This window comes from Homo sapiens, chromosome Y (genome assembly GCF_000001405.40).
Source record: "Homo sapiens chromosome Y, GRCh38.p14 Primary Assembly".
NCBI classification, from domain to species: domain Eukaryota; kingdom Metazoa; phylum Chordata; class Mammalia; order Primates; family Hominidae; genus Homo; species Homo sapiens.
The window spans coordinates 1327509-1589204 of NC_000024.10; the positions used below are offsets into that span (position 1 = coordinate 1327509).

Consider the following 261696-nt stretch of genomic DNA (forward strand, 5'->3'; position numbering starts at 1 on the left):
GTGGTGGTGTGCACCTGTCATCCCAGCTACTCAGGAGGCTGAGGCGGGAGAATCGCTTGAACCCGGGAGGCAGAGCTTGCAGTGAGCCAAGATCACGCCACTGCCCTCCAGCCTGGGTGACAGAGTGAGGCTCCATCTCAAAAAATAGATAAATAAATAAATATGAGCACAGTTGGAGCCCCTCATCCCCACGACCCCTTTTAACAGTAACCCAGGGGATGGTATCTCACGTTCAGACAGAAGTGGGTCGGTCTTGCAACTGCCGGAGACCGTGGCCCCTGCCCTGGGGGGCTCTGAGCAGTAGCAGAACCAGCCACATTGCAGAAGCCGGGAACCAGGAGTCAGCCTCACGGTGGGTGGAGGGTGGGGGGCTGGAGGATCCCTCATTTCCCCGGGACAGACCTGCACGTCCACCCTCTTAGAAGCCAGGGCAAGAGCAAAGAGTGGGCACGTGGTCTGAGAGACCCACTGGTCACGGAAGGTCTCAGCAACACCATCCCCAGGAGGGTCCTTGCAGGCACCTGTGGGGCTAGTTCCTGGCTCCAGGCAGCCTTTACCGTCCAACCCAGGCAGGAGTGGTTTCCGTGACCCCAGTATTGCCCGTGGAATTCCCCTGAGACGAGGGGCTTTCCTGGCGAACTTTCCCAGCGAAAACACATCCGGTCACAGGCTTTGCAGCCCCCTCACTCCTGGGATCCCTGGGGAAGGGGGGCTGAGTTTCTGAGATTTCTTTTTTTTTTTTTTTTTTTTTTGAGATGGAGTCTCACTGTGTCACCCAGAGTGGGGCTGAGTCTTTGAGATTTGTTTTTTTTTTTTTTTTTTTTTTTGAGATGGAGTCTCACTCTGTCACCCAGAGTGGGGCTGAGTCTCTGAGATTTCTATTTTTTTTTTTTTCTTTTTGAGATGGAGTCTCGCTGTGTCACCCAGAGTGGGGCTGTCTTTGACATTTGTTTGTTTTTTGTTTTTTTTTTGAGATGGAGTCTCACTCTGTCACCCAGAGTGGGGCTGAGTCTCTGAGATTTCTATTTTTTATTTTTTTTTTTTGAGATGGAGTGTCGCTCTGTCACCCAGAGTGGGGCTGAGTCTCTGAGATTTCTATTTTTTTTTTTTTTGAGATGGAGTCTCGCTCTGTCACCCAGAGTAGGGCTGAGTCTCTGAGATTTCCAATTTTTTTTTTGAGATGGAGTCTTGCTCTGTCACCCAGAGTGGGGCTGAGTCTCTGAGATTTCTTTTTTTTTTGAGATGGAGTCTCACTCTGTCACCCGGAGTGGGGCTGAGTCTCTGAGATTTCTTTTTCTTTTTTTTTTTTTTTTGAAACAGAGTCTCACTCTGTCTCCCAGGCTGGAGTGCAGTGGCGCGATCTCGGATCACTGCAACCTCCGCCTCCCGGGTTCAAGCGATTCTCCTGTCTCAGCTTCCTGAGTAGCTGGGATCAGAGGCGCGCCCCACCATGCCTGGCTCATTTTTTGTATTTTAGTAGAGACAGGGTTTCGCCATGTTGCCCAGGCTGGTCTTGAACTCCTGAGCTCAGTCAATCCACCCGCCTCAGCCTCCCAAAGTGCTGGGATTACAGGCCTGAGCCTCCGTGCCCGACTGACTACTCCTGGTTTAATTCATCCCAGGCAAATGCAGGCTGGATATGCTGGGACCCCTCTTTCATGGCAAAGAGGTCTTTGTAGATGTTGTTAAGTAAAGGATCTTGAGATGAGATCGTTCTGGAGGGGGGTGGCCCTAAATGCAATGACAGGTGTGTTTCTAAGAGACAGAAAAGGAGACACAGACAGAGAGGAGGAGGCCACGTGGAGACGGAGGCAGAGACTGGAGTCATGCGGCCACAAGCCCAGGGATGCCTGGAGCCCCCAGGAGGCGGGAGAGGCAGGAAGGACCCTCCCCTAGAGCCCCCAGAGGGAGCTCAACCCTGAGACACCTTTTTTGTTTTCTTGTTTTTTGCTTTTTTTTGAGACGGAGTCTTGCTCTGTCACACAGGCTGGAGTGCAGTGGCGCCATCTCAGCTCACTGCAACCTCCGCCTCCCGGGTTCAAGCCATTCTCCTGCCTCAGCCTCCCCAGTAGCTGGGATTACAGGCACCCGCCACCACGCCTGGACAATTTTTGTATTTTTTAACAGACACGGGGTTTCACCATATTGGCCAGTCTGGTCTCGAACTCCTGATCTCATGATCCGTCCGCCTCAGCCTCCCAAAGTGCTGGGATTACAGGAGTGAGCCATCACGCCTGGCCCGACCCTGAGACATCTTGATCTCAGACTCCTGACCTCCAGGACTGGGGGATAGGATGTTGTGATCAAGGTGCGGCTTCTGGCATGGAGATTGGCAAGGCCCGAGATTGCTCCAGCAGGCACACAGGAGGGCTGCGTCACCAGAGGGAGACCTGAGGTCTCCAGCCATCACCCAGGCTGCGGAAGAGCAGCGGACGGAAACCCAGAGGAAGGTTAACCAAAGCCAGGTCCCATCCCACTTACCTGGCCACTGTGCACCCCTCAACATCCTCACAAGGGATGCCTCAGCCTCCCGCCTAGCTGGGATGACAGGCACCTGCCATCATGTCCAGCTCATTTTTTTCTTTTTCTTTTTGAGACGGAGTCTTGCTGTGTTGCCCAGGCTGGAGTGCAGTGGCACCATCTCAGCTCACTGCTACCTCCGCCTCCCGGGGTTCAAGTGATTCCCCTGCCTCAGCCTCCCCAGTAGCTGGGAGGCAGAGGTAGCAGTGAGCCGAGATCTCGCCACTGCACTCCAGCCTGGGCGACAGAGCAAGACTCCGTCTCCAAAAAAAGAGAAAAATTTAGCTGGACATGATGGCAGGTGCCTGTCATCCCAGCTACTTGGGAAGCTGAGGCAGGAGAATGGCGTGAACCCAGGAGGAAGAGCTTGCAGTGAGGCGACATCGCACCACCACCCTCCAGCCTGGGCAACAGAGCAAGACTCCATATCAAAAAAAAAAAAAAAAATATGAGCTGAACATGATGGCAGGTGCCTGTCATCCCAGCTACTGCGGAAGCTGAGGCAGGAGAATCGCTTGAACCCGGGAGGTGGAGCTTGCAGCGAGCCTAGATTATGCCACTGCTCTCCAGCCTGGACGACAGAGCGAGACTCCGTCTCAAAGAACAAAGAAAAAGTCGGCTGTGCTCCTGGCATGGGTGGCACACATACGAGGGTCTGCACACACAGGTGCACGCCTTGCTGCGTTAAGGAGGTTCTATTTCGGGTGTCTCCCATCTGTGTTATCTCCCAGACTCACCCACCATCCCTTCTCATTTCCTTGTTTCTGTTCCTCCTGCCCAAGTCCTGCCAAGGCCGCCACCCCTCCCGCAAGCTTCTGAAGCTATTCCCAATTGCCTCCCTCCTCTGCCACCAGCCCAAGGAGTTTTTCAGAATGACCCCTGCTGGGTGCGTGGCTCACGCCTGTCATCCCAGCCCTTTGGGAGGCAGAGGCAGATGGATCACCTGAGGTCAGGAGTTCAAGACCAGCCTGACCAAGAAGCTGAAACCCCTTCTCTACTAAAAATACAAAAATTAGCCGGGCATGGTGGCGGGCGCCTGTAGTCCCAGCTACTCGGGAGGCTGAGGCAGGAGAATCGCTTGAAGCTGGGAGGCGGAGGTTGTGGTGAGCTGAGATCTTGCCACTGCACTCCAGCCTGGGTGACAGAGGAAGACTCCATCTCAAAAAAAAAAATTAGTTGGATATGATGGCAGCTGCCTGTAATCCCATACTCGGGAGGCTGAGGCAGGAGAATCACTTGAACCCTGGGAGGCAGAGGTTGCAGTGAGCCGAGATCGCGCCACTGCACTCCAGCCTGGGCGAGAGAGCAAGACTCTGTCTCAAAAATAAATAAATAAATAAGTAAATAAGTAAGTAAATAAATAAAATGGCCCCCACCAGGCATGGTGGCTCACGCCTGTCATCCCAGCACTTTGGGAGGCCGGCAGATTGCCTGAGGTCAGGAGTTCGAGACCAGCCTGACCAAGAAGCTGAAACCCTGTCTCTACTAAAAATACAAAAATTAGCCCGGCGTGGTGGCAGGTGCCTGTAGTCCCAGCTACTCCGGAAGCTGAGGCAGGAAAATCACTTGAATCTGGGAGGCGGAGTTTGCAGTGAGCCGAGATCTTGCCACTGCACTCCAGGCTGGGCGACAGAGCGAGACTCCGTCTCAAAAAAAAAAAAAAAAAAAATTAGCTGGACATGATGGCAAGGTGCCTGTAATCCCAGCTACTTGGGAGGCCGAGGCAAGAGAATCGCTTGAACCCTGGGAGGCAGAGGTTGCAGTGAGCCGAGATCGCGCCACTGCACTCCAGCCTGGGCGAGAGAGCAAGAATCTGTCTCAAAAATAAATAAATAAATAAGTAAATAAGTAAGTAAATAAATAAATAAAATGGCCCCCACCAGGCATGGTGGCTCACGCCTGTCATCCCAGCACTTTGGGAGGCCGGCAGATTGCCTGAGGTCAGAAGTTCGAGACCAGCCTGGCCAACATGGCAAAACCCGGTCTCTACTAAAAATACAAAAATTAGCCAGGCGTGGTGGCGGGCGCCTGTAATCCCAGCTACTCGGGAGACTGAAGCAGGAGAATCTCTTGAACCTGGGAGGCAGAGGTTGCAGTGAGCAGAGATCACACCACTGCACTCCAGCCTGGGTGACAGAGAGAGACTCCATCTAAAAAAATAAAATAAAAATAAAAATAAAATAAAATGACCCCATCCCCCCAGACTCAAGGTGGAGGGGAGGTGTTGGTTTTTAAAGGGCTGTTTTCTTTGTTTTTTATTTCTATTTGTATTTTATTTTAAGTTCTGGGGTACATGTGCAGAATGTGCAGGTTTGTTACATAGGTATACATGTGCCAGTGTGGTTTGCTGCACCCATCAACTCGTCATCTACATTAGGTATTTGTCCTAATGCTCTCACTGCCCTTGTCCCCCAAGCCCCGACAGGCCCTGGTGTGTGATGTTCCCCTCCCTGTGTCCATGTGTTCTCATTGTTCAACTCCCACTTATGAGTGAGAACATGCGGTGTTTGGTTTTTCTGTTCCTGTGTGAGTTTGCTGAGAATGATGGTTTCCAGCTTCATCCATGTCCCTGCAAAGGACATGATCTTATCCATTTTGATGGCTGCATAGTATTCCATGGTGTCTATGTGCCACATTTTCTTTATCCAGTCTATCATTGATGGACATTTGGGTTGGTTCCAAGTCTTGGCTATTGTGAACAGTGCTGCAAAAACATACGTGTGCGTGTGTCTTTATAGGAGAATGACTGATCATCTAAAGGGCTATTTTCTTTCTTTCTTTTTTTTTTTTTTTTGAGACAGAGTCTTCCTCTGTCACCAGGCTGGAGTGCAGTGGCATGATCTTGGCTCACTGTAACCTCCGCCTCCTTGGTTCAAGCCAAATTCTCCTGGCCCAGCCTCCTGACTAGCTGGGACTACAGGTGCCCACAAGCACACCCAGCTAATTTTTTTTGTTTTTTGTATTTTTAGTAGAGACAGGGTTTCACCGTGTTAGCCAGGATGGTCTCGATCTTCTGACCTCGTGATACGCCCACCTCGGCCTCCCAAAGTGCTGGGATGACAGGCTTGAGCCACACATGTGATAAAATTACTTAGAACTGAATGCTTAGTAATACTGGGAACACCCAAGTAAGATTGTATCAATCTCCAGGTTGCAACATTGCAACCCTCATTTTGTAAGATGTTACCAAGGAAAAAAAACTGACCCAAGCATGCCAGGGTGTTTGTATTAATTTTTTTTTTTTTTTGAGATGGAGTCTTGTTCTGTCGCCCAGGCTGGAATGCAGTGGCACAATCTCAGCTCACTGCAACCTCCACCTCCCAGGTTCAAGAAGTTCTCCTGCCTTATTCTCCTCAGTAGCTGGTATTACAGGTGCCTGCCACCATGCCCAGCTACTTTTTGTATTTTTTTTTTTTTTGAGACGGATTCTTGCTCTGTTGCCCAGGTTGGAGTGCAGTGGCGCGACCTCGGCTCACTGCAACCTCCGCCTCCCGGGTTCAAGCGATTCTCCTGCCTCAGCCTCCCGAGTAGCTGGGATTACAGGCATGTGCCACCACAACCAGCTAATTTTTGAATTTTTAGTAGAGGCAGGGTTTCAGCATGTTGGTCAGGCTGGTCTTGAACTCCTGACATTGTGATCTGCCCGCCTCGGCCTCCCAAAGTGCTGGGATGACAGGTGTGAGGCACCGCGCCCGGCCTGCCGCCATGGTTTTCTTAATACCATTCTTTTCTGTAGCCTAGTTAATTGCAAGAATGCAGTATAGCATACACAGAGCATAACAAATATGTATGAATCAACTGTTTATGTTATCAGTAAGGCTTCTGGTTAACACTAGGCTGTTAGTTGTTACGGTTTGGGGGAGTTAAAAGTCACACTTGGATTTTTTTTTTTTTTTCAGATGGAGTCTCACTCTGTTGCCCAGGCTGGAGTGCAGTGGCGTGATTTCAGCTCACTGCAACCTCCACCTCCTGGGTTCAAGCGATTCTGCTGCCTCAGCCTCCTGAGTAGCTGGGATGACAGGCATGTACCACCGTGCCTGGGTCATTTTTGTATTTTTAGTAGAAATGGAGTTTCGCCATGTTGGTCAGGCTGGTCTTGAACCCCTGACCTCAGGTGATGCACCCACCTTGGCCTCCCACAGAGCTGGGATTACAGGCGTGAGCCACTGGGCCCCGCCCTGTATTTGGATTTTTGAGTGCACGAGGTGGCAGTGTCTGTAACCTGCACATTGCCTAAGAGTTAATTCTGTATCAAAACATCTTGTTTGTACGTTAAATATATCCAGTTAAAAAAAAATAAGGAAGCGGTTAGCCATGAGTTGACATCACATTTACAACCCCATCATTTCAAACTTCCTTTTCTGGGTGTGGTGACGGGCACCTGTCATCCCAGCTACTCGGGAGGCTGAGGCAGGAGAATCGCTTGAACCTGGGAGGCTCAGGTTGCGGAGAGCTGAGATCGCGCCACTGCACTCCAGCCTGGGTGATAGAGCAAGACTCCATCTCAGAAAAAAAAAAAAAAAAAAAAAAAAAAGATATCTTAGTGGTCAGGTGCGGTGGCTCACGCCTGTCATCCCACCACTTTGGGAGGCCAACGAGGGTGGATCACCTGAGGTCAGGAGTTCGAGACCATCTGGCCAACATGGTGAAACCCCGTCTCTAGTAAAAATTTAAAAATTAGCCGGGCGTGGTGGCAGGTGCCCGTAATCCCAGCTACTTGGGAGGCCGAGGCAGGAGAATCGCTTGAACCTGGGGCAGAGGTTGCAGGGAGCCGAGATCGCACCATTGCACTCCAGCCTGGATGACAGAGCAAGCAAAGCGAGACTCCGTCTCAAAGAAAAAAAAAAAAAAAAACAGGAGCCGGGCTGCAAGGTGGAGGCTCTGGGGAAGGGCTGAGGTTGGGGTGGAATTTGGGAAGGGTGCCGAGAACCAGAGAAGAGTTGATACATTCAGAGGGAAGGGAAGGGCTGTCTGGGAGTGCGCGTGCTGAGTAAACAGAAATAACAGATTTCAGCGTTGGAAAGAGAAGCCCGGGACAGGTTGGTGAGTGCCCCATTCAGGGCTGGACTTTACTAAGGGTTTTTGTTTGTTTGTTTTCTGTTGAGACAGAGTTTGCTCTTGTCACCAGGCTGGAGTGCAGTGGTGTGATCTCGGCTCACTGTGACCTCCGCCTGCCGGGTTTAAGTGATTCTCCTGCCTCAGCCTTGGGAGAAGCTGGGATTACAGGCACCTGCCACCACGCCTGGCTAATTTTTAAATTTTTACTAGAGACGGGGTTTCACCATGTTGTCCAGGCTGATCTTGAACTCCTGCCCTCAGGTGATCTACCCGCCTCAGCCTCCCAAAGTGCTGGGATGACAGGTGCGAGCCACCGCGCCTGACCACTAAGATTTTTTTTTTTTTTTTTGAGACGGAGTCTCGTTCTATTTCCCAGGCTGGAGTGCAGTGGCGCCATCCTGGCTCACTGTAACCTCCGCCTCCCAGGTTCAAATGATTCTCCTGCCTCAGCCTCCGGAGAAGCTGGGATTATAGGCACCCACCACCACGCCTGGCTAACTTTTTTCTTTTTACTAGAGACGGGGTTTCACCATGTTGGTCAGAATGGTCTCGAACTCCTGACCTCAGGGTGATCCACCCTCCTCGGCCTCCCAAAGTGCTGGGATGACAGGTGTGAACCACCGCACCTGACCACTAAGATATCTTTTTTTTTTTTTTTTTGAGACGGAGTCTTGCTCTATCACCCAGGCTGGAGGGCACTGGCGCCATCCTGGCTCACTGTAACCTCTCTCCCAGGTTCAAACTATTCTCCTGCCTCAGCCTCCAGAGAAGCTGGGATTACAGGCACCTGCCACCACGCCTGGCTAATTTTTAAATTTTTACTAGAGACGGGCTTCCACCATGTTGGCCAGATGGTCTCAAACTCCTGACCTCAGGTGATCCGCCCTCATCGGCCTCCCAAAGTGCTGGGATGACAGGTGTGAGCCACCACCCCTGACCACTAAGATATCTTTTTTTTTTTTTTGAGACCGAGTCTTGCTCTGTCGCCCAGGCTGGAGTGCAGTGGCGCGATCTCGGTTCACTGTAACCTCCTCCGCCTCCCAGGTTCAAGCGATTCTCCTGTCTCAGCCTCCCGAGTAGCTGGGATTACAGGTGCTCACCACCACGCTGGGCTAATTTTTGTATTTTTAATAGAGACGGGGTTTCACCATGTTGGCCAGGCTGGTCTCAATCTCTTGACCTCAAGTGATCTGCCCGCCTCGGCCTCCCAAAGTGCTGGGATGACAGGCGTGAGCCACCGCACCCGGCCACTAACATATCTTTAATAAGATCTGTCATCTGAGACCGGGGGCCACCTCCCTGTCTGGGTGCTGTTTCCCACGAGACAGGGAGGAAACACAGGCAGGAGCCCCTGGACACCAGCGTTCACGCCTCCAAGGCTGAATTTACTATGTCAGGAAGTTGCCCAACCCTGCCTGTATAGCCAGCAAGAATTCTAATTATAGCAAACAGAAACACTTGCAGAAAAAAAAAAAAATGAGAACGGGAACATGATAATTTTCAAAGAAAGAGTCTTTCTTTCAAGGAAAGTCAGGTTCATGGTTACGAAGCTGCTGACCCCAGGATCCCAGCCCGTGGGAGAGAAGGGGGTCTCTGACAGCCCCCACCCCTCCCCACTGCCAGATCCTTATTGGGTCTGAGTTTCAGGGGTGGGGCCCCAGCTGGAGGTTATAAAACAGCTCAATCGGGGAGTACAACCTTCGGTTTCTCTTCGGGGAAAGCTGCTTTCAGCGCACACGGGAAGATATCAGAAACATCCTAGGATCAGGACACCCCAGATCTTCTCAACTGGAACCACGAAGGCTGTTTCTTCCACACAGTACTTTGATCTCCATTTAAGGTAAGGTCCCCCCTCCAGGGTGGGATGAGGGAAAAAGAGGGCAGGCAGGGGAGGCGGTGGACTGTGGGTTCCCAAATCCAAGCTGGCAGACACGGGGCATTGGCATGTAACAGGTTTCTGCTGAGACCTGCTGTCCGTGTGGGCACCACACCACACATAGAATGACCCGGTACCAGAGAAGTATGTTTGCGATCTCATTCACCCTTTTGTAAGTGGATCGGACGCTGAAGCCATCATAGCATGTTAGATGCCTTGGGTTTATAAAGGTGATAGCATTAGGAGTAATTTGACAGTGCTTTCTGCTTTTTCTGTGTGCTTGCTAGAAAATGTACACACCTACACATGGCTAGAGTTCTCTGTTTATTAGAAAGCGCTGGTTCAGTTAGTCAATGAGCTCACGCCCAGGGCGAGCTGACTGCCAGCCGGGGAGCCGCTTTTGGGGCTGGGACCCCAGCCTGCTTGTAGTGTTTCTCAGTGGTTTTCAAAGGCTGGCGGGACTCAGAATGTTCCAGATGGCTGGTGAAACCTCAGGTCCCTCCTAGCAGCTTTATTCACAGTAGCCAAGAGGTGGAGACAGCCCTCGTACCCATCTATAGATGAATGGAAAAATATAATGTCCATCCACACAGTGGAATATTACGCAGCCATGAAAAGGAACAAGCAGCTTTATTCACAATAGCCAAGAGGTGGAGACAGCCCTCATACCCATCTATAGACGAATGGATAAATATAATGTGGTCCAGCCACACGGTGGAATATTACACAGCCATGAAAAGGAACAAGCAGCTTTATTCACAATAGCCAAGAGGTGGAGACAGCCCTCATACCCATCTATAGACGAATGGATAAATATAATGTGGTCCAGCCACACAGTGGAATATTACACAGCCATGAAAAGGAACAAGCAGCTTTATTCACAATAGCCAAGAGGTGGAGACAGCCCTCATACCCATCTATAGATGAATGGAGAAATATAATGTGGTCCAGCCACACAGTGGAATATTATACAGCCATGAAAAGGAACAAGCAGCTTTATTCACAATAGCCAAGAGGTGGAGACAGCCCTCGTACCCATCTATAGATGAATGGAGAAATATAATGTGGTCCAGACACACAGTGGAATATTATACAGCCATGAAAAGGAACAAGCAGCTTTATTCACAATAGCCAAGAGGTGGAGACAGCCCTCATACCCCCATCTATAGATGAAGGGAGAAATATAATGTCCATCCACACAGTGGAATATTACACAGCCATGAAAAGGAACAAGCAGCTTTATTCACAATAGCCAAGAGGTGGAGACAGCCCTCATACCCATCTATAGATGAATGGAAAAATATAATGTCCATCCACACAGTGGAATATTACACAGCCATGAAAAGGAACAAGCAGCTTTATTCACAATAGCCAAGAGGTGGAGACAGCCCTCATACCCCATCTATAGATGAATGGAGAAATATAATGTGGTCCAGCCACACGGTGGAATATTACACAGCCATGAAAAGGAATAAGCAGCTTTATTCACACTAGCCAAGAGGTGGAGAGAGTCCTCATACCCATCTATAGATGAATGGAGAAATATAATGTGGTCCAGCCACACGGTGGAATATTACACAGCCATGAAAAGGAACGAGGCTCTGCCACAGGTGGCAATGTGGGTGAATGCTGAGGACATCATGCTTCCTGAGAGAGGCCAGATACAAAAAGATACATAGTGTCTGTATGATTCCATTTATTCCCTATGTCCAGATACAGGCAAATCCACAGAGACAGAAAGTGGATGAGTGGTTGCCACAGGCTGGGGAAGAGGAAGGACGGGTCTTTAATGGGTCTGGAGTCTCCTTTTGGGGTCGTGACAATGTTCTAGAAGATAGAAGTGGTGGTTTTTTTTGAGACAGAGTCTCGCTCTGTCGCCCAGGCTGGAGTGCAGTGGCGCGATCTCAGCTCACTGCAACCTCCACCTCCCGGGTTCAAGCAATTCTCCTGCCTCAGCCTCCTGAGTAGCTGGGACTACAGGCACCCGCAACTACGCCTGGCTAATTTTTGTATGTTTAGTAGAGACTTTGTATGTTTAGTAGAGTAGTAGAGATTTTGTATGTTTAGTATGTTTTGTATGTTGGTCAGGCTGGTCTCGAACTCCTGACCTCAAGCAATCCACCCCCCTCAGCCTCCCAAAGTGCTGGGATTATAGGCGTGAGCCACCGCGCCTGGCCAATGAAAATATTAATCAATAAATGTTAAGAGCACAGATTTCCCAACGTTCTGACTCAGGCATCTTCCTGGACCACAGCCCCTACAGGCAAGTGTGACTGTGTGTGGTGAGCCCATGAGCTGAACACAGGCTCTGTCCGAAAGGAGACTCTAGAGATTGCCTGTTGCCTTGGAGGTGGGCTGCGGTCCCTCTGCCCAGGCAGGAAGGGGCTCCGAGGCCTCTGGAACCTCATTTTACCTTTTCCCTGCTGCCCTCAGTCCCGTCCCCAGCCTCAAGGGGCTCAGCTTTTTCCAGGCTCACCCCTTCCATTTATAATTTGGAGACAAGCAAGGTCCACTGACGCTAACGCCATTTGGTTCTTTAAAAGATGTTAGGCCGGGCGCGGTGGCTCACGCCTGTCATCCCAGCACTTTGGGAGGCCAAGGCGGGTGGATCATGAGGTCAGGAGTTCGAGACCAGCCTGACCAACATGGTGAAACACCATCTCTACTAAAAATAGAAAAATTAGCTGGGTGTGGTGGCGGACACCGGTAATCCCATCTACTGGGGAGGCTGAGGCAGGAGAATCGCTTGAACGTGGGAGGTGGAGGTTGCAGTGAACCAAGATCGCGCCACTGCACTCCGGCCTGGACAACAAGAGTGAGACTCCATCTCAGAAAAAACAAAACAAAACAAAACAAAAAACCAGAAAAGACAGCTGCCACCCCAGAGCACAGTGTAGGAGAGCCAGCCTTTCTGGGATGCGGCAGAAAGTTCCAGTGCAGGAGGCTGAGGTCCTGTACCCCCTTGTTACGGTAACTGCAGCCACTTAGGAATTTCCGTGTGTTGATTTCATCATTGTAATTATACTTCCTTCCACTGCTTTGTCATCTGAGCTTCCTGGTGTGCCGCAGAGGATGTGTTTTCCTGGTTTGTGGATACAGCTCGAGCCAAGAACGGGCTAAACCCCCAGGGCAGCAACTCTTTCTTTTCTTTTCTTTTTTTTTTTTTTTTTTGAGACGGAGTCTCGCTCTGTCGTCCAGGCTGGAGTGCAGTGGCGCCATCTCGGCTCACTGCAAGCTCCACCTCCCGGGTTCAACTGATTGTCCTGCCTCAGCCTCCCGAGTAGCTGGGATTATAGGCACACTCCACCACGCCTGGCTAATTTTTGTATTTTTAGTAGAGACGGGGTTTCACCATGTTAGCCAGGCTGGTCTTGAACTCCTGACCTCGGGCAATCTGCCCACCTCTGCTTCCCAAAGTGCTGGGATTACTGGCATGAGCCACTGCACCCAGCCGGCAGGGCTTCTTTCAAAAGGGAACGGCTGACACACACACAGATGCATGCACATACATGCACACATACACACTGATGCAAACACATTTGTACACATACATTCACACATGCATGCACATAAATATGCACTTCTAGGCACATGCATGCACACATACAGACTCATGCATGTATATTTGTGTATGCACATATATTTATGCACATGTGTGTACACGTGGAATGCATGCACAGATACATATGCATTCAAACACAAAGACTGTGTGTACCTGCATGCATGAAAACACACAAACACAGCCGGGCACGGTGGCTCACACCTGTAATCTCAGCACTTGGCGAGGAAAAGGCGGGCGGATCACCTGAGGCAGGAGTCCGAGACCAGCCTGGCCAACATGGTCAAATCTCTACTAAAAAATACAAAAAGTGGGCTGGACGCGGTGGCTGACGCCTGTCATCCCAGCACTTTGGGAGGCTGAGGTGGGTGGATCACCTGAGGTCAGGAGTTCGAGACCAGCCTGGCCAACACGGTGAAACCCCGTCTCTGCTAAAAATACAAAAATTAGCCGGACATGGTGGTGGGTGCCTATAATCCCAGCTACTCGGGAGGCTGAGGCAGGACAATCGGTTGAACCTGGGAGGCGGAGGTTGCAGTGAGCCCAGATCACGCCATTGCACTCCAGCCTGGGCAACAAGAGCAAAACTCTGTCACAAAAAATAAATAAATAAATAAATAATACAAAAATTAGCCAGGCATGGTGGCGAGTGCCTGTAATCCCAGCTACTCAGGAGGCTGAGGCAGGAGAGTCGCTTGAACCTGGGAGGCAGAGGTTGCAATGAGCCGAGATCATGCCACTGCACTCCAGCCTGGACGACAAGGGCGAGTCTCCATCAGGAAAAAAAAAAAAAGAAAACACACAAACACTTATGTGTGCACACAGATACACACGGGCACAAAAATGTACACACGTGCAAGCACACACACACACAGACACATGTACACAGTACCCGTGTGTGCACAGGCATGCATGCAGTCCTGCAAATGTGCAAACAGACATGGCTACATAGAGGCATGCACACATATAGACCCATGTACACACACACGAATATTCGTGCACACATGTAGAAGCACACTCTGATGTGCATGCATGTGCAAAGGCGCATTTGCACACAGACACATATGCACACTCACCACCGCTTTCCCTCCAGAAGCAGCTCCTTCTGCTGTGAGCACCAGGCTCTGGAAGGGGCAAGCATCCTTCATTACCCGCAACCCAGTTTCACAGCCAGTCCCCGCTGCCTGACTCTCGTTTCTCCTGCAGCAGGCACCTCTGTCCTGCGTTCCGGAGCTGCGTTCCCGATGGTCCTCCTTTGGCTCACGCTGCTCCTGATCGCCCTGCCCTGTCTCCTGCAAACGAAGGAAGGTAAGAACTGGAGAAAAAATGCACGTGCCACCTGGGGAGCGGTGGGGGTAGACAGACACACAATGTCAGCGTGCCGTCCTTCAGGGAAACTTTTCATGCTGAGCTCATGGCAGAGTCTCATGCAGTGGTCGGGAATGACTCAGACACTTCCCTGTACCCGTCACCAAGTTCCCTGTAATGCAGCATCTTGCAAAACGGTAATACGACCTCACAGGCAGGGACCTGATCGTGACACAGATGCCATGTGAGGTGTTTTGATGAAACTCACACGCTGGGATCAACAGCACCAATAACAATTTCCAGTTTCCTTCATTGTTTATCTTACTTTTTCATTTTCTTATTATTTTTATTTTGGAGACAGGGTCTTACTGTCTTGCCCAGGCTGGAGTGCAATAGTGTGATCTCGGCTCACTGCAACCTCTGCCTCCCGGATTCAAGCGATTCTTCTGCCTCAGCCTCCCGAGGAGCTGAGATTACAGTCGCGCACCACCATACCCGGCTAATTTCTGTATTTTTGATAGAGACGGGATTTCACTATGTCGGTCAGGCTGGTCTAGAACTGCTGACCACAAGTGATCCGTCTGCCTTGGCCTCCCAAAGTGCTGGGATTACAGGTGTGAGCCACAGCGCCCGGCCTTTTTTTTCATTGGTTTTTACAGTCTATTACTGCAGGGTTTCACTTTACCTTGAATTTCTTTTAACTTTAATTTGCTTTTCATTCTTTAACTTCTTTTTTTTTTTTTTTTTTGACACAGAGTTTCATTCTGGTCGCCCAGGCTGGAGTGTAATAGCGTGACCATGGCTCACTGCAACCTCTACCTGCTGGGTTCAATTGATTCTCCTGTCTCAGCCTCCCAAGCACCTGGGATTACAGGTGTCCGCCACCACGCCCAGCTAATTTTTCTGTTTTTACTAGAGACGGGGTTTCACCGTGTTAGACAGGATGGTCTCGATCTCCTGACCTCATGATCCGCCTGCCTCGGGGTTGGGATTACACACTTTGGGAGGCCAAGGCAGGTGGACGATCACAAGGTCAGGAGTTCGTGACCAGCCTGACTAACACGGTGAAACCCCGTCTCTACTAAAAATACAAAAATCAGCTGGGCGTGGTGGCGGGCGCCTGTAATCCCAGTTACTCGGGAGGCTGAGGCAGGAGAGTCGCTTGAACCCGGGAGGAGGAGGTTGCAGTGAGCCTAGATCACGCCATTGCACTCCAGCCTGGGCGACAGAGTGAGACTCCGTCTCAAAATGAATGAATGAATGAATGAATTTCTTATAAGAATTTTTTTCCCCAGACAGTTTGTTTTAAGGGATAAATTATCCTTCTAAGTTAGAAGAAAATAATGCCAGAAGTCTAGACATTCTTATGCTTTGGTCCCGCTTATCAAACCAAGGTTGCTGACCTTGATAACCACTCAAGATCCTTACAGTTTATAAAGTCATTTCCTCAAGTTTTCTAAGTGGCCGATCAGAGATAAACCCTAGAGAAATAGTTGATGTATGTTTCTAGCTTTGGGTGACCAGCAAAATGTGATAGAATATTGCCTTTTACTGGCCGGGTGCAACGGCTCACGTCTGTAATCCCAGCACTTTGGGAGGCTGAGGCGGGTGGATCACTTGAGGTCAGGAGTTCAAAACCAGCTTGGCCATCATGGTGAAACCCCGTCTGTACTAAAAATACAAAAAAATTAGCTGGGCGCGGTGCTGTGCACCTGTAATCCCTGCTACTCAGGAGGCTGAGGCAGGAGAATCACTTGAACCCGGGAGGCGGAGGTTGCCGTGAGCCAAGATCACGCCATTGCACTCCAACCTGGGTGACAGAGCGAGGCTCCATCTCAAAAAAAAAAAAAAAAAAAGAATATTGCCTTTAACATCTTTGTACAGGTCATTTATGAAATATCTTGAGCTCTGTGATGGCTAAGAGAGACCTTCTTTTTCTTTCTTTCTTTTTTTTTTTTTTGAGACGGAGTTTTTTTGTTTTTTTGAGATGGAGTCTCGCTCTGTTACCCAGGCTGGAGTGCAGTGGCACGATCTCAGCTCACCGCAACCTCCGCCTCCCGAGTTCCAGTGATTCTCCTGCCTCAGCTTCCTGATTAGCTGGGATTACAGGCGCCCGCCACCACGCCCAACTAATTTTTGTATTTTTAGTCGCGACGGGGTTTCACCGTGTTAGCCAGGATGGTCTTGATCACTTGACCTGGTGATCCGCCCACCTTGGCCTCCCAAAGTGCTGGGATGACGGGCGTGAGCCACCACGCCCGTTTGCTTTATGACTTCTACCAGCTCACAGAAGTCTCCTGTGTACATAGAACTCCACTTCCCAGCCAGGCTCAGTAACTCACGTCTGTGATCCCAGCACTTTGGGAGGCTGAGGCAGGCAGATCATGTGAGGTTGGGAGTTCGAGACCAGCCTGGCCAACATGGTGAAACCCCATCTCTAGTAAAAATACAAAAATTAGCCGAGTGTGGTGGCAGGCACCTGTTATCCCAGCTGCACAGCAGGCTGACACAGGATAATCGCTTGAACCCGGGAGGCGGAGGTTGTAGTGAGCCGAGATCGCGCCACTGAATTCCAGCCTGGGCGACAGAGTGAGACTCCGTCTCAAAACAAACAAGCAAACAAAAATACCCATTACAATGTTGTTTTAAGATTGTTGTATATCAACTGGGCATGGTGGCTCATGCTTGTAATCCCAGCACTTTGAGAGGCCGAGGCGGACAGATCACGAGGTCAGGAGATCGAGACCATCCTGGCCAACATGGTGAAACCCCATCTCTAGTAAAAATACAAAAATTAGCCGGGCGTGGTGGTGGGCTCCTGTAATCCTAGCTACTCGGGAGGCTGAGGCAGGAGAATCGCTTGAACCCGGGAGGTAGAGGTTGCGGTGAGCTGAGATCGTGCCACTGCACTCCAGCCTGGGTGACAAGAGCAAAACTCCGTCTCAAAAAAATAAAAAATTTAAAAAAATAAAGAACTCGACCTCCCAAAGGTATTGGCTAACTCCACGGGCAAAAAAACCATACCCATTACAATGCTGTTTTAAGATTGTTGACCTGGTGCGGTGGCTCATGCCTGTAATCCCAGCACTTTGGGAGGCTGAGGCGGACGAATCATGAGGTCAGGAGATCGAGACCATCCTGGCTAACACGGTGAAACGCCATCTCTACTAAAAATACAAAAAAAAAAAAATTAGCCGGGCGTGGTGGCGGGCGCCTGTAGTCCCAGCTACTCGGGAGGCTGAGGCAGGAGAGTTGCTTGAACCAGGAGGCGGAGCTTGCAGTGAGCTGAGATCGTGCCACTGTAGTCCAGCCAGGGCGACAAGAGTGAAACTCCATGTCAAAAAATTTAAAAAAATTAAATAAAAGAACTCCACCTCCCAAAGGTATTGGCTAACTCCACGGGCAAAAAAAAAAAACCATACCCCTTACAATGCCGTTTTAAGATTCTTACGTATCTCTTCGAACTCCAACCTGTCACCGTTTTAGATCCAAACCCACCAATCACGAACCTAAGGATGAAAGCAAAGGCTCAGCAGTTGACCTGGGACCTTAACAGAAATGTGACCGATATCGAGTGTGTTAAAGACGCCGACTATTCTATGCCGGTAAATCATACTCTCTATTGTTTTTTTATTTTTATTTTATTTATTTATGTATTTATGTATTTATTTATTTTTTGAGACGGAGTCTTGCTCTGTCGCCCAGGCTGGACTGCGGTGACCCGATCTCCGCTCTCTGCAACCTCCACCTCCCAGGTCCATGCCATTCTCCTGCCTCAACCTCCCGAGTAGCTGGGACTACAGGCGCCCGCCACCATGCCCGGCTAATTTTTTTGTATTTTTAGTAGAGATGGGGTTTCACTGTGTTAGCCAGGAGGGTCTCGATCTCCTGACCTCGTGATCTGCCCGCCTCGGCCTCCCAAAGTGCTGGGATTACAGGCGCGAGTCACCGCGCATGGCCCAGACTCTCTAATGTTGACGAACAAGACGTTTCCGTCTTCTGCAGGAATCTCAGAACCAATACTGCTCCCATCGCTGGTGTCATGACTACCTGGTTTCTGCCCCGAAGTCAGGTGTGGGATTTGAAGTGACTTTGGAGGGTCTGGTTCCCCGTCCGCGGGACATCTAAGATGGCACACACTGGACAGGGTGGATGTGAAAGTGAAATGAGGCTAAGCTATGACTGGTGCGAAACCCAACCCCACGCTGGGCGTGGTGGCTCACGTCTGTAATCCCAGCACTTTGGGAGGCTGAGGCGGGCGGATCATGAGGTCAGGAGTTCGAGACCAGTCTGGCCAACACGGTGAAACGCTGTCTCTGCTAAAAATACGAAAGTTAGCCGGGCACAGTGGCTCACACCAGCACTTTGAGAGGCTGAGGCGGATGGATCACCTGGGGCCAGGAGTTCGAGACTAGTCTGGGCAACATGGTGAAACCCCGCCTCCACTAAAAATATAAAAATTAGCTGGGCATGGTGGTGGGCGCCTGTAATCCCAGTTACTTGGGAGGCTGAGGCAGGAGAATCGCTTGAACCCGGGAGGCAGAGGTTGCATTGAGCCGAGACTGTGCCACTGCACTCCAGCCTGGGGGACGAGAGCAAGACTTCATGTCAAAAAAGAAAAAGAAAAATTAGCCGGATGTGGTGGCACATGCCTGTAATACCAGCTATTCAGGAGGCTGAGGCAGGAGAATTGCTTGAACCTGGGAGGCCGAGGTTGCACTGAGCCGAGATTGTGCCACTGCACTCCAGCCTGGGTGACAGAGTGAGACTCCATCTCAAAACAAAAACAAAAACAAAAGCAAAAACAAAACAAAAGTGTGTGCTCAGGAAACAAGGTCCTCATCACGAAATCCTTCCAAATCCCCCATCTTGTCATCACCTGCGTTCTCAGGGTTTGAGAACAGCGCCAGACCTCATGGGGTGGCCCAGGTGACACTGTGAGCTATTTACAAGTCAGTGTCTTATGGGAAAGGAGCACGTTTCCCTGAGAACCTATTTGGTCCCCTCCAAGAGCTATGTTCGTTCAATACAATTCAAATCACGGCCCTTCATGCGTCTGCTCGGGCCACCATTATAAAATCCTACCCCCAGCTCCAAATACAGTCCCATTGAACTTTGTGATTTTGGAGAGTAGAGATAAAACAGTCTAGAATCCCAGAGCGATTTTACCATACCATGGCAAACTGACTCTCAACTTTAGAAACACAAATGCTGAAAAAAAAACTAAGGAAATTTTGAAAAAGAAGGTGAATGAAGGAGAACCTGCCTTACCTATATCAAAAGGCACTGAAAAGTTCATACCCAATGTGCGGATTGCTATAAGAATACACAAGTAGGCCGGGCGTGGTGGCTCACGCCTGTCATCCCAGCACTTTGGAGGCCGAGGCGGGTGGATCACGAGGTCAGGAGATCGAGACCCTCCTGGCTAACACGGTGAAACCCCGTCTCTACTAAAAATATAAAAATTAGCCGGGCGTGGTGGCTGGTGCCTGTAGTCCCAGCTACTCGGGAGGCTGAGGCAGGAGAATGGCTTGAACCTGGGAGGCAGAAGCTTGCAGTGAGCCGAGATCGCGCCACTGCACTCCAGCCTGGGCGACAGAGCGAGACTCTGTCTCAAAAAAACAAAAACAAAAGCAAACAAAACGAAGAATATACAAGTAGATTAATGAAATGTGGCCGGGTGCGGTGGTGAGGCAGGAGAATTGCTTGAACCCGAGAGGTGGAGGTTGCAGTGAGCTGAGATCGCACCACTGAAGTCTAGCCTGGGCAAGCGGAGTGAGGCCCTGTCTTAACAAAAAAACAAAGAAACAAAAAACAAACAAACAAGAAAAAAACAAAGCAAAACAAACAGAAAAGTATTTCACTAATATTTACTGCTAAGTGGGATTATTTTTATTCAAGCTTTTGTATCTTTAGAAAAAAATTGTGGCCGGGCGCGGTGGCTCACGCCTGTCATCCCAGCACTTTGGGAGGCCGAGGAGGGTGGATCACGAGGTCAGGAGATCGAGACCCTCCTGGCTAACACGGTGAAACCCCGTCTCTACTAAAAATATAAAAATTAGCCGGGCGTGGTGGCGGGCGCCTGTAGTCCCAGCTACTTGGGAGGATGAGGCAGGAGAATGGCATGAACCCGGGAGGGAGAGGCTACAGTGAGCCGAGATCGCGCCCCTGCACTCCAGCCTGGGCGACAGAGCGAGACTCCCTCTCAAAAAAAAAAAAAACAGAAAAAAGTCTTGGCCGGGCACGGTGGCTCACGCCTGTAATCCCAGCACTTTGGGAGGCTGAGGCAGGCGGATCACATGAGGTCAGGAGTTCGAGACCAGCCTGACCAACATGGTGAAACCCTGTCTCTACCCAGAAAAATACTTTAAAAATTAGCTGGGCGTGGTGGCGGGCACCTGTAATCCCAGGTGCTCGGGAGGTTGAAGCAGGAGAATGGCTTGAACCCGGGAGGGAGAGGCTGCAGTGAGCCGAGATCACGCCACTGCACTCCAGCGTGGGCGACGAGAGCGAAACTCTGCCTCAAAAAAAATCTGAACATCATTAGCGTCAAATTAAGCATGGTCTGTCAGCAGCCATCATAGTCCTATGTCTCTCTTAGGCAGTGAACAATAGCTATTGCCAGTTTGGAGCAATTTCCTTATGTGAAGTGACCAACTACACCGTCCGAGTGGCCAACCCACCATTCTCCACGTGGATCCTCTTCCCTGAGAACAGTGAGAAAAATGTTCATTGTTTGTTTATTCTCTATTCCCTCCCTCCTTCCCTCTCTCCCTCCCTCTCGCCTTCGCTGTGTCTTTTTTCTTTTCTTTTTCTCTTTCTTTCTTTCTTTCTTTCTTTCTTTCTTTCTTTCTTTCTTTCTTTTTCTTTCTTTCTGTTTCTGTTTCTTTCTTCCTTTCTTTTTCTTTCTTTCTTTCCTTCTTTCCTCTCTTTCTTTTCTTTCTCTTTCCCTCCCTCCCTTCTTTCTTTTCTTCACTTCCTTCCCTCCCTCCTTCTCTCCTTTTCCTCCCTCCTCCTTCCCACCCTACTTCCTCTCTCTCCTTCCTTCCCTTTCGTTTTCTTTTCCTCCCTGCCTCACTCCCTTCCTTCCTTCTCTCCCTCCTCTTTTCCTTCCTTCTTCCCTCCTTCCCTTTCTCTCTCTCTCTCTTTCTCTCTTTCCCCCTCCCCTCCCTTCCCCTCCTCTCCCCTCTCCTTTCCTGACACGGTCTTGCTCTGTTGCCCAGGCTGGAGCGCAGTGGTGCAATCACAGCTTACTGCAGGCTTCACCTCCTGAGCTCAAACAATCCTTCTGCCTCAGCCTCCCACGTAGGTGGAACTACACCCATGTACCACCATGCCCACCTAATTTTTTAAACACCTTTTTTTTTTTTTAGACAGAGTCTCACTCTGTCCACCAGGCTGGAGTGCACTGGCGCGATCTCGGCTCACTGCAACCTCTGGCTCCCGGGTTCAAGCGATTCTCCTGCCTCAGCCTCCCGAGTAGCTGGGATTATAGGCGCCCACCGCCACGCCCAGCTAATTCTTGTATTTTTAGTAGAGATGGGGTTTCACCATGTTGGTCAGGCTGGTCTCAAACTCCTGACTTCGTGATCTGCCCGCCTCGGCCTCCCAAAGTGCTGGGAGTACAGGGGTGAGCCACCGCGCCCAGCCTTAAATACTTTTTGTAGAGATGGGGTGTCGCTATGTTACCTGAGCTGGTCTCAAACTCCTAGGCTCAAGTGATCCTCCCGCCTCAGTCTCCCAAAGTGCAGGGATTGTAAGCATCAGCCACCACGCCTGGCCTCTTCTTTGTTTTTTAATTAATTAGAAGTCCATGGTTTATTTTTTTGTTTTGTTTTGTTTGTTTTTCTGTGATGGAGTCTTGTTCTTGTCGCCCAGGCTGGAGTGCAGTGGTGCGATTTCAGCTTACCGCAAACTCCGCCTCCCGGGTTCAAGCGATTCTCCTGCCTCAGCCTCACAAGTAGCTGGGATTACAGGCACCCGCCACCAAGCCCGGCTAAATTTTGTATTTTAAGTAGAGACGGGGCTTCACCATGTTGGTCTCGAACTCCTGACCTTGTGATCCACCCGCCTCAGCCTCCCAAAGTGCTGGGATGACAGGCGGGAGCCACTGTGCCGGGCCTCAATTTAATTATTTTTAAGTTTAATGGATTTCCAGGGAGTTATGCCGAGTCGGAAAAAAAAGACCACTCCAGAGCGTGACACACACAGTGATTTCATTAATACAACTGTCTTGAAATGGCAAAATTTTACAAATAGAAAACAGTCTCCTGGGTTGCAGGGATATAAGCAGGAGTGAGAGCTGAGAGAGGTGGGTTTGGCTGTAAAAGTGCTCCTTGGGGAGGCCGGGCGCAGTGGCTCACGCCTGTAATCCCAGCACTTTGGGAGGCCGAGGCGGGCGGATCACCTGAGGTCAGGAGTTCGAGACCAGCCTGGCCAACATGGTGAAACCCCGTCTCTACTAAAAACACAAAAATTAGCCGGGCATGGTGGCTCACGCCTGTAATCCCAGCACTTTGGGAGGCCGAGGCAGGCGGATCACCTGAGGTCAGGAATTCGAGACCAGCCTGGCTAACATGGTGAAACCCCATCTCTACTAAAAATACAAAATTAGCCAGGGGTGGTGGCACATGCCTGTAGTCCCAGCTACTCAGGAGGCTGAGGCAGGAGAATCACTTGAACCCGGGAGGCGGAGATTGCGGTGAGCTGAGATCGTGCCATTGCTCTCCAGCCTGGGCAACAAGAGTGAAATTCCATCTAAAAAAAAAAAAAAATTAAAAAGAAATTAGCGGCCGGGCCCAGTGGCTCACACCTGTAATCCCAGCACTTTGGGAGGCCGAGGTGGGTGGATCGCGAGGTCAGGAGATCGAGACCATCCCGGCTAACATGGTGAAACCCCATCTCTACTAAAAATACAAAATTAGCCAGGGGTGGTGGCACATGCCTGCAGTCCCAGCTACTCAGGAGGCTGAGGCAGGAGAATCACTTGAACCTGGGAGGCGGAGGTTGTGGTGAGCCATTGAGCTCCAGCCTGGGCAACAAGAGTGAAACTCTGTCTTAAACACACACACAGATGCACACACACGCACACACACACAAACAATGAAAGAAAAACATCTGTAGTCCCAGCAGTTTGGGAGGCTGAGGCGGGTGGATCACTTGAGGTCAGGAATTCGCGACCAGTCTGGGCAACATGGTGAAACCCCATCTCTACTAAAAATACAAAAATTAGCTGGGTGTGGTAGTGGGTGCCTGTTGTCCCAGATACTTGGGAGGCTGAGGCAGGAGAATTGCTTGAACCCGGGAGGTGGAGGTTGCAGTGAGCCGAGATGGCGCCATTGTACTCCAGCCTAGGCGACGGAGCGAGACTCTGTAAAAATGAATAAATAAATCATTAAAAGAATATGCAGGATCTCTCCATATTATTATTATTTTTTACAACGGCTTGTGTATCTACCATGGTCTCAAAATACAAAAGGCACTCTAAAAAGGAATTAGAGTTTTATTTTTTTTTTTGAGACGGAGTCTCGCTCTTGTCACACAGGCTGGAGTGCAGTGACGTGGCCTGGGCTCACTGCAACCTCTGCCTCCTGGGTTCAAGAAATTCTCCTGCCTCAGCCTCCCTAGTAGCTGGGATTACAGCGGCCCGACATCACGCCCGGCTAATTTTTGTATTTTTAGTAGAGGCAGGGTTTCACCATGTTAGCCAGGCCGGTCTCGAACTCCGGACCTCAGGTGATCCTCCTGCCTCGGCCTCCCAAAGTGCTGGGATTACAGGCGTGAGCCACCATGCCTGGGTTTGTTTTTTTATTTTTTTGAGACGAAGGCTCACTCTGTCGCCCAGGCTGGAGTGCAGTGGCGTGATCTCAGCTCCATGCAACCTCTGCCTCCTGGGTTCAAGAAATTCTCCTGCCTCAGCCTCCCGAGTAGCTGGGATTACAGCGGCCCGACATCACACCTGGCTAATTTTTTATATTTTTAGTAGAGACTGGGTTTCACCATGTTAGCCAGGCTGGTCTCGAACTCCGGACCTCGGGTGATCCACCTGCCTCGGCCTCCCAAAGTGCTGGGATCACAGGCGCGTGCCACCAGACACAGCTAATTTTTGCATTTTTAGTAGAGATTGGGTTTCTCCATGTTGGCCAGGCTGGTCTCGAACTCCTGACCTCATGTGATCCACCCGCCTCGGCCTCCCAAAATGCTGGGGTGACAGGCGTGAGCCACCGCGCCCGGTCCCGATTCGAGTTCTCTTTCATGTTTGTGAACCCAGGTGGGAAGCCTTGGGCAGGTGCGGAGAATCTGACCTGCTGGATTCATGACGTGGATTTCTTGAGCTGCAGCTGGGCGGTAGGCCCGGGGGCCCCCGCGGACGTCCAGTACGACCTGTACTTGAACGTTGCCAAGTAGGTGTGCCCGTGGGCAGAGGCCGGGCTGTCCCTGGTGCGGGTGCCATCGGCGTGGGGTCGTCCCCCAACCTTACCGCTTACCGCAGCAGGCGTCAACAGTACGAGTGTCTTCACTACAAAACGGATGCTCAGGGAACACGTATCGGGTGTCGTTTCGATGACATCTCTCGACTCTCCAGCGGTTCTCAAAGTTCCCACATCCTGGTGCGGGGCAGGAGCGCAGCCTTCGGTATCCCCTGCACAGATAAGTTTGTCGTCTTTTCACAGATTGGTGAGTAGCCCGGGACACTCCCTCCCACCCTCAGTTCTGTGATACCACGGCTTTAGCGCCAGGCCAGATCCCACGGGACCACGTGGCTCCCAACGCAGACGTTGGCCTCTCACATTTCCAGAGGCTGGACGTTGGAGGTCAGCGTGCTGGCTGGCTGGGCTCCTCGGGAGGTCTCTTCCTGGCTTGGAGAGAGGGTCATCTTCTCACTGTGTCTTCACGTGGTGTAGAGAGAGAGAGAGATGAAGTTCTGGGGTCTCTTGTTAGAAGGGCACTAACACCATCATGGGTCCCATCATGGGTCATAGGATCCCTCACCATGGGTCATGGGACCCCCCATCATGGGTTCCATCATGGGTCCCATCATGGGTCATAGAATCCCCCATGATGGGTTTCATCATGAGTCATAGAACCCCCTATCATGGATTCCATCATGGGTCATGGGAACCCCCATCATGGGTCCCATCATGGTTCATAGGATCCCCCATCATGGGTTTCATCATGAGTCATAGAACCCCCTATCATGGATTCCATCATGGGTCATGGGAACCCCCATCATGGGTCCCATCATTGGTCATAGGACCCCCTATCATGGGTTCCATCATGGGTCATGGGACACCCCCCATCATGGGTTCCACCATGAGTCATGGGATCCCTCATCGTGGGTTCCATCATGGGTCATGGGACCCCCCATCATGGGTTCCATCATGGGTAATAGGACCCCCCCATCATGGGTTCCACCATGAGTCATGGGATCCCTTATCATGGATTCCATCATGGGTCATGGGACCCCCTATCATGGATTCCATCATGGGTCATGGGACCCCCCCATCATGGGTCCCATCATGAGTCATGGGATCCCTCATCATGGGTTTCATCATGGGTCATAGGACCCCCATCATGGATTCCATCATGGGTCATGGGAACCTCCATCATGGGTCCCATTATGGGTCATAGAATTCCCCATCATGGGTTCCATCATGAGTCATGGGACCCCCCATCATGGGTTCCACATGGGATCCCTCATCATTGGTTCCATCATGGGTCATAGGATCCCCCATCATAGGTCCCATCATGGGTTCCACATGGGATCCCCCATCATAGGTCCCATCATGGGTCATGGGACCCCCCCCATCATGGGTTCCATCACGGGTCATGGGACCCCCCCCATCATGGGTTCCATCACGGGTCATGGGACCCCCCCCAATCATGGGTTCCATCATGGGTCATGGGAACCCCCATCATGGGTTTCATCATGGGTCATAGGATCCCCTATCATGGGTTCCATCATGGGTCATGGGACCCCCCCCATCACGGGTTCCATCATGGGTCATGGGAACCCCCATCATGGGTTTCATCATGGGTCATAGGATCCCCTATCATGGATTCCATCATGAGTCATGGGATCCCTCATCATGGGTTCCATCATGGGTCATGGGACCCCCCCCCCCATCATGGGTCGTGGGACCCCCACCCCCATCATGGGTCATGGGAGCCCCCATTGTGAGTCATGGAATCCCTCATCATGGGTCTCATCATGGGCCATGGGTCCCACCATGGGTCATGGGAGCCCCCATCATGAGTCATGGAATCCCTCATCATGGGTCATGGGTCCCATCATGGGTCATGGGAGCCCCCATCATGGGTCATGGGTCCCATCATGGGTCACGGGAGCCCCCATCATGGGGGTCCACCCTCATAACTTCAGCCCACGCCAGTCACCTCCCAAAGACCCCACCTTCTAACACCGCCCAACCAGGGGTTAGAGCTTCAGTGGAGGAATTTGGGACAGAAGGACACACACTTTCAGTCCACGATACCCGAGCTCCGAGGAACCTCCCAGGTGGTGAGAATGTCAATATGCCCAGAGCTGACGTGCCCTGAACCCAAGGGCAGGGTGCTCGGATGCTTCAGAAGAGGAGGGGGAAACGAGGAAGAGGAGGAGAAGGACAAGGAGAAGAGAAGGGAGGAGAGGAAGAACATGAGCAGGGGGAGGAGGAGGAGAAGGAAAAGAAACAGAGGAAAAGGAGGGGGAGGAGGTAGAGATGGAGAGGGAAGGAAGAGGAGGAAGAGAAGAAAACGGAGAAAGAGGAGGGGGAGGAGGAGGAGGAAGAGAAAATGGAGAAAGAGGAGGGGGAGGAGGTGGAGATGGGGAGGGGAGGAAGAGGAGGAAGAGAAGAAAACAGGAGGGGGAGGAAGAGAAGAAAATGGAGGGAAAGGAGGGGGAGGAGGTGGAGATGGGGAGAGAAGGAGCAGGAGGAGGAGAAGAAAGAAGAGGAAGAAAGGAGGAGGAGAGGGTGGAGGAGGAAGAGGGTGAAGGAGAGAGGGAGGAGAATGGAGAGGAGGAGGAGGCGGGGGAGGGAAGAGAAGGAGGTGAGGAGGAGGAAGGGGAGGATAGAGAAGGTGGGGTAGAAGGGTGGTGAGGTGGGGAGGGAGAAGGAGGGGGAGGAGGAGAGAGGAGGACTGGGGGGAGGAAGGGGGAGGAGGGGAGAGAGGAGGAGGGAGGAGGGAGAAGGAGGGGGAGAGGATGGAGGAAGGGGAGCAGATGGAGGAAGGCGAGCAGGAGGGGGAGGAAAAAGGAGGGGCAGGAGGAAGAAGGAGCGGGAGGAGAGGAGGAGGAGGAGGAGGAGAATGGGCAGGGAGGAGGAGAGGGAAGAAAAGGAGGGGGAGGAGGAAGGAGGGGGAGGAGGGTGGAGGGGGAGGAGGGTGGAGGGGGAGGAGGGTGGAGGGGGAGGAGGAAGGAGGGAGAAGGAGGGGAGAGGATGGAGGAAGAGGAGCAGGAGGGGGAGGAAAAAGGAGGAGGGGCAGGAGGGGAGGAGGAGAAAGGAGAGTGGAGGAGGAGGGTGACAAGGAGAATGGGGAGGAGAGAGGAGTGGTAGAAAAAGGAGAGAGAGGAAGAGTAGGAGCGGAGGGGGAGGAGGGGAGGGGAGGGGAGGGGAGAAAGACCAGGAGGGTAGGAGGAGGGGGAGGAGGAGGAGGGGGCCAGGGCTGGACTTCCTTCCAGGGGCCCAGGGGAGACCCAGCCAGGCAGCCGGACACACAGGGCTGGGCTGGTAGTCGGGTCACACCTGAGGATGTGGAAGTGCCTGGGGTTCCCGGGAAGTGGAGGATGTCCTGGGCCACTGGGAGAGGCGGCACATCCCCTGGGGGGCGGAGGTGGGGGAGGTGAGAAGCCAGGCAGGGGCCAGGAAGTGGAAGCTTCAGGAGGATGTGTGCAGGTCAAAGTGTAGGAGTCTGCATCTTGAATGATGCAGAGAGGGCCTCCAAGGCTCCAGTGTGCTGCAGGTGGGCAGAGGGGGCATGGGAAGTAGGGGTTGGCCCTGGGCAGGGGTGGGGAGTGGGCCAGGCTGCCCAGCGGGGCTGAGCCTAGAGATGGAAGGGGCAGGGACAAAGATGTGCAGCTGCCAGTCCTTGGAAAAGCTGAACGCCTGGTACTTCAGAGAACAAAAGGGTGGTTCTGAAGGCTGCTCCCAGGACAGTGGGGCTCCGAGGGTGCAACCCCAAGGCTCACTCCTCCCAGTGCCCCCAACGCGGCTCAGTCCTGTGTCTCTGCCTGTAGAGTTTCTTTGTTCCCTCTTCCTTCCTGGTGTTTTTCTCTCCCGCTCTCCAAATGCATAGGAGAAGTAATTTGAAGTATCTCCAGAAAAAAAAAGAGAAAAAGAAAAAGAATTGATTTCTTGTACTCCTAAATCCTAAAAGTGTTTTTCTCGTTGCTAGAGATATTAACTCCACCCAACATGACTGCAAAGTGTAATAAGACACATTCCTTTATGCACTGGAAAATGAGAAGTCATTTCAATCGCAAATTTCGCTATGAGCTTCAGATACAAAAGGTAAACTTTCACCCCGCCCCCAGCCCCCCCACCCCCGTGGACATCCCTTATTTTTGGTAAGTCGCACTCTGGGGCCTTGAAACGGGCAACAATCTCCTCTGATAACGTCACAGAAGGCATGGATCATTAAAAAACAAAAACAAAAACAAAAGGCCGGGCGCTGTGGCTCACGCCTGTCATCCCAGCACTTTGGGAGGCTGAGGCAGGTGGATCACAAGGTCAGGAGATCGAGACCATCCTGGCTAACGCGGTGAAACCCCGTCTCTACTAAAAATACGAAAAAAAATTAGCTGGGCGTGGTGGCACGGTCTTGTAGTTCCAGCTACTGGGGAGGCCGAGGCAGGAGAATTGCTTGAACCCAGGAGGTGGGGGTTGCAGTGAGCCGAGATCGCGCCATTGCACTCCAGCCTGGGCGACAGAGCGAGACTCCGTCTCAAAAAAAAAAAAAAAGTTTGAGACTGTATGTGGTCTGTTGTTTTTTATTTTTATTATTTCTATTGTTATGTGGTTTTTTAATTTTTTCTTGAACTTTCTTTTTTCTTTTGTAGTGATCTACAGATTCAATGCAAGCTTCCCAGATATTTTTGATCCACAGTTCGTTGGATCAGTTGAACATAAATATTGATTTATTTATTGAGCCACTCTGGCTCTGTAGCCCAGACTGGAGTGCAGTGGCTTAAATCTTGACTCACTGCAACCTCTGCCTCCCGGGTTCAAGTGATTCTCCTGCCTCAGCCTCCCGAGTAGCTGGGATTATGGGCACCCATCACCACACCCAGCTAAGTTTTTGTATTTTTAGTAGAAACAGAGTTTCATCATGTTGGCCAGGCTGGTCTCAAACTCCTGACCTCAGGTGATCCACCCGCCTCGGCCTCCCAAAGTGCTGGGATTACAGGTGTGAGCCTTCGTGCGCAGCCTATGTGTTATATTTAGTTTGTATTTTATTTTATTGTATTTTATTATTTATTTATTTATTTTTGAGACGGAGTCCTGCTCTGTCACCCAAGCTGTTTGTTTGTTTGTTTGTTTGTTTATTATTTTTGAGACGGAGTCCTGCTCTGTTGCCCAGGCTGGGGTGCAGTGGCATGATCTCAGCTCACTGTAACCTCCGCCTCTCGGGTTCAACCAATTCTCAGCTTCAGCCTCCTGAGTAGCTGGAATTACAGGCACCTGCCACCATGCCTGGCTAATTTTTTTTTGTATTTTTAGTAGAGATGGGGTTTCACCATCTTGTCCTGGCTGGTCTTGAACTCCTGACCTCATGATCCACCCGCCTCAGCTTCCCAAAGTGCTGGGATTACAGGCGTGAGGCACTGTGCCCCGCCATATATTTATTATTTATGCTCAAATACTAATTATTTCATATGCAATTTTTCTGTAAGTCTAAATCTGCTAAAAAACGTTAGGTCTATTAATTTCTTTTATATTACCAAGTGTTTTTTAGCCAATCTGTTTGGGTTTTTTTTTTTTTTAAGAAAATAAATGGCTGGGTGCAGTAGCTTACGCCTGTAATCCCAGCACTTTGGGAGGCCGAGGCAGGACGATCACGAGGTCAGGAGATAGAGACCATCCTGGCTAACATGGTAAAACCCCGTCTCTACTAAAAATACAAAAAAAAATTAGCTGGGCGTGGTGGCGGGCGCCTGTAGTCCCAGCTACTTGGGAGGCTGAGGCAGGAGAATGGCGTAAACCCAGAAGGCGGAGCTTGCAGCGAGCTGAGATTGTGCCACTGCACTCCATCCTGGGCAACAGAGTGAGACTCCGTCTCAGGAGAAAAAAAAAAAAAGAAAATAAATACAGCACAGACTTCTTTCTTTCACTGATTTGAGGGAGCAGGCATAGCTGCAGCCACAGGCAGAGTCGTAGCTAGTCTGATGTTGCACCCCCTACCTAGTTCGCTGGCCTGGCATAGGCTGTCTGTGGCTACCCCTGAGTGCATCTGGACACAGTCTGGGAGGACGGTGGGTCTTGTTTGTCCACCGGCCTCACAAAGCCCCCTCCCACCAAGGTCTTGCCACAGTGGCCCATAAGAAACCTTTTGGGCCAGGCGCGATGGGGCATGCCTGTAATCCCAGCACTTTGGGAGGCCGAGGTGGGCAGATCATGAGGTCAAGAGATCAAGACCATCCTGGCCAACATGGTGAAACTTTGTTTCCACTAAAAATACAAAAAATTAGCCAGGCGTGGTGGCACGCACCTGTAGTCCCAGCTACTCGGGAGACTGAGGCAAAAGAATCACTTGAATCCGGGAGGCGGAGGTTGCAGTGAGCCGAGATCACGCCACTGCATTCCAGCCTGGGTGACGGAGTGAGACTCCGTCTCATAAATAAATAAACAAACAAACCTTTTGGTCAGGTGCTATTTACTCCTAAGCTCATTATTTTGCCCCCACTGCTGCCCGAAGGCCTTCCCAGAGCCCTCACTGTTTTGCTGGTTTTCCTGGAGGGAGAAATTTGAGTTTGGGAGGAGGAGGCTTTCAGGGACGGTCCAGACACTCAAAAGTTTGCTTGCTTTTGTGTTGCAGAGAATGCAGCCTGTAATCACAGAACAGGTGAGTGTTCCCTACCCCCAGCCGCTGTACTTGACATTGCAAAGGGTGAGTTTTATTATTATTAAGAATAAAATGATAAAAAATATTAATAATTCTTATTAATAAAATAATGAAAATATTATTAATAATAAATGTTATTATTCAATGTTCAGTGACTTTCATTGGACAGACTCTTGAGTGTCACCCTTACTGCGATCTTGCAAAATTGGGATATTTCACATCCCCAAATTGAGGGATGGGAAAAGGAAGAGTCAGGGATGACACCTCCCAAGGTGTGAGAGCCAGATGCTATGGCTGGCCAGGTGCTGTCCAAACGAGGTCCACCCATTTGCCCCAGATTCCTTACCCTGGGCCAGGCAGCCCCAGTCCAGCAGGAACAAGCTACCAAACCATAGCTCCACCCAGCAGAGACAAGCATTCAGACAGGTGGCCCAGACCTCAGACAGAGGACCCTCCCCCAGCCCCTGCCTGGGATCTGCAGGAACAGACAGCCGGACCACAGCATTCTCTGTCCCCTCTCTCTCTGTCCATCTCTTTCCCCGTATCTCTTTCTCTGTCTCTGAATCTCTCTGCCTTTCTCCCTCCCTCTCTTTCTCTCTCTCTCGTCTCTATCTCCCTCCCCCTCTCTGTATCTCCCTCCCTTTTTCCCTCCCTCTATCTTTCTGGCTCTCTCCCTGTGTCTATCTCTCCCTGTCCCCATCTCTCTCTGTGTCTCTTTCCCTCCCTCTCTCATTCTCCTTCCCTCTCTCTATCTTTCTCTCCCTGTCTCTATCTCCCGCTCCGTGTCTGTCTCTATCTTTCTCCCTTTCTCCCTCCATCTCTCTCTCCCTGTCTCTCTCTCCCCGTTCCCATCTCTCTCTCTGTGTCTCTGTCTCTCCCTCTCTCATTCTCCCTCCCTCTTTTATTCTCCCTCCCTCTCTTTCTCTCTCTCTCTCTCTCTCCTGGTCTCTGTCTCCCCCCTCCCCATCTCTTTCTCTGTGTCTGTCTCTGTAACCTTCTCCATTTCTCCCTCCATCTCTCTGTCTCTCCCTGTGTCTATCTCCCACTGTCCCTGTCTGTTTCTCCGTGTCTGTCTCTGTATCTCTCTCCCTTTCTCCCTCCATCTTTCTCTCTCTCCCCCGGTCTCTATCTTCCCTTCTCCCCATCTCTCTCTCTCTGTCTGTCTCTGTATCTCTCTCCCTTTCTCCCTCCATCTTTCTCTCTCTCTCCCGGTCTCTATCTCCCCCTCTCCCCGTCTCTTTCTCCGTGTCTGTCTCTGTGTCTCTCTCCCTTTCTCCCTCCCTCCATCTTTCTCTCTCTCTCCCGGTCTCTATTTCCTCCCTCCCCATCTCTTTCTCTGTGTCTGTCTCTGTATCTCTCTCCCTTTCTCCCTCCATCTTTCTCTCTCTCTCCTGGTCTCTATCTCCCCCTCTCCCTGTCTCTCTGTGTCTGTCTCTGTATCTCTCTCCCTTTCTCCCTCCCTCTCTTTATCTCTCTCTCTCTCTCTGCCTCTATCTCCCACTGTCCAAATCTGTGTCTCTGTCTCTCCCTCTTTCATTCTCCCTCTCTTTCTCTATCTCTCTCCTTGTCTATATCTCCCCCTCTCCCAGTCTCTCTGTATCTCTGTATCTCTCTCCCTTTCTCCTTCCCTCTCTTCATCTTTCTTTTTGAAACGGAGTTTTTCTCTTGTTGCCCAGGCTGGAGTGCGATGGCACGATCTCGGCTCACTGCAACCTCCGCCTCCCAGGTTCAAGCGAATCTACTCCCTCAGCCTCCCAAGTAGCTGGGATTACAGGCACTCGCCACCATGCCCAACTAACTTTTTTTTTTTTTTGTATTTTTAGTAGAGACAGGGTTTCACTAGTGGGCCAGGCTGGTCTCGAACTCCTGACCTCAGGCGATCCACCTGCCTCATCCTCTCAAAGTGCTGGAATTACAGGTGTGAGCCACCGTGCCCGGCCCCTCTCTTTATCTTTCTAGCTCTCTCCCTGTCTCTCTCTCCCTTCCCCTCTCTGTCTCTCTCTCCCTTCCCCTCTCTGTCTCTCTCTCCCTTCCCCTCTCTGTCTCTCTCTCCCTTCCCCTCTGTCTCTCTCTCCCTTCCCCTCTCTGTCTCTCTCTCCCTTCCCCTCTCTGTCTCTCTCTCCCTTCCCCTCTGTCTCTCTCTCCCTTCCCCTCTCTGTCTCTCTCTCCCTTCCCCTCTCTGTCTCTCTCTCCCTTCCCCTCTCTGTCTCTCTCTCCCTTCCCCTCTCTGTCTCTCTCTCCCTTCCCCTCTCTGTCTCTCTCTCCCTTTCCTTCTCTGTCTCTCTCTCCCTTCCCCTCTCTCTCTCTCCATTCCCCTGTCTCTATGTCTCTCCCTTTCTCTCTCCCATTATTTCTCTGTGATTGTCTCTTTCTTTCTCTGCCTCTGTCTGTCTGTCCCCCTGTATTAGTCCATTGTCACACTGCTGATAAACATATACCCAAGACTGGGTAATTTATAAACAAAAGAGGGTTCCTGGACTCACAGTTCCATGTGGCTGGGGAGGCCTCACGATCACGGCAGAAGGTGAAGGAGGAGGAAAGGCATGTCTTACATGTCAGCGGGCAAGACAGAATGAGACAGTCGCCGGGCGCAGTGACTCATGCCTGTAATCACAGCACCTTGGGAGGACGAGGTGGGTGGACCACGAGGTCAGGAGTTCAAGACCAGCCTGGCCAACATGGTGAAACCTAGCTCTACTAAAAATAAAAAAAATTACCCAGACGTGGTGGTGGCAGGCGCCTGTGGTCCCAGCTACTCGGGAGGCTGAAGCAGGAGAATCGCTTGAACCCGGGAGGCAGAGGTTGCAGTGAGTTGAGATCGCGCCACTGCACTCCAGCCTGGGTGACAGAGTGAGACTCCGTCTCGAGAAAAAAAAAAAAAAAAAAAAAATGAGAGCCGAGAGAAAGGTTTCCCTTATTAAACCATTAGATCTCGTGAGACTTATTCACTACCCCGAGAACAGTGTGGGGGGAAACTGCCCCCATGATTCAGTTATGTCCTACCCAGTCCCTCTCACAACACGTGGGAGTTATAAGGGCTACAATTCAAGATGAGATTTGGGTGGGGACACAGCCAAACTACATCACCCACTCTCTCTGTCTCTCTGCTTCTGTTTTCCTCTCTGTCTCTGTTTTTCTTTCCCTCTCTCTGTCTCTTTGTATCTCTGTCTCTCTCTCTCTGTCTCCGTTTCTATCTCTGTCTCTCTCTGTCCATCACCCACTCTGTCTCTTTGTCTCTCTATGTCTCTCTGTTTCTGTTTTTCTGTTTTTCTCTTTCCCTCTCTCTTTGTATCTATGTCTTTCTGTCTCTCCGTTTCTGTCTCTCTCTCTGTCCATCACCCACTCTGTCTGTCTTTGTCTATGTCTCTCTGTTTTTCTGTCTCTTTTTCTCTTTCCCTCTCTGTCTCCCCTCTCTGTGTCTCTTTGTATCTCCGTCTCTCCCTGTCTGTTTCTATCTCTGTCTCTCTCTGTCCATCACCTACTCTGTCTCTTTGTCTCTGTCTGTTTCTGTTTTTCTTTCTTTTTCCCTCTGTCTCCCTTCTCTGTGTCTCTTTGTATCTCTGTCTCTCTCTGTTTCTATCTGTCTCTCTCTGTCCATCACCCACTATCTCTGTCTATGTCTGTTTTTCTGTCTCTGTTTTTCTCTCTCCCTCTCTCTGTCTCCCCTCTCTGTGTCTCTTTGTATCTCTTTCTCTCTCTCTGTCTCTCCCTGTCTGTTTCTATCTCCGTCCTCCTGTATTAGTCCATTTTCATGGACTAATGAGGATCCTTCCCGCTTCTCCCAGCTCCTGGGGACTCTGGGGTCCCTGGGCTTGTGGCCATATCACTCCACTCTCTGCCTCCGTCTCCACATGGCCTTCTCCTCTGCATCCGTGTCTCCTTTTTATTTATTTATTTATTTATTTTGAGACAGAGTCTCGCTCTGTCACCCAGGCTGGAGTGCAGTGGTGCGATCTCAGCTCACTGCAACCTCCGCCTCCCAGGTTCAAGCGATTCCCCTGCCTCAGCCTCCCGAGTAGCTGGGACTACAGGTGCACACCACCACGCCTGGCTAATTTTTGTATTATTAGTAAAGATGGGATTTTACCTTGTTGCTCAGGTTGACCTCGAACTCCTGACCTCAGGTGATCTACCCACCTCAGCCTCCCAAAGTGCTGGGATTACAGGTGTCAGCCACCGCGCCCGGCCACGTCTCCTCTTCTTATAAGGATATTGGTCATTGCATTTAGGGCCCCCCCTGATCCAAAATGACATCATCTCAATCTATATCTTAACGACATCTGCCATGAACAGGTATTTCATCATAAGGCCCCATTGTAAGGTGCTGGGGGCTAAGACTGCAACATATGAATTTTGGGGGATCACAATGCAGCCTCATTCTTTTGTACCCATCAAATATGAATGGTCTTTTCTTCTTTTTTTTTTTTTTTTGAGACGGAGTCTCGCTCTGTCACCCAGGCTGGAGTGCAGTGGCGCAATCTCGGCTCACTGCAAGCTCCGCCTCCCGGGTTCCCGCCACTCTCCTGCCTCAGCCTCCTGAGTAGCTGGGACCTCAGGCGCCCGCCACCGGGCCCGGCTAATTTTTTGTATTTTTAGTAGAGACGGGGTTTCACTGTGGTCTCGATCTCCTGACCTTGTGATCTGCCCGCCTTGGCCCTCCAAAGTGCTGGGATTACAGGCGTGAGCCACCGCGCCTGGCCGAGCTATTTCATCATAAGGCCCCACTGTAAGGAGCTGGGGGCTAAGACTGCAACATATGAATTTTGGGGGATCACAATGCAGACTCATTCTTTTGTACCCATCAAATATGAATGGTCTTTTCTTCTACTTTTTTGTTTGGTTTTTAATTTCAGACAGGCTCTCACTCTGTCACCCACGCTAGAGTGCAGTGGCACAGTCACGGCTCACTGCAATCTCTGCCTCCTGGGCTCAAGGGATCCTCCTGCCTCAGCCCCCCAAGTAGCTGAAACTACAGGCGTTTGCCACCAGGTCAGCTCATTTAAAAAAAAATTTGGCTGGGCGCGGTGGCTCACGCTGGTAATCCCAGCCCTTTGGGAGGCCGAGGCGGGTGGATCATGAGGTCAGGAAATCAAGACCATCCTGGCTAACATGGTGAAACCCTGTCTCTACTAAAAAAAAAAATACAAAAAATTAGCTGGGCATGGTAGCGGGTGCCTGTAGTCCCAGCTACTCGGGAGGCTGAGGCAGGAGAATGGCATGAACCCGGGAAGCGGAGCTTGCAGTGAGCCGAGATCACGCCACTGCACTCCAGCCTGGGGGACAGAGTGAGACTCCATCTCAAAAAAAAAAAAATTTTTTTTTGGCTGGACGTGGTGGCTCACACTGGTAATCCCAGCACTTTGGGAGGCTGAGGCGGGTGGATCACCGGAGGTTGGGAGTTCGAGACCAGCCTGACCAACATGGAGAAACCCCGACTCTACTAAAAATACAAAATTAACCGAGCGTGGTGGTGGGCGCCTGTAATCCCAGCTACTCGGGAGGCTGAGGCAGGAGAATCGCTTGAATCTGGGAGGCGGAGGTTGCGGTGAGCCGAGTTGGTGCCACTGCACTCCAGCCTGGGCAACAAGAGTGAAACTCTGTCTCAAAACAAAACAAAACAAATTTTCTTCTAGAGATGGGGTCTTGGTTTGTTGCCCAGGCTGGTCTCAAACTCCTAAGCTCGAGGTATCCCCCCACCTCAGCCTCCCTGGTAGCTGGGACCAAAGACATGTGTCACCACGTCTGGTAATTTTTACAGTTTTTTTTTTTTGGTAAAGATGGGGTCTTGCTATGTTGCCCAGGCTGGTGTCAAACTCCTGGGCTTAAGGAATTCTCCCACCTCAGCCTCCAAAAGTGCTGTGGTGAGAGGCATAAACCGTAGCACCCAGCCCCTCTTTTCTTCTTTTATTTATTTATTTATTTATTTATTTATTTATTTAGAGACAGAGTCTCACTCTGTTGCCCAGGCTGCAGTGCAGTGGTGCCATCTCGCCTCACTGCAACCTCCACCTCTCAGGTTTAAGCTATTCTCCTGCCTCAGCCTCCTGAGTAGCTGGGATTACAGGTGCCTGCCACCATGCCAGGCTAATTTTTGTATTTTTAGTAGAGACAGGGTTTCACCATGTTGGCCAGGCTGGTCTCGAACTCCTGACCTCAGGTGATCCACCTGCCTTGGCCTCCCTAAGTGCCCAGGTGAGAGTCATGAGCCACCATACCTGGCCCCTCTTCTTTATTTTCTTTCAAACCACAGGTCAGAGACAGAACCTCCTTCCAGCTACTCAATCCTGGAACGTACACAGTACAAATAAGAGCCCGGGAAAGAGTGTATGAATTCTTGAGCGCCTGGAGCACCCCCCAGCGCTTCGGTGAGTGGGCTGTGCGGGGTGCGCGGGGTGAGCGGGGTGAGCGGGGTGCGCGGGGTGAGCGGGGTGCGCGGGGTGAGCGGGGTGCGCGGGGTGAGCGGGGTGAGCGGGGTGAGCCGGGTGCGCGGGGTGAGCCGGCTGCGCGGGGTGAGCGGGGTGAGCGGGGTGAGCGGGGTGAGCGGGGTGCGCGGGGTGAGCGGGGTGAGCGGGGTGCGCGGGGTGAGCGGGGTGAGCCGGGTGCGCGGGGTGAGCCGGGTGAGCGGGGTGCGCGGGGTGAGCGGGGTGAGCGGGGTGCGCGGGGTGAGCCGGGTGCGCGGGGTGAGCGGGGTGAGCCGGGTGCGCGGGGTGAGCGGGGTGAGCGGGGTGAGCCGGGTGAGCCGGGTGAGCCGGGTGCGCGGGGTGAGCCGGGTGCGCGGGGTGAGCGGGGTGCGCGGGGTGAGCGGGGTGCGCGGGGTGAGCCGGGTGCGCGGGGTGAGCGGGGTGCGCGGGGTGAGCGGGGTGCGCGGGGTGAGCCGGGTGCGCGGGGTGAGCGGGGTGAGCGGGGTGAGCCGGGTGCCCCGGGTGAGCGGGGTGCGCGGGGTGAGCCGGGTGCGCGGGGTGAGCGGGGTGAGCGGGGTGCGCGGGGTGAGCCGGGTGCGCGGGGTGAGCCGGGTGCGCGGGGTGAGCCGGGTGAGCGGGGTGAGCGGGGTGCGGGGTGCGCGGTGCGCGGGGTGAGCGGGGTGCGCGGGGTGAGCCGGGTGCGCGGGGTGAGCGGGGTGAGCCGGGTGCCCCGGGTGAGCGGGGTGCGCGGGGTGAGCCGGGTGCGCGGGGTGAGCGGGGTGCGCGGGGTGAGCGGGGTGCGCGGGGTGCGCGGCGTGAGCCGGGTGCGCGGGGTGCGCGGGGTGAGCGGGGTGCGCGGGGTGCGCGGGGTGCGCGGGGTGAGCGGGGTGCGCGGGGTGCGCGGCGTGAGCCGGGTGCGCGGGGTGAGCGGGGTGCGCGGGGTGAGCGGGGTGCGCGGGGTGAGCCGGGTGCGCGGGGTGAGCCGGGTGAGCCGGGTGCGCGGGGTGAGCGGGGTGCGCGGGGTGAGCCGGGTGAGCCGGGTGCGCGGGGTGAGCCGGGTGCGCGGGGTGAGCGGGGTGCGCGGGGTGAGCCGGGTGCGCGGGGTGAGCGGGGTGCGCGGGGTGAGCGGGGTGCGCGGGGTGAGCGGGGTGCGCGGGGTGAGCCGGGTGCGCGGGGTGAGCGGGGTGAGCGGGGTGAGCCGGGTGCCCCGGGTGAGCGGGGTGCGCGGGGTGAGCCCGGTGAGCCGGGTGCGCGGGGTGAGCCGGGTGCGCGGGGTGAGCCGGGTGAGCGGGGTGAGCGGGGTGCGCGGTGCGCGGGGTGAGCGGGGTGCGCGGGGTGAGCCGGGTGCGCGGGGTGAGCGGGGTGAGCCGGGTGCCCCGGGTGAGCGGGGTGCGCGGGGTGAGCCGGGTGCGCGGGGTGAGCGGGGTGCGCGGAGTGAGCGGGGTGCGCGGGGTGCGCGGCGTGAGCCGGGTGCGCGGGGTGCGCGGGGTGAGCGGGGTGCGCGGGGTGCGCGGGGTGCGCGGGGTGAGCGGGGTGCGCGGGGTGCGCGGCGTGAGCCGGGTGCGCGGGGTGAGCGGGGTGCGCGGGGTGAGCGGGGTGCGCGGGGTGAGCCGGGTGCGCGGGGTGAGCGGGGTGCGCGGGGTGAGCCGGGTGCGCGGGGTGCGCGGGGTGCGCGGGGTGCGCCGGGTGCGCGGGGTGAGCCGGGTGCGCGGGGTGAGCGGGGTGCGCGGGGTGCGCGGGGTGCGCGGGGTGAGCCGGGTGCGCGGGGTGAGCGGGGTGAGCCGGGTGCGCGGGGTGAGCGGGGTGAGCCGGGTGCGCGGGGTGAGCGGGGTGCGCGGGGTGAGCCGGGTGCGCGGGGTGAGCGGGGTGCGCGGGGTGAGCCGGGTGCGCGGGGTGAGCGGGGTGCGCCGGGTGAGCGGGGTGAGCGGGGTGAGCCGGGTGCGCGGGGTGCGCGGGGTGCGCCGGGTGCGCGGGGTGAGCCGGGTGCGCGGGGTGAGCGGGGTGCGCGGGGTGCGCGGGGTGCGCGGGGTGAGCCGGGTGCGCGGGGTGAGCGGGGTGAGCCGGGTGAGCGGGGTGCGCGGGGTGAGCCGGGTGCGCGGGGTGAGCGGGGTGCGCGGGGTGAGCCGGGTGCGCGGGGTGCGCGGGGTGAGCCGGGTGCGCGGGGTGAGCGGGGTGCGCGGGGTGAGCGGGGTGCGCGGGGTGAGCCGGGTGCGCGGGGTGAGCCGGGTGCGCGGGGTGCGCGGGGTGCGCGGCGTGAGCCGGGTGCGCGGGGTGCGCCGGGTGCGCGGGGTGAGCGGGGTGAGCCGGGTGCGCGGGGTGAGCGGGGTGCGCGGGGTGAGCGGGGTGCGCCGGGTGAGCCGGGTGCGCGGGGTGAGCCGGGTGCGCGGGGTGAGCGGGGTGCGCGGGGTGAGCCGGGTGCGCGGGGTGAGCGGGGTGCGCCGGGTGAGCGGGGTGCGCGGGGTGAGCGGGGTGCGCCGGGTGAGCGGGGTGCGCGGGCTGAGCGGGGTGCGCCGGGTGAGCGGGGTGCGCGGGGTGAGCGGGGTGCGCCATCCTGGGTCACGGAAACACTCCTCTCCTGCAAAGGAGAGGAGATTCACTCCCCCAGTTTCTGTGACCCCAAAAAGGACCCTGAACCCGACGGTGAACTCACAGCTTGCTCTTACTCACGAGAGGAGACGTGGAGGGGAAACAAGGTCGTCCCACTGACAGACACCCCCTGGGCCTTGTAATAAAGACCGAGGCGGGCGGATCACAAGGTCAGGAGATCGAGACCATCCCGGCTAACACGGTGAAACCCGGTCTCTACAAAAAATGTAACAAATTAGCCAGGCGTGGTGATGGGCGCCTGTAGTCCCAGCTACTCGGGAGGCTGAGGCAGGAGAATGGCGTGAACCCGGGAGGCGGAGGTTGCAGTGAGCCGAGATCGCGCCACTGTGCTCCATCCAGCCTGGGCGACAAGAGCGAGACTCCATCTCAACAACAAAACAAAAGGATCGCCTCAGAGTAGAACTTCTGGCCGGGCACGGTGACTCATGCCTGCCATCCCAGCACTTTGGGAGGCTGAGGTGGGTAGATCACCTGAGGTCAGGAGTTCGAGACCAGCCTGACCAACATGGAAAAACCCTGTCTCTACTAAAAATAGAAAAATTAGGTCAGGTGCTGTGGCTTAAGCCTGTAACCTCAGCTACCAGGGAGGCTGAGGCAGGAGAATCGCTTGAATTGTGTTCCCTCAAAATTCGTGTGTTGAAGCTTTGATCCCCCAGGACCTCAGAATGTGACTGTGTTTGGAGTTGGGGTGTTTAAAGAGGCGATTAAGGTAAAATGAGGTCATTAGGGTGGGCCCTAATCTAACAGGACTGGGGTCCTTATAAGAAGAGGAGATGAGGACACAGACACACACAGAGGGACGACCCTGTGGGACACAGGGAGAAGACGGCGTCTCCAAGCCCAGGAGAGGGGCCTCAGGAGGAACCAGCACTGCCCACACCTGGATCTCAGACCTCCAGCCTCCAGGGCTGTGGGAGAATCAATGTGTTTTGTTTCTAAGCCGCCCAGCCTCTGGTATTCTGTGACAGCAGCCTGAGATGGACTAAGCCATCTCATAAGAAGAGACGAGGACACAGACACACACAGAGGGACGACCCTGTGAGGGCACAGGGAGAAGACGGCGTCTCCAAGCCCAGGAGAGGGGCCTCAGGAGGAACCAGCACTGCCCACACCTGGATCTCAGACCTCCAGCCTCCAGGGCTGTGGGAGAATCAATGTGTTTTGTTTCTAAGCCGCCCAGCCTCTGGTATTCTGTGACAGCAGCCTGAGATGGACTAAGACATCTCATAAGAAGAGGAGATGAGGACACAGACACACACAGAGGGACGACCCTGTGAGGGCACAGGGAGAAGACGGCGTCTCCAAGCCCAGGAGAGGGGCCTCAGGAGGAACCAGCCCTGCCCACACCTGGATCTCAGACCTCCAGCCTCCAGGGCTGTGGGAGAATCAATGTGTTTTGTTTCTAAGCCGCCCAGCCTCTGGTATTCTGTGACAGCAGCCTGAGATGGACTAAGACATCTCATAAGAAGAGGAGATGAGGACACAGACACACACAGAGGGACGACCCTGTGAGGGCACAGGGAGAAGACGGCGTCTCCAAGCCCAGGAGAGGGGCCTCAGGAGGAACCAGCACTGCCCACACCTGGATCTCAGACCTCCAGCCTCCAGGGCTGTGGGAGAATCAATGTGTTTTGTTTCTAAGCCGCCCAGCCTCTGGTATTCTGTGACAGCAGCCTGAGATGGACTAAGCCATCTCATAAGAAGAGACGAGGACACAGACACACACAGAGGGATGACCCTGTGAGGGCACAGGGAGAAGACGGCGTCTCCAAGCCCAGGAGAGGGGCCTCAGGAGGAACCAGCACTGCCCACACCTGGATCTCAGACCTCCAGCCTCCAGGGCTGTGGGAGAATCAATGTGTTTTGTTTCTAAGCCGCCCAGCCTCTGGTATTCTGTGACAGCAGCCTGAGATGGACTAAGACATCTCATAAGAAGAGGAGATGAGGACACAGACACACACAGAGGGATGACCCTGTGAGGGCACAGGGAGAAGACGGCGTCTCCAAGCCCAGGAGAGGGGCCTCAGGAGGAACCAGCCCTGCCCACACCTGGATCTCAGACCTCCAGCCTCCAGGGCTGTGGGAGAATCAATGTGTTTTGTTTCTAAGCCGCCCAGCCTCTGGTATTCTGTGACAGCAGCCTGAGATGGACTAAGCCATCTCATAAGAAGAGACGAGGACACAGACACACACAGAGGGACGACCCTGTGAGGACACAGGGAGAAGACGGCGTCTCCAAGCCCAGGAGAGGGGCCTCAGGAGGAACCAGCACTGCCCACACCTGGATCTCAGACCTCCAGCCTCCAGGGCTGTGGGAGAATCAGTGTTTTGTTTCTAAGCCGCCCAGCCTCTGGTATTCTGTGACAGCAGCCTGAGATGGACTAAGCCATCTCATAAGAAGAGACGAGGACACAGACACACACAGAGGGACGACCCTGTGAGGGCACAGGGAGAAGACGGCGTCTCCAAGCCCAGGAGAGGGGCCTCAGGAGGAACCAGCCCTGCCCACACCTGGATCTCAGACCTCCAGCCTCCAGGGCTGTGGGAGAATCAATGTGTTTTGTTTCTAAGCCGCCCAGCCTCTGGTATTCTGTGACAGCAGCCTGAGATGGAGTAAGACATCTCATAAGAAGAGGAGATGAGGACACAGACACACACAGAGGGACGACCCTGTGGGACACAGGGAGAAGACGGGGTCTCCAAGCCCAGGAGAGGGGCCTCAGGAGGAACCAGCCCTGCCCACACCTGGATCTCAGACCTCCAGCCTCCAGGGCTGTGGGAGAATCAATGTGTTTTGTTTCTAAGCCGCCCAGCCTCTGGTATTCTGTGACAGCAGCCTGAGATGGACTAAGCCATCTCATAAGAAGAGACGAGGACACAGACACACAGAGAGGGACGACCCTGTGAGGACACAGGGAGAAGACGGCATCTCCAAGCCCAGGAGAGGGGCCTCAGGAGGAACCAGCACTGCCCACACCTGGATCTCAGACCTCCAGCCTCCAGGGCTGTGGGAGAATCAATGTGTTTTGTTTCTAAGCCGCCCAGCCTCTGGTATTCTGTGACAGCAGCCTGAGATGGACTAAGACATCTCATAAGAAGAGGAGATGAGGACACAGACACACACAGAGGGACGACCCTGTGAGGACACAGGGAGAAGACGGCGTCTCCAAGCCCAGGAGAGGGGCCTCAGGAGGAACCAGCCCTGCCCACACCTGGATCTCAGACCTCCAGCCTCCAGGGCTGTGGGAGAATCAATGTGTTTTGTTTCTAAGCCGCCCAGCCTCTGGTATTCTGTGACAGCAGCCTGAGATGGACTAAGCCATCTCATAAGAAGAGACGAGGACACAGACACACACAGAGGGACGACCCTGTGAGGGCACAGGGAGAAGACGGCGTCTCCAAGCCCAGGAGAGGGGCCTCAGGAGGAACCAGCCCTGCCCACACCTGGATCTCAGACCTCCAGCCTCCAGGGCTGTGGGAGAATCAATGTGTTTTGTTTCTAAGCCGCCCAGCCTCTGGTATTCTGTGACAGCAGCCTGAGATGGACTAAGCCATCTCATAAGAAGAGACGAGGACACAGACACACACAGAGGGACGACCCTGTGAGGGCACAGGGAGAAGACGGCGTCTCCAAGCCCAGGAGAGGGGCCTCAGGAGGAACCAGCCCTGCCCACACCTGGATCTCAGAACTCCAGCCTCCAGGGCTGTGGGAGAATCAATGTGTTTTGTTTCTAAGCCGCCCAGCCTCTGGTATTCTGTGACAGCAGCCTGAGATGGACTAAGACATCTCATAAGAAGAGGACATGAGGACACAGACACACACAGAGGGACGACCCTGTGGGACACAGGGAGAAGACGGGGTCTCCAAGCCCAGGAGAGGGGCCTCAGGAGGAACCAGCCCTGCCCACACCTGGATCTCAGACCTCCAGCCTCCAGGGCTGTGGGAGAATCAATGTGTTTTGTTTCTAAGCCGCCCAGCCTCTGGTATTCTGTGACAGCAGCCTGAGATGGACTAAGACATCTCATAAGAAGAGGAGATGAGGACACAGACACACACAGAGGGACGACCCTGTGGGACACAGGGAGAAGACGGGGTCTCCAAGCCCAGGAGAGGGGCCTCAGGAGGAACCAGCCCTGCCCACACCTGGATCTCAGAACTCCAGCCTCCAGGGCTGTGGGAGAATCAATGTGTTTTGTTTCTAAGCCGCCCAGCCTCTGGTATTCTGTGACAGCAGCCTGAGATGGACTAAGACATCTCATAAGAAGAGGAGATGAGGACACAGACACACACAGAGGGACGACCCTGTGAGGACACAGGGAGAAGACGGCGTCTCCAAGCCCAGGAGAGGGGCCTCAGGAGGAACCAGCCCTGCCCACACCTGGATCTCAGACCTCCAGCCTCCAGGGCTGTGGGAGAATCAATGTGTTTTGTTTCTAAGCCGCCCAGCCTCTGGTATTCTGTGACAGCAGCCTGAGATGGACTAAGCCATCTCATAAGAAGAGACGAGGACACAGACACACACAGAGGGACGACCCTGTGAGGGCACAGGGAGAAGACGGCGTCTCCAAGCCCAGGAGAGGGGCCTCAGGAGGAACCAGCCCTGCCCACACCTGGATCTCAGACCTCCAGCCTCCAGGGCTGTGGGAGAATCAATGTGTTTTGTTTCTAAGCCGCCCAGCCTCTGGTATTCTGTGACAGCAGCCTGAGATGGACTAAGCCATCTCATAAGAAGAGACGAGGACACAGACACACACAGAGGGACGACCCTGTGAGGGCACAGGGAGAAGACGGCGTCTCCAAGCCCAGGAGAGGGGCCTCAGGAGGAACCAGCCCTGCCCACACCTGGATCTCAGAACTCCAGCCTCCAGGGCTGTGGGAGAATCAATGTGTTTTGTTTCTAAGCCGCCCAGCCTCTGGTATTCTGTGACAGCAGCCTGAGATGGACTAAGACATCTCATAAGAAGAGGACATGAGGACACAGACACACACAGAGGGACGACCCTGTGGGACACAGGGAGAAGACGGGGTCTCCAAGCCCAGGAGAGGGGCCTCAGGAGGAACCAGCCCTGCCCACACCTGGATCTCAGACCTCCAGCCTCCAGGGCTGTGGGAGAATCAATGTGTTTTGTTTCTAAGCCGCCCAGCCTCTGGTATTCTGTGACAGCAGCCTGAGATGGACTAAGACATCTCATAAGAAGAGGAGATGAGGACACAGACACACACAGAGGGACGACCCTGTGGGACACAGGGAGAAGACGGGGTCTCCAAGCCCAGGAGAGGGGCCTCAGGAGGAACCAGCCCTGCCCACACCTGGATCTCAGAACTCCAGCCTCCAGGGCTGTGGGAGAATCAATGTGTTTTGTTTCTAAGCCGCCCAGCCTCTGGTATTCTGTGACAGCAGCCTGAGATGGACTAAGACATCTCATAAGAAGAGGACATGAGGACACAGACACACACAGAGGGACGACCCTGTGGGACACAGAAGACGGGGTCTCCAAGCCCAGGAGAGGGGCCTCAGGAGGAACCAGCCCTGCCCACACCTGGATCTCAGACCTCCAGCCTCCAGGGCTGTGGGAGAATCAATGTGTTTTGTTTCTAAGCCGCCCAGCCTCTGGTATTCTGTGACAGCAGCCTGAGATGGACTAAGACATCTCATAAGAAGAGGACATGAGGACACAGACACACACAGAGGGACGACCCTGTGAGGGCACAGGGAGAAGACGGCGTCTCCAAGCCCAGGAGAGAGGCCTCAGGAGGAACCAGCCTTGCCCACACCTGGATCTCAGACCTCCAGCCTCCAGGGCTGTGGGAGAATCAATGTGTTTTGTTTCTAAGCCGCCCAGCCTCTGGTATTCTGTGACAGCAGCCTGAGATGGACTAAGACACCTCATAAGAAGAGGAGATGAGGACACAGACACACACGGAGGAACAACCCTGTGAGGACACAGGGAGAAGACGGCATCTCCAAGCCCAGGAGAGAGGCCTCAGGAGGAACCAGCCCTGCCCACACCTGGATCTCAGACCTCCAGCCTCCAGGGCTGTGGGAGAATCAATGTGTTTTGTTTCTAAGCCGCCCAGCCTCTGGTATTCTGTGACAGCAGCCTGAAACGGACTAAGACATCCCATAAAAAGGAGATGAGGACACAGACACACACGGAGGGACGACCCTGTGGGACACAGGGAGAAGACGGCGTCTCCAAGCCCAGGAGAGGGGCCTCAGGAGGAACCAGCACTGCCCACACCTGGATCTCAGACCTCCAGCCTCCAGGGCTGTGGGAGAATCAATGTGTTTTGTTTCTAAGCCGCCCAGCCTCTGGTATTCTGTGACAGCAGCCTGAGATGGACTAAGCCATCTCATAAGAAGAGACGAGGACACAGACACACACAGAGGGATGACCCTGTGAGGGCACAGGGAGAAGACGGCGTCTCCAAGCCCAGGAGAGGGGCCTCAGGAGGAACCAGCACTGCCCACACCTGGATCTCAGACCTCCAGCCTCCAGGGCTGTGGGAGAATCAATGTGTTTTGTTTCTAAGCCGCCCAGCCTCTGGTATTCTGTGACAGCAGCCTGAGATGGACTAAGACATCTCATAAGAAGAGGAGATGAGGACACAGACACACACAGAGGGACGACCCTGTGAGGGCACAGGGAGAAGACGGCGTCTCCAAGCCCAGGAGAGGGGCCTCAGGAGGAACCAGCCCTGCCCACACCTGGATCTCAGACCTCCAGCCTCCAGGGCTGTGGGAGAATCAATGTGTTTTGTTTCTAAGCCGCCCAGCCTCTGGTATTCTGTGACAGCAGCCTGAGATGGACTAAGCCATCTCATAAGAAGAGACGAGGACACAGACACACACAGAGGGACGACCCTGTGAGGACACAGGGAGAAGACGGCGTCTCCAAGCCCAGGAGAGGGGCCTCAGGAGGAACCAGCACTGCCCACACCTGGATCTCAGACCTCCAGCCTCCAGGGCTGTGGGAGAATCAATGTGTTTTGTTTCTAAGCCGCCCAGCCTCTGGTATTCTGTGACAGCAGCCTGAGATGGACTAAGCCATCTCATAAGAAGAGACGAGGACACAGACACACACAGAGGGACGACCCTGTGAGGGCACAGGGAGAAGACGGCGTCTCCAAGCCCAGGAGAGGGGCCTCAGGAGGAACCAGCCCTGCCCACACCTGGATCTCAGACCTCCAGCCTCCAGGGCTGTGGGAGAATCAATGTGTTTTGTTTCTAAGCCGCCCAGCCTCTGGTATTCTGTGACAGCAGCCTGAGATGGAGTAAGACATCTCATAAGAAGAGGAGATGAGGACACAGACACACACAGAGGGACGACCCTGTGGGACACAGGGAGAAGACGGGGTCTCCAAGCCCAGGAGAGGGGCCTCAGGAGGAACCAGCCCTGCCCACACCTGGATCTCAGACCTCCAGCCTCCAGGGCTGTGGGAGAATCAATGTGTTTTGTTTCTAAGCCGCCCAGCCTCTGGTATTCTGTGACAGCAGCCTGAGATGGACTAAGCCATCTCATAAGAAGAGACGAGGACACAGACACACACAGAGGGACGACCCTGTGAGGGCACAGGGAGAAGACGGCGTCTCCAAGCCCAGGAGAGGGGCCTCAGGAGGAACCAGCCCTGCCCACACCTGGATCTCAGACCTCCAGCCTCCAGGGCTGTGGGAGAATCAATGTGTTTTGTTTCTAAGCCGCCCAGCCTCTGGTATTCTGTGACAGCAGCCTGAGATGGACTAAGACATCTCATAAGAAGAGGACATGAGGACACAGACACACACAGAGGGACGACCCTGTGGGACACAGGGAGAAGACGGGGTCTCCAAGCCCAGGAGAGGGGCCTCAGGAGGAACCAGCCCTGCCCACACCTGGATCTCAGACCTCCAGCCTCCAGGGCTGTGGGAGAATCAATGTGTTTTGTTTCTAAGCCGCCCAGCCTCTGGTATTCTGTGACAGCAGCCTGAGATGGACTAAGACATCTCATAAGAAGAGGAGATGAGGACACAGACACACACAGAGGGACGACCCTGTGGGACACAGGGAGAAGACGGGGTCTCCAAGCCCAGGAGAGGGGCCTCAGGAGGAACCAGCCCTGCCCACACCTGGATCTCAGACCTCCAGCCTCCAGGGCTGTGGGAGAATCAATGTGTTTTGTTTCTAAGCCGCCCAGCCTCTGGTATTCTGTGACAGCAGCCTGAGATGGACTAAGACATCTCATAAGAAGAGGACATGAGGACACAGACACACACAGAGGGACGACCCTGTGGGACACAGAAGACGGGGTCTCCAAGCCCAGGAGAGGGGCCTCAGGAGGAACCAGCCCTGCCCACACCTGGATCTCAGACCTCCAGCCTCCAGGGCTGTGGGAGAATCAATGTGTTTTGTTTCCAAGCCGCCCAGCCTCTGGTATTCTGTGACAGCAGCCTGAGATGGACTAAGACATCTCATAAGAAGAGGACATGAGGACACAGACACACACAGAGGGACGACCCTGTGAGGGCACAGGGAGAAGACGGCGTCTCCAAGCCCAGGAGAGAGGCCTCAGGAGGAACCAGCCTTGCCCACACCTGGATCTCAGACCTCCAGCCTCCAGGGCTGTGGGAGAATCAATGTGTTTTGTTTCTAAGCCGCCCAGCCTCTGGTATTCTGTGACAGCAGCCTGAGATGGACTAAGACACCTCATAAGAAGAGGAGATGAGGACACAGACACACACGGAGGAACAACCCTGTGAGGACACAGGGAGAAGACGGCGTCTCCAAGCCCAGGAGAGAGGCCTCAGGAGGAACCAGCCCTGCCCACACCTGGATCTCAGACCTCCAGCCTCCAGGGCTGTGGGAGAATCAATGTGTTTTGTTTCTAAGCCGCCCAGCCTCTGGTATTCTGTGACAGCAGCCTGAAACGGACTAAGACATCCCATAAAAAGGAGATGAGGACACAGACACACACGGAGGGACGACCCTGTGGGACACAGGGAGAAGACGGCGTCTCCAAGCCCAGGAGAGGGGCCTCAGGAGGAACCAGCCCTGCCCACACCTGGATCTCAGACCTCCAGCCTCCAGGGCTGTGGGAGAATCAATGTGTTTTGTTTCTAAGCCGCCCAGCCTCTGGTATTCTGTGACAGCAGCCTGAGATGGACTAAGACATCTCATAAGAAGAGGAGATGAGGACACAGACACACACCAAGGGACAACCCTGTGGGACACGGAGAAGACGGGGTCTCCAAGCCCAGGAGAGAGGCCTCAGGAGGAACCAGCCCTGCCCATGCCCATCTCTTGATCTTGGACCTGCAGCTTCCAGGACTGTGGGAGAATCAATTCCTTTTTTCTTTTTCTTTTTTCTTTTTTTTCCTCTTTTTCTGAGATGGAGTCTCACTCTGTCGCCAGGCTGGAGTGCAGTGGCGTGATCTTGGCTCACTGCAACCTCCACCTCGCAGGTTCAGGCCATTCTCCTGCCTCAGCCTTCTGAGTAGCTGGGATGACAGGCGCCCGCCACCACACCCGGCTACTGTTTGTATTTTTATTAGAGACGGGCTTTCTGGCCATGTTGGCCAGGCTGGTCTCATACTCCCGACCTCAGGTGATCCGCCCGCCTTGGCCTCCCAAAGCGCTGGGATTACAGGCGTGAGCCACCGCGCCCGGCCAAATTCCTTTTTTCTGAAGCCACCAAGCTGTGGGACTTTTTTATGGCAGTCCCAGCAGACAGATCCACCCTCGTTCCAAATAAGGTTATCGTCATAGGTTCTGGGGGTGAGGTCATAGATGTATGTTTTTTTTTTTTTTTGGAGAGAGAGTCTCTCTCTATTGCCCAGGCTGGAGGGCAGTGGCGCGATCACGGCTCACTGTAGCCTCGACCTCCTGGGCTCAAGCGATCCTCTCGGGAGGCTAAGAGAGGAGAATCGTTTGAATCCGGGAGGCAGAGGTTGCAGTGAGCTGAGATAGCACCACAGCACTGCAGAGCGAGACTCTGTCTCAAAAAAAAAAAAAAGAAAAAAGAAAAAAAATAGGCCGGGTGCGTGGCTGACGCCTGTAATCCCAGCACTTTGGGAGGCCGAGGCGGGTGGATCACTTGAGGTCAGGAGTTCAAGACCAGCCTAACGAAGATGGTGAAACCCCATCTCTATGAGAAATACAAAAATTACCCGGGCGTGGTGGCGGGCGCCTGTAGTCCCAGCTACTCGGGAGGCAGGGGCAGGAGAATCGCTTGAACCTGGGAGGTGGAGGTTGTGAGCTGAGATCGTGCCACTGCACTCCAGCCTGGGCGACAAAACGAGACTCCATCTCAAAAAAAAAAAAAAAAGAAAAAGAAAAAGAAAAAATTAACACACACACACAAATTCCATGATAAACACAAAATCAAGTTCAAAGCACGCACGCCAGTGCTGCCTCTGCTGCCCCTCCATGCTGCCCACACCCAAAGCACCTGCCGGCCTGCTGGGCACAGTGGAAGTCCCTGGCGCTCCCCGTGTCCCGAGCACCAGGCAGACAGGGATCCCTGGTGGTCTTTCCGCTCCCTTAGGGTTCCAGACTGGGGCTGGGAGGTCCGGAAGTCGCTCCCGGTCCTGGTACTCAGGTGGCCTGCAGGTGGCCCGCAGGTGGTCACGGTCTCTGTGCAGGTGGCACTACTGGGGTGTCCCCCCCTGGACGCCACCCCATATGGCAGCCACCTCTCTGCTTCCCAGGGCCCCGGGGAGAGCTTACAGTCCCTGGTCCCCCCAGGACGGCCCCCGGTCTGTGACCCTCTCACCCTTTACCCCTAGAGTGCGACCAGGAGGAGGGCGCAAACACACGTGCCTGGCGGACGTCGCTGCTGATCGCGCTGGGGACGCTGCTGGCCCTGGTCTGTGTCTTCGTGATCTGCAGAAGGTGAGCCCTCGAGGGCGTCCGCGAGCGTCGCTTGTTTCCAGTGTGACCCTGAAAGTTATTCACAGAACCATCCTGAGAATTATCATTATTATTTTTGTGATGGAGTCTCGCTCTGTCTCCCAGGCTGGAGTGCAGTGGCACGATCTGGGCTCACTGCAGCCTCTGCCTCCTGGGTTCAGGCGATCCTCCTGCCTCAGCCTCCCAAGTAGCTGGGATTACAGGCACCCAGCAACACACCCAGCTAATTTTTGTATTTTTAGTAGAGACGGGGTTTTGCCATGTTGGCCAGGCTGGTCTTGAATTCCTGGACTCAGGTGATCCACCTGCCTCAGCCTCCTAAAGTGCTGGGATTACAGGCGTAAGCCACCTCGCCTGGCCCATATTATTATTATTGTTATGATTATTATTATTTTTTGAGTCTTGCTCTGTCACCCAGGCTGGAGTGCAGTGGCTCGATCTCGGCTCACCGCAGCCTCCACCTCCCGGGTTCAAGTGATTCTCCTGCCTCAGCCTCCCGAGTAGCTGGGATTACAGGTGTGCAACACTGCACCCAACTAATTCTTGTATTTTTAGTGGAGACGGGGTTTCACCATGTTGGCCACACTGGTGTTGAACTCCTGGCCTCAAGTGATCCCCCAGCCTCGGCCTCCCAAAGTGCTGGGATTACAGGCGTGAGCCACCGCACCTGGCCCCTTGAGAATTATTCACAAAAGACCAGGGGCCAGGTCCTCTCTGCTAGCTGCCCCCTGCCAGGAGGTCTGTAGAGCCAAAGCTGAGGGCTCTGGTGGGACCAAGGGTGTCCCCAGGGTGGAGGAAGCAGGGCCGGTCCTCCCCTGCCCTGCCCAGCGGGCCTGACACAGTCAGAGGGCGAAAGGCCAGGCTTTCTGGTCGGGAAGGGGCCTGGGCGAACGTCACAGCTGTCCACTTGGATGGGCCAGGATCCGTCATGCAGACCAACTCGAGGTTTTTGGTCACCAGCTGGGTCACCCCAGGTCCTGTCTCCTTTTTTTTAGAGAAGGAGTTTTGCTTTTGTTGCCCAGCCTGGAGTGCAATGGCGCCATCTCGGTTCACTGCAACCTCTGCCTCCTGGGTTCAAGCGATTCTCCTGCCTCAGCCTCCCTGAGTAGCTGGGATTACAAGGATGTGCCACCACGCCTGGCTAATTTTGTATTTTTAGTAGAGATGGGGTTTCTCCGTGTTGGTCAGGCTGGTCTTGAACTCCTGACCTCATGTGATCCACCCGCCTCGGCCTCCCAAAGTGCTGGGATGACAGGCGTGAGCCACCATGCCCGGATAATTTTGTATTTTCAGTAGAGACGGAGTTTCTCCGTGTTGATCAGGCTGGTCTTGAACTCCTCACCTCAGTTGATCTGCCCGCCTGGGCCTCCCAAAGTGCTGGGATGACAGGCGTGTGCCACCATGCCCAGATAATTTTGTATTTTTAGTAGAGATGGAGTTTCTCCATGTTGGTCAGGCTGTTCTCGAACTCCTGACCTCAGTTGATCTGCCCGCCTGGGCCTCCCAAAGTGCTGGCATTACAGGCTTGAGCCACCATGACCAGCCAGGCCCTGTTTCCTTCCTGCTGGGCATCAGAGCTTCACAATCTGTCAAATGGGTGCCATGGTGACTTCTGTCTCCCGGGGGAAGGGGGAAAAGGGGAGGGGGAGGGGGAAGGGGAAGAGGGGGGAGGAGGGGGGAAGGGAGGAGGGGGAAGGGAGGGGGGAAAGGAGGGGGAAGGGAGGAGGGGGAAGGGAAGAGGGGGAGGAGGGGGAAGGGGAGGAGGAGGAGGGGGAGGAGAGGCGAGGGGGAGGGTGGGGGAGGGGGAAGGGGGAGGAGGAGAGGGGAGGATGAGTGGGGAGGGGGAAGGAGGGAGAGGGGGAGGGGGAGAGGGAGGGGTAGGGGGGAAGGGGTGGAGGAGGGAGGAAAAGGGGGAGGAAGAGGGGGACGAGGCCCTTCCTGCAAGCTGTCTCAGGTCGTAAACTCAGTGACCTGAGGCACCAGGGGTCTGTCTTTGCAGCTGCACCCCTGGGTGGCTCCGGTACCAGCGCCCTACTCCTTTAATTAGACACCAGCGCCTGCCTATGATGATGGTCGGGGGCGTGTCAGGGCCTCAGGGGCCGGGAAAATAGAGACCCCTCGAGTAGATGACTTGAGTCTTTTGCTCTGTCCTGGCACTGTCTGTCCTGGACACGCTGTGTCCCAGATGATGAGCTGGTCGGTTTTGGGTTCAGAGCTGGGCCATTTCTCTTTCCTCCGAGGTATCTGGTGATGCAGAGACTCTTTCCCCGCATCCCTCACATGAAAGACCCCATCGGTGACAGCTTCCAAAACGACAAGCTGGTATGTTGTTTTTTCTGCCTTGGGACGGGTCTGGAGGCGTGGTGGCCACTTTGGGAGGCCCAGGCGGGCGGACCACTTGAGGCCAGGAACTGGAGACCAGCCTGGCCAACATGGAGAAACTCCGTGTCTACTAAAAATACAAAATTAGCCGGGTGTGGTGGCGGGCGCCTGTAATCCCAGCTACTCGGGAGGCTGAGGGAGGAGGATCACTTGAACCCGGGAGGTGGAGGCTGCAGTGAACTACGATCGAGCCACTGCACTCCATCTGGGCGACAAGAGTGAAATGGCCTGGACTAGGAGGCTGGACACCTGTCTGCTGGCGCTGGTGGGCGGCTGGGAAAAGCTGCAGGATGAAGGGAGTGGGGGGACACTGGGCTCCCAGCCCACCGTGATCACGGGCCGTCTCCGCACCCTGCACACCAGAGCAGAGCAGATTTTTTTTTTTTTTTTTAGATGGAGTTTTGCTCTTGTTGCCCAGGCTAGAGTGCAATGGTGCGATCTTGGCTCACCACAACCTCCACCTTCCCAGTCCAAGGTTCAAGCGATTGTCCTGCCTCAGCCTCCCGAGTAGCTGGGACTACAGGCACGCACCGACACGCCCAGCTAATTTTGTATTTTTAGTAGAGACGGGGTTTCACCATGTTGGCCAGGATGGTCTCGATCTCCTGACCTTGTGATCCCCCTGCCTCGGCCTCCCAAAGTGCTGGGATTACAGGCATGAGCCACCATGCCCAGCCTAGTTTTCAACAAGTTTTTAGTGATACCTGTGTCCCTAAGAGAAAGGAAGGGCAGAGGAAAAGGAGGCAGACATCTCTGTCAGAGTTTTTTGTTTTGTTTTGTTTTGTTTGTTTTTGTTTTTGAGACGCAGTTTTGTTCGTTGCCCCGGCTGGAGTGCAATGGTGCAATCTCGGCTCACTGCAACCTCCACCTTCCCGGTTGAAGGTTCAAGCGATTCTCCTGCCTCAGCCTCCCAAGTAGCTGGGACTACAGGCATGCACCAACACACCCAGCTAATTCTGCATTTTTAGTAGAGAAGGGGTTTCACCATGTTGGCCAGGATGGTCTGGATCTCCTGACCTTATGGTCCGCTCGCCTCGGCCTCCCAAAGTGCTGGGATTACAGGTGTGACCCACCGCGCCTGGCCCAAAGTGCTGGGATGACAGGCGTGAGACACCATGCCTGGCCCACAGAGCAGATCTGAGATGGGACAGGCCCCCGCAGATCAGGACGTGGGCTCTGTTATCTGGGGGGTGGCCGACTCACCCTGCCTCCTCTCGTCTCTGCAGGTGGTCTGGGAGGCGGGCAAAGCCGGCCTGGAGGAGTGTCTGGTGACTGAAGTACAGGTCGTGCAGAAAACTTGAGACTGGGGTTCAGGGCTTGTGGGGGTCTGCCTCAATCTCCCTGGCCGGGCCAGGCGCCTGCACAGACTGGCTGCTGGACCTGCGCACGCAGCCCAGGAATGGACATTCCTAACGGGTGGTGGGCATGGGAGATGCCTGTGTAATTTCGTCCGAAGCTGCCAGGAAGAAGAACAGAACTTTGTGTGTTTATTTCATGATAAAGTGATTTTTTTTTTTTTAACCCACTCACTGGTCCCGGTCTCTGGATTCAGCCCCATTCCTCCAACACTACTAGAGAGACTGTTTCCCCGGTTTTTTTTTTTTGGAGATGGAGTCAGGATCTGTCTCCCAGGTTGGAGTGCAGTGATGCAATCTCAGCTCACTGCAACCGCTGCCTCCCGGGCTCAAGCAATTCTCCTGCCTCAGCCTCCCAAGTAGCTGGGATTACAGGCACCTGCCACCACCCCTGGCTAATTTTTATATTAGCCGGTCTCGAACTCCTGACCTTGTGATCTGCCCGCCTCTGCCTCCCAAAGTGCTGGGATTACAGGCGTGAGCCACCACACCTGGCCTTTTTTCTTTTTTCAGACCGAGTCTCGGTCTGTCACCCAGGCTGGAGTGCAGTGGCACCATCTCAGCTCACAGCAACCTCTGCCTCCTGGGCTCAAGCGATTCTCCTGCCTCAGCCTCTCGAATAGCTGAGACTACAGGCACATGCCACCACGCCCGGCTAGCTTTGTGTTTTTAGTAGAGACGGGGTTTCACCATGTTGGCCAGGCTGGTCTGGAACTCTTGACCTCATGTGATCCGCCCATCTCGGCCTCCCAAAATGTTGGGATTACAGGCTGGCCTGTAGTCACCGAGTCTGGCCCCCCACCACCCCTGTTTGTTTTTTTGAGACAAAGTCTGGCTCTGTCACTCAGGCTGGAGTGCAGTGGCACAATCTCACCTCACAGCAACCTCTGCCTCCTGGGTTCAAGCAACTCTCCTGCCTCAGCCTCTCGAGTAGCTGGGATTAGAGGTATGCACCATCATGCCTGGCTAACATTTATTTTTAGTAGAGACAGGGCTTCTCCATGTTGGTCAGGCTGGTCCTGAACTCCCGACCTCAGGTGATTCACCTGCCTCACCATCCCAAAGTGCTGGGATTACAGAGGTAAACCACTGAGCCCAACTGGAACTGTGATTTTGATAGTACCCACAAGGCAGGATTCTCTTAAAAACAGCTATGCCACCATGTATTACTGTCTATGAAGTTATCTCCAACACTCAGCTTGCTGAGAGCCTCAGCATTTCAAGATTGTGCAGGACTGGCCAGGCACAGTGACTCATGCCTGTCATCCCAGCACTTTGGGAGGCCGAGGCGGGCGGATCACGAGGTCAGGAGATTGAGACCAGCCTGGCTGACACGGTGAAACCCTTGTCTCTACTAAATACACAAAAAAAATTACCGGGCTGTGGTGGCAGGCGCCTGTAGTCCCAGCTACTCAGGAGGCTGAGGCAGAGAATGGCGTGAACCCGGGAGGTGGAGCTTGCAGTGAGCTGAGATTGCGCCACAGCACTCCAGCCTGGGTGACAGAGTGAGACTCTGTCTCAAAAACAAAAAAACAAAATTAGCCGGGCATGGTGGCGGGCACCTGTAATCCCAGCTACGTGGGAAGCTGAGGCAGAATGGCTTGAACCTCGGAGATGGAAGTAGAGTTGAGCCGTTACCACACCATTGCAGTCCTGCCTGGGTGACAAGAGACTCCATCTCAAAGAAAAAAAAAAATCAAGGAGTAAACTTGTTGGTCTTTGAATTGTAACTTTGGAGAACCTCCCCGCCACTACCGAATTCCCCAAAGTCCAGTGTACCATGTAGGATTTCACTTGATCCGCGGAGGAAACCATGCCCCAATTACTAGGTTAAAATCTATTAAGTGCCGGGCGCGGTGGCTCACACCTGTAATCCCAGCACTTTGGGAGGCTGAGGGTGGATCACCTGAGGTGAGGAGTTCGAGACCAGCCTGACCAACACAGTGAAACCCCGTCTCTACTAAAAATACAAAAATTAGCCGGGCATGGTGGCGGCTGCCTGTAATCCCAGCTACTTGGGAGGCTGAGGCAGGAGAATCGCTTGAACCCAGGAGGCGGAGGTGGCAGTGAGCTGAGATTGCGCCACTGCACTCCAGCGTGGGGGACAGAGCAAGACTCCGTCTCAAAAAAAATAAAAAAATAAAAATAAAAAACTATTAAGTATCAGGAGTGAAAATACATCCAAGAGTGAATGAAGCAGTGACCACAGCTCCAGGCAGGAACTCGGAGCCCAGGTCCCCGTGGGTCGAGGCTGTTTTGTGGAGGGTGTGCAGGACCCACAGGGCTGATGGTGGAAGGTCCTGCTTTGCCACTTGCCTCTGGGCCGAGTCACGTGACCAAGACGAGGGCTCACGGAGCTTTCCTGATCTCTGATATCATCGGGACACAAATGAGGGTTTCTACCTGGCCAAGTGCAGAGATGTAGAGTCTGCCTTTCGGGCCAGGAGCGGTGGCTCATACCTGTCGTCCCACCATGTTCGGAGGCTTAGGTGGGCGGATCATTTGAGTCCAGGAGCTCGAGAGCAGCCAGGTAGGTAAACATGGTGAAACCCCATCTCCACTAAAAATACTAAAATCAGCCGGGTGTGGTGGCGCATGCCTGTAGCCCCAGCTACTTGGGAGGCTGAGGCAGGAGAATTGCTTGAACCTGGGAGGCAGAGGTTGCACCACTGTACTCCAGCCTGGGCGAGAGCGAGACTCCATCTCAAAAAACAGATTCTTTTTACTATGGCTGGGATTTCTGGAGAGCACGGGAGAGCCGGCTCTGGAACCCCAGGGCTGTAGTCTCTGTGGCCCTGCCGTGCGCTGACACCAAGGCCCAAGGTTCGGCCCGGTAGAGATTCAACACGGCTTTTCTTGCCCCGCAATGAATGTTTGAGCAGAAAGAGCTTGAAGGAAGCTGTCGTGCCTCGCGGTGGGTACCCCTTGTGGTGGATTCTCACGGGTGAACCCGCGGACACACAGCTGCCACTCTGGGGACCCCGACCGACTCCACTGTTCATGCTGGAATGGGGGCTGGAGTGGCCCTCGGGAGCTACAGGAGGTGGAGAGGAACGCAGGGTGTCACGCCTGTTTCAGTTTCCCCAAGATTCACGCTGAAAACGCCCCTCTCCCAAGTGATGGCGTTGGGAAGTGGGGGTCTTTGGGAGTCATGAGGCCTCATGGATGGGATCAGTGCCCTTACAGAAAGGACTCCAGAGAGCACCCTGGCCTCATCCATCATCTGAGGACACACAGGGAGAAGGCGCCATCTAGAAGCCAGGAACTGGGTACTCACCAGAGACTGAATCTACCATACCTTGGTTTTCTGGGACCTCCAGCCTCCAGAGCTGAGACATGAGATCATACAAATGCTCTCAGAGAGGGTACAGTAAGTGCAGGTGCCCTGGGGTCCTCCAGCATTTATCAGGGAGCCCGGCTACACTTCTGCCAGCCTTGGTTTCTACCCCCCGCCTCTTCCCAGCTGTGACCCTGCCCTCTGTGCCCCAGGGGTGCTGGGGAGGAGGCAGCACTGCAGACCAGGAACGTGGGCCAGCCACGGGCAGAGCGTGGCCCCATCTGCGTCCCGTGGGCCCAGCGCCCATCTCCAGACCCCAGGCCGCCCTGTGGAGAGGTGCGTGGCCAGGCAGGAGGACCTCTGCGTCCTCTGTTTATTGTTTTGCAGCAGGAGGCCCAACATAGAACATACTCGCCAGTACTCGGCTGTGCAAAACAGGGGCTAGCGCTGAAGTACAAATGGGAAAACGTGATTCTTTTGTTTTAAATAAATACTTAGAACACGACTTGGCTCCTACAAGCATCTGGACTCTAGGTCTCAGTACTGGAGTGTCTCACCCATGGGCCCCACGCAGGGACGCCACGGTTCCCTCCCACCCCGTGATCAAGACACGGAATCGGCTGCCGATGGTTGGATCGCAATGCGCCCCTTTTCTAGAGCCTTCCCCGGCCATCTACAGGCAGGATGCGGCTGGGAAAAAGACAACTGGAATTTCTCGAAGGTTGATGGTCCGCACGGTTGAGGATTCTACGTGGTTCTCTTGGTTCCCCTGGTGTGTGTGTGTGTGTGGAGGAGGCCGCGGCCCTTAGATCACCTTCTTGAGCTCGTCGTACAGGACCAGCACGAAGGCGCCCCCCATGCCCCGCAGGACGTTGGACCACGCACCCTTGAAGAAGGCCTTGCCCCCCTCATCTCTGAAGATCTTCCTCCAACAGTCGACGGTGCCCGTGTACATGATGTCAGCTGCAACGACAGGGAGACAGTGAGGGCCTCGCCGCCAAGCTCTTCAAGACACGGACGCCACCTGCACCCACAAAGACGTTTCACAGAAATAACACCCCAGACGCCTGAGCCACAGTTCTGATTACAGGAGGGATACCTGAGGCTCCCCCAGCTCAAGCCCTCCTCCTAAGCCACTGTCTCAGGGAGGGCTGGACACAGGACTTCAGGCCCCGCCCTGGGTGTCCCCCATCTCCACCCCGGGGTCCATGCAGAGAAGGCAGGATCGAGGGTGTGGGTGCAACCAGAGGTTCTAGGAGGCGGGGATTTAGAAACTGCCGCCCGGACCATGAAACCCCAAAAAGATCAGAAGCCCATCGTTCAGGAAAATCCTTCCACACAGCCAGGTTACTTTCGGACACACTTGCTTGTCTCACACGCCCTGGAAGTGCCTCCTTTGATGGTTCCTGACCTCCCACGGGCCTAGGGCAAGGAGCTTGGTTCCCCTTCCCGGCAGCAAGGGTCCCCCGCCCCCCCGAGTACCTCCTTTGCGCCCGGACTGCATCATCATGCGCCGCCGCACCGTGTCGAAGGGGTAGGACACCACGCCGGCCACGGCCGTCACGGTCTGCGCGATCATCCAGCTCACCACGATGTGCGTGTTCTTGGGGTCGGGGAGCATGCCTGCGCGGGAACGGCACGTCACCGTCTCCAGCGCCTGCACGGCCACCCGAGACCAGGGTCGGCCCCCAGGGTGTGCTCACGGCCCCCTGAGGTGGTGCCGAGCTCTTCCGAGACCACCAGTGCCCCCTCCACGTGGCTGCTCAGTGCCAGCTGACGTTTACAACACGAGAGGTCGGGGCAGGGCCAGAGGGGAAAAGGCCGCCTGCCACCTACCGGAGCCCAGCAAGACAGTCCCAGAGGCCGGGGTTAGGCCTGTTTGGGGAAGGGAATAGGGCCCTGACCTTCTGAAGGGTCACCGTTACTATGGGAGTTACACTCTGTCCTCAAAATCCACATGCTGAAGTCCCACCCCCACCCCAGGACCTCAGGATGCAACTGTACTTGGATATAAGGTCTTGAAAGAGGTAAGACTAAAGGAGGCCAGTAGGGTGGGCCCTGATCCTACGACCCCAGTGTCCTTCTAAAAAGAGATGAGGACACAGACACACGGAGGGATGACCCTGTGAGGACACAGGGAGAAGACGGTGTCTACAAGCCAAAAAGAGAGGCCTCAGAAGGAACCAGCCCTGCCCACTCCTTGATGTCAGACTTCCAGCCTCCAGGACTCCGGGAGAATCAATGTCTGCTGTTTATAAGCCACCCAGTCTATAGTATTGTTTTAGGAGCCTGAAATGGACTAAGACACCTCATAAGAAGAGCAGATAAGGACACAGACACACACAGAGGGATGACCCTGTGAGGACACAGGGAGAAGACGGCGTCTACAAGCCCAGGAGAGAGGCCTCAGGAGGAACCAGCCCTGCCCCACACCTTGATCTCAGACTTCCAGACTCCAGGATTATGGAAGAATCAATGTCTGTTGTTTACAGTCCACCCACTCTATGGTATTCTGTGATAGCAGCCTCAAATGGACTAAGACATCTCATCAGAAGAGGACACGAGGACACAGACACACACAGAGGGACGACCCTGTGAGGACACAGGGAAGACGGAGTCTCCAAGCCCAGGAGAGAGGCCTCAGGAGGAACCAGCCCTGCCCACACCTGGATCTCAGACTTCCAGCCTCCAGGACTGTGGGAGAATCAATGTCTGTTGTTTCTAAGTCACCCAGTCTATGGTGTTCTGGGATGGCAGCCTGAAATGGACTAAGACATCTCATAACAAGAGATGAGGACACAGACACACACACAGGAAAAAGCCTGAGAAGACAGCATCTCCAAGCCCAGGAGAGAGGCCTCAGGAGGAACCAGCCCTGCCCATGCCTTGGTCTCAGACCTTCAGCCTGCAGGACTGTGGGAGAATCAATGTCTGCTGTTTACAATCCACCCAGTCTATGGTATTCTGTGATAGCAGCCTGAAATGGATTAAGACATCTCATAACAAGAGGAGATGAGGACACAGACACACACAGAGGGACGACCCCGTGAGGGCACAGGGAGAAGACGGCATCTACAAGCCTAGGAGAGAGGCCGCAGGAGGAACCAGCCCTGCCCACACCTGGATCTCAGACCTCCAGCCTCCAGGACTGTAGGAAAATCAATGTCTGTTGTTTATAGTCACCCAGTCTATGGTATTCTGTGATAGCAGCCTGAAATGGATTAAGACATCCCATAAGAAGAGAGGATGAGGACACAGACACACACAGAGGGATGATGCTGTGAGGGCACAGGGAGAAGACGGCGTCTCCAAGTCCAGGAGAGAGGCCGCAGGAGGAACCAGCCCTGCCCACACCTTATCTCAGACCTTCAGCCCACAGGACCCTGGGGGAACGTCTGTGTGTTGAGCCCGTCTCTGGGACTTCGCGATGGCAGCCACACGTACCCTTGGCCGTATCGTACACGCCGAAGTAGGCCGCCCGGTAGATGATGATGCCCTGCACGGAGACACTGAAGCCCTGGTACAGGCCCCGGATGCCGTCGGACTTGGTGATCTTCACCAGGCAGTCTCCCAGGCCTCGGAACTCGCGCTCTGTGCCTGACTTTCCCACGTCCGCTGCCAGGCGGGTTCTGGCGAAATCCAGCGGGTACACGAAGCAGAGGGAGGTCGCGCCGGCCGCACCGCCGGAGGCCAGGTTGCCCGCAAAGTACCTCCAGAACTGCGTGTGCTTGTCCACGCCCCCCAGGAAGATCTGCTTGTACTTATCCTTGAAGGCGAAGTTGAGGGCTTGAGTGGGGAAGTAGCGAATGACGTTGGCAAGGTTGCCCCTCCAGAAGGACAGCACGCCCTGCTCCTTGGGGATGCGGACAATGCAGTCCACGATGCCCTTGTACTGCTTGTCGGCGGCGATCTGCTTGCTGGCGTGCTGGACCTGGGGGACGCAGAGGGTGTTCAGACCAGACCCAGGGCCAACCACCCAGAAACATCCCAGCTACAGGGTGCATCCTTTTTTTGACACAAGTCACTCTTGTTGCCCAAGCTGGAGTGCAATGGGGTGATCAAGTGATTCTCCTGTCTCAGCCTCCCGAGTAGCTGGGACTATAGGCGCCCACCACCACGCCCGGCTAATTTTTTTGCTTATTTAGTAGAGACGAGCGTTCCACCATGTTAGTCAGGATGGTCTCGATCTGCTGACCTCGTGAGCCACCGCACCCGGCTCTTTCTTTTTTTAAAAAGACAAGGTCTCATGCTGTTACCCGGGTTTGAGTGTAGTGGTGCGATCTCACCTCACTGCAGCCTCCAACTCCTGGATTAAGCCATCCTCCCGCCTCAGTCTCCCGAGTACCCGGGTCTACAGATGCACAACCATCAAGCTCCACTAAGTTGAAAAATTACTTTTAGAGATGGAGTCTTGCTACGATGACCAAGCTGCTCTCAAACTCCTGAGCTCAGGTGATCCTCCCTGGGCCTCTTGAAGCGCTGGGACATCCCGCCCTGCTAAGTTTAAAAAAATTTTTTAAGCCGGGCACAGTGGCTCATGCCTGTAATCTCAGCACTTTGGGAGGCTGAGGTGGGTGGATCACGACGTCAGGAGATCAAGAGCATCCTAACACGGTGAAACCCTGTCTCTACTAAAAATACAGAACATTAGCAAGGTGTGGTGGCAGGTGCCTGCTAGGGAGGCTGAGGCAGAATGGCGTGAACCCAGGAGGCGGAGGCTACAGTGAGCCGAGATCGTGCCACTGCACTCCAGCCTGGGCGACAGGGAGAGACTCCATCTCAAAAAAAAAAAAAAAGGTTTTTTTAAGATGTGGGGTCTTGCTATGTTACTCTGGCTGGTCTCAAACGATCCTCCCTGGGCCTCTCCAAGTGCTGGGACACCCCGCCCTGCTAAGTTTAAAAAATTTTCTTAGAGACGGGGTCTTGCTACGTTGCCCTGGCTGGTCTCAAACTCCTGGGCTCAAACGATCCTCCCTGGGCCTCTCCGAGTGCTGGGACACCCCGCCCTGCTAAGTTTAAAACTTTTTCTTAGAGACGGGGTCTTGCTATGTTGCCCTGGCTGGTCTCAAACTCCTGAGCTCAGGCGATCCTCCCTGGGCCTCTCAAAGTGCGGGGACACCCCGCCTGCTAAGTTTTAAAAATTTTCTTAGAGATGGGGTCTTGCTATGTTGTCCTGGCTGGTCTCAAACTCCCGGGACACGCCACCCTGTACTAGGTTTAAAAAATTATCTTAGAGATGCGGTCTTGCTCTGTTGCCCAGGCTGGTCTCAAACTCCTGAGCTCACGCGATCCTCTCCGGGCCTCTCAATGCACTGGGACGTCCTGCTTCGTTAAGTTAAAATAATTTTTTTTGAGGTGAGGTCTTGCTGTGTGGCCCCGGCTGCTCTCAAACTCCTGGCCTCAAGCAATACTCCCCGGGCCTCTCAAAAGCGCTGGGATCGCGGGCGTGACCTGTCCTTGCAGCCAAGCCTATTCATTCCCATCACCGAGCTGTCACTCGGAGTACAACGTTAGCAAGGACGTCCTGGCGGCAATGTTCCTAGGCATCATGCTACTTTCTATAAGCCTCTCCCAAAAGACAAAAAATGCATTGCTCTGGATCAGAATTGCACAAATGAGCTAAGAAGGGGGTAAGAACCACCAATAACCATATCCTGGTTATTCCAGGACACCTGCGGGCAGGCTCGTTGCCCTATTGGCCTTAGAATTACCCTTCACGGTGGAGGGAGCAAGAGCAGACACCTGCCAGGCATCCACCGGAAGGGTTGGTCCCAGCCGGGGGACCCGCAGGATTGAGCTCAAGGTCAAGGCCCGCCAGCCGCAGGGTCCGTCCATGGGCCCTGCTCAGCGCGCATGCGCCCTCCAATCCGTGCCGCATTTCCCCCCGCCCGCCGGGCCCAGTGCGCACGCGTGGACGTCGCCACGCCCTGCAGCAGCGGTCACGTGACGCGGCCCCCGGAAGCCGGCGGCGCGTGGACAAAGCGATCGCGGCCTTCCACTTCCGGCGCCCGCCTGCAAGGCTCTGCTGCCCACGTCCCCGCCCGACCCGGCCACTCGGTTCCCGTCCCCTAGTCCCCGGAGCGGCCGCGCCCGCGTCCCCACCTGCAGCAGCAGCTTGACCCGCTCGATCGGAGCCACGGCCGTCTTGGAGATGGCGGCGGCGATGCCTCCGGCCAAGAAGTCTTTGGCGAAGGAGATGGCCTGTTCCGTCATGGTGGCAGGGCGGGCAGCGGAACGGGAGGACAGCCGGAGAACGGGCGCGGAGAGTGAATGGAGGGCGTCGCTGGCTCAGCCCTGCCGCCGCCTGGACCGAAAGGACGGAGCAGCCACCGCGCAGCCGCTAAGACGCCGACGCCACGCCCACTCTCCGCCCCCGCGCCTCCTCGCGCCGCGCTCATTGGCTGCGCCGCCAGGCCCCGCCCCACACCAGCCTGCGTGCCTCGCCTCTGAGGGCTGCCGGGAATCCCGCTGCGTCCCGCCCCGCACTCCAGCGAACCGCGCCCATTGGCTGCGCTCCCCGGAGACGTCCCGCCCCGCACCCCTAGGTATGCCGGGAGCCAGGCCCCGCCCATGCGCCGTAGGGGCCGCTGGGGGTTCCGCGGCAGCCTTGACCTTGTGAAGGTCAGGCCGCTGCCAGTACCCGAGCGGGCGGGAGGGCAGCTGCGGAGTCAGAAGCCCACCCTGATGCCCAGTTCGCTCCGAGTGCGTCGTCCGCTTTCTCCCGGAGGCCGCGGCGACCCCGCCGGGATGTGCGACATGTGGTGCCCCGACCCCCGACCCTTGACCCTTGACCTCCGGGCAGCTCCGACCCTTTCAACACTCTCCGGGGTCGTGCGTCGGGAGACCCCGGCCCCTGCCCGCGTGCACCCGGGGGGCCCCGCGCGAAGCCTGCGGCGGCTTCCACGTGGGCGCGGCTCAGTCCCGCTGCCGATCCGTGACTCCGCGCCGCCCTCCGCGCCCGGCCTAGGTTGGTGGGGGGGGGATCTCTCTGGGCCTCCGTTCTTTGACCCCGCGGTGCCCTCCGCGCCGGGGCTGGGGGTTCCGTGGGCCGCGCCCACCCGCCCGGGCTCCCCTATTTCCCCGTGTCTGTGCCCGTGTCTGCCCGGCGGGGGCTGCGGCCGGGGTCCTCCTTCGCGACCTCCCACTCCGCCCTTCCTCCCTCCCTCCCTCCCTCCCTCCCGCCTCCCTCCTCCCTCCCTCCCGCCTCCCTCCTCCCTCCTCCCGCCTCCTCTCCCTTCCCGGCTCTCTCCCGCCCGCCCTTTTCTCCCCGTCTCTTCCTTCCCTGCTTGCCTTTGCTTTTTGCTGCTTTCCCGCCTCCCTCCTTTTTCTCCGTCTTTCCGTCTCTGCCTTCGTTTCCCTCCCTCCCTTTTTCTTTCATTTCTCTCTCCCTTTCTCCTTCCTTTCTTGCTACGTTTCTTCCCTCTTTTTCATTTTTTTCCTTCCTTTTTCTGCTTTTCTCCCTCCGCCCTTCCTCTGTTTTTTCTTTGCTCCCTCCCTCTTTTTTCTCCCTCTTTCCGTCTCTCCTTCCCTTTTCCTCTTTCCTTCCCTTCCTCCCTTTTCTGCCTTTCCCTCCTTCCCTCTCTTTTCCTTTTCCTCTTTATTTCCTGTCTCCCTTCCTCTCGTCCCTTTCTCCCCTCTCTCTTTTCCGTTTTTTTTTTCTTTTGAGACAGAGTTTCGCTCTTGTTGCCCAAGCTGGAGTGCAAGCTCCGCCTCCCGGGTTCAAGCGATTCTCCTGCCTCAGCCTCCCAAGTAGCTGGAATGACAGGCATGCGCCACCGCGCCCAGCTAATTTTATATTTTTAGTAGAGACGGGGTTTCGCCATGTTGGTCAGGCTGGTCTCGAACTCCGGACTTCAGGGGATCCGCCCACTTCGGCTTCCCAAAGTGCTGGGATGACAGGTGTGTGAGCCACCACGCCTAGCTGTCTCTTTTCCATTTTTTAATTTTTTTTTCATTTTTCCTCTCTCCCTTTGCCTCTCTTTTTCTTCTTCCTTTTATTCTTTCCTGTCTTGTTCTTTCCTTCCTCTCTGTTTCTCCCTTTCTCCCTGTTTTCCTTTTTTTTTTTTGAGATGGAGACTTGTTCTGTCACCGAGGCTGGAGTGCAGTGGCGTGATCTCAGCTCACTGCAACCTCTGCCTCTCAGGTTCTAGAGATTCTTGTGCCTCAACTTCCCAAGTAGCTGGGATTACAGGTGCCAGCCACCCCACCCGGCTATTTTTTTTTTTAAGGACAGATGGCGTTTCACCATGTTGGCCAGGCTGGTCTTGAACTCCTGACCTCAGGTGATCCGCCCACCTCGGCCTCCCAAAGTGCTGGATTACAGTCGTGCGCCACTGCGTCCCGCCTCCTTTTCTTTTTTCTTCTCTCCTCCGTCTTTTTCTATCCTACCTCCCTGCCTCTTTCCTCTCTCCTCCCTCCTTTTCCTTTTTCTTCTCTCCTCCCTCCCTCCTGTTTTTCTCCATCATTCCCTCTCCCTTCCTTTCTTTTTCTCCCGTTCCCCGTTTGCCTCCCTCCCCTTTTTCTTTCCTGTCTCCCTGTCTCCTTTGCTCTTTTCCTCCCTTTCTCCCGTCCCTCCCTCCCCGCCTTCCTTTTCACTTCTTTCCCTTCCCATTGCTTCCTTGCGTTTCCTGCCTTTCCCTGTCTCTCCCTTTCTTTCCTGCCTTTCCCTGCCTCTCTCTTTCCTGCCTTTCCCCATCTCTCCCTTTCCTGCCTTTCCCTGTCTCTCCCTTTCTTTCCCTCTCCTCCCACTCTCCCTCCTTCCTCCCTTCTTTTCTTTCCTCTTCTTTCCCTGTGTCTTTCTTTTTTCTTTCCTTCTCTCTTCCTTTTCTCTCCCTGTGTCTTTCTCGCTCTTGTTTTTCCTTTCTCTCCTTTGTGTACTGAGAAAATGACAGTCCCCGGCTGTGGGTGGGCAGGAGTGACCCGCCCCAGAGAGCGGGGTCACCCTGGGTGACTCCTGGGTGCAGCTGTGAGCCCTGCCTGAGGCTTTTCCTGACCTCTGGGGAGGGCGGCTCAGCCTGGGGCTGGAGGTTGGGGCCAGCTCTGGAGGCTGGAGTGGCTGCTGGGCGGCGGGACGGGTGTCTCAGAAGTCACTGAGGCATGGGTAGGTCTAACCTTGGGACATTGCTGTGGGGAGGGCTGTGGAGACCAAGCACATTCCTGAGGCTCTGCCAGGGCAGCGGGGGTGGACAGTGTCCCCTGAGGACCCAGGACCAAGCCAGGCTCGCTACAGGGGTCCTGGAATAGAGGACAGAGGCCAGGAGCGCTGTGGGTGCTGGGCAGGGGTGGGGAGTTTGCTGGGGAGCTGCGCCTTACAGACCTGTGTTTGTTTCCCAGCCTCAGCGAGGCCGGGCTGGACGGGGCCCTGGTGCTGGTTTTCAGTGCCTCAGCGAGGCCGGGACCAGAGCTGCTATTTCCAGATGAGGCTGGCTCGCATCTGCTCTGGCCGGGGCTCCAGGCCTGAGCCCTGCAACACGGCGTTCCCTTTCCAAGTCTGCAAAGCCTGTCTTAGGGGAGAGAAGAAGTTTCCTTCCATGCGGGTGGGGACGGCTAACCATGTCCAGACACTGAGACCGGTGCTCTGTGTGCTCAGCCTTCAGCCTGCACTGGCTTGGTGGCTTGGTGACCCGCCAGCAGGGTGGTGCTGTCTGTGGGCTCTGCTCAAGCTCCTCTCAGAGCCAGGAGGATGCCCGCCTGCTTGGGCCTGGCTCCCAGGATGTGCTTGGCAAATGCTTCTGGGATGGATGGATGGATGGGTGAGTGGATAACGGATGGATGGATAATGGATAGATGGATAATGGATAGATGGATGGATGGATGGATGATGGATGGATGGATAATGAATGGGTGGGTGGATGGATGGATGTGCTCGATCGGCAAATGCTTCTGGAATGGATGGATAATTGGATGGGTAATGGGTGGGTGGATGGATAATGGATGGATGGATGGATAATGGATGGATGGATGGATAATGGATAGATGGATGGATAATGTATAGATGGATGGATGATGGATGGATGGATGGATAATGGGTGGATGGATGATGGATAATGGGTGGATGGATGAATAATGGATGCTTCTGGGATGGATGGATAATGAGTGGGTGGATGGATAATGAATGGGTGGATGGACAGATGGATAGATGGATATGTTTGCTTGGCAAATGATTCTAGAATGAATGGATGGATGGATAATGAATGGGTGGGTGGGTGGATGGATGGATGCACTCTGTTGGCAAATGCTTCTGGGATGGATGGATGGATAATGGATGGATAGATGGATAATCAATGAGTGGGTGGATGGATGGATAGATGGATGTGTTTGCTTGGTAAATGATTCTGGAATGGATGGGTGGATGGATGGATGGATGCGCTCGATCGGCAAATGCTTCTGGAATGGATGGATAATTGGATGGGTAATGGGTGGGTGGATGGATGCATGGATAGATGGATGTGCTCACTCAGCAAATGCTTCTGGAATGAATGGATGATGGATGGATGAATAGATGGATGGATGGATGAATGGATGGATGGATGGATGGATGAATGAATTGCTAATTGGGGCTGTTTTTCCATACAGAGTGCTGCACGTGGGACTTAGCCTTGGACACTAACTCCTTTGCCCCTCGTATCTGGGAGGGAACAACACAGTTGCTATGCCTGACTAGGGCATGACCTGGGAGGCCTTTGGGGCCACACAGCCTCCTTGGGAAAGGAGGATCAGGTGGGCCTCACACCCAGGAATTGGAAGTGGGAGAGACAACAGCTGCTGGGTAGTGGGGGTAGAGCTGTGTCTCTCACTGCCCTGCCCCTCCAAGGACCAAGAAGAAAGGAATGAGCCCCGATCCGCCTGCCAGGTACCCACCCATGAGAACCCCTTCTCTGCCAGCATCTGATAAAATTACCTGCGTAGCTTTAGAGATCACTGCTGCCTGACCAGCAGCCGCTCTGCTGGAATCTGTCCAGAAAGCCCCTTGGGGCTCAGAAAAGTAGGTGGGTTAATAATAGAAGTAGATGTGGGTTTTTTTGTTTGTGTGTTTATTGAGACGGAGTCTTGCTCTGTGGCCCAGGCTGGAGTGCAGTGGCGTGATCTCGGCTCGCTGCAATCCCTGCCTCCCAGGTTCAAGCATGTCTTCTGCCTCAGCCTCCCAAGTAGCTGGGATAGCAAGTGTGCACCACCACGCCTGATTTTTGTATTTTTAGTAGAGATGGGGTTCCATCCATCCATTCCAGAAGCATTTGGCAAGCACATCCTGGGTGCCAGGCCCAAGCAGGCTGGTCTCAAACTCCTGACCTCAAGTGATCCGCCCACCTCGGCCTCCCAAAGTGCCGGGATGACAGCTGTGAGCCACCGCGCCCCGCCCAGAAGCAGAGGTGTTTTAACGGGAAGACTTCAGGCTTCATCGGACGGCCGGGAAGGAATCAGAGCAGGGGTGAGGTTGGCTTTGTGCGGGGTGGGGTGGGGTGCCAGGCTCTGTGTCGGGTGGGGGCAGCAGCACATCTTTTGTAATTAATCATTGCCGAGGCTCTGCCTGTACGAAGTGTGGTCCGGGGAGGGCTGATGAGGCTGCAGGATGAGGGGGCTTGACAGACCCCTTTCCCCAGAAGAGGGCCCCCAAAAGGCATTGCCCCTGAAGAGGGCTCCCCAAGACCTCATCCCTGAAAAGGGACTCCCAGGGTCACCCCCCTGAAAAGGGCTCCTCAAAAGGCCCCCCGAACGGGGTCCCCCCAAGACTGCCCTCTGAAGGAGGCCCCCGAAGACTTCCCCCGTGAAGGTGCCCCCCAAGACCTGCCCCCTGGAAGAGGGCTCCCCAAGACCTCTCCCCCTAGAAGAGCCCCCTAAGACTTTTACCCTGGAAAAGGGCTCTCTGCAAAGCTTCCCTGGACGTGCGCCTTCGAGCTGGGCAGGTAGGGAGGAGCTGTGTACTCGACATCATCCTTAGGATCTGTTGTCCTCCCGCTTCCCCTGCCCCGGCCCCCAGATGAATCCAGAGGCTGTTTTAGAGCCAGACGGACACTCCTGGTATGCACCAGACACTCATAGTGCAGTGCTCGCTGAGTAGAGGAGGAGTTAGTGGGTGAACCCGGCCCGCCAGGCTGCCCTGCACAGAATTCCAGCCTTGTCACCCCACTGGTTTTTAAATCATCACAATCCTCGGGATGTTCTGTGCATGCCACACACAGACTCTTAAGAGTCCAGAGGTCCTGTTTTTGCACAGTTACTCCAATGAATAAAAAGACGGGCTGGGCGTGGTGGCTCACGCCTGTCATCCGAGCACTTTGGGAGGCCGAGGCGGGGTGGATTGCCTGAAGTCAAGAGCTGAAGACCAGCCTGGCCAACATGGTGAAACCTCGTCTCTACTGAAAATACAAAAAAATTAGCTGGGCGTGGTGGTGGGCGCCTGTAATTTTAGCTATTGCGGAGGCTAAGGCAGGAGAATCGCTTGAACCCGGGAGGCGGAGGTTGCAGTGAGCCGAGATCACACCACTGCACTCCAGCCTGGGCGACAGTGAGACTGTCTCAAAAAAAAAAAAAAAAAAAAATTTCTAGCAGACACTGAAGGGAGAGGGAGAGGAACAAGCCCCAGGGACCCTTTATCCGACTTCCTTCCACCTGGGGGACTCCCTCCACGGGCCCTTGCTTTAAGGGCAAATGGCGAGGGCACCAGAACACAGGGAGGCCATGCCGGAGGTCCCTGCTGCAACCATGCGGCCCCCCAGCTCACTCCCAGCAGCCAAGACGAAGGGGGGCCTGGGCTCCCCCTAGGGCAGGCGCCTCTGATTCTCTCCACCGAGAGGCACCTCCCATGCCGGCCTCTTCCTGGGGTGACTCCCAGAACCTTCTTGGACCCATGAACATTTCAATCTGGGGTGGGGCCTTCCCTGGGCATCCAAGTGGTGGGAATCTGTCCCTAGCCCCTAGAACTCCTGGAGGGCTGGGCCCACCTCTGTCTGCATCCCGTCCCCATTCCCCGCCCCGGGTGGCAGGGGCTGGAGAGGAAGGAGCTTCAGGCTTCAAAACCATCAAAGCAGGTTTCTTCCGAGATGGCCAGTGGTCACCTGAGATGGAGCAGAGAGCACCTGTGGCGGGCATCTTCTCTAGAAGCCGCCTGTGAGCCCTACGGAGGCCCTGGGCTTCGTGCCGTAAGACAGACGGTGTCCTGCAGGTACGTGGGGGAACCCTGTAGGCAGGGACTTTGCCTGCTTTCTCAGAACAGGACAGAGGAGTTTGGCTGGGGCAGCCCGAGGTGACCGGGATGCTGTCGCCCCAGCTCTGGGCCAGGCTGATGTGGGAAGGGAGGAAGGAGGGACAGTTACGGGCCAGGCTGACGTGGGAAGGGAGGGAGGAGGGAGGTAGGAGGGACAGAGGCCTGGCTGCTCTGCAGGGCTGGGCTCCGTGGCATCTCCTGGTGGCTGTCAGGTCCTGCCTGGCCCCACGCTGAGGCCAGTGTGATGGAGGGGCCTGGAAGCCTCATCCTTCTTGATTGCCACGCGGTGAGGGCCACAGGCATGCGCCACCGCACTGGACTCCCCCTTTCATCATCAAAGCCAAATTTTCTTCTTGTTTCATCTAGGCCTCCCATGGAGACACCATGTGTGATTGTAAAAAAAAAAAAAAAATGAGTCAGGCCGGGCACGGTGGCTCACGCCTGCAATGCCAGCACTTTAGGAGGCCGAGGTGGGCAGATCACCTGAGGTCAGGAGTTCGAGACCAGCCTGGCCAACATGGTGAAACCCCGTCTCTACTAAAAATAGAAAAATTAGCCGCGTGTGGTGGCGCATGCCCGTAATCCCTGCACTGTGGGAGGCCGAGGTGGGCGGATCACCTGAGGTTAGGAGTTCTAGACCACCCTGGCCAACATGGTGAAACCCCGTCTCTACTAAAAATACAAAAATTAGCTGGGTTTGGTGGTGCGTGCCTGTAATCCCAGCACTTTGGGAGGCCAAGGTGGGCGGATTACCTGAGGTCGGGAGTTCCAGACCAACCTGGCCAACATGGTGAAACCCCATCTCTACTAAAAACACAAAAATTAGGCGGGCATGGTGGTGGGTGCCTGTAATCCCAGCTACTCAGGAGGCTGAGACAGGATAACTACTTGATCCCGGGAGGTGGAGGTTGTAGTGAGCCAAGATCGTGCCATTGCACTCCAGCCTGGGCAACAGAGTGAGATTCTGTCTCAAAAAAGAAAAAAACAGACCAAAAAAAAAACGGAGTCTGTCCAGAATTATACACAGTCACCTGTGCCAGGTAACAACCCTTCAGTCAACAACGGCCTTCCTAGACAGCGGAGGTCCCAGGAGATGGTAATACAGTAGTTTTCGTGTGCCTTTATTTGTAGACACACAAATCCCTACCATTGTATTACAGCAGCCTGCAGCACTGGGCACACTCACCTGCTGTCCAGGTTTGTAGCCCGGGAGCCTGGGGCCCTGCCGCACAGCCCAGGTGAGTAGCAGGCTGTATGTGCCACGGCGGTATGTGTGAGTGCACCCCGTGATGGGCACACAAAGAGAATTGCCTAAGGATGCATTTCCCGAAACAGGTCCCTGTCATTCAGTGACACACGTGACTGTGTGTGTGTGTGTGTGTGTGTGCGCACAGATGGGTGTGTATGTGTATGTATACACACCTGAACACTCACACCTCTACACACGTGCCTGTACACGGATAGAACACATAATTTACAGAATTTATGGAACACATAATTTATATTACATAAAATATATAGAGATCAGTTTTGTTTTCTTTTATTTATTTATTTAGACGGAGTCTCACTCTGTCGCCCAGGCTGGAGTGCAGTGGCACAATCTCGGCTCACTGCAACCTCCACCTACTGGGTTCAAGCCATCCTCCTGTCTCAGCCTCCCCCCTGTAGCTGGGATTATAGGCTCCTGCCACTATGCCCGGCTAGTGTTTGTATTTTGTGTAGAGACAGGATTTCACTCTGTTGGCCAGGCTGGTCTCGAATTCCTGACCACAGGTGATCCGCCCACCTCAGCCTCCCAAAGTGCTGGGATGACAGGCGTGAGCCACTGCACCCAGCCTATTTCAGCTGTTTTCTTAAAGCACAAAGCAACCTACACATTCTTTTGTGATACCAGGCCACTGTAAGGGTGGAGCAGCATGTGACTTTGGTGTTATTGAGATCATCCGTGACCATTGCAGAAAACCACTCCCATCTGTGCAGTGAGCACCTTGAAATAGGCCGCCCAGGAGGCAGAGGGTGCACCTTGAAATTGGGCTAGGAGGCGGAGCTTGCGCCTTGAAATAGGCCGCCCGGGAGGCGGGGCTTGCACCTTGAAATAGGCCGCCCAGAAGGCGGGGTTGCACCTTGAAATAGGCCACCCAGGAGGCGGGGCTTGCCCCTTGAAATAGGCCGCCCAGGAGGCGGGGTTGCACCTTGAAATAGGCTGCCTGGGAGGCAGAGCTCGCACCTTGATATAGGCCGCCCAGGAGGCAGGGCTTGCCCCTTGAAATAGGCCGCCCGGGAGGTGGGGTTGCACCTTGAAACAGGCCGCCTGGGAGGCGGAGCTTGCACCTTGTAATAGGCCGCCCGGGAGGCGGGGCTTGCACCTTGAAATAGGCCTAGAAGGTGGGGCTTCCACCTTGAAATAGGCCGCCCAGGAGGCGGAGTTTGCACCTTGAAATAGACTGCCCAGGAGGCGGAGGTTGCAGTGAGCCGAGATTGCATTATTGTACTCCAGTCTGGGTAAGAAGAGCTAAACTCCAGAGTCTGTCTCAGAAAAAGGAAAACAGCTGAAATATAGGAGACTGACGCCCAGCCCAGGAACAGGTAAGCTGGGTGCACGCGCCGTGAAAACAGCACCTAGGCCTGCTCCGGTTCTCGCTTTGCAGATGCCTCCTGAACCTCAGTGCCTCCTAAGGTCAAGGCTGTGAGTTAAAGGGCTCCACCCCAGCCCAGCCCCAGGTTGGCCCAGCCATTCCCTGGTGGAGGGGCCAGGGAGGAAAGGGGGCTGTGTGGGCACCAGAGGGTGAACTGAGGTCTGAGGGTCGGGACACAGGCCGGGAACAGCAGCTGGGAGCGGAGCACGGGGGAAACGTGGATGCGCTGAGCTCCCTACAACCGCAGTGAGCATGTGCCCAGGAGGGCCTCACGGGGTGGGTGTGAGTCTGGCCTGCCTGGGCTCGGGGTGGGGGGTGTTTACAGACGCATTTCAGCCCCGCAGCAGGGGCTGGGGAGGTCCCGCTCGTGACAGTCTCTGCACCAAGGCAGGAGAGATGGAAGCCGCCCAGAGAACTGCCACTCCATAGCCTGTGGGCATCCAGGGGTGAGCGGCAGCGATGGCGCCCCATGGAGGAAACACACTGGAAATCGTGCAGAAGATGGGAAGATGCAGGCTGGAGTGCGGAGAAGGACTGAGACCCTGCCTGGTAGACGGCACCGTCACAGCAGCCGTCTGCCTGCTAGGAGGTAGGAGAAAGCCCTGTCCCCACCGCCCTCCCCGGGAGTCCCCACTGGCTACTCTGGAAGGCTGCTGGTTCCCAGAACATCCGTGGGCTGAACAGTTATTCCTGGCTGTCCCTCCGTCCCCTCCTCCCCGAATGCAGCCTCCATCTCCTCCTCTAAAAATGCAGCCTCCATCCCCTCCTCCCCCAATTCAGCCTCCGTCCCCTCCTCCCTGAATGCAGCCTCCTTCCCCCCTCCCAAAATTCAGCCTCTGTCCCCACTCCCCAAATACAGCCTCTTTCCCTTCCTCCCCCAATACAGCTTCCTTCCCAAAAGCAGCCTCCTTTCCCTCCTCCTCCCCAAATGCAGCCTCCTTCCCCCTCCCAAAATGCAGCCTCTGTCCCCACTCCCCAAATGCAGCCTCCTTCCCCTCCTCCCCAAATGCAGCCTCTTTCTCCTCGCTCCTCCCCAATGCAGCTTCCTTCCCCCTCCCAAAATGCAGCCTCTGTCCCCACTCCCCAAATGCAGCCTCCTTCCCCTCCTCCCCAAATGCAGCCTCTGTCCCCCTCCCCAAATGCCACCTCCTTCCCCCCTCCCCAAATGCAGCCTCTTCCCCTCCTCCCCGAATGCAGCCTCCTTCCCCTCCTCCCCGAATGCAGCCTCCTTCCCCTCCTCCCCGAATGCAGCCTCCTTCCCCTCCTCCCCGAATGCAGCCTCCATCCTCTCCTCCCCGAATGCAGCCTCCTGTCCTCCCCAAATGCAGCCTCTGTCCCCCCCTCCCCAAATGCCGTCTCCTTCCCCTCCTCCCCAAATGCAGCCTCTGTCTCCTCCTTCCCAAAAGCAGCCTCCTTCCCCCACTCCCCAAATGCAGCCTCTGTCTCCTCCTCCCTAAATGCAGCCGTCTCCCTCATCAAAACCCCTATGGAGGAGGCAGAGACAGGCTTTTGCTTTCTTTATTCAGTCACGACTACACGCTCCTATGTGACTGTCCTATGGTACTTGGGGACCGGGCGGTCCACCTGCAGCCTGGGGGAGGACATCCCTATAATGAACATGCTGCCTGGGCTTCAGGGGGCCACTTTGGTGGCCAAGATGGCATCCAGGACACCCCCCAAGTGCACCACCTGCACCTGGTGGAAGCCGTGCAGCTCCAGCAAGCACTGATACTCGCCCAGGCTCCGCTCCTTGCCTTCAGTCTGCACCAGCATGTTCAGTGACTGCATCAGGGCGCGCTGCGCCACCCTCTTCTCCTCATCCAGGAGCGTCTCCACCAGCAGCAGGCCGGCCCCTGAGGGAGACAGCAGAGAGCTGGAGTCCTGGCCAGCCAGGCGGGGATCCTTCAGCAGGACACAGGGGACACAGCAGGCAACAGGAGCTCAGAACGGTGAGCAGAGGCTGCTGAGAACCCTTGGCCAGGGGGCCCACACAGGTAGGGGAGGGGAGAGAGACAGAGACTTGATGCAGGGCGGACAGACAGGGAGAAGGAGATTTGATCGAAAGATGGATGGATAGATGGATGCATCACCTGGGCCTTTTCCGGTTCTCCTGGATGCATGGATGAACAGATGGTAGATGATGGGTGGGTAGGTAGGTAGAAAGATGTATGGATAGGTGGACGCATGGATGAGAAGGATGGATGGATGAACAGATGGTAAGTGATGGGGAGGTACATGGATGGATGGATAGATGGATGCATGTATGAGATGGATGGATGGGTGAATAGATGGTAGATGATGGGTAGGTAGGTAGATGAGTGGATGGACAGATGGATGCATGGATGTGATGGATGGATGGGTGAATAGATGGTACATGATGGGCAGGTAGACGGATGGATAGATGGATGCATGGACGAGATGGATGGATGGGTGAATAGATGGTACATGATGGGTAGGTAGGAAGATGAATAGATGGGTGCATGGATGAGATGGATGGTTGGGTGAATAGATGGTAGATGATGGGTACGTAGGTAGATGGATGGATAGATGGATGCATGGATGAGATGGATGGGTGAATAGATGGTAGATGATGGGTAGGTAGGTAGATGAATGGATGGATAGATGGATGCATGGATGAGATGGATGGATGGATGGGTGAATAGATGGTAGATCATGGGTACATAGATAGATGAATGGATGGATAGATGAATGCATGGATGAGATGGATGGGTGAATAGATGGTAGATGATGGGTAGGTAGGTGGATGGATGGATGGATGGATGCAGGCATGGATGAGATGGATGGATGGGTGAATAGATGGGTAGGTAGGTAGATAGATGGATGTATAGATGGATGGATGGATGGGTGAATAGATAGTAGATGATGGTTAGGTAAGTAGGTAGATGAATGGATGGATAGATGGATGCATGCATGAGATGGATGGATGGGTGTATAGATGATAGATGATGGGTAGGTAGGTAGACGAATGGACGGATAGATGGATGCATGGATGAGATGGATGGATGGGTGAATAGATGGTAGATGATGGGTAGGTAGATGAATGGATGGACAGATGGATGCATGGATGAGATGGATGGATGGGTGAATAGATGGTACATGATGGACAGGTAGATAGATGAATGGATGGATATATGGATGTATGGATGAGATGGATGGATGGGTGAATAGATGGTAGCTGATGGATAGGTAGGAAGATGAATAGTTGGATGCATGGATGAGATGGATGGTTGGGTGAATAGATGGTAGCTGATGGGTACGTAGGTAGATGTATGGATGGATAGATGGATGCATGGATGAGAGGGATGGATGGGTGAATAGATGGTAGATGATGGGTAGGTAGATGAGTGGATGGATAGATGGATGAATGGATGAATAGATGGTAGATGATGGGTACGTAGATAGATGAATGGATGGATAGATGGATGCATGGATGAGATGGATGGATGAGTGAACAGATGGTAGATTATGCGTAGGTAGGTAGATGAATAGATGGGTGCATGGATGAGATGGATGGTTGGGTGAATAGATGGTAGATGATGGGTACGTAGATAGATGAATGGATGGATAGATGGATGGATGGGTGAACAGATGGTAGATGATGGGTACGTAGATAGATGAGTGGATGGATAGATGGATGTGATGGATGGGTGAATAGATGGTAGATGATGGATCGTTAGGTGGATGGATAGATGGAGGCATGGATGAGATGGATGGATGGGTGAATAGGTAGGTAGGTAGATAGATGGATGTATAGATGGATGCATGGATGTGATGGATGGATGGGTGAATAGATAGTAGATGATGGTTAGGTAGGTAGATGAGTGGATAGATAGATGGATGCATGCATGAGATGGATGGGTGTATAGATGATGGGTAGGTAGGTAGACGGATGGATGGATAGATGGATGCATGCATGAGATGGATGGATGGGTGAATAGATGGTAGATGATGGGTAGGTAGATAGATGAATGGATGGATAGATGGATGCATGGATGAGATGGATGGATGGGTGAATAGATGGTACATGATGGGCAGGTAGATAGATGAATGGATGGATATATGGATGTATGGATGAGATGGATGGATGGGTGAATAGATGGTAGATGATGGGTAGGTAGGAAGATGAATAGATGGATGCATGGATGAGATGGATGGTTGGGTGAATAGATGGTAGCTGATGGGTACATAGGTAGATGGATGGATGGATAGATGGATGCATGGATGAGATGGATGGGTGAATAGATGGTAGATGATGGGTAGGTAGATGAGTGGATGGATGGATGAATGGATGAGTAGATGGTAGATGATGGGTACGTAGATAGATGAATGGATGGATAGATGGATGTATGGATGTGATGGATGGGTGAATAGATGGTAGACGATGGGTAGGTAGGTGGATGGATAGATGGAGGCATGGATGAGATGGATGGATGGGTGAATAAATGGGTAGGTAGGTAGGTAGATGGATGTATAGATGGATGCATGGATGAGATGGATGGATGGCTGAATAGATGGTAGATGATGGGTAGATAGATGAATGGATGGATGAGATGGATGGATGGGTGAATAGATGGTAGATGATGGGTAGGTAGGAAGATGAATAGATGGGTGCATGGATGAGATGGATGGTTGGGTGAATAGATGGTAGATGATGGGTAGGTAGGTAGATGGATGGATGGATTCATGGATGAGATGGATGGATAGGTGAATAGATGGTAGATGATGGGTAGGTAGGTAGATGAATGGATGGATAGATGGATGCATGGATGAGATGGATGGAGGGATGGGTGAATAGATGGTAGATGATGGGTACGTAGATAGATGAGTGGATGGATAGATGGATGTATGGATGTGATGGATGCTTGAATAGATGGTAGATGATGGGTAGGTAGGTGGATGGATGGATGGATAGATGGCATGGATGAGATGGATGTATGGGTGAATAGATAGGTAGGTAGGTAGATGGATGCATGGATGTGATGGATGGATGGGTGAATAGATAGTAGATGATGGTTAAGTAGGTAGATGAATGGATGGATAGATGGATGCATGCATGAGATGGATGGATTAGTGAATAGATGGTAGATGATGGGTAGGTAGGTAGATGAATGGATAGATACATGGATGCATGCATGAGATGGATGGATGGGTGAATAGATAATAGATGATGGGTAGGTAGATGAATGGATGGATAGATGGGTGCATGGAACAGATGGATGGATGGGTGAATAGATGGTAGATGATGGGTACATAGATAGATGAATAGATGGATGCATGGATGAGATGGATGGGTGAATAGATAGTAGATGATGGGTAGGTAGATGAATGGATGGATAGATGCATGGATTGGATGGATGGGTGAATAGATGGTAGATGATGGGTAGGTAGATGGATGGATGGATGGATGCATGCATGGATGAGATGGATGGGTGAACTGATGGTAGATGATGGGTAGATGGATGGATGGATGGGTGAACTGATGGTAGATGATGGGTAGGTAGATAGATGAATGGATGTATATAGATGGATGCATGGATGAGATGGATGGCTGGGTGAATAGATGGTAGATGATGGGTAGGTAGGTAGATGGATGGATGGATAGATGGATGCATGGATGAGATGGATGGATGGCTGAATAGATGGTACATGATGGGCAGGTAGATGAATGGATGGATAGATGGATGAGATGGATGGGTGTATTGATGGTAGGTGATGGGCAGGTAGGTAGATGAATGGATGGATATAGATGGATGCATTCATGAGATGGATGGATGGGTGAATAGATGGTAGATGATAGGTAGATAGATGAATAGATGGATAGATGGATGCATGGATGAGATGGATGGATGGGTGAATATATGGTAGATGATGGGTAGGTAGATGATGGATGGATGGATAGATAATAAATGATAGACAGATGACAGGTGACGGAGCATTGTTAGAAGGCCAGACGCAGTGGCTCACACCTGTAATCGCAGCACTTTGGGAGGCAGAGGTGGGAGGATGGTTTGAGCCCAGGAGTTTGAAACCAACCTGAGCAACATAGTGAGACCCTGTCTCTATTTTATTTTTTTTAAAAAAGGATGATAGATGTATAAAGAGAGACAGAGACAGGGTGGAGAGAGGGAGGAAGAGACAGAGAAGATAAAGGAGGAAGGAGGAGAGAAGAGAAACAGAGATTGATGATGATAGATGAGATACCTAAAAAGACACAGAGAGGAGGAGACAGAGAGGAAGAGGGAGAAGAGAGAGAAAGAGAGACAGAGGCCGGGTGCAGTGGCTCATGTCTTTAACCCCAGCATTTTGGGAGGCTGAGGCAGGAGGATCGCTTGAGCCCAGGAAGGGTAGCCTGGGCAACATCGCAAGATCCCATCTCTACAAAATTTAAAAAACCCTAACAGGGCATGATAACAAATGCTGGTACTCCCAAATACTCGGGAGGCTGAGGCAGGAGGATCGCTTGAGCGCAGGAGGTCAAGGCTGCAGTGAACTATGATGGCAACACTGCCCTCCAGCCAAATGCTGGTACTCCCAAATACTCGGGAGGCTGAGGCAGGAGGATCGCTTGAGTGCAGGAGGTCAAGGCTGCAGTGAACTATGATGACAACACTGCCCTCCAGCCAAATGCTGGTACTCCCAAATACTCGGGAGGCTGAGGCAGGAGGATCGCTTGAGCCCAGGAGGTCAAGGCTGCAGTGAACTATGATGACAACACTGCCCTCCAGCCAAATGCTGCTACTCCCAAATACTCGGGAGGCTGAGGCAGGAGGATCGCTTGAGTGCAGGAGGTCAAGGCTGCAGTGAACTATGATGACAACACTGCAGTCCAGCCAAATGCTGGTACTCCCAAATACTCGGGAGGCTGAGGCAGGAGGATCGCTTGAGCCCAGGAGGTCAAGGCTGCAGTGAACTATGATGACAACACTGCCCTCCAGCCAAATGCTGGTACTCCCAAATACTCGGGAGGCTGAGGCAGGAGGATCGCTTGAGCCCAGGAGGTCAAGGCTGCAGTGAACTATGATGACAACACTGCCCTCCAGCCAAATGCTGGTACTCCCAAATACTCGGGAGGCTGAGGCAGGAGGATCGCTTGAGTGCAGGAGGTCAAGGCTGCAGTGAACTATGATGGCAACACTGCCCTCCAGCCAAATGCTGCTACTCCCAAATACTCGGGAGGCTGAGGCAGGAGGATCGCTTGAGCCCAGGAGGTCAAGGCTGCAGTGAACTATGATGACAACACTGCCCTCCAGCCAAATGCTGCTACTCCCAAATACTCGGGAGGCTGAGGCAGGAGGATCGCTTGAGTGCAGGAGGTCAAGGCTGCAGTGAACTATGATGGCAACACTGCACTCCAGCCAAATGCTGCTACTCCCAAATACTCGGGAGGCTGAGGCAGGAGGATCGCTTGAGCCCAGGAGGTCAAGGCTGCAGTGAACTATGATGACAACACTGCAGTCCAGCCAAATGCTGGTACTCCCAAATACTCGGGAGGCTGAGGCAGGAGGATCGCTTGAGCCCAGGAGGTCAAGGCTGCAGTGAACTATGATGACAACACTGCCCTCCAGCCAAATGCTGGTACTCCCAAATACTCGGGAGGCTGAGGCAGGAGGATCGCTTGAGCCCAGGAGGTCAAGGCTGCAGTGAACTATGATGACAACACTGCCCTCCAGCCAAATGCTGGTACTCCCAAATACTCGGGAGGCTGAGGCAGGAGGATCGCTTGAGTGCAGGAGGTCAAGGCTGCAGTGAACTATGATGGCAACACTGCACTCCAGCCAAATGCTGCTACTCCCAAATACTCGGGAGGCTGAGGCAGGAGGATCGCTTGAGCCCAGGAGGTCAAGGCTGCAGTGAACTATGATGACAACACTGCACTCCAGCCAAATGCTGGTACTCCCAAATACTCGGGAGGCTGAGGCAGGAGGATCGCTTGAGCCCAGGAGGTCAAGGCTGCAGTGAACTATGATGACAACACTGCCCTCCAGCCAAATGCTGGTACTCCCAAATACTCGGGAGGCTGAGGCAGGAGGATCGCTTGAGCCCAGGAGGTCAAGGCTGCAGTGAACTATGATGACAACACTGCCCTCCAGCCAAATGCTGGTACTCCCAAATACTCGGGAGGCTGAGGCAGGAGGATCGCTTGAGCCCAGGAGGTCAAGGCTGCAGTGAACTATGATGACAACACTGCCCTCCAGCCAAATGCTGGTACTCCCAAATACTCGGGAGGCTGAGGCAGGAGGATCGCTTGAGCCCAGGAGGTCAAGGCTGCAGTGAACTATGATGACAACACTGCCCTCCAGCCAAATGCTGGTACTCCCAAATACTCGGGAGGCTGAGGCAGGAGGATCGCTTGAGCCCAGGAGGTCAAGGCTGCAGTGAACTATGATGACAACACTGCCCTCCAGCCAAATGCTGGTACTCCCAAATACTCGGGAGGCTGAGGCAGGAGGATCGCTTGAGCCCAGGAGGTCAAGGCTGCAGTGAACTATGATGACAACACTGCCCTCCAGCCAAATGCTGGTACTCCCAAATACTCGGGAGGCTGAGGCAGGAGGATCGCTTGAGCCCAGGAGGTCAAGGCTGCAGTGAACTATGATGACAACACTGCCCTCCAGCCAAATGCTGGTACTCCCAAATACTCGGGAGGCTGAGGCAGGAGGATCGCTTGAGCCCAGGAGGTCAAGGCTGCAGTGAACTATGATGACAACACTGCACTCCAGCCTGGGTGACAGAGGGGGACTCCTATCTCCACAAAAAACTTTTTTTTTTTTTTCTGAGACGGAGTCTTGCTGTGTTGCCCAGGCTGGAGTGCAGTGGCGCGATCTCTGCTCACTGCAACCTTCGCCTCCCAGGTTCAAGTGATGTCCTCTCTCAGCCTCCTGAGTAGCTAGAATTAGAGGCGTGCACCACTACGCCGGACTAATTTTTGTATTTTTAGTAGAGGCGGGGTTTCACCACGTGGCTTAGGCTGGTCTCGAACTCCTGACCTCGAGATCTGCCCGCTTTGGCCTCCCAAAGTGCTGGGATTACAGGTGTGAGCCACCGTGCCCGGTCTCAGAAAAAACTTCTTAAAAAATTAGCTGGGCATGGTGATGCATGATGCATGCCTGTACTTCCAGCTACTCGGGAGGCTGAGGTGGGAGGACAGCTTGAGCCTAGGAGGTCAAGGCTGCAGTGACCTGTGACTGCTCCACTGCACACCAGCCTGGGCAGCAGAGTGAGACCTCGTCTCAAAAAATATAATAGAGCCGGGCGAGGTGGCTCACGCCTGTAATCCCAACACTTTGGGAGTCCCAGCTGGGTGGATCACCCGAGGTTGGGAGTTCGAGACCAGCCTGACCAACATGGAGAAACCCTGTCTCTATTAAAAATAAAAAATTAGCCGGGCGTGGTGGTATGTGCCAGTAATCCAGCTACTCGGGAGGCTGAGGCAGGAGAATCACTTGAACCCTGGGGGTGGAGGTTACGGAGAGCCAAGATCGTGCCACTGCACTCCAGCCTGGGCGACAGAGCGAGACTCCGTCTCAAAAAAAAAAAAGAAGAGAGATACACAGAGAAAGAGAGAAAGAAGGAGAGACAGAGGGAGAGAAGAATGGAAGTCTCTTGACCATTTGAGCCTATGGGGAGTCCTGTTTCAACGCGCAGGTGCCAGGCCCTGGCTCTGTGAAGATAATTAACCGTTGTCTGCAAATATTCCAGGAATTCTCACTGGAGCAACAACGCTGAACTCTTGAGGGAGGCTGAGTGCCCGTCAGATTCCCTCAGGGCCAGCTGGTTCAACTGTGGAAACCCAATATGCAGCCCTGGCCCGAACCCCTGGAGCCAGGGTTTCCAGCAGCCCCACTGGGCTCCAGGAGCAGCCTGGGTGGACGGGGGAGAAACCTGATGTGAAGGCTTTGAGCCGAGATGGTGCGTGCTGTGTGTGTGTGCACGTGTGTCTGCGTAGAAACACACAGATTAGATCCAGCTGCAGAGTCCACTCATGCGTGGATTTCCCTCTGCCTCGGCCACCCCTGAGACAGCAACACCAGCCCACGGCTTCCTCCTCTGCAGCCTCCTCAGTGTGAAGACCTCCTCAAGAATGAAGACTTTTATCATGAGCCACTTCAACTTCACGAATAGTAAATATATTTTCTCTTTAGGATTTTCTTTTTTTTTTTTTTTTTTTTTTTTGAGATGGAGTCTCGCTCTGTTACCCAGGCTGGAGTGCGGTGGCGCAGTCTCGGCTCACTGCAACCTCCGTCTCCAGGTTCAAGCGATTCTCCTGCCTCAGCCTCCTGAGTAGCTGGGATTACAGGCACCCGCTATCAAGCCCGGCTTATTTTTTGTGTTTGTTTTTAATAGAGACGGGGTTTCACCATGTTGGCCAGGCTGGTCTCAAACCCCCGACCTCAGGTGATCCGCCCGCCTCGGCCTCCCGAAGTGCGGGGATGACAGGCGTGAGCCACCACACCTGGCCACACTGGCCAACTTTAAATACAGCAGATTTACCCTCCACAATTTAGCGGGCCTCTCACCCAGACGCTGGACCTGCCAACCTCCAAAGTCACATAAGCCAATTCTTTTTTTGTTGTGGTTGTTCTTTTTTGACACCGAATCTCACTCCGTCGCCCAGGCTGGAGTGCAGTGGCGCGATCTCGGCTCACTGCAGTCTCCAGCTCCCGGGTTCAAGTGATTCTCCTGCCTCAGCCTCTGAAGTACCTGGGATTACAGGTGCGCACTACCACACCTGGCTAATTTTTGTATTTTTAGTAGAGACGGGGTTTCACCATGTTGGCCAGGCTGGTCTCGAACTGCTCACCCCGGGTGATCCACCTGCCTCAGCCTCCCAAAGTGCTGGGATTATAGGCATGAGCCACCACGCCTGGCTAATTTTTGTATTTTTAGTAGCGATGGGGTTTCACCACGTTGGCCAGGCTGGTCTGAAACTCCTGACCTCAGGTGATCCGCCCGCCTCGGCCTCCCAAAGCGCTGGGATGACAGGCGTGAGCCACCGCGCCCGGCCTCCTTGTAAAACTTGAACCCAAAATACTACGTCTTAACAAAAACAGCTAACCTGACGATGGGCTCTCACCTGGCTTGCAGCTCTCGGCGACCCTGCTGAGTAACTTGTGGACTTTGTCGTCTGGCCAGTCATGCAGGATCCGGCACAGGACGTACAGCTCAGCGCTGGGGAGGGGGTCCCTGAAAAAGTCACCTGGTTTAAAGACAAAACGAGATACGTCCGTCAGGTATGGAAGAAGCAGTCCTCCCCGGACAGATCCTGGGACGGCCACCCGCATCCTAAATCAGGGACAGAGAAGAGAGGGGTGTGGGCGGGAATGGGTCTTCCTGAAGTACATCCCCGTGGGGACTTGAACAGAGCTCCATGAGGAGCTGGTTAGTGATGTCACGCCCGTGCGGTTTGACTCGGGCTGAGAAAACGCTGGGGACAGTGGCTCACACCTGTAATCTCAGCATTTTGGGAGCCTGAGGTGGGCAGATTGTCTGAGCTCAGGAGTTCGAGACCAGCCTGGGCAACACGGCGAAACCCCATCTCTACTAAAAATGCAAATTAGCTGGACAGGGGTGGCGGGCGCCTGTCATCCCAGCTACGCGGGAGGCTGAGGCAGGAGAATCGCTTGAACCTGGGAGGTGGAGGTTGCAGTGAGCCGAGATCGCGCCATCGCACTCCAGCCTGGGCGACAAGAAGGCAAGGGAGGAAAAAAGCAGGGAATTCAGGGGCAGCACCTGGGCGAGGCAGGCAGAGTCGGCGCACATGGGCGTGTGCCAGGGAGAGTCGGGGCCGCACTGCCGGTGAGTGGGCAATGGCAGGGCCTTCTCTGGTGATCCCCTGATTCAGGCGCCCCAGGAGGGTTGCCTGTTGCGGGGGGCGCATGTAGCTGCACGCCCCTCTGTAATTGCTGAAATAAAAAGATGGTCTGCTGTAGTGCAGTGAATGGTGTCCCCTTAAAAGATATATTCAGGTGCTGACCCTCAGTCGCTGGGAATGGGACCTTATCTGGAAATAGGGTCTCTATGGATGTCATTGAGTAAAGAATTTCAAAATGAGATCATCCTGGAGTAGGGTGTCCCCTAAATCCAATGACAGGTGTCCTTCTAAGAGACAGAAGAGGAGACAGACACAGAGGAGAAGGCCACGTGGAGACGGAGGCAGAGACTGGAGTGATGCGGCCACAAGCCCAGGGACGCCTGGAGCCCCCAGGAGCTGGAAGAGGCGGGAAGGATCCTCCCCTAGAGCCTCTCAGAAAGAATCAAACACAACTGCAATGGGTTGGGTGGTGACGTCCAAAAGATCTGTCCAAGTCCTAAGCCCCAGAACCTGGGAATGGGACCTCATTTGGATAAAGTTTCTTTGCAGATGTAATTAAGGATCTGGAGATGGGATCATCCTGGAGTAGGGTGGGCCCTAAATGCAATGGCAGGTGTCCTTCTAAGAGACAGAAGAGGAGACACACAGAGGAGAAGGCCACGTGGAGATGGAGGCAGAGACTGGAGTGATGCGGCTACAAGCCCAGGGACACCCGGAGCCCCCAGGAGCTGGGAGAGGCAGGAAGGATCCTCCCCTAGAGCCTCCAGAGGGAGCACAGCCCTGAGATGCCTTGATCTCAGACCTCCGGTCTGCAGGACAGGGAGAGGATAAATAGCAAGCTGTGAGTTGCATGAGGGGAAAGAAGGGGCGGGAGAGTGTGCGGTGGGAAGTCTCCAGAGCTGTTTTCCCCCAGCTGCGAGGAGAAGGTGCTCTTTCAGGGCTCATGATTTTAAACTTTAGCATTTCCGGCCGGGCGGGGTGTAATCCCAGCACTTTGGGAGGCCAAGACGGGTGGATGACCTGAGGTGAGGAGTTCGAGACCAGCCTGGCCAACATGGTGAAACCCCATCTGTACTAAAAATACAAAAGTTAGCCAGGCGTGGTGGCGGGCACTTGTCACCCCAGCTACTCGGGAGGCTGAGGTGGGAGGATCCCTTGAACCCAGGAAGTGGAGGTTGCAGTGAGCTAAGATCACGCCACTGCACTCCAGCCTGGGTGACAGAGCGAGACACCATTCAAACATAAATAAATTTCAGCATTTCTGTCTCTGCAGATCTGGCAAATCAGAAGCACAGCTATCATGATGTCCTGCAGGAGGAGCTGTAGGGTGGTTGCGTTTTGTTTTTTTAAAAACGAGAAAAGCATCCAGGAACCTCTGGGGGAGGGTTGTGGAGGTCCCCAGCACCTGTGCCCACAGGCCTGGCCGCTGTCGGATGGTGCTGAGTTACAGCACGTCAGCTGTCTCTTTTTTTATTTTTTTATTTTTTTTGAGATGGAGTTTTGCTGTGTTGCCCAGGCTGGAGTGCAGTGGCGCGATCTCGGCTCACGGCAAGCTCCGCCTCCCGGGTTCAAGCGATTCTCCTGCCTCAGCCTCCTGAATAGGTGGGATTATAGGCACCCGCCACCATGCCTGGCTAATTTCTGTAATTTTAGTAGAGATGGGGTTTCACCATGTTGCTCTGGCTGGTCTCAAACTCCTGACCTCAGGTGATCCACCCGCCTCAGCCTCCCAGAGGGCTGGGATTCCAGGCGTCTCCTGTCAATCCGTCCTGGCCTCAGCAGCTGCCACCTGGAAGTTCTCCTTCAAGTCTAACCTAAGGCCACACTGTGACGGCTCTCGGGTCAGTTCCTTCCGTGACCTCGGCACCGTGGATGCCCATGAATGCTGATCTCGGCTGTTCCCCATCTCCACTCCCCTCACGTCTCGGCTACTTGCACTGATGATAACTTCACACAGTCGTCCACCTGTTTATTTTTATTTATCATTATTATTATCATTGTCTTTTTTTTTTTGAGATGGAGTTTCGCTCTTGTTGCCCAGGCTGGAGTGCAGTGGTGAGATCTCAGCTCACTGCAACCTCCGCCTCCCAGGTTCAAGCGATTTTCCTGCCTCAGCCTCCTGAGTAGCTGGGATTACAGGCGCCCGCCACCACGCCCGGCTAATTTTTGTATTTTTAGTAGAGATGGGGTTTCGCCATGTTGGCCAGGCTGGTCTCGAACTCCTGACCACAGGGGATCCGCCCGCCTCAGCCTCCCAGAGTGCTGGGATTACAGGCGTGAGCTACTGTGCCCAGCCTTGTCCACCTGTTTGGAGATGCCCTCGTGTCTGTGTGGACCCGCAGAGAGACACGCACAGGCAGACCCACGGACGCACAGACACAGACACAGGCACACACACATATACCCATCCAGATGCACAGAAATGCAGACACAAAGGCACACATGCAAGCACACGCCACAAGACATGCACACACGGACACATGCAGGACACAGATACACTGACAGGTACACACATGGACACACAGATACAGCAAGACAGGCACACACACACACACGGACACAGATACAGTGACAGGCACACGCGCACAGAGACAGACATGCACAGATGGGCACACTCACGCACGGACACACAGTGATACACCAACAGGCACACACAGACGCAGACATGCACAGATGGGCACACACACATGGACATACAGATATAGCGACAGGCACACACAGACGCAGACATGCACAGCAACAGGCACACACAGACGCAGACATGCACAGATGGGCACAGACAGACACGCACGGACACACAGATACACCAACAGACAGGCACGCACACAGACGCAGACATGCACAGCTGGACACACACACACACGGACATACAGATACAGTGACAGGCACACACAGACGCAGACATGCACAGATGGGCACACACACACACGGACATACAGATACACCAACAGACAGGCACACGCACATAAACATAGACATGCACAGATGGACACGCAGACACACATGGACATACAGATACAGCGACAGGCACACACACACGGATGCAGACATGCACAGATGGGCACACGCACGGACACACAGAGATACCCCAACAGGCACACAGACGCAGACACACAGACATACACACATATACCCACACAGACGCACAGAAACACACATACCCTCACACATATGCAAGCACACACCACAGAGAGTTGCACACACACAAACGCAGATGCAGACACAGAGACACATTCTTACGCACGCACACACAAGGACATACCACACACAGTCAGTCATGCACACACAGACACATGCACACACAGACGTACACACAAGCACAGCAGTGACATGCACACACACCATGCACACAGATACAGATGGGCACACAGACATGCACACACAGACATGTACACATATATCCACAGACACGCAGACACACATACCCTCAGAGACATACACACCACAGAGGTGCACACACACACACGGACTCAGACACAGAGACATTCTGACGTACAGACACGCATGCAAGGACATACCACACAGAGATGTGCACACACAGACTCAGAAACACACAGAGACACAGACACAAGCACAGCAGATGCTCACATATCCACACAGACACACACCATGCACATAGATGCAGACACACAGACAAGCACACCCAGACACATGCACACAGACACACAACCACAGCAGTCACATATGCACACAACCACCGGCCCACAGCATGCACACAGATGCAGACGTACACACAGACACATGCACACAGGGACACACAACCACAGCAGTCACATACACACACACACCTACCAGCACACAGCATACACACAAATGCAGACACAGACGGGCACACAGACGCACATACACAGACATGCACACATATATCCACACGGATGCACACACATCACCTCACAGAAACATATGCAACCACACACCACAGAGACTTGCAGACACGTGGACACACAGTCTCATGCACAGACACACACACAAGGACATACTACACAGACGTGCACACACAGTTACATATGCACGGAAGACACACACCATGCACACAGATACAGACACAGACATGCACACACACACACATGCACACAGACACACAAGCACGACAGTCATATGCACACAGACACCCACCGGCTCACAGCATGCACACAGATGCAGACACACACACACAGACATGCACACATATACCCACACAGACACACACACATACTCTCACAGAAACATATGCAACCACACACCAGAGACGTGCACACACATGCGGATGCAGACACACACACACACAGACATGCTCACGCACAGACATGCTCCATGTCACAGGTATGCTCCAGGGCATACCACACACATGCACACAGAGAGACACACACACACAAGCACCGTAGACAGTCCCATTTGCACACACATACCCACCATGGAAACGCCCAGGCAGAAACACAGGTGCACACACAGCCATGCCCTCTGTCTAGAAAGAGATGCTGCAGTCTGGAAAAGGTTAGCAGGGTGAACAGGAGGAGGGCTCACCTGCTGCGAAGTGGATCTGCACTGCCTGCGGTCCGGGGGGTTGGAAGTGGGCGGCCAGCTCGATAATGTCTGGGAGGTCAAACACAGTCACCTGCATACGAGGGTACTCACGGGCCAGCTCTCGGGCCAGTGCACCCGTGCAGCCTGCGGGGAAGCAAATGCATGCTCTGTGGCTGGGTCGTCTATGGAACTCTGACGACTCTCCAAAGCTCAACTGGGGCAGAAGTAATGTTCAAGGGCATGGCATTGATTCCCATGCTGGAAGGGAAAGCCAGTGGTGGGGAGCTCGCTGGTATCCCAGACAAGACTGTACAAGCAGGTGAGTGTGGGGGCACAGACCTGCAGGGAAATCCTTCCAGCCCAGGGGTGGAGGGCTGTACTCCCTTCTCCTTCCTGCCGTGGGGATGTAGACACAATGGCCGGTGCTACAGCAGCCACTCTGGGCCACGTGTAGGGGGCACAGACCTACAGGGAAATCCTTTCTGCCCAGGGGTGGGGGCTGTACTCCTCCCTTCTCCTTCCTGCCATGGGGATGCAGACACGATGGCTGGTGCTACAGCAGCCACTCTGGACCACAAGGAGGAGAGGCATTCAGAGGTTGGGGAAATGTAAGCTGATGGTGTGAGAATCGTCCCAGGCCCCGATCCCCCAGCAGCCCTTGGGAATGTGTCTACTGCTCCACCCACTGTCCAGGGCTGGGGTGGGGTGGAGGGTGAGTCAGGATATAATCAGACTTGCTGAGGGGAATCCAGGGGTTCCAAGGTGCTCTGCCTCAGCTCCGCAGCCAAAAGAGAGGGCCCCGGAGTTTCTAGGGGGGCATTTAGGCATCCCCGGGGTCCTCCTGGAACTTGGGAATATCCACCCATGATCTGGGACTCAGCCTGGCCCGGTTCAGGTCGTTATCAGGTTTGTCAATGGAAAAAGGCAGTTGGTAGGTGTCCTGAGCAGGGAAGATACCTGTGGCTTAATAAACGAAAGTAAGGAGAGCCCTGGCGGGGGGGCCACCCACCTCCCACGTCGCAGGCGGAGGAGAAGCGGGACAGATTGAAGGCCGTGGCCACCTGGCACGCAGTCAGCTTCGTCATGCCGTGCATGGCCCGCATGAACCTCAGCCGCGTCTCCGGGCTCTGGTAGTACGCATCCTGGAACACAGCAGGTGCTTAGGGGCACCAGAGAACACGGGGCGAGGGCTCGCCCAGCCTCTCCCTGGGGGTCGGGGGGAGAAGTGCAGGGCTCCAGAGCGTGGGGGCTCAGCCGCGCCTGGGCTGCAGAGCGGGCTTCATGCCACAGCTGTGTGGGCTACTCTTGTCTGTGTGGGGGCTGGGCTGGCTGGGGACAGAGGACCCCAAAGTGGTGGACGATCTCCTTGGAATCACTTGGTCCACACCACAGCCTGAACTCCAAGCGTCTGACTTTCGCAGTAGGCTTTTCACAATAAAGCTTTTCACCCTGGAGGCTCCGGGTGGCCCACAAACACCTCACTGGAGAAAACCAGGAGAGAAGCCACAATGTCTCTGCAGGTGCCCCGGCTCAGCCTTCACCACAATGGTGCGGTGTGCAGAGGGGGCTCCTCCGAGAATTCTGGTGTGCAGAGGAGAAGCTCCTCCGAGCTTCTCCAAGTCCCCCCAGTGGCACCTACCCCGGGTCCCAGAGGAGCCCAGGCTCATCCTGGCTCAGTGCTGTGTCCAGGGTTCGCCTGGACATCCCGTCCCTGCAGGGCAAGCAAGCCCAGCTGAGGATGCTTCTGAGCCCCGCTCCCAGCAGGACAGCCGGTCTCCATCCTGGCTCCCTAAATCTCGCGGGGGCTCCCCGGCCCTCCCCTGCGTGGGTGGCAATCATGGGGCTCAGGGATCTGTCCTCTGCGATGCCCACGCTGGCTGCTCACGCCAGCTCAGGGCCCCTGTCCGTGCCTCTCGGCTTCTCCACCACTGGCTTCTCTCTCTGACTCTTTCTCCCTTGGTCTCTGTCTGTCTGTCTCTGTCTCCGTCTGTGTGTCTCTGTCTTCCTCTTTCTCTCTCTCTGTTTCTGTCTCCTGTCTCTGTTTCTTTCTATCTCCCTCTGTCTCTGTCTCTATGTCTGTCTCCTGTTTCTGTCTCTATCTGCCTCTATCTCTGTCTCTCCAAGCCTCCCTGTCTCTGTCTCCCATCTCCCTCTATGTGTCTGTCTGTCTCCATCTTTGTTTCTGTCTCCCTATCTCTGTCTCCGCCTCCCTCTGTCTCTCAAGTCTCCCTGTCTCTCCATCTCTCTCCCTATCTCACTATCTGTCTCCCATCTCCGTGTCTGTCTCACTCTATCTCTGTCTCTGTCTTTCTGTCTCCCTGTTTCTGTCTCCCTCTATCTCCCTGTCTCTGTCTGCCTCCATCTCTGTCTGTCTCTGTCTCCCTCTATCTTTCTGTCTGCCTATCTCTCTCTCTGTGTCTCCCTGTCTGTATGTCTCTCCCCAACATCTGCAGGAAGCCCCCGGCTCCCTGGGGCTCATCTCTGCATCACACACACACACCCTGACTCCGTGCTCACTGCCACAGAAGCTCGGCCAGCGCTGCCAAGGAGGCATGAGGCCACGGCCAGCCGAGCCCACAGCAGACTCCCCACGCCTGGCTGGCACAGCCCTGCAGACCGAGACCCACCCATCTGCACAGGCCCCACGGACCCCACCATATCTCACACGTCCACCTCAGGAAGGTTCTGGGCGGGGAAAGGGGAAGGAGGGGCGAGAGGATGCAGGGAGCGCTTTGCAAACAGCGGCCTCAGATAAGCAAGTGTCAGTTCCATTGAAGCAAAGAAGAAACAGGGCATTCATTTAAGGCAGCCTGTCCAACTCCTTCCTATTTCTATTTTTCAGACAGAGTCTTGTTCTGTCACCCGGGCTGGAGTGCAGCAGCACCATCACGGCTTACACTGCAGCCTTGACCTCCCAGGTTCAAGTGATCTTCCCACCCACCTGGGCCTCCCAAAGTAGCTGCCTAATCATACCTGGCTAATCGTTAATTTTTTTTTTTTTTTTTGAGATGGAGTTTCGCTCTGTCACCCAGGCTGGAGGGCAGTGGCGTGATCTCAGCTCACTGCAACCACCACATCCCGGGTTCAAGTGATTCTCCTGCCTCAGCCTCTTGAGTAGCTGGGACTACAGGCACGCGCCATCATCCCCAGCTAATTTTTTTTTTGTATTTTTAGTAGAGATGGGGTTTCAGCACGTTGGCCAGGTTGGTCTCGCACTCCTGACCTCAGGTGATCAGCCCACCTTGGCCTCCCAAACTAGCTGGGATTACAGGCTCATGCCACCATGCCCAGCCTAACTGTTAATTTTTTGTAGAGATGGGGGTCTCACTATGTTGCCCAGGCTGGTCTCAAACTCCCGGGCTCAAATCATCCTCCCAACTTGGCCTCCCAAAGTGCTGGGAGTGACAGGTGTGAGCCCCTGAGCATGGCCTTCAAACCTGTTTCTAGGAGGAAATTCTATTTTCATCAGCTGCTGGATAACAGTGGAGGATGTCTAAGTTGCACCTGTTCCAGGGCTGAGTGACACAAGAGCCACGGCACTAAGTTCTCCAGGCAGAACGAGCCAAGCCTTTGGGATCTGTCAGACTGGAGACAGACTGGTCAAGGTGCCTACTGATCTGTGTGTCAAAGTGTTTTAGCAAAATGCACGCTAGACGGAAAGGTGTCCGCGGGGGTGTTATGCTACCTGGAACAGATCTTCCGCCTTCTTCCCCAACGCCCTGTGGTGCTGGTTTGTTCCCTCTCGGATGGCAAACTCCAGGTATGTAAAGAGGTTCCATGTGAGGTCATTATTGTGCATGATGAAGCCGTGCAGAGAGTATTCGCCATCCGATGCCAGGTAGACGTTCGCTGTCTCTGTGTTACTGTAACCTGGAGAAATGGGGACAGTCGTGTGACCTCCTAACGAGAAAACCCAAGGAAACCTGACCGTAGGGGATGTATCATTGAGATGTTAAAATAAACATCACCCATCTGACTATAGCAAACCGTACACTCAAGGAAACCTGACCATAGGGGATGCATCATTGAGATGTTAAAATAAACATCATCCATCTGACTATAGCAAACTGTACACTCAGGGTCAGCTGGGCAGGAAAACAGCAGCCACCACGCCCCAGCTGTCAACTGCTGTAACTGTTACCCACTGAGGCTGATCCTTTCTTCATGATCGTGGCCACGCTCAAGTTCCCAGTTATGCAGGCAAACACCCATCTAGATGTGGCTGTGGAGGTGTGCTGTAGCTGGCGTTTGCATCTACCATCAGTTTGACTTTAAGGAGATTAACCCCCCAAAATGTGCATTGGCCTCATCCAGCTCATTGAAAACCCCAGAAGCAAACATTGGGCTTTCCTGGAGGAGAAATTCCACTTGAAGATGGCAGCAGCAGCTCCTGCCTGAGCTTCCAGCCTCCTGGCCTGCCCTGTGGATTTTGGACTTGCCAGCCTACACAATCACGTAAGTCCTCAAGATAAATCTCCTAGGTTATATCCTAGGGGTTCTGTTACCCTGGAGAGCCCCAAATGATACAGGGAACTTCATTCTCCACCCACTTCATGCCCAGGTCAGCTGTCCATAGACCCAGTCCCCAAGCTCCCTTCCAGGATGCCCCCTCCCACAGAATGGGAGGCTGGAAGGTGGAGAAGTTGTTGGTGGAGACCCGTATATGGAAACAGATGGCCTCGCACCACTCCGGTCCTCCTATGTAAGAAACAGCCCTGTGTTCATGTTAATGATGAAATGTTACTGTTTTCCCACCGAGCTGACCCTGAGTGTACGGTTTGCTATAGTCAGATAGATGACATTTATTTTCATCATGAATAAATGATGAGACCTATGGTGAAGCAGGAGCAGCCTCTGCAGACGTGGAACTGCTCCTAGGACTCAACTGCACAAAGCGTTGTCAAAAGGAGTTGGAACAAGCTTGCATGGTGCCGGTGATGAAAAGCCTTTCTCCATATTCATCATTATTTTCTTTCTTTTAATTTTTTAATTTTTTTTGAGATGGAGTCTCACTCTGTCCCCCAGGCTGGAGTGCAGTGGCACGATCTCAGCTCACTGCAAGCTCCGTCTCCTGGGTTCATGCCATTGTCCTCCCTCAGCCTCCCGAGTAGCTGGGACTACAGGCACCCGCCACCGTGCCCGGCTAATTTTTTGTATTTTTAGTAGAGACGGGGTTTCACCGTGTTAGCCAGGATGGTCTTGATCTCCTGAACTCGTGATCTGCCTGCCTTGGCCTCCCCAAGTGCTGGGATTACAGGCGTGGCCTATTCATCATTATTTTCAATACGGGAGAATGGTCCTGAACTGCTCTGGCTGGGGAAGATGTTCTGGCTTCTATGTTCCAGCCTCTAAGGATATAGTCACATGTCTCTGTGGTAAGGGCACAGCCTTTGGAGCCTCAACCAGGGCATGCTTTGTCTCCTAATCACAGAAGCACAGCCACCTCTGCCCAGGTGTCATCTGTTGTCCTGCCCTTCCCAGGCTACTCAAGGACTTGGTCATGTGCTCTCTATTCTAGCACCATGCTGAAGAGTTCTGTTCAATTCAGAAAACACATTGTCATCCATCCATCCATCCACCCACTCACCCACCCATCCAGTTATCCACTCACCCACCCATCTAGTCATCCACCCACCCATCTGCTGATCCACCCATTCATCACTCATCTATGCATTCCCCCACCCATCCAATCCACCGATCCACCCATCTACCCACTCATCCATCCATTCCCCCACCCAGCTACCCATCCAGCAATCCACTGATACATCTATCCATCCATCCTCCCATCCATCCGTCCACCCACCCATCCATCTATTCACCCACCCTCCCAATCATCCACCCAGCCATGCACCCATCCATCCACTCATCCATCCATTCACACGCCCACCCATCCACATGCCCACTCATCCATCCATCCACCTACCCATCCATCTATTCACCCATCCACTGATGGATCCACTGATCCATGCACCCATGCATGCATCCATACATCCACATCCATTTATCCATTCATTCCCCCACCCATCCAATCACTCATCCATCCATCTGTCCATCCATCCATCCATCCACCCACCCACCTACCCATCCATCCACCCATCCACTGATGGATCCACTGATCCATCCACCCATGCATGCATCCATCCATCCACATCCATTTATCCATTCATTCCCCCACCCATCCAATCACTCATCCATCCATCCATCCACCCACCCACCCACCCATCTGTTCACCCACCCTCCCCATCATCCACCCAGCCATGCACCCGTCCATCCATTCATGCACTCATCCACATGCCCACTCATCCATCCACCCATCCAACCACCCACCTACCCATTCATCCATCCATTCCCCCACCCAGCTACCCAACCACCGATCCACTGATATATCTGTTCATCCACCCTCCCATCCATCTGTCCACCCACCCATCCGTCTATTCACCCACACTCCCAATCATCCACCCAGCCGTGCACCCATCCATCCACTCATCCATCCATTCACACGCCCACCCATCCACACGCCCACTCATCCATCTATCCACACATCTATCCACTCACCCATCCATCCACACATCCATCCATCCATCCATCTGTCCGTCCATCCATCCATCCAGCCACCCATCCACTCACCCACTTATCCATCCACCCATCCATCCACTTACCCACCCATCTATGCACTCATCCACCGATTCATCGATCCATCCATCCATCTACCCACCTTTATCCATCCAGTCATCCACCCATCCATCCACACATCCTTCCATTCACACATCCATCCATCTATCCACTCACCCACTCATCCATCCACCCATCCATCCACTTACCCACCCATCTACCCACCCTTCCATTTATCCATCCACCTCTCCATCCATCCATCTATCCATCCACCCACCCACCCATCCATCCACCCATCCACTGATCCACCAATCCATCCACCTTCCCATCCATGTATCTATCCATCCATTGATCAATCCATCTGTCCATCCATCCATCCATCCATCCCTCCTCCCATCCATCTATCCACCTACCATCCATCCATCCATCCATCCATCCTTCCTCCCATCTATCCACCTACCATCCATCCATCCATCTATCCATCCATCCATTTATATATCAACTCTACCCATCATCTATGTATCTGTCATCTCTCTATCGTCAATCTATATCAATGTATCTATGCATTTATCATCTATCTATGTATCTGTCTACCCATCCATCTACGTTATTTGTCTATAAAAATAAATAAGCAACTAAATCAATGTCTGTGTACACCGTATTGGGTTCTGTTTCTCAGGAGAACATGGACTGATACAGCCCCTTTGAGACTAGAGCCCATAAGGAGGTCACGCTTCTCCTATGTGCTCGCGGCTGCCACTGTTCCCTCTCTGTCATTCACCCTCTGCTTCTCAACCTTTCGGGAAAAGCAGCATTCCTGAGGGCAGAGGGACAGAAGGTGTGGGCCTCCTTCCTCGCTCTGCCCAGGCTCCAGGTCACCTTCCCTCAGTGACTTCCACCTGCAAAGATCCTCAGAGCAAAACCCGCTGGGTCCTGTCACCTTGCTCTGTCTTCTCCAGGAGCCCCATGGCAGCACAGATGTCCAGAAGCCTCTCCATTCCACACGCAGAGGCGTCCACTTTGCTGGCAATATCCGCAGCCTTCTGGGGTGCTTCATCTTTTAACAAATCGAACACCTTCAGTTTGCAAGCGGTGAGCAGGCCCTGTTAAAAGCAAGTGCAGAGAGACTCATTAAGTCCCTTGTCCAGTACTTTCTACTCCCACAGACTCAAAAGATGGAGGCCAACGCTGTCGGAAGTATACAACTTGGCCATTGAGCCTTCTTTCACAGAGAACGGTGGGGATTTATAGGATCAAGTCCCCAGCTATAAAACAAGGTGTACACAAGGAAAAAGCACATCAACGAATATCATGCAGAAAAACTAGCCCATGGGAGAAAAATCAACATGCTGCCGATATGGACTGAGTTCAAAACCCAGATGTTGAACTCCTAATCCCCCCAGTCCCTCAGGATGTGACTGTATTTGTAGGCAGGGTTTTAAAGAAGTGATTCAGGTAAAATGAGGTCATTTGGGTGGACCCTAATCCAATAGGACTGGGGTCCCTATAAGAAAAGGAGATGAGGACACAGACACACACACAGGGACGACCCTGTGAGGACACAGGGAGAAGACAGCATCTCCAAGCCCAGGAGAGAGGCCTCAGGAGGAACCAGCCCTGCCCACACGTTGATCTTGGACCTCCAGCCTCCAGGACTGTGGGAGAATCAATGTCTGTTGTTTATAAACCACCTGGTGGTGATTTAATAATCACCACTTGGTAAATTAGAGGCACAGACGGAATGTGCTGTAACCACCTTTATTCCTTATTCACTGCATGTTCTCTCTCCTGATGATGAATGGCAGGAGGTGTCATCAGCCCGTCTCCCTGTCTCCCAAAGCCTGCGTCCCTCCTGCACCCGACATCCCCACCTCTGCTTCCCGGAGGACGCCCTGTGAGGGACCCCTGGTGTTGGGAGGGCTGCATCCCTTCTAGGCTGCCACCGTGAGGGGCCCCTGAACAGAACAGCTGAAAGATGGGGCCTCAGGCCGGGCGCGCTGGCTCACGCCTGTAATCCCAGCACTTTAGGAGGCCGAGGCGGGTGGATCAGCTGAGGTCAGGAGTTCGAGACCATCCTGGCCAACATAGCGAAACCCTGTCTCTACTAAAAGTACAAAAATTAGCCGGGCTTGGTGGTGGGCGCCTGTAATCAGGAGGCTACTCCTGAGGCTACTCAGGATCTCCTCTTGAGATTCTTAATTACATCTGCTAAGACCCCTTTTTAAAACAAGGTCCCATTCACAGATTCTGGGGATCAGGCTATGAACAGATCTTTCAGGAGGACCACAGTTAGGAGGCTGAGGCAGGAGAATCGCTTGAACCCGGGAGGCAGAGGTTGCAGTGAGCCGAGATCATGCCACTGCACTCCAGCCTGGATGACAGAGCCAGACTCTGTCTCAAAAACAAAAACAAAAACAAAAAAAAGAGAAAAAGAAAAAAGGGTCTTTGCAGACGTAAGTAAGCTAGGGGACTTCAGATGAGTTGGAGTCAGTGGATTAGGGAGACCTCAAAATCCAATGACAGGTGTCCTTCTAAGAGACAGAAGAGACACAGACACAGAGGAGAAGGCCACGTGGAGACAAAGGCAGAGACTGGAGTGATACGGCCACAAGCCCAGGGATGCCTGGAGCCCCCAGGAGCTGGGAGAGGCAGGAAGGACCCTCCCCTGGGGCCTCCAGAAGGAACTGGATACATCTGTAGTGGACTGAACTGTGGTCCTCCTGAAAGATCTGTCCATATCCTGATCCCCAGAATCTGTGAATGGGACCTTGTTTTAAAAAGGGGTCTTGGCAGATGTAATTAAGAATCTCAAGAGGAAATCATCACGAAGAAGGGTGGACTCCAAGTCCAATGACAGGTGTCCTTCTAAGAGACAGAGGAGGAGACACAGACACAGTGGATGAGGCCACGTGGAGGACGTGGCAGAGACTGGAGTGATGCGGCCACAAGCCCAGGGATGCCTGGAGCTGTCAGGAGCTGGGAGAGGCAGGAAGGACCCTCTCCTAGAACCTTCGGAGAAAGCATGGCCCTGAGACAACCTGACCTCAGACTGCCAGCCTCCAGGACAGTGAGAAGTAAATTCCCTTTGATTTAAGCCGAGTGTGTAGGCTCATTTGTGAAATGTGGCCTGAGGAGACAGACACAGGTACCTTGGATAGCATAAAGCCCTCAATCAGCTCCAGGAGGCGTGTCGGGAACGGAGGCAGGGTCTCCCGAGTCCTGTGACACTCAGCCTCTGCCGTGGCCTGTCCCGCCTCTCCCGCCTCGGCCTTCTCATCGCGGCTGCCCGCGTCCCTCTGAGTGGGCTCCGAGCCGCCCCCCTCCACGTCACTGAGGTCTTCGAAGGTGTCCGCGGCCGGGATGGAGTCGTGCTTGACACTCCGCCGCAGGTCCTCCGGACGGGGCGGGTAGTAGAGCTTCACCAGCTGCTTGCAGAAGTGGTTCAGCGGGAATCCCACCACGTTCAGAAAGTCCCCGTGTACGGACTCCACCAGCATGCCGCCCAGGGCCTGGATCCCGTAGCCGCCAGCTTTGTCCCTGGGTGGGCAGGGGAAGGTAAGAGGTGACAAGGAGGAGAAAAGTTCCTGGGTCTGAACATTTCACGGCTGGGAGGCGGAGGTGGGTGGATCACGAGGTCGGGAGATCGAGGCCATCCTGGCTAACACAGTGAAACCCTGTCTCTACTAAAAAAAATACAAAAAATTAGCCAGGCGTGGGGGCAGGCGCCTTTGGCATCTCAAAAAAAAAAAAAAAAAGAAAAACAATTTCACAGCAAGGCTGGGCGCAATGGCTCACGGCTGTAATCCCAGCACTTTGGGAGGCCGAGACGGGTGGATTACTTGAGGTCAGAAGTTCAAGACCAGCCTGGCCAACACGGTGAAACCCCATCTCTACTAAAAATACAAAAATTAGCCGGGTGTGGTGTGGTGGCACACGCCTGTAATCCCAGCTACCCAGGAGGCTGAGACAGGAGAATCACTTGAACCCAGGAGGAGGAGGTTGCAGTGAGCCGAGATCGTGCCACTGCACTCCAGCCTGGGCGGCAGAGGAAGACTCCGTCTCAAATAAATAAATAAATAAATAAAATTTCATGTGTTAAATGGGATGTTTTGACATATGTATACATGCGTCATCATTAAATCAAGCCAATTATCCCATTCAGCATCTCATCTACGAATTGTGTGTGTGTGTGTGGGGAGAAGACTTCAGATCTAGTGTGCTGGCAATTTACCAGTAAGACACTGTTCCTATAAACCACAGTCACAGGCTGTAAAGAGCCTTGAACTTCTTCCTCCTGTCTCACTTTTTTATTTTTTATTTTTATTTTTTAAAGACAGAGTCTCGCTCTGTCGCCCAGGCTGGAGTGCAGTGGCGCGATCTCGGCTCCCTGCAACCTCCGCCTCCTGGGTTCAAGCGATTCTCCTGCCTCAGCCTCCCGGGTAGCTGGGATGACAGGCACCTGCCAACACACCCGGCTAATTTTTGTATTTAGTAGAGACGGGGTTTCACCATGTTGGCCACGATGGTCTCGAACTCCTGACCTCAGGTGATGCGCCTGCCTCGGCCCCCCAAAGTGCTGGGATTACAGGTGTGAACCACCACGTCTGGCCCTCTTTTCTCTTTCTTATTTTATCTATTTTTTTTTTTCAAGACAGGGTCTCACTCGGTTGCTCAGGCTGAAGTGCAGTGGTACATTCTTGGTTCTCTGCTCCCTCAAAATTCTGGGCTCAAATGATGCTGTAATCTCAGCCTCCCACGTAGCAGGGACACACTCAGCTAGTTTTATCATTTTTTATAAAGATGGGGTTTCACTCTGTTGCCCAGGCTGGTCTCGAACTCCTGGGATGAAGTGATCCTCCCGTCTTGGCTTGAGCTACTGTGCCCGGCCTGTCTTTCTTTAAATGTATGTAAACATTAAAGTATGTATGAAAGTGCAGGTGTTGGGCTGGGCGCGGTGGCTCCCAGCACTTCGGGAGGCTGAGGCAGGCAGATCACCTGAGGTCAGGAGTTCGAGACCAGCCTGGCCAACATGGCAAAACCCCTTCTCTACTAAAAATAAAAAATTCGCCAGGCGTGGCGGTGGGTGCCTGTAGTCCCAGCTACTTGGGAAGCTGAGGCAGGAGAATCGTTTGAAACTGGAAGGTGGAGGTTGCAGTGAGCCAAGATCGCGCCACTGCACTCCAGCCTGGGTGACGGAGGAAGACTCCGTCTCAAAAAAAATTTCATGTGTTAAATGGGATGTTTTGATATATGTATACATGTGACATCATTAAATCAAGCCAATTATCCCATCGAGCACCTCATGTACCTATTCTGTGTGTGTGGGGAGAAGACTTCAGATGTAGTGTGCTGGCAATTTTCCAGTAAGACACTGTTCCTGTAAACCACAGTCACTAGGCTGTAAAGAGCCTTGAACTTCTCCCGTCTCACTTAATTTTTTTTTTTTAAAAGACGGAGTCTCGCTCTGTTGCCCAGGCTGGAGTGCAGTGGCGCGATCTCGGCTCACTGCAACCTCCACCTGCTGGGTTCAAGCGATTCTCCTGTCTCAGCCTCCTGGGTAGCTGGGATTACAGGCACCTGCCACCACACCGGGCTAATTTTTGTATTTTTAGTAGAGATTGGGATTTGCCATATCCAGGCTGGTCTTGAACTTCTGACCTCAGGTGATCCGCCTGCCTCGGCCTCCCAAAGTATTGGGATGACAGGCGTGAGCCACCATGCCTGGCCCTGATTTAAATCTTGTATCCTTTGACCAAGTGCAACTGTTTTATATTCCATATAAGTGAGATCCTGTGGTATGTGTCTTCTTCTGCCGGGCTTATTTCAATTGATGTAAAATCCTCTAGGTTAATATACATATATATTACGCAGACTCCATCTCTACAAAAACTAACAATAAAATCGGCCGCGTGTGTTGGTGCGTGTCCTGTGGTCCCACCTACTCAGGAGGCTTTGGTGGAAGGATCGCCTGAGCCCAGGAGTTCAAGACCAGCCTGGGCAACATAGTGAGACCCCATTGCTACAAAAAATAGAAAAAATTAGCCAGGCGTGGTGGTATGCGTCTGCAGACCCAGCCACTAGTGGGGCTGAGGTGAGAGGATCATTTTGACTCAAGAGGCTGACGCTGCAGTGAGCTATGACTGTACCACTGCACTCCAGCCTGGGTGACAGAGTGAGACCGTGTCTCAAAAAAATAAATAAAATTATTTATATAAATATATAAAATAAACATATATTTTATACAAATGTATTTATATACATATATTTATATATTTATATACTTTTATAATATAAAAATATATTTTATATAATTATATATTTATATAACACATAATACATTATATATTATATATAACTAATATGTATTACATATATTTAATTAATATATAATTTACATATAATCACACTTTATATTATTATGTAATATGTATTAATATGCAGTTACATATATTAATCATATTTAATACATATTACATATTATCCATATATTCATATATTTCTATATTATATAAATATATAATTATATTTTATAATATATAATCATTTTATAATTATATATATAATTATATATAATTTATATTTATATAATTGTTTATAATTATATATAATTATATATCATTTATAATTAATTATATATAATTATAAATTATATTTATATATAATTATAAATATATGTAATTATATATTTATATATAAATAAAATTAAATATATAAAATATATAAAATTATATATTTTATATATAATTATAAATAATTATAAATATAAATTATATAATTTATATATAATTATAATCGATTATAACTACCTATTATATAATCTATTTTAACAGTTATATAACCTATCATATAATCTATTATAACAGTATATATTATAATAGATGGTATATATTACATTAATATTAATCACTACTTATTAAAATTAATCATTAAAAATCATTAAATTTCAATCAAAAGTGTTAATATATAATCTATATTATAATATCTATATGTAATATAGTATACATATTACAGTATAATCTATTATAGTATATAATACAATATATTATAAATATATATTATATAATTTGTATAATGTAGATTATATATAATTAATAGAATATATAATGTGGAATACATAAATTATATATAATTGTAAATATATATCATGTTACATTATATAATGTATAATTATGTAGACATTATATGACATATGATGTAGATAAATATAATACATATAAACGCAAATGGTGGGTGATGAAGTGAAGCTGATTGGTGCACGCATACTTCCCGTGCTCACCAATCTGTGGACGGGACGACAGGTAGAATCACCTCTTAGGGTGACTTTGGATCACAGAGTTTATTCGTGTTAATTGCAGCCAGCGTCCTGGGCACAGACCTCTGGGGTCTCCTCCTCCCACCACGTGAACTCCTCTACCCCTGCCCAGCGCCTCCCCAGTCCCCACCGCAGCCCAGCGTTGGCTCCCACCCTGCCCCTCTCTGTCCTGGGAGTTTGCCTCTTTGAGCCTCCATGGGTCAGTGTGGTCGTGAAGGGTTTGTGCTTCTGAGCCGGGCGGCTCTCCCTGTGCCACACGGCCCCCGGAGCGGGGCCTCCTTCTTTCCCAAAGGCTGGGTGGGACACCCCACGTGTGAGGGTGGCCAGGCTTCCACACGTGTCCCCCGTCCCCCCACCGCCCCCGAGACTCACATGGGCTCCCCGCTGTGGACGTATTCCCAGAGCAGCTCCTCGGACAGCTCCGAGAACTTCACCTTCGTTTCCTCGTAGAATTCCGAGACCCTGGTGTCCAGCTGATGGTCTGCAAGGACACAGCCGTGGGGGTGAGCGTGGACGCCAGCTTGTCACCTCCGTGCCCTGACAGCTGCGTGGCTGTGCTGTGGAGGTGTGTACTCGAGCGCAGCGCACAGTTCAGATATGGATGCTTCATGGGAGAATAAGGTTCATTTCGGACAAGAAAAGGGAGAAAGGGGCCGGGCGCGGTGGCTCACGCCTGTCATCCCAGCACCTTGGGAGGCCGAGGCGGGTGGATCACGAGGTCAGGAGTTCGAGACCATCCTGGCTAACACGGTGAAACCCCGTCTCTACTAAAAATACAAAAAATTAGCCAGGCCTGGTAGTAGGTGCCTGTAGTCCCAGCTACTCGGGAGGCTGAGGCAGGAGAATCGCTTGAACCCGGGAGGTGCAGGTTGCAGTGAGCCGAGATCGCGCCCCTGCATTCCAGCCTGGGCCACAGAGCGAGACTCCGTCTCTAAAAAAAACAAAAGAAACAGCAGTTTGGGCGGCCGAGGCGGATGGATCACCAGAGGCCAGGGGTTCGAGACCAGCCTGGCCAACATGGCGAAACCCCGTCTCTACTAAAAATACAAAAATTAGCCGGGCGTGGTGGCATGCACCTGTCATCCCAGCTACTCGGGAGGCTGAGGCAGGAGAATCGCTTGAACCCGGGAGGCGGAGGTTGCAGTGAGCCAAGATCACGCCACTGTACTGCAGCCTGGGCGACAGAGCGAGACTCTGTCTCAAATAAATAAATAATAAAAGAAACAGATGTTTGGTCTGTGCCTCAGGGTCCGGACACAGAGCCCCTGAATCCCGGGGAATCTGTTGAGTGACAGGAGCGAAAGCAGGCGTTTTGCTATGTGGTGACAAGCCCCTTTCATCCGCAGGGGACCTTATGTTAATGAGGGGCCTTTTGGAAAGGGCAGGCTTTGGTTGTCATGGGAACAGGGGGAGGGGGCTGGAGATGGAGTTTGCTCCCCAGTGGCGGATGATGTCGTTAATCCTGGCCTTTTAAGAGACCCAGAAGGGACCGCGCGCGGTGGCTCACGCCTGTCATCCCAGCACTTTGGGAGGCCGAGGCGGGCGGATCACAAGGTCAGGAGATCGAGACCCTCCTGGCTACCACGGTGAAACCCCGTCTCTACTAAAAAAAAAAAAAAAAAAAAAATAGAAAAAATTAGCCGGGCGTGGTGGCGGGCCCGTCGTCCCAGCTACTCGGGAGGCTGAGGCAGGAGAAGGGCGTGAACCCGGGAGGCGGAGCTTGCAGTGAGCCGAGATGGCGCAAGTGCACTCTAGCCTGGGCGATAAAGCGAGACTCTGTCACAAAAAAGAAAAAAAAAAGAGACCCAGAAGGACAGGGTTCAGGGAGCTTCTGGTGGGTGAACACATCAGGGTGTTGGCAGAGCTGTGCCACGGCGGGCATGGAGGCTCCATACATCCTGCACCCAGCACCCTGCGCTGTGCCTGGCTTCTGTCTGGCACTTCCTGACCTGCTCCTTCATAACAAAACCCCAAGCTGGGAAGGAAAGTGCTGTCCCGAGTTCTGTGAGCCCCTCGAGCAAATGACCCAACCTGAGCAGGTGCTTGCAGGAGCCAGCAGTGAGCGGCAGGTGGGTGAGAAAACTACAGGTGTGACCAGGGATATGGGGCTGGGATTGTGCGTGGAGGTCCCATGGGACCCGGCCCTTCACCTGTGGGATCTGCGCTAACTCCGACGGCTACTGTCAGAACTGACTGAATTCTACGATGCCTCCTGGTGTCCGCCAACAAGCTGGGAATGGGTTGGTGCAGGAAGAACCCAGCAATATGGTGATACAACTGCCTGGGCCGGGCACCGTGGTGCACACCTGCAGTCCCAGCAATATGGTGAACACCTGCAGTCCCAGCACTTTGGGAGGCTGAGATGGGAGGATTTCTTCAGCCCAGGAGTTCGAGACCAGTCTGGGCAACATAGCAAGACCGCACCTCTATAAAAAATACAAAAATGAGCCAGGTGTGGTGGCGTGTGCCTGTAGTTTCTGTGACTGTAGGGGCTGAGGCGGGAGGATCGCTGGAGCTCAGGAGGTCGAGGCTGCAGTGAGCTATGATCACACCACTGCACTCCAGCCTGGGTGACAGAGGGAGACCCTGTCTCAAAAAAAAAAAAAAGAAAGAAAGAAAGAGAAAGGCCGGGTGCAGTAGCTCACACCTGTAATCCCAGCACTTTGGGAGGCTGAGGCGGGTGGATCACCTGAGGTCAGGAGTTCGAGACCAGCCTGGCCAACATGGTGAAACCCCGTCTCTACTAAAAATACAAAAATTAGCCGGGCATGGTGGTGGGCACCTGTAATCCCAGCTACTGAGGCAGAAGGATCACTTGAACTTGGGAGGCGGAGGTTGCAGTGAGCTGAGATCGTGCCACTGCCCTCCAGCCTGGGTAAGAGAGCGAGACTCCATCTCAAAAAAAAAAAAAAAAGAAAGAAAAAGAAAAAGATAAAACCACACGTTTTCCTTTGTCCTGCAGACTTCCAAATCGGCGGACAACTTTCCCAAGCAGGACATAGGCACAAACCCCTCCACAGGTGGGGGTGAGCAACCGTCCTCCTCCCTCAAGCCAAGGGTCCCGAGAATGTCCCGGGTCCTTGTCTCGGCCTCTGGGGCTACCCCGAAACCTGGGCCGCGGTTACCTTTGCTGGAGCAGTGGACGATCGCGACACCTGTGAACACGCTGTGTTCTCTCCCACTCAACCTGTAAGACAACAACGGGTGACCACGTGACCATGCTGTGACCCGTGGGAGCTACAAAGCGAGTTTCTCAAAACCAGGGGAGGCAGCGAGGCGTCCTTAATCCTGGATCCGTCCCCAGCATCTTCTCCCCGATCGTCCCGCTGTGGGGTCTCCAGGGAAACCTTTACGGAGAGGCCGAGGGAAGGGGTCACAAATCCCACCAGCAGTGGCCCTGACGGGAGGCGCCAGGCCAGGCAGCTCTCAGCTGGGCCTATGGCGGGCAGGGGGTGCATCTCTTCCACGTCCTGGGATGGGGATGACGTCCCAGGCTACGGGCTCAGGTCCAGGATGCCCAGTGGGAAGGACAGGACACTGCCAACTTCTCATGACCCCAACAGTCTGCAGTGGGCATGAGACATTCTGGGATCAGTGCTGCAGAATCCTAGACAAGGATGAGCATGGAGGGATAGTGCCTGCCTCCCTGCATAGCTCAGACAGCACAGCTCAGACAGCACAGCTCAGACGGCAGAGCTGACAGAGATCCACCCTGCTCCCCAGGACACCCGGCCAGATACCACAGCTACTCTGTGGCTCAGAACCCGAGAGGGCTCAGAGGCCAACATGGTGCTTACCGGGACAGCATCCTGTAGGCGTCCTGCTTGTCCACCGGCTTCTCCAGAATCAGCCCCCCGACTGTCTGTGAGAGGAAGGGACAGAGGGAGTTGGTTCCCACCGGCTGGGTCAGGCCTGTGCAAGTCCCACGGTCCCATTCGCAGAAGTCACTTGTTTTATGGAAATGAAGCTGACACGTCCTGAGAGTCGCCATTTCAAACAACTAACCAGAGTTGCCATGTTGTACCACCACTACCTGCCTGGTTCCAGGATGTTCTCTTCACTCCAGAAGGAGACCCTGTCCCCACGCAGCTGTCCCTCCCCAGTGCGCCTCCCCAGATCCTGGTAACCGCCCATCCTCTTTCTTTCACCGTGCGTTTGCCTGTTGCGGACGTGGTGTAGTCATGGAATCCTGCAACGTGTGGTCCTCCGGGGCTGGTTTCTGTCACTGACCGTGATGTCCTCAACATTCATCCATGTTGCAGCCTGTTTCACAGCCTCGTTCCTTTCCTTTTCTTGAGATGGAGTCTCACTCTGTCGCCCAGGCTGGAGTGCAGTGGCACGGTCTTGGCTCACTGCAACCTCCGCCTCCGGGGTTCAAGTGATTCTCCTGCCTCAGCCTCCCGAGTTGCTGGGAATACAGGTGCACACCACCATGCCTGGCTAATTTTTGTTATTTTTTATTTATTTATTTTTTGAGACAGAGTCTCGCTCTATCACCCAGGCTGGAGTGCAGTGGCGCGATCTCGGCTCACTGCAAGCTCCGCCTCCCGGGTTCACGCCATTCTCCTGCCTCAGCCTCCCGAGTAGCTGGGACTACAGGCGCCCGCCACCACACCCGGCTAATTTTTTGTATTTTTAGTAGAGACGGGGTTTCACCATGTTGGCCAGGATGGTCTCGATCTCCTGACCTTGTGATCCACCCGCCTCGGCCTCCCAAAGTGCTGGGATGACAGGGGTGAGCCACCGCACCCGGCCAGCCTCATTCCTGTTCATGGCTGCATAATATTCCACTGTGTGTGGATGGACCATGTTGTAATTTCCCATTTACCCACTGACAGACACTTGAGCTGTTTCTGCCTTTTAGCTGTTGTGAATAGTGCTGCTGTGAACATTCATGTAGAAGGTTTTGGTGGAACACCTGTTTTGAATCCTTTTGGGTACATACAAGAGTAGATGTATTAGTCTGACTGGGCCACCATAGCAAAGTCCTACAACCCAGGTGGCTTAAACTACAGACATTGATTCTCCCATCGTCGTGGAGACTGGAAGGGCGAGATCCAGGTGTGGGCAGGGCTGGTTCCTCCTGAAGCCTCTCTCCTGGGCTTGGAGATGCCATCTTCTCCCTGTGTCCTCACAGACTCGTCCCTCTGTATCTGTGTCCTCATCTCCTCTTCTTATGAGATGCTTTAGTCCATCTCAGGCTGCTGTCACAGAATACCACAGACTGGGTGGCTTATAAACAACAGGCAGTGATTCTCCCACAGCCCTGGAGGCTGGAGGTCTGAGATCCAGGTGTGGGCAGGGCTGGTTCCTCCTGAGGCCTCTCTCCTAGGCTTGTAGACGCCGTCTTCTCCCTGTGTCCTCACAGGGTCATCCCTCTGTGTGTGTCTGTGTCCTTATCTGCTCTTCTTATGAGGTGTCTTAGTCCATTTCAGGCTGCTAAAACAATACTATAGACTGGGTGGCTTATAAACAGCAGACATTGATTCTTCCATAATCCTGGAGTCTGGAAGTCTGAGATCCAGGTGTGGGCAGGGCTGGTTCCTCCTGAGGCCTCTCTCCTGGGCTTGGAGACGCCGTCTTCCCCCTGTGTCCTCACAGGGTCGTCCCTCTGTGTGTGTCTGTGTCCTCATCTCCTCTTCTTATGAGATGTCTTAGTCCATTTCAGGCTGCTATCACAGAATACCATAGACTGGGTGGCTTATGAACAAAAGACATGGGCCGGGCGTGGTGGCTCACGCCTGTAATCCTAGCACTTTGGGATGCCGAGGCGGGTGGATCACAAGGTCAGGAGATCGAGACCATCCTGGCCAACATGGTGAAACCCCGTCTCTACTAAAAATACAAAAAATTAGCCACACGTGGTCGCGCGCACCTGTAGTCCCCGCTACTCGGGAGGCTGAGGCAGGAGAATCATTGAAACCCGGGAGGCGGAGGTTGCAATGAGCTGAGATCATGCCACTACAGTCCAGCCTGGCGACAGAGTGAGACTCCATCTCAAAAAAAAAAAAAAGGAGAAATGGGTCTTTGCCTAGGTAATTAAGATGCGGTTGGACAGAATTAGGATGCGCATTTTATGAGTGGTGTTGTTAAAAGAAGGGGAAAATTTCAGCCGGGCGCGGTGGCTCACGCCTGTCATCCCAGCACTGTGGGAGGCTAAGGTGGGCAGATCACTTGAGGTCGGGAGTTTGAGACCAGCCTGGCCAACATGGTGAAACCCCGTCTCTACTAAAAATACAAAAATCAGCCGGGCGTGGTGGCGGGTGCCTGTGATCCCAGCTACTCAGGAGGCAGGAGAATCGCTTGAACCCGGGAGGCGGAGGTCCCGGTGAGCCGAGATCACGCCACTGTAATCCAGCCTGGGCAACACAGTGAGACTCTCTCTCAAAAAAAAAAAAGAAGAGGGAAATTTGGCCACAGACACCCAGAGGGGAGAAGGCCACATGGAGATGGAGGCACAGATAGGAACCACAGGGCCATGAGCCAAAGGAGACAATGGGTTGCCAACAGCCTCTAGGAGCTGGAGAAAGACCAAGACCAACTTCTCCTCAGTACCTCTGGAAGGAAGAAACCCTACAGACACCGTGATTTGTGGTTGCTGGCCTCTAGAACTGCGTACCTTCCTGTGCCTTTTGAGACGGAGTCTCGCTCTTGTCACCCAGGCTGGAGTGCAGTGGCGCGATCTCGGCTCACTGCAACCCCGCCTCCTGGGTTCGAGCGATTCCCCTGCCTCAGCCTCCCGAGTAGCTGCGATTACAGGCGGAGTCTGTATTCTGTATCATTGATGATATAGAATTAATGTAGCTTATCTGTTACTATGTGTTATAATATTCTCTTGCAATTGATATCATATAGTATCACTTATGATACTATCAATTAGCCACCACGTCTGGCTAATTTTTGTATTTTTAGTAGAGATGGGGTTTTACCGTGTTGGTCGGGCTGATCTCGAACCCATGACCTAAGGTGATCCGCCCACCTCGGCCTCCCAAAATGCTGGGATGACAGGGGTGAGCCACGGCGCCTGGCCCCTTCCCGTGCCCTTAGGCCCCTCATCTGCTGGTAGTTTGTGATGGGAGTTTCTGGAAGCGAGTCCACTGCTGTCTTAAGGGGAATGTACAACATCCACAAGAGGCAGAATCACCAAGCACAGGAAAACCACATCGGACATTAGAAACGAGGCACCCTGGCCGCACTCACCACGATCGTGTCCGCTCCAATGACCACGTCGGGGGCCCGCAGGTCTTTCTGTAAGAAAACCAGATTCCGGTTTACCGGTGACGTGCCGTGGGTCTCACAGAGAAGTTTTCCCGTCGGTACGGGCGTGAAAGAGCACCGCAGGGGCGAAGCCAGGCCGACTTTGGAAGTGAAGGCTGGGGGTGCTCAAGGTCACGAGCAAGGACACAAGTGGGTCCCGCCGGTGGTCGCCCTGCAGGGGCTGGAACGTGGGTGAGGCCGGGGCCCACGGGGGCTGCGTGATCAGGGGTCAGGCACTCACGGAGCATCTCACGGGCACTACGGGAAACGCAATGCCTGTTCCGTAAGCTTTTGTTCTTCCGGGCGGCAGGTAAGGTTTGATTCAGGGGCCCCAAACCTCCCTGAGTTACCCAGAATTAAGGCCAAAAGGTTTTTGATCCGTTCAATGTAATTTCAGAAAAAGCTACTTAGGGCTGGGCGCGGTGGCTCACGCCTGTCATCCCAGCACTCTGGGAGGCCGAGGCGGGCGCATCTCCTGAGGTCAGGAGTTCGAGACCAGCCTGGCCAACATGGTGAAACCCCGTCTCTACTAAAAATACAAAATATCAGTCGGGCACCTGTAATCTCAGCTACTCAGGAGGCTGAGGCAGCAGAATCGCTTGAACCTAGGAGGCGGAGGTTGCAGTGAGCCAAGGTTGCGCACCTGCACTCCAGCCTGGGTGACAGAGTGAGACTCAGTCTCCAAAAAAAAAAAGAAAAAAAAAAACAAGGAAAAGAAAGAAAAAGAAAAAGGTACTTAGGACGATAAAACAAATCCAGGTTGAAAATTCAGCCTCAGAGCAACAGGCAGTCACAGGACATCTGTGTGCAGCTTTGACCTTAGCTCAGCCCCGCACTGGCCTCCCTAAGCTGTGCACTGCCAAAACCCACAATCAATACTCCTGTCTTGATAGCACGACTCACAACAGCCTTACCTCTAATGTATTTCTTTCTTTCTTTTTTTTTTTTTTTGAGATGGAGTCTCGCTCTGTCGCCCAGGCTGGAGGGCAGTGGCGCGACCTCGGCTCACTGCAAGCTCCGCCTCCCGGGTTCACGCCATTCTCCCGCCTCAGCCTCCCGAGTAGCTGGGACTACAGGCGCCCGCCACCGCGCCCAGCCAATATTTTGTGTGTGTTTTTAGTACAGACGGGGTTTCACCGTGTGAGCCAGGATGGTCTTGAACTCCTGACCTCGTGATCCGCCCGCCTCGGCCTCCCAAAGTGCTGGGATGACAGGTGTGAGCCACTGCACCCGGCCCCGAATGTATTTCTTATATTAACAGTAATGGTATATTGTGTGGTAACACACAGCAGCAGGGAAGCTACATTAACTCTATATCCTAAATGATAGCATTATATTCATTGTAACAGCAAGTTAAAACACACAGTAATAGCTATGTTAATTTTATATACTGTGACTGACATTATGTTAGAGTCATATATAACATATAGTAATTGATAAGCTACATTAATTGTACATCCTAAATGACAGTAGTGTATTAATTATAATAGTGTATTACGGTGGGGTGCGGTGGCTCACGCCTGTAATCCCAACACTCCGGGAGGCCGAGGCGGGTGGATCACCTGAGGTCAGGAGTTGGAGACCAGCCTGGCCAACATGGTGAAGCCCCATCTCTACTAAAATAATATGTATTACATAGGAGCATATAGTAACAGATAAATGACATAATTCTACATTATGATACAATTATATTAATTGTCATAGTATATTACATAGTATCACACAGTAACATATTAATTCTATGTATCACAACACATAGTAATGGATGTTAATTCTATATCGTAACTGATATTACTATATTAATTGCAATATTATATTCAAACATAGTAACAAGCTACATGAATCTTAAATCTTAAATGATAGTAGTATATTAATTATAATTGTATATTGCATTGTAGCATACAGCAACAGATAAACTGCATAATTCTATATTATAAATGATATTATTTTAATTAAAATCCGATATTACTTAGTGGCATGGTAATAAGCTACATAATTCTATATCATAAATGATACTATTATATTAATTGCAAGAGAATATTATAACACATAGTAATAGATAAGCTACATTAATTGTATATCATCAACGAGACTATTATATTGATTGCAAGATAATTTTTGTTTTAATTTTTTATTTTTTGGAGACGAAGTCTTGCTCTGTTGCCTAAGTTGGAGTGCAGTGGGATGATCTCGGCTCACTGCAACTTCCGTCTCCCAGGTTCACGCAATTCTCCTGCCTCAGCCTCCTGAGTAGCTGGGATTACAGGCACCCGCCACCACGCCCAGCTAATTTTTGTATGTTTAGTAGAGACGGGGTTTCACCCTGTTGGTCAGGCTGGTCTCGAATTCCTGACCTCAGGTGATCTGTCCGCCTTGGCCTCCCAAAGTGCTAGGATTATAGGTATGAGCCACCGCGACCGGCCACAAGAGATTATAATACATAGTAATAGATAAGCTACATTAATTCTATATCATAAATGATACTATGAAATCAATTGCAAGAGAATATTATAACACATAGTAACAGATAATCTACATTAATTCTATATCATAAATGATACTGTGATATCAATTGTGACAATATTATAACACATAGTAATAGATAAGCTACATTAATTCTGTATCATCAATGATACTATGATATCAATTGCAAGAGGATATTATAACACATAGTAATAGATAAGCTACATTAATTGTATATCATAAATGATACTGTATCAATTGCGAGAAATTATTATAACACATAGTAACAGATAAGCTACATTAATTGTATATCATCAATGATACTGTATCAATTGCAAGAGAATATTATAACACACAGTAACAGATAAGCTCCATTAATTCTGTATCATTAATGGTATTATTAGGTTACTGCAATAGTGCATTACATTATAACATAGCAATAGCTAAGCTGTGCCACCAACTGCATCTTTTGAATGACGTTTATTTGTGTCATGTATATTTACCACCCGCAAATCCCCTCATCACAGCAAAGGAATTTTCATAAGGGCCGAAGGGCAGGGGCCCCTTGCCTGGTACAGCCGGTTGGCCACCTCCAGGGCCTTCTGCTTGGCGGTCTCCATGGCGTACCCATACGGAGTAGCGAAGGAGGCTTTGTCCAGCTTCTCTTTAAACTTGGAGGGGACCACCTCAAACCTGAGACCCTGCAACAGTAGAAAAGGGGTCAGAAGGGTCAATGAAAGACCCTATGAAAAGTGAATGGGACATGCAAGATTTGCAGGACGCACATAGCGTTTGCTACACTCCCCGACCCTGTCCCAGGTGAGCTCATCCATCCGCCAAGCTTTCCCTAAGTGTGGCTGGGGAGCCGGGGACTGACCAGGGCTTTCCCTAAGTGTGGTTAGTGGGCCGCGGACTGACCAGGGGCCTTCAGGGACTGACCAGGGGCCTTCTTGGCTCTCGAGGGAAGAGATTGGCAAAGGAAGAAGCCAGGAACAAAGAGGCCAGCAGGGAGGTATTGACTCGGGCCTTGAACCCACGAGCCAACAGTGTCCGAGGATTCCCAGAGACCTGAAGGTTGGGGCAGAGTACAAAACCCAACCTGCCCACAGGAAATTCAGGAAAAACGCCAGCAATGATGGCTGTGGGAAGGGAGACAATGATGGCTCTACGTCAATCCCTGGTACCCAGGAAGAGACAACACCGCCCCTGGGGAGGCCTGGCCTAGAGGTAGTGACCCCTGCAGAGACCGTGGGGTCAGGAATGATGGTGGTAAATGCCTCCAGTGGGGGAGCCCCTGGCTGCCACACCCTGCCAGGGTGCAGGGAACTCCGCATCTCCCCTCTGACCATCTCCCCTCTGACAGAGCAAAAGCATCGCCATCTTGGACACACACCGCCATCTTGGAGAGACACCACCATCTTGGACGCATACCACCATCGTGGACACACACCGTCGTCGTGGACACACACTGCCATCTGGGACACACACCGTCGTCGTGGACACACACCGCCGTCGTGGACACACGCCGCCATCTTGGACACACACCGCCATCGTGGACACACACCGCCATCGTGGACACACACTGCCATCTGGGACACACACCGTCGTCGTGCACACACACCGCCGTCGTGGACACACGCCGCCGTCTTGGACACACACCGCCATCATGGACACACACCGCCATCTTGGACACACACCGCCATCTTGGACACACACCGCCATCTTGGACAGACACCGCCATCTTGGACACACACCACCATCATGGACACACGCCGCCATCTTGGACACACGCCGCCATCTTGGACACACACCGCCATCTTGGACAGACACCGCCATCTTGGACACACACCACCATCGTGGACACATGCCGCCATCTTGGCCATCATGGACACAGTGTCATTGTGGACACACACCGCCATCTTGGACAGACACCTCCATCTTGGACACACACCGCCATCATGGACACACACCGCCATCTTGGACAGACACCGCCATCGTGGACAGACACCGCCATCGTGGACAGACACCGCCATCATGGACACACACCGCCATCATGGACACACACCGCCATCGTGGACACACACTGCCATCTTGGCCATCGTGGACACACACCCCCATCGTGGACAGACATCATCGTGGACACACACTGCCATCTTGGCCATCGTGGACACACACCCCCATCGTGGACAGACACCATCGTGGACACACACCGCCATTTTGGCCATCGAGGACACACACCACCATCGTGGACAGACACCGCCGTCGTGGACAGACACCCCCATCATGGACACACACCGCCATCTTGGACAGACACCCCCGTCTTGGACAGACACTGCCATGTTGGACACACACTTCCATTTTAAGTTCCCTTGATTAAAAACTGCCTAAATCCAGCCCCCAAACATCAGCCTAATGGCTAATGTCAGCATGACCAGAAACATTCCAGCCGTGGGATAAACCCCTCTGTGACCAGAAACCTCCCCTCCGACCAGAGACAGTCCAACCCCGCAATCAATTTTCCCTCACACAGAAACATTCCGAGCCTGCGAGAAGCCCCCTTTTCCAAAACCCTTTGCTGAGCCACTTTTTGTATTTTTTTTTTTTTTTTTGAAACGGAGTCTCGCTGTGTCGCCCAGGCTGGAGGGGCAGTGATGCCATCTCGGCTCACTGCAAGCTCCATCTCCCAGGATCAAGCGATTCTCCTGCCTCAGTCTCCCGAGTAGCTGGGATTGCAGGTGGGCGCCACCACACCCGGCTAATTTTTGTATTTTTAATAGAGATGGGGTTTCACCATGTTGGTCAGGCTGGTGTCGAACTCCTGACCTCAGGTGATCCGCCCGCCTCGGCCTCCCAAAGTGCTGGGATTACAGATGTGAGCCTCTGCGCCCAGGCTCACTTTCTATATTTGTTTCCTCCTTCTTAAACTCTTACATTTGGTGCCGAAACCCAGGACAGGTGTTACGGACAGAGGCCCTTTTGCAACCCAGGATGCAGTGGGCAGGGGCAGCCTGTCCCGGGCTAACTCCTGGATCCTTTAGAGCCTCTGGCCCTCTGACCCTGTCCTTTCTCTCTCTCCCTCTTTGAGTGTTGGGAGTGGAGGTTCTCTTGCAACCCAGGAAGCTGTGGGCAGCAGCAGCTCATCCTGGGCTAACTCCTGGATCGTGAGGGTCTCTGGCCACCCCTCCCATCTTTTCTCTCCATTCACCTTCCAAGCAATTTGTGTGAGGAAGACAACTCATGTAAAGGGGACTTAGAGGCTCAAGCTGGAGGGTTCTCAAAACCCTCAGGTCTCAGAAATCCACCTCTGACCCCCTGCAACAGGTATTTCGCTCCCTAACCCTTGCTTCGTCTTCCTCTCTCTTCGTCCGTCTTCTTCCCTCTTCTCTCTCTCTCTCTGTCTTCCCTGCGCGGCTCCAGTTTGGGAGCCCCTTTGCCAATTCCAACAGGAACATCCAACATCAGACACAAATCCAGCCGTCTGGTAAGATCTGCCCTCCTCTGACTTTTGGTACCCAGGAAAAGTCAGGTCGGCCATCCCAGTCCTCGGAGGACCAGCGGCACTAAGCTAGAAGCGATCTTGAGGGATGCCCAGTATCTTCTCAGCTTGGCCGTCCTCCTTATAAAGAGGATTCTGGGTCTCTGTCTTTTGTCTGGGGTTGCCTAAAACACAAACAGACACTCTCGGCTTCCTTTTACCAGCCCACGTGGGTGCCAAACAACCCGACATTCCTATGTCCTCCTCTCTGGGATGTCTCCTTTCCAACCTGGCCAAACTTGGCTTACAGAGGAACCTAAAGCCAGAGTGTTGAATTTTTTATTGCAATAGTCTGGCATCAATACAAACTACATAATGACAGCAGATGGCCCGAACATAGCACCTTTAACTTGCAAATTCTCAGGGACCTTGACAACTTTATCACCAGGAAATGGCAAGAGGTTCCCTATACTCAGGCTATCTTCTACCCTCCCTATGTCAAGTTGCACCTCTCATTGTGGGCGGCAAGACACCCAGGTGCTGAGGCAAGAGACCGAGGACACGAGCTCTTCCGGTATATGATAAAATATAAAACGAGAAAGTTATACCAGATATAGATCTTAGATATGGTTATATATGAATATCATTAATCATTAGTTGGTAGTAATTACTCTTTATACCAATCTTATAATAATCCTTGCTCTAGAATCATAATGTAGGAAAAGCCAGGCCATACAGAGATAGGAGCTGAGGGGACATGGTGAGGTGCGACCAGAAGACGAGCGCGAGCCTTCTGTTATGCCCAGACGGGGTCACCAAAGGGAGTCTCCCTTTCCCTGGGGGGGTTTAGAGAAGACTCTGCTCCTCCACCTCCTGTGGAGGACCTGACATCAGTCAGACCCGCCCGCAGTTATCCGGAGGCCTAACCCTCTCCCTGTGGTGCTTTGCTTCAGTGGTCACACGCTCCTAGTCCGCCTTCATGTTCCATCCTGTACACCTGGCTCTGCCTTTAGTTAGCAGGAGCAAATTAGTGAAAGTACTAAAAGTGTCTGATAAGCAGAAATAATGGCGTAAGCTGTTTCTCTCCTTCTCCTCTCTCTCTCTGCCTCGGCGGCCAGGCAGGGAAGGGCCCCCTGTCCAGTGGACACGTGACTCACGTGACCTTACCTATCATTGGAGATGGCTCACACTCCTTACCCTGCTCCTTTGTCTTGTATCCAATAAATATCAGCGCAGCCTGGCATTCGGGACCACCACCAGTCTCCGCGTCTTGGTGGTAGTGGTCCCCCGGGCCCAGCTGCCTTTTCTTTTATCTCTTTGTCTTGTGTCTTTATTTCTACACTCTCATGCCTCCGCACACAGGGAGAGATCCACTGACCCTGTGGGGCTGGTCCCTACATCTCATGACATTTTTTTTTTTTTTTTTGAGACGGAGTCTTGCTCTGTCGCCCAGGCTGGAGTGCAGTGGTGCCATCTCGGTTCACTGCAACCTCTGCCTCCCAGGTTCAAGCGATTCTCCTGCCTCAGCCTCCCAAGTAGCTGGGACTGCAGGCGCCCGCCACCACGCCCGGCTAATTTTTTGTAATTTTAGTAGAGACGGGGTTTCACCATGTTAGCCAGGATGGTCTCGATCTCCTGACCTCGTGATCCGCCAACCTCGGCCTCCCAAACTGCTGGGATTACAGGCATGAGCCACCATGCCCAGCCCATAATTTGTCTTTTAATAAAAGTGGGAAAACTGGAAAAAGAAAAATCGTGTTTGAAAAACTATAGTTACCCCTGTCGTGAAATTCTAGTCTTGCCTAATGGTTTTCAGTTTTTATTCTTTTCTACGGTTTGAATTAAATTCTAATTTTTCTGGCTACATGTCTCCAAGATAATGTTTTGCATTCTTTTCCTTTTTCTTTTTCTCCAATTTTTCCTAACTGAAAACCTCTGAAACCCAAGTTCTGCTTTCTTAAAGCCCTGTGAACTAAAAGCTAGATGTTTCAACGGGTGCTGCTTGGAAGGCCCCTAAAGAGTGCTACCAGGAACAAATCAACCTCTTCCCCTCCAGGGCTGTGTTTGGTGACCCGTAATAACCACCTCCCTCAGCAGGAAGTGGCCAGAAAGAACACACCACCCCTCGTCCTGTTATAACTAGAGGGTCTGGATTCACAGAGCAGGAGCATTGCCATCTTCGACACACACTGCCATCTTGGACCCATTACACCATCTTGGACACACACCGCCATCTTGGATAAGCACCACCATCTTGGACACACAACATCTTGGACACACATGGCCATCTTGGAGAAGCACCACCATCTTGGACACACACTGCCATCTTGGATAAGCACCACCATCTTGGACACACACCATCTTGGACACACACGGCCATGTTGGAGAAGCACCACCATCTTGGACACACACCGCCATCTGGGAGAAGCACCACCATCTTGGACACACACCATCTTGGACACACACGGCCATCTTGGATAAGCACCACCATCTTGGAGACACACCATCTTGGACACACACCGCCATCTTGGATAAGCACCACCATCTTGGAGACACACCATCTTGGACACACACCGCCATCTTGGAGAAGCACCACCATCTTGGACACACACCATCTTGGACAAGCACTGCCATCTTGGACATGCATGGCCATCTTTGACACACACCACCATCTTGGACACACACCGCCATCTTGGATAAGCACCACCATCTTGGACACACACAGCTATCTTGGATAAGCACTACCATCTTGGACACACACCATCTGGGACACACACTGCCATCTTGGACCCATAACACCATCTTGGACAAGCACCGCCATCTTGGACACACCGCCATCTTGGATACACAACACCATCTTGGAAAAGCACCACCATCTTGGACACACACCGCCATCTTGGATAAGAACCACCATCTTGGACACACACCATCTTGGACACACACCGCCATCTTGGATAAGAACCACCATCTTGGACACACACCATCTTGGACACACACAGCCATCTTGGATAAGCACCACCATCTTGGACACACACCATCTTGGACACACACCGCCATCTTGGATAAGCACCACCATCTTGGACACACACCGCCATCTTGGATAAGCACCACCATCTTGGACACACACCATCTTGGACACACACTGCCATCTTGGATAAGCACCACCATCTTGGACACACAACATCTTGGACACACACCGCCATCTTGGATAAGCACCACCATCTTGGACACACACCATCTGGGACACACACTGCCATCTTGGACCCATAACACCATCTTGGACAAGCACCACCATCTTGGACACACCGCCATCTTGGACACGCCACCATCTTGGATACACACCACCATCTTGGAAAAGCACCACCATCTTGGACACACAACATCTTGGACACACACTGCCATCTTGGATAAGCACCACCATCTTGGACACATGCCGCCATCTTGGACACACACTGCCATCTTGGATAAGCACCACCATCTTGGACACACACCATCTTGGACACACACGGCCATCTTGGATAAGCACCACCATCTTGGACACACACCGCCATCTTGGATAAGCACCACCATCTTGGAGACACACCATCTTGGACACACACTGCCATCTTGGAGAAGCACCACCATCTTGGACACACACCATCTGGGACACACACCACCATCTTGGATAAGCACCACCATCTTGGACACACACCGCCATCTTGGATAAGCACCACCATCTTGGACAAGCACTGCCATCTTGGACATGCATGGTCATCTTTGACACACACCACCATCTTGGACACACACCGCCATCTTGGACAAGCATTGCCATTTTAAGTTCCCGTGATTAAAAACTGCCTAAAACCAGCCCCAAAACATCAGCCTAATGGCTAATGTCAGCATGACCAGAAACAGTCAAAGCCTGAAATAAACCGCCTCTGACCAGAAACATCCCAAGCCCAAGATAACCTCCTTCAGACCAGAGACATTCTAACACCTCAGTCAACTTTGCCTCACAGGGAAACATTCCGAGCCTGCGATAAGATTCCCCTTCCTAAACCCTTAAATACCCTTAGTCTGTAAGAGAGAACACTCCTGACCTAACTCAGCCAGAAGCCCCGCTCAGGCTTGTTCTCCAAAATAAACCCGTCTTTGACTGTGAAGCTGCTTTTCTTTTTTCGTCTTTCTTCCACTCTTCTACACTCCTCAGCGCTCCTCACCTCTTGAAGGTGCCCCCAGATCCTGGCCCTGACGCCCATCCTGGTCTTCAGGGCACCAGTCACCAAGCCCTGGACCTGCCCTGCAGATCTCAACCCCAGATCATATAGACCCCTGCCCTATGCCCTGTCACCCCCAATCATGGAGACCCATGCCTTCTGTGAGGCACCCTGACCACTCTCATCCCCGTCACTAGGACCAGGCATGTGGTGTCCCCCCTCCCAGGGTACCAGACCTCCAGTCCGTAGTCCCCAAGAGTAGACTCCTGCCCCACTGCACCATCCATAGGCAACCAGTAACTACCCTACCATCACCAGTAACTTCTCTGCCATCACCAGTAACTACCTCACATCACCAGTAACTACCCCCCATCACCAGTAACTATGCCCCATCATCAAACCCAGTAACTACCCCCCATCACCAGTAACTATCCACCATCACCAGTAACTATCCCCCATCACCAGTAACTATGCCCCATCATCACCAGTAACTATCCCCCCATCACCAGTAACTATCTCCCATCAACAGTAACTATCCTCCCATCACCAGTAACTATCCCCACATCACCAGTAACTACCCCCATCACCAATAACTATGCCCCATCATCAAACCCAGTAACTATCCCACCATCACCAGTAACTAACCCCCACCACCAGTAAATATGCCCCATCATCACCAGTAACTATCCCTCATCACCGGTAACTACGCCCCATCACCAGTAACTATCTCCCATCACCAGTAACTATCCCCCATCACCAGTAACTATCCTTCCATCACCAGTAACTATGCCCCCATCACCAGTAACTATCCCATCACCAGTAACTATCACCCCATTACCAGTAACTATCCCACATCACCTATAACTATCCGCCTGTCACCAGTAACTACCCCCCATCACAAGTAACTATCCCTTCATCACTAGACCGTCTCCTCCATGTGATTAGGGCTCCAGAGAGAGGCAGACACCCACTACCTAGGCGTCCTACCACCCGGAATAAGATCCTCATGGGGGCACCAGGAAACACTTCCCATACCCCAGCTACAAAGTCCAACCATCAGTCACAGGGCCCACTCCATCCCTAGAAGTCCTGAGTCACTCACCTCCCCAATCCCTAGGGGTCCCAGGTCACTCCCCTCCCCCACCCCTAGGGGGTCCCGGGTTACTCTCCCCTCCCCCATTCCTAGGGGTCTTGGATTACTCTCCCCTCCCTTATCCCTAGGAGGTCCTGGATCACACTCCCCTCCCCCATCACTAGGGCATCCTGGGTCACTCTCCCCTCCCCCATCCCTAGGGGCTCTGGGTCACTCTCCCCTCCCCCATCCCTAGGGGTTCTGGGTCACTCTCCCCTCCCCCATCCCTAGGGGTTCTGGGTCACTCTCCCCTCCCCCATCCCTAGGGGGTTCCGGGTCACACTCCCCAACCCCATCCCTAGGGGTTCTGGGTTACTCTCCCCTCCCCCATCCCTAGGGTTCCCGGGTTACTCTCCCCTCCCCCAACCCTAGGGGTCCCAGGTTACTTTCCCCACCCACATCCCTAGGCGGTACTGGATCACTCTCCCCTCCCCCATCCCTAGGGGTCCCGGGTCACTCTGCCCTCCCCCATCCCTATGGGTCCCGGGTCACTCTGCCCTCCCCATTCCTAGGGGGTCCTGGCTCACTCTCCCCTCCCCCATCCCTAGGGGTCCTGGGTTATTCTCCCCTCCCCCATCCCTAGGGGTCCCGGGTCACTCTGCTTTCTCCATTCCTAGGGGGTCCTGGGTCACTCTCCCCTCCCCCATACCTAGGGATTCCGGATCACTCTCCCCTCCCCCATCCCTAGGCGGTCCTGGATCACTCTCCCCTCCCCATTCCTAGGGGGTCCTGGGACACTCCTCCCTCCCCATCCCTAGGGGGTCCTGGGACACTCCTCCCTCCCCATCCCTAAGGGGGTCCCAGGTCACTCTCCCCAACCCCATGCCTAGGGCGTCCTGGGTTACTCTCCCCACCCCCATCCCTAGGGGGTCCTGGGTTACTCTCCCCTTCCCCATCCCTAGGTGGTCCTGGGTCACTCTCCCCTCCCCATTCCTTGGGGGTCCCGGGTCACCCTTCCCTCCCCCATCCCTAGGGGGTCCTGGGTCACTCTCCCCAACCCCATGCCTAGGGGTTCCAGGTCACTCTCCCCTCCCTCATCCTTTTGGGTCCCGGGTTACTCTCCCTACCCCCATCCCTAGGGGGATCCCGGCTTACTCTCCCCTCCCCCATCCCTAGGGGGTCCCAGGTTACTCTCCCATCCCCATTCCTAGGGGGTTCTGGGTCACTCCCTGCAACCCCATGCCTAGGGGTTTCGGGTCACTCTCCCCACCCCCATCCCTAGGGGGGTCCCGGGTCACTTGACCTCCCCATTCCTAGGGGTCCCGGGTTACTCTCCTCTCCCCCATCCCTAGGGGTCCCGGGTTACTCTCCCCACCCCCATCCCTAGGGGGGTCTCGGCTTACTCTCCCTATCCCCAACCCTGGAGGTCCCGGGTTACTCTCCCCATCCCCATGCCTGGGGGTCCCGGGTTACTCTCCCCATCCCCATCCATGGGGCTCCGGGGTCACTCTGCTGTCCCCATCCCTAGCGGTCCTGGGTCACTCCTCCCTCCCCATCCCTAGGGGGTCCCGGGTCACTCTCCCCAACCACATGCCTAGGGCGTCCTGGGTTACTCTCCCCACCCCCATCGCTAGGGGGTCCCAGGTTACAGGTTACTCTCTCCAACCCCATCCCTAAGGTGTCCCGGGTTTCTCTCCCCTCCCCCACCCCTAGGGGGGTCCCGGGTTACTCTCCCCTCCCCCATCCCTAGGGGGTCCTGGGTCACTCTCCCCAACCCCATCCCTAGGGGTCCCGGGTTATTCTCCCCAACCCCATTCCTGGGGGTCTCGGCTTACTCTCCCCATCCCCATGCCTGGGGGTCCCGGGTTACTCTCCTCTCCCCCATCCCTAGGGGTCCCGGGTTACTCCCCCACCCCCATCCCTAGGGGGGGTCTCGGCTTACTCTCCCCATCCCCAACCCTGGAGGTCCCGGGTTACTCTCCCCATCCCCATGCCTGGGGGTCCCGGGTTACTCTCCTCATCCCCATCCATGGGGCTCCGGGGTCACTCTGCTGTCCCCATCCCTAGCGGTCCTGGGTCACTCTACCCTCCCCATTCCTAGGGGTCCCGGGTTACGATCCCCTCCCCCATCCCTATGGGGACCCAGGTCACTCCCCACCCCCATGCCTAGGGGGTTCCGGGTTACTCTCCCCTCCCCCATCCCTAGAGGTTCCGGGTCACTCTCCCCAACCCTATCCCTGGAGGTCCCGGGACACTCTCCCCTCCCCCATCCCTAAGGGTCTCGGGTCACTCTCCCATCCCTATCCCTAGAGTTCCTGAGTCGCTGGGCCCTCCGGGGTTCAGCCCCTCCGTCCCCGGTCCCCTGCCCCGCCCAGGCCCAGGCCGTACCGCGTTGCTGAGGATCTCCTGACGGCGTGGGGAGGCGCTGGCCAGCACCACGCGCTTGTGCAGCAGCTTCCCAATCACCGGGCACAGCACCATGGCGTCCACGCCGGGAGCCGGGCGTCCGCACTTCTGAGCCCGGAGCCCGCGGTGCGCGCAGCGCGGCTGCAAAAAAAACAGGCGGCCAGAGTCCCGCCTCCGCGAGGCCACGCCCCCGCCCGCCTCCGCGAGGCCACGCCCAGTCCGCGCCTTCAGTGGCCTCCCCGCGAGACCGCGCCCAGGCCACGCCTCCATTGAACACTCCGTCAGGCCTCGCCCAGGCCACACCTCCATTGCCCTCTCCACCAGGCCACGCCCATGTCACGCCCCATTGATCTCCCCTGAGACCACGCCCAGACCACGCCTCCATTGCCCTCTCCGTCAGGCCACGCCCAGGCCACACCTCCATTGCCCTCTCCGCCAGGCCACGCCCATGTCACGCCGCCATTGACCGCTCCGCCAGGCCACGCCCAGGCCACACCTCCTTGCCCTCTCCGCCAGGCCACGCCCATGCCACGCCGCCATTGAGCTCCCCGTGAGGCCACGCCCAGGCCACACCCCCGCCCGCCTCCCCCCCGGGCACCGCCCCGGCCGCTTGGTGAAGCACCGCCCCCAGCTCCGCCTCCCGGGCCCCGTCCCCGCCCCCGGCGCTCGCCCCGCCCCTCCCCACCCCGCCTGCGGCGCCAAGACCTGCAATGGCGCAGGCAGCTGCGGGGTCCCGGGGAGGAAAGGCTGGCGTGGATACTTGGGGTTCCTTGCAGGCGCGGCGTGGGGAGTGGAAATGCTGGGTTTCCGCAGCTGCGGTTGTGGGCAGTTGTGGGGGTGGGGGGTTCTTACCCGCACGTGGAGGGGCCCGGCGCAGAGATGGGGGTCTTGTGGGAGCCGCGTCGGGGAAGGTAGAGATAGGGGGTTCCCCGCGGACCCGGTGCGAGTGGCGTGGGGATGGGGATGTCCTCGTGCCTGGTGGGAGGGGAGTGGAGATGGGGGTGTCCACGGGCCTGGTGGGAGGGGCGTGGAGATGGGGGTGTCCACGGGCCTGGTGGGAGGGGCGTGGAGATGGGGGTGTCCACGGGCCTGGTGGGAGGGGCGTGGAGATGGGGGTGTCCACGGGCCTGGTGGGAGGGGCGTGGAGATGGGGGTGTCCACGGGCCTGGTGGGAGGGGCGTGGAGATGGGGGTGTCCACGGGCCTGGTGGGAGGGGCGTGGAGATGGGGATCCCCGCGGGGATGGTGGGAGGGGTTTGGAGATGAGGGTCCCCGCGAGAATGCTCGGAGGGGTATGGATATGGGGGTCCCCGCGGGCCGGGTGGGAAGGGCGGGGAGATGGGTGGGGGGGGGGTCCCCGCGTGCCTGGTGGGAGGGGCGTGGAGAAGGTGGGGGTCCTTGTGGGAGGGGCGTGGACACTGGGGATCCGCGCGGGCGTGGTGATGGGCGCGGCGTGGGGACCCCCTGGGGGCGCGGTGCTGGGGGCGCAGGGATGGGACCAGGGCGGGCGCTGTGAGGTGGGGGACGCCCGGCTGTGCCTTCCCTCCCTAAACGGAGCCCACCTCCAGGGCAGCGGGTCCCTTGCGCGCCGCAGGCTGCAGGGGGCGCGCGTGAGCTGTGCGAGGATTTTTCTTAAACCCCAGAGCCCAGCCGCACCTGCTCCACATAAACCCAGCGTGGCGTGGAGACTCCGGGCACTGTTTCCCCAGCCTTTGTGACTCAAAAGATTTTAAAATAAAATGTCAAAAATAATAATATACCCAGAGCCTATGCCAGTGATGTGTAGATGCAGAAAATGGAATCCTACAGTTAATTTTGTTAACTGTGGAATGACATCCGAGGGTGTCCAACACATTACGGAGAAAACGAAAAACTGTAGTCAGAGAAGTCACAGAAGAGCCAAATAAAAGAGAGGAAAAAAGCATCTAAACCATGTGATGTCTGATTTTCAATATTGTGAGTTTTTGAAAAAAAATTTTAAAAAGCACATAGATTCACATTTCAGAATTTTGGAGAAGTAACTTTCTTCGTTTTGAAGCGATAGAAGGAATCATAAGTTTATAAACTGTACTGCATATAACATAAACTCCATGCAGGTGAAGGTTTTTGTTTGTTTGTTTCTTTCTTTTCTGTTTGTTTCTTTCTTTGTTTTTTGAGACCGAGTCTCACTGTGTCGCCCAGGCTGGAGTGCAATGGTGCAATCTCGGCTCACTGCAACCTCCGCCTCCCAGGTTCAAGCGATTCTCCTGCCTCAGCCTCCTGAGTAGCTAGGATTACAGGCACCTGCCATCACATCGAGCTAATTTTTGTACTTTTAATAGAGATGGGGTTTCGCTGTGTTGGCCAGGCTGGTCTCGAAGTCCTGACCTCAGGTGATCCACCCGACTCAGCCTCCCAAAGTGCTGGGATTACAGGTGTGAGCCACCGGGCCCAGCTGCGGGTGAGATATTAAACATAAAGAAAAATAGCAAAGGAAATTACAGTAATTCTCTATAGAAGATGAAGTGAAGGCTGCCTCTTCCTACACGGGTACAGGCAAAGCTGGAGGGTTTAGTGACCTACAGTGGGGGTTGCTGGTAACTGTCACTCAAAACCCTGGGGCTTAAAACAGCAAAACTTAATTGTATTACAGCTCTGGAGCCCAGACATCTGAAATCAAGGAATAGGCAGGGCCACGCTCCCTCCGAAGGCTCTAGGGGAGGGTCCTTCCTGCCTCTCCCGCTCCTGGGGGCTCCAGGCATCCCTGGGCTTGTGGCCGCATCACTCTAGTCTCTGCCTCCGTCTCTACGTGGGTTTCTCTGTGTCTGTGTCTCCTCTTCTGTCTCTTACAAGGACACCTGTCATTGTGTTTAGGGCCCGTCCTTCTCCAGGATGATCTCATCTCCAGATTGTTAATCATATCTGCAAAGATCCTTTTTCCAAATGAGGTCCCATTCCCAGGCTCTGGGGCTTAGGACATGGACATATGGTTTGGAGCTCACCATCTAAACCATTGCAATTGTGTTTGCTTCCTTCTGGAGGCTCTAGGGGAGGGTGCTTCCTGCCTCTTCCAGCTCCTGGGGGCTCCAGGCATCCCTGGGCTTGTGGCCGCATCACTGCAGTCTCTGCCTCCATCTCCACGTGGCCTTCTCCTCTGTGTCTGTGTCTCCTCTTCTGTCTCTTACAAGGACACCTGTCATTGGACTTAGGGTCCACCTTAATCCAGCATGATATCTTGAAATCATGAACTAATTGCACATGTGAGGACCCTATTTCCAAATAAGGTGCCATTCACCAGGTGGACATATCTATGGGGAGGCACGAATCAACTCAGTCCCCCATACCAGCATTCCAGAAGGAGTGCTAACCAGAGATGGGGTCCAGCAGCCTTTAACATGCCTGTATTTATCCCTATAAGTTCTCCATTACGGCCACATCATTGAAACCCCAGCAGGCAGAGGTTTAACTGCTCTGGAGCCCTGACTACTGCAGCCTCCTCCTGCTCTCAATGTGCCCTTCCGTGACTTTCAGATTTTTCTTTGCTTTTTTTTTTTTTTTTTAGACTGACTCTTGCTCTGTCGCCCAGACTGGAGTACAGTGGCACGATCTTGGCTCACTGCAACCTCCACCTCTCAGGTTCAAGTGGCTTTCCTGCCTCAGCCTCCCGAGTATCTGGGACCGCCACCACACCTGGCTAATTTTTTGTATTTTTTAGTAGAGATGGGGTTTCTCCATGTTTGCCAGGCTGGTCTTGAACTCCCGACCTCAGGTGATCCGCCCACTTCAGCCTCCCAAAATGCTGGAATTACAGGCATGAGCCACTGTGCCCAGCCAATGCCTGTTTTTTGTTTGTTTGTTTGTTTTGTTTTGTTTTGTTTGTTTGTTTTTGAGATGGAGTCTCGCTGTGTCACCCAGGCTGTAGTGCAGTGGCGCGATCTGGGCTCACTGCAAGCTCTGCCTCCTGGGTTCATGCCATTCTCCTGCCTCAGCCTCCCAAGTAGCTGGGACTACAGGCACCCGCCACCGCGCCCGGCTAATTTATTTTTCTATTTTTTAGTAGAGACAGGGTTTCACCATGTTAGCCAGGATGGTCTCGATCTCCTGACCTCATGATCTACCCACCTCGGCCTCCCAAAGTACTGGGATTACAGGTGTGAGCCACCGTGCCCGACCAATGCCTGTCGTTAATAAGCAACCCAGTCTATGGTATTCTGTGATAGCAGCCTGCAATGGACTAAGACATCTGATAAGAAGAGGAGAAGAGGAGCTGAAGACACAGACACACATGGAGGGACGACCCTGTGAGGACACAGGGAGAAGACAGCGTCTCCAAGCCCAGGAGAGAGGCCTCAGGAGGAGCCAGCCTTGCCCACACCTTGACCTCAGACCTCCAGCCTCCAGGACTGTGGAAGAATCGATGTCTGTTGTCTAAGCTGTACAGCGTACAGGACTTTGCTATGGCAACCCCAGCAAACTCATACACCCCGTCCCACCAGGCTGGGCTTCCATCCTTAATGTTCTGTTTTGCATTGAGCCAGCATTGCATGGTTGGAGGTTCAAAGATTCTCAAATGTGTGCATGTGTGTGGGTTTTGTGTAATTCAGTTGCCAGCAACTGAGGAGATCCTACCGTCCAGGAGACACCTGGCAATGTCTGAAGATATTTTTGGCCATCACGTCTGGAGGTGTGCGTGCAGTGCAGGGGTGCTGCTCCCATCTGGTGGGTGGAGCCCAGGGTCTCTGCTCAGCACCGTACAGTGCCCAGGATGGCCCCACCACAGAGAGTCCTCCAGCCCCAAATGTCAGCTGTGCTGAGGTGGGGGAACCCTGAGTCAGCATGAGAGGGTTTGTCTATCATCTATCTATGTATCCATGTTATCCATCATTTATCCAGCTATTCATCTGTCATGTATCCATCTATCTTGTCTATGTATCTATCACTCTTCCATCTATTTAGCCATAATATCTATGTATCTCTCTATCCATCTATGTATGTATGTATGTATCTATCTATCCATCTATGTATGTATGTATGTATGTATCTATCATCTATCTATCCATCTATGTATGTATGTATCTATCATCTATCAATCTATGTATCTATCCATCTGTCTATGTATGTATGTATCTGTCAATCTATCATCTATGTATCTATCCCTCTATGTATGTATGTATGTGTCTATCATCTATCAATCTATGTATCTATCCATCTGTCTATGTATGTATGTATCTGTCAAACTATCATCTATGTATCTATCCCTCTATGTATGTATGTATGTGTCTGTCTATCATCTATCAATCTATGTATCTATCCATCTGTCTATGTATGTATGTATCTGTCAATCTATCATCTATGTATCTATCCCTCTATGTATGTATGTATGTATCTGTCTATCATCTGTCTATCCATCTATCTATCTATGTATGTATCTGTCTATCATCTATCAATCTATCCATCTATGTATGTATCTGTCTATCATCTATCAATCTATCTATCCATCTATCTATCTATGTATGTGTCTGTCTATCATCTATCTATCCGTCTATGTATGTATCTGTCTACCTATCATCTATCTATCCATCTATGTATGTATCTATCATCTATCTATCCACCTATCTATGTATGCATCTATCATCTATCTATCCATCTATCTATGTATGTATGTATCTATCTATCCATCTATGTATGTATGTATCTATCATCTATCTATGTATCCATCTATGTATGTATGTATGTCTATCTATCATCTATCTATCTATCCATCTATGTGTGTATGTATCTGTCTATCATCTATCCATGTATCTATCCATCTGTATGTTTGTATGTATCTGTCTATCATCTATCTATCTATCTATCTATCTATCTATCTATCTATCTATCCATCTATGTATCTATCATTTGTCTATCATCTATCAATCTATCCATCTATGCATCTATCATTTGTCTATCATCTATCAATCTATCCATCTATGTATCTATGTATTATCATTTATCTATCATTCATCTGTCTATCTATCATTTATCAATCTATCATCTATGTATCTATCATCTATCATTAGATATATCATCTATCAATCTACCCATCTATCATCTATCTTTCTATCTATTCTACCTACCTATCATCTATCTATTGTATCTACCTACCTATCTCATCTATCATTTATCCCCTCCTTATGTTGTCTATGTATTTATTATCCATCTGTGTATCCGTTATCTACCTATCATCTATCTAGCTATCATCTATTATCTATCTATCCATCCATTCTGTTTATCTATGTATCCATCTATCATCTGTATAACTATCCATCTATTATCTATCTATCTAACTATCATCTATCTATCTATCTTCTATCCATCTACCCATCTTTCTATCTTTCCATCATCAATCTATTATCTATCTATCTTCTATCCATCTATCTTTCCATCATCAATCTGTTATCCATCTATCCATTTATCCATCATCTATATATTAATTTATCATCTATCAATCTATCATCTACCTATCATCCATCTATCTATCTATGTATGTATCTATCATCTATCTATGTAGCTATCCATCTATCTATGTATGTAGGTATCTATCATCTATCTATCTATCTATCTATCTATCTATCTATCTATGTATCTATCATCTATCTATGTATCCATCTATGTATGTATGTATATATCTGCCTATCTATCACCTACCTATGTATCTATCCATCTATCTATGTATGGATGTATCTGTCTATCATCTATCTATGTATGTATCTATCATCTGTCTATCTAGCCATCTATGTATGTATGTGTCTGTCTATCATCTATTTGTCTATGTAAGTATCTATCTGTCATCTATCTATCCATCTGTGTATATATGTATGTATCTGTCTATCATCTATCTATCCATCTATCTATGTATGTATGTATCTATCATCTATCTATCCACCTATGCATGTATCTATCATCTATCTATCCATCTATCTATGTATCTATGTATCTATCATCTATCTATCCATCTATCTATGTATGTGTCTATCATCTATCTATCCATCTATCTATGTATGTATCTGTCTATCTATCGTCTATGTATCCATCTATGTATGTATGTATCTATCACCTATGTATCCATCTATGTATGTATCTATCATCTATGTATGTATGTATGTATGTGTCTATCATCTATGTATGTATCTATCCATCTGTATGTATGTATGTATGTGTCTATCATCTATCTATATATCTATCTATCCATCTATGTATCTATGTATCTATCATTTGTATGTCTATCATCTATCAATCTATCCATCTATGTATTTAGTATTATCATTTATCTATCATTCATCTGTCTATCATCTATCAATCTATCATCTATGTATCTATCATCTATCATTAGATATATCATCTATCAATCTACCCATTTATCATCTATCTATTCTACCTACCTATCATCTATCTATTTATCTACCTATCTATCTCATCTATCATTTATCCCCTCCTTATGTTGTCTATGTATGTATTATCCATCTGTGTATCCATTATCTACCGATCATCTATCTAGCTATCATCTGTTATCTATCTATCCATCCATTCTGTTTATCTATGTATCCATCTATCTATCATCTGTATAACTATCCATCTATCATCTGTCTATCATCTATCTATCTATCATCTTCTATCCATCTACCCAACTTTCTATCTTTCCATCATCAATCTATTATCTATCTATCTTCTATCCATCTATCTATCCATCTGTCTATCTTTCCATCATCAATCTGTTATCCATCTATCTATCCATCTATCCATCATCTATATATTCATCTATCCATCTATCATCTATCATTCATCTATCTATCTATCTATCTATCTATCTATCTATCTATCTCTTATCACCCATTTATCAATCTATCATCTATCTACCTGTGTATGTACCTATCTATCCATCTATCATGTATCCATTTGTCTTTTTTTTTTTTGAGGCAGAGTCTCGCTCTGTCACCCAGACTGGAGTGCAGTGGCATGATCTCAGCTCACTGCAACCTCTGCCTCCTGGGTTCAAGCAATCCTCCTGCCTCAGCCTCCCTAGTAGCTGAGATTACAGGTGCCCGCCACCATGCCCGGCTAATTTTTGTGGTTTTAGTAGAGACGAGGTTTCACCATGTTGGCCAGGCTGGTCTTGAACTCCCGACCTCGTGATCCACCTGCCTCAGCCTCCCAAAGTGCTGAGATTACAGGCTTGAGCCACCACACCCGGCCCCAGCCTCTAGAACTGTGGCAAGCAATGTCTATTGTTTGTGAGCCACCCAGTTGATGGTTGCGATGGTTAATACCAAGAGTCAACGTGATTGGATTGAAGGATACAAAGTATTGATCCTGGGTGTGTCTGTGAGGGTGTTGCCAAAGGAGATGAACATTTGAGTCAGTGGACTGGGAAAGGCAGACCCCCCCCCCCTTAATCTGGGTGGGCATCATCTAATCAGCTGCCAACGAGGCTAGAATATAAGCAGGGAGAAAAATGTGAAAAGGAGAGACGGGCCTAGCTTCCCAGCCTCCATCTTTCTCCCATGCTGGATGCTTCCTGCCCTTGAACATCTGACTCCAAGTTCTTCAGTTTTGGGACTGGGATGGGTTCTCCTTGCTCCTCAGCCTGCAGACGGCCTATTGTGGGACCTCATGATCATGTGAGTTAATACTGAATCAACTTCCCTTTATTTATTTATTTATTTTTATTTATTTATTTTTGAGATTCACTCTGTCACCCAGGAAGTTTACTTAATAAACTTCCCTTTATTTATTTTTATTTATTTATTTTTGAGTTGCACTCTGTCACCCAGGCTGGAGGGCAGTGGTGCGATCTCGGCTCACTGCAAGCTCCACCTCCCGGGTTCAATCGATTCTCCTGCCTCAGCCTCCCGAGTAGCTGGGATTACAGGCATGCACCACCACACCCGGCTAATTTTTGTATTTTCAGTAGAGATGGGGTTTCACCATGTTGGTCAGGCTGGTCTCGAACTCCTGACCTCAGGTGATCCACCTGCCTCGGCCTCCCAAAGTGCTGGGATTACAGGTGTGAGCCACTGTGCCTGGCCTGAAACTCCTCTCTCTCTCTCTCAATCTCTCTCTCTCTCTCTCTCTCTATCTATCTAATATATCTACTATCTGATCTATCATCTATCTATCTATCTAATCTATCTATCTGATCTATCTATCTGATCTATCTACTATCTATCTATGTAATCTATCTACTGTCAATCTATCTATCTAATCTATCTACTATCTATCTAATCTATCTACTATCTACCTATCTATCTAATCTATCTACTATCTATCTATCTAATCTATCTACTATCTATCTAATCTATCTACTATCTATCTACTATCTAATCTATCCACTCTCTATCTACCTATCTAATCTATCTACTATCTATCTATCTAATCTATCTACTATCTATCTACCTATCTATCTAATCTATCTACTATCTATCTAATCTATCTACTATCTATCTATCTAATCTATCTACTATCCATCTATCTATCTACTATCTAATCTATCTACTATCTATCTATCTATCTAATCTATCTACTATCTATCTAATCTATCTTCTATCTGTCTGTCTGTCTGTCTGTCTATCTGTCTGTCTATCTATCTATCTATCTATCCTATTAGTTCTGTCCCTCTAGAGATCTCTGAGTAATGCAATGGTGTTTTGTTTGTTTGGTTTTTTGTTTGTTTCCAGCAGGATAAATGGACCAAGACAAGGAGCCTATGAAGAGGATAAGACATTGGATCCAGCATAAAATGGGATCTGTGTTTAAAATGCAAGCCCTGCAGAAATCAGAGACAGAAACACATTTGCCCTGTGCACTTCAAAGCTCATGTTTTTTTTTAATGTTTTATTTTTATTTTTTACAGAGATGAGTTCTCACTGTGTTGCCTAGGTTGGCCCTTGAACACCCGGACTCAATCAGTCCTCCCGCCTGAGCCTCCCAAAGTGCTGAGATTACCGGCATGAGCTGCCACGCCTTGATGGAGGCTGAGACTTTTTGGAATCCCTCCCTCTCTCCATGTCCTGCCAAGAACAGAAGTAAAGTTTTCCATCTTAAAACATGTGTGTGAGTCAATAGACCTGTGTTATCTTTTCACTCAAAGCTCAACCAGTGAACAGACTGAGTCAGCTTCCAGGAAACATCCACGGCTGTAAGAGGGGGTGTCGGCTGCTCTCCATAGCCAAGTGGCTGCAAAAATCATCATACTGACAAAAAAAAAAAATCGACGCATTTTGCCTGCTTGCAACGTCTTCCTTTGCTGGGGGACGTCAGGGTTCTCGCACGTTGTCGAGGAAGGATATTGTCTCGGCTTCCTCTGACTCAAGCTCTCATTTTTGTTTACAAGGCAGTTTAGGGATCGTCCGTGCGTTACTGTGAAGATGCTACTCTGAGGTTTTTCACAGTTTTTTTTCCCCCATGAGACACACCCAAGGCCCACGCTCAGCACTTGCGACCTGTACTCCTGCAGCCTGGATGCTTCTGTATCAGCTTTGCTTTCTAGGGTTCAGCTTTGGAACAGTCTAGAGAAGCAGGAGGTTAATTTTCCTCCTTCTGTGGAAGTTCTGGGTCTCTTACGCATCCTCCAGTTCCCCCTGGAGGCTCTAGGGGAGGATCCTTCCTGCCTCTCCCAGCTCCTGGGGGCTCCAGGTGTCCCTGGGCTTGTGGCCGCATCACTCCAGTCTGCCTCTGTCTCCACGTGTCCTCCTGCTCTGTGTCTGTGTCTCCTCTTCTGTCTCTTGGAAGGACACCTGTCATGGCATTTAGGGTGCTTAATAATCCAGCACAATCTCATCTTCATATCCTTAAGTAATTACACATGCAAAGTTCCTTATTACCGAATAAAATCTATAATAATTTCAGGTTCTGGGCTTTAAAACAAGACATGTCTTTCTGGGGCAACTGTTTAGTGCACTCTGCAATTGTATCCAGTTCCCTCCAGAGACTCTAGGGGAGGGTCCTTCCTGCCTCTCCCAGCTCCTGGGGACTCCAGGCATCCCTGGGCTTGGGGCAGCATCACTTCAGTCTCTGCCTCTGTCTTTATGTGGCCTCCTGCTTTGTGTCTGTGTCTCCTCTTCCGTCTCTCATAGGGACACTGGATTGGGCCCATTGTAAATGCAGTATGGCCTCGCCTTACTTAATTACATTTGGAAAGACCCGATTTTCAAACATGGTCCCATCCTGATGTTCCAGGTGGACACGGGTTTGGGAATGATAATTCATTACTAAACCATCTCTGTTTTCCTGCCATAGTGATGACGGCAGGAGAGAGGCACCAATAGAGGGCCTCCGAACAGCAGCTTCAGCCTCCATCAGCGTCCCCAGTGCACAGAAAGGGAGGGGCCGGGCATCCAAGGCCACCCACTGCGGAGACGCAGAGCCCGTGGGCAGACAGGCAGCTCTCCCACTCCCACCTCCAGAATGGTCTTTCTCGCCCAAGAGAGCCTGGGATCCAATTCCACGTGATGTCCCAGCACCCCTGGAGAGTCAGAGCTCTTCTTTGCGCTAAACCAGCTCAGGTGTTGGGGCTGGTGCAGGCACATGCCGTGTAGAAGAAGACAGACAAAGACCCAGCCTGCTCACCACCCACACAGCAGGGAGGGGGCTCAGCGGCTGACACCCCTGTAGGTTCCTGGGGTCCACACCTGCATCTGCTGCTTGGTCTCCAAACGGTCTCATGGGTCAGGCCAGTTGCCTGCTTCCTGGACTCCAGATGGACTTGCCATGGCTGAGGCTCTCCATGGGGTAAAAGGACGCGGAGAATGGGCAGGAGGTGGGGAACTCCCGAATCAAGCTGCACCCTTGTGTTGGGATGGGCTGGACCCCATCTCACGGAGCCTCCTTTCCGCACCTGGGCCTCCCGTGGTCCTTGTCCTGAGTCAGGGAAGCCTGAGTGTGTTCCAGGGGCCTGATGGGACCTCCTTCTCTATCAGGGACTCACAGAAGCAGAATAGGGGTGGGGTCCCACCAAGCCAGGCCAGAACAAATGTGCCAAAAATCACCTTGGTCAGCAACAGGGTGGGGTGTGTGTGTGGGGGGAAGTGGGCACGGAGAGTAGCTGACTTGCAGGAGCCCCAGGCGCTCCTCTGAAAGAAGAATTCCAACCACAGCAACCACAGTGCCCCTGAGTGAAATAAACAGAAATTTCGGCGTGCACCGGGCTACGGAGACCAGAACCCCTGGAGGAGAATGGAGAAGGCCAGAACCACAACTAAGGGACGATGTCAGCAGGGAGAAGAGCTGGGAATGGGGCTCGCAGTTCGCCCACGGAGGATATCCAGAAACCGAGTCGGGTAGGCGGTGGGGCTGGTTGAATATCCACCCTCGGGTATGGACAGGTGTGAGGAGTGTCTAAGGAGCTCGGGGGTGACAGCCCAGCTCTACTAAAAAAAATACAAAAATTAGCCGGGCGTGGTGACACAAGCTGTCCCCTGACACAGAGAGGCAGAGGCACCCTCTGCAGGATAACAAGCACCCTGTGCGCTGCTGGGCTTTGCTTGTTTCTCTACCCTGAGTGAAGCCTGGAGACCCTTCCTCACCGGTGCCTCTGCAGTGCCTGGGAGGAATAAAGCCTGGAGACCCTTCCCCACCGGGCCTCTGCAGTGCCTGGGAGCAACGCAGCTGTTCTCCCTGAACCTCTGGCACCGTGGCCTCTCCATGCGCCCCTGGATCTCCAAGCTGCGCCCCCGGCTCTCCAAGCTGCGCCCCCGGGACTCAGAACACACTCTCCTGCCTCTGGAGGCCGGGCCTGGTGGCTCCCTCCATCCCTTCAGGGTGCGCACCGGCCTCGGAGCGCACGGACGTGGTCCTGGCGGAGAAGAGGCTCTCGCGGCGCGTGTCCAGGGTGTCTCTGGGCACCCGGCGGCAGCCCAAATATTCCCGCAGGCGCAGCTGGAATTCCCGGGACGCAAAGTAATAAACAAACGGGTCCAGACAGTTGTTGAGGCAGCTGAGACACAGCGTGAGCTTGTACACGTGGTAGTAGCTCTTGCCGTAGAACAGGCGGCTCACGATGTGCGCCAGGAGCACGAAGTTGTTGGGGGCGAAGCAGGTGACAAAGGCCAGCAAGACCACCGCGGCCAGGCCCACCGCGCGCCTCCGCTGCTCCCGGCCGTGCGCCTCCTCCGTGCGCAACAGCTTGAGGATGGTGGCCGTGTAACAAGCCACGGTGATCACGAACGGGATGAGGAACAGCAGGATGAAGATGGTGAAGAGGAACACGGCCCACATGGCCACGCTGGGGAGCATCGTCCACTTGAGGACGTCGAAGCAGGTGATGATGCCCAGGGCGTGCACCGGGTAGGTGAGATCGGTGCGCGCCAGCGGGGACAGGGCGGTCAGGAGCAGCAGCCAGGTCCCTGCACACGCGGCCACCGCGTAACGACGGCGGCGCCAGCGCTTGGAGCTGAGCGGGTACAGGACCCCCAGGAAGCGCTCCACGCTGATACAGGTCATGGTGAGGATGCTGGAATACATGTTTGCGTAAAAGGCCACGGTCACCACGTTGCAAAGCAGCACCCCGAATACCCAGTGGTGGCGGTTGCAATGGTAGTAGATTTGGAAAGGCAACACGCTGGCCAGCATCAGGTCCGTGACGCTCAGGTTGATCATGAAGATGACCGACGGGGATCTGGGCCCCATGCGCCGGCACAGCACCCACAGAGAGAAGAGGTTGCCCGGGATGCTGACCGCCGCCACCAGCGAGTACACCACGGGCAGGGCCACCGCGATCGCCGGGTTCCGCAGCATCTGCAGCGTCGCGTTGTCCGGGCCGGTGCTGTTCGGGACCTGCATCCTGGAGGGGTCCTCGCCCGGGCTCTGCAAGGGAAGGAGGGAAGGGTGTACGGGTCAGGGGCGCAGGTAAAGAGGCGGCTGCCGGGAGGGCTCCTGAGCGCCGCTCCCCGGGGACCAAGGCGGGGGAGATGCTTTAGCAGGGCCTGCTGTCTCCTCCCTCCCTCCCTCCCTTAGTTCCTCCTTCCCTCTCCTCCTTCCTTCCCTCCCTCTCTGCCTCCTTTCTTCACCCTGTGTCATTCTTTTCTTCTTTCCTGTCTTCTCCCCTTTCTTCTTCCTTCCTCCTCTCTCCTTCCTTCTCTTCTTCCCTCCTTCCTTCCTTCCTTCCTTCCTTCCCGCCCTCCCTCCCTCCCGTCCTTCCTTGGATCAGGGAGGTCATTGGAGACCTCGGCCCACGTCAGAGGCTGAGACTCTTAGATGATCCACAGTGGGGCTGTGGCTCCCCTGGGCAGGTTGAATGCATTGTCATACAAACCTCAAGACTCAGTGTCCCCCGTGGACGGAAACCACAAAGCCACCGTCAGCCCCCAGGGTGGTCTTAATGGGAATTCTTGACACCCTGGCAGTATTAGTCTGGGTATGAGTCCTCTCATCTCAGGGGCATCCACCCACAAAGTGTCTATCAGCAGAAAACACACACTCCGAGTGCCAGGAGACCAACCCGCAGCCTCCAAAGTCTTTCCAGCTTTTAACACCCGCGTCAACCCACGGCTCCTCCCTGCTCTTTCTTCCTCCAGAGGAGACCTGCGACTTCTTACCAACTGCTCTACAAACAGCTTCCTCAAGCTGGCTTTAAAATGGCCCGGAGTTTTCGTTTCAGTTTCAGGGAGAAGTTTTCTGACCCGCCGGTCCGTGCCCAGGTGTGAAACCTACAGTTATGCACGAGTCAGCACCGCTCCCCACGGCCAGCTGGGCACCTCCAGCCACCTATGGCTTCAGGAGGAAAAGCAGACCCTTCCTTCTTTGGGTTCCGCTTGGTGTGGCCGTGGGGGACGTCTGGAAGGAGAGACGCTTTATCCATGAGCTGGTGATGAAAAAGTGTCTGTCAAAGGGACACTACTTTTATTTTGAGAATGTAAAGTGGACAGAGCTGGAAACAGGGGTGCCCTGGAATTGTTCTTTTGTTTGTTTGTTTTATAGATATGGGGTCTTGCCTTGTTGCCCAGGCTGGAGGGCAGTAGTGCAAACGTAACTCACTGCAGCCTCCAACGCCTGGCCTCAAGCAATCCTCCTGCCTCAGCCTCCTGAGTAGTTGGGACTACAGGTGAGAGTACAACCACGCCCAGCTAATATTTTTATTTTTTGTAGATACAGAGTTTTGCTATGTTTCCCAGGCTGGTCTCAAACTCCTGGCCTCAAGCAATCCTCCTGCCTCAGCCTCCTGAGTAGCTGGGACTACAGGTGACAGTACCTCCGTGCCCAGCTAACATTTTTATTTTTTATAGATACACAGTTTTGCTACATTTCCCAGGCTGGTCTCAAACTCCTGGCCTCAAGCAATCCTCCTGAGTACCTGGGACTGCAGGTGCATGCCACCCTGCCCAGCTAATATTTTTATTTTCTGTAGACATGGGGTTTGGCTATGTTGCCCAGGCTGGTCTCAAACTCCTGGCCTCAAGCAATCCTCCTGCCTCGGCCTCCCAAAGCATTGGGATTACAGGTGTGAGCAACACACCTGGGCTGGAATTTGTTGCTTTAACTCTCCACGTAGGCAGCAGTGCCTCGCACACATTTAAACACCACGTGCTGTTGAAAGTCCTACGGTGGCGGCCTCACCCGGCCACCCTCGTGTCTGTACCTGTGTGGTCTGGGGATCCAGCAAGCAGCCTCTTGGCAGCCAGATCTGTTGCCATTTCGAGTCTGTGCCCTGTGGCCACCGGACAGCCCCCGGGGAAGACAGACAGCCAGGACTGCTGAGGAACGCGCATGACTAATCAAGAAATTACCTCTAACTGATGCCAGCTGCCCTGACACAGGAGGCACAGGCTTGCGGTTTGGGCCCCGCCGGGGCTCAGCGGGCAGGATGGAAATTTTAGAAAATCAGCACAACGGTTGTTCTTGGCGGTGTCTGGCCTGCAGAGGTGGCTGTCCAGAAATTTCTGGGCACTGAATTGTCTGAAGCAACGGACAGACCACAGGTGGGCGCTCAGGGGCTGTAGGTGGGACCCTCCTCTCCTCTCTCCTCTCTCCTCTCTCCCCTCTCCCCTCTCCCCTCTCCCCTCTCCCTCTCCCCTCTCCCCTCCCCTTCCCTCTCCCCTCACCCCTCCCCTTCCCTCTCCCCTCACCCCTCCCCTTCCCTCTCCCCTCTCCCCTCCCCTTCCCTCTCCCCTCTCCCCTCCCCTTCCCTCTCCTTCCCTCTCCCCTCTCCCCTCCCCTTCCCTCTCTCCTCTCCCCTCTCCCCTCTCCCCTCTCCCCTCTCCCCTCTCCCCTCTCCTTCCCTCTCCCCTCTCCCCTCCCCTTCCCTCTCCCCTCTCCCCTCCCCTTCCTTCTCCTTCCCTCTCCCCTCTCCTTCCCTCTCCCCTTCCCTCTCTCCTCTCCTTCCCTCTCTCCTCTCCTTCCCTCTCTCCTCTCCTTCCCTCTCTCCTCTCCTTCCCTCTCTCCTCTCCTTTCCTCTCCCCTCTCCCCTCTTTTCTTTTCGCAGTCTGTCATCCAGGCTGGAATGCAATGGCGTGATCTCGGCTCACTGCAACCTCTGTCTCCCTGCTTCAAGCGATTCTCCTGCCTCAGCCTCCTGAGTAGCTGGGATTACATGCATGCACCACCACGCCTGGCTGATTTTTTACTTTTTGTAGCCCCAAAAAGAGTTTCACCATGTTAACCAGGCTGGTCTTGAATTCCTGACCTCAGGTGAGCCACCAGCCCCGGCCTCCTAAAGTGCTGGGATGACAGTCGTGAGCCACTGCACCTGGCCAGGTTGGACCCTTTTTCTTATGCTTTGCAGGTAAATGCACACCTGTCTGGCAGCAATGCATCCAGCAATGTTTCTCTCCTCTTGAGGGTCTGTGTGTATCTCCTCCAGCCCTCTCACTTATTTCTTCTTAAAACAGCTTTGCCAGCCGGGCACGGTGGCTCACACCTGTAATCCCAGCACTTTGGAAGGCCGAGGTGGGCAGATCACGAGGTCAGGAGATCAAGACCATCCTGGCTAACACGGTGAAACCCCATCTCTACTAAAAAAACAAAAAAACAAAAAAATTAGCCGGGCGTGGTGGCATGGTGGCGAGTCCCAGCTACTCGGGAGGCTGAGGCAGGAGAATGGCCTGAACCCGGGAGGCGGAGCTTGCAGTGAGCCGAGATCGCACCACTGTACTCCATCCAGCCTGGGCAACAGAGCGAGACTCTGTCTCAAAACAAAACAAAACCAACAAACAAAAAAACAGCTTTACCAAGACGTGAGTTACGTACCATAAGCTTTCACTCATTCATACAGTTCAATGGTTTTTAATATATTCACAGATGTGCAAACAACACCATAATGCAATTCCAGAACCATTTTTATCCCTAAACAAAACTCAGGACCTGGCCGGGCATCATGGCTCACACCTGTAATTCCAGCACTTTGGGAGGCCGAGGCAGGTGGATCACCTGAGGTCAGGAGTTCGAGACCAGCCTGGCCAACATGGTGAAATCCTGTTGTTACTAAAATTAAACAAACAAACAAACAAAAACAAATGGGCCAGGCGCGGTGACTCACGTCTGTAATCCCATCACTTTGGGAGGCCGAGGCAGGTGGATCACCTGAGGTCAGGAGTTCAAGACCAGCCTTCCCAACATGGTGAAACCCTGTCTCTACTAAAAATACAAAAAAAATTAACCGGGTGTTGTGGCACATGCCTGTAATCCCAGCTACTCCAGAGGCTAAGGCAGGAGAATCGCTTGAACCTGGGTAGGGGGCAGAGGTTGCAGTGAGCCGAGATCACACCATTGCACTCCAGCCTGGGCAACAAAAGCAAAACTCCATCTCAAAACAAAACAAAAACCCTTCAGAACCCCACAACTGCTAATCCTGTTCGTTCCTGTCCCCAGCCCCTGTGAACCTCAAATCTGCTTCCTGTCTCTGTGGATCTGCCTATTCTAGATATTTTATAAGAATAAAATTCTACAATATGTGGTCTTTTGTGTCTAGCTTCTGTCACTGAGCCAGGGGTCTTCAAAGTTCATCCACGCTGCAGCCTGGGTCAGAGCTTGAGTCCTTTCAGTGGGTGCATAATAGTCTACTGTGTGGATAGACCACATTCTGTTTATTCATTCTCCTGTGGATGGACATTTTTGTTCTTTCTGATTTTTTTTTTTTTTTTTGAGATGGAGTCTTGCTCTGTTGCCCAGGCTGGAGTGTAGTGGTGCGATCTTGGCTCAGTGCAACCTCCGCCTCCTGGGTTCAAGCAATTCTCCTGCCTCAGCCTCCCAAGTAGCTGGGGCTACAGGAACCTGCCACCACGCCTGGCTAATTTTTTTGTAATTTTTTTTTTGAGAGGGAGTTTCGCTCTTTTTGCCCAGGCTGGAGTGCAATGGTGTGATCTCGGCTCTCGGCAACCTCCGCTTCCCCGGTTCAAGCAATTTTCCTGCCTCAGCCTCTGGAGTAGCTGGGACTACAGGCATGCATCACCGCACCCAGCTAATTTTTGTATTTTTAGTAGAGACAGGGTTTCACCATGTTGGCCAGGCTGGTTGTGAACTGCTGACCTCAGGTGATCCACCCTCCTCAGTCTCCCAAAGTGCTGGGACTACAGACGTGAGCCACCGCGCCCAGCCCATTTTTTTTTTTTTTTTTTTTTTGTAATTTTAGTAACGACGGGGTTTCATCATGTTGGCCAGGCTGGTCTCAAACTCCTGACCTCTGATGTATGATCCACCCTCCTCGGCCTCCCAAAGTGCTGGGATTACAGGCACGAGCCATCACACCCAGCCCATTTTTTTTTTTTAATAATTTTAGTAGCGACAAGCTTTCATCATGTTGGCCAGGCTGGTCTCAAACTCCTGACCTCCCATGATCTGCCCGCCTCGGCCTCCCAAAGTGCTGGGATGACAGGTGTGAGCCACCGCGCCTGGCGTGTTCCTGATTCTTGGCTATTGTGCATAAAGCTGCTCTTCCCTCATTCCCAGCCCTGGGAACCCCTTTCTAAAGGGTTCAGATGCTGAGTGCAGTGATCACTACAGTCTTGTTCCGGGTGGACCTTACAGGGTTGGGATGAGAAATAGACAAAAGGCATCTCCTCGTGGGCAGCAGGGATTGCATGCCGGTGACAGACCCTTTTTTGCCAGCTATTGTCTTCTGGCTATAACCACCCCTCTTTCCTGAGTGCTGGGGGCTGTCCCAGCTGTTGAACACACAGGGGAGTGAGAGGCCCCAGCCCTAAGGAACCACAAGCCAGCCCCGTGCTTGTCGTCTGCTCTCCTTTCTGTTTTCTGGGGGTGTTTGCACCACCCAGTTTGTGGTTCTTTTGATAGGGCTGCCTCAGGAGGCCCTCAACCCCAAAGACAGCAAATGGCACTCTGTTGGAGCTGTGGATTTGGAAGACAAAACAGACGCTGGCTTCAATTACCTACTTTGATTACGTAGAAGGAAGTTGTCGTGGGCCACACCCTGGCTGATACTCTCGGTATTATGGCCATTTCTTACTTAGAAATAGGGTCTGCGTCTATGTCATTAGTGAAGTCAAAATGTGGTCATAATAGAGTAGGGAGAGGCCCTAATAAAATTCACTGGCGTCCTTAGGAGAAAGAGAAATTTAGGCACAGACACAGAGAGAAGGCATGGAAAGATGAAGACAGAGACGAGAGTGGATGGATGGGTAGATGGATGAATAAATGGATGGATGGGTGGGTGGATGGATGGGTAGATGCATAGATGGGTGGATGAATGGGTACATGGGTGGGTGGATGGATGGATGGGTGGGTGAGTGGATGAGTGCATGGGTGGGCAGATGGGTGGGTGGATGGATGGGTGGATGGGTGGGTGGGTGGGAGGGTGGGTGTGCGGATGAATGGTAGGTGGGTTTGTGAATGGGTGGGTAGGTGGGTGAGTGGGTGGATGGCTGGATCAGTGTTTAGATAGGATGTGTGGGTGGATGAATGGATGGGTTGATGGGTAGATGGATGGGAGGATGTATGGATGAATGCATGGATGGGTGGATGGGTGGGAGGGTGGATGTGTGGATGAATGGTGGGTGGGTGGGTGGATGTGTGGATGGATAGATCAGTGTTTAGGTGGATAGATGTGTGGGTGGATGAATTGATGGGTTGATGGGTAGATGGATGGGTGGATGTATAGATGAGTAGGTGGATGGGTGGGTGGATGGATGAGTGGCTAGATGGATGAGTGGGTGGATGGGTTGGTGGATGGATGATGAATGGATGTGGATGGGTAGATGGATGGGCGGGTGAGTGGATGAGTGCATGGGTGGGCGGATGGGTGGGTGGATGGATGGGGGTGGGTGGGAGGGTGGATGGGTGGATGAATGGTAGGTGGGTTTGTGAATGGGTGAGTGGGTGGGTGGATGGGTGGATGGATGGATTAGTGTTTAGATAACTGGAAGTGTGGGTGGATGAATTGATGGGTTGATGGGTAGATGGATGGGTGGATGGATGGGTGGGTGGATGGATAGATGAGTAGGTAGATGGATGGGTGGATGGATGGGTGGGTGGATGGATAGATGAGTAGGTAGATGGATAGATGAGTAGGTAGATGGGTGCGTGGACGGATGGGTGAATAGATGGATGAGTGGGTGGATGGGGGGTTGGATGGATGATGAATGGATGGGGATGGGTAGATGGATGCATGGGTGGATGAATGGTGGATGGGTTTCTGAATGGGTGAGTGGGTGGGTGGGTGGATGGGTGGGTGGATGGATCAGTGTTTAGATAGATGGATGTGTGGGTGGATGAATGGATGAGTTGATGGGTAGATGGATGGGTGGATGTATGGATGAGTAGGTGGATGACTGGGTGAATGGATGGATGCATGGATGGGTGGATGGATGGGTGGGTGGGTGGATGAATGGTAGGTGGGTTTGTGAATGGGTGGGTAGGTGGGTGAATGGGTGGATTGATGGATCAGTGTTTAGATAGGTGGATGTGTGGGTGGATGAATGGATGGATTGATGGGTAGATGGATGGGTGGATGTATAGATGAGTAGGTGGATGTATGGGTGGATAGATGGATGACTGGGTGGATGGGTGGGTGGATGGATGATGAATGGATGGGGATGGGTAGATGGATGGGTGGGTGGATGAATGGTGGGTGGGTTTGTGAATGGGTGAGTGGGTGGGTGGGTGGATGGGTGGATGGATGGATCAGTGTTTAGATAGGTGGATATGTGGGTGGATGCATTGATGGTTGATGGGTAGATGGATTGGTGGATGTATAGATGAGTAGGTGGATGGGTGGGTGGATGGATGGGTGGATAGATGGATGAGTGGGTGGATGGACGGATGCATGGATGAGTGGATGGATGGGTGGGTGGATGGGAGGGTGGATGGGTGGATGAATGGTAGGCGGGTTTGTGAATGGGTGGGTAGGTGGGTGAATGGGTGGATGTATGGATCAGTGTTTAGATAGGTGGATGTGTGGGTGGATGAATGGATGGGTTGATGGGTAGATGGATGGGTGGGTGTATGGATGGGTGGATGAATAGATGAGTAGGTGGATGGGTGGGTGGATGGGAGGGTGAATAGATGGATGAGTGGGAGGATGGGTGAGTGGATGGAGGATGAATGGATGAGGATGGGTAGATGGATGGGTGGATGGATAGATGGGTGGCTGGATAGATGAATAGGTGTATGGGTGTGTGGATGGATGGATGGATGGATGGATGGATAAGTGGGTGGGTGGATGGATGGATCAGTGTTTAGGTGGATGGACGTGTGAGTGGATGGATGGGTGGATAGATGGATGAGTGGGAGGATGGGTGAATGGATGTATGATGAATGGATGAGGATGGGTAGATGGATGGGTAGATGGATAGATGGGTGGCTGGATAGATGAATAGGTGTATGGGTGTGTGGATGGATGGATGGATGGATGGATGGATGGATGGATGGATGGATGGATGGATAAGTGGGTGGGTGGATGGATGGATCAGTGTTTAGGTGGTTGGACGTGTGGGTGGATGGATGGGTGGACAGATGGATGAGTGGGAGGATGGGTGAATGGATGTATGATGAATGGATGAGGATGGGTAGATGGATGGGTGAATGGATGTATGATGAATGGATGAGGATGGGTAGATGGATGGGTGGATGGATAGATGGGTGGCTGGATAGATGAATAGGTGTATGGGTGTGTAGATGGGTGGCTGGATAGATGAATAGGTGTATGGGTGTGTGGATGGATGGATGGATGGATGGATGGATAAGTGGGTGGGTGGATGGATGAATCAGTGTTTAGGTGGTTGGACGTGTGGGTGGATGGATGGGTGGACAGATGGATGAGTGGGAGGATGGGTGAATGGATGTATGAGGAATGGATGAGGATGGGTAGATGGATGGGTAGATGGATAGACGGGTGGATGGATAGATGAATAGGTGTATGCCTGTGTGGAGGGATGGATAAGTGGGTGGGTGGGTGGGTGGATGGATGGATCAGTGTTTAGGTGGCTGGATTTATGGGTGGATGAATGGATGGGTTGATGGGTAGATGGATGGGCAGATGTATGGATGGGTGGATGGATGGATGAGTGGGTGGATGGGTAGGTGGATGGATGGGTGGATGGATGGATGAGTGGGTAGATGGGTGGGTGGGTAGATGGGTGGATGGATGAATAGATGATGCATGGATGGATGCTTCTATCCACCATGAAATGCCGATTGTTTCCAGAAAATCACCAGAAGCTGCAGCAAAGCTTGGAACAGATTTTCCCTCAGAGCCCTAATGAGGAACCAACCCTGCCAATACCTTCATCTCAGACTTCTGGTCTCCAGGATGGGGAGAGAATGCATTGCTGTTATTTAAGCCACCACATCAGTGGTAATTAGTTATGGCAGCTGTCGCAAACCAATACACCGAGAAAAGAGAGGAAAAGTTTTAACCAACAGACTTCAAAGAAATTAGAGAAAGCGTCATCATACCAAATAAAAGAGAGGAAGAACCTTAAAAGAAAGATAAAGCATGAAAAGCACAAGATTATAGGATAAGAGAAAGAAATGAGGAACAAGCCAATGGGCCTCAGAAACTCAATGGAAGACAAGGATCTCAAGACTTGAAGATATAAAGACGGCACTGCAAAGCAATAACAACAACAACATGTATTCATGCAGTCCCCCTTTCTTTGGTTGACTTACTGTTGAGAAATGTCCAACACTAGCAGAGTGGAGCATATAGATTATGATGTGATTTGCCAAAGCCCAGGAGGAATGGCTGCATAGGACCCTCTCCTCACCTGCCATGGTTGCATTGAACCACTAGGGTAGGGAAGGAAGCAAGGCTCAGAGCTCCCTGCTCAAGCATCTCCCTGCAGGGGCCAAGACATCTTCTTGACCTTTGACATGTGGATCTATGGCACAGGGGCTGTCCAGAGCTCTCCATGACCCAGGCATCAGACCCCTTCCAGCTCCAGGAGGGAGGAGGTACAGGTATACACCTGGTGCTGACCTACAAGGGTCACAGGAAGAATCCAGCTTTGGGACACCTCCTATGACCAAGTTGTTCAGGATTTTACAATGTGGTCTCAGGGTCACTGTTAGTGCACCCAGACCTGTTTGAGCAAGAGTCCTTGATATCGATTTAGAAATATAATGGGTCGGCTGGGCACGGTGGCTCATGTCTGTAATCCCAGCACTTTGGGAGGCTGAGGTGGGCAGATCATGAGGTCAGGAGATGGAGACCATCCTGGCTAACACGGTGAAACCCCTTCTCTACTAAAAATACAAAAAAGAAAAAAAAAATTAGCCGGGCGTGGTGGCGGGTGCCTGTAGTCCCAGCTACTCGGGAGGCTGAGGCAGGAGAATGGCATGAACCCCGGAGGCAGAGCTTGCAGTAAGCCTAGATGGCACCACTGCACTCCAGCCTGGGTGACAAAGTGAGACTCTGCCTCAAAAAGAAAAAAAAAAAAGAAATATAATGGGTCATATAGATGTTTGAGAGGTAGCCAAGGGTGGCTGATGCCAGGTCTAGAAGAACAAGGGTCACCTAGAAGGCTTCCCCTACCCTCAAGAATAGTTGGAAATGTAGGAAACATCCCTGGTTGCCACAACTTAAGGAAGGATGCTACTGGGATCTGGTGGGTGGAGCCCAGGGATGGTGCTCAACACCCTACCATGCACAGGAGGGTCCCCACCACAGAGAAGCATCCAGCCTCAAATATCTACAGTGCTGAGGTTGACAACCTGGCATGAGCATAAGAACTTCACCGTCAGCCTGGAGCAGTGGCTCACACCTGTAATCTCAGCACTTTGGGAGGCCGAGGTGGGTGGATCACCTGAGGTCAGGAGTTTGAGACCAGCTTGGCCAACACGGTGAAGCCCCGTCTCTACTCAAAATACAAAAACTAGCCAGGTGTGGTGGCGGGTGCCTCTAATCCCAGCTACTTGGGAGGCTGAGGCAGGAGAAGCACTTGGACCTGGGAGGCGGAGGTTGCAGTGAGCTGAGATTGTGCCATTGCACCCCAGCCTGGGCGACAGAGCAAGACTGCATCTCAAAAAAAAAAAAAGAAGAAGAAGAAGAAGAAATTCACCATCTGTCTATCCATGAATCCATTTGTTGATCTAACCCCTGTCATCCATCTATCATCTATCATCTATCTATATCAATCGTCTTGCAACCCTTGATCTATCATCTATCTATATCAATTATCTATCAATCGATCATCTATCTACCTATCAATTTTCTCTCTATCAATTACTTATCTATCTAGCAATCATATCTATCAATTATGAATCAATCATCTTTCTATGGATCTTTCATCTATTCATATCAATTACCTACCAATCAGTTATCTATTAATTACATCTATCATCTGTGAATCAGTTATCTAACAATCACATATACGTGTTCATCAATCTATCAATTATTTATCTATGCATCAATTATTTATCCATTCAATAGTTTGCAAATGTGAATGATTCAGGTATCATAATTGGGAAGATGCGTCTGGCATCTGGTGGGTAGATCCCAGGGACACTGCTCAACACCCTACAGTACACAGGATGGCCCCACCACAGAGGATCATCTGGGCTGAAATGTCAGCAGTGCTAAGGCTGAGAAACCTGCCCTCAAGCAACTGTGTGACAAGAGCAGCCTTCAACAAACACACAGAGCTCAGGAGTACTTTCCAAAGAATGTCTGCAAGAGGCTTTCGGGGAGAGAAAAGACCCCAGGCAGATGTTCCTAGCAAGAAGCTGGTGTCGTGGAAAGGGACAGTGGTCTCATCATGGTTAGTGACCAGCTGTGGATGAAGAGCGATTCCTTAAAATGCCTGCACGTGCCCCTCATTGCCTTGCCGTCACGGACCTCCCACCCCATCACAGAGGAGGAGACCTGGTCTTCAGGAAGACAGATGGAACATGAGCTAAAGCATCTCTTGGGCCCCTGAGCTGGGGTGGGGTCAGACGTCAGAGCTGTGGCCAGAAGCAATAACAAAGAGAAGTTCTTGACTCATGTGGAACCTTCCATTGGTATCTCCTGTTTCCAATCCTAAGCATTTCTCTGTATGATGGACACCAATGCTTTTAAAATGAAAAATGGTGCTGGCAGGCGTATGTGTGTGTGTGTGTGTGTGTGTGCCCAGCAGGGAAGCAGAAATTATTACCAACATATCTTTTGCAAACAGGGATCATATAAACTAGAGAGATTGCAGAAGGCAGACTGTAGATAAGAGATTGCAGAGAGGTTGTAGGGTGACAGACAGGTCCTTTTGGGAGGGAGGAAGTAGGAAGAGAGTTGGTGGTTTTCAATATGGGAAGCTGAAGTGGCACAGGTATCTTTTATTTATTTATTTATTTTTTTGAGACAGAGTCTCGCTCTGTTGTCCAGGCTGGAGTGAAGTGGCACGATCTCGGCTCACTGCAACCTCCGCCTCCCGGGTTCAAGCGATTCTCTTGCCTCAGCCTCCTGAATATCTGGGACTACAGGCGCCTGCCACCATGCTTGGCTAATTTTTGTATTTTTAGTAGAGATGGGGGTTCCAGCATGTTGGCCAGGCTGGTCTCGAACTCCTGACCTTATGATCCACCCACCTCGGCCTCCCAAAGTGCTGGGATTGCAGGTGTGAGCCACTGCTCCCGGTACAGGTATCTTTTTATGTGAACATAGATAGCAGGGGCTGGGAAAACAGAGAAGCTAGGTGGTGGGCTCATGGTGCAAAGACTATCATGGAATATACCAGAAGCCTCCTGCCCCCTGCTGTCTGCCTTTCTGGTGGTCCCTCCCCACTGAACTGCAACTTATCCTAATAAAACCGGGGTTGATACCACCACTTCCAGGTTCCCACATTCCAAGTCCCCTCAGCCACAGAAGCAGATGCAACCTCTTCTGAACTTCCAGACACCATTGAGTTTTCAACTTTGGTTTAATTTTTAGATCTTCCAATTACAGAACACACACACACACTTGTTATGAGTAAAAGAATAAAGAGAAATAGAGAGCTCTGTATTCGTGTTTGTCTTTGGATCTTTCCCCTCCAGGTCCCACTTCCCTTCAGAAGTAACCTCTGGGAGTTCGTTTGCTCTGGAGCCTCCTTTCATACACAGGTAAGTTTTATTTTGCATAGTAGGACATACACCCGTCACCACTTTTGTGAATGTCTTGTGGTGTCTCTAACCATATGCCCCACAGTGAGGGGATTTGGATGGATCAACTCTGCTTCAGCCTGTGTGCTTACACACACTCCTCTGTAAGTATTTTTATGCATACCTGTGAGAACATTTTCTAGGATCGATTTCTAGGAGAAGATCTGCTGATTTGAAGGGTTTGCATATTTTAAATGGAATGCATGTATTAGAAAGGAAGTAAGATCTAAAATCAATAATTTAAGTTTCCACCTCGAGAAACTAGAAAAAGAAGAGCAAATTAAATCTAATGGAAGAAGAAAGAAATAAATCATAAATATTAGATTAGAGGAGAAATCAGTGGATTTGAAAATAGGAAATCCATAGAGGACAGAAATCAGTGCAATTGAAAACAGCAAGTCAATAGACAAAAATCAAAACCATAGGCTTGTTCTTTGAAATAACAATCAATGAGAGTAATAAGCTTCTAGTCAGGCTAACAACAACAAAGAATGAGGACACAAGTTACTAATACTGTAAATGAAAGAGGAGACATCACTACAGATCCCATGGACATTAAAAAGATCATAAAGAAATATTATAAACAATTCTGTGCCCATAAAATTGATCACCTAGATGAAAAGAACAAAAGGATAAAATCTGACAACTCACACAAGAAGAAACAGCCAATCTGAGTGAGCCTATATCTCTTAAAGAAATTGAATCGATAATTTAATAACCTTCCCAAACAAAAGGCTCCAGGCCCAGATGGGTTTACTGATGAATTTTCCCCAACATTTAAGGAAGAAATTATATTGATTCTCTACCATTCCTTCCAGAAGATAGAAACACAGGGAATATCACCAAATATCCACCCAATAAATTTCACCAATATGTGCTTACAGCTGATAGACAAGGGCAACACTCATTCTCACACCCTCATCAACAAGGGTGACAGCAACTAGCCTGAAGGGTGAGAGGTTTCAACTCATATTTTCATCACAGCAACAGAGGTTGACATGTTTCTTTCTTTTCTTTCTTTTTTTTTTTTATTGGCTGAGTCAGAGTTTCCCTCTGTCTCCTGAGCTGGACTGCAGTGGCACGACCTTGGCTCACTGCAGCTTGCGCTTCCCGGGTTTTTTTTTTTTTGAGACAGGGCCTTTCTCTGTCAACCAAGCTGGGGGCAGTAGTGCAATGACCGCTCACTGCAGCCTCGAACTCCTGGCCTCAAGAGATCCTTCTGTCTCAGCCTCCTGTGTAAGCTGGGACATGGATGAAGCTGGAAGCCATCATTCTGAGAAACTAACAGAGGAACAGAAAACCAAACACTGCATGTTGTCACTCATAAGTGGGAGTTGAACAATGAGAACACATGGACACAGGGAGGGGAACGTCACACACCAGGGCCTGTCGGGGGGTGAGGGGATAGAGGAGGGAGAGCATTAGGACAAATACCTAATGTAGATGACGGGTTGATGGGTGCAGCAAACCACCCTGGCACCTGTACACCTATGTAACAAACCTGCATGTTCTGCACATGTACCCCAGAACTTAAAGTAAAATAAAAAGAAAATAAAAGAACTTTTTTTAAAACAAAGAACCAGTATGCAAAATGTGCCAAAAAAAACTCTTAAGATTCAACCACTGGAAAAAAAAAAAACCATTTAAACATGGGCCACCTCACGAAAGATGCTTTGCAGGTGGCAAATTCACCTACGAAAAATCACTCCATGTCGTAGCTCATCAGGGAATTGCAAATTAATACCGCCGAGACATGCCGGCCGACAGGTCTCAGGGTGACTAAGATCTAGAGATACCAACAGATGAAGTACCGGAACTCTCATTGAATGCTGGTCACAAGAAGACGGTCCCTGCACCCTCTGACCTTTAGGTCACTCTGCAGCACGCAATACATTTTTTTTTTTTCTTGAGGCTGAGTCTTGCTCTGTGGTCCAGGCTGGAGTGCAATGGCACAACGTCGGCTCCCTGCAACCTCCGCCTCCCGGGTTCAAGCCATTCTCCTGCCTCAGCCTCCAGAGTAGCTGACAGGCACCTGCCACCACGCCTGGCTAAGTTTTGTGTTTTTAGCAGAGATGGGATTTCACTATGTTAGCCGGGCTGGTCTTGAACTCCCGACCTCAGGTGATCCACCTGCCTCGACCTCCCAAAGTGCTGGGATTACAGGCGTGAGCCACCGTGCCCGGCCAGGTAGTCACATTTTCTTCAAGCTTTGGGTTTAAGGGATCCCAGCTTTGGGCTTAAGGGATCCCAGCTTTGGGTTTAAGGAGCCCAGCTTTGGGTTTAGGAGAGTCCAGCTTTGGGATTAGGAGAGTCCAGCTTTGGGATTAGGAGAGTCCAGCTTTGGGATTAGGAGAGTCCAGCTTTGGGTTTAGTGGAGCTCAGCTTCCAACCCTCGCACCCTCAAAGTTCCCCATCTTTGTAGACCCAGTGACCCCTGTTTCTGTGATAACACCTGCCTCTGAACGAACTCTGTGTTCTACTGACTTCAAAGTGACCCACCAGCCCCAGTGAACTGGCAGCTGGCAGGCGTCAGGGGATAGAGGACCTGCTGGCGTCGGCCTCAGATCACAAGGCAAGAATCCTCCTAGCTAAGCACAAAAACGCGTAGGAAATGCTCTGAGCTCTGCCGCTGTGTGTTGATTTTCCTGTATTGCATCACCCAACGAAGCAGACCGTTTGCCCAGCGAGATTTGCATGCTGTCCTCCGCAGACGCCCCGTGGAGATTTTGATCTGCGTCTTCTGCAAAGGCAGCGGCCGCGTTTCTCTGATTTCTGTATCTCATTCTCAGAGTATATAGCACGGGGCTTCATCGCTGGCCAGAGAGCAGATTCTGAGAAACATAAGAAGCCCCTTTTTGAAACAAAATTAATTTGTGTGTGTGGTGTGTGTGTGTGTGTGTGTGTGTGTGTGTATGGGTGAGGATGTCTCAACAGCAGCAAAATCGGCCTCACTCTGGAAGGCAGGAAGCCACTGTACGTGGAATTAAGCTAATTAACATGAAATGCCATTTGGTGAAAAAAAAAAAAAAAACCCAAAGTGGTTGAGTGTGTGGCTCCTGCCCTGCTGCAAAAGAAGAGTGTGGAAATAGCACGTATGCTGAAATTTAAGCACTTCTGCCGTTACTGAGCCACAGTGCCCATGGTTTTAGCAGGTTATGGCAGACAGATTCATTTAACAGATGAGAGAGAGGTGACAGGAAGGTTCGCAGGCTTGACTTCCTAACAGCTGCTCTCTGTTTAAAGATCGTTGCTCTAGACATGAAGTCCTTGCCCATGCCTATGTCCTGAATGGTAGTGCCTAGGTTTTCTTCTAGGGATTTTATGGTTTTAGATCTAAATTTAAGTATTTAATCCATCTTGAATTAATTTTAGTATAAGGTGTAAGGAAGGGATCCAGTTTCAGCTTTCAACATATGGCTAGTCAGTTTTCCCAGCACCATTTATGAAAATGTGGCACATATACACCATGGAATACTATGCAGCCATCAAAAATGATGAGTTCATGTCCTTTGTAGGGACATGGATGAAGCTCGAAACCATCATTCTCAGCAAACTATCGCAAGGACAAAAAACCAAACACTGCATGTTCTCACTCATAGGTGGGAATTGAACCATGAGAACACATGGACACAGGAAGGAGAACATCACACACCGGGGACTGTTGTGGGGTGGGGGGACGGGGGAGGGATAGCATTAGGAGATATACCTAATGCTAAATGACGAGTTAATGGGTGCAGCACACCAACATGGCACATGTATACATATGTAACAAACCTGCACGTTGTGCACATGTACCCTAAAACTTAAATGAAAGATAAAATCAATTATTTTAATTTAAATAAATAAATAAAGATCGTTGCTCAGTGTGAGTTGACGCGGACTTGCCTTAGGATACTTTAATTGTGATCTGGTGGATTCTGCTCATCCTGTTTCCAGCCATGTGCTCAGCAAAGCAGTCAAAGAGAAAGATCCCTGGAGAAGAAACCGAGACGGTCTCAACTACCTTGTTCCTGCCCGAAGTCAAAGCTGGGCTCCCTTAGATCCAAAGCGGGGTTTCCTTAAAACCCAAACAGGAGCCAGGCGTGGTGGCTCATGCCTGTAATCCCAGCACTTTGGGAGGCTGAGGTGGGTGGATCACCTGAGGCTGGGAGTTCGAGACCAGCCTGACCAACATGGAGAAACCCCATCTCTACTAAAAATACAAAATTAGCCAGGCATGGAGGCGCATGCCTGTAATCCCAGCTACTCAGGAGGCTGAGGCAGGAGAATTGCTTGAACCCGGGAGGCAGAGGTCGCGGTGAGCCAACATTGCGCCACTGCACTCCAGCCTGGGCAACAAGAACAAAACTTTGTCTAAAGAGAGAGAAAAAAAAGAAACAACCCAAACAGGAGCTCCATTAAAACCCAAAGCTACCCTCCCTTAGACTCAAAAACAGGCTTCCTTAAAACCCAAAGAGGGGCTCCCTTAGACCCAGAGCTGAGCTCCCCAAAACCCAAAGTTGGACTCCCCTAAACCCAAAGCTGAGCTCCCTTAACCACAGAGCTGGGCTCTCCTAAACCCAATGCTGACCTCCTTTAAACCTGAAGCTGGGCTGCCTTAGACCAAAAGCTGGGCTCTCCTAAACCCAAACCTGAGCTCCCTTAAACCCAAAGCTGGGTTTCCCTAAAACTCAAAGCTGGGATCCCCTAAACCCAAAGCTGGGTTCCCCTAAACCCAAAGCTGGGCTCCCCTCAACTCAAAGCTGGGCTCCCTTAGACCCAAAGCTGGACTCCCCTAAACCCAAAGCTGGGCCCTTATATACCTAAAAAGCTGGGTTCCCCTAAACCCAAAGCTGGGCTCCCCTAAACTCAGGAAAGATTTTCATCTTTGAACACAAAGGAGTGTGTTTTTCTCTTGCTCCCTGGACCCAAACCCCCAATGACGGGAACCCTCAGCTGTGACAAGCCTCCAGTATACGTATTTCCCCACGTGTGAGCCAGTTTCAATCTCTCTCCTCTGAAAGGTGAAAGGGTCCCAAGGTAGCAGTGATCATAGACAGAGACTCATTTCTTTGTTCTCTTTGTGACCTAAGGGAGGTTCTCAGGCCCACAGAAAAGGATATTTTAAAAGATTTCAAAGCAGTACCCATCCTAGGCTACCCCTCAGCACAAGAAATTAACATTACAGGCCGGGCGCGGTGGCTCACGCCAGTCATCCCAGCACTTTGGGAGGCTGAGGCGGGCGGATCATGAGGTCGGAAGTTCGAGACCAGCCTGGTCAACAAGGCAAAGCCTCGTCTGTACTAAAAATACAAAAAAAATTAGCCGGGTGTCATGGCAGGTGCCTGTCATTCCAGCTACTCGGGAGGCTGAGACGGGAGAATTGCTGGAACCCGGGAGGCGGAGGTTGCAGTGAGCTGAGATCACACCACTGCACTCCAGCCTGCGTGACAGAGCAAAACCCTGTAAAAAAAAAAAAAAAAAAAAAAAAGAAGAAGAAGAAGAAGAAGCGGCAGCTGGGGAACCTTCCTGAGCAAAAACTAGAATCCTCTGTGTCCCATTCAAGTCCTGCGTGTTTGCAAATTGACTCCAAAAATCACCTGGTGTGTCCTCAAATAGTTAACCATGTCATGCACCAATTCTCCTCCTAGGTAAAAGCTGGAGACAAATAAAGACAGGTGGAGAATTTGTTAAGCAAACATCTGATTCCTTAATGATGTAATAATGTCTTTTTTTTTTTTTTTTTTTTTTTTTAGAGACAGGATTGCAGTTTGTTGCTCAGGCTGGTCTCCAAGTCCTAGACTCAAGAAATCCTCCTGCCTCAGCCTCCAAAAGTGTTGAGATTACAGGTCTGAGCCACTGCACCCAGCCCTTAGTAATGTCTTTTTTCTTCTTTTGAAGGTGGTTTCTCACTCGGTCGTCCAGGCTGGAGTGCAGTGGCTTCATGGCGGCTCACGGCAACCTTCACCTCTGGGCTTCAAGCAGTTCTCGTGCCTCAGCCTCCCGAGTAGCTGGAACTACAGGTGTGCACCACCACGCCCAGCTACATTTTTGAATTTTAGCAAAGATGGGCATTGTACCATGTTGCCCAGGCTGGTCTCAAATTCCTGAGGTCAGGCAATCCACTTGCCTTGGCCACCCAAAATGCTAGGATTACAGGCGTGAGCCACTGCGCCCAGCCCCTTAATGATGCCTTACTGTAAATTATGGGTAAATGTGTACACATTAAATTAAATATTACCTTATTAACATTTTATTTACTTTTGTTTCTCTTTTATATTGTAATTAAGGCTATATGGATATGTAAATTTAATATGTAAATAATATACATAATCATATAAAGTGATATAATGTATAAATTATTATTATATAATATTACATATATTATTTATATATATTATTGTTATATAATAATTTATTTACAACTTATTTTATTATAAATTAAACATGTTATATTGTATGTATATTTAATAATTATATACGATATATTGTATAGTATCATTTATATGTTATATATAATTTGTGTATTATATGTAACATATTGAACATAGCATATATAAAATTATATACAACATATTTTATAGATCACCTTATGTGTATATATAATTATATGTATAATACATTATTTCTGCATGTCATTTTGGTAAGTGAAGGTAGCATTAGAAAATGTATAAAAAGGGGCTAGGTGTGGTGGCTCACACCTATAATCCCAGCACTTTGGGAAGCTGAGACAGGTGGATCACCTGAGGCCAGGAGTTCAAGACCAGCCTGGCCAACATGGTGAAACCCTGTCTTTACTAAAAATACAAAATTATCTGGGAGTGGTGGCAGGCACCTGTCATCCCAGCCACTTGGGAGGCTGAGGCAGGAGAATCGCTTGAACCCGGGAGGCGGAGGTTGCAGTGAGCGGAGATCATGCCATTGCACTCCAGGCTGGGTGAAAAGAGTGAAACTCTGTCTCAACAACAACAAAAAATGGTTGCACCCATAAAAACTTGCATATGAACGTTCCCTGCAGCACTCTTCACAACAGCCAAAAGGTGGAAACAGCCCAAGTGTCCGTCAACAGACAGACAGATAAACACAACGTGGCCCCCCCATGCACACAGTGGAATAGTATACAGCCATGAAAAGGAAGAAGGCTGTGACCGAGGCTACACTGTGGATGAACCTTGAAGACATCATGCTCAGGGAGAGAAGCCAGACACAGAAGGCCACATGGTGTAGGACTCCATTTCAATAAAATGCCCAGAACATGCTGATCCATATAGAGAGAAAGCAGATGACCATGGCTGGGACTGGGGATGGGGAAACGGGGAGTGACTTTCCCCCTAAAGGGGGTGTTTCCTTTTGCAGGAATGACAAAGTGGTGGAAATAGACAGAGGCGGCTGTTGCCCAGCACTGTGAAGGTCCTAAATGTCCCCCAGTTATTCGCTTTAAAACGGTGAGTTCATGTCAAGCATAATCTCAACAAGAAACAATTGTCTCTTGAAGCAGGAAGGACATTCCTCAGGTTTCTGGTTTACTTCCTGCGTCTGAGCTGGCCCTTCCCCTACACCCTCCTGGCTGACTCCCTGCCCGCGCTGAGTCCTGAATGCTCCTGCAGTCTCAGTGCTCCCCCGCTTGTTGCTTGGGTCTTCCTGTCCCTCAGAGAGCCCCGGTCACAGCCAGGCTGACCCTTTCTCCCCGGGACAGGGCAGCCCCAGGGCCGAGCTTCCGCTTTTGGGGGATGCAGTCGTCACTGGGGCCGTAGCCAGCCTGGCCTCCTCATCCCTCAGGTCCCTACCGGGGTGTCTGGGGCCGGCTGCGCAAGCCTTCCCTGTCTGTGGTCACTATGGCTGATTTGAGCTTGGCTGGGCCTGAGTGGAGGGGAAGCAGTGGCCACCACTGTGTGAACCAGTGACCTCACGGTGTCCCTCAGGGAGCCACAGTGAAAGGCGTCCAAGTTCTCAAGTCCAGCATTGTTTCAATTTCCTCCTTGTCTTTCCCGGCCACACAGAGCTTCCTTCCTAGCTGCCTGGAGATGACAGGGAAGGAGAAGGTCAAGTGTGCTTGAGTCCTCAGGTGACATCGCCTGTTCTTAGAGCAGACGTCACATTGAATGTTTGCAAACGTTTTTTTGTGCACCCGTCCTAGGAAGACGCGCTTATCATCTTTGCTTTACATATGGGGACACTGAGGGGCAGAGGGCATAAGGAACCTGGGCCATGAGTGACAAGGGGCGTGGTGCTTGGGACCCAGACTGTAGGTTTTCTGGGCATGTAGAAGATGCCGCACTCTGCCTTGCAATAATCTCCAAATACACGCATCTGAGTGGAAACACACCTGCGCCTCTGAGCCTGAACTCTGCACCTGTCTCTGGCTGCCTGTCTCATCCTCCCTGCCCTCCCAAGGGGATTTCAGGGACCATACTGCATACTGAGAGCTCCCCAAGGAGAAGAGACCTGAAGTGTATCATCCTGGTGCTCCCTGAGGCTGGAGCATAGTCCTGGCCTGCTGGGCAGGTGCATTTGCACCTGCTCTTTGCAGGGGTTGGGGACAAGTCAGAATACGGGTAAAAAAGAAGGCCGGGCCAGGCGCGGTGGCTCACGCCTGTCATCCCAGCACTTTGGGAGGCCGAGGCGGGTGGATCACGAGGTCAGGAGATCGAGACCATCCTGGCTAACACGGTGAAACCCCGTCTCTACTAAAACTATAAAAAATTAGCCAGGCGTGGTGGTGGGCGTCTGTAATCCCAGCAACTTGGGAGGCTGAGGCATGAGAATCGCTTGAACCTGGGAGGTGGAGGTTGCGGTGAGCCAAGATCGTGCCGCTGCACTCCAGCCTGGCCAACAAGAGCAAAACTCTGTCTAAAAAAAAAAAAGAAGAAGAAGAGAAGTGGGTCTCAACAGGGTCCCCAGTGTATCACTAACAGCTGAGCCCCCAGGAGCCCCTCAGCCTGCCTGAGTTATTCCTGGAGAGGCAGAACGAGCTGAGGAATCTCACTGCCTGGTTCTGCCCTAAACCACCCTCCTGGGAAGGGGTGAATGCAAAGCTACCAAGTGACTACTACTCAAAGGCTGGGGTGGTGTTTCCCCTGCTCGCTGTCAGGCACAGATGATGTGCTTATGCCAGTTTCCTTGGTACAGTGGTCTACCTGGCCCTGCAGAAAGCTGTGTCCCCACAGCGGTGGGACCAACTCACAGATATCTCCTTGCCCTAGCTCCTGTGATTCCTCTGGCCCATGCAGCTCCTTATGCCTGTCTGCACCCAGCACAGTCTTGAGTGACACCTTCAACCCTCCTTCTTGGGGCATCAGCCCACCATGGACCTGCCAGAGCCTCTTGGAAGTCTGCATTTCATTCCAGCCCATGGGTGCCAGCTCCTGCCTCCATGAAGACCCTCTCCTCCCCACCAGGTACCTGCTGCAAACTCCTTTGGGTCTGCTGTCCTTAGCTTAGAGCTGTGCACCCAGGATGGTCTTGGTAAATGCAGGGTGTGTGTGTGTGTGTGTGTGTGTGTGTGTGATACAGGACATTCCCAATGACTGTGGAGGGAATGAATGGGTGCATGTATGAATAACACTCAGAGCGTCCACACAAATGTGGAGAGAATGAATGAATGACATCCAGGATTCAGTTATGCAAATGTGGAGGGAATGAATGAATGATACCCAGGGTTCACTCCCACAAATGTGGAGGGAATGAATGAATGAATGGCATCCAGGGTACACTCCTGCAAATGTGGAGGGAATGAATGGATGATACCTAGGATTCACTCCCACAAATGTGGAGGGAAAGAATGAATGACACCCAGAGATTCATTCCCACAAATGTGCAGGGAAAGAATGAATGACACCCAAGATTCTCTTCTGCAAATGTAGAGAAAAGTAATGAATGATGCCCAGGGCTTCCCCACAAAAGTGGAGGGAATGAATGAATGACACCCAGGATTCACTTCGGCAAATGTAGAGAGAATGAATAAATGATACCCAGAGATTCCCCACAAATGTGGAGGGAATGAATGACTGACACCTAAGGATTCCCTACAAATGTAGAGGGAATGAATATCACTCAGAGATTTACTCCTGCAACAGTGGAGAGAATGAATGAATGAACGACACCTAAGGATTCCTCACAAATGTGGAGGGAATGAATGACTGACACCCAGGATTCACTTCCGTAAATGTAGAGAGAATGAATATCACTCAGAGATTTACTCCTGCAACAGTGGAGAGAATGAATGAATGAATGACACCTAAGGATTCCTCACAAATGTGGAGGGAATGAATGACTGACACCCAGGATTCACTTCTGCAAATGTAGAGAGAATGAATGAATGATACCCAGATATTCCCTGCAAATGTGGAGGGAACGAATGAATGACATCCAGGGCTTCCCTGCAAATGTGGAGGGAACGAATGAATGATACCCCAGATTCACTTCTGCAAATGTAGAGAGAATGAATGAATGATACCCAGATATTCCCCGCAAATGTGGGGGGAATGAATGAATGATACCCCAGATTCACTTCTGCAAATGTAGAGAGAATGAATGAATGATACCCAGATATTCCCTGCAAATGTGGGGGGAATGAATGAATGACATCCAGGGATTCTCCACAAATGTGGAGGGAATGAATGAATGATACCCCAGATTCACTTCTGCAAATGTAGAGAGAATGAATGATACCCAGATATTCCCCACAAATGTGGGGGGAATGAATGAATGATACCCCAGATTCACTTCTGCAAATGTAGAGAGAATGAATGAATGATACCCAGATATTCCCCACAAATGTGGGGGGAATGAATGAATGACATCCAGGGATTCTCCACAAATGTGGAGGGAATGAATGAATGATACCCCAGATTCACTTCTGCAAATGTAGAGAGAATGAATGAATGATACCCAGATATTCCCCACAAATGTGGGGGGAATGAATGAATGATACCCCAGATTCACTTCTGCAAATGTAGAGAGAATGAATGAATGATACCCAGATATTCCCCACAAATGTGGGGGGAATGAATGAATGACATCCAGGGATTCTCCACAAATGTGGAGGGAATGAATGAATGATACCCCAGATTCACTTCTGCAAATGTAGAGAGAATGAATGAATGATACCCAGATATTCCCTGCAAATGTGGAGGGAATGAATGAATGATACCCCAGATTCAGTTCTGCAAATGTAGAGAGAATGAATGAATGATACCCAGATATTCCCTGCAAATGTGGGGGGAATGAATGAATGACATCCAGGGATTCTCCACAAATGTGGAGGGAATGAATGAATGATACCCCGGATTCACTTCTGCAAATGTAGAGAGAATGAATGAATGATACCCAGATATTCCCTGCAAATGTGGGGGGAATGAATGAATGACATCCAGGGATTCTCCACAAATGTGGAGGGAATGAATGAATGATACCCCAGATTCACTTCTGCAAATGTAGAGAGAATGAATGAATGATACCCAGATATTCCCCACAAATGTGGGGGGAATGAATGAATGATACCCCAGATTCACTTCTGCAAACGTAGAGAGAATGAATGAATGATACCCAGATATTCCCTGCAAATGTGGGGGGAATGAATGAATGATACCCCAGATTCACTTCTGCAAATGTAGAGAGAATGAATGAATGATACCCAGATATTCCCTGCAAATGTGGGGGGAATGAATGAATGAATGATACCCCAGATTCACTTCTGCAAATGTAGAGAGAATGAATGAATGATACCCAGATATTCCCCACAAATGTGGGGGGAATGAATGAATGATACCCCAGATTCACTTCTGCAAATGTAGAGAGAATGAATGAATGATACCCAGATATTCCCTGCAAATGTGGGGGGAATGAATGAATGACATCCAGGGATTCTCCACAAATGTGGAGGGAATGAATGAATGATACCCCAGATTCACTTCTGCAAATGTAGAGAGAATGAATGAATGATACCCAGATATTCACTGCAAATGTGGGGGGAATGAATGAATGATACCCCAGATTCACTTCTGCAAATGTAGAGAGAATGAATGAATGATACCCAGATATTCCCCACAAATGTGGGGGGAATTAATGAATGACATCCGGGGATTCCCCACAAATGTGAAGGGAATTAATGAATGACACACAGAGATTCATTCCTGCAAATGTGGAGGGAATGAAGGAATGAGTAGCACACAGGACTTGCTTGATAAACGAATGGGTGAATACATAAATCAATGACGTGTAGGGTTTTCTCCCTAAAAGTGGAGTGAATAAATGAAAGAGTGAATGCATGATGCCCACTAGTTCCTGACAAGTGTGGAGCAAATGAGTAAATGAGTGAATGAATGAATGCCACTCTGAGAATGCACAGCCAATGAGTGACGGAATGTGTGGAGCAAATGAGTAAATGAATGAATGAATGAATGAATGCCACTCTGAGAATACAGAGCGAATGAGTGATGGAATGTGTGGAGCAAATGAGTAAATGAGTGAATGAATGAATGCCACTCTGAGAATGCACAGCCAATGAGTGACGGAATGTGTGGAGCAAATGAGTAAATGAATGAATGAATGAATGAATGCCACTCTGAGAATGCAGAGCGAATGAGTGATGGAATGTGTGGAGCAAATGAGTAAATGAATGAATGCATGAATGAATGCATGAATGAATGCCACTCTGAGAATGCAGAGTGAATGAGTGATGGAATGGACAGAAGGCGGCAGGGGCAGTGTGGACGTTAGCCCCACCGCCTCCCTCCGGTCCACTTTGGTCCAGCTTGCTACTGGCCCTGACCTCTCTGCTGCATCCATGGAAACTGTGCACCCAGCACCCCTCGCCCCTGGGGTCACTCCCTGTCTGGGCTGTGTGGTTCTCCAGGACTGCCAATCAATGAGGAGAGGGGTGTGGTCCAAGCCTTTCAATCACTGAGGATAGGGGGGTGTGGTCCAAGCCTGTCAATCACTGAAGATGGGGGTGTGTGGCCAAAGCCTGTCAATCACCCAAGAGAGGGGTGTGGCCCAAGCCTGGCCAGTTAGGGGGCCACCCTCACCCTGTTCATAAAAATTATCTCAAGCAGTGGTCATTTGTTTCTGACATGGCTGGTCGGAACCCTTCAGGAGGTGTAACTTGTGGGTGCCAGGAGAGAGAGGGTGTCTCTTTTCCCATTTGATTCTGCTCTGAAAAGATGGGGACCCCAGGCTACCAGAGACCCTCTTTCCATCCCTATAGAGAAAGTGGTCTTCCTCCAGTGATTCCACACCCTGCAGCTGAGGGAGGCAGAAAAAGGTGGGGCTGAAACGTGGGAAGAGAGAAAGAGAAAGAGGAGAAACTGACAACCATGTAAGCTCCTGGATCCAGCCATGCCTGAAGCCCCCATAGAAATCCTAATTATCCAATTTGACAATTTCCACCTTGACTTCAGCTAGCTCGACTCAAGTTTCTATTGCTGGCCATAGAAGACAGTTATGCCTCAAGCACTAGGGGTAGGCAGGTTGGGCTCCCAGTTGAGGGACAGAATTGTCCTAGTTCCAGAGAGAGGGCCCACGGAGCCCAGGCCACCTGCCCTGGGCTGAGACATGGTTGTTTCAAAGGCAGTCACGTATCATTCATCACTAATTCCCCAGTGCAGTGGTTCAAGGCTAACGAGCAGCACTCAGCGCCCACCTCTGCCTCTTTCTGGTTGTAGGTCTTGAACACACCCCCGCCTCCATGTCTGCCTCAGTTTCCGTTACTGGTAAAACAGGGATGATTGTAACAGCACCTGTCTCACGAAGTTTCGAAAATCCCAGAGATCAGGCCAGGCGCACTTTGGGAGGCCGAAGCGGGTGGATCATGAGGTCGGGAGTTCGAGATCAGCCTGGTCAACATAGTGAGACCCCATCTCTACTAAAAAATACAAAAAATTAGCCGGGCGTTGGGGTGGGCGCCTGTAATCCCAGCTACGTGGGAGGCTGAGGCAGGAGAATCACTTGAACCCGGGAGGCGGAGGTTGCAGTGAGCAGAGGTCACGCCACTGCACTCCAGCCTGGGCAACAGTGCGAGACAAGAAAGGAAAGAAAGGAGAGGAGAAGAGAGGACAGGAGAGGAGGGGAGGGGAGGGGAGGGGAGGGGAGGGGAGGGGAGGGGAGGGGGAGGGAGGAAGGAGGAAGGAGGGAGGGAGGGAAGGAGGAAGGAGGAGGAAGGAGGAAGGAGGAGGGAGGGAAGGAGGAGGAAGGAGGAAGGAGGGAGGAGGGAGGGAGGGAAGGAAGGAAAGATCGCAGAGATAAAGCCCTTGTAAAAGTGGCTGCTGCTTCCTCCTCACTCAGTCGACGTGAACTATTTTTATTAGCGAAAAACCAAGAACAACGTCTCCTCCCCACAAAACAAAAGCAAAATAAAAGCCAAAGACAGGTGTGAAGAAGATTTCTGGGAGAGCGCATTTTAAAGAAGGTGGGACTTTCTTCATCCGAGAGCCACCCAACCCAGCATCTCGGCGTGGGCCGGCCTGTACCCCTCGTCAAAGGAACAATTGGCTTGCAAACTGGGAATCTCCGTTAAAACGGACAAGACGATTTTGCTCTTTTCTTGCGGCAACGTCTGAAGATGTGCAAGAAGGGGGTCTGTTTTAGGCCAACCTCAGCCCTCTCTGCGACCCTCGAGAGCTTGTGCAAATGGCACAGCTCCTGCCTGGAGGCTGTGTGTCCTTTTGCAGCACTCTGGTGAGCCCGGGTTAAAAATCACACACCCCAAAGGGAGGCTGAGCTGAGGGCTTTCTCTGGCATTCAGCAGCGTCTCTGGCCTGGATATGCCCTGCTAGCTGGGGTATTTCTGCAGAGCAGCCTCTCCTACCCGAACACTCCCAGGTCCCCGTGACTTACAACGGTGGCTGCAGGGAGGGCAGACGTCCTGGGTGATGCTGGTCTGGTGGTGCTTGTCTGAGCAGCCGTCAAGCTAGGCAGGGGGTCCTGGGGGACCCTCCTCCTGGGCCAGAGGCGGCTGCCCTATGGGAGTGAGCTCCGCACAGGAGCAGGAGTGGAGGGCCAGCTCTCTGCTCTGCTGGGAAAAAAATCCCACTGGCTGTGCCTGCACCGCACCTTGAGACAGACACCAGCAGCCTCCGGAGACCCAGCAAGCTGCTCTTAGCTGCGATCTGTCATCTGCAGACTGAGCTTGGTGCATGGCGGTTATGAAACTGGCCAGAGCAACAATAGATGGAAAAGCTTCCTCTTTTTGGCCCTGGGCCCCAGGGAGCGAGGTCAGGTAATCCGAGGGGGATTTTATGTGTTTTTCTCCTAATGCGGTATTTTTCAATTAGGCTTTAAAAAAAAAAAATGAGTTTGGCCTCCATGTATGCGGGACCATTGCCTCAGAAGGGTTAGTTTAGGATTAGAAAATGGGTTAAACTTAAGGACAGCTTCTCTTGGATATATTGGATATTACTTTATGCTTTATGTGAAAATACTAATTTTTAAAAATATGTATGTCCATAGTCACTATTTGTTTTCTTTTGAGACTGAGTCTCGCTCTGCCTCCCAACCTGGAGTGCAATGGCACCGTCTCCGCTCACTGTCACTTCCTCCTCCCAGGTTCAAATGATTCTGCCTCAGCCTCCCAAGTAGCTGGGAAGACAGGCATACATCACCACACCTGGCTAATTTTTTTTTTTTTTTGTATTTTTTTTTTAGTAGAGACAGGGTTTCATCATGTTGGTCAGGCTGGTCTTGAACTCCTGACCTCAGGTGATCCACCCGCCTCGGCCTCCCAAAGTGCTGGGATTACGGGCATGAGCCACTGCGCCCGGCTGCGTATTCACTATTTAAAAGTAGTCAGTACTCATTGGATGATGCTAAGACAGTTTTTTATTTGGAAGCTTGAGGCTGCAGTGAGCTGAACTGCACTGTACTCACTGTTCGGAACTGAATTGAACTCACACCACTGCACTCCAGCCTGGGTGACAGAGCAGGACCCTGTCTTAAAAATTAAAGGGAGAGCCCTTTATTACAAACAGCGAGCTCAGTATATATTTTCTGAGTGTTGTGTCTGTTACAGGCTGCATTGTACCCTCCCAAATTCATACGTTAAAGTCCTAACCCCTAGGACCACACAATGTGGCTGTATTTGGAGGTTACCTCTTTAAAGAGTTAACTACAGTAAAATGAGGTCACCAGGAGTGGGCCCTGATCCAATAGGACCGGTGTCCTCATAAGAAGAGGAGATGAGGACACAGACACACACAGAGGGACGACACTGTGAGGACACAGGGAGAAGACGGCATCTCCAAGCCCAGGAGAGAGGCCTCAGGAGGAACCAGCCCTGCCCATACCTGGATCTCAGACCTCCAGCCTCCAGGACTGTGGGAGAATCAATGTTTGTTGTTTCTAAGCTGCCCAGTCTATGGTATTCTGGGATAGTCGTTCGAAATGGACAAAGACACCTCATAAGAAGAGGAGATGAGGACACAGACACATACAGAGAGATGACCCTGTGAGGACACAGGGAGAAGACGGCGTCTCCAAGCCCAGGAGAGAGGCCTCAGGAGGAACCAGCCCTGCCCATACCTGGATCTCAGACCTCCACCCTCCAGGACTGTGGGAGAATCAATGTCTGTTGTGTATAAGCCCCCCAGTCTACGGTATTCTGTGACAGCAGCCTGAGATGGACTAAGACACCTCATAAGAAGAGGAGATGAGGACACAGACACACACAGAGAGATGACCCTGTGAGGACACAGGGAGAAGTCGATGTCTCTAAGTCCACAAGAGAGGCCTCAGGAGGAACCAGCCCTGCCCACACCTGGATCTCAGACCTCCAGCCTCCAGGACTGTGGGAGAAACAATGTCTGTTGTTTACAGTCCACCCAGTTTGCAGTGTTTTATTACGGCGGCCGAGCTGACTACCCATCCACTCTGAAGCAGTTGGGAGAAGGCAGACGTCAGAGATGCTGCCGAAACCTAGGCTGAATGGAAGTGAACTTGGGATGCTGCTGAGACCTAGGCTGAATGGACGTCAACTTGGGTACCACTGGCTTCTCCCTGCTGTTGAATCCCAAAGACCATCTCGAGGCCATCTGGAGTCATGCTCCCCCGCCAGCTTCTCAGTAGAGACAGCACGTTACAGGGTGGGAAATGGTTATTCACAATTGTTCAGTGGCTGCCTGCCTTGGCGTTGGGGAGCCACATGAGAAGGCTCACAGCCACAGCCACAGCCCTCCCGGGTGCGACTCCCTGGGATCCTGCCCTCTGCCCTCTCAGAGGGTTTCTCTCTCTCTCCGCTCAGTTCACAGGAAGCAACTTGTCTGCAGTTCCCAAATCTACTTCTTGGAGCCTCTGTCCTCTACTATTTTCCTGGAGGGAACAGGCTGGGAAGGAAGGTGGTGTCCCCTTAAAACATTCAGTCAGCCGCGGCTTCAGACGGAGCAGTCATTTGTAGGTAACTAGGACTTGGGAAGATATTCAACACTGCTTCCTGGGAGTTTTTTTTCTTTCTTTCTTTCTTTTTTGTGAGATGGAGTCTCACTCTGTCTCCCAGGTTGGAGTGCAGTAGCGCGATGTCGGCTCCCTGCAACCTCCGCCTCCCTGGTTCAAGCAATTCTCCTGCCTCAGGCTCCCGAGTAGCTGGGATGACAGGCACCCACCGCACCTGGCCAAGTATTTTTAATATTAGTATTTTAGAAACTCAGTCACTCCGCTAGTAAACCAGTATGGATAGAAATGCAAACATCAGGCCGGGCGTGGTGGCTCACGCCTGTAATCCCAGCACTTTGGGAGGCCGAGGCGGGTGGATCACTTGAGATCAGGAGTTCGAGACCAGTCTGATCAACATGGTGAAACCCTGTCTCTACTTAAAATACAAAAATTAGCCAGGCGTGGTGGTGGCGGGTGCCTGTAATCCCAGCTATTCAGGAGACTGAGGCAGGAGAATCACTTCAACCCGGGAGGTGGAGGTTGCAGTGAGCTGAGATCGCGCCACTGCACTCCAGCCTGGGGGACAGAGTGGGACTCCGTCTCAAAAAAAAAAAAAAAGAAAAGAAAAAGAAAAAAAAGAAACTCAAACATCACAGAGAGAGATCAATGTTTTTTTTTTTAAATAGCATGTTAATTAGGGTTTTCTCTTTTTTTTTTTCAAGACAAGGTCTCACTCTGTGGCCCAAGCTGGAGTGTAGGCCGGGCACGGTGGCTCACACCTGTAATCCCAGCATTTTGGGAGGCCGAGGTGGGCAGATCGCCTGAGGTTGGGAGTTTGAGACCAGCCTGGCCAAGACGGTGAAACCCTGTGTCTACTAAAGATACACAAATTAGCCGGGCATGGTGGCGGGTGCCTGTAATCCCAGCTACTCAGGAGGCCGAGGCAGGAGAATCGCTTGAACCCGGGAGGCGGAGGTTGCGGTGAGCCGAGACCGTGCCACGGCACTCCAGCCTGGGTGACGAGTAAACTCTGTCTCAAAATAAATAAATAAATAAATAGTATGCTGACAAGCAAATATGGCCTTTTCTGTTTGTTATTACGCCTGGCATCTCCAAGAAGGTACCGGACTTGCTGAGGTGTGGAGTAGCATCCAGGCTGGTGAGAGATGGTTGGTTTGGGGTGCAGTGGGGCGGCGAGGGGCTTGTTGGGACCGGCTTGGAGGCCTGTGGGTGTCAGACCTGCAGCCTAGCGGGTCCTTGCCATCCAGGAAGCTGTGAGTATTTGGTTTGGGGCAGCTGAACCCAGGAAGCAGGACTGAGGAGGTAAGAAGCAGAGAGGGATGAGCAGTACACTCCCGCCGGGTGCCAGCCAACAGACACGGAGAGCATGAAGGATAAAAATAAAAGACCAACTGCTCCCTGCGAGCTGATTCCTGGTTTGCCCTGGAGACTCAAGCTGCTCCTGAACTTTAAACAGCACCCACAGTGTCAGAAAACTGTTGATGAGGCCGGGCGCGGTGGCTCACGCCTGTCATCCCAGCACTTTGGGAGGCCGAGGCGGGCAGATCGCGAGGTCAGGAGATCAAGACCATCCTGGCCAACATGCTGAAACCCCGTCTCTACTGAAAACACAAAAAATTAGCCGGGTGTGGTGGCGGGTGCCTGTAGTCCCAGCTACTCGGGAGGCTGAGGCAGGAGAATGGCGTGAACCTGGGAGGCGGAGCTTGCAGTGAGCCGAGATCGCGCCACTGCACTCCAGCCTGGGCGACAGAGCGAGACTCTGTCTCAAAAAAAAAAAAAAAAAAGAAAAAGAAAGAAAACTTGAAGAGGGCCAGCCCATCTTGGTTACAGCCCACAAGAGGTGACCTCCCAACACTATGGGACCTGCAACAGCCAACTCTGTATTTTTTTTTTTTCAGACGGAGTTTTCCTCTTGTCACCCAGGCTAGAGTGCAGTGGCACAATCTTGGTTCACTGCAACATCTGCCTCCCAGGTTCAAGCGATTCTCCTGCCTCAGCCTCCTGAGTAGCTGGGATTACAGGCACGCGCCACCATGCCCGGCTAATTTTTGTATTTTTAGTAAAGATGCGGTTTCACCATGTTGCACAGGCTGAACTCCTGATCTTGAACTCCTGGTCTCGAACTCCTGATCTTGTGATCCGCCCTCCTCAGCCTCCCAAAGTTCTGGGATGACAGGTGCGAACCACCGCACCTGGCCCTCTGTTATTTTTTGAGATGGAGTCTCACTCTTGTCACCCAGGCTGGAGTGCAGTGGCACGATCTTGGCTCACTGCAACTTCCGCCTCCTGAGTTCAAGCGATTCTCCTGCCTCAGCCTCCTGAGTAGCTGGGATTACAGGCGCGTGCCATAATGCCTAGCTAATTTTTGTATTTTTAGTAGAGACAGGGTTTCACCATGTTGCCCAGGCTGATCTTGAACTCCTTATCTTGTGATCCACCCGCCTCAGCCTTCCAAAGTGCTGGGATTACAGGCATGAGCCCCTGCACCCAACCCTCTGTTTTTTTTCTTTTTCTTTTTCTTTTCTTTTTTTTTTTTTTTTTTGAGACAGTTTCACTCTTGTCCCCCAGGCTGGAGTGCAATGGCACGATCTCGGTTCAGTGAAACCTCTGCCTCCCAGGTTCAAGCGATTTTCCTGCCTCAGCCTCCTGAGTAGCTGGGATTACACGAGGTGTGTGCCACCACGCCTGGCCAATTTTTATATTTTTAGTAGAGACGGGGTTTCACCATGTTGGCCAGGCTGATCTCGAACTCCTGACCTCAGGTGATCCTCCTGCCTTGGCCCCCAAAATGCTGGGATTACAGACGTGAACCACCATGCCTGGTGGCCCTGGCCTTTTCTTACGCATGAGGTAATGCTTGCCACACCTACTGGTTATGTTCCTGCAAACTATCACCAGATCGCCTCTTACGCCCAAACTTTAATGCAATGTTTCACGTACTATGTATTTACTGCGTATATTAAAACTATAACTTATGGGAAATGTGTCATTAGGTGAAACGTATTAATAAGGAAAAAAAAGAAATAAAAACAAAACAAAACAAAAAAACCCTATAATTTAAAATACTACATTCAAACAACCTGACCAAAACTTTCTAAATGATTTCCCCAAAACAGAGCCGTAAGTAACTTGGGAACAAGACAAGAGGCAACCTGGGATGTCTTTCTATTTATTTATATCTCTAATTTTTTGAATCTGTTTTTTTGTTTTGTTTTGTTTTGTTTTGTTTTTCTTTTTGAGACGGAGTCTCGCTCTGTGGCCCAGGCTGGAGTGCAGTGGTGTGATCTCAGCTCACTGCAAGCTCCGCCTCCCGGGTTCCCGCCATTCTCCTGCCTCAGCCTCCCGAGTAGCTGGGACTACAGGCGTGTACCACCATGCCCAGCTAATTTTTTGTATTTTTAGTAGAGACGGGGTTTCACCGTGTTAGCCAGGATGGTCTCGATCTCCTGACCTCATGATCCGCCTGCCTCGGCCTCCCAAAGTGCTGGGATGACAGGCGTGAGCCACCGCGCCCGGCCTGTTGTTGTTTTTTAATGTTTTTTTTTAGTTTTCGGTGTACAAATCTACTTTCATGATTAATTTCTAACTGTTTTATTCTTTTTGGTGTTATTGTTAATGTAATTGTTTTCTTATTCTCTTATTTATGTACTTATTTTGAGGTAGGGTCTCACTCTGTTGCCCAGGCTGGAGTGCATTGGCACAATCATGGCTCACAGCAGCCTTGAACTCCTGGGTTCTAGTGATCCTCCCACCTCAGCTTCTCAAGTAGCTGGGACTACAGGCGTGCACCACCATGCCCAGCTAATTTTTTTTTTTGTTTTTTGAGACGGAGTCTCACTCTGTCATCTAGGCTGGAGTGCAGTGGTGTGATCTCGGCTCACTGCAACCTCCGCCTCCCGAGTTCAAGTGATTCTCCTGCCTCAGCCTCCCGAGTAGCTGGGATTCCAGGTACACGCCACCACACCCAGCTAATTTTTGTATTTTTGGTAGAGACGGGGTTTCTACTAAATGTTGGCCAGGCTGGTCTCGAACTCCTGACCCCAGGTGATCCTCCAACCTAGCCCTCCCAAAGTCTTGGGATTACAGGCGAGAGGCCCTGCGCCCGGCCACGTTAATTCTTTAGAAGTCAACAGAGGCCCATTGCTCTGAGCCGCCGCCACCCCCAGCCCTGTTTGTGACGACCAATGGGCTGCCGTGGACATAGGATTTTGGGTGTGCTAAAACCAGGAAAGCCCCCAGCAGCACCCAGGCTCCGAGGTTCTGGGAGACACAACCTCCCCGCCAGAGGGAAATGACCCATTACAATCCCCTGGGTGGTTTTCCAGGCCAAGCAGCTGGGGCCGCCTGTCTGGCCCAGGGTGGCCTGAATCTCTCGGTTCTGTCCTGGGAGAGGTGGGGATTTTTAAGCCTGACCTTTTAACTTTACCACAGGGCTGCTATCCAGCCTTCCTTCCTGTGACAGACTCTACGCCCATCTTCCAAAGCTCACAGAGCTGGCCGGAGAGTCCCAGGGCCCTCTTGTGAACTACGTCTTGGAAGGAGGTGGCTGTGTCTTCTCAGATACCATGTCCAGGCTTACATCTGAATGTTTTCGGTCCGACTTCAAGGGACGTAAATATCAGACCCCTGGAAGCACTCTGTGCATCCCTGTGACGGTGCTTTGCAGACTTTTGGCCTGTGTTTGACTTTCTGATGCGTTTTCATTTTCACTTTCGTTTTTCTGTATTTATTTATGGAGACATAAGGTCTTGCTCTGTTGCCCCAGGCTAGAGTGCCATGGTGACATTATATAGCTCACTGCAACCTCAACTTCCTGGCCTGAACCGATCCTCCCACCTCAGCCTCCTGAGCAGCTGGGACCACAGGTGCTCACCACCATGGCTGGCTAATTATTTATTTTTGTAGACATAGGGGTCTCACTATATTGCCCCGTCTTAGTTTTCATTTTTATTTTTTATTATTATTATTATTTGAGACAAAGTTTCACTCTGTTGCCCAGGCTGGAGTGCAGTGGTGCGATCTTGGCTCACTGCAACCTCCATCTCCCGGGTTCAAGTGATTCTCCTGCCTCAGCCTCCCGAGTAGCTGGGATTACAGGCGCGCACCACCACGCCCGGCTAATTTTTTGTATTTTTAGTAGAGATGGGGTTTCACCGTGTTAGCCAGGATGGTCTCGATATCTGGACCTTGTGATCTGCCTGTCTCGGCCTCCCAAAGTGCTGGGATTACAGGCATGAGCCACCACGCCCGGCGAGTTTTCATTTTTATTGATTATTATTATTATTTTTTGAGACGAAATCTCGCTCTGTCACCCAGATTGGAGTGCAGCGCTGTGATCTTGCCTCACTGCAACCTCCGCCTCCCGGGTTCAAACGATTGTCCTGCCTCGGCCTCTTGAATATCTGGAACTACAGGCGTGTGCCACCACATCCAGCTCATTTTTGTATTATTAGTAGACACAGGGTTTTACTGTGGTGGCCAGGCTGGTCTTGAACTCCTGACCTCAGGTGATCCACCCACCTCGGCCTCTCAAAGTGCTGGGATGACAGACGTGAGCCACCACGCCTGGCCTCATTTTTCTATTTGGAAATAAAGTCCTGTCTAGGTTTATGAGGAGTGGGACCACATCACTGAAGATACACGAGCAAGAACATGGATTTGCTTATCTCTGTTTTGGTCATGTCCTCCCGGGGGGCAGGGGTGGGGGTGGCAAACCTCCTCCCCTCCCTCCCCCACTTCGAACACAGAGTGAGTGTTGGTGACACTCAGCCAGGGACAGGACCCCGCTGCGAGCCAGGTTCCTCTTTCTACTGACTCTCTGGGGACCCTGTTTGCCTCCCGGCAACACGCTTTGCCGAAGAGCCCCTGTGCTGGCTGCCACGTGAGCCGCCCCTGTCCCTACTCTCAGCAGCCTTCCCCACCTGCAAACCCAGATCGAGGGCCTCCCATGCTGGGTTGGATGGTGGCCCCCAGAGATATGTCCGTGTCCTGAGCCCTGCTATTTGGGGAGGGGGTTTCATTTGGAAAAGAGGGTCTTTGCAGATTCATTCCGTTGTGGATCTTGAGAGAAAATAATCCTGCATTGTCTGGGTGGGCCTTAAATGCAATGACAGGTGTCCTTCTAAGAGACAGGAGAGGAGACACAGACACAGAGGAGAAGGCCACGTGGAGACGGAGACAGAGCCTGGAATGACGCGGCCACAAGCCCAGGGATGCCTGGAGCCCCCAGGAGCTGGGAGAGACAGGAAGGAGCCTCCGGAGGGAACTGGATCCAATTGTAATGGGTTGAACAGCGGATCCTGGAAAGATATGTCCATATCCTAGAGCCCAGAACCTGGAATGAGACCTTATTTGGAAATAAGAACTTTGCAGATTTAATGAGTTAAGGATCTCAAGATGAGATACTCCTGGATTAGGCTGGGCCCTAAATCCAATGACAGGTGCCCTGGTAAAAGACAGAAGAGGAGACGCAGACACAGAGGAGAAGGCCACGTGGAGACGGAGACAGAGCCTGGAATGACGCGGCCACAAGCCCAGGGATGCCTGGAGCCCCCAGGAGCTGGGAGAGACAGGAAGGACCCTCCCCTAGAGCTCCTTGAGGGAGCACGGACCTGAGACATTTTGATCTCAGACTTCTGGCCCCCGGAACTGTAAGAAAGTAAATTCCTGTTGTCGAACTCCCCAGTTTGTGGCATTTTTTGTGTCAGCCTCAGGGGACTCACAGAAATGGCTTTGTCTCTGCACCCCTAAAATAATTTTAATGTTACTACTGAACAAGTTTGAAAGATGCAGGCACTTTCTGACATGCCACGAGCTTTGTTACTTAAAATACAACTGCCAGCTGGGCGTAGTGGTTCACACCTGTCATCCCAGCACTTCGGGAGGCCAGGGCGAGCAGATCACCTGAGGTCAGGAGTTCGAGACCAGCCTGGCCAACGTGGTAAACCCCGTCTCTACTAAAAATACAAAAATTAGCCAGGTGTGGTGGCTCACACCTGTAATCCCAGCACTTTGGGAGGCCGAGGCGGGTGGATCATCTGAGGTCAGGAGTTCGAGAACAGCCTGGCCAATGTGGCAAAACCCCGTCTCTGCTAAAAATACAAAAATTAGCTGGGCATGGTGGCAGGCACCTGTAGTCCCAGCTAATCAGGAGGCTGAGGCAGGAGAATCACTTGAACCCGGGAGGCAGAGGTTGCAGTGAGCTGAGATCATGCCACTGTACTCCAGCCTGGGTGAGACTTAGTCTCAAACAAAACAAAAAACAAGAAAAACCAAACACAGCTGCTTTGTCGCTGTTCTGGAGGAACTGAATAGACTGTAATCATGTTGGTGTTTTACAGGCAATTATCCACTTAAATAACCTGTAAAGGAACTGTCTTTAAAGATTTGGGAATTCTGCTGGACGTGGTGGCTCACGCCTGTAATCCCAGCACTTTGGGAGGCCGAGGCGGGCGGATCATGAGGTCAGGAATTCGAGACCAGCCTGTCCAATATGATGAAACCCCGTCTCTACTAAAAATACAAAAATTAGCTGGGCGTAGTTGCAGGCGCCTGTAGTCCCAGCTACTCGGGAGGCTGAGGCAGGAGAATCGCTGGAACCCGGGAGGCGGAGGTTGCGGTGAGCCGAGATGGCGCCACTGCACTCCAGCCTGGGCAACAGACCAAGACTCTGTGTCAAAAAAAAAAAAAGATTTGGGAATTCCACATGCTTCTTTGCCCCCCTTGAAGCTTCTGTTTCAATCTTATTGCCTCCTGATGTGATGTAGACCTGGATTTGAAAGCCTTTTAGTGGTGACCCTGTCCACCTCATGACAGCAAAACAGTTCATGTGTTGAAATTTAAACATAGGTTTCACTTCCTGCTACCATAAGGATCCCACGTGCTGGAAACTTCCCTCTGTTGAAATGTTCTCTGTGGTCAAAACTGATCAGGCTGGGTGCAGTGGCTCATGCCTGTCATCCCAGCATTTTGGGAGTCTGAGGCAGGTGGATCACTTGAGGTTAGGAGTTTGAGACCAGCCTGGCCAACATGGTGAAATCCCATCTCTACTAAAAATACAAAATTAGGTCGGGTGTTGTGGCTCACGCCTGTAATCCCAGCACTTTGGGAGGCTGATGCGGGCGGATCACCTGAGGTCAGGAGTTCGAGGCCAGCCTGGCCAACATGCTGAAACCCTGTCTCTACTAATAATACAAAAATTAGCCGGGCATTGGCCAGGCGTGGTGGCTCACGCCTGTCATCCCAGCACTTTGGGAAGCCGAGGCGGGTGGATCACAAGGTCAGGAGATCGAGACCATCCTGGCTAACACGGTGAAACCCTGTCTCTACTAAAAAAAATACAAAAATAAATTAGCCGGGCGTGGTGGCAGGCGCCTGTAGTCCCAGCTACTTGGGAGGCTGAGGCAGGAGAATGGCGTGAACCCGGGAGGCAGAGGTTGCAGTGAGCCGAGATCGTACCACTGCACTCCAGCCTGGGTGACAGAGAGAGACTCTGTCTCAAAAAAAAAAAAAAAAGGAAGAAAATCTCATGCTCAACCTCAAATTGGAAACGTGAATCAGGGCGTCTCAGAGGACCTGAGCTGGGTTTCTGTGACTGACGTGGTACTCTGGCCACTTGCCCATCACAAAAACGGATGAGACTGTGGAAAGCAGATCTTTATCTTTCTGAGAAGGAAGCAACAGAGGGCCTCGTCACCGGCCTTTCCGTTGGCCTTGGCGTCTTAATGACCACAGATAGTGTCCATGGACTGAGTTTCCTCGTGGCCAGCAAGGACAGGGCTGAAAAATGGAACCACTCCACATGGAGGCACTGGATGAGTGTCTGCAGACAACTGAAGATGAAGCTAGGTGTCTCATCAACAATTTCAGAATATTATCCACTAGCTTCGGAAGATACAAAAAGCCTTCTGGGAGGCCGAGGCGGGTCGATCACCTGAGGTCAGGAGTTGGAGACCAGCCTGGCCAACATGGTGAAACTCCATCTCTACTCAAAATATAAAACTTAGCTGGGTGTGGTGGCGGGCGCCTGTCATCCCAGCTACTCGGGAGGCTGAGGCAGGAGAATCGCTTGAACCAGGGAGGCGGAGGTTGCAGTGAGCCGACATGGCGCCATTGCACTCCAGCTTGGGCGACAGAGCAAGACTGCGTCTCAAAAACAAACAAACAATAAAACACAAAAAACAAAAAACAAAAGAATCCAGGAGGAGGACTTGCAAGTAGAGTTTCCATTTCTACCCCTGTGTAAAATTCCTTGAGTATTGCATTTTTAAAAATCATTTCCCATTTCTAAACTTTGTAACAAAAGAATATCTTTTTTACATTGAACAAAGCATCTTAATTTCTTTCTTCTTTTTTTTTTTTTTTTTTTTTTTGACACAGAGTCACACTCCGTCACCCAGGCTGGAGTGCAGTGGCACAGTCTTGGCTCACTGCAAGCTCCGCCTCCCGGGTTCAAGTGATTCTCCTGCCTCAGCCTCCCTAGTAGCTGGGATTATAGGCACCCGCCACCACACCTGGCTAATTTTTGTATTTTTAGTAGAGACGGGGTTTTGCCATGTTGGCCAGGCTGGTCTCGAACTCCTGACCTTAGACGACCCGCCTGCCTGAGCCTCCCAAACTGCTGGGATGACGGGTGTGAGCCACCATGCCTGATGCTTAATTTCCTTCTTAAAACATGCTCCCCTGTGCCCTTCCCCTTCTAAGATGAGCCAGGAGGCTAATTGGGTAGACAAAAGAAGACAGAAGTTTGTGTCCTTCTAGACAGAACTGGTGTGGCCCACCAGGCTATAGATGGAGATGTCTCTTCTGAGAGAAGACTGCCTCTTTGTCCTTTCCATTGAGAAAATGCTTCCTTTTCAGCCCTGAGCTGGGGGTATCAGGAGTCCAGGAAAGAAAGAAGGCAGAGGAGAGAGAGAGGTGTTTGGATGTAAAGATGTATCTACCACGTTGACCAGAATCTTGACGACATCACCATGAGCTCCGTGACTCAGAGGGACCCTGGACATTTTGGACGTTTGTCACTTGCTGGCCACTTTCTTTCTTTCTTTTTTTTTTTTTGAGATGGAGTCTTGCTCTGTCGCCCAGGCTGGAGTGCAGTGGCGCAATCTTGGCTCACTACAACCTCTGCCTCCCTGGTTGAAGTGATTCTTCTGCCTCAGCCTCCCGAGTACCTGGGATTACAGGCACCCGCCACCACGCCCGGCTAATTTTTGTATTTTTAGTAGAGACGGGGTTTCACCGTGTTAGCCAGGATGGTCTCGATCTCCTGACCTCGTGATCCGCCCACCTAGGCCTCCCAAAGTGCTGGGATGACAGGCGTGAGCCACCGCGCCCGGCCACTTTCTGGCCATTTTCATTTCTGTAGGCAATGGACGGGTCCTAGGAGTCCATGGATTCAGGGGTCCTAGGAGCTGGCCACCAAGAATAACTCAGACCTGGTCAAGTCTCAAGGTATCAGGTCCCTGTTTGTTCAAATCGGAGTCCTCATGGGCCCCAAAGTTCCGTGGTCTACTGTTTCCAAAAGCCTCCCGAAGCCCTTGCGTACATGCAACACCCCCAGCTGCCTCTGAGCGAAGCAAGGAGGGTCTAAGTTCAGAGGCATGATCAGGGCAGGCGTCCTCACTTGCTCTCTCTGTGCGTGTCCAAGATGAAGTCCCCTAGATTTCACCGGACGAGATGAGACCTGACATTCCACATTGTCCTTGAACACCTGTCAGTCAGCACCCACTACTTCCTGAGTCCTGGAAATAGTCAACCTCATCTCTCGTTGGATGAGGAGTTGTCCCGGGAGACACGCCAGGACCCCACCCAAGCCTTCCTAGCTGAAAATCATCACTGAGCCAGAAAAGCTGTCGCTCATATCCCCGGTGACCGCCGACGGTGGTTCGGAGCTGGGGTAGCTCATGAGTCCCTGCAGTACTGGCGACATACCTGTTGTGTGGATTGCTAAACTGAGGCTCGGGGCCGTGACGGCACCCGGTCACAGCACCCGGCGGAGTCCCCACGTGCCGGCCCCTCCTGTTGGCGACGCGCGATTTCCGCCCCCCTGCCTGACTTCCCATGTCTCCCTGCCACATTCATGAGTAGCTTCATGTTGAGTTTGAGCCTGCTTCTGGGTACACTACCCCTGTGGTGACGGGAGGGAAAGTAAAGGTTTTTCTCACTTGACAGAAGAGGAAATTGAGGTTAGCTATTAGGTCATGGCATGGCCGTGGTCAGACCCACGGCTGATAACATGTAAAGGCACGCCTGAATCAAGCCAGCCCCGTCTGGCACTCAACACACACCCCACGTCTTTGCAGCCGGGCGGGACCAGGCGGGACCCACACCGCCATCCCTCAGGAGACCTCCCTGCCGCCTCCCCCACCTCTTTCACCCCGTATGGCGTGTGCCTGATGACCTCTCATCACGATGCCCCTGTCCCCCCGACGCCCTGTGGGTTTGGGGGAAAAATCCAGCAATGGCCTAGGGCAGGTCACATAAGATTCCTCACAACAGACTCTGATGTTCTGGCAGTATTGCTGAGTGTCTCTAAAACCATGGAAAGCCCCAGGGGCTGGCAGAGCTGCAGGCAGTCAGCTGGGGAGGTGGCGTTCATGCTGCCATTAACCAGGCTGAGTGTTGATCAAAGGTTTTCAACTGGGGCCACTGTGGTCCCCAGGGGACGCTGGGCAGCAGCGACATCTCTGGCTGTCATGACGGGGTGGAGGAGCTCCTGGCATCTGGTGGGTGCAGCCCAGGGACACCGTTCAACACACTACACTGCACGGGACGGCCCTGCCACAGAGTGTCATCCAGCCCCAAAATGTCAGCAGTGCTGAGGCTGAGAAACTCCACATATCGGTTATCCCCACATGAGAGACTCCTTATATTGGTTATCTATGTATCCATCTATGTATCTACCTATCTAGCCATCCATCTATTTATCTCTCTATCTATCATCTATGTATCTATCTGTCTAGCCATCTATCTATCTATCCATCATCTATGTATCTATCCATCTATTCATCCATCTATCTATCCTGTATGTATTTATCTATCCATCATCCATCCATCCATCCATCCATTCTATCTATCTATCTATCTATCTATCTATCTATCTATCTATCTATCTATTTCTATTATCTATCTATCATCTATGTATCTATGTATCTATCCATCCATGTATGTGTCTATCATCTATGCATCCATCCATCCATCCCTCCATCCATCCATTCATCCATCCATCCATCCATCCATCCATCTATTCTATCATCTATGTATCTATGTATCCATCCATTCATTGTATCTATCATGTATCTATTATCTATCTATCCTGTATGTATCTATCCATCTATTCATCCATCTGTCTATCCTGTATGTGTTCATCCATCCATCCATCCATCCATCCATCCATCCATCCATTTATTCTATCTATGCATCTATCTATGTATCTATCTATGTATCTATCTATGTATCTATGTATCTATCTATCTATCTATCTATCTATCTATCTATCTATCTATCATCTATGTATCCATCCATTCTATCTATCTATCTATCTATCTATCTATCCATCTATGTATCTACCTATCTAGCCATCCATCTATTTATCTCTCTATCATCTATGTATCTATCTGTCTAGCCATCTATCTATCTATCCATCATCTATGTATCTATCCATCTATTCATCCATCTATCTATCCTGTATGTATTTATCTATCCATCATCCATCCATCCATCCATCCATCCATCTATTCTATCTATCTATCTATCTATCTATCTATCTATCTATCTATTTCTATTATCTATCTATCATCTATGTATCTATGTATCTATCCATCCATGTATGTGTCTATCATCTATGCATCCATCCATCCATCCCTCCATCCATCCATTCATCCATCCATCCATCCATCCATCCATCCATCTATTCTATCATCTATGTATCTATGTATCCATCCATTCATTGTATCTATCATGTATCTATTATGTATCTATCATGTATGTATCTATCCATCTATTCATCCATCTGTCTATCCTGTATGTGTTCATCCATCCATCCATCCATCCATCCATCCATCCATCCATTTATTCTATCTATGCATCTATGTATCTATCTATGTATCTATCTGTCTATCTATCTATCTATCTATCTATCTATCATCTATGTATCCATCCTATCTATCTATCTATCTATCTATCTATCTATCTATCTATCTCTATTATCTATCTATCATCTATGTATCTATGTATCTATCCATTCTATCTATCTATGTATGTATCTATCTATCTTCTCTATCATCTATGTATCTATGTATCCATCCATCTATGTAAATATTATCTATGCATCCATCCATCCATCCATCATCTATGTATCTATGTATCTATCCATTCATTGTATCTACCATGTATCTAACTATCCTCTATCTATCATCTATCTATCTATCTCATCTATCATCTTTATACATCTATCATCTACCACCTATCTGTCTCAATATCTGTCAATCTGTCATCTATATCTATGTATTACCTATCTATCTCAATAGCTAGCTATCAATCATCTATCATCTAATCTATTCATCCGTCTACCTCAATATCTATCAATCATCGAATAGCTATATCTATTCATCTATCTGTCTACACCTGGCTTAGAGCGTGATGGACTCACTACTCTGGGAGAGTAGCTGCGAGGAACACCACCAGTGTCCTCACTAATACAAGCTTTTTGTTTTTCTCTAGCAGCTGAACGAGCCCTGGCTTGGAGATGAACAATATGAAAACTGGTGAAGCTCGTCCAGCTCACAGATGCTCACTCACGGATCCCCTGCTCCACCAGCCATAACTACAACTTTGATCGCACAAGAGATTAATTTCAGCCACTTTCTCCTGGTAAGAGACTCTGACAATGGGCTGGTTCTGGATGGTTGACAGAGGCTGCACACTCAGTGCCTCTGTGTTCTGGAAGCCCCTTTTGACAGCCAGGCGCAGTGGCTCATGCCTGTAATACCAGCACTTTGGGAGGCTGAGATGGGTGGATCACTTGACGTCAGGAGTTCAAGACCAGCCTGGCGACCACAGTGAAACCCTATCTCTACTAAAAACACAAAAATTAAGCCAGGCACGGTGGCGTGCACCTGTAATCCAAGCTACTCAGTAGGCTGAGGCAGGAGAATTGCTGGAACCTGGGAGGCGGAGGTTGCAGTGAGCCGTGATCGCGTCACTGCACTCCAGCCTGGGCAACAGAGTGTGACTCCGTCTCAAAAAGAAAAAGAAAAGAGGCCAGGCACAGTGGCTCCCGCCTGTAATCCCAACACTTTGGAAGGCCAAGGCGGGTGGATCACGGGGTCAGGAGATTGAGACCATCCTGGCTAACACAGTGAAACCCCGTCTCTACTAAAAAATACAAAAAAATTAGCCAGCTGTGGTGGCAGGTGCCTGTAGTCCCAGCTACTCAGGAGGCTGAGGCAGGAGAATGGCATGAAGCTGGAAGGCAGAGGTTGCAGTGAGCCAAGATCGCACCACTGCACTCCAGCCTGGGCGACAGAGTGAGACTCTGTCTCAAAAAGAAAAAGAAAAGAAAAAAAGAAAACACCTTTTGATATAGACAGCCTCATTGGGGCACATTAAAGGTTAAAAGTCTCTACCCCCAAGTGAATGTGGAACTTCTGCCACAGGCATGTTTGTCCTGTATCCACGTGTCAGGATGCCCTTCATTAAAATTCATAGCTCCTCCTGTAACCTGTTGAATACAAGTATGCTTGGTCATCTCATTCAACATAAATTCCCATCTCTGTCTTTTCTTCTTCGAAATGTCTACTTTTAGTTTCTGCCAGAGGCTACATTTCCCAGCCTGTTAGGCTATACAAATCAAGCTCCCCTCTCCAAATGTGTACATCTTGTCATTTTTTGTTTCTTTAAGCGACGAGATCTCGGTCTGTCACCTAGGCTGGAATGCAGTGGTGTGATCACAGCCCACTGCAGCCTCCAACTCCTGGGTTCAAACTGTCCTCCCACTTCAACCTCCCAAAGCACTGGGGTGAAAGACAGGAGCCACCTTGCCCAACCAATCTCGTGATTTTAAGTTGACACCTTCCATTCTCTTGACGGCACTGAGCATTGCCTTCAACGGCATGTCTACGGATGGCCAGCTGGGTCCCTTCTGGGGCTCCAGACACGATTCTCTTAGCTGTCTGTTGTCTGAGAGTTCTTCCTGATTGACACATGGCCTCCTGCCTTATAACTTCCCCCACCTGAGTCCTCTCGTCTGTCCCACATCACTCGCTGACAACACCCACAATGGCCAGGTGTGTCCTTCTGGAATTCCAGGTGAGCAAGTGTTCTGCCTTCGGTGATATGGGGGCCCACCTGTTCCTCTGCCTTTTTTTCCTAGCTCCTTGGTCCAGGGCTCATCACACCAGATATGTAAGCAAAGAGAAGAGGCTCCCAGGCTGGCGGGGGGGTCTCCTGTCCAGGGTCTCCTGTGTAAGAGTGTCCTGGGGATATAGCAAACAATGACCCCACACTGGGGGTACTTAAACAACAGAAATTCATCATCTCCCAGTCCTGGAGGTGAAGAGTCTGAGATTAAGGTGCAGGCAGGCCCACGGTATTAGTCTGTTCTCACGCTGCTAATAAAGACATACCTGGCTGGGCGCAGTGGCTCAAGCCTGTAATCCCAGCGCACTGGGAGGCCGAGGTGGGTGGATCACCTGAGGTCAGGCGTTTGAGACCATCCTGGCCAACATGGTGAAACCCCATCTCTACTAAAAACACAAAAATTAGCCAGGCGTGGTGGTGGGTACCTGTCATCCCAGCTACTCGGGAGGCTGAAGCAGGAGAATCGCTTGAACCTGGGAGGTGGAGGTTGCAGTGGGCTGAGATCATGCCATTGCACTCCAGCCTGGGCAACAGAGTGAGACTCCGTCTCAAAAAAAAAAAAAAAAAAAGAGACATACCCAAGACTGGGTAATTTATAAAGGAAAGAGGTTTAATGGACTCACAGTTCCACATGGCTAGGGAGACCTCGCAATCATGGCGGAAGGCAAAGGAGGAGCAAAGTCATGTCTTACATGGTGGCAAGCAAGAGAAAAGGGGAAAGTCCCCTTTATAAAACCATCAGATCTCCTGAGACTTATTTACTCTCACAGGAACAGTATGGGAGAAAACTGCCCATAAAGTTCAATTATCTCTGCCTGGTCCTGCCCTTCACATGTGGAAATTATTATTATTATTATTATTATTATTTAATTTTACTTTAAGTTGTGAGATACATGTGCAGAACCTGCAGGTTTGTTGCATAGGTATCCGTATGCCATGGTGGTTTGCTGCACCTGTCAACCCATTATCTAGGTTTTAAGCCCCACATGCATTGGGTATTTGTCCTAATGCTCTCCCTCCCCTTGCCCCCCCACCCCCCAACAGGCCCCGGTGTGTGATGTTCCCCTCCCTGTGTCTGTGTGTTCTCATTGTTCAACTCCCACTTATGAGTGAGAACATGCGGCATTTCATTTTCTGTTCTTGTGTTAGTTTGCTGAGAGTGACTTTCTGGCTTTATCCACGTCCCTGCAAAGGATATGAACTCATCCTTTTTTATGACTGCATAGTATTCCATGGTGTCTATGTGCCACTTTTTTTTTTATCCAGTCTATCATTGATGGGCATTTGGATTGGTCCCAAGTCTTTGCTATTGTAAATAGTGCTGCAATAAACATAGACCCGTGAAGATTATTACAATTCCAGGTGAGATTTGGGTGGGGATATAGTCAAACCATATCAACCATCCTCCCTGTGGAGGCTCTAGGGGAGGATCCCTCCTGCCTCTCCAAGCTCCTGGGGGCTCCAGGCATCCCTGGGCTTGTGGCCGCATCACTCCAGTGTCTGCCTCTGTCTCCACGTGGCCTTCTCCTCTGTGTCTGTGTCTCCTCTTCTGTCTCTTACAAGGACAGCTGTCATTGCATTTTGGGCCCACTCTAATCCAGAATGATCCAATCTCAAGGTCCTTAACTTAATGACATCTGCAAAGACCCTATTTCCAAATAAGGTCTTACAGACTCTGAGCATTAGGATATGGACAAATGTTTCTGGTGGCCACTATTCAATCCACTACAATTGTATCCAGTTCCTTCTGGGAGGCTCTAAGGGAGGATCCCTCCTGCCTCTCCCAGCTCCTGGGGGCTCCAGGCGTCCCTGGGCTTGTGGCCCCATCACTCCAGTCTCTGCCTCTGTCTCCCCATGGCCTCCTCCTCTGTGTCTGTGTCTCCTCTTCTGTCTCTCAGAAGTGAACCTGTCATTGGATTTTGGGCCCACCCTAATCCAGGATGATCTCATCCCAAACCCTTAAATCACATCTTCAAAGACTTTTTCAGCAAACAAAGTCCTGTTTCCAGGTTCCAGGGGGTTAGGGCATGGTCCTATCTTTTGCAGGTACGCACCATTGAACCCACTACACATAGCGTTAACAACTTGTGCCCGTTTTCCTTTAATTGTCCCACTTTTAGCCCTGAGGTTCTTGTGTCCTGAAAATACCTTATAAATCCAGGGCAAACCAAGATGGATTATCTCCCCACATCCAACACCTGCACAGGTAAGTACAATTCTGTTTAATCTTGATGTCTGCTCAGGCTGGCTCTTCTCTCTGCCTACCACAGCTGGGTTCTGTGCTTGGTATGGACACCCGCCCCTTTCCTTTCCTTTTCCTTTCCTTTCCATTTCTTTCCTTTCCTTCCCTTCCCTTTTATTTTCCTTTTCCTTTTCCTTTCCCTTCCCTCCCTTCCCTTCCCTTTCCTCCCCTCCCTTCCCTTCCCTTCCTTTCCCTTCTCTTCCCTTCCCTTCCCTCCCTTCCCCTCCTTTTCCTTTCCTTTTCCTTTTCCTTTCCCTTCCCTCCCTTCCCTTCCCTTTCCTCCCCTCCCTTCCCTTCCCTTCCTTTCCCTTCTCTTCCCTTCCCTTCCCTCCCTTCCCTTCCTTTTCCTTTCCCTTCCCTTCCCTTTCCTCCCCTCCCTTCCCTTCCTTTTCCTTTCCCTTCCCTTCCCTTTCCTCCCCTCCCTTCCCTTCCCTTCCTTTCCCTTCCCTTCCCTTCCTTCCCTTCCTTCCCTTCCTTCCCTTCCCTTCCCTTCCTTCCCTTCCTTCCCTTCCTTCCCTTCCCTTCCCTTTCCTTTCCTCCCCTCCCTTCCTTTTCCTTCCCTTCCCTTCCTTTCCTTTCCTTCCCTTTCCCTTTCCTTCCCTTTCCCTTTCCCTCCCCCTCCCCCTCCCCTTCCCCTGTCTTCCTCTCCCCTCCCCTTCCCCTCCCCTCCCCTTCCCTTCCCTTTGACAGAGACTTGCTCTGCTGTCCTGGCTGAAGTGCGGTGACACTACCTCAGCTCACTGTAACCTCAGCCTCCCTGGTTCAAGCAATTCTCCTGCCTCAGCCTCCCGAGTAGAGTAGCTGGGATTACAGGCACCCACCACCACACCCAGCTAATTTTTGTATTTTTAGTAGAGATGGGGTTTCACCATATGTTGCCCAGGCTGGTCTCGAACTCCTAACCTCAAACAATCCACCCACCTCGGCCTCCCAAAGTGCTGGGATTACAGGCATCAGCCACCGCGCCCAACCTGCCTTTTTCTTTTCTTTTATTATTATTATTTTTTAAAGATAAAAACAACTTTGTAGAGATAGAATTCCTACAGCATGCAATTCACCCATCTACAGTTCATTGGGTTTAGAACGTTAAGTTGTGCAAACACCTCCGCAGTCTATTTTAGGATATTTTCTTTCTTTCTTTTTTTTTTTTTTGAGACAGTTTTGCTCTTGTTGCCCAGGCTGGAGTGCAATGGCACAATCTCTGCTCACCGCAACCTCCGCCTCCCAGGTTCAAGCGATTCCCCTGCCTCAGCTTCCCGAGTAGCTGGGACTACAGGTGCCCGCCATCACACCCGGCTAATTTTGTATTTTTAGAAGAGATGGGATTTCTCCATGTTGCCCAGGCTGGTCTCGAACTCCTGACCTCACGTGATCCACCCGCCTCGGCCTCCCAAAGTGCTGGGATTACAGGCATCAGCCACTGTACCCAGCCATTTAGGATATTTTCATCACCCCAAAAAGAAATCCTATACCCTCTGGCTCTTACTCACTGCTATTGTCTGAAGGTTTATATCACCCCAAAATATATAGGTTTCAACCCTAAACCTCAGTATGCTGTCAGGAGGTGAGAGCTCTGGGGGAGATTAGGGTGGGATGAGTTTACAGCAGAGATGCTCCATGATGAGACAAATTTCCTTATAAGAACAGGAAGAGGGCCAGGCATGGGGGCTCATGCCTGTAATCCCAGCACTTTGGGAGGCCGAGGGGTCGGGGGGTGGTGGATCACCTGAGGTCAGGAGTTCGAGACCAGCCTGGCCAATATGGTGAAACCCTGTCTCTACTAAAAAAAAAAAAAAAAAATACTAAAAATTAGCCAGGCGCGGTGGCAGGCACCTGTAATCCCACCTACTTGGGAGGCTGAGGCAGGAGAATCGCTTGAACCTGGGAGGCGGAGGTTGCAGTGAGCGGAGGTTGCACCACTGCACTCCAGCCTGGGCAAAAAGAGTGAAACTCCACCTCAGAAAAACAAAACAACAACAAAAAAAAAACAGGAAGAGACCGCAGAGCATCCACGTACTCCCTCCTTCTCTCCCTCCCTCCATTCCTCCCTTCTTCACCCCTCTCCCACAAATATAAGCACAGAGAACAACCCTGTGGGGACACAGGGAGAAGACGGTGTCTACAAGCCCAGGAGAGAGGCCTCAGGAGGAACCAGCCCTGCCCACACCTGGATCTCAGACTTCCAGCCTCCAGGACTGTGGGAGAATCAATGTCTGTCGTTTCTAAGCCGCCCAGTCTATGGTGTTCTGTGATAGCAGCCTGAAATGGACTAAGAGATCTCATAAGAAGAGGAGATGAGGACACAGACACACACAGAGGGATGATCCTGTGAGGACACAGGGAGAAGATGGCGTCTCCAAGTCCAGGAGAGAGGCCTCAGGAGGAACCAGCCCTGCCTACACCTGGATCTCAGACCTCCAGCTCCAGGATTGTGGGAGAATCAACGTTTGTTGTGTATAAGTCACGCAGTCTATGGTATTCTGTGATAGCAGCCTGAAATGGACGAGAACATCTCATAAGAAGAGGAGATGAGGACACAGACACACACAGAGGGGCGACCCTGTGAGGACACAGGGGGAAGACGTCATCTACAAGCCAAGGAGAGAGTCCTCAGGAGGAACCAGCCCTGCCCGTTCGCTGATCTCAGACTTCCAGCCTCCAGGGCTGTGGGACAATCAATGTCTGTTGTGTATAAGCCACGCAGTCTATGGTATTCTGTGTTAGCAGCCTGAAGTGGACTAAGACACCTCATAAGAAGAGGAGATGAGGACACAGACACACACAGATGGACGACTCTGTGAGGACACAGGGAGAAAACAGCATCTACAAGCCAAAGAGACAAGCCTTAGGAGGAACCACCCCTGCCCACACCTTAATCTTGGATTTCCAGCCTCCAGGGCTGTGGGAGAATCAATGTCTCTTGTTTCTAAGCCACCCAGTCTATGGTATTCTGTGGTAGCAGCCTGAGATGGACTAAGACATCTCATAAGAGGAGGAGATGAGGGCACAGACACACAGAGAGGGACGACCCCGTGAGGACACAGGGAGGAGACAGCATCTACAAGCCCAGGAGAGAGGCCTCAGGAGGAACCAGCCCTGTCCACACCTGATGTCCAGCCTCCAGGAGAATCAAGGTCTGGCTTTTAAACCACCTCAGCCTTCAGCTTGGGCCCCCGCCCCATCCCACAAACACCCCCAACCTTGTCCGCCTCTGTGTGCCTTGTGGGCAGTCCCCAGTACATGGCCTTAGACTGCTGTTCCACCCTCCAGAGTCTCAGGATGAACTGGAAGGTATTAAGGAAGTCATCTGAGGGCTCTGAGCAAAATGGAAACTAATTTCAGTGGGAAAAGAGGATCTGCAGTGAGTGAGTCTGTTGAGCTCCGGCAGAGAAGAAGCCTGGTGTCAGGGTCCTTCTGCCTGAGCCTGTGGGGCCAGGTAATGTTAACAGGAAGCATGCTCAGACCCAAGCGAGGTCTCAGAAGATTTAAGGGAAGTTCAATCTTCACACGTGTCTCTGGTTTCCAGTAATATCTGGCCCCCAATATTCTCCCTGGTCCTCAATATTTTCTGGTTCTTAGTAATCTCTCGGCCACACGCGGTGGCTCACGCCTGTCATTCCAGCGCTTTAAGAGGCTGAGGTGGGCAGACCACCTGAGGTCAGGAGTTCGAGACCAGCCTGGCCAACATGGTGAAACCCCATCTCTACTAAAAATACAAAAATTAGCTGGGCGTGGTGGTGCGCACCTGTAATCCCAGCTACTCAGGAGGCTGAGGCGGGAGAATTGCTTGAACCTGGGAGGCGGAGGTTGCAGTGAGCCGAGATTTTGTCACTGCACTCCAGCCTGGGCAACAACAGCGAAACTCCATCTCAAAAAAAAATAAAAAAATAAATAAAAATAATCTTGGCCGGGCGCGGTGGCTCACGCCCGTCATCTCAGCACTTTGGGAGGCTGAGATGGGTGGATCACCTGAGGTCAGGAGTTCGAGACCATCCTGGCCAACATGGTGAAACCCCGTCTCTACTAAAAATACAAAAATTAGCCAGGCATGGTGGCAGGTGCCTGCAATCCCAGCTACTCGGGAGGCTGAGGCAGGAGAATGGCGTGAACCCAGGAGGCGGAGCTTGCAGTGAGCTGAGACTGTGCCACTGCACTCCAGCGTGGGTGACAGAGCGAGACTCCGTCTCAAAAAAAAAAAAATAATAATAATATAATAAAATATTAAATATTTAATATATATAATAAAAAATAATAATCTCTCTGGTCTGTAATATTCTCTGATTCCCCAAAAGCTCCCTAGTCCCCCAAAACCTGTCTGTTTCCCCAAAATCTTTCTGGTCTTTAATATTCTTGCTGGGCCCAATGGTCTCCCTGATCCTCAATATCCTTGCTGGGCCCTGATCATCTTGTTTGTCCCCAATCTTCTCTCTGGTTCCCTAAAATCTCTCCAGTCCCCTCAAATCTGTTTGGTTCTCCCTGGCCGCCAATATTCTCTCTAATCCTCAATATTCTCTGTGGTTCACAATAATCTTTCCAGTCTCCAGTATTCTTTCTGGTTCCCCAAAATCTTTCTAGTCCCCCAAATCCTGCCTAACTCCCAAAGCCTGTCTAATTTCCAATACTTCCATTAAGCCCCAATATTTTATCTGGTCTGCAATAATCTTCCTGATCCCCAATCATCTCCTTGGCCCCCAATAATCTTCCTGCCCCCAGTAATCTCCCTGGTCCTCAGTATTTTCTCAGATCCCCAATATTCTCTGTGGTCCCCAATCATCTCCTTGGTCCCTAATCTCTCTGGTCCCCAGTAATATTTCTGATCCCCAATATTCCTCTGGTCCCCAATAATCTTTCGGCTCCCCAATATTCTCTCTGATCCCCAATCATCTCCTTGGTCCCTAATAATCTCTCTGGTCCCCAATCACCTCCCTGATCCCCAGTAATCTCTGAGATCTCAATATTCTCTCTGAGCCTCAATATTCTCTCTGAGTCTCAATGTTCTCTCTTGTCCCCAATAATCTCTCTGGTCCCTAATAATCTCCCTGCTCCCCAATATTCTCTCCGATCTCCAATTATCTCCTTGGTCCCTAATAATCTCTCTGGTCTCCAATCATCTTTCTGATTCCAATATTCTCTCTGGTCCCCAATATTCTCTCTGGTCCCCAATAATCTCCCTGCTCCCCAATATTCTCTCTGATCTCCAATAATATCTCTGATCCCAATATTCTCTCTGGTTCCCAATAATCTCTCTGGTCCCCAATCATCTTTCTGATTCCCAGTAATCTCTCTGGTCCCAATATTCTCTCTGGTCCCCAGTCATCTCCTTGGTCTCCAATATTCTCTCCAATTTCTAATATTGTCTCTAATCCCCAATTATCTTCTTGGCTCCCAATCACCTCCCTGGTTTCTAATATTATCTCTGTTCCCCAATATTCTCTCTGATCCACAATCATCCCCTTGGTCCCTAATCATCTCTCTGGTTACCAATCATCTCCCTGGTCCCCAAGATTTTCTCTGATTTCTAATATTGTCTCTGATCTCCCCCAAATCTCCCTAGTTCCCAATATTTTCTCGGATCCCCAATCATATACTTGGTCCCTAATAATCTCCCTGATCCCCATCATCTTCTTGATCTCTAATAATCTCTCTGGTCCCCAAAAATCTCCCTGGTTCCCAATAGTCTCTCTGGTCCCCAATCATCTCTCTGGTCCCCAATAATCTCTCTGGTCCCCAATATTTTCTCTGATCTCCAATTATCACCTTGGTCCCTAATAATCTCTCTGGTCCTCAATCATCTCTCTCTGGTCCCCAATAATCTCTCTGGTCCCCAATATTCTCTCTGATCTCCAATTATCACCTTGGTCCCTAATAATCTCTGGTCCCTAATCATCTTTCTGACCCCCAATAATCTCTGTGGTCCCCAATATTCTCTGTGCTCCTCAATTATGTCCTTGGTCCCTAATAATCTGTCTGGTCCCCAATCATCTTTCTGATCCCCAATAATCTCTCTGATCCCAATATTCTCTCTGGTCCCCAGTCATCTGCTTGGTCTCCAATATTCTCTCTGATCTCTAATATTGTCTCTAGTCCTCAATCATCTTCTTAACCCCAATAATGTCCCTGGTTTCCAACATTATCTCTGGTCCCAAGTATTCTCTCTGATCCCCAATCATCTCCTCGGTCTCTAATAATCTCTCTGGTCCCCAATATTCTCTCTGGTCCCCAATCATCTTCTTAGCCTCTAATAATCTCCCTGATCCCCAATATTCTCTCTGGTCCCCAATCATCTCTCTGATCCCCAATAATCTCTCTGATCCCCAATATTATCTCCGATCCTCAATTATCTCATTGGTCCCTAATAATTTCTCTGGTCCCCAATCCTCTCCCTGATCCCCAATAATCTCTCTGATCCCAATATTCTCTCTGATCCTCAGTCATCTCTTTGTTCTCTAATAATCTCCCTGGTCTCCAATATTCTGTCTGATTTCTAATATTATCTCTGGTCCTCAATCATCTTCTTGTCTCCCAATAATCTCCCTGATCCCCAATAATCTCCCTCATCCTCAATATTTTCTCTGATTTCTAATATTGTCTCTGGTCCCCAATAATCTCCATAGTACCCCCAAATGTCCCTGGTTCCCAATAATTTCCCTTGTCCCCAATAATCTCCTTGATCCCCAATCATCTCCTTGGTACCTAATTATCTTCCTGGTCCCCAATCACCTCTTTGGCCCCCAATCATCTCCTTGGCCCCCAATCATCACCCTGCTCCCCAATATCCTCTCTGATTTTTCTTTTCTTTTTTTTTTTTTTTTTTTGAGACAGAGTCTCACACTGTCGCCAGGCTGGACTGCAGCGGTGCGATCTGAGCTCACTGCAGCCTCCAACTCTCTGGTTCAAGGGATTCTCCTGCCTTAGCCTCCTGAGTAGCTGGGATTACAGAGCTGGGTTTACAGGCATGCTCCACCACGTCCAGCTAATTTTTGTATTTTAGTAGAGACGGAGTTTCACTATATTGGCCAGGATGGTCTCCATCTCCTGACCTCGTCATCCGCCCGCCTTGGCCTCCCAAAGTGCTGGGATTACAGGCATGAGCCACCGCGCCCGGCCTTTATCCTCTCTGATTTCTAATATTCTCTCTGTCCCCAATAATATCTCTGGTCCCCAATATTCTCTCTGATCCATCACCCCTCTCTTATGGTCCACTGTAATCCTTATGCTCCACTTTAATCCGTCCCAGTATGGACAAACCCTAAGATCATTGAGTACCCAGCATGGAACACGGCTTGCAACCACTGTCACCCTGGCATCAGCAGGAACCTTGGCATCAAAGTCACAGGCCGGAGGACACTCTGCATTTGTCTGCAGGAAGTCAATTCACTTGGACCCTGCCTGCAGGAATGTGGACCGTCAGTCATTTGCATGAGTGCTTAGAAACGGCAAAGGAAGGTGTGTTTACTTAGAAGTGAGTTGCATGGGGTGAAGGAAGCCAGTCAGCCGCACCTCAGCTGGGTATTTGGTGGTATTTGGTGGAGGTTTCAGAAACTCCCCTTCCTTTGCTTCCGGTGAGCGTGACGGACAACCTCCTAATTCCTGTGCAGCCCGAAAAGGGTCCCGCGAAGAGTGTTTATAGCCCAGAATGAGGAAGTGAGACAAGGGGTATTGCATGGTTATTTTTTCTTATGTCTTTCTCTTTCTCTCTCGCTCTCTTTTTTTTTTTTTTTTTTTTTTTTTGAGATGGAGTTTTGCTCTTGCTGCCCAGGCTGGAGTGCAATGGTGCGATCTCGGCTCACCGCAACCTCCGCCTCCCGGGTTCAGGTGATTCTCCTGCCTCAGCCTCCCGAGTAGCTGGGATTACAGGCATGCACCACCATGCCCAGCTAATTTTTTGTATTTTTAGTAGAGACGGGGGTTTCACCATGTTAGCCAGGCTAGTCTCGAACCCCTGACCTCAGGTGATCCACCCGCCTCAACCTCCCAAAGTGCTGGGATGACAGGCGTGAGCCACCATGCCCCGCCCTCTTTTTCTCGCTTAAAAAAAAAAAGGTGAGGTTTACATAATGAAATCAATCATTGTAAACGGAATACCTCAGGGGGATTTATTGCATTCATGCCTCCGTGCAGCCAATACCTCGATGTAGTTTCAGAATATTTTCCTCACCTCCCACACACGTGTGTATTGTAACTTTAAATGCAATCCTCAGATGACAAGGCTCGGAATCGTCGTGCACGCACAGAGATTCAACAACCAAGATGCGATAATTATAGTACACTGGCCAGGCACGTTGTCTCATGCCTCTAGTCCCAGCACCTTGGGAGGCCAAGGCAGGAGAGTGGCTTCAGGCCAGGAGTTCAAGATGAGCCTAGGCAACATAGCAAGACACTTTCATTAGCCGGGCGTGGTCAGTGCCTGTAATCCCAGCTACTTGGGAGGCTGAGGTGGAAGGATTGCTTGAGGCCAGGAGTTAGAGGCTGCAGTGAGCTATGATGAAGTCACTGCACTCCAGCCTGGGCAACAGAGCAAGACTCTGCCCCTAAAAATAAAAATTAAGGCCGGGCGTGGTGGCTCACACCTGTTATCGCAGCACTTTGGGAGGCTAAGACAGGCGGATCACTCGAGGTCAAGAGTTCGAGACCAGCCTGTCCAATATGGCGAAACCCCATCTCTACTAAAAATACAAACATTAGCTGGGCATGGTGCCACATGCCTATAATCCCAGCTACTCGGGAGGCTGAGGCAGGAGAGTCACTTGAACCCGGGAGGCAGAGGTTGCAGAAAGCCGAGATTGCACTACTGCACTCCAGCCTGGGCGACAGAGAGAGACTCCATCCCCCACTGCCAAAAATAAATAAATAAATAAATAAATAAATAAATAAATAAATAAAACAAAAATTGAAAAAAATAAAAAAAAGATATAGCAAATAGTTTGGAGTAGCAGTTAAGGGTGTGACCTTTGTGGCTGGTGCAGTTGGAGGTAATGCCCCAGCCAGGTGAGGGTGTGCCTTCCTTTCTGTGTCCCTCAGTTTCCCCTAAGCAAAATGGGGATGTCAGCAGAGCTTTCTCAAAGGGTGTCACTTTAGTCCCTAAAATCTTCCCTGTTCCCCAATATTCTCCCTGGTACCTAATCGTCTCCTTGGTCCCTAATCATCTCCCTGGTCCCCAATATTCTCTGAGTTTCACAATTCTTGCATTTAGCATAGAATTTTTGAGGTTCATCCATATTGTAGCGGTATCAATACTTTCTTCCCATTTAGGCTGAAAAATATTGCAGATTTGTGATTGCCAGAGGGAGGAGGGAAGGGAGAAGTGGGAGCGATTGCAAATAGGTACAGGTCTCCTTCTGAGCGTCATAAAAATGTATTGGAAGTACACAGAGGTGATGATTGTACAACACTCTGAACGAGCTAAATACCACTGCGTTGTATTGAAGATGGTAAATTTATTATTATTATTATTTATTTCTTGAGACGGAGCCTCCCTCTGTCGTCCAGCCTGGAGTGCAGTGGCACGATCTGTGTTCATCACAACTTCCGCCTCCCGGGTTCAAGCGATTCTCCTGCCTCAGCCTCCCCAGTAGCTGGGATTATAGGTGCCGCACCACCACGCCCGGCTAATTTTGTATTTTTAGTAGAGACAGGATTTCACTAAAAAACCCTGTTGGCCAGGCTGGTCTGGAACTCCTGACCTCAAGTGACCCACCTGCCTTGGCCTCCCAAAGAGCTGGGATTACAGGCATGAGCCACTGTGCCCGGCAAAGATGGTGAATTTTGTTATGTGAATTTCACCTCAATAAATTAAAACAAATAAAACAGCAGTATTTATTTTGGTGACTGAGTTTTTTGGCATTGGAGTGTCTACACGTCTCCCCGTAACCCCGTTCCTGTTTGATTTTCTCATCTGCAATGTAGCGATGGGGTAGAATTGGGTCTTGTACTCAGGGTTGTTTCAAGAGTTTGATGGTGTGGGGGGAGCATTGAGAATGTCCCTTTGTACACAGTAGGCTTGTCACACTTGCCAGCTGCTTACCCCCCTCTCTTCTGCGGATCCACTCATCCCTTTATTCACTCATTCATCCGCTCATTCATTCCTCATCCATCCATGCATCCATCCATTCATCCATCCATCCATCCATCCACTCATCCATCCATCCATCCATCCCTCCATCCATGCATGCATCCATCCATCCATCCATCCATCCATCCATTCATCCATCTATCCATCCATCCATCCATCCATTCATCCACTCATCCATCCATACATCCACGCATCCATCCATCCATCCATCCATCCATTCATCCATCCATCCATCCATCCATGCATGCATCCATCCATCCATCCATCCATCCATCCATCCATCCATTCATCCATCTATCCATCCATCCATCCATTCATCCATCCATCCATCCATACATCCATCCATCCATCCATCCATTCATCCATCCATCCATCCATCCATCCATCCATCCATCCACTCATCCATTCATCCATCCATCCATACATCCATGCATCCATCCATCCATCCATCCATCCATCCATCCATCCATCCACTCATCCATTCATCCATCCACTCATCCATCCATCCATCCATCCATCCATCCATCCATCCATCCATCCACTCATCCATTCAACCATCCACTCATCCATCCATCCATCTATCCATCCATCCATCCATCCATCCATCCATCCACCCACCCATCCATCCACTCATTCATTCACCTGTCTACAGTGAGGGTCTGTGTCCATTCAGCTGCTCAAGAAGGTGGTCTCAGGGTGGGGGCAGCTTCTTCACCCTCTCATAGTCCTGTAGCCAGGGTCTGTCACCTTGCAGGGAGTTGTGCTCCACAGCAGTGCAGAGGGTTTGAGTGGGGACCCCCCAAAATCCCTATTGGTGCAATAAATCCTCTCTCCTCCTCTGATTAGGCCAAGGAGCTCAGTGTTTTGTGAAGAATTTGTTTGGAGAGTGTTTTGAGTTGGATTGCATCCCTTTGAAAGACACATTCAAAGCCTCAACATAGGTACCTGTGAATATAGGACCTTATTTGGAAATAGGATCTTTGCAGATGGGATTAAGGTGTAAGTTAGGATGACATCATACTGCATTTGGGTGGGGACTTAATCCTATGGGACTGGGGTCCTTCTAAGAAGAGACTGGGACGCAGACATGCACAGAGGGAAGATTGCTGTGTGAAGACAGAGGCAGAGATTGGAGGGAGGCATTCCCAAGCCCAGGGACGTCAAGGATGGCAGAGGATCAGAAGCTGGAGAGACGCAGGAAAGATTCTCCCCAAAGCCTCAGAAACAGTATGCATTAATTCGGGGCAATTGACTGGAAATCAGCTCCTTTCTTGTTTCATCCGTCTATTCACCTATTGACTCAATCATGCATCCATCCATTCATCCATTCATCCATCCATCCACCCATGAATTCATTTATCCATGTATGTATTCATGCATCCATTCATTCACTCATTCATTTATCCATCGGTTCATTCATCCACTCACTCATTCCTTATCCATCCACTCATCCATCCATCTGTCCATCCATCCATCCATCCATTTATCCATACATCCACTATTCATTCGCCCATTCATTTATTCATGCATCCATTCATTCACTCATTCATCTATTCATTCATTCATTTATTCCTTATCCATCCACTCATCCATCCTTCCATTCATCCATCCATCCATCCATTCAGTCATCCATCCACTTATCAATACACCCACTATTCACTCACCCATTCATTTATTCATGCATCCATTCACTCACTCATTCATTTATTCATTCATTCCTTATCCAGCCGCTCATCCATCCATCTATTCATCCATCCATCCATCTACTCAGTCATCCATCCATTTATCAATACACCCACTATTCAGACACCCATTCATTTATTCATGAATCCATTCGTTCACTCATTCATTCATTCATTCATCCACTCATTCATTCCTTATCCATCCACTCATCCATCCATCTGTTCATCCATCCATCCATTTATCCATACATCCACTATTCATTCACCCATTCTTTCATGCATCCATTCATTCACTCATTCATTCATTCCTTATCCAGCCGCTCATCCACCCATCCATTCATTCATCCATCCATCCATCTACTCAGTCATCCATCCATTTATCAATACACCCACTATTCACTCACCCATTCATTTATTCATGCATCCATTCATTCATTCATTCATTCATTCGCTCATTTATTCCTTATCCAGCCACTCATCCATCCATCCATTTATCCATCCATCCATCCATTCAGTCATCCATGCATGGATGGATGGATGCATCCACCACTCATCCATCCAAAACTCACTCATTCATCCATTCATTCATTTATGCCTTTAATCATTCACCCATTTATTCAGTAATTCATTTATGCATCCACTCATTTATCCACTCATTCATTCCTTATCCATCCACTTATTCAGCATTCATCCATCCATCCATCCATCCAATTCATCCATCTATCCATCTATACAGCCATCTACTCATTCATTCATCCATTTACTTACTCATCCATCCATTAATTCATTTATCCATGTGTTTATTCATGCATCGATGAATTCACTCATTCATTTACCCACGCATTCATTCAGCATCTATTTATTCACTAAATCATTTATTCATCTATTCATTCATTTCTTTTCTTTTCTTTTCTTTTTGAGACCGAGTTTCACTCCTGTTGCCCAGGCTGATGTGCAACAGCTCGATCTTGGCTCATTGCAACATCTGCCTCCCGGGTTCAAGGGATTCTCCTGCCTCAGCCTCCCAAGTAGCTGGGATTACAGGCGCCCACTACCACGCCTGGCTAATTTTTGTATTTTTTAGTAGAGACGGGGTTTCACCACGCTGGCCAGGCTGGTCTTAAATTCCTGACCTCAGGTGATCCGCCTACCTCAGACTCCCAAAGTGCTGGGATTACAGGCGTGAGCCACCGCGCCCAGCCTATTCATTCATTTCTTATCCATCCACCTACCTATCCATCTGTTCATCCGTCCATCTATTTATTCATTCATCTACTCATTCATTCATTCATCCACTTATTCATTCCTTATCCATCCACTCATCTATCCATCCATCCATCCATCCGTTTATCCATCCACTTATCCATACATCCACTATTCATTTGCCCATTCATTTATTCATGATCCATTCATTCACTCATTCATTTATCTATTCATTCATTCATTTATTCCTTATCCATCCACTCATCCATCCATCCGTTCATCCTTCAATCCATCCATTCAGTCATCCACCCATTTATCAATACACCCACTATCATTCACCCATTCATGTATCTATTCATTCAATCATTTATTCCTTATTCATCCACCTATCTATCCATCTGTTCATCCATCCATCCATTTATTCATTCATCTACTCATTCATTCATCCATCCAATCATCCCTTCATTCATTCATTCATCCACTCATTCATTCCTTATCCATTTACTCATCTATCCATCCATCCATCCATCCATCCATTCATCCATTCATCCACTCTTCATTCACCTGTCTACATATCCATCCATCCACTCACTAATGTACTAATCCACTCATTCACTCATTCATTCATTTATTCATTCACCCATCTATTTATGCAGCCATCCATTCAACCATCCAACAAACAGTACTGAGGCCATGTTAATCTATTCTGGTCTCTCATCTACAAAGTCACAGCCCCTACAGGGACCCTGCTCATTCATTCCCTGTGGCTGAGACTGAAGGGGTATCTCCTGTTTCTATTCCACGTGTGGCCACCTGCTGGTCTGTCCCTGTCCTGAGTGCAGGAGTAGTCTCATTCTCCTCCACCCCAAGAACAGATGAGTGATAAATAAATACCTGGAGACAGAATGCCTCCAACCCCAGGGTAATAGCCTGAGTATCCTAGAAGTTTCCTGTGTTCATGCCAAGAGCTTGTGATGGACATATGGACACTGTAGATGGACAACAGCGCCTTCACTGAGCAGCTAGTGCCTGGGAGGCCTCCAGCTTCACTGAGCCTCAGGTTTCATCTATTGCATCTCACAGAGAGGCTGTCTGCAACATGCCCATTTCAACCACTGGCTGAGAGGCTCATGCAGGTATGCATGTGACAGGGCTCCTTGCTGGAGAGTGGGTTCCTGGAGATTCCATCAGAGCTACTGCTGCACAACTGCCCCTTGAGGAGGCCATCACAGCTCTGAGCAGCAGGCGCTGCCAGTCAGCACCGTGTGAACTCAAAGTCTTGCATTCATCCTCATACGACATCTTCAAAACCACTTTAAACGTCCCAGGGAAGCCCGGAGGAGCAAGTGCTTCCAAGAGGCTGGCTCTGGTCTTTGGATTGAGTGTGGATTTGAGTCTCTTTGAATGAGTGTGGATTTGAGTTTCTTTGAATGAGTGTGGATTTGAGTCTCTTTGAATGCGTGTGGGTTTGAGCCTCTTTGAATGATTGTGGACTTGAGTCTCTTTGAATGAGTGTGGATTTGAGTCTCTTTGAATTCGTGTAGGTTTGAGTCTCTGAATGAGTGGACTTGAGTCTGTTTGAATGAGTATGGATTTGAGTCTCTTTGATTGCGTGTGGGTTTGAGTCTCTTTGAATGAGTGTGGATTTGAGTCTCTTTGAATGAGTGTGGACTTGAGTCTCTTTGAATGAGTTGGATTTGAGTCTCTTTGAGTGTGGATTGGAGTCTCTGAATGTGCGTGGATTTGAGTCTCCTCATTCCTGCACTTTTTCAGTTCCCTTTGTTGCATGGGACAGTATAAATGACGCTCCCCATTGATCCAGTTTTGCAAGTAAAAATGTCACATGTGGAAGCCAGCATTTAGTCCTCGGGCAGATAAGCATGTTTGATGAGAATAACACGTACACACAGCGGGGCCCTTGGTCTTGGAAAGGTGGAGAATAAATCCTCCATTTCCCCTGAGACCTGACCTGCACAGGGAATATCTGCTTAATCTACACATGTGTGGCTTGTAACGACAGAGTCTCTTCAATTCTACTTACTTTATTATAGTAACAAGAGCATGCATACAGCACATTGGGAGATGGAGAAATGGAAGGAAGTGATCCAGAGTCCCTTGACCCAGCCCATTCTCTCCCTGAGACCTGGGGGATGGGACATGATCTTGCTTCTCCTTCCAGGTCTCTGGAAGGATCATCTTGTCTTATCTTGCCTGCCTCTCACCCTGTGGTTCAGAATTGCGGGAGATTCTGTTCCAGTGGGGATGCTTGTCTATATCTTGGGCAGTTTGGGGTGTCACAACTGGAGGGTGTACTCCTGGGGCGTGGTGGGTGGAGCCTGGGAAGATGCTCAGTGCCCTGCAGTGCACAGGATAGGCTCAACACAGAGAATCCTCCAGCCCTACATGGCAGCAGTGCTGAGGCTGACACCCTGCCTGAGCATGAGAGAGTCTCTGTTAGTGACTATCTATCCATCTATATCTATCTATCATATCTATCATTTATCAATTTATCTATATATCATATCTAGCTCTCTGGCACCTATATCTATTTATTTATTAATCTTCTCTGTCTGTCATCTATCTATACCTTTCTAGCATTTATCTCTCATCTCTATCATTTATCTGCCTACCATTTGACAGTGGTTTCAACTAGGGGTGATTTTTCTCATCACGGCACACTGGGTAATGTCTGAGGACAGTTCTGGTTGTCGCAACTGTGGGGGTGCTCCTGGCATCTGGTGGGTGGATCCCGGGGATGCTTCTCAATACCTTACACTGCACAGGATGGCCCCACCACAGAGAATCACCCGGCCCCAAATGTCTATAGTGTTGACGTGGAAAGATCCTGCTTTTAGTATAGAGAATCTCTCCTCTCTCTCTCTCTCTCCGTCATCCATCTATGTATCCATGTATCTATGTATCTATGCATCTATGTATGTATGTATGTATGTATGTATGTATGATCTATCTATCTATCTATCTATCTATCTATCTATCTATCTATCTATCTATCTATCTATGTATCCATGTATCTATGTATGTATCTATCTATCTCTATTACCTATCATCACCATTATCTATCTATCTATCTATCTATCTATCTATCTATCTATCTGTCATCTATCTATATGTATGTACATATCTATCTATCTTATCTATTGCTCATCTATCTAGGTATCTCTCTAATCTATCATCTATCTCTCTAATCTATTAATGCACCTATGTATGTATCTATGTATCTATCTATCTAATCTATTTATCCATGTATGTATGTATGTATCTACCTATCTAATCTATGTATGTATGTATATATGTATCTAATTTATGTACGTACATATGTATGTATCTATTCTATCTATGTATCTATCTATCTGATTGATCTATCTCTCTATCATCACCATTATCTATCTATATGTATGTGTGTATCTATCTATCCTATCTATCTATCTCTCATCTATCTATGTATCTCTCTAATCTATCATCTATTTAATCTATGCATCTATATATCTATCTATCTAATCTATTTATCCATGTATGTATGTATCTATCTAATCTATGTATGTATATATCTATCTAATTTACGTATGTATCTTTTCTATCTATCTCTATTATCTATATATCTATCTGTCTATCATCACCATTATCTATCTATATCTATGTATGTATTGTCTATTCTATCTCTCATCTATCTATATATCTCTTTAATCTATCATCTATCTATCTAATCTATGCATGTATCTATGTATCTATCTATCTAATCTATTTATCCATGTATGTATGTATGTATGTACCTATCTAATTTATGTATGTATGTATATATCTATCTATTCTATGTATCTATTTATCGATTCTATCTATCTGTCTGTCTGTCTGTCTATCTATCTATCTATCTATCTATCTATCTAATTTGTCACCCATCTATCTTTAAGACAGTGATAGATGAGCAAGTGATTTTGCTACCTGGAGACATTGAGTAATATCTGGAGACATTTCTGATTGTCACAACTGTGGGTGCTCCTGGCACCTTGTGGCTGGAGCCCAGGGACGCTGCTCTACACCCTACAATCCCCAGGATGGCCCCACCACAGGGAATTCCCCCGCCCCAAATGTCACTAGTGCTCCAGCAGACAGCCTGTGCCTTTTGTGTCTCATGAATGGTTCTATCCCAAGATCTGTCCTTGCCCCATCTTCCTGCATGCCCTCTCCATCAGGGGTCCCCCTGCTTACAGGGTCCCCCGTAAACAATGTCCAGGCCCCCTCCCAGCCTGACTGTGCCCAGCCCGAGGGGTTAGCATGCTCAGCCCACCCCCAGCTCATGAACTCCTGGGGAGCCTGGACAGCACATTGCCATTCCACCAACTCATCATCCGAAACCAACACAGCCTGGCACCTGCCACCTGCTTCTGTCTGTGCCACTCCCTGCCCAGCCATGGAGAGTCTCATAGGACTCCTCCCTCCCATGGAGACCTTCTTGGCTAGAAAATCACACATCCTGCTTCCACAAAGTCCCTCTGCTCAGGGCACCAGCACCTTTCCCCTGGAGCAGGGCACTCTGCACAAAAGCATCAACGCAGTCCTCAAGGTCCCAGCCCGGCTCAGCGGCATGAAAACACGCTCAACATCACGAATGATCAGGGAAATGCAAATCAAAAGCAGAATGTGACATCACCTCACTCCTGCAAGAATGGCCACAATCAAAACATCAAGAAATAGCAAATGCTAGTGTGGATGTGGCGAACAGGGAACACGTCTGCACTGCTGGTGGGAACGTAAACTAGTACAGCCACTATAGAAGACAGTGTGGAGAGTCCTTAAAGAGCTAAATGTAGAACTACCATTTGATCCAGCAATCCCACTGCTGGGTATCTAGGTAGAGGAAAGTAACTCATTATATGAAAAAGATACTTAGAGGAAAGTAACTCATTATACGAAAAAGATACTTGCACAGGCATGTTTATAGCAGCACAATTTGCAATTGCAAAAATGTGGAACCAACCCAAATGCCCATCAATCAACAGGTGGATAAAGAAACTGTGGTGTATTTATATATATAAATGCCGGCACTGACACACACACAAACACACACACATATATGTCATATATATGTGTGCCATATATATACACACACGTATATATACACATATATGTATATGATGTGTATATATACACATATACGTATATGATGTGTGTATATGCACATATATGTATATATGTATATGATGTGTATATATACACATATATGTATATATGTATATGTGTATATATACACATATATGTATAGATGTATATGTGTATATATACACATATATGTATAGATGTATATGATGTGTATATATATATACATATACTTATGATGGAATACTACTCAGTCATGAAAAAGAATAGCATTTGGAGTGGCCTGGATGAGATTGGAGACTATTATTCTAAGTGAAGTAACTCAGGAATGGAAACCCAAACATCGTATGTTCTCACTCATAAGTGAGAGCTAAGCTATGAGGATGCAAAGGCATAAGAATGCCACAACGGCCGGATGCGGTGGCTCACACCTGTCATCCCAGCACTTTGGGAGGTCGAGGTGGGCAGATCACAAGGTCAGGAGTTTGAGACCAGCCTGGCCAATATGGTGAAACCCCGTCTCTACTAAAAATACAAAAATTAACCGGGTGTGGTGGCACATGCGTGTAATCCCAGTTACTCAGGAGGAGGCTGAGGCAGGAGAATCGCTTGAATCCGGGAGAAGGAGGTTGCAGTGAGCCGAGATCGCGCCACTGCTCTCCAGCCTGGGCAACAGAGTGAAACTCTGTCTCAAAAAAAAAAAAAAAAAAAAAAACGAAAGAAAGAAAAAAGAAAAAAAAAGGAATGACACAAAGGACTTTGGGAACTCCAGGGCAAAGATTGGGGAGAGGATGAGGGATAAAAGGCCACAAACCGGGTTCAGTGTATACTGCTTGGGTGACGGATACCCTGAAATCTCACACATCACCACTAAAGAACTTCCTCGTGTAACCAAATGGCACGTGTTTCCCCAAAACCTATGGAAGTAAAAAGTGTAAAACAAACCAACAAAAACACACATCAGCTTCTGAAAAAATCTTCTGAGGAGTGTGCTTTCTTGAGGCAAATAAAAGAGATTGCCAAAAATAATATATATATATTCATATATTACATATTTACATATTTATTATTTAAACATATATTTATGTATTTTTTATTATTTATATATTATATATTTATATATTTATTATTTAAATATATTGTATATTTATATATTATTTATTCTTTATATCTTATATACTTATATATTTATTATTTAAATGTATTGTATATTTATATTTTATTTATTATTTATATATTATATACTTATATATTTATTATTTAAATATATTATATACTTATATATTTATTATTTAAATATATTATATATTTATATATTATTATTTACATATTTATTATTTACATATTTATTATTTAAATATATTTTATATTTATATATTATTTATATATTATATACTTATATATTCATTATTTAAATATATTATTCATATATTATTTATTATTTATATATTATATACTTATATATTTATTATTTAAATATACTATATATTCATATATTATTTATTATTTATATATTATATACTTATATTTATTTAAATATATTATGTATTTATATATTATTTATTATTTATATATTATATACTTATATATGTATTATTTAAATATATTATATATTCATATATTATTTATTATTTACATATTACATAGTTATATATTTATAACTTAAATATATTATATATTTATATATTATTTATATATTACATATTTACATATATTATATACTTATCTATTTATTATTTACATATATATTTGTATATTATTTATATATAATATATTTACATATATATTTATATATAATATATTTACATATATTATATATTTATATATATTTACATATATATTTATATACAATATATTTACATATATTATATATTTATATATATTTACATATATATTTATATACTTACTATTTATATATTATATATTATTTATATATAATTATTTATATAATTATATATGTAATACATATATATATACACACACACAGATAGGTGTATCTGTTGCTTTATCCTAAGTGAACACAGATACTGCATCACTAGGGAGCGACATTGTGAACCGCAGAACACTCCCTGCAGTCCCCTGAGCTCAGTCTGGTCCTTGGGGGTGATCCTGGGGGCACCCATCACGCCCACGCCCTTTCCGTACCTTAACAGGTGTAGGCAGGGTGTTGTGTGTCTCCCAGGGGCCGTGCAGAATCTCCTAACCCGAGAGAGGAAGAGCAGGGTTCCAGGTGGACACTGGGATCCCTGGACCCTGCCCCGCCCACCCCACTGCCTCTAGGGACAGAAGAGGGGCTGGGGGAGGGAGGTTGGGGACCATGCCCAGACACAGCCAATGAGGAGGTCCTGATGGAGAGGCAGGGCTGAAGGAGAGGGCGCAGGAGAGAGACTCAGACGAGAGGGGGCCATCTGCCCGGGGAAAGGGCCTCTCCAAGCGCAGGGCTGTACGTATGCACCACTGGCAACAGCTACCCTGCTGTTGTTAATCCTAAGCCATCGCTTCTTCCCTGGAACTTTAAGGGACAAACTCAGAACTGCAGTGTGGGTAGGGTTGGAGGGAGGGAGCGTCTCTGTGGTTCTCCAAGGGGACCTCACCTCTCCCACCCACCCCAAGGTTGGTCAGTCTGAATGGTGCAGCCAGGCGGGGACCTGGCAGAAGGCATCTGAAAAGCATGTGCTTTTACAAACACAGGGTTGCCCACCGTCCCGTACGTCCCATGCACGCCTCTCTCAGCCTCTGACCTAATTGTCCTCTTGTGGGGTGGGGGAGGCCAATATTTGGGAAAAGGGGCAGCATCCTGGTGCACGTAGGACGCTGGCACCTGTCTGGCAGTGCCTAAATGAAAGTACTGCTTTTCCAATGTGGGATAATTCCTTTTTTTTTTTTTTTTTTTTTGAGACAGAGTCTCACTCTGTCACCCAGGCTGGAGTGCAGTGGCGCGATCTTGGCTCACCGCAACCTCCGCCTCCTGGGTTCAAGTGATTCTGCTGCCTTAGCGTGCCGAGTAACTGGGATGACAGGTGCCCGCCGCCACACTCGGCTAATTTTGGTATTTTTAGTAGAGACGGGGTTTCACTATGTTGGCCAGGCTGGTCTCAAACCCCTGACCTCAAGTGATCCACCCACCTCGGCCTCCCAAAGTGCTGGGATTACAGGCGTCTGTCACCGCCGTAAACACAAAATATGCTACTATCTGGCGCTGCTTGCCAAAGTCAAGTGGGCTATGCAAGGAGGAACGGAACGGGAAGGAGAGATTGAACGGCGCAGTCAGGTGCACCTGCTTCCCCACGGGCTTCAGCTCCTCAGCGGTTTTCACTTAGGGCTCTCGCGCTTCAGACTTCTCATCCACGTTACGTAAAGATAACAACATGGGAAGAAACAACCACACACACACACACACACACAGACACACACACAGACACACACACACACACACACACAAACCCTTTTCTTTTTGGGAACAGAGCCACGTGACCATGGTTCCCCTTTATAGAAATGGGACCTAAAGCGCCACAGCAGGCCTTGTTGTGTGTGGCCTGAAATTCCCAGAGCAGCTCCCTCTGCCTTTTCTCAGCTTTTTAGGGGACAGATCTGACAAGACCCAAGGAATTGGGGTTTCTAAGCGGACCTGTACAAATGAGGTCTGAGGTGGCCGTGAGACCCGGGTCTGGGGTCTCCCTGGCACCGAGGGGGTGACGAGGGGCCACCGTGCTCATCCAGGCACCCATAGGGCTTTAAAACCCGTTTAATTTATGCTTACTCTTCCATTATTGGAACGCTAAGCATTTGGGAGTTATTTATATCCCACGGCTCAAGGTCATCGCCAAGGTCTCATTGCAAACATTGAAAAAACTGCAATCTCAGGCGTAAATGGGTTACGTGCAGCAGCCGCAGCTGCTTACCCTCTCTAAGGTTAACCTCAAGAGAGGCGCATTTCATGGAATGAGTTTTTTTTTGTTTTTTTTTTTCTAAACAGAGTCTCGCTCTGTCGCCCAGGCTGGAGTGCAGTGGCGTGATCTCTGCTCACTGCAAGCTCCACCTCCAGGGATCATGCCATTCTCCTGCCTCAGCCTCCCGAGTAGCTGGGACCGCAGGCGCCCACCACCAAGCCCAGCTAATTTTTGTATTTTTAGTAGAGACGGGGTTTCACCGTGTTAGCCAGGATGGTCTCGAACTCCTGACCTCAGATGATCCACCCACCTCGGTCCCCCAAAGTGCTGGGATTACAGGCACCTGCCACCACGCCTGGCTAATTTTTGTATTTTTAGTAGAGACGGGGTTTCACCGTGTTAGCCAGGATGGTCTCGAACTCCTGACCTCGTGATCCGCCCACCTCGGCCTCTGAAAGTTCATGGAATGAGTTATTAAAGGAAGGGTGGCTTGCAGCCCTGGAAAATTTGAGCATTTCTCCCCTAAGTGACGAAGCGGCTGTGCAAAGTCTTCCTCCCAGGAAATTTGCACTCCTGGTCTGCTCTAGCGTGAGGAGAACACGCCTCATGGAGTTTGCACCGTCTTCCCCCATGTTCTCACCGTACACGGACCCTCCCAGCGACCCTGTCTTCTCCCTTGACAGTGCAGGACAAGCATAAAAGTCCAGCTCGGCGGCTCACCTGTGCAGAAGCAGCGGCAGAAGTAGCAGGTGAGAGCTCAGAGGGTCTCCAGGTAACAGGATGCAACGCTTAAGTCGACGGCCGTGCCTCAGAGCCCGGGACTCGGGGGGCCAGCCACCAGCTTGCAAGCCGTGGTCACTCAAAGTGCTTGAGAAGGTGTTCGTGGGCGGCAGACGGCTGCCCTTCCAGTTCCATCTGTCCAGCAACCTTGCAAAGGCGGCCGCTTCGCTGGGTGGCCCACCGGCTGGCACGACTGTCTCCGAATGCAAATTCTGCAAACTCCACCTCCCAGCGCACCACCACGGTTGCGACTCAGGCTTAGGTGGAAAGGAAGTGTGTTGTGACATTTCCTCTGTAACTGTCTGAACACTCATGTGCAGGGCTGAGCCCACTGGAGTAACGTCGCTGTGTCTCTGGGCAGCACCGTTAACCGCCCACCTCCCTATCACTGGCTCGCAGGGGGCCCTACTCTTAAGAGAACCCTGAGAGTGAGGAAAAGAGGGAGAATGATTTTTCTAAATTTTGTAACCAGCAGTGAAGAGCCGTGGCATGCTCCAGAACCGATTCCTGTTTCTTCTGAAATAACAAAACAAAACAAAGAAAGAACAGAACACGTTTCCTTTTAGACTCTAAAGCTGTGCTCATTGCGACATCTCTTGGTACACAGCCAGACTGTGACAAGCGAACAGACCTTGGGCACTGATCATTCCGGCTCTCACAGTTGGTCACGGGCGCTGCAGGCTCATATCCTCAACATCCCATGGGGGATCGGCCAGTTTCAGGAATGAGAACCAGGTTTCCGAGCTCTGGTATCCTTGCTTGTGAGGAGCAACGGTTGGTTCTTGTCACTCGTGGGAGGAGGTTGAGAGGGAAGGATCTGTCACTGAGAAAGAATGAATGAATATTGAACCACTGCTCAGGGAAAAGACATGGTAGAATCAATCCCTCAAGCCAGGCTGGGTGTGGTGGCTCACGCCTGTAGTCCCAGCACTTTGGGAGGCCAAGGCGGGTGGATCACTTCAGGTCAGGAGTTTGAGACCAGCCTGGCCAACATGGCGAAATCCCGTCCCTACTAAAAACACAAAAATTAGCTGGGTGTGGTGGTGGACACCTGTAGTCCCAGCTACTGGGGAGGCTGAGGCAGGAGAATCACTTGAACCTGGGAGGTGGAGGTTGCAGTGAGCCAAGATCAGGCCATTGCACTCCAGTCTGGGTGACAGTGAGACTGTCCCAAAAAACAAACAAACAAACAAAAAGACCAGGCCTGCTGGCTCACGCCTATAATCCCAGCACTTTGGGAGGCCAAGGCGGGTGGATCACTTGAGGTCAGGAGTTCGAGACCAGCCTGGCCAACATAGCGAAATCCCGTCCCTACTAAAAATACAAAAATTAGCTGGGCATGGTGGTGGATGCCTGTAATCCTAGCTACTGGGGAGGCTGAGGCAGGAGAATCACTTGAACCCGGGAGCTGGAGGTTGCAGTGAGCCAAGATCAGGCCATTGCACTCCAGCCTGGGTAACAGAGTGAGACTGTCTCAAAAAAAAAAAAAAAGTCGAGGCCTGGTGGCTCACACCTGTATTCCCAGCACTTTGAGGTGCCAAGGTGGGCCGGATCACTTGAGGTCAGGAGTTCGAGACCAGCCTGGCCAACATAGCGAAACCTGTCCCTTAAAAATACAAAAATTAGCTAGGCGTGGTGGTGGACGCCTGTAATCCCAGCTACTGGGGAGGCTGAGGCAGGAGAAGCATGTGAACCTAGGAGGTGGAGGTGGCAGTGAGCCCAGATTGGGCCATTGTACCCCAGCCTGGGTGACAGAGTGAGACTGTCTCAAAAAAAAAAAAAAAAAAAGGCCAGGCCTGGTGGCTCACGCCTATAATCCCAGCACTTTGGGAGGCCAAGGCGGGTGGATCACTTGAGATCAGCAGTTCAAGACTAGCCTGGCCAACATGGCGAAACCCTGTCTCTACTAAAAATACAAAAATTAGCTGGGTGTGATGGTGGGGGCCTGTAGTTCCAGCTACTGGGGAGGCTGAGGCAAGAGAATGACTTGAACCAGAGAGGCAGAGGTTGCAGAGAGCCGAGATCATGCCACTGCACTCCAGCCTGGGCAACAGAGAGAGACCCTGTCTCAAAAAAAAAAAAAAAAAAAATCAAAAGAATCCTTCAGGCCCCTGGTCACAGTGTTTTCTTCAACAGATCAATAAGTAGCTTTATATTATGTGTGTTTCTGTTTGAAAACACCTTATTAAGGAAATCGTTCTGTAAAAGGACATCCACACTCACAGTTCATCACAGCACTATTCACCATAGCAAAGACACAGAGTCAACCCAGGTGCTTATCCACCATGCATCGGATAAAGAAAATAGGGTACGTGACCGGCGGGTGCAGAGGCTCACGCCTGTAATCCCAGCAGTCTGGGAGGCCGAGGCAGGTGGATCACCTGAGGTCAGGAGTTCGAGACCAGACTGGTCAACATGGAGAAACCCCCTCTCTACTAAAAATACAAAAAATAATCTTGGCGTGGTGAAAGACACCTGTAATCCCAGCTATTTGGGAGACTGAGTCAGGAGGATCGCTTGAACCCGGGAGGCGGAGGTTGCAGTGAGCCGAGATCATGCCGCTGCACCCCAGCCTGGGCAACAAGAGCGAAACTCTGTCTCAAAAAATAAATAAATAAACAAATAAAAATAAAAAATAATAAAATGGGGTACATAGACACCATGGAATAGTACAAAGCTGTGAAAAAGAATGAAATCATGTCCTTTGCAGCAACTTGGATCCAGCCGGAGGCCATTCTCCAAAGTAAATTAATACAGAGACAGAAAGCCAAATACCGCATGTTCTCACTTATAAGCAGGAGGTAAACACAGGGTACTCATGGACATAAAGATGGGAACAACAGGCCAGGCGTGGTGGCTCATGCCTGTAATCCCAGCACTGTGGGAGGCCGAGGTGGGTGGATCACCTGAGGTGAGGAGTTTGAGACCAGCCTGACCAACATGATGAAACCCTGTCTGTACTAAAAACACAAAAATTAGCTGGGCATGGTCACAGACACCTGTAATCTCAGCTACTCGGGAGGCTGAGGCAGGAGAATCGCTTGAACCCGGGAAGAGGAGGTTGCAGTCGCTACTAAAAGTACAAAAATTACTCGAGCATGGTGGCACATGCCTGTAATCCCAGCTACTCAGGAGGCTGAGGCAGGAGAATCGCTTGAACCCTGGAGGTGGAGGTTGCAGTGAGCCAAGATCGCACCACTGCACTCCAGCCTGGGCAACAGGAGTGAAAATTCTGTCTCAAAAAAAAAAAAAAAGATGGGAAGAAGAGGCGTTACAGACTCCTAGAGTGGGGAGGGAGGGAGATGAAGGGCTGAAAAACTACCTACTGGGTGCTAAACTCAGTAGCTAGGTCATGAGATCATTCATACCCAAAATCTCAGCATCACACAAGATACCCTTGTAACAAACCTGCACATGTACCCCCGGAATCTAAAATAAAGTAAAGGCTGGGCACAGTGGCTCATGCCTATAATCCCAGGACTTTGGGAGGCCGAGGTGGGCGGATCACCTGAGGTCAGGAGTTCAAGACCAGCCTGGCCAACATGGTGAAATACTGTCTGTACTAAAAATACAAAAATTAGCCGGGTATGGTCACAGACACCTGTAATCTCAGCTACTAGAGAGGCTAAGGCAGGAGAATCGCTTGAACCCGGGAAGTGGAGGTTGCAGTCTCTACCAAAAATACAAAAATTAACCAGGCGTGGTGGCATATGCCTGTAGTCTCAGCAACTCGGAACGCTGAGGCAGGAGAATTGCTTGAACCCGGGAGGCAGAGATTGCAGTGAGCCGAGATCATGCCACTGCACTCCAGCCTGGGCGTCAGAGTGAGACTCTGTCTCAAAAAAAAAAAAAAAAAAAAAAAAAAAAAAGGAAAGAAAATCAAAGGCAGAGTCTATTCATCAGTTTGTGAAGTGTTTGTCTTCAGGATTACAGTGGTCCCTCCTTCTTCATGGTAGACGTGGTCCATAAAGTCGGAGCAAACGCTGAGTTAACAAATACAAACCGTCCTGCAAAAAGTCCACACTTAGACGCCTGTAGCTTTTGTACCTCTGGTCCCCAAATTTTTCACAGCTGATCCATACATAACCTTATTTTACGTGTGTTTCTGTTTAAAAAGCCGTATGGAGTCGATATTGTGGACGCAGTCACATTGAACTCACAGCCAACGGCATTATAATTCATGCCTGGGCAAAGCGTCTCTAACACACCTATTTTCTCCAGAAGACGCGCTGCAGTCTTCATGGGCTTACGGATGCTAGGCAGCTTTGCAGCTTCTGGGGCTTTTGAAACAGAAATCGCCAACAAAATGCACAAAAATGTAAAAATACCTGGCACTCAGTATACCCCCAAAAGGATGAGCTGATCCCGGAAGGCCCCCATTTTTCACCACTGTGTATCTGTTTTTGAACGTTTGCAAAATCGTCATGAGTCTTGGTTTTGGGGTTCCAAATAAATGTTAGTGTGTGGAGGAATTCACAGATATAGAAGTCGAGAATAATTTGCATTTCTTTCTTTATTCAGTCTGTCTCACTCAGGCTGGAGTGCAGTGGTGCGATCATAATTCACTGTAGCCTCCAACTCCTGGCCTCAAGCAATCCTCCTTCCTCAGCCTCCTGAGTAGCTGGGACTATGGGAGCATACTCTGCCACACCTGGCTAATTTTTTTTTTTTTTTTGAGACAGAGTCTCACTCTGTCGCCCAGGCTGGAGTACAGTGGCACAATCTTGGCTCACTGCAACCTCCATCTCCAGGGTTCTAGCCATTCTCCTGTCTCAGCCTCTGGAGTAGCTGGGATTACAGGCATGCACTACCACGCCCAGCTAATTTTTTTTATTTTTAGTAGACACGTAGTTTCACCATGTTGATCAGGTTGGTCTTGAACTCCTGACCTCAGGTGATCCACCCGCCTCGGCCTCCCAAAGTGCTGGGATTACAGGTGTGAGCCATCTTGCCTGGCCGCACCTGGCTAATTTAAAAAAAAAATTTTTTTGTGGAGTCCGGGCGTAATGGCTTATGCCTGTAATCTCAGCACTTTGGGAGGCCAAGGCAGGTGGATCATGAGGTCAGGAGATCAAGACCATCCTGGCTAACACGGTGAAACCCCATCTCTACTAAAAAATACAAAAAATTAGCCGGGCGTGGTGGCGGGCACCTGTAGTCCCAGCTACTTGGGAGGCTGAGGCAGGAGAATGGCGTGAACCTGGGAGGCGGAGCTTGCAGTGAGCTGAGATCACGCCACTGACCTCCAGCCTGGCCGACAGAGCGAGACTCCGTCTCAAAAAAAAAAAAATTTTTTTTTTTTTGTAGAAATGGGATCCTCTGTGTTGTCCTGGCTGGTCTTGACCTCCCGGGCTCAAGCCGTCCTCCTGACTTGGCCTCCCAAAGCTCTGGGGTGACAGACATGAGCCACTGCACTGGATGGATGGAATCATGAGAATTGATTATCTTTGCTAATCAGACAGAAGTGAAACAGCTGTCCCAAGGCAGACTCAGGGTCACGTGGCATTTGGAAGAGAGTCCTTTGAAAATGGGCTCTTCACGGCGAAAGCTGTGATCTTCTCTCTGCCCAAGTGTTGCTCAAATAAGTGGAGGTTGTAGGAATATTTGGACACCTTCTTCAGCTTGCTGTGAGGATGACCCATGGAGTAGGGGGATGGCCTGTAATCCCAGCACTTATGTATTATTATTATTATTACTATTATTATTATTATTATTATTGAGATGGAGTCTCACACTGTCACCCAGGGTGGAGTGCAGTGGTGTGATCTCAGCTCACTGCCACCTCCGCCTCTTCGGTTCAAGCAATTCTCCTGCCTCAGCCTCCTGAGTAGCTGGGATGACAGGTGTCTGCCACCACACCTGGCTAATTTTTTGTATTTTTAGTAGAGACAGGGTTTTGCCATGTTGGCCAGGCTGGTCTCGAACTCCTGACCTCAGGTTATCCACCCACCTTGGTCCCCCAAACTGCTGGGACTACAGGCGTGGTGGCGGGTGCCTGTAATCCGAGCTACTAGGGAGGCTGAGGCAGGAGAATCACTTGGATCCGGGAGGTGGAGGTTGCAGTGAGCTGAGATTGCATCATCGCGCTCCAGCCTGGGCAACAAGAGTGAAACTCTGTCCAAAAATAAATAAATAAATAAATAAGAAAATGGGGTACATAGATACCGTGGAATAGTATGCAGCAGTGAAAAAGAACGAAGTAATGTCCTTTCACCTTGAAATCATGTAATTACATAACGGAATCATGTAGTTTCGCCTTGCAAAGCTGTGCACAGATGGGACAGCTCCCGTCAGAAAGACACGAAGCTTATGGCTTGCAGTCGTCAAGGGCTGGACATTCAGACGGAAGAGGGAGGTGCATTGAGAAGCAGACAAGACTGGGCTATGGTTGCAGCTGACGGTCCCAGCAGAGCTCTCTGGCTACAAGCTTGCAGGCGGACATTTGGGGTCCAGGCTGCAGTGAGACCTGGGGGAGTATGACCAGGAGGGCTTGGGCTGCGAGGCCCAGATCCACTGTCTCTAAGATACGTAACCCTGGACTGTGTCGGGAGAGGCAGAAAGAGGAGATCCGGTTGCAGATGTCGGGGTGGTCAGCAGCTGGCTCGTTGGTGCTGCTGGGTTTTGTGGGATCCGTGCCTCTTCTCTCCCCATAAAAAGGGCAGGAGGCAGCCGGGCACAATGGCTCACACCTGTCATCCCAGCACTTTGGGAGGCCATGTGGGCAGGTCACAAGGTCAGGAGTTCGGGACCAGCCTGGCCAATATGGTGAAACCCCGTCTCTACTAAAAATACAAAAATTAGCCAGGTGTGGTGGCAGACACATGTAATCTCGGGTACTGTGGAGGTTGAGGCAGGGGAATCACTTGAACCCGGGAGGCGGAGGTTGCAGTGAGCCGAGATCACAGCACTGAACTCCAGTCTGGGCGACAGAGCGAGACTCCGTCTCAAAAAAAAAAAAAAAAGAAAAGGAAGGAGGCTTCAAAGTCTAGAGAACACCACTGCTGCCATCGTTCCAAGCTGGAAGTCACTGGGACACCTCTGAAACTTCGTGCTGAGGAAACTCAGATGTTGGGCTCAGCTCCTAGGCTGAACTCAGCAGGTTGGCCTGTGAAAACTTCTGTATTAACAAAGGAAAGGACTCACCAGAAAGCAACAGCTATTATCCTGGGCTTGGCAGCAAACAAGAGAACAGGTAGTGAAAATCCGGCAGTCTTTTTTCATTTTTTTTTTTTTTGAGATGGAGTCTTTCTTGCTGTTGCCCAGGCTGGAGTGCAGTGGCATGATCCTAGCTCACTGCAACCTCCGACTTCTGGGTTCGAGTGATTCTCTGCCTCAGCCTCCTGAGTAGCTGGGACTACAGGCGCCTGCCACCACGCCTGGCTAATTTTTGTATTTTTAGTATAGACGAGGTTTCACCATGTTGGCCAGGCTGGTCTTGAACTCCTGAACTCAGGTAATCCGCCTGCCTCGGCCTCCCAAAGTGCTGGGATTACAGGTGTGAGCCACTGCACCCGGCCCTGTGGTCTAATTTTAAAGGTCCAAAATCATTTGTTTCTAAAGTTTGCCCTTGTGCTAAAGCACCAGTGTATGTGTGTAATACTTGATTTGGTTATAAGCGATATTTCAAGGTAGATATTACTGTAGTAGGTTATGTAATTAAAAAGCCTTAAGCTGCTAAAACAGTATTTTTCAGAGATGTGAAATGCAGTATGGGACTAATTATTATTATTATTTTTCCTTCACTAAGTCTAAAGATAAACTATGAAATGCTCCATCATGGTGTTTGAAGGGTCCTTCCAATCTTAAAGATTCATGTTAGCTGATGAGACCCTGTCTCTACTAAAAATACAAAAATTAGCTGGGTGTGGGGGCAGGCACCTGTAGTTCCAGCTACTCGGGAGGCTGAGGTAGGAGAATTGCTTGAACCCAGGGGGCGGAGCTTGCAGTGAGCCAAGATCACGCCACTGCACTCCAGCCTGGGTAAAAGAGCGAGACTCCCTCTCAAAAAAAAAAAAAAAAAAAAAAAATTCATGTTGGCTGGTGAAACCCCATCTCTACTAAAAATACAAAAATTAGCTGGGCGTGGTGGTGGGCACCTGTAGTCCCAGCTACTCAGGAGGCTGAGGCAGGAGAATCACTTGAACCTGGGAGGTGGAGGTTGCAGTGAGCTGAGATCGCGTCACTGCACTCCAGCCTGGGTGACAGAGCGAGACTCCATCTCAAAAAAAAAAAAAAAAAGATTCATGTTGGTTTTCACTATCTCATAACGTAGGCTCCAAAAATGGTTTAGAGTATGGAGCCAAGGGTGTTTGTTTTTTGTTTGGTCAAGAGTACGTGCAAGCCAAGAGAACACTTAGCAAAAGATGTAAACTCTCTCGTAATAGATTGATGTGTTTTTTCTTTTATCAGAGTAAATGCTAAATATCAGTTAACCCAATAGCAAGTTAAAAGAAAAAAGTATGTGAGTCAGGTGAAAAATTCTGATGGTTAATGTCCTAAAGACAAGTTTGTTATTTATAAATGTGCATAATATAATTTTGCAACATAAAATTTTAAAAAATAAAATTGTTTACCCCCCTGAAAAAAGATATATCGTTATATGAATTGGTGTTCTCCAGGGAAAAGAATCAATAGAATATCTTTTTATATATACATAAGAGATAAATTTTTATCTGGGTGTGCAATGTTTATATATGTAAATATATGTGTTTTATTACATATATCTTTTGGTAGATAAGGACATATGCATATATATTTCTTTTATAGAATTTATAAATATTTATATAGTCTATACATATTACTTATTTATAAATACACACATATATATATTTTAACAACTATACAATATATGCGACTTCTTGGAAGAAACTGACTCATAGCATTATAGAGATTAAGCTGTCCCACAATCTGCTGTGTGAAAAGCTGGAGACCTGAAAGAGCCAAGGGTGTGAGTTCCCGTCTGAGTCTGAATTTCTACCTAGGAGAGTGGAGGGTATGACTTCCCATCTGAGTCTGAAGACCTGAGACCCAGGAGAGCCAAGAGTGTGAGTTCCAGTCTGAGTCTGAAGGCCTGAGACCCAGGAGAGCTGAGGGTGTGAGTTCTAGTGTGAGTGAATTTCTGAGACCCAGGAGAGCTGAGGTGGTGAGTTCCTGTCTGAGTCTGAAGGCCTGAGACCCAGGAGAGCAGAGGGTGTGAATTCTGGTGTGAGTCTGAAGGCCTGAGACCCAGAATAACTGAGGGTGTGAGTTCCTGTCTGAGTTTGAAGGCCTGAGACCCAGGATAACTGAGGGTGTGAGCTCCTGTCTGAATCTGAAGGCCTGAGACCCAGGAGAGCTGAGGGTGTGAGTTCTAGTGTGAGTCTGAATTTCTGAGACCCAGGAGAGCTGAGGTGGTGAGTTCTAGTGTGAGTCTGAATTTCTGAGACCCAGGAGAGCTGACGGTGTGAGTTCTAGTGTGAGCCTGAAGGCCTGAGACCCAGGAGAGCTGAGGGTGTGAGTTCTAGTGTGAGTCTGAATTTCTGAGACCCAGGAGAGCTGAGGTGGTGAGTTCCTGTCTGAGTTTGAAAGCCTGAGACCCAGGAGAGCTGACGGTGTGAGTTCTAGTGTGAGCCTGAAGGCCTGAGACCCAGGAGAGCTGAGGGTGTGAGTTCCAGTCTGAAGGCCTAGGGAGACCAATGTCACAGCTGAAAGCCCATCAGGCAGAAGGAATTCCCTCTTAGTTTCTGGGGAGACGGCTGTGCATAGCTGTCCACCTGCTTGACCTCTCTATGGGGCAGCTGCAGACCCTCAGGCTGGGTGCTACAGACCGATGTGGTTCAGTCATGTTCATTTCCGCATCTCGTGGGGCCATGCGTTGTATCTTGTGAGTCCGCGTTGCAGGTTGCAGGGAAAAATATGTTCATCTCTCTGACATGGTGTTTGAAGGTGTCTGAGCCGATCTGAGCTGATCCGAGGATGCCAGCTGAACCCCAGTGGGTTTAGTGACCGCCGTAAGGTTGTTTGGGGCTGTTTCTCTGAAGGAAACCAGGAACAGGATGTGTTCATGTCCCGGGAGAGCTGAGGGCCTGATGTTGAGAGAGGAACGGAAAACCGACAGGGCCTGGAGGAAGAGAGGGACAGAAATAGCAGCCCGGGCCAGGCCCCCACGTCTGCCCTGGGAAACGAGGCTGCCTGCTTCCAGGGGATCCTGTAAAGCCTGTTGTTGACCCGTAAGTTCCTGGCTGTTAGGAGCTGCCCTCCCAATGTGCACACCCAAGGGACAGAGAGACAAGGCGGCCAGGGGCTGCGGTGGGGGCCAAGCCATCGTGCCAGCTTCTCTGCTGGGTACGCAAGGTTTCAGGGCTGAGTATACCCTGAATTTTTGGGGGGTGTGTTCACCCAGGCCTGGGTGGCCTAGACAGCCCCAGGAATAGAATCCCAGACCCAAAATCAAAGCATATCCATGCAGGCCAAGTGTGGAGATGTTAGTCTATTTGCAGCAATTGGTTTAGGGATGGGGAGTGTGTTTAATGCTGCTTCTCATACCCCTTTTTCAAAATAATTGTAGGTTCACCCCCTGAATGTGGGAAACGAAGCTCATTTGCAAGTAAGGTCTTTGTAGATGTGAGAAAGGTTAGGAACTGGAGGGCTGTAGGCTCAGTTGTTCCTGCAACACGTCCTAAGCAAAATCCTGGGCATAGGCCAAGCATGGTGGCTCACGCCTGTAATCCCAGCACTTTGAAAGGCCGAGGCGGGCAGATCACTTGAGGTCAGGAGTTCGAGACCGGCCTGACCAACATGGTGAAACCCTGTCTCTACTAAAAATACAACAATTAGTCGGGCGTGGTGGTGGGCACCTGTAATCCCAGCTACTTAGGAGGCAGGAGAATCACTTGAACCCAGGAGGTGGGGTCTGCAGTGAGCTGAGATCGTGCCATTGCACTCCAGCCTGGGCAACAGAGTGAAACTTAGTCTCAAAAAGAAAACAAAAAAAAAAGGCCAGGTGCGGTGGCTCACGCCTGTAATCCCAGCACTTTGGGATGCCAAGGCGGGCAGATCACCTGAGGTCAGGAGTTCGAGAACAGCCTGACCCACATGGTGAAACCCTGTCTCTACTAAAAATACAGCAATTAGTCAGGCGTGCTGGCACACACCTGTAATCCCAGCTACTCAGGAGGCTGAGGCAGGAGAATGGCTTGAACCCAGGAGGCAGAGGTTGCAGTGAGCCGAGATCGTGCCATTGCACCCCAGCCTGGGTGACAGAGCGAAACTTAGTCTCAAAAAGAAAAGAAAAAAAAAAAAGGCCGGGTGCAGTGGCTCACGCCATAATCCCAGTACTTTCGGAGGTCGAGGCAGGTGGATCACGAGCTCAGGAGTTCGAGACCAACCTGACCAACATGGCGAAACCCTGTCTCAACTAAAAATACAACAATTAGTCGGGCGTGCTGGCGCACACCTGTAATCCCAGCTACTCAGGAGGCTGAGGCAGGAGAATGGCTTGAACCCGGGAGGCAGAGGTTACAGTGAGCCAAGATCGTGCCATTGCACCCCAGCCTGGGCAACAGAGAGAAACTCAGTCTCAAAAAGAAAAAAAAAAAAGGGCCGAGTGCAGTGGCTCACGCCTGTAATCCCAGCACTTTGGGAGGTCGAGGCAGGTGGATCACGAGCTCAGGATTTCAAGACCATCCAGCCTGGTCAACATGGTGAAACCCCGTCTCTACTAAAAATAGAAAAATTAACCAGACATGGTGGCACGTGCCTGTCATCCCAGCTATTCAGGAGGCTGAGGCAGGAGAATCCCTTGAACCCGGGAGGCGGAGGTTGCAGTGATCCCAGATCGCGCCATTGTACCCTAGCCTGGGCAGCAAGAGTGAAACTCTATCTCACAAACACACACACACACAAAAAAAAAAAGAAAAAAAGATTCTGGGCATGGATGGAGATGGGGAACAGGAAAGAAAGAGAAAGAGAAGAAAACACAGCATGGGTGGGGTCCGAAGAACCACCCAAGGCTCCATCGTCCTGGGACCTTTGAGGGATCATGTGGGACCCGCCTCAGAGCCATCCCTCTGAGACAAGTGAAGGATGGACATTGTGGGCTGAGCTGGTTTCCTCTGAACCTGGGGCAGCAGAGGAGATGGATGTGACTGTGGTCACCCTGGGGTTGTTCGGAGGACGCAGGTCTCACTGAGCCTCTGGGATCCTTGTCTTATGAGATTAATTTTTACCCATCTGTGTGCACCATCAACCTCTTAATCTTGCATGATTGACGGCCAAGCCTATTGCAGCGAAAGGCTGGTGGCTGTTTGTGGGGTGAGAAGCCGAGTGTATTTTGGGGGTACGATGCCTTGGGGCCGTTCCTGGTGTGAGTGAGGCGGTATTGGTCACCGACAGTTACTGGGCTCTGTGTGCCAGGTGGATGCACAGACTTTCTGTCATCAAACATATGTGTTACAAGAACGCTCGGGGCCGCGTGCGGCGGCTCACACCTGTAATCCCAGCACTTTGGGAGGCCGAGGCAGGCGGATCACTTAAGGTCAGGAGTTCGAGACCAGCCTGACCAACATGGTGAAACCCTGTCTCTACTAAAAATACAAAAAATTAGCCAGGCATTGGGGCGGGTGCCTGTAACCCCAGCTACTTGAGAAGCTGAGGTGAGAGAATGGCTTGAACCCAGGAGGTAGAAGTTGCGGTGAGCCGAGATCGCGCCACTGTACTCCAGCCTGGGCAACAAGAGCACAACTCCACCTCAAAAAAAAAAAAAAGGCTGGGCGCAGTGGCTCATGCTTGTAATCCCAGCAATTTAGGAGGCCGAGGCAGGTAGATCACCTGAGGTCAGGAGTTCGAGACCAACCTGGCCAACATGATGAAACCCCATGTCTACTAAAAATACAAAAATTAGCCGGGTGCGGTGGCACATACCTGTAGTCCCAGCTACTCGGGAGGCTGAGGCAGGATAATCACTTGAACCTGGGAGGCAGAGGTTGCAGTGAGCCAAGATCACGGCACTGCTGCACTCCAGCCTGTGTGACAGAGCAAGACTCTGTCTCAAAAAAAAAAAAACAAAAAAAAAAAACCACTCAGAATAGTTACGCCATTGGCCCAAAGCCCTGGTGGATCCCAAAGTCTGTTTCTAATGGCATGATTTCCTTCCTCATGGCAAATCCCACTGCAATGTCCCACAGAACCCCACCCTGGCATTCCGTATCTCCTTCCTGGGATGGGGTTCTCTGTTCTGTGCCTGCAGTATTAGTCCCTTGTCACACTGCTATAAAGATTGGCCTGAGACTGGGTAATTGAGAAAGGAAAGAGGTCGCATTGACTCACAGATCCACATGGCTGAGGAGGCCTCAGGAAACTTACAGTCCAGTTGGAAGGCGAATGGGCAGCAGGCACCTTCTTCACAAGGTGGCAGCAAAGAGGAAGCGTGCAGAGGGAGAACTGGCAAACAGTTATAAAACCAGCAGGCCGGGTGCGGTGGCTCACGCCTGTAATCCCAGCACTTTAGGAGGCCGAGGTGGGTGGATCACGAGGTCAGGAGATCAAGATCACCCTGGCTAACACTGTGAAACCTCGTCTCTACTAAAAATACAAAAAATTAGCCTGACCTGGTGGCGGGTGCCTGTGATCCCAGCTACTCGGGAGGCAGAGGCAGGAGAATCGCTTGAACCCAGGAGGCAGAGGTTGCAGTGAGGTGAGATCACACCACTGCATTCAAGCCTGGGCAACAGAGTGAGACTGTCTCAAAACAAACCCAAAAGAGGGCCGGGCACAGTGGCTCACGCCTGTAATCCCAGCACTTTGGGAGGCCGAGGTGGGTAGATCACAAGGTCAGGAGATGAGAGGCTAACAGGGTGAAACCCCATCTCTACTAAAAATACAAAAAATCAGCCGGGTGTGGTGTTGGGCGCCTGTAGTCCCAGCTACTCGGGAGGCTGAGGCAGGAGAATGGCAGGAACCCAGAAGGCGGAGGTTGCAGTGAGCCGAGATCGCACCACTGCACTCCAGCCTCGGCGACACGGTGGGACTCCGTCTCAAAAAAGAAAGAAAAAAAAAAAGCAAAGCGGTTACGTTGACTCACATATCCACATGGCTGAGGCCTCAGGAAACTGACAGTCATGGCGGAAGGTGAATGGGCAGCAGGCACCTGTTTCAGAAGGTGGCAGCAAAGAGAGCGCAGGTGGAGACAGAACTGTCAATCATTTATAAAACCAGCAGGTCTCTTGAAAACTCATTCAGTATGCTGAGAAGAGAGTGGGGAAAACCTCCCTCATGATCCAATCACGTCCCTCCCTCAACACGTGGGAGTTACAATTAGAGACGAGGTTTGGGTGGCGACACCGAGACAAACCATAGCCTCTGCTAATGCCTGGCTGATATAAGTGACTTATGTGCTTTCTTCTACCCCCAAACACAGCCTTCAGGCCGGTGGAGGCCAAAATAATTCTCCACTCTTCCCTATGCACCTAGCACAGTGTCTGGTACACCAGAGACACCCCATCACTCATTACTGCATGGGAATAAAGCAGGAAATAGAGCATGTCGGCTGGGTGCAGTGGCTTACACCTGTCATCCCAGCACTTTTGGAGGCTAAGGCGGGTGGATCACCTGAGGTCAGGAGTTCGAGACTATCCCTGCCAACATGGTGAAATCCCGTATCTACTAAAAATACAAAAAATAGCTGGGTGTGGTGGCAGATGCCTGTAATCCCAGCTATTTGGGAGGCTGAGGCAGGAGAATTACTTGAGCCTATGAGGGGGAAGTTGTAGAGAGCTGAGATTGAGATTGCACCACTGCACTTCAGCTTGGGTGACAGAGTGAGACTCTGTCTCAAAAAAAAAAGAAAAAAAAAAAGACAAGAAAGGAGGAAGGAAAGAAAGAGAGAAAGAAAGAAAGAAAAAGAGAAAGAAAGAAAGAGAAAAGAATACAAGAAGCAAGAAAGGAAGGAAAGAGAGAGAAAGAAAGAAAGAAAAGAAGGAAGGCAGGAAGGAAGGAAAGAAGGGGAGAGAGAATGAAAAAGAAAAGAAAGAAAGAGAGAAAGAAAAAAGAAAGAAAGAAAAGGAAGGCAGGAAGGAAGGGGAGAGAGAATGAAAAAGAAAAGAAAGAAAGAGAAAAGAATACAAGAAGGAAGGAGGGAGAGAGAAAGAAAGAGAAAGCAAGAGGAAAAGAAAAGAAGGAAGGAAGGAAGGGGAGAGAGAGAATGAAAAAGAAAGGAAAGAAAAAGAAAAAAGAAGGAAGGCAGGAAGGAAGGAAGGGAGAGAGAATGAAAAAGAAAAGAAAGAAAGAGAGAAAGGAAAAAGAAAGAAAAGAAAGAAGGCAGGAAGGAAGGAAGGGGAGAGAGAATGAAAAAAGAAAAGAAAGAAAGAGAGAAAGAAAGAAACAGAAAAGAATACGAGAAGGAAGGAAGGAGAGAGAAAGAAAGAGGAAAAGAAAAGAAGGAAGGAAGAGGAGAGAGAGAATGAAAAAGGAAAGAAAGAAAGAAAAAGAAAGAAAGAAAGGAAAGAAAGAGAAAGAAAGAAGGAAAGGAAGGAAGGAAGGAAAGAAGGAAGGAAGGAAGGGCCCTGACTGCGTAGAAGTCACCCCCCGGGGACGATTCCTCAGACTGACGGGCTGAACATTAACCTGGTACATCTTGGAAACGGCGCACACATCACACCTTTTCACGGTAAAGTGAGTGCAGACGGGTGAAGACGTTTTGTATGCGAGAAAGTATGGAACACGAGAAATCATTTCTTCCATCAGGTTTCCCCTACAGTTTGTGGGAGAAATGAAGACATTCTATAAATGGAAAACCAAAAAATCATTTATTCCATGAGTACCTTCCTACAGTTTGTGGGAGAAAGGGTGACATAGGAGAAAAGTGATTTGGGACAGAAAAGAGTCTCTGATTTTCCCAACTCACACAAGTCCAGGGACTTCCTTTCACATCCAGTCTCAGGAACAGAGAATTTGGTTCTTCACTATTCACATGGTGTAGGCTGATCTGGTTGCCACAGACAACTTCAGCATGACCGGGTGGCCAGAGAGCCACCAGCACAGCCTTGCTCATCTGAAATCCTAAGACTCATCCACTTGGGGTCTTTCCAGTGGAGAGAGGGTCTGCTTCCTATCTGCTCCTGTGTGAATGTTGGTATCCTCCTAAAATTTCCATGTTGAAATCCTCACTCCCAAAGTGATGGTGTCAGGAGATGGGACCTTTGGCAGGTGATGAGGTCATGGAGATGGAGCATCATGCATGGGATCAGCGATCTCATACAACAGACCCCAGAGAGCTTTCTCGCCCCTTCTACCATGTGAGGACATGGTGAGAAGGCACCATCTAGGAACCAGGAGGCGGGTTCTCAGTAAGACGCTGAATGTGGCATGCTTTGATCTTGGACTTCCAGCCTCCAGAGCTGTGAGCAACAGATCTCTGTTGTTTCTTTCTGTTTTCTTTTTTTTTTTTTTGAGACAGAGTCTTCCTCTGTCGCCCAGGCTGGAGTGCAGTGGCACGATCTCAGCTTACTGCAAGCTCCGCCTTCCAGGTTTACGCCATTCTCCTGCCTCAGCCTCCTGAGTAGCTGGGACTACAGGCGCCCGCCACCATCCCCGGCTAATTTTTTGTATTTTTTATTTTTAGTAGAGACGGGGTTTCACCGTGTTAGCCAGGATGGTCTCGATCTCCTGACCTCGTGATCTGCCAGCCTCGACCTCCCAAAGTGCTGGGATGACAGGCGTGAGCCACTGCGCCTGGCAAATGTCTGTTGTTTCTAAGCCACCGAGGCTATGGTATTCTGCTATAGCAACGCAAACGGACTAAGACATCATCCTGAAACATGAAACTTCCAGCCCCAGGGAATGGGTGAAAGATGTTTACTTACTCAAGGTTTGTAACCCGCCACAACTCCCATGATGAAATCCTCAGTCCCCAAGGCAATGGTATTTGGAGGTGAGGACTTTGGGAGGTGATGAGGTCATGCAGGTGGAGTGTTATGAGTAGGATTTGTGCCCTTATAAAAGGGACCCCAGGCCGGGTGCGGTGGCTCACGCCTGTCATCCCAGCACTTTGGGAGGCCGAGGCGGGCGGATCACGAGGTCAGGAGTTCCACAGCAGCCTGGCCAACATGGTGAAACCCCATCTCTACAAAAAAATACAACAATTAGCCAGGGCCAGGAGTGGTGGTGGGTGCCTGCAATCCCAGCTCCTCGGGAGGCTGACGCTCACGCCTGTCATCCCAGCACTTTGGGAGGCTGAGGTGGGTGGATCACAAGGTCGGGAGTTTGAGAGCAGCCTGGCCAACATGGCGAAACCCCATCTCTACTAAAAATACAAAAAACATTAGCGGGGCATGGTGGCGGGCACCTGTAATCCCAGCTCCTCGGGAGGCTGAGGCAGGAGAATCGCTTGAACCCGGGAGGCGGAGGTTGCAGTGAGCTGAGATCGCGCCACTGCACTCCAGCCTCAGTGACAGAGCGAGACTCCATCTCAAAAAACAAAAACAACAACAAAATAAAATAAAATAAAATGGACCCCAGAGAGCTCCCTCACCCCTTCCAACACCATGTGAGACACAGCAAGAAGGCGCTGTCTATAGATCAGGAAGCCACTGGTTCATAGACCACCAGACACTGAATCTGCCACACCTTAACCTTGGACTTCCAGCCTCCAGAACCATGAGACATAGATGCCTGCTGTTGAGAAGGCCCCCAGCCTATGGTATTTCACGATAGCAACACATACGAACTAAGACACTCTCCTGAAATATGAAGGTTCCAGCCCCAGCAAATGAGGGAAAGGAAAGAGTCATCCACGTCCAGGGAGGGTCAGGGTTGAAGCTGATGCTACCAGGGCCCTCTTGAGTTGGCGTTTAGGGCCAGATGCCGTGCGTAGAGAATGTGTACGGGGGAATGGAGACGGCCACCGTTTCTCATCTGTGCCGTAAAGTCCCAGGCACTCGGGCCGTCCTGGGACCCAGTGCCTGGCAAACATACTTCAGGATGGCTTTCACGGGAACCCTGTGAAACTCTGCCGGGGCTGTGTAGCCACCGCCTTTCACTTCTCATGAGGCTTTCCTGAGTAACCCAGTTGTCTCTCTGGCTGTTGGCAGCCCTGGGGAGGTCTGTTGTTGACTGCAAAGGTGGTACGGGAAGAGGAAGTACCACACCCTCCAACTTTCTGCATCGCGAACCCTATCTGACCCTCCTCATCTAGGGGTGCTGTTTTTCTGCAGAAGTTGGCACTACAGTCTTGAAGAAAACAAAACAAAACAAAACACCAAAGTACTGGCTACAGGAAGCCCAGGCTACCAATTTCATTTCCTTATAATCTCAGTTCTGGGGTCTTGATTTGAACATGATGCTCCAGTGTCAGGAAGGGGTCAAAAAAGGGAAGCATGTCTGTGACCTTCAACTCAGGAGGAAAACACTTTATGGTTGTTTCTTCTTTTTAAATTAAATCTATCGAGAGGCAGAACCACTGAGGAATATGCATAGCAGCACACAATAGCCGAAAGGTGGAAACAACTCAAATATCCATGCACACACGGGAGTGGATATGCAGGATAAATCCATGCAATGGAGTACTACACAGCCATGCAATGGAACACTACGCAGCCATGAAAATGGGATACTATGCACCCTTGAAAAAGGAATGAGGTTCTGACGCAGGCTGCCGCATGGATGAACCTTAGGACATCATGCTCAGTGAGAGAAGCCAGACACAGAAGGACACACTTTGTAGGATTCCATTTCTATGAAATGTCCAGAACAGGCAGATCCATACAAATAGAAAGTGGATTTGTGGTTGTGAGGGGCTGGGGAGTGAGGATTGGGAATTCATGCTTAATGGGTACAGAGTGTCCTTTTAGGTGATGAGAATGTTGGCAGTGATCGTTGTGCAATCTTCTGAATGTGGTAAATGCCACTGAATCACACTCTTCAAAATGGTTAATTTTGGCCGGGCGCGGTGGCTCACGCCTGTAATCCCAGCACTTTGGGAGGCCGAGGCGGGCAGATCACGAGGTCAGGAGATCAAGACCACCCTGACTAACATGGTGAAACCCCGTCTCTACTAAAAATACAAAAAATTAGCCATGCGTGGTGGGGCACACCTGTAGTCCCAGCTACTCGGGAGGCTGAGGCAGGAGAATGGCGTGAACCTAGGAAGCGGAGGTTGCAGAGAGCCGAGATCGCACCACTGCACTCCCGCCTGGGCAACAGTGCGAGACTCCGTCTCAAATAAAATAAAATAAATAAAATAAAATGGTTAATTTTATGTTCTGTGAATTTTACCAAAAGAAAAAAAAATGGTCGGGCATGGTGGCTCACATCTGTAATCTCAGAAGTTTAGAAGGTTTAGGTAGGAAAACTGTTTGAGCCCAGGAGTTTGAGACCACCCTGCACAATATAGCCAGACCCCATCTCTACAAGATTTTTTTTAAAAAAATAAGCCAGGCATCACGCCTGTAATCCCAGCACTTTGGGATGCCAAGGTGGGTGGATCACGCGGTCAGGAGATTGAGACCATCCTGGCTAAGGTGAAACTTCGTCTCTACTAAATATACAAAAAATTAGCCGGGCGTGGTGGCGGATGTCTGTAGTCCCAGCTACAACCTCACTGCAACCTCCATCTCCTGGATTCAAGCGATTCTCCTGCCTCAGCCTCCCAAGTAGCTGGGATTATAGGTGTGCACCACCATGCCCAACTAATTTTGTATTTTTAATAGAGATGGGGTTTTATCATGTTGGTCAGTCTGGTCTCGAACTCCTGACCTCAAGTGATCCACCCACCTCGGCCTCCCAAAGTGCTAGGATTCCAGGCGTGAGCCACCTCACCTGGCCAGACATGATGTGTTTGTGTGTCTGTGGTGAGAACACTTAACATCCACTGTCTTCGAGATTTTTTTTTTTTTTTTGAGATGGAATCTCGCTCTGTCACCCAGGCTGGAGTGTAGTGGCGCGATCTCGGCTCACTGCAACCTCCGCCTCCCAGGTTCATCCCATTCTCCTGTCTCAGCCTCCCAAGTAGCTGGGACTACAGGCATCTGCCACAGCACCTGGCTAATTTTTTGTACTTTTATTTTAGTAGAGACGGGGTTTCACTGTGTTAGCCAGGATGGTCTCGATCTCCTGACCTCGTGATCTGCCCGCCTCGGCCTCCCAAAGTGCTGGGATTACAGGCGTGAGCCACCGCACCCGGTCTGCGAGATTTTTAATACACAATTCAATGTTATTCATTATAGTCACTGTGTTGTACCAAAGATCTCCTCAGCTTACTCATTCTGTCGGAATGAGCATGGTTTTTTTATTTGTTTGTTTGTTTGTTTTTGTCCTTAGATCAAACATCTTTTCCATTTTAGCTGTTTTTTTGTTTTTTGTTTTTTTTGAGACAGGGCCTTGCTCTGTCACCCAGGCTGGAGTGCAGTGGTGCAGTCTTAGCTCACTGCAGCTTCAACCTCCTGGGCTAAAGCTATCCTCCCACCTCAGCCTCCTGAGTAGCTGGGACTACAGGCACACACTACCATGCCCAGCTAACTTTTCTTTCTAGAGATGGGGTCTTGTTATGTTGCCCAGGCTGGCTTCCAACTCCTGAGCTCAAGCATTCCTCCCACCTCAGCCTCCCAAAGTGTTGGGATTACAGGTGTGAGCCACAATGCCCAGGCTTGCACATTTGTCCATCCATCTTCTATTCATCCATCCATTTATCCATCCATTTATCCATCCATCCATCCATCCATCCATCCATCCATCCATCCATCCATCCATGCATCCATTCATTCATCTATCTTTATCTATCTATCTATGTATCATCTATCTGTGTATCTATCATCTATCTATCATCTATCAATCTATCTATGTATCTATCTACCTATCATCTATCTTATCTATCTATGTATCTATCTATGTATCTATCTATGTATCTATGTATGTATGTATCCATCTATCATTTATCTATTTATCATCTATCTATCTATCTGTGTATCTATCTCTGTATCTATGTATCTATCTATCATCTATCTATCTAATCTATCTATCCATCTATGTATCTATGTGTCTATTTATCTATCATCTATCTATCTAATCTATCTATCCATCTATGTATCTATCTATGTGTCTATTTATCTATCATCTATCTAATCTATGTGTCTATCTATGTATCTATGTATCTATCTGTCATCTATCTATCCATCATCTATCTATCTACCTACCTATCGTCTATCTATCTACCTATCTATGTATCTATGTATGTATCTATGTATCTATCTATCATCTATCTAATCTATCTATCTATCTATCTATCTATCTATGTAGCTAATCTATCTATATATCTATCTATCATCTATCTGTCTACCTACCTACCTATCATCTATCTTATCTATCTATAATCTATGTATCTATATATCTATGTATCTATGCATCTATGTATCTATCATCTATCATCCATCTATCTACCTACCTATCATTTATCTATCGTATGTATGTATGTATGTATGTATGTATCTATCATCTATCATCTATCTAATCTATCTCTGTATCTATGTATCTATCTATCTATCATCTACCTATCTAATCTATGTATCTATTTATCTATCATCTATCTATCTAATCTATGTATCTATCCATCTATCTATTATCTATCTATCCATCATCTATCTACCTACCTATCATCTATCTATGTATCTATCTATCTATGTATGTATCTATCTATCATCTATCTAATCTATCTATCTATCTATCTGTCATCTATTATCTATGTATCTATCATGTATCATCTATCTATCTATCTATCTATCTATCTATCTATCTATCTATCTATCATCTATCATCTTCTGTATTAAAGTGGTTCTCAACTGGAGAAGATTTTGCTGTCCATGAGACATCAGTAAAATATGGAGTCATCCTTGGTTCTCACCACTGGCTGGAGCAGGAGGTGCTCCTGTCATCTGGTGGGCGGAGCTGAGGGACACTGCTCAATATTGTACAGTGCACAGGACGGCCCCACCGCAGAGGATTCTCCAGTCTCAAATGTCAGCAGCTCCAGGCCTGGCATGTTCTTGGATAACCCCCTCTCCCCACATCCTTTCTGGGATGCCCCATTGTGGCTGCCTTCATCATCTTTTCAATTAGGGGATGGTGAATGAAGACACTGGAGACTATCTGGGTAGAGAGTTTCTCTCTGAGTTCCCAGGGATGCCTCTGTCCTGGACCCCAGCACAGATCACCACGGGCAGCCCCTAACCATTGCCGGGCTCCTGAGGAGGGTCACCCTGCGCTTACTCCCCGTCATACCCATCTGGGGAATGGGTGGCTTCCACAGACTCACCAGGCATCTCCCTGTATCCCTGTACCCGCTGGAGGGTGCTACGTTGTCTCCGATTTACAGGGACAGTTTGATCAACCAACCCAGATCCCCAGATAGTGAGATGGTGTCTGGGCTACAAACCCAGGCCACCGATGTTCCTTGCTATTTAGGAATAAAGATATTTATGTCCCCGTTGTTTGGGGGAGTTCGTCCACCAGTAAAACTACAGAAAAGTGGAATGCTGTTTAGTTTTGTGTTGTTTTTTTTGTTTTGTTTTGTTTGTTTTGAGAAGGAGTCTCGCTCTGTCGCCCAGGCTGGAGTGCAGTGCTGACTGCAAGCTCCACCTCCCGGGTTCACACCATTCTCCTGCCTCAGCCTCCCGAGCAGCTGGGACTACAGGCACCCGCCACCACGCCCGGCTAATGTTTTGTATTTTTAGTAGAGACGGGGTTTCACCGTGTTGGCCAGGATGGTCCCGATCTCCTGACCTCATGATCCGCCCGCCTCAGCCTCCCAAAGCGCTGGGATGACAGGCGTGAGCCACTGCGCCCGGCCTAGTTTTTCTTATAATCATGCAGTGTTGTTTGTAGGATACTCTACAGGTTTGTGAGTGCGGAGACCCCAAACAGGCACGAAGGGGTGGAAAAGGGATGTACTGGAAAAGAGGACAGACAGAGTGGGGTCCCACGGCTGTCAGCAGAGAGGCAGCTGCAGGTACCCACCACTGGAGGCTATTGTCATAGAGACCCAGCAGGGGGGACATTCGGCTGCCTCCTCAAGCTGCGTCTTTGAATGCAACTAGGGGGAGCAGCTGAGCTTCAGGGATTCACGGATTCTATCAGGACAGCAGATGAGGGACTGGCGGGCACTTGGGCCCTAGAGCTTGGCACCTGCAAAGCAATGTATGCTTTTTTTTTGTTTTTGGAGACAGGATCTCACTCTGTTGCCCAGGCTGGAGTCCAGTGGTGCAGTCTCAGCTCACTGCAGCCTTGACCTCCCGGGCTCAAGCAATCCACCCGCCTCAGCCTCATCTCTGTTGCAGTGAGACGAGATCGTGCCACTGCACTCCAGCCTGGGCAACAGAGTGAGACTCTGTCTCAAAAAAAAAAAGAGCCGGGCGCGGTGGCTCCTGCCTGTCATCCCAGCACTTTGGGAGGCCGAGGCGGGCGGATCACGAGGTCAGGAGTTCGGGACCATCCTGGCTGACACGGTGAAACCCCATCTCTACTAAAAATACAAAAAATTATCTGTATGTAGTGACAGGCACCTGTAGTCCCAGCCACTTGGGAGGCTGAGGCAGGAGAATGGCGTGAACGCGGGAGGTAGAGGTTGCAGTGAGCCAAGGTTGCGCCACTGGACTCCAGCCTGGGCGACAGAGTGAAACTCTGTCTCAAAAAAAAAAAAAAAAAAAAAAAAGGAAAAACAAAGAAAAGAAGAAAGTGTTTGGTAGTTTCCCCTGTGGTTGGTCTCTCTCTCTTTCTCTCTCTCTCTCTCCCCTGCCACCTTGTGAAGGTGTGCCCACTCTGTTGCCCAGGCTGGAGTGCAGTGGTGCAGTCTCAGCTCACTGCAGCCTTGACCTCCCGGGCTCAAGCGATCCTCCCGCCTCAGCCTCCTGAGTAGCTGGGACTACAGGCACAGACCCCAACACCCACATAATTTTTGTATTTTTTTATAGAGATGGGATCTCACTATGTTGCCCAAGCTGTTCTCGAACTCATAGGCTCAAGTGCTCCATCCACCTCAGCATTCCAAAGTGCTGCGATTATAGGTGTGAGCCACTGTGACTGGCCCATACTCTCTTCCCTCCCTCCCTTCCTTCTTTCCTTCCTTCCTCCCTCCCTCCTTCCCTCCCTCTCTCTTACTTTCTTTTGCTTCTTTATTTCTCTCTTCTTTCTTTCTGTTTGTTCTTTCTTTCTCTTTCTCTCTCTCCTATCTTTCTTTCTCTCTCCTTCCTTCCTTCCTTTCTCCCTCCCTCTCTCTGTCTTTCTTTCTTTTCCTTCTTTCTTTCTCTCTCTCTTTGTTCTTTCCTTCTCTCTCTATCTTTCTCTCTTTCTCTCTCTCTCTCCTTCCTTCCTCCCTCCCTCCGTCTCTCTCTCTCTGTTCCTTCCTTCCTTTCTCTCTCTCTCTCTCCTTCCTTCCTCCCTACCTCCGTCTCTCTGTTCCTTCCTTTCTCTCTCTCCTTCTTTCTTTCTTTCTTTCTTCCTTCCTTCCTTCCTTCCTTCCTTCCTTCCTTCCTTGACAGGGTTTTGCTCCTGTCTCCTAGGCTGGAGTGCAATGACATGATCTCAGCTCTGCCTCCTGGGCTCAAGCAATTCAGCCTCCCAAGTAGCTGGGATTACAGGCACCCACCATCAAACCTGGCTCATTTTTGTATTTTTAGTAGAGATGGGGTTTCACCACGTTGGCCAGGCTAGTCTCGAACCCCTGACCATAGGTGATCCACCTGCCTTAGCTTCCCAGAGTGCTGGGATTACAGGGGTAAGTCGCTGTGCTCAGTTGCCATACACTTAAAAAAAAAAAAAATGAGGAGATAATCCAATTATAACAAGAGGACAGGGTGCATTCCTCAATGCTGTGGGGCAAACAGTTTTTGTTTGTTTGTTTTTTGAGAGAGGGTTTCGCTCTTGTTGCCGAAGCTGGAGTGCAATGGCACGATCTCGGCTCACTGCAACCTCTGCCTCCCAGGTTCAAGCGATTCTCCTGCCTCAGCCTCCCGAGGAGCTGGGATTACAGGTGCCCGCCACCACACACTTTAAAAAAAATGAGGAGATAATGCAGTTATAACAAGAGTACCAGGTGCATTCCTCAAAGCTGTGGGGCAAACAGATTTTTCAAAGGTCATTAAAGACCAATTGTTTTTTCAGGCCTGGTGCAGGAGATATAAGGTACAGAGGAGTTTTGACGTCTATTCATAGCCTGTGAATTGGGATTGCCCTTCTCATCTCTACTTTCCCTGGCCAGGTGACCCTGTCCCGGGGGAGCCCATGAGAGGCTGACTTCAAAACATCCTTCTCGAAGCCTTTCTGAATTCCGTTGCTTTTTTAAAAAAAGTCCTTAGGAGTTGGGTATTTTTTTGTTTTTTGAGACGGAGTCTCGCTCTGTCGCCCAGGCTGGAGTGCCATGGCGCAATCTCAGCTCACTGCAACCTCTGCCTCCCTGGTTCACGCCATTCTCCTGCCTCAGCCTCCTGAGTAGCTGGGACTACAGGTGCCCGCCACCACACCCGGCTAATTTTTTGTATTTTTAGTAGAGACGGGGTTTCACCGTGTTAGCCAGGATGGTCTCGATCTCCTGACCTCGTGATCCACGGAGTTGGGTATTTTTTTTACTTCATCAGAGTGAAATAGAAGAAGAGTTATATTTGTTTACTATAACTATGATGAAAGATCTAAGTTATTTTACACTAAAAGTTATATGAGGTTTTGATTTGTGACATCTCCAAAGTAAGCTTTGGAGGAATGAATGAAAAGAATATGGTCAGGGGCATTGGCTCACGCCTGTAATGCCGGCACTTTGGGAGCCCGAGACGGGTGAATCACCTGAGGTCAGGAGTTTGAGACCAGCCTGGCCCATATGCTGAAACCCCATCTCTACTAAACATACAAAATTAGCTGGGCGTGGTGGCACATGCCTGTAATCCCAGCTACTTAGGAGGCTGAGGCAAGAGAATCCCTTGAACCTGGGAGGCGGAGGTAGCAGTGAGCTGAGATTGCGCTATTGAACTCCAGCCTGGGTAACAAGAGCGAAACTCTGTCAAAAAAAAAAAAAAAGAAAGAAAGAAGAAAGAGAGAAAGAAAGAAAGAAGAGAGAGAAAGGAAGAAGAAAGAAAGAAAGAAAAAAAAGAAAGAAAGAAAGAAAGAAAGAAAGAAAGAAAGAAAGAAAGAAAGAAAAGAAAGAAAGAGGGAGGGAGGGAGGGAGAGAGAGGAGAGAAGAAGAGAGGAGAGGAGAGGAGAAGAGAGGAGAGGAAAAATGTTTATAGTGCCAGGTGCAGTGGCTCATGCCTGTAATCCCAGCACTTTGGGAGGCTGAGGCGGGTGGATCACCTGAAGTCAGGAGTTCGAGACCAGCCTGGCCAACATGGAGAAACCCCGTCTCTACTAAACATACAAAATTAGCTGGGTGTGGTGGTGGGCGCCTGTAATCCCAGCGACTCAGGAGGCTGAGGAAGGAGAATTGCTTGAACCCAGGAGGCAGAGGTTGCAGTGAGCCAAGATCGTGCCATTGCACTCCAACCTGGGCACCAAGAGTGAAACTCCATCTCAAAAAAAAAAAAAAAAGAAAAAGAAAAAGAAAAAAGAGAAAGGAAGAAAGAAAGAAAGGAAAGAAAGAAAATAAAAGAAAAGAATAAACGTTTATAGTGCCGGGTGCAGTGGTTCATGCCTGTAATCACAGTGCTTTGGGAGGTCAGTGTAGAAAGATAGCTGGAGGCCAGGAGTTTCAGACCAGCCTGGGCAAGATAGCAAGAGCCCACCTCTACAAAAAAATTAAAAAACATTAGCCCTACATGGTGGTATATGCCTGTAGTCCCAGGTCCTCAGGAGCCTGATGCAGGAGGATTGCTTGAGCCCAGGAGGTGGAGGCTGCAGTGAGCTGAGACTGCACCACTGCACTTCAGCCTGGGCAATGGAGCAAGACCCCGACTCCAAAACAAAACAAAACACAAAGTGTTTATAGTAATATTTGCAATTGTATAGGGTTTTGATGGTGATTACGCTTTGCCACAATCACTTCCTCTGCCTCAGCATCTCCCTTTTGTCTGCTTGTTTTGCTCTGGTTCTTTTTTTTTTTTTTTTTCCACCTTTCTTTAGATTGTAACAAGAATGCACGTGGACAAAAACTGGGACTGAGGCCATCCCATTACTGGGTATATACCCAAAGGATTATAAATCATCCTGCTATAAAGACACATGCACACGCATGTTTATTGCAGCACTATTCACAATAACAAAGACTTGGAACCAACCCAAATGCCCATCAATAATAGACTGGATTAAGAAAATATGGCACATAGACACCATGGAATACTATGCAGCCATGAAAAAGGATGAGTTCATGTCCTTCGTAGGGACATGGATGAAGCTGGAAACCATCATTCTGAGCAAACTATCGCAAGGACAGAAAACCAAACACCGCATGTTCTCACTCATACGTGGGAATTGAACAATGAGAAGACTTGGACACAGGGTGGGGAACATCACACACCAGGGCCTGTCGTGGGGCGTTGGGAGAGGGGGGAGGGAGAGCATTAGGAGATATACCTAGTGTAAATGACGAGTTAATGGGTGCAGCAAACCACCATGGCACATGTATACGTATGTAACAAACCTGCACGTTGTGCACACGTACCCTAGAACTTAAAGGATAAAAATTTAAAAAAATTTTTAAAAACTGGGGCTGAGGGTGTGGGTGGGGAAGCTCATGAACAGCCTCAGCTCTTCCAGTGGAGCTTTGCTGTGGGCAGAAGGTCAATGTCCTCCCCGAATTCCCACATTGATGTAACCACCAACAAGATGATGTTAAGAGGCTTTGGGAGGTGACGAGGTTGTGAGGTTGGAGTCTCATGAATGGGAATCATGCTCTCATAAAAGGAACCCCAGAGACCTCCCTGGCCCCTTCCACCATGTGAGACACAGAGAGAAGGCGCCATCTATGAACTAGGAGACGGGTCCTCACCAGACACTGAATCAGCCACACCTTCATCTTGGACTTCCAGCCTCCAGCACCGAGAGACGTAAAGGTCTGTCTTGATAGGCTGCCCAGGGTATGGTGTTCTGTGACAGCAACACGAAAGGACTAAGACAACCTTGCATTTAATCGTGAGAATTGTTACATTGTTGCACGCTGTCTATGGATAATGCTACATTTGCTTCAATTGTTTTTCAGTAATTACTATAGCAGCATTCTGCAAATAGCAACATTTCTTTTCTAATAGTTACATATGCAGCAAAAATAACTGTATAAAACTCTTTTTTTTCTAAACATTATGGTGAAAACTGAAACTCTTTATTTGCATTGGTTGAGATAAGGATTTACGATGGTGTGGGTTGCTTCCTCCCCCCTCCTTCTCTCCGATGCTGCCAGAGTCTGTATTTATTTAAGCATTTCACATCTTTTATTTCCAAACTCTATTCTCTAAAAATATTTTTCATCTTAGAATGTGTTGTACTGATACTAATTAATACATATACTATTACTATACTGTATATTTTCATACATTGTGCCTTGAAAACATTTTTTATGAATCTTCTTCTGTTTTATGGTTAACTGCCAATCATTTTGTACCACAGCTTCCCCATTTTAAAATTCTTAATTTCATTCATTTCTGGTTTGGCTGGAGTTACTTTGGCTGTTGTTGTTGGTTTTTGTTTTTTTTTTTTAAGATGGAGATTCACTCTTTGTTGCCCAGGCTGGAGTGCAATGACATAATCTCAGCCCACTGCAACCTCCTTCTCCTGGGTTGAAGCAATTCTCCTGCCTCAGTCTCCCAAGTAGCTGGGATGACAGGCATGCACCACCACGCCTGGCTAATTTTTGTATTTTTAGTAGAGACAGGGTCTCACTATGTTGGTCAGGCTGGTCTCAAACTCCTGACCTCAGGTGATCCACCCGTCTCGGCCTCCCAAAGTGCTGGGATTACAGGTGTGAGCCACCGTGCCCAACCTGTTGTTGCTTTTAAAAACACTTGTTTTTTTCCCCCCCAAAAGGGGACCTAGGCCTGGTGGTACACGCCTGTGGTCCCAGCTACTCAGGAGGCTGAGGTGGGAGGATCGCTTGAGCCCAGGAGTCCCAGGCTGCAGTGAGCTAGGACTGCACCACTGCACTCCAGCCTGGGAGACAGAGGGAGACTCCCTCTCTGAAAAAAAAAAAAAAGGAGTTGGGGGATATAAAAAACATATTTGCATCCTTGAAAATACATGCCTCTAAGATGACAGATTTTTTCAGTGCAGGATTTTGGGGAGGGGAACTTTTCTCTATCAAAATGATCTACTGGATAGAACATAGTGTCCAGAGTCAAAGATACTGTATTGTATACATAAAAATTTGCTAAAAGAGTAGATCACATGTGAAGCGTTCTTATCACAACAAGAAAAAAAAACATCATCATCATATCGAGAGGGAAGAGGAATCTTTTGGAGGTGATAGATATGTTTATGACATAGATATGTTTATGACATAGGTGACATATGACTTTCAAGGATGTGTCTTTTTCTCCCAAGTTATCAGGTTGTATACTTTAAATATATACAGCTTTTTGTATGTTAAACAAGCCTCAGTACAGCTATTTTGTTTTTTATTGCTTCAGGCCTTTGGTTATTTTGTTCTGTAGATGGCTGATGATGTGTTGCTTTGTAAAATAATCTGCTTATTTCTCCTGGGCATTACAGGATATGATTTATCTTGAATATTTAAACAAATTTCCAGGAATTTCCATGTGTATCTTTTCATTAAGATACTTAAAGGGCTTTTTGTTTGTATGGTGTTATTCAGTGCGGAGATATTTTTCTCTGTTATTTCTTTGATTATTCTTTCTGCTCTATTCTCTTTGTGGAATTTATGTTGAAAATATACCATATATGGGAGATATGTATATATACGTATATGTGAGATGAATTTATGTTGCAAATATAACATATATGGTAGATATTATACACGATATGATATATTTATATATGAGATGAATTTATGTTGCAAATATAACATATATGGTAGATATTATACATGATATGATATATTTATATATAGATGAATTTATGTTGCAAATATAACATATATGGTAGATATTACATATGATACATGATATGTATGTATATAATATATGTGTACATGAGATGAATTTATGTTGCAAATATAACATATATGGTAGATATTATATATGCTATAATATTTCTATACATGGGATAAATTTTTGTTGTAAATATACCAGATATGGCAGATATTATATATGATATATGTGTGTATATATATATATATATATCAGATGAATTTATGTTGCAAATATAACATATATGGTAAACATTATGTATGAAACACTTATATATGAGATGAATTTATAACACAAATGTAACATATATGGTAGATATATATGATATAATCTTATATATGAGATGAATTTATATTGCAAATATATATGGTAGATACATATGATATAATATATATGGGATGAGTTTATATTGCAAATGTGACAGATATGGTAGATATGTATATATATGGGATACATTTATGTTGTAAATATACTACATATGGTAGACATTATATATGATATATGTATATATCAGATGAATTTATGTTGCAAATATAACATATATGGTAGACATGTATATATGCTATAATACATGTATACATGGTATAAATTTATGTTGTAAATATACTATATATGGTAGATACTATATCTGATATATGTATACATGACATGAATTAATGTTGCAAATATATTTGCCTATATGGTAGATGTATATATCTAATATGATACATGTATACATGAGACAAATTTATGTTTCAAATATTTTATATATATATATATATATATATATATATATATATTAGCTATGAATACAGTCATCCCTCAGTAACATTGGGAAATTGGTTCTGGAACCCATCTGAGGACAGGAAAATCCAGGTATGCTGAGGCGCCTGATATAAAATGGTGTGGTATTTGCATATAACCTACCCACATCCTTCCATATGCTTAAAGTCATCTGTAAATTATTTATAACACCTAATATAATGTAAATAGTTGTTATAGGGTGGGTGCAGGGGCTCACGCCTGTAATCCCAGCACTTTGGGAGGCCAAGGTGGGTGGATCACAAGGTCAGGAGATCGATACCATCCTGGCCAACATGGTGAAACCCCATCTCTACTAAAAATATAAGAATTAGCTGGGCATGGTGGCGTGCACCTGTAGTCCCAGCTACTTGGGAAGCTGAGGCAGGAGAATTGCTTGAACCAGGAAGGTGGATGTTGCAGTGAGCCAAGATTGCACCACTGCACTCCAGCCTGGTGACAGAGTGAGGTTCTGTCTCCAAACAAAAACAAAAACAAAAACAAAAAACAAAAATTAGCCACGTGTGGTGGCGTGCACCTGTAATCCCAGCTACTCAGGAGGCTGAGGCAGGAGAATCGCTTGAACCTGGGAGGTGGAGGTTGCAGTGAGCTGAGATTGCACCACTGCACTCCAGGCTGGGCAACAGAGTGAGACTCTGTCTAAAAAAAAAAAAAAAAAAATATATATATATATATATATATATATATATATATATATGTAATATATATGTGTGTATATATATGTATATATGTATATGTGTGTATATATGTATATATATGTGTGTATATATAGTTGTTATACTGTGTTTTTTATTCATAGTTTTATGTTTTTCAAACATTTCTGATCTGAGGTTGGTTGCATCTGCAGATGTGGAAACTGTGGATATGGAGAGCTGAATGCATAGGATAGAATATATAAGTGAGGTCCCTTCTCTGGTTAAAACAACTCCATATGTGCCAGGTGGCTCATGCCTGTAATCCTAGCACTTTGGAAGCCAGGGTGGGTGGATAGCTTGAGCCCAGGAGTTTGAGACCAGCCTGGGCAACATGATGAGACCCCATCTCTACTAAAAAATATATATATATAAATTAGCCGGGCACGATGGCATGCACCTGTAGTCACAGCTGCTTGGGAGGCTGAGGTGGGAGGATCACTTGAGCCCAGGAGGTTGAGGTTGCTGTGAGCCGTGAAATCACACGACTGCACTCCAGCCTGGGAAACAGAAAGAGACTCTGTCTTAAAAAAAAAAGTGTATATATGAGATGCATTTGTATTATAAATAGCATATATATGTATATACGCTAGATATGTATAGAGGATAGAATATATGTTTCTGTGAGAAGCATTTGTACTGTAAATAGTATATATGTGTGGGCTGGGAGTAGTGGCTCATGCCTGTAATCCCAGCACTTTGGGAGGCTGAGGCGGGTGGATCACAAGATCAGGAGATCAAGACCATCCTGACTAACATGATGAAACCCTCATCTCTACTAAAAATAGAAAAAAATTAGCCAGGTGTGGTGGTGGGCGACTGTAGTCCCAGCTGCTGGGGAGGCTGAGGAAGGAGAATGGCGTGAATCCGGGAGGCGGATCTTGCAGTGAGCCGAGATCGCGCCACTGCATGCCAGCCTGGGCGACAGAGAGAGACTCCGTCTAAAAATAAAAATAAAAATAATAATAATAATAATAATAATGAAATGAGATCATGTCCTTTGCAGGGACATGGATGGAGCTGGAGGCCATTATCTTTAACAAACTAACACAGGATCAGAAAGCTAAATAATACATGTTCTCTCTTATAAGTGGGAGCTAAATAATGATGACACTTGAACACAAATTAAAAAACAACAGACTCTGGGGGCTATGTGAGGGTAGAAGGTGGGAAGAGGGAGAGGAGCAGGAAAAATACCTATTCGGCACTAGGCTAAGTACCTCGGTGATGAAATGATCGGTAGCAAAATCCCCCATCTCACGTACCTCCCGAACCTAAAATAAAAGTTAAAACATCAAAAAGGAAAAAGAGCTAACTTGAAATGATACAGTTTGAAGTTTATTAAAAATGCGGACGCGTCACAAGACTCTCCAAAAGTGGGCAGGATGATGGTTTTAAAGTTACGTGTATTTTACCACAATAAAAAAAAATTGGGTTGGACATGGTGGCTCGTGCCTGTAATCCCAGCACTTTGGGAGGCCGAGGTGGGTAAATCACCTGAGGTTGGGAGTTCGAGACCAGCCTGACGAACATAGTGAAACCCCATCTCTATTAAAAATACAGAAATTAGTGGGGCATGGTGGTGCACCCCTGTAATCCCAGCCACTCAGGAGGCTGAGGCAGGAGAATCACTTGAACCCGGGAGGCGGAGGCTGCAGTGAGCCAAGTTTGCACTGATGCACTCCAGCCTGGGTGACAGAGTGAGACTCTGTCTCAAAAAAAAAAAAAAAAATTGTAGAAACCTGACAAGACTCACAAAAAAATGGACAAGATGATGGCTGGGTACAGCGGCTCTCGGCTGTAATCCCAGCACTTTGGGAGGCTGAGGTGGATGGATCACGAGGTCAGAGTTCAAGACCAGCCTGGCCAAGATGGTGAAACCCCGTATGTACAAAAAATAAAAAAAATTAGTCAGGGTGTGGTGGCGAGCACCTGTCATCCCAGCTACTCGGGAGGCTGAGGCAGTAGAATTGTTTGAACCTAGGAGGCGGAGGTTGCAGTGAGCTGAGATCACGCCACTGCACTCCAGCCTGGGTGACAGAGTGAGACTCCGTCTCACACACACACACACACAAAAAGGACAAGATGATCGTTTTTGTGTTATGTATATTTTACCACAATAAAAAAAAAGTTTTGGAGGACGGGGTAAGCAATACGGTAGGGGAGGATGGCTGCTTGCCAACCATTTCCTGACTCCTTCCTGTCCTATTTCTACCGAATCATTCTGCAGGCATCCTGCGGCCTCTGTGTTGAGATGGGCAGGCAGAATTGCAGAGACGTTTACAGCTGTAACGAGGCGTTGGGGGCCACATCCTACCTTCCCGTGTTCTTCCCGTAAAAAGAGTCAATGCTTACCGTGCCTGAGTCGTGACACCAGCCAGTTTCCTAGTCTTCTCATACTCCTGCCTCGTGGCACAGGCACCTCTGAAGAAACTCCCTCCCCATAAGGACCTGCTCAGCTACCCCAGCCTGACACCTGGGCCTTCACAGAAGCCCCTGAGCTCTTGCACCTGAGCCTGCAGGGAAGGGTCCGGAGCCCAGACCTCTGACTCCGACTGACACCATGTACCCAAATGCCCAGTCCGCAGGGGGATTTCAGCTTCGTCATTTGTCAAGGGAGAGGGATGACAGCAGGATGACAGATGAGAAACACAACCTGTGAACCCAAGATAGCAACATAGCAGTACAGTGGGTACCGCCGGGAACACCACACACACACACACGATAGGAAGCTCATTTTCCCCTGTTGAATGTTCAGTATTATGTGCACTGCTTAACCAGAAAAAAAAGCCAGGCTCCATTCAACGTAATCCTTGCATCGTGGTGCCACATGTAGCCATGGAAAAGTAAACTCCTTGATAAAATAATGAGAATTCACAGGTAAGTTTACAGCTTGTCCTGTGGGCTGCTGGCTTTCTAACTTGTTTTTTTTTTTTTTTTTTTTTGAGACGGAGTCTTGCTCTGTCACCAGGCTGGAGTGCAGTGGTGCAATCTCGGCTCACTGCAACCTCTGCCTCCCGGGTTCAAGGGATTCTCCTGCCTCAGCCTCCCAAGTAGCTGGGACTAAAGGCATGCACCACCATGCCTGGCTAATTTTTGTAATTTTAGTAGAGAGGGGGTTTCACCATGTTGGCCAGGATAGTCTCGATCTCTTGACCTCGTGATCCACCTGCCTTGGCCTCCCAGAGTGCTGGGTTTACAGGCGTGAGCCACCGTGTCTGGCCTTTTTTTTTTGAGATGGAGGCTCGCTCTGTCACCCAGGCTGGAGTACAGTGGCACAATCTCAGCTCACTGCAACCTCTACCTCCCGGGTTCAAGCAATTCCCTGCCTCAGCCTCCTGAGTAGCTGGGACCACAGGTGTGTACTACCTCTCCTGGTTAATTTTTGTGTCTCTTTTAGAGACGGGGCCTTACTACATCGCCCAGGCTGGTCTCGAACCTGACCTCGTGATCCACCCATCTCAGCCTCCCAAAGTGCTGGGATTGCAGGCATGAGCCACCGTGCCTGTTGTTTGTTTTTTTTTTTGAGACGGAGTCTCGCTCTGTTGCCCAGGCTGGAGTGCAGTGGCATGATCTCAGCCTACTGCAACCTCTGCCTCCTGGATTCAAGCCATTCTCCTGCCTCAGCCTCCTGAGTAGCTGGGACCACAGGCGTGTACTACGTCTCCCAGTTAACTTTTGTGTCTTTTTTAAAGACGGGGCCTTGCTACATCACCCAGGCTGGTCTCGAACACCTGACCTCATGATCCACCCATAGCCTCCCAAAGTGCTGGGATTACAGGCATGAGCCACCATGCCTGTTGTTTGTTTTTTTTTTTTTTTTTGAGACGGAGTCTCGCTCTGTCACCCAGGCTGGAGTGCAGTGACATGATCTCAGCTTACCGCAACCTCTGCCTCCTGGGTTCAAGCCATTCTCCTGCCTCAGCCTCCTGAGTAGCTGGGACCACAGGCATGTACTACCTCTCCCGGTTAATTTTTGTGGCTTTTTTAAAGACGGGGACTTGCTACACCGCCCAGGCTGGTCTTGAACTCCTGACCTCGTGATCCACCCGCCTCGGCCTCCGAAAGTGCTGGGATTACAGACATGTGAGACACTGCGCCTGGCCTTCCAACTTGTTTTCTAACCTCATCCTAGAGTGACGAATGCATACATAGGATGACCCAGGATACACACATGCATTTCCATTTCATTCACCTGCAAAACAGACATAAGTGTTTCACCTCGGAGGAGCTGCACACCTGGAATCACTGCCTTTGAGCTTGGAGAAAATCGGATAGCGGCAGTCATGAAAAGCCAGGTGGCAGAGAAGGACGGACATGCAATTGCTGAAAAACCCCAAATCCAGAAACACTGGGTGAGAATTTCTCCTTTTTTTCCAATTGCCTCTCCTTGGGGAAGCCGTAAGAATATGTCGCCTTGGGGCGGGGCGCGGTGGCTCACACCTGTAATCCCAGCACTTTGGGAGACTGAAGGGGCTGGATCACGAGGTCAAGAGATCGAGACCATCCTGGCTAACACGGTGAAACCCTGTCTCTACTAAAAATACAAAAAATTAGCTCGGCGTGGTGGCGGGCACCTGTGGTCCCAGCTACTTGGGAGGCTGAGGCAGGAGAATGGCATGAACCCAGGAGGCGGAGGTTGCAGGGAGCCCAGATCGCGCCACTGCACTGCAGCCTGGGCGACGGAGCGAGACTCCGTCTCAAAGAAAAAAAAAAAAAAAAGGAAAAAAGTAAATCTCTCCACTGTCTCTCTGTCTTGTAACGCACAAATGGCATTTTGGGTCAGATGTGGAAGCTCACGTCTGTCATCCCAGCACTTTAGGAGGCCGAGGTGGGCGGATCACCTGAGGTCAGGAGTTCGAGACCAGCCTGGCCAACATGGTGAAACCCCATCTCTGCTAAAAATACAAAGAATAGCCAGGCTTGGTGGCAGGCGCCTGTAATCCCAGCTACTCGGGAGGCTGAGGCAGGAGAATGGTGTGAACCCGGGAGGCAGAGGTTGCAGTGAGCCGAAATCGCACCACTGCACTGCAGCCTGGGTGACAGAGCGAGACTCCGTCTCAAAAAAAAAAAAAAAAAAAAAAAACGGAAAAAAATAAATCTCTCCACTGTCTCTCTGTCTTGTAACTCAAAAATGGCATTTGGGTCAGATGTGGAGGCTCACGTCTGTCATCCCAGCACTTTAGGAGGCCGAGGTGGGTGGATCACCTGAGGTCAGGAGTTCGAGACCAGCCTGGCCAACATGGTGAAACCCCATCTCTGCTAAAAATACAAAGAATAGCCAGGCGTGGTGGCGGGCGCCTGTAATCCCAGCTACTCGGGAGGCTGAGGCAGGAAAATCGCTTGAACCTGGGAGGTGGAGGTTGCAGTGAGCTGAGATCGTGCCACTGTGCTCCAGCCTGGGCAACAGAGCGAGACTCCGTCTCAAAAAAAAAAAAAGGTGTCACCCTTGGGGTCAAGCTCTGGAATCTCTGGCATCCCTGGCAAAGAAATATGTCTGAGGATTACAACAAGGAACTCCAGGAAGGTGAGACACACCGGGGAGGGAGCAGCGTGAGAGAATTGAGGGATATGCTTATGATACAAAACCTGAGGGGGTTCCCCAAACCCAGCAACCAACATAACTCATCATGTCATGCAATATTTATTTTATTTTTTTTTTTTATAGAGACAGCGTTTCATCATGTTGCCCAGGCTGGTCTCGAACTCCTGACCTCAAGTGATCCACCCACCTCGGCCTCCCAAAGTGCTGGGATGACAGACGTGAGCCACCGTGCCCGAACCTCATGCAATATTTAAACAGCAATAAAGGCCAGGCGCGGTGGCTCACACCTGTCATCCCAGCACTTTGGGAGGCCCAGGCGGGCAGATCACCGGAGGTGGAGAGTTTGAGACCAGCCTGACCAACATTGAGAAACCGCGTCTCTACTAAAAACACGAAATTAGCTGGGCGTGGTGGCACGTGCCTGTAATCCCAGCTACTCCGGAGGCTGAGGCAGGAGAATCGCTTGAGCCCAGGAGGCGCAGGTTGCAATGAGCCGAGATGGCGCCATTGCACTCCAGCCTGGGCAACAAGAGTGAAACTCTGTCTCAAAAAACAAAAAACAAACAAATAAATACATAAATAAAATAGGCATAAATATTAAGGCAAAAATGCCATGAGAAACAAACCATTAAAATTTTAAATAAGGATGGGACTAGTATGCTGATGGTAATTAAACATGAAAGCTTGATGGTCACTTGGTCAAGAGAAGTTGACAAACATGACAATCCTATCCATTGACAATGATACAAGCAAAAATGAAAGTTTGAGAGTATTTTGGTAAGCATGCTTTCATTCAAGCCAGGAAAGTAGAATTACTCCCCAAAAAGTCTGGTTTTGATAAAAAAAAATTTAAAAGTTAAAGTAATGCTCTGAATTTTCATATACCCGTGTATCCTTGTAATATTTTCCAACCATTTTAATGTTCTGGAAAAAAACACATGAAATATGTCCAGAGGGGCATGAATTTTTCCTTTTCCATATGTTTTGCTTCAGGCTCCAATCAAAAATATCAGAGCACTGCTGAATCCTGTATTTGTTCACAGTATTGATGATTTATTCATGGTTGTTTATTTGAATTAATTTTGATTTTAAAATATTGAGTGAATTTGATTTTATAATATGGATTATAGGGGTTATGGATAGAGGGTGGATAAATAGATGGATGAGTGGGTTAATGGATGGTAGATGCTGGAAGGATAGATGGATTAATGGATACAGAATATATGGAGGGATGGATGAATGGATGGATGGGTGGGTGGTTAAATGGGTGGGTTAATGAATGGAGGGTGGATAGATGATGGATAGATAGATAGGTTAATGGATTGAGGGTAGATGGATGGATGAGTGAATGAGTGAATAGGTCGATGAGTAGGTTAATGGATGGATGGGTTGGTGGTCGGTTGAGTGGGTGCATGGGTGGAGAGATGAAAGGATGAATGAACAGATGATGGATGGATATATGGATATATGGGTTAATGGATGAAGGGTTGGCTGGCTGGCTGGCTGGATGGCTGGATAGGTGGATGGATACATGGGTTAATGAATAGAGGATGAATGAATGGACTAATGAATGGATGGGTTAATGGATGAAGATTTGGCTGGCTGGAGGGATGGATGGCTGAATAGGTGGATGGATATATGGATTAATGAATAGAGGATTAATGAATGGATTAATGAATGGATGGGTTAATGGATGAAGGCTTGGCTGACTGAATGGATGGATGGCTGGATAGGTGGATGGATACATGGGTTAATGAATAGAGGATAAATTAATGGATTAATGAGTGGATGGGTAAGTAGAAAGTGGGTGGGTTGATAGCTGGGTTAATAAACAGAGGGTGGATAGAGGATGGATAGATAGATACACGGGTAGATGGTTTAATGGATGGAGGGTGGATGGATGGGTAGATGGATGGATAGATGGGTGAATGAATGAATGAGTAGGTAGATGGATACATGACTGGGTGGATGGATGAATAGATTGACAGATTAATGACTGGCTGAATGGGTGGGTGGGTGCATAGATGCATGAACAGAAGAATCGACTGATGGAAGCATGGATGGATGGATGGGTGGATGGATGGATGGATATGATAAACGCGGGAGAATTAAGATCTCTGACACTGGATTCTAGTTTAGTGAACTGGTCCCTGGGATTCTCAATCTTTGCAAAACCCTCCACCTCCTACCTCAAGGTGCAGCTCTAGGAGAAGAGTCCCCATGCTTGAGGGTCAGGCCTTTGCTCACTGACCTCACAGTGCTGGACCCTGCCTGGGAGTCTCTCGAAGGAAGACCCCACTCCTTGGAAGCATCTTGATAAGGACCACAGTCCTGGGCCTCCCTCATTGTCACCTGCTGCTAGGACCTTCCAGATGATTTGTTCCCTGCATGGCCTGCTCTGCATAGAGTGGCTCACCCTGTCCTGGCATCGTACACACTTTTCTGAATTATACCTCAATTACTTTAAGGAGAAAAGGGAAGACCGTTGCATGAGAAGAAATGCAAGGAAGTAATTTTCCTCAAGGGGAAGGCCCACTCCCATATCTTTGTTTTGTATCTTTATTTCCTGTTTGAGGCTGCCGTTTTATCTGATCTTTACAACGTCTGTTTCTCTAGTCTTCACATGGGAGATAACATGCTGATCTGCAGTGGTATATCTCCTTGAAATATCAGTTTCACATCAACATTTAATAAATGCATCCCACACCACAAAGCAGCATTTTCTCAGCAGGCTATGTTTTCAATGAAATTTTCTGCCCAATAACTGAGTATCAACCTCACTGGTTATCACAGATAAACCTGAGTAGTAACCTCTGTTCCTTCTTTTGGAAGGTATTTGATTCTTATGATGTTATGAATGAGGCTGGACTCGGAATTCCCCTTTCTTGCTTGTGGCCAAGGGGTGGTAGACAGGAGAGAGAAGTCATCCAGCCATTTGCAGTGAGGGATGAATAGATTGATAGGTAGATTTGTGAATGGCTGAATGGGGAAAGTATAGATAGATGGGTGGATGAATGGACGGATAGGTGGGTACATTACTGGATGGATGGGTGAATAAATGGATGGGTGACTAGACGGATGGATGGATAGATGGATGGATGGATGGATGGATGAATGGATAGATGGGTGGGTAAATGGATGGATGGGTGGGTACATTAATGGATGCATGGGTGAATAAATGGATGGGTGACTGGATGGATGGATGGATGGATAGATGGGTGGGTGGGTGAATGGATGGTTGGGTGGGTACATTAATGGATGGATGGGTGAATAAATGGATGGGTGACTGGATGGATGGATGGATGGATGGATGGATGGATGGATGGATGGATGGATGAATGGATGGATGGGTGAGTACATTAATGGATGGATGGGTAAATAAATGGATGAGTCACTTGATGGATAGATGGATGGATGGATGAACGGATAGATGGGTGGGTGAATGGATGGATGGGTGGGTACTTTAATGGATGGATGGGTGAATAAATGGATGGATAGATGGATGGATGGATGGATGGATGGATGGATGGATGGATGGATAGATGGGCAGGTGAATGGATGGATGGATGGGTAAATAAATGGATGGGTGACTGTATGGATGGATGGATGGATGGATGGATGATGGGTGCATGAATGGATGGATGGGTGGGTACATTAATGGATGGATGAGTGAATAGATGGATGGGTGACTGGATGGATGGATGGATGGATGGATGGATGGATGGATGAATGGATAGATGGGTGGGCAAATGGATGGATAGGTGGGTACATTAATGGATGGATGGGTGAATAAATGGATGCTTGGCTAGATGGATGGATGGATGGATGGATGAATGGATGGGTGGATGGGTGGACAAATGGATGAACAGATTAACAGGTAGATTGATGACTGGCTGAATGGGTGGGTGGGTGGATAGATAAATGGATGGATGGATGGATGGATAGATGGATGGATGGATGGATGGACAAATGGATGAACAGATTGATAGACTGATGACTGGCTGAATGGGTGGGTGAGTGGTTAGATGGATGAATGGATGGATGAACGGATGAATGAATGGGTGGACAAATGGATAAATAGATTGACAGATTAATGACTGGCAGAATGGGTGGGTGGGTGGATGGATGGATGGATAGATGAGTGGATGGGTGGACAAATGGATGAACAGATTGACAGATTAATGACTGGCCGAATGGGTGGATAGATGAATGGATGAATAAAGTGAAAGACACATGAGTAAGACATCCAGGTCATCTGCAGTGATGGGATGGCTTCTCTCTCCTGTCTACCACCCCTAGGACTCTGTATCTCAAAATGAAAGTCCCATACTTGGTTCTAAGATCTTTGTTTGATTAAGGCCAATGCTTTTTTTAAAACTTGTTTCCACAGTCTCCAGTTACTCACCATAATAGCTTGAATTTTGTCCCCCAAAAGACATATCTAAGTCCTGCCCCCTGGTGAATGAGACCTTATTTGGAAATCGGGTCTTTGCAGATGTGATTAAGAATCTGGAGATGAGATCATCCTGGAGTAGGGTGGGTCCTTAATCCAGTGACAGGTGTCCTTCTAAGAGACGGAAGAGGAGACACAGACACAGAGGAGAAGGCCACGTGGAGATGGGGGCAGAGACTGGAGTGATGCAGCCACAAGTTCAGGTACTCCTGGAGCCCCCAGGAGCTGGGAGAGGCAGGAAGGATCCTTCCCTGGATCTTTCAGAGTGAGCACAATCCTGCCCACATCTTGACCTCAGACTTCTGGTCTCCAGAACCATGAGCTAAATCACATCTGTTGTTTTAAACCCTTGAGTTTTAGGCAAATTGTTAGGGCAGCCCCAGGGCATTCAAGCACCCATTAAATGCATGATTCTATATTTCTGCGGTCCCCACCAATTCCCTTTACTTTGGTCATCAGCTGCAAATTCAAATTCAGGGGTCCCGGGAAGCACTCTCACTTTGGACCAGCTGGCTAAAACTTGTAGGGTCCCAGTGACCACATTCAGGGTGAATAATTTCCTAGAATGACTCACAAGAACTCAGAAAAACACTGTGCTTCTGATTAAAGTCTTATTATACCGAATAGATACAAATTAAAATCAGCCAAGCTGGGCACAGTGGCTCATGCCTGTAATCCCAACACGTTGGAAGGTCGAGGTGGGAGGACCGCTTGAGCCCAGGAGTTTGAGACCAGCCTGGCCAACAGAGCGAGACCTCATCTCTACAAAAAATAAAAAATTAGCCAGGGACGGTGGTGCACGTCTGTCATCCCAGCTACTCAGGAGGCCGAGTTAGGAAGACTGCTTGAGCCCCAGAGGTCGAGACTGTAGTGAGCTGTAATTGCGTCACTGCACTCAAGCCTGGGTAACAGAGTGAGACCTTGACTCAAAAATCAATCAATCAATTAATTAATATCAGGAAGAAAAGAGATGCATAAAACAGAGACCCTACCTTAAAGTCAATTAATTAATTAAATTAAATAATATTAGCTAAGGAAAGTGAAGTATGAGTGAGACCCCGCCTGAAAATCAATTAATTAATTATATTAAATAATGTCAGCCAAGAAAAATGATGCCTAAGACAGAGTGAGACCTTGCTCAAAATCAATCAATCAATATCAGCCAAGAAAAAGGATGCCTAAGACAGAGTGAGACCTTACCTCACAATCAAGCAATTAATTGAATTAAATAATATCAGTCAAGAAAAGAGGTGGATAAGAGAGTGAGACCCTACTCAAAATCAATTAATTAATTAATTAATTAAATAATATCAGCCAAGAAAAGAGATGCATAAAACAGACTCTACCTCAAAATCTATCAATCAATTAAAGTAAATAATATCAGCCAAGAAAAAATATATGAGAGTGAGACCCTGCCTCAAAATCAATCAATCAATTAATTAATAACAGCCAAGAAAAGAGATGCCTAAGACAGAGCGAGACTGTGCCTCAAAATCAATCAATTAATTAAAGTAAATAATATCAGCCAAGAAAAGAGATGTGTAAAACAGAGACCCTACCTCAAAATCAATCAATCAATTAATTAACTAATATCAGCCAAGAAAAAATATGTAAGAGAGACCCTGCCTCAAAATCAATCAATTAATTAATATCAGCCAAGAAAAGAGATGCCTAAGACAGAGCGAGACTGTGCCTCAAAATCAATCAATTAAAGTAAATAATATCAGCCAAGAAAAGAGATGTGAAAACAGAGACCCTACCTCAAAATCAATCAATCAATTAATTAAATTAAATTAAATATCAGGCAAGAAAAGAGATGTATAAGAGAGCAAAACCCTGCTCGAAACCAACCGATTAATCAATTAAACAAATAATATCAGTCAAGGAAAGAGATTCATAAAACAGAGACCCTACCTCAAAATCAATCAATCAATTAATTAAATTAAATAATATCAGCCAAGAAAAGAGATGCCTAAGACAGAGCGAGAGTGTGCCTCAAAATCAATCAATTCAAGTAAAAATATCAGCCAAGAAAAGAGATGCGTAAAACAGAGACCCTACCTCAAAATCAATCAATCAATTAATTAAATTAAATATCAGGCAAGAAAAGAGATGTATAAGAGAGTGAAACCCTGTTCGAAACCAACCGATTAATCACTTAAATAAATAATATCAGTCAAGGAAAGAGATGCATAAAACAGACCCTACCTCAAAATCAATCAATTAATTAAATTAAATAATATCAGCCAAGAAAAGAGATGCCTAAGACAGAGGGAGACTGTGCCTCAAAATCAATCAATTAAAGTAAGTAATATCAGCCAAGAAAAGAGATGCGTAAAACAGAGACCCTACCTCAAAATCAATCAATCAATTAATTAAATTAAATAATATCAGGCAAGAAAAGAGATGTATAAGAGAGTGAGACCCTGCTCGAAACCAAACAATTAATCAATTAAACAAATAATATCAGTCAAGGAAAGAGATGCATAAAACAGAGACCCTACCTCAAAATCAATCAATCAATCAATTATTAAGTTAAATAATATCAGCGAAGAAAAGACATGCCTAAGACAGAGTGAGACCCTGCCTGAAAATCAATCAATGAATTAATTTAATTAAGTAACATCAGCCAAGCAAAGAGATGTACAAGAGAGAGTCAAGGAGGAGCTGAGACCCACAGCTTCCATTGTCCTCTCCCCAAGGACTCACGGGTGCTGTTCCCTCCTCTTAGCATCAATGTGTGATGACAGACGTCAAGTCAGCCCACCAGGGAAGCTGATCAGAACCTCAGTGTCTGGAGTTTTTACCGGGGCCACCACCACCTTCTGTCTCTGCCACTGAGCTTTACTCTCCAGCCCCTCCTGGAGGTTGAAACTGATACTGCATGTCCCAATATGCCCACCTCTTAGACATCTCTTTTCTTGCCTCTTATTATTTAATGAATTGATTGATTGATTTTGAGGTAGGGTCTCTGTTTTCACATCTCTTTTCTTGGCTGATATTATTTACTTTAATTAATTGATTTTGAGGCACAGTCTCGCTCTGTCTTAGGCATCTCTTTTCTTGGCTGATATTAATTAATTCATTGATTTTGAGGCATAGTCTCTCTTACATATTTTTTCTTGGCTGATATTATTTACTTTAATTAATTGATTGATTTTGAGGCACAGTCTCGCTCTGTCTTAGGCATCTCTTTTCTTGGCTGTTATTAATTAATTGATTGATTGATTTTGAGGCAGGGTCTCTCTTACATATTTTTTCTTGGCTGATATTATTTACTTTAATTAATTGATTGATTTTGAGGTAGGGTCTCTGTTTTCACATCTCTTTTCTTGGCTGATATTATTTACTTTAATTAATTGATTGATTTTGAGGCACAGTCTCGCTCTGTCTTAGGCATCTCTTTTCTTGGCTGATATTAATTAATTGATTGATTGATTTTGAGGCATAGTCTCTCTTACATATTTTTTCGTGGCTGATATTATTTACTTTAATTAATTGATTGATTTTGAGGCACAGCCTCGCTCTGTCTTAGGCATCTCTTTTCTTGGCTGTTATTAATTAATTGATTGATTTTGAGGCAGCGTCTCTCTTACATATTTTTTCTTGGCTGATATTATTTACTTTAATTAATTGATTGATTTTGAGGTAGGGTCTCTGTTTTCACATCTCTTTTCTTGGCTGATATTATTTACTTTAATTGATTGATTTTGAGGCACAGTCTCGCTCTGCCTTAGGCATCTCTTTTCTTGGCTGTTATTAATTAATTGATTGATTTTGAGGCAGGGTCTTACTCTCATATATTTTTTCTTGGCTGATATTATTTAATGTAATTGATTGATTGACAGATTTTGAGGTAGAGTCTATGTTTTATGCATCTCTTTTCTTGACTGATAAATTACATTGTTAGACCCTCCAGGGGCCAAAGCCCGCTTAAGATGACCACACCTGGCTAACTTTTTATATTTCATTTATTTATTTATTTATTTATTTATTTATTTATTTATTTTGTAGGGATGGAGTCTTGCTATATTGCCCAGGCCGGTCCTGAATTCCCGGGCTCCAGCAATCCTTCCAAGAAAAGAGGTAGACGTCTGTTTGGAAATCATTACAATTCTTTTTTTTTTTTTTTTTTTTTGAGACAGAGTCCAGCTCTGTTGCCCACGCTGGAGTGCAGTGGCAAAATCGTAGTTCACTGCGGGCTGGAACTCCTGGGCTCAAGCGATCCTTGTGCCTCAGCCCCTCCCGAGTGGCTGAGACTACAGGTGTGTGCCACCACGCCCAGCTCATTTTTTTCTTTTTCTTCTTTTTACAGACGGGAGGGTCTCGCCATGTTGCGCAGGCTGGCCTTGAACTTCCGGCCTCAAGTAATCCTCCCCCCTCGGCCTCCCAAAGTGCTGGGATCACAGGCATGAGACACTGCACCTGGCCAACGGCATGCTGAAATCTTCACTGCAGAAAAGCAAAGCACAAATGGCTTCAGCTGATGATAAGCACTTTGCAGAAGAATACAAAACGCTGATATTAAAAAAAAAAAATGACTTGGGCTAGGGTGTGGTCTGCCGAGGAGGACAGAGAAGGGATATTAAGCGGGGGGCGGATGTATTTTTCACAGGAGAGATTGTAGGAACCGTCCGTGCTGCAGAAGGATGGAATGGCCGTGGGTCTAGATGAGTGTCTGAGTCATACATGAGCTCATAGCGTCCAGGTAGAGCCTGTGGTTGTGTTGTGCTGAGTTAGAAATCTGTTTTTATCTGTCACTTCCTCTGGCCCGCACGGCCTCTCACGCGATGGTGGAGAGAATTACCCCGTTTCCCGGAGTGGAATGTTTGTTTACTGAGTGCCCTCCTCTGGTTCAAACACGGACTCTGCATTTTCAGCGTGGTTTGCTGTTTCTTTGGGCAAATGGGTCAGTGTCCTCACGCCTTAAAATCTCCTCTGGGACTTCTGGACAGTATTCCTTAAATCTCCATCTTTCTTCCAACATTTAGCAAGATGAGGACTGGAATTTTCTTCCTATATTTCTTTTCTTTTCTTTTCTTTTCTTTCTTTCTTTCTTTCTTTCTTTCTTTCTTTCTTTCTTTCTTTCTTTCTTTCTTTCTTCCTTCCTTCCTTCCTTCTTTCTTTCTTTCCTTTCTTTCTTTCTTTCTCTTTCCTTTTCTTTCTCTCTTTTTTTTTTTTGTGAGATGGAGTCTTGCTCTGTCGCCAGGCTGGAGTGCAGTGGTGTGATTTTGGCTCACTGCAACCTCCACCTCCCGGGTTCAGACGATTCCTCTGCCTCAGCCTCCTGAGCAGCTGGGACTACAGCCACGTGCCACCACGCCCAGCTAAGTTTTTTGTATTTTATTAGAGATGGGATTTCACAGTGTTCGCTAGGATGGTCTTGATCTCCTGACCTCGTGATCTACCCACCTCGGCCTCCCAAAGTGCTGGGATTACAGGCGTGAGCCACTGTGCCCAGCTGGAATTTTCTTTTGAAGTGTACCAGCGTCCCCTGTATAAGTCTGTGGAAGAAAATGCATGATTATTATTGTGCTTATTATGATTATTGTCATTATTATTTTGAAAAAAGGTCTCGCTCCTTTGCCCGGGTTGGAGGGCAGTGTTGCGATCATAACTCATTGCAGCCTTGACCTACCGGGCTGAAGTAGTCCTCCCACCTCAGCCTCCTAAGTAGCTGAGACTACAAGCACATGCAACCACACCTGGCTAACTTTTTGTATTATTATTATTATTTTTTTTTTTTGTAGAGATGGAGTCTTGCTGTGCTGCAGAGGCTGATCCTGAATTCCTGGGCTCAAGCAATCCTTCTAAATCAGCCTCCCAAATAGCTGGGATTACAGGCATGCACCAGCATACTCGACTAATTATGTTTGCAGAGATGGGGTCTTGCTAGGTTGCCCAGGCTGGTCTTGAACTCCTGGGATGAGGTGATCCTCTGGCCTCAGCCTCTGAAAGCAGTGGGGGTACAGGCCTGGGCACCCCATCTTGGCAAAGTATTACGGATGGAAGGTGCAGACAGAGAGGTGTATGTGGTTGTCTGTGAGTTCATCACTGTCCAGTGTGTTGTACAATAACCACCACTGAATCTCTCCTTTCAAAGGGCAGAGTCAGAAGCAAGCAGTTAAACCATGAAGGAATAGGCTCCTTGCACCTGCTCTCCTGTTTCTCTTGGGTCCATCCAAAAGTAACTGTGGGTTTTGCCATTGAAAGTAATGCCAATGAATTACTTTCAATGGCAAAAAGAGCCATTTCTATTGCATACTTCTGAACAGGTGGACAGAGTCAGAAACAGACTTTGCCGGCTGGGCACGGTGGCTCCACGCCTGCAATCCCAGCACTTGGGGAGGTCAAGGTGGAAGGATCGTTTGAGCCTATGAGTTTCAGACCAGCCTGGGCAACATAGCAAGACCCCATCTTTATAAAAAAAAAAAAAAAAGAAAAGTAAAGAAAGAAACAGATTTTTCAGGGCGGGTGCCATGGCTCACGCCTGTAATCCTAGCTATTAGGGGGGCCAAGGCAGGTGGATCACTTGAGGTCAGGAGTTCAAGACCAGCCTGGCCAACATGGTGAAACCCCATCTCTACTAAAAATACAAAAATTAGCCAGGCATGGGCCGGGCGTGGTGGCTCACGCCTGTAATCCCAGCACTTTGGGAGGCCAAGGCGGGCAGATCTCGAAGTCAGGAGATCAAGACCATCCTGGCTGACACGGTGAAACCCCGTCTCTACTAAAAACAAAAAAAAAATTAGCCGGACGTGGTGGCAGGCGCCTGTAGTCCCAGCTACTCGGGAGGCTGAGGCAGGAGAATGGCGTGAACCCGGGAGGCGGAGGTTGCAGTGAGCCAAGATCGCGCCACTGCACTCCAGCCTGGGAGACAGAGCGAGACTCTGTCAAAAAAAAAAAAAAAAAAAAATTAGCCAGGCATGTTGGTGTACCTGTAATCATAGCTACTCGGCGGCTTGAGGCAGGAGAATCCCTTGAACCCAGGAGGCCGAGTTTGCAGTCAGCTGAGATTGCATCTCTGCACCCTAGCCTGGGCAACAGAGCGAGAGTCCGTCTCAAAAAAACAAAACAAAACAAAAAAGATATTTCAGGGAAACAGCCCACCTCAGAAGCATCATGCAGAAATTCCTCCCATTCATCCAGGTCAACCCAAAACAGCTGAAAACCTTTTTCTCCATTTTTCAGGTGAAGAGATGCAGAGGGTCCAAGAGGATTTCACAGAGTTCACAGAAACCAGCTCCTCAAGAGACATCAAGTCACCCAAGAATAGACAAGCAGGATGATGCACGCAGATCTTCCAGATGCTTCCAGATCTTCCAGATGCTCCCAGAAGAGCTAGAGCAGAGGCAATGAGGCTGAATGTCCGAGGAATGTGCTGTGGACTCTTCTCGTTTTTTTATTTTTGTTTTTTTTGTTTTTGTTGTGTTTTTTGTTTTTTGTTTTTGTTGTTGTTGTGTTTTTTGTTTTTTGTTTGTTTTTGTTTGTTTGTTTGTTTTTGAGACAGAGTCTTGCCCTGTTGCCAGACTGGAGTGCAGTGGCATGATCTCGGCTCACTGCAACCTCGGCCTCCCACGTTCAAGCGATTCTCCCGCCTCAGCCTCCCGAGTAACTGGGATTACAGGTGCACGCCACCACGCCCAGCTAATTTTCATATTTTTAGTAGAAACGGGGTTTCACCATGTTGGCCAGGCTGGTCTCGAACTCCTGACCTCGTGATCCACCTGCCTTGGCCTCCCCAAGTGCTGGGATTACAGGCATGAGCCTGTTTGTTTGTTTGTTTGTTTGTTTTGAGACAGAGTCTCGCTCTGTCGCCCAGGCTGGAGTGCAGTGGCCAGATCTCGGCTCACTACAAGCTCCGCCCCTCCAGGTTAATGTATTTTTAGTAGAGACGGGGTTTCATCACGTTGGCCAGGCTAGTCTCGAACTCCTGACCTCATGATCCACCCGCCTTGGCCTCCGCAAGTGCTGGGATTACAGGCCTGAGCCACCGCACCCAGCCTTTCTTGTTTATTTATTTTTTTTAATGTATTTATTTTTTTTGAGACAGAGTCTCGCTCTGTTGCCCAGGCTGGAGTGCAGTGGTGCGATCTCGGCTCACTGCAAGCTCCGCCCCTCCAGGTTTAAGCAATTCTCTGCCTCAGCCTCCGGAGTAGCTGGGATTACAGGCGTGTGCCACCACGCCCAGCTAATTTTTTGTATTTTTAGTAGACATGGGGTTTCACCATCTTGGCCAGGCTGGTCTCGAACTCCTGACCTCGTGATCCACCTGCCTCGGCCTCCCCAAGTGCTGGGATTACAGGCGTGAGCCACCGTGCCCAGCCCCAGACCTTCTTTTAAAGTGCTCACCTGATTAGGTCGGGCCTACCTAGAATACTCTCCTGTTTGATGATCTTGAAGTCTGTTGACTAGAGAGCTTATTGCATCTGGAAAGTTCCAGCACCTTTGCTGCAGCATCATGAGACTGATATCTCAGAATCTTTTTATTTGCCTTTCATGCTCAATTCATGGAAATGATACAGACTGGGTACACAACAAAGACTCATGGCTACCTCCCCATGACAAAGGATTACGGCTGCAGATATCCGAGAACTTTGTTTTTTTATTTCTGGGGTACATTCAGGAGAGGGATGTTTTGCTCCAAAATGCTTTAGGAGGCCAAGCATTTTCCTTAAAGGTTTTCCAGATTATTATAACCATCCTTTGGTGCTTGCTGGTTCTGAAGGAGTGAATATCTCCTTCTGAATTTGCTTTGCAAATACCTTCAGGGAACTAGCTGAGTGGCAAAGTGGTTTCCCAATTTAACAGCTCCCCCCGGGAAACACACACCAATGGTATGTAAAGCAGCAGCAGCGAGAAGAATTTTAAAGAGAACCCCAAACGCTTTCGTGTCCCTAAGAAGAAGAAGAATGTACATGCAGGCAGCAAAGGGGTGTGTCTCACTGAGAAGCCTGCTTGGGTTCACAGAATGGTCCCCGTCCTGGGGACCCTGGTGTGTTTGTTTTCTCCTTGGTCAAGTAGAGACTCATAATCATATTAATATTAGCCTTTATGGACATCATGGCTCACACAATGCAAACGCCCCCCCAAATACCCACAAGCCCTCTTCTTCCTTCCCCTCCCCTCCCTTCCCCTCCTCTACCTTCCCTTCCCCTCCCCTCCCCTCCCCTCCCTTCCCCTCCTCTCCCTTCCCTTCCCCTCCCCTCCCCTCCCCTCCCTTCCCCTCCCTTCCCCTCCCCTCCTCTCCCCTCCCTTCCCCTCCCTTCCCCTCCCCTCTCCTCCCCTCCCTTCCCTTCCCCTCTCCTCCCCTCCCTTCCCCTCCCCTCTCCTCCCCCCTTCCCCTCCCCTCCCCTCCCCCTTCCCCTCCCCTCCCCCCTTCCCCTCCCCTCTCCTCCCCACTTCCCCTCCCCTCTCCTCCCCCCTTCCCCTCCCCTCTCCTCCCCCCTTCCCCTGCCCTCTCCTCCCCCTCTTCCCCTGCCCTCTCCTCCCCCCCTTCCCCTCCCCTCTCCTCCCTTCCTTTCCCCTCCTCTTCCATTCCCTTCTTTCCTCCCATCCCCTCCTCCCTTCCCCTCCCTTCCCCTCCCTTCCCCTCCCTTCCCCTGCCCTCCCCTCCCCTCCCCTTCCTTCTCCTCCCCTCCCCTCCCTTCCCCTCCCCCCTCCCCTTTCCTCTGCTCCCTTCCCCTCCCCTCTCCTCCCCCCTTCCCCGCCCCTTCCCTTCCCTTCTTTCCTCCCATCCCCTCCTCCCCTCCCTTCCCCTCCCCTCCCTTCCCCTCCCCTCCTTTCCCCTCTCCTCCCCTCCCCTCCTTTCCCTCCCCCTCCCCTCCTCTCCCTTCCCCTCCCCTCCTCTCCCTTCCCCTCCCTTCCCCTCCCCTCCCCTCCTTTCCCTTCCCCTCCCCTCCTCTCCCTTCCCCTCCCCCCCTCCCCTCCCTTCGCTTCCCCTCCCCTCCCCTCCCCTCCCTTCCCCTCCCCCCTCCCCTCCCTTCCCCTCCCCCCTCCCCTTTCCTCCACTCCCTTCCCCTCCCCTCTCCTCCCCCCTTCCCCTCCCCTTCCCTTCCCTTCTTTCCTCCCATCCCCTCCTCCCCTCCCCTCCCTTCCCCTCCCCTCCCTTCCCCTCCCCTCCCCTCCTTTCCCCTCTCCTCCCCTCCCCTCCTTTCCCTTCCCCTCCCCTCCTCTCCCTTCCCCTCCCCTCCTCTCCCTTCCCCTCCCTTCCCCTCCCCTCCCCTCCCCTCCTTTCCCTTCCCCTCCCCTCCTCTCCCTTCCCCTCCCCTCCTCTCCCTTCCCCTCCCCCTCCCCTCCCTTCCCTTCCCCTCCCCTCTCCTCCCCCTTCGCCTCCCCTCCCCTCCCTTCCCTTCCCCTCCCCTCCCTTCCCCTCCCCCTCCCCTTTCCTCCACTCCCTTCCCCTCCCCTCTCCTCCCCCCTTCCCCTCCCCTTCCCTTCCCTTCTTTCCTCCTATCCCCTCCTCCCCTCCCCTCCCTTCCCCTCCCCCCTCCCCTTTCCTCCGCTCCCTTCCCCTCCCCTCTCCTCCCCCCTTCCCCTCCCCTTCCCTTCCCTTCTTTCCTCCCATCCCCTCCTCCCCTCCCCTCCCTTCCCCTCCCCTCCCTTCCCCTCCCCTCCCCTCCTTTCCCTTCCCCTCCCCTCCTCTCCCTTCCCCTCCCCTCCTCTCCCTTCCCCTCCCTTCCCCTCCATTCCCCTCCCTTCCCCTCCATTCCC

General features: G+C 50.4%; 5 protein-coding genes and 3 long non-coding RNA genes across 43 annotated transcripts, besides 8 other annotated features; 4 read left to right on the forward strand and 4 right to left on the reverse strand.

Annotated features, from left to right (window-relative positions):
• The first annotated feature begins 9276 nt into the window (after positions 1-9276).
• IL3RA (interleukin 3 receptor subunit alpha) lies at positions 9277-55181 on the forward strand. Of its 7 annotated transcripts, none has more exons than NM_002183.4 (12): positions 9277-9418; positions 14220-14321; positions 17808-17926; positions 20923-21037; positions 24592-24724; positions 24814-24998; positions 28713-28828; positions 31353-31379; positions 37630-37744; positions 51151-51256; positions 53515-53596; positions 54883-55181. In NM_002183.4, the coding sequence occupies exons 2-12, from the start codon at positions 14258-14260 to the stop codon at positions 54955-54957; spliced, it is 1137 nt and encodes a 378-aa protein (NP_002174.1). In that variant the 5' UTR covers positions 9277-9418; positions 14220-14257; the 3' UTR covers positions 54958-55181. The 7 variants fall into 7 exon arrangements, with proteins under 7 accessions (NP_002174.1, XP_005274838.1, XP_005274837.1 ...); XM_005274781.2 differs by having other exon boundaries at positions 24817-24998; XM_005274780.6 differs by having other exon boundaries at positions 14223-14321.
• LOC101928032 (uncharacterized) lies at positions 9464-50968 on the reverse strand. 18 transcript variants are annotated; one of them, XR_007068470.1, is made up of 9 exons: positions 50814-50968; positions 40448-40582; positions 37595-37663; positions 34097-34241; positions 28064-28632; positions 25112-25210; positions 24802-24963; positions 14090-14305; positions 10066-11281 (listed from the first exon to the last, which is right to left on the reverse strand). It is a non-coding gene; the product is annotated as an uncharacterized LOC101928032 (long non-coding RNA). The 18 variants fall into 18 exon arrangements; XR_007068471.1 differs by having other exon boundaries at positions 33863-34241; XR_007068472.1 differs by having other exon boundaries at positions 25044-25210; positions 33863-34241.
• Positions 58644-64605, reverse strand: SLC25A6 (solute carrier family 25 member 6). Its single transcript, NM_001636.4, has 4 exons — positions 64391-64605; positions 61733-62219; positions 59771-59911; positions 58644-59251 (listed from the first exon to the last, which is right to left on the reverse strand). The coding sequence occupies exons 1-4, from the start codon at positions 64499-64501 to the stop codon at positions 59094-59096; spliced, it is 897 nt and encodes a 298-aa protein (NP_001627.2). The 5' UTR covers positions 64502-64605; the 3' UTR covers positions 58644-59093.
• Positions 63869-64464: an enhancer, noted in NCBI's record as "NANOG-H3K27ac-H3K4me1 hESC enhancer chrX:1510270-1510865 (GRCh37/hg19 assembly coordinates)". NCBI's record gives its function as "activates a minimal SCP1, AML or CMV promoter by ChIP-STARR-seq in naive and primed H9 embryonic stem cells {active_cell/tissue: H9 hESC(naive and primed)}" and the evidence as "EXISTENCE:reporter gene assay evidence [ECO:0000049][PMID:30033119]".
• Positions 64465-65059: an enhancer, noted in NCBI's record as "NANOG-H3K27ac-H3K4me1 hESC enhancer chrX:1510866-1511460 (GRCh37/hg19 assembly coordinates)". NCBI's record gives its function as "activates a minimal SCP1, AML or CMV promoter by ChIP-STARR-seq in naive and primed H9 embryonic stem cells {active_cell/tissue: H9 hESC(naive and primed)}" and the evidence as "EXISTENCE:reporter gene assay evidence [ECO:0000049][PMID:30033119]".
• Positions 64465-65105: a biological region, named in NCBI's record as "NANOG-H3K27ac-H3K4me1 hESC enhancers GRCh37_chrX:1510866-1511460 and GRCh37_chrY:1460904-1461506".
• Positions 64485-69373, forward strand: LOC124900597 (serine/arginine repetitive matrix protein 1-like). 2 transcript variants are annotated; one of them, XR_007068469.1, is made up of 4 exons: positions 64485-64833; positions 67622-68040; positions 68864-69007; positions 69102-69373. XR_007068469.1 is itself a non-coding variant. In XM_047442787.1 (3 exons), the coding sequence occupies exons 1-3, from the start codon at positions 64485-64487 to the stop codon at positions 68882-68884; spliced, it is 789 nt and encodes a 262-aa protein (XP_047298743.1). In that variant the 3' UTR covers positions 68885-69373. The 2 variants fall into 2 exon arrangements, 1 of the variants encoding a protein (XP_047298743.1); XM_047442787.1 differs by having other exon boundaries at positions 68864-69373.
• Positions 64503-65105: an enhancer, noted in NCBI's record as "NANOG-H3K27ac-H3K4me1 hESC enhancer chrY:1460904-1461506 (GRCh37/hg19 assembly coordinates)". NCBI's record gives its function as "activates a minimal SCP1, AML or CMV promoter by ChIP-STARR-seq in primed H9 embryonic stem cells {active_cell/tissue: H9 hESC(primed)}" and the evidence as "EXISTENCE:reporter gene assay evidence [ECO:0000049][PMID:30033119]".
• Positions 69517-71904, forward strand: LINC00106 (long intergenic non-protein coding RNA 106). Its single transcript, NR_130733.1, has 3 exons — positions 69517-69716; positions 71317-71450; positions 71859-71904. It is a non-coding gene; the product is annotated as a long intergenic non-protein coding RNA 106 (long non-coding RNA).
• Positions 73023-87913, forward strand: ASMTL-AS1 (ASMTL antisense RNA 1). Of its 2 annotated transcripts, NR_026711.1 has the most exons (6): positions 73023-73078; positions 73954-74717; positions 75953-76077; positions 85235-85380; positions 86254-86802; positions 87235-87913. It is a non-coding gene; the product is annotated as an ASMTL antisense RNA 1 (long non-coding RNA). The 2 variants fall into 2 exon arrangements; NR_026710.1 differs by lacking the exons at positions 86254-86802; positions 87235-87913 and having other exon boundaries at positions 85235-86078.
• Positions 75631-126248, reverse strand: ASMTL (acetylserotonin O-methyltransferase like). 3 transcript variants are annotated; one of them, NM_001173473.2, is made up of 13 exons: positions 126110-126248; positions 114678-114809; positions 111589-111636; positions 108186-108250; positions 107514-107575; positions 104761-104869; positions 100226-100613; positions 98017-98179; positions 94150-94334; positions 91474-91606; positions 90465-90608; positions 85224-85346; positions 75631-75981 (listed from the first exon to the last, which is right to left on the reverse strand). In NM_001173473.2, exons 2-13 carry the CDS (start codon positions 114726-114728, stop codon positions 75761-75763), a joined length of 1692 nt encoding a protein of 563 aa, NP_001166944.1. In that variant the 5' UTR covers positions 114729-114809; positions 126110-126248; the 3' UTR covers positions 75631-75760. The 3 variants fall into 3 exon arrangements, with proteins under 3 accessions (NP_001166944.1, NP_004183.2, NP_001166945.1); NM_004192.4 differs by lacking the exon at positions 126110-126248 and adding an exon at positions 125240-125401; NM_001173474.2 differs by lacking the exons at positions 111589-111636; positions 126110-126248 and adding an exon at positions 125240-125401.
• P2RY8 (P2Y receptor family member 8) lies at positions 135073-209677 on the reverse strand. 9 transcript variants are annotated; one of them, NM_001424188.1, is made up of 4 exons: positions 209413-209677; positions 153467-154601; positions 140994-141162; positions 135073-139074 (listed from the first exon to the last, which is right to left on the reverse strand). In NM_001424188.1, exon 4 carries the CDS (start codon positions 139048-139050, stop codon positions 137971-137973), a length of 1080 nt encoding a protein of 359 aa, NP_001411117.1. In that variant the 5' UTR covers positions 139051-139074; positions 140994-141162; positions 153467-154601; positions 209413-209677; the 3' UTR covers positions 135073-137970. The 9 variants fall into 9 exon arrangements, with proteins under 9 accessions (NP_001411117.1, NP_001411115.1, NP_001411116.1 ...); NM_001424186.1 differs by lacking the exon at positions 153467-154601; NM_001424187.1 differs by lacking the exons at positions 140994-141162; positions 153467-154601 and adding an exon at positions 155656-155742.
• Positions 138988-139488: an enhancer, noted in NCBI's record as "H3K4me1 hESC enhancer chrX:1585389-1585889 (GRCh37/hg19 assembly coordinates)". NCBI's record gives its function as "activates a minimal SCP1, AML or CMV promoter by ChIP-STARR-seq in naive H9 embryonic stem cells {active_cell/tissue: H9 hESC(naive)}" and the evidence as "EXISTENCE:reporter gene assay evidence [ECO:0000049][PMID:30033119]".
• Positions 153420-153588: a silencer, noted in NCBI's record as "fragment chrX:1599821-1599989 (GRCh37/hg19 assembly coordinates)". NCBI's record gives its function as "represses an EF-1alpha promoter that drives an FKBP-Casp9 reporter gene in an ReSE screen in HepG2 liver carcinoma cells {active_cell/tissue: HepG2}" and the evidence as "EXISTENCE:reporter gene assay evidence [ECO:0000049][PMID:32094911]".
• Positions 154054-154765: an enhancer, noted in NCBI's record as "OCT4-NANOG-H3K27ac-H3K4me1 hESC enhancer chrX:1600455-1601166 (GRCh37/hg19 assembly coordinates)". NCBI's record gives its function as "activates a minimal SCP1, AML or CMV promoter by ChIP-STARR-seq in primed H9 embryonic stem cells {active_cell/tissue: H9 hESC(primed)}" and the evidence as "EXISTENCE:reporter gene assay evidence [ECO:0000049][PMID:30033119]".
• Positions 154262-154761: an enhancer, noted in NCBI's record as "OCT4-NANOG-H3K27ac hESC enhancer chrY:1550663-1551162 (GRCh37/hg19 assembly coordinates)". NCBI's record gives its function as "activates a minimal SCP1, AML or CMV promoter by ChIP-STARR-seq in primed H9 embryonic stem cells {active_cell/tissue: H9 hESC(primed)}" and the evidence as "EXISTENCE:reporter gene assay evidence [ECO:0000049][PMID:30033119]".

Bases quoted from the DNA above. Each gene is read 5' to 3' on its own strand.
- LOC124900597 (XM_047442787.1), top strand. From the start codon at position 64,485: ATGGCCTGTTCCGTCATGGTGGCAGGGCGGGCAGCGGAACGGGAGGAC. The intron at 64,834-67,621 runs GTATGCCGGGAG...TTTGTTTCCCAG, and splicing joins GTCCCGCCCCGCACCCCTAG to CCTCAGCGAGGCCGGGCTGG. The intron at 68,041-68,863 runs GTGAGTGGATAA...TTTTCCATACAG, and splicing joins TGGGATGGATGGATGGATGG to AGTGCTGCACGTGGGACTTA.
- ASMTL (NM_004192.4), bottom strand. From the start codon at position 125,332: ATGGTGCTGTGCCCGGTGATTGGGAAGCTGCTGCACAAGCGCGTGGTG. The intron at 108,251-111,588 runs GTGAGTGCGGCC...TTCCTCTCACAG, and splicing joins TTGGAGCGGACACGATCGTG to ACAGTCGGGGGGCTGATTCT. The intron at 100,614-104,760 runs GTGAGTCTCGGG...CTGCCCACCCAG, and splicing joins GTCCACAGCGGGGAGCCCAT to GGACAAAGCTGGCGGCTACG.
- IL3RA (XM_047442730.1), top strand. From the start codon at position 14,078: ATGCACACTCACCACCGCTTTCCCTCCAGAAGCAGCTCCTTCTGCTGT. The intron at 14,322-17,807 runs GTAAGAACTGGA...TCACCGTTTTAG, and splicing joins TCTCCTGCAAACGAAGGAAG to ATCCAAACCCACCAATCACG. The intron at 17,927-20,922 runs GTAAATCATACT...TGTCTCTCTTAG, and splicing joins ACGCCGACTATTCTATGCCG to GCAGTGAACAATAGCTATTG.
- SLC25A6 (NM_001636.4), bottom strand. From the start codon at position 64,501: ATGACGGAACAGGCCATCTCCTTCGCCAAAGACTTCTTGGCCGGAGGC. The intron at 62,220-64,390 runs GTGGGGACGCGG...TGCGTCCCCCAG, and splicing joins GGGTCAAGCTGCTGCTGCAG to GTCCAGCACGCCAGCAAGCA. The intron at 59,912-61,732 runs GTACGTGTGGCT...GTTCCCGCGCAG, and splicing joins CGTGTACGATACGGCCAAGG to GCATGCTCCCCGACCCCAAG.
- P2RY8 (NM_178129.5), bottom strand. From the start codon at position 139,050: ATGCAGGTCCCGAACAGCACCGGCCCGGACAACGCGACGCTGCAGATG.